This window comes from Myxocyprinus asiaticus, chromosome 38 (assembly GCF_019703515.2).
Source record: "Myxocyprinus asiaticus isolate MX2 ecotype Aquarium Trade chromosome 38, UBuf_Myxa_2, whole genome shotgun sequence".
NCBI lineage: Eukaryota > Metazoa > Chordata > Actinopteri > Cypriniformes > Catostomidae > Myxocyprinus > Myxocyprinus asiaticus.
In genome coordinates, this window is record NC_059381.1 from 34,996,043 (window position 1) to 35,227,022 (window position 230,980).

General features: G+C 38.3%; 7 protein-coding genes and 1 long non-coding RNA gene across 11 annotated transcripts; 4 read left to right on the forward strand and 4 right to left on the reverse strand.

The window, feature by feature from the left end:
- Positions 1-4,275: 4,275 nt before the first annotated feature.
- On the reverse strand, positions 4,276-74,093 carry LOC127429333 (AF4/FMR2 family member 4-like). 3 transcript variants are annotated; one of them, XM_051678301.1, is made up of 21 exons: positions 73,793-74,092; positions 54,665-54,876; positions 45,901-46,027; positions 37,953-38,717; positions 35,231-35,275; positions 34,924-35,010; positions 33,649-33,679; positions 33,469-33,532; positions 27,513-27,605; positions 26,380-26,527; positions 25,127-25,891; positions 22,819-22,898; positions 22,459-22,678; positions 17,903-17,991; positions 17,551-17,614; positions 16,506-16,642; positions 16,329-16,400; positions 16,034-16,127; positions 15,796-15,839; positions 11,612-11,829; positions 4,276-8,287 (listed from the first exon to the last, which is right to left on the reverse strand). In XM_051678301.1, the coding sequence occupies exons 2-21, from the start codon at positions 54,679-54,681 to the stop codon at positions 8,160-8,162; spliced, it is 3,288 nt and encodes a 1,095-aa protein (XP_051534261.1). In that variant the 5' UTR covers positions 54,682-54,876; positions 73,793-74,092; the 3' UTR covers positions 4,276-8,159. The 3 variants fall into 3 exon arrangements, with proteins under 3 accessions (XP_051534261.1, XP_051534262.1, XP_051534263.1); XM_051678302.1 differs by lacking the exon at positions 54,665-54,876 and having other exon boundaries at positions 73,793-74,093; XM_051678303.1 differs by lacking the exon at positions 45,901-46,027.
- Positions 74,094-79,618: 5,525 nt separating this feature from the next.
- Positions 79,619-86,348, reverse strand: LOC127429370 (zinc finger CCHC domain-containing protein 10-like). Its single transcript, XM_051678362.1, has 5 exons — positions 86,330-86,348; positions 83,914-83,998; positions 83,522-83,683; positions 83,237-83,281; positions 79,619-80,258 (listed from the first exon to the last, which is right to left on the reverse strand). The coding sequence occupies exons 1-5, from the start codon at positions 86,331-86,333 to the stop codon at positions 80,024-80,026; spliced, it is 531 nt and encodes a 176-aa protein (XP_051534322.1). The 5' UTR covers positions 86,334-86,348; the 3' UTR covers positions 79,619-80,023.
- A 408-nt stretch (positions 86,349-86,756) lies between these two features.
- On the forward strand, positions 86,757-114,092 carry LOC127429337 (heat shock 70 kDa protein 4-like). The gene is made up of 19 exons (XM_051678310.1): positions 86,757-87,063; positions 96,245-96,302; positions 96,402-96,542; positions 96,790-96,912; positions 98,009-98,108; positions 99,765-99,898; positions 100,157-100,401; positions 100,597-100,673; positions 102,061-102,212; positions 104,601-104,707; positions 104,801-104,934; positions 106,608-106,789; positions 108,394-108,486; positions 109,302-109,460; positions 110,774-110,899; positions 110,979-111,086; positions 111,189-111,308; positions 111,389-111,550; positions 112,884-114,092. Exons 1-19 carry the CDS (start codon positions 86,957-86,959, stop codon positions 113,079-113,081), a joined length of 2,526 nt encoding a protein of 841 aa, XP_051534270.1. The 5' UTR covers positions 86,757-86,956; the 3' UTR covers positions 113,082-114,092.
- Positions 114,093-114,231: 139 nt separating this feature from the next.
- LOC127429379 (uncharacterized) lies at positions 114,232-116,843 on the reverse strand. The gene is made up of 3 exons (XR_007895267.1): positions 115,085-116,843; positions 114,485-114,620; positions 114,232-114,378 (listed from the first exon to the last, which is right to left on the reverse strand). It is a non-coding gene; the product is annotated as an uncharacterized LOC127429379 (long non-coding RNA).
- Positions 116,844-116,904: 61 nt separating this feature from the next.
- LOC127429343 (E3 ubiquitin-protein ligase RNF14-like) lies at positions 116,905-130,846 on the forward strand. Its single transcript, XM_051678321.1, has 8 exons — positions 116,905-116,981; positions 118,040-118,200; positions 118,290-118,420; positions 118,533-119,036; positions 123,824-124,052; positions 124,137-124,309; positions 129,638-129,768; positions 129,929-130,846. The coding sequence occupies exons 1-8, from the start codon at positions 116,917-116,919 to the stop codon at positions 129,987-129,989; spliced, it is 1,455 nt and encodes a 484-aa protein (XP_051534281.1). The 5' UTR covers positions 116,905-116,916; the 3' UTR covers positions 129,990-130,846.
- Positions 130,847-139,935: 9,089 nt separating this feature from the next.
- LOC127429378 (E3 ubiquitin-protein ligase RNF14-like) lies at positions 139,936-161,748 on the forward strand. Its single transcript, XM_051678373.1, has 7 exons — positions 139,936-140,086; positions 140,575-140,705; positions 143,439-143,936; positions 144,028-144,250; positions 150,450-150,622; positions 159,856-159,986; positions 161,124-161,748. The coding sequence occupies exons 1-7, from the start codon at positions 139,936-139,938 to the stop codon at positions 161,158-161,160; spliced, it is 1,344 nt and encodes a 447-aa protein (XP_051534333.1). The 3' UTR covers positions 161,161-161,748.
- A 17,816-nt stretch (positions 161,749-179,564) lies between these two features.
- LOC127429364 (uridylate-specific endoribonuclease B) lies at positions 179,565-187,193 on the forward strand. 2 transcript variants are annotated; one of them, XM_051678356.1, is made up of 7 exons: positions 179,565-179,598; positions 180,667-180,798; positions 184,072-184,177; positions 184,403-184,524; positions 185,038-185,150; positions 185,772-185,925; positions 186,853-187,193. In XM_051678356.1, the coding sequence occupies exons 2-7, from the start codon at positions 180,697-180,699 to the stop codon at positions 187,102-187,104; spliced, it is 849 nt and encodes a 282-aa protein (XP_051534316.1). In that variant the 5' UTR covers positions 179,565-179,598; positions 180,667-180,696; the 3' UTR covers positions 187,105-187,193. The 2 variants fall into 2 exon arrangements, with proteins under 2 accessions (XP_051534316.1, XP_051534314.1); XM_051678354.1 differs by having other exon boundaries at positions 179,589-179,684.
- A 2,715-nt stretch (positions 187,194-189,908) lies between these two features.
- LOC127428787 (calphotin-like) lies at positions 189,909-196,421 on the reverse strand. Its single transcript, XM_051677382.1, has 6 exons — positions 196,311-196,421; positions 196,022-196,094; positions 195,634-195,774; positions 191,849-192,059; positions 191,528-191,632; positions 189,909-191,435 (listed from the first exon to the last, which is right to left on the reverse strand). Exons 2-6 carry the CDS (start codon positions 196,088-196,090, stop codon positions 190,555-190,557), a joined length of 1,407 nt encoding a protein of 468 aa, XP_051533342.1. The 5' UTR covers positions 196,091-196,094; positions 196,311-196,421; the 3' UTR covers positions 189,909-190,554.
- Between the last annotated feature and the right edge of the window lie 34,559 nt (positions 196,422-230,980).

Below are 230,980 nucleotides of genomic sequence, written 5' to 3' on the forward strand. Positions count from 1 at the left end.
CCACCATATAAAGCTACCCGTGATTAACCCCTTAAACTCGGGTGGATTTTTGGGCTGCCGCCTGCCATTTTTCACACTTAAATTTAAAAACTCACCATTCACACTTTGGTCTAATTGCAAAAAATTGGTCTAATTCATAATAAAATTAAAAATAATACAAAAAAAGACTCCAATTATTCATATTAATATTGTATATATTAATCTTATGATGAACAGAAATATATATATATATATATAAATATATATATATATATATATACACATACACACACAGTGCCTTGCAAAAGTATTCAAACCCCTGACCAATTCTCTCATATTACCGAATTACAAATGGTGCAATGAAATTTCATTCTGACTGTTATTTTATTTTAAAACACTGAAAACTCAAAACTCTAAAAAACTGAAACTCAGTTATTGTAAGGTGACATTGTTTTTATGAAAAATAAAAACTGAAATATCTTGCTTGCGTAAGTATTCAACCCCCACACTTTAATATTTGTTCGAGCCACCTTTTGCTGCAATAACTGCTTTAAGTATTTTGGGGTACATATGTATCAGCTTTGCACACAGTGATGAAGTGATTTTTGCCCATTCTTCCTGGCAGATTTGCTCCAGGTTGTTCAGGTTGGTTGGGGGATGCTTGTGGACTGCAATTTTCAAGTAGTGCCACAGATTCTCAATAGGATTGAGATCAGGACTTTGACTGGGCCACTGTAAGACATTTATCTTTTTGTTCTTGAGCCACTCCAATGTTGCTTGTGCCTTGTGCTTGGGATCATTGTCATGCTGAAAGGTGAATTTCATCCCAAGCTTCAGTTTTTTAGCAGACTGAAGCAGGTTCTTTTGCAGTATTTTCCTATATTTTGCTCCATTCATTCTTCCTTTAATTCTAACAAGATGCCCAGTCCCTGTTGATGAGAAGCATCCCCACAGCATGATGCTGCCACCACCATACTTCACTGTAGGGATGGTGTGTCTTGAGGCAAAGGAAGTGTTAGGTTTGCGCCACACATTGCACTTTGAGTTTTGGCCAAAAAGCTCTATCTTGGTCTCATCTGACCACAAAACCTTCTCCCACATCGCAGCTGGGTCACTCACATGCTTCCTAGCAAACTCCAGATGTGCTTTCTGATGGTACTTTTTGAGTAGCGTCTTCTTTCTTGCCACCCTCCCATACAGACCAGCGCTATGCAGTGCTCTTGATATGGTTGACTGGTGCACCATTACTCCACTCCCAGCCACTGAACTCTTCAAAGTGATTGTTGGCCTCTCTGTAGCTTCTCTCACAAGTCTCCTTTTTGTTAGAGCGCTGAGTTTTGAGGGACGGCCTTTTCTTAGCAGTGCCTGGGTGGTGTGGTGCAGCTTTCACTTCCTGATTATTGATCCAACTGTGCTCACTGGGATATCCAAACATTTGAATATTATTTTGTACCCTTTCCCTAATCTATGCATTTTTATTACTTTATCTCTAACTTTTGTGGAATGCTCTTTGGTCTTCATTTTCCTTCAGATTCTCAGCCTGACCAATGATCCTTCAACAATGTTTTTTTTTTTTTTTTTTTTTCAGAAAATGTGATTGCAGCTTTAATGATTCACAGGTGGATGCCATTGGTAAAGTAACTGTGTCCTCATTAGGGCAGTTTCTTTCATCAGTGTAACCTGGCAGCTTCCACAGCACAGGGGTTGAATACTTATGCAAGCAAGATATTTCAGGTTTTTTCTTTTTATATATATATATATTTCCCAACATAAAAACCAATGTTACCTAACAATAATTGATTTTGAGTTCCAGTGTTTTAAAATAAAATATCAAACAGAATGAAATTTCATTACACGATTTGTAATTCAGTAATATGAGATAATTGGTCAGGGGTCTGAATACTTTTGCAAGGCACTGTATATATATATATATATATATATATATATATATATATATATTTGTTTTGTTTTTTGTTCAAACTTTGTAAGCATTTAATTCTGGTGCTGTTCACTCCATCTTCCTTTAAAATGTACTAGGATAAATAATTTTTCCTCTATCACCTTTCATCACAAAATGCCGATCTGAAATATAGGTGGCGCTCTAATGCATTTTAGCCCTCACAGATGTGCCCGTCCATAGACATTCAGTCTAATTTTCAGTTCAAGCACCATCCCCATTGTTTCATAGAATATCTCGGCCACTGAGTGGACTAGAAGCTCAATCTAGGTGTCATTAGACTGCTGTGATTATCCCCATTGCAAAAATCTAAAACATTTGATTACCAATAGTCAATAAAATATTTTTCAGATGATTTGTTTAGCATGTTTTTCCTGCTGGACTGCATATTTTGTTGTGGACATCTAAGATATAACATTGGATTATTCACACAAGCAAGCTCACAGACAAGTAAAACATGGCAAATTTTGTTAAAAAAAAAAACTGCCTACGGTAAAAGTAGATATAAAGTTTTTGGCTATTTGGGGCTTACAACTGCATTGATTGGTGCATGGAAAAGACGTTTGTATTTGATGTCTTACAGAAATCATATTTTACTTTGTGATTATTTTGAAAATGTTTCAAACTGGTTTTAGGACAACACAATAAACTGTATAATCACATTTATGAGAATGAGAGCTTTCATTTGATATATGACTTGTCTATTTAAGAGCTGTATGAAAGACTTTTATATTCATATTAATATTTCTACCACATTACCTCTAGGTGGCACTTATTGGCGACTCGGACGTTTTCAGTCCTTATTTTGTTATTTTATGTAACATAAATGCAAAATTGAAGGTATTCTATGAAAAGTTCAGATTCTAAGCTTTGAAATGATACCTCATATACCTGACTTATGTATCCGGGGACTTTAAAGTTTTAAGCGTAAATGTATTTAGCAATATAACCCTTAATGCTAAACCCCATGTTAAGAGATGTACATGAGAAAAGTGATTATTGTTTTGAAGGTAAAACTTCAAAATAAATGGTCTACATGGCATTTATTTTAAGTCAAAGCCAACTTTTGCAGGCCTAAAAATTTATATCATACCTGTTGGCGAATCGCCAAAGTCTAAAAATCAAATAAATGGCTGGTCTATGAAAATAAAAATAATGTGCAGGATTTTTATTTATTTATTTTTGGGGATTGGATTGTGTATTAGATAGGTACATTTATGTTCATGTTTTTATTTGAAATGTAAATCATTCACATATTCCCCAATGATTCAACCTACCTCTTTACATGACACAGTTTACCCCCTAAAGTGGGTCAAGTTGTCACTGGACTACTTTGTTTTAAAGAAAGCATATTTCTATGGCCAATGTTATTGTGTTCAGCAGACATTCTGAAATATAATTGTGTTAGTTTTACCTCGATTTAACTCAGTTTTATCTCAATTCTCCTTATCTATAGAAGGACAACTTAGGTACAAATTGTCAGTTTACCACTTTTTTTAAAAGGAGACTGCTGGCATGCTATACTTCATCTAAATCCATTTTTTTACCATTTTAAATGTTTATATTTTATTATTATTTTAATTTGTGATGTAGACTCTATGACCTCATAACAATTGAGACATTACATTGAATATTTGTACATTTAAGAATGAAAATAAAATGTAAAATAAAATGGTAAAATGTTAAATTGAATAAAAATGTAGTATTTTAAATGTAATATTTTAACAAAAATGTAATTCAATAAAAATAAAATGTAATTTAATAAAATGTTAAATGTAATTAAAAATAAAATGTACAATTTATTAAAATTGTTATACATTTTTTTTTTATATATATTCAGTGAATTGTATTATTATTGTTATGCATGCAGTTTTTATGACCTCATACTGACTGAAACATTACATGGAATATTAGTACAAAATTTTAAAAATACACCAACTCAGCACACTGTTGCTTGGAAATATATTTTTTAGTCATACACCTGTATCAATATGTTTTTTGAAGGTATGCATTTTTCTTTTTTTTTTATATTAGTGCATAATAAAAAATATTTTAATACAATTTAAAATATAAATTAAAAAATGTAATATAATAAAATGTTAAATTGAACAAAAAGCAATAAAATTGCAAATTTAATACAAATGTAATTAAAAAATATTTTAAAAAATGTATAAAAAAAATTATTTAATAAAAAATGTTTTACACAATAAACATTTTATTGAATAAAAATTACATTACAACTAAACTTCATATAAACAACATCAAAAAATGTTACAGCCTAGCAGCTATCCAAAAACGTTTACCTTTTTAAAATAATGAAAAAACCGAGAACATTCTGTAATCATATATATTTTATTTTCCATATGGTAAAATACAAAGATGATTCGCAACAGACTCAGAAAATCAATTAGTAATACTCACTTCACAAAAAAAGTGTTTAAATTACAAGTTATTACAAGTTTGGATAATCAAGGCTCATAAGAGTACCTTTAAATCATAGACCATATTGCATCCATAATACGAATATATATATATCTATATATATATATATATATATATATATATATATATATATATATATATATATATATATATACACACGTAGATTTCTTTCTTTTGTCAATCTCATCTCAATACTTTAAAACTAAATTGATTTGAACTACACTGCCTTTGCCAATGATTGTTTTTTGAGATAATTACTAAATGAGTACTACATACAGACATCTAGAGCTGCTCAACATAACGACATGCCTCGCTATCAGTGGAGGCTTCTCGGATAAAGTTTAGTTGAGGGAAGATCTTCCTTATGGTCAGCTGCATACATCCTATTTCAAAAGCATAATAAAACTGACCACCATAAGACAAGCCTTGCTCACACAGCACAGAAAATCAGTAATGAATTACTTGGGAGGAAAACAACCGGCCTTACATTACTAACATACAGCGTTCTGTCGAAAGTGTCATGACTTAAAAAATGGGGTCTTTTAGTAATGTAAATGTGCATATAATATATTCACATTCTATATACAATTAATACAAATGTTAAACCGCTGTAAAAATTTACCCTAAAAGAGAATTTTATGTACATTTGTACAGCTTAGTATTTAAATAAAACATGCAAGTGTTATTTTTCAATTGGACAAAAGAAAAAGCATCTTACCCTGGCTAAAGTTATATCATCAAGAAAATTAAAGATGGATTTTAATCAGTCTAATCCTCTAAAAGCAATGTCATGAAGTCTAGCAGAAGAAATAACATTAAAAACTGAAAATAAATGAAATAAAACACATACCGGACGCATCACAAACAATTCATGTGTTAAAAAGCATAAAGGCCATGGGAATTTCATTTCATATGCAGTCACTTTCTTATTATGAATCTGATACATGAAATCACATTAGTGCATGAATGCATTTACATAAAAGCACAATAAACAAACATTTCACTCCTACATCAAATCTCAAACGACTTATTCTGCAAGATAGAAGAAAGTTACAAGCACATCAGTGATAAACCAAGTTGCCAGCCAAATAGACGTATTAGATCTAGATAGAAGTTTACATTTCGGCCAATAAAAGTAGTCCTGCACAAACAAGCTCAAGAAGACTGTCCTAGAAACATCTGCATAGACAGTGGAAACAGTTTGTCCCTACAGATAAAACAGGGAGCCAATGAGAGGAAAGATTTTAGTGCAAGAGATGATATATTTCCAGCATTTCATACATTGTGGATTGATCGTGATCGCTTTTCACTCCATGTTTCCTAATTTGTCATTCTATGATGAACAGTTTGTCTTCTCGTGTTACTGCAAAAGGTCAATGCTTTTGGATGGTGGGCCAGTCTGCTCTAAAATTATACATTGTAATATGTACATTTATAAACTGCAATAGTCAATCGAATGCATCATAAATATATATCCTTATATGACTGATTTCTTCAGATCTGCAAAACACGTGACAATGACACTATAAAGGCAACCTCAAGACTCACATTAAATATTTAAATATGATATTTTCATATACAATAGAAATACGTCTCTCATCTCGTATTGCAACCCTGTATCCATGCTGAAAAACTCGTGAGAACGAAAATGCAACTTGGAACAGTTTGCCATTATCTAAATAAAATCTTTATTAGGCCGAGCATGTCGACACAGTACTAAAATACCCCTGCGTTTAATACCAGAAAACCGACAGCGAGACAGTGCTACATTTCGTATAAAAATCTTGGCCCGGGCGTTTGTGGTACTGATGTTTACAAATCCAACAGGGTGTAACCATGACACATTGGCTGTTTACGATGTTACCGTGAGACAAAACTATGTCTTCGATATGGTGCTTTGTAGCCTTTGCAACAATACGGAATTAAGTCCGGCAAAGCAGTTCACCATTGACTTTATCGAACTATTTAGACAAAAGCCACTTTTGAATACTCAACACGGTCTGTGTATCGCAAGCCCTTTTGACATTTAAATCACATGCAGGACACGAATTATAGATATCTACTGTTCTATTTTTGATATCAATGTAATTACTACTAGTGCCAAGTTTTGATATCAGTAATTACATTTGCACTAGTAAAAACTTAAATTCTTGATATAAAATTGACGTCATTACTCACAGAAATACACATTCTTCGTATCAAAATGGAATTTCAACCCCATATCTGTAACTGCATTTTCACTAGTAGAATTTCACAATGATCTGTCATTCACTTCTTTTCAAAATGCAAATCCAGATATCTGTAATTAATTTCTTACTAGTTTAAATTCCAAACACACATATCAGCTAAGTACTACTTACTAGTAAAAATTTGAATTTTATATTAACTACATTCATTTAATTACAATTGTTGTGACAATTCGATTTTTACTAGTGCAAATATGCATTCCTGATATCAACAACTGAATTACAACTAATTTTTTAGATCTGTAATTTGGTTTTCATTTGCATTTTACTAGTTTTAATTCAATTGTTGATAACTAGCCAAAATGCTAATTTTTAATATCTGTAATTACATTTTTCACTAGCAATTTACTAGTGTAATTTAATTGTTGATAAATAACCAAAATGCTAATTTTCGATATCTGTCATTTGGTTTTCATTTGCATTTTACTAGTTGTAATTCAACAGTTGATAACTAGCCAAAATGCAAATTTTTGATATCTGTAAATTGGTTTTCACTAGCATTTTACTTGTTGTAATTCAATTGTTGATAACTAGACAAAATGCAATTTTTTTATATATATTTTGAACTGGATTGAATGACAGATAATTGTTAAATTTTACTTGAAAATCTCCAGTTAAAGGTATAAAAAAAAGTTTTACTAGTCCAAATTGTATTTTTAATATCAACAATTTCCATGAGTATTGATGTAATTTTTGATAAAGAATTAAAGTTTTTACAAGTGCATATCCAATTATGAGCATTCTCACTAGTAATCTCACTAATAGTAATGTTTAGCATTTTTGCACTAGTAAAAATTTAATTGTAGATATAATTCATATCCTGCATGTAATTAAATGTCGAAAGGGCTTGAAAACCATGTGTGGTTGCCTTGACACCCGTCTACATTTATTTAACGATAAATAAATGATTTCTCTCCAATACTCATGTAAAACCATTCAGTAATCCACCCCCTCACCCTGGGCCACATGTTCCTGTCAAACAACTCAACTCCAGTCCCATATCAAACCTTTCTCGATGTGTATTTGAAGATACCGTATGTCCTAGTTTCCTGTATATCAAATACAAGGCACAATAAAATGATAAAAGGAGAAACCTTTAAATTGTAAAGCACCTTTGGTTAAAGGGAGGTACTTTGGTTGAAAAAAAGAAGCTATAAACATCCAAATTATTATTTGTGTTTGCTTACAGCTAGAAAACAAAAAAGAAATCAAAAACAGGGGAGATTAAAACAAAATAAAACTACAAATCAAGTAAGAAACAAGGAAGATGGCTTTTTGTTTGAAACAAGCCTGTGATGTGAACAGGACAATGCAGTGTATATGGTTTGGCCGCCTCCCCTCTGATGAATATTCACAGGGCTTGTCATGGCAGAGTGGGACGCGAAGTGTTTCCATTTTTTGGCAAGCTGGTGTACAAATGAGACACAGTGTCACAGAGAATGTCTGAGGCAGATAAAGTGTGTGAGTGTTTTGTGTAGGCATAGAGAGGGCTACGGATAAAGAGCGTGGCCACAGGGGGTGCTTTTGGGACCACTCTACTGTATGAGCTTGGCGTCGAGTCGTAGCCAGTGCAGGCCCTGCCGCGTGAACCGCACCAGTTCAGTCATACTGCTGGTGTTGAAGATGAGTGGGCCCATCACCTTATCCAGTTCAGCAAAGAACTCTGTGAGAGAGGAGAGAGAAAAGACCATTTAATTCGAAAAGAATATATTATTGACCGATTAACAAAACTGTTCCAAAGTATAAGCAAATTTGAGTAAATATTGTATGTGTTCATTTCACTTTAGTGTACACATTTTGTGTGCATCTGATTTGCTGTTGTTAAAATGTATTATGTATATCGGCATTTACAGTATATCGGCCATCCTGCTCTTTAGATATCAGTATTTCCATCGGCTGACCACTAGTAATAAAATCGCTAACTAATCTTATCTGTGAAAAGTGATATCCAATATAACAACTTCGTTACCATGACAGTTTAACACCGGTAAACCCTGTAATCTTGTAAATGCTGTAACGGCATTAAATCCCACTAAAATCATGTTAACATGTATAATGTTTATGGTTTGTGACTATACTTTCGAAACAGAGTACTTTAACATTTAGGAATTGGCCCCATTCACTTTCATTGTAAGTACCTTACTGTAACCACAATTTTTGCTTTAGATTTTTTTTTTAAATCTCGAAACAATTTTTGTGCTAATCAACATTATGCCACTAATGTTGTGGATTAAGCTTAACTTGTATTGAACCCAAAATATTACTTAAATCTTTTAAGCACGGATGGGCCTGCCCCACGAGAAAAAATATAATTATAAAAATATTACTAACTACAGTCTTGACCAACACAAAAAAAGGTATCGTTTGAAAACTTAGAAGCTCTAATTTACAATGCATGTAGGCATTATGACCGAAAAGTGCTTTGAAATTTTCAGACAAATCAGAAGTGTTCTGTTTTGATAATTTATTAATAATTTTGCACTGAACATATAATTGTAATCAGTAAAAACATCAAGCTCATCAAATAGCCATGTGTCATATGTGGTTGGAAAGCTCTCAAAATGATTTACTGCCCTCAAGTTGTCCCTCATTTTTTTTTTTCCTCCTAGTAGAATCTTAACACAATATTTTCTTCAAAAATCCTAAAGCTGCTCTTTTCCATACAAAAACAGTTCATACTGACCACTGCTGTCAAGGTCCAAAGAGAAAAAATAAATAAATTATAAAAATACCATAAAAGTAGTCCATACAACACATAGCTGTTGTATGGCCCCAGAAAGCTTGGAAAATAATGCACGAGTCATATGGACTACTGTTATGATGTCTTTATACTGAACCTTTAATAGTGCTTTATAGTATTTGTCCTTTTTGAAGCTTGACAGCTCCTGTTCAATATAAACTGTTATTCTATGGAATAGAGCTGCTTAAAATATCTATTTTTATGTTCCAAGAAAAAACCCAGCATATGGGGTTTGAACAACATTAGGGTGAGTAAATGAGTGAATAAAAGTACATTTTCCATTTTTAGGTGAACATTTTTCATTTTTGAGCACAAACCTGACAAGACATACTCAAAATAAAATGGTCTCTTTTAAAAGTAGACTCTTAGGAGATGCTGTACAATTAATTAAAGACATTAAGAAATTATTTACAAAATCTTAAACTGATTTTAAATTATTACCTAATAATATTTGCATTAAGAATATATGACACTGTCCTTTCCAAAACCTAAAAGCACAATAGAAGTCACAAGTCACATGTTTTACCATGTTCTAGTTCTAATCTGGGTGATAACGCTCTACTTGGTGTTTTATAGATCATTTTCTTAGACAATGTCAAGAGAATTTTCTAAAACGCTTCTTCAAAAGCCGGCCAGATTACCACATTCATTCAATTCCTTTATAATATACACACATTTGCTCTTTGTCTTGAGCCTGATTAGCTGAAAACTACTCCATTAATGTTTTCACATTCACAGTTATGAATGACATACAAATCACGTACAGTACATGACGTATATTTACTTCAAAACGGCGAATTTTGCCAAAAATAGTTTGCACCCTTGGAAATTAATGTCAGTCGGTACAACATTTCAGTCATAAAACAGTGGTCAAATATTGCATGCTTATTTAGATACATCTCACATGACACAAACACTCTTAACCTGAACTGCTTGCTGATGTGTGGCGTTGGGATAATCCACGAGGTTCCTGCTTAGCGTCTTAAACTTGAGTCCCGCCTTCATCGATTTGATTGGCTTCCTCATATGACATTGACGAGCGGTGTTAGACTACTGAGCACGGTAAAAATGTAACTTTTTTATGTTATATGTTAAATGTTATTCCTGCAACAACTTAATGACAATTAGACAGCGGTGCATAATGAACTGCAGCAGAACAGCAACAAGAATATCAATTATTGGGGGGACAGTCTGGCCATATCGGATTACTGGGGGGGAACTTGTCCCCCTCAAAGTACACTGTGGTTACGGCCCTGCATACGATTACTTAGAGGAGGTGGTTATCTTTCAAACGAGCCCGGACACAATGTAATCGGTTGCATAGATCATATAAATAATTGACACAAAGCACAATGTGCACACAGCATCTGGCTATCTGGCATCTTGCAATCAGGCTGAAAACTCGCTAGCTTTCCTGGATCAGATGACGTTATCGGAAATGATGTAGTGTCATGGAACGCTAAACCAATCATATTGGGTTCAGATCAGTGCAAAAAGTCATCCATATTTGGGCAGAGAATCATGTGATCACTCTAATTACATATGGCCACCAGGAGATGGTGCCAATTAAATGACACCGAGTCAATGAGGACTCAAACAGCATAGAATGAAACTCATTCTGTTAAATCTCATTACAAAAATCATGTCTCAATGCTATGCAAACCTTTAGTCATTGTTGTATTTGCATGTGTAATTACAGTAGTTCTTGTAATAATGTACAATTATTATGTTATATTTGTTTGGAGAGGCTTTTGGACACTAGCATAAATAATATTTGTAATGCTATAACTTTTGATTGCTTTGTTGTATCAACATACATGTTTTCTTAGGTTACAGTTGACATGATTGGGAACAAACAAAAAGCAGTTTTTCAGAGCCACCTTATTTACACCAAGAGATATATAATGTCAAATTAAAAAAAAAAGAACAAAAGTTAAATTTTGGCTCAAGTTTTCTGGGGATTTTTCAGCAGTTTCTTAGGCTGAGAGTCACAGAATTTATCAGTCTATATCATTACAATTTTTGAAAAGTTTTCTTTACAATGATCCAACCACTTGACCCTCCTTGTTTTTTTTGGTTGAGGTATAAGCCTTTAATTCTGGGTATGCCACTGAAACAGGAAATCTTTAAAAACACCCTTAGAGCTTAAAAGGTTAACCAAACCAACATAGCATATTTTAAGAACTATTTCAGAAAGGTGCCTCTGTAGTTTTCACAAGTTTCACAACAGTTTTGTAATGACTCTACCTCTCTGCTCTTTGGCAAGCTGCTCGGCCTGATCCCACACTTCAGTTGCGAAGAGGAAGTTGGAGGTGACCTGCACGTAGCTGGCTGCCATCTGGTGGATGCGCTGAGGGATAGTGACGGAGGAGCTGGCACTCTGACTGGAGCTGCTGGAGGAGTAGCTGCCCGCGCTGCCCGGAGAAAGCTTAGGAGAGACCGGAGACGGCATCCCAGCTGTTTTACTGCGGAGACACGGAGGTATTAGAACAAGGACACAAGGGACTTTCCACATGCAACACCTCATCCTTTCTATATTTTTCAGTCCTCGCTGAAATTATCAGAATGCATCACAAGGCGACACAATTGCATATAGATTTGAAGTCAGAACTGTACATACACCTTAGCAAAATACATTTAAATTCAGTTTTTCAGAATTCCTGACATTTAATCGTAGAAAACATTCCCTGTCTTAGGTCAGTTAGCATCACTACTTTATTTTAAGAATGTGAAATGTCAGAATAATAGTAGAGAGAAAGATTTATTTCTTTCATCACATTCCCAGTGGGTCAGAAGTTTACATACACTTTATTAGTATTTGGTAGTGTTGGGCCTCATGTATTCAGATAGAAGACAAATGCAGGCCTAACACAGTCGTAAAACCTAACTCAGGCCCCCACATAAGTCATAAATCTTACTGATAAAAACCGTGCCAAAATCAAACAAAGGGAGTCCAAAACAGACTACAAATCCCATGACGCCTTGCTCACTAAAGGATCGAACTCTCAACTCCTATTGGATGAGGCACACGACAGAACGCACCTCAACCATGACATCATCAGGATTAGAAATACCTCTGAAATGCTTCCGGGATTTGCTTCCAGCAACTTTGCTCGCCGTGCGTAGATGCAGCTCATTGCTGCTCTCAGGTGCAGCCTTGTGGCACAAGGAAGTAATGTCCGACTTGAAACTGTGGCCATACAATCTCCATCTCGCTGGGTGAGTTGAGATTACTCTGTGTTCCACCGAACACTCTAACGGATCCGAAGGAGACCGCCGAGCAATCCGTATCTTCATCCGTTTGCCTGCAGAAGTGAAGAGAAAAGATTTCTCTTCCATCTTCAATCAAGCTGACGTCGCTGATTTCTCCGCCAGCCCGCCGAGAATCAGCAGCTGTACCGCCCGTCGACAGAGCGGAAACAGCCTCCCGTCATCACCCGAGCCTCGAGGAACCGAGTCTGAGTTAAAGGACGGATGAACACACATTCTGCATCCTCATGCGATTCAAGTAAGAGGTTTACGTCTGGGCAGAGATAGAATATTATAGCGTGTTATTCTTGTGTATCAAGGTTATTGCTTGTACAGTTTACGGACCACCGAGTCCGTTCATTATTAATACTCAGGGTAGTCCAACCACATTGGACTGTTGTGCATTTCCGCCATCGCGGGTGAGACCGGCACACTGAGTATATCCATTAAAGAATCAAAGACCGCAGGACGGTTTACGAGCCGCCCACCGCATCTCTGAGTGATAAACTAACAGCTGCTTTCTCTCCCACGATCACGAAATTGGCTTTGGAGCCGTCACTTAATTCTCTCTCTCTCTCGTACTAACTCACACACACACACACTCACTCACACACTCACTCACACACACACACACACACTCACACACACACTCACACACACACTCACACACACACTCACACACACACTCACACACACACTCACACTCACACACACACTCACACACACACTCACACACACACTCACACACACACTCACACACACACTCACACACACACACACACTCACACACACACACACTCACACACACACACACTCACACACACACTCACACACACACTCACACACACACACACTCACACACACACACTCACACACACACTCACACACACACACACTCACACACACACTCACACACACACACACTCACACACACACACACACACTCACACACACACTCATGTGTTATAGGATTCTTCTTATTTCCATATCTAATCATATCACTGTTTAGTTTGTAGTTGTATGTCGGAAGTTTATTGACTGCATTGTATTAATTATTAATTGATATTACTGCATAAATAAACTTTGTTGTACTTCAAAGAGAAGTGTTTTGGTTTGTTTTGCATACACCTGTGTCATGCTGACGGGATGTCAGTGCTCGGATTCAAGCCTTCATTCATTGTTTTTTCCCGAAAATCAATATTCTTCGGATGTCGATTTTCCTAAGAAAACAATCTAATATTGAGACTGTTATACTATCTGGTTATTAGTCCCTGATTCCAGGGTGGTGCCCCATCAATGTTAATCCTTATTAATATTCTATTGATTTTTGATAATTAATAATTATCTTTGATGATTGTTGAATTTGAATGATCAATAAGCTAGTGTTAATTTTAATTAATGTTTCATCAATGTTAATGATTAGTGATTATCTTTGATAATTGTTGATTTAAAGGATTAAAAAAAAGCTAACATTGATTTTCATCAATGTTCTATTGATTTTAATAATTAATAATTATCTTTGATAATTATTAATTATTGCTAATAACCAAACCCGCTCCTAAACGTAGCACACTACATTTACTGGAGCCCCATATGAGGTTTTAATGAGTTAGATTCAATTAATTAATTTAAATATTAATTAATAACTAAAGAAAATATTATTAATTATTTCTGATAGTAACACTGATCTAAACAACCAGTAAAGCCCTACAGTAGCATTGCCTTTAAATTGTTTAACTTGGGTCAAACATTTTGGGTAGCCTTCCATAAGCTTCTCACAATAAGTTGCTGGAATTTTGGCCCATTCCTCTTCACAGAACTGGTCAGGTTTGTAGGCCTCCTTGCTCGCACATGCTTTTTCAGTTCTGCCCATAACTTTTTGAGGTCAGGGCTTTGTGATGGCTACTCCAATACCTTGACTTTGTTGTCCTTAAGCCATTCTGTCACAACTTTGGAGGTATGCTTGGGGTCATTGTCCATTTGGAAGACCCATTTGCGACCGAGCTTTAACTTCCTGGCTGATGTCTTGAGATTTTGCTTCAATATATCCACATAAGTTTCCTTCCTCATGATGCCATCTATTTAGTGAAATACACCAGTCCCTCCTGCAACAAAGCACCCCCACAACATGATGCTGCAACCCCCATGCTTCATGGTTGAGATGGTGTTCTTTGGCTTGCAAGCCTCACCCTTTTTCCTCCAAACAAACATAATGATGATCATTATGGCCAAACAGTTCAATTTTTGTTTCATCAGACCAGAGGACATTTCTCCAAAAAGTAAGATCTTTGTCCCCATGTGCACTTGGAAACTGTAGTCTGGCTTTTCAATGATGGTTTTGGAGCAGTGGCTTTTTCCTTGCCGAGCAGCCTTTTAGGTTAAATTGATATATGACTTGTTTTACTGTGGATATAGATACTTGTCTACCTGTTTCCTCCAGCATCTTCACAAGGTCTTTTTCTGTTGTTCTGAGATTGATTTGCATTTTTGCACCAAACTACATTTATTTCTAGGAGACTGCATCTACTTCCTAAGTGGTATGATGGCTGTGTGGTCCCATGGTGTTTATTCTTGTGTACTATTATTTGTAAAGATGAACATGGTACCTTCAGGCATTTTGAAAATGCTCCCAAGGATGAACCAGACTTGTGGAGGCTGATTTCTTTTGATTTTCCCATGATGTCAAGCAAAGAGGCACTGAGTTTGAAAGTAGGCCTTAAATACATCCACAGGTACACCTCCAATTCAGTACACCTCCTATCAGAAGCTAATTGTCTAATTGTCTAAAGGCTTAACATAATTTTCTGGAATTTTCCAAGCTGCTTAAAGGTACAGTTAACTTAGTGTATGTAAACTTCTGACCCACTGGAATTGTGATAGTCAATTAAAAGTGAAACAACCTGTCTGTAAACAATTGTTGGAAAAATGACTTGTGTCATGCACAAAGTAGATGTCCTAAATGATTTGCCAAAACTATAGTTTACTAATATTGAATCTGTGAAGTGGTTAAAAAATGAGTTTTAATGACTTCAACCTAAGTGTATATAAACTTCTGCCTTCAACTGTATATAAAATGTTACACTTCCACTCACTGTTTATATCCCTAACCCTAAATATTAGCAATAGAAAGAGTGATGATAGCCTCAACAAAGACCACTTATTAACAAATGCTAGGTACTTACTTTGCTACTCCAGGAGACGCAGCTTGTGTATTACTCAACGAATTCTGAAAAAAAAAAAAAAACATTTTAAATGTAACAATGTATAAATTCAAAATGTAGGCGTTACCAAAATTTAGCAAAACGTTAACCATAACAAAAACTTCATAAATTCAGTATGTAGACATGTTTTTCATACTAGAACAGACACTTCTGATTATTCGATGCTTTACCTTTTAGCTGAAGATACAAAATCATATACCTTCAAGTGTTCAGTGAGTGTCTTTGAGTATTTTAGTGCACTTTCTTTCCGTAGTTTAAACAACCTCAGATAGAGAAGAGCCTGGCACCTCAGGCTGCATGGCGACACAGAAAAATACAGCAATTACGTTTGACAATGGTGGTTAAAATAACGTTGTTTTCGCATTAGCATATTCATTAGACTTTAAATCTGTTTAGATATTAACAGGGTTTCAGTGTTAATGCATGAAGTCGCTACTGTCTATAGAAAACCGTTGCCTTGAAATGTGTGGAATCGATGCATTTCAGATACGTACCACAACACTGCTAGTCTTTTGTCAGCAGAAGTAACGTCTGGGGCCATGCAGCTCTTTAACTTCATAGTGTACCTACACAACAGAAACATTTACACATTGTTGCACCCAGTTCCACACTTAACACACAGTACTCTGAGAAGACATAAGCAACATGTTTAAAATGATTGAAGGACTTACTTGATGAGCTCCACAGTTTCTGCATACATGGGGAAGGGGGATTTGGCCTCTTGGGCACTTTTCTCCAAAGCGTTTCCACATTCAATGAAAGACACCACAGCATCCAGGTAATACACGGCCTTCTCAAACCTGTCCATCTGCAGAGAGGAACACAGCACTTGTGTTTACACAGCCGCACTGAGACATGTGTTGGGCTTAAAACTTACTCTACAGAAGTATGTGAACATGAATTCACATGTTATTACCAGTGTTGGTTGTAAGCTGGTTGCAAAGTAATTAGTTACTGTAGTATAATTACTTTTTTAGTCGAAAAGTAGTGTCATATTACAGTTACTTTATATTTTTAATTTATGTAGAATACTTTTAAAACATGAATTATGTGCATATGTATGTCTGATGCTGAACGTGTAATACTGAATGCATGGCTTACATGCAACAATAAACAAGGAGGAAATGTAGACATTTTGAATCTGTTAAGTGGTAAAACAAAAACTTATCTGTGAAGTGTTTTAGAAAGTAACTAATTAGTAATGTGATTACTTTTCTCATGAAGTAATGCATAGTGTAATCTGCTAACAATTTTATAGAAGTAATTAGTAATTTGCAGTGGATTCCTGGTTTGAGTAACTTACTTAACACTGATCATTACGTTCTGAAACGCAATTTACGATGCAAAGCAAGTACATGTTGCATTCTCAATGTTGCCACAATGCCACTATAGTGGTTATTAGTGTAAAATGTCGTCTTCTACAGTAATTTTTCTCTTTTTCTCTTTCAATTCAGCTAATCCTAACCTAACCCTAAACCTAACCCTAACCCTAATTTTAACGGTGGAGCACTGGTTTGAAGAGAATATTGCTGAGCAAGTTAGATCTTGTAAGAATGTTTATAGTTAGCTACCTGGAAAAAAAAAAAAAAAAAAAAAAACTTTAATGATACAGAGATTTCAGGTTAATTCTATTGTCCCCTTGAGTACTGAGGTTTGTTACAGCCACAGTAACACAAGAATGCAAGGCAAGACATTCAGGTAAAAACAAATCCTTACCAGAGCATCTGCATTGTGTTTCAATTTCTTTGCCTCTTGGAGGTAATGATCAGCTGAATGAACCCTGAAATTGATTTGAATGCCCGTTAATTTACAATATCTCATTCTGACATGGAAACACACATTCATTACAACACCCTAATGCCATGTCCTGCACAAAACTAAAAAATAGCAGTAAATCAGGACATCTCTAACGATACACATCCCCAATAGAAACAAAGCGGCGCTTGTTAGGACAAAAGCCTTAACATGGAAGCTATTATCGCAACCCACTGGGTTAGAACATGGTGTATAAGTACTGTAAGGAATTTATATAAACTAATGTCAAGGCTAAAAGGGAAAGTCTCTGTACCTGTCTTCAAACAAAAGTTTGGATCTGGACTTTGAGCCTTCAGAAAGGGGTGCCACTGCCAGAGGATTCTCCATTTTAAAGCTTTTTTCCTGAAAAAGAAAATGTCAGAATGACCAAAAGAACGAGACGTGATTGGCAAATGTTGCAAAAACCTCCATTCACTCGAGGTGAAATACAGCTGGGCGTTGTATTTCAGTATCGAACATTCACAAATAATTTGGAGTGATTTGGCTGATGATATAAACTTTGCCAATTAAGTTTATGAAATACTTTGCGATGCTTCACTGACTTTCCACTTGCAAGTATAAGAGCATCAAGATCATATTTTAACAGCGACTCTGATTTAAAAGTTTTTTTTTTCATTATTATGCATGACCACATAAAATGATAAGACTATATGGAATATTTGTACTTTTAAATATTCATTTGTCACACCGCAGGACCTAAATGGTCACTGACAAATAAGGTTGTCCGAGATGATAAAAATCTAGTTTAAAACACGTCAGGTTCATGGAAATCTTTGTCAATGTTGGCTTAATACATTTTAAAAAATGTTTATAGAATTTTCTATAAAATAAAATAAAAACGTATTTACGATTTAACAAATATCAAGTGGTGCAACCATTAGGTAAAGATACTTTTCTTGCATCTTGAATACATGCGAGTTTACACAACTTAATAAATAATTTCAAAAAAGTTTTCAAACTTACTTTAAGGTAAAAATATTTTTTTACAAATATTATAAATTATGTAAAAAATAGAAATAAATTCTCAGAGTTGCACCGTTTGACCAGAAAAAAAATTAGCCTTTTCATAAAAATGTCAAAATATCTAATATCTAAATATCTAATATCTAAATATCTTATATATATACATATATACACACACACACACACACACACACACACACACACGTGGCCAAAAGTTTGGAATAATGTACAGATTTTGCTCTTATGGAAAGAAATTGGTACTTTTATATTCACCAAAGTGGCATTCAACTGATCACAATGTATAGTCAGGACATTGATAATGTGAAAAATTGCTCAGTGACGCTGACTATCACCCCTGGAGTCACGAGTTCAAATCCAGAGTGTGCTGAGTGACTCCAGCCAGGTCTCCTAAGCAACCAAATTGGCCCGGTTGCTAGGGAGGGTAGAGTCACAAAGGGTAATCTCCTCATGGTCACGATTAGTGGTTCTCGCTCTCAATGGGGTGTGTGTTAAGTTGTGCGTGGATCGCGGAGAGTAGCATAAGCCTCCACATGCTGGGAGTCTCCACGGTGTCATGCACAAGGAGCCACGTGATGAGATGTGCGGACAACTGAGACTTGTCCTCCGCCACCCGGACTGAGGTAACCGTGCCACCACGAAGACTTACTAAGTAGTGGGAATTGGGCATTCCAAATTGGGAGAAAAGGGGATAAAAAATAAAATAAATTAACGTGAAAAATTACTATTACAATTTGAAAAAAAATTCAGAACTTCTTAAACTACTTCAAAGAGTTTATCAAAAAATCCTCCATGTGTAGCGTTCTAGCTGTCAGTTTGTCCACATACTCAGGTGACATTTCACCCCATACTTCCTGTAGCACTTGCCATAGATGTGGCTGTCTTGTCGGGCACTTCTCACGCACCTTACAGTCTCGCTGATCCCACAAAAGTTAATGGGTTTAAGATCCAATTATCTGTTGTCCAATGTCTGTGTTTCTTTGCCCACTCTAACCTTTTCTTTTTGTTTTTCTGTTTCAAAAGTGGCTTTTTCTTTGCAATTCTTCCCATAAGGCCTGCACCCCTGAGTCTTCTCTTTACTGTTGTACATGAAACTGGTGTTGAGCGGGTAGAATTCAATGAAGCTGTCAGCTGAGGACATGTGAGGCGTCTATTTCTCAAACTAGAGACTCTGATGTACTTATCCTCTTGTTTAGTTGTACATCTGGCCTTCCACATCTCTTTCTGTCCTTGTTAGAGCCAGTTGTCCTTTGTCTTTGAAGACTGTAGTGTACACCTTTGTATGAAATCTTCAGTTTTTTGGCAATTTCAAGCATTGTATAGCCTTCATTCCTCAAAACAATGATTGACTGATGAGTTTCTAGAGAAATCTGTTTTTTTTTGTTGCCATTTTTGACCTAATATTGACCTTAAGACATGCCAGTCTTTTGTATACTGTGGCAACTCAAAAACAAACACAAAGACAATGTTAAGCTTCATTTAACAAACCAGATATCGTTCAGCAGTGTTTGATATAATGGCAAGTGATTCTCTAGTATCAAATGATCAATTTAGCATGATTACTCAAGGATAAGGTGTTGGAGTGATGTCTGCTGTCTAGATTTGATCAAAAATGACTTTTTTCAAATAGTGATGGTGATGTTTTTTACATCAGTAATGTCCTGACTATACTTTGTGATCAGTTGAATGCCACTTTGGTGAATTAAAGTACCAATTTTCTTCCGAAACAGCAAAATCAGTATCCTAAGGTCTTTTATTTTTGTGTATTTTTCATACTAAATTGTTTTACATCTTCAAACGAGATATAACATAAAACAAAGGCAACTTGAGAAAACACAAAATACAGTTTTCAAATAAATAAATAAATAAATAAATATATATATTTATTTTATTGAAGCAAAAAAGTTATCCAACACCTATATCACCCATGTGAAAAACTAACTGCCCCCTTGAACATAATAGCTGGTTGTGTCACTTATAGCAGCAACAACTGCAACCAAACGCTTCCAATAACTAGAGATCAGTCTTTCACAACGCTGTGGTGGAATTTTGGCCCACTCTTCTTTGCAGAACTGATTTAGTTCAGCCACACTGGAGAGTTTTTGAGAATGAACTGCCCGTTTAAGGTCCTGCCACAGCATCTCAATCAGGTTCAAGTCAAGACTTTGACTAGGCCACTCCAAAACTTTAATTTTGCTTCTTTTGAGCCATTCAGAGGTGGACTTATTCCTGTGCTTTGGATCATCGTCTTGCTGCTTAATTCAGCTACGCTTGAGCTTCAACTCACGAACTGATGACCGGATGTTTTCCTTTAGGATTTTCTGGTAGAGAGCAGAATTCATGTTTCCCTCAATTATTGCAAGTCGCCCTGGCCATGAAGCAGCAAAGCCTCCCCACACCATCACACTACCACCACCATCCTTGACCGTAAGTATGATGTTCTTTTTGTGGAATTCTGTGTTTGACTTACACCAGATGTAACAGGACCCCGTCTTCCAATCAGTTCCACTTTAGACTCATCAGTCCACAGAACATTCTTCCAAAAGGTTTAAGGATCATCAAGGTGTGTTTTGTCAAAAATTCAGACGAGCCTTAATGTTCTTCTGGGTTAGCAGTGGTTTTTGCCTCACCACTCTTCCATGGATGGCATTTTTGGCCAGTGTCTTTTTGATAGAGGAGTCATGAACAGTGACCTTTATTGAGAGAGAGGCAGTTCCTTAGATGTTGTCCTTTGATTTTTTGTGACTTCCTGGATGAGTCGTCGCTGTGCTCTTGGAGGAATTTTGGAAGGTCGGCCACTTCTGGGAAGGTTCACTACTGTACCAGGTTTTCTCCATTTGGAGATAATGGCTCTCACTGTGGCTCTTTGGAGTCCCAGAGCCTTTGAAATAGCTTTGTAACCCTTCCCAGACTGATGTAGTTCAATCACCTTTTTCCTCATCATTTCTGAAATTTCTTTCGACCTTGGCATAGTGTGCTACTGGGTGAAACCTTTTAGCCAACTTCATGCTGCTGAAAAAGTTTCATTTAGGTGTTGATTTGATTGAACATGGCTGGCAGTAATCAGGCCTGGGTGTGTCTAGTCCAGCTGAACCCCATTATGAATACAGTTTCATAGATTTAGGGATTTATGCCCCTTATTAAGTAAGGGGCAAACACTTTTTCACACAGACCCAGTTGGTATTGAAGAATTTTTTTTGCTTCAATGGATAACATTATCATTTAAAAACTGTATTTTGTGTTTAATCAGATTGCCTTTGTTTTATGTTAGATTGTGTTTGAATTTTTGAAACAATTTAGTATGAGATATACACAAAAACAAATCATAATTTTTCACAGCACTGTAAATGTTAACCTTAAATCTTAATGTTGATTACCCATTAAAATCTTGTACATGGCTACAAATGATTGTTTGGTTAAAATTATGGTTCCTTTGAGAAAACACCATCAACCTATGTCACTTCACGAGAAAATACATAAATATAGAAATATATTTTGGACATAGCCAGAAGCATAGCATAGATGCAAATATAACAGATGTATTTTTTTTTAGCTATTTTCCTATTCCTAAATACAACTAACAATTAGTCATACAATATTTGAGCGCAGTAAGGCATCACCTCCTAGAATACTGTATATACAGAGTACAGGATGTGTTATGTAAAAAGTGGAGACTGTAAATACTGGCAGCATACAGTGGAAGTGTGTGGGAACTGTCTTTGAGTAGATGGAGAACAGATAACCTAAAGTTTTCTCACGATGAGAAAGTTCACAGGTCTGTGTGTGCACAAAGGGAGAGGACAACAAACAACTCAGACACACACGCACCTTGGCATCCCTGCGAGTGGGTTTGTCGTCGCCTTTACGGTGTTTGGAGTTGGAGCTGCTCTTGCTGCTGTCTTTGCTGCTGCCGCTGCTGGGCACAGATGTGGAGGACTGGCTGAGCGTCCGCTTGCGACCCTGGTGCTCTGACTTGGACGTCTGCTGCAGCGTGATGGAGGGAGAGGGCGCCAACTCCTTCTCCTTCTCCTGAGCACGCTTAGACGAGCTAGAGAACATTTAAGATTAAAGCTGTTTAATATTAAACTGTTCCTGTTTAAAATGCAGAGTTGACCACAAGTAAATCATTCATTAGATCTACCATTATAGTTTTCAGTTCAATGGGGGATCAAAGCAGAATGAACTCACTCTTTACTGCTTGATTTGTGTGATGACTTCTCGTCTTGTTTGGATTTCTTACTCTCTGGCTTGACACCACCTTCATCATTCTGCAGGAGCAAAATTATATTTAATAAAAGGCATTTTTACGATTGAAATTAGGTTATGCTTCACTTTGTAGGGAAACACAAAATAATAGGCTTCTACCATCACAAAACCATCTTTTGTTCTTGTAGTAGGTAAAGCTTAATTATCTTCTTATTGCTTGTTAAATTAATGATTATCATTAATGAACAGTATGGCTCTGTTCCAAAACCTAGTGTGCTGCATTGCATCTTTAAAAGCATCCTAACTAAAACCTCATTAGTGATCGATATGTAGAATATTTCCAAAAGCAGCAACTCTGTGTGTCATACAAAAGCACACAAGAGAGGTGACTCACAATTGAGGAGTCGTTCGGCGTTAGCTTGTTGCTAAGCTAACAACATCATACTGCAACAGCACACACAAATATTAGGTGAAATAATGCATTTGAATAAGATGTTTTTTTTTTCTTTAAGATCTGAAGGCGTTTTTGAAAGATTTCCTGTTTCAGGGGCTCTGAAAAACTGCTTTTGTTTAGTTCTCAATCATGTCAACTGTATCTGAGAAAAATGTTGTGTTGATATGACAAATCAATCAAAAGTTATAGCATTACAAATGTAATTTATGATAGTGTCCAAAAGACTCTCCAACCTAATAAAATATAATTGTTCATAAAAACTAATTACACATGCAAACACAACAACGACTAAAGGTTTGCATAGCATGCAGACATGATTTTAGTAATGAGATTTCACAGAATGAGTGTCATTTGACTCATTGAGTCTGCATAGAGTCGGTGTCATTTAATGGCGCCATCTCCTGGTGGCCATATGTAACATTGTGCTTCGTGTGGAATATCTAATGATTTATGCATCTGATTACCTTGTCCAATCGCCGCCTCTAAATAATGGTATGTGATATTTTATGTTCCATTTAATTTTGTGAAGTTATAAGTGAAAACACGTCATATAAGCAAACACCAACACCAACTGTCAAAGAAATATACTTAGCTATTATTTGCAATATTTTTGTCTGCATGTAAAACAAATAGGCTTGTTGCATTCTACTCATTGAGAGCTTTCCAACAACATATGACATGGCTGTTTGATCAGTTTGATGTTTATACTGATTGCAATAATATGTACAGTGTAGGCCTGTCGCAATGATTAAATAACCATCTGATCGCGGTTATTCGCTCTAACTGCAGTTATGAAATAACCACGATTATTGTGCACTTCAAATTCCAATCACATTTTAATGCACAAATAAGGGAATTTTAAGCGAATATACTGTATAAATGCTATGAACGGCGTTTTTTGTGTCATTCATTTGAATTCCGAGTGTCACTGAGCCGGCATACTGCAGACATCAACCAGAGCAGCTCCTGTCCGGAAGAGCACGTGAAGTGTTTCTCAAGTGTTCTGATGCATGCGCCGTCAGCAGAGGCTCATGCCAAACTCCTGCTAAAATATAAACGAACAAAGATAAACTTTGATAGTGAATGCAAAGTGCTCCGGTTTCACTTTAAATGATTGTGTAATGGCAAATGTTCCTGGTCATAATGGGCTCATATACGCAGTGTTAATGACACAAAGTGACAAAGAGGAGGAGACACAAGCTTACTCTATTTCTGTGGAGTGATAAAAGGATGAAACGTAAAGGATTTCCTTTCTCGCAGGGCCGCTGGCGGTATTAAATTAATTATATGCTAATAATTGCACTTCTTTAATGATTAATTTTTAACGATAACTTATAAACCTTTAAAGACGGACCTACCGTAAGGTTGTTAATTGATGGTATATGCTTCTGTTGAAGCCATCAGTCTGCATTATTACAACATAATAACAAAAAAATCGTGTTAAATAGTGAAATTTGAGGTGAAGAACTACAATATCCATAATCCTGACGAGAGATCCACCAATCAGAGAATTGCGCCAAACAAAGTGCGCCAAAAGAGCTCTGCGGCTACCGCCCACACGCATGACGCACCGTGAATGGCACAATAATGACGGTCTCCCTACACTCTCAAACTCAGATACATTTGTATATATCTGAATATTTTGAGGAGTGCCATTTGTATGACAAAGTTGCAAATTCCTATTGTAGGGTGTTTCAAATCTCTCTTATGAGGTTCCATGGCGGTTAAGATTCTGCCTTAGAAAGCAGCTGTCTATGTAGGCAGGAGGCACCTCACTAGGTTTTAAAACAAAGATGATACTGTCCTGAAATGTTATGAACAATGGCTGACACCAACCTGCCGTTTCCTCTTGCCCCTGTTGGCTCCCTTTTCAACAGGCAGCTTCTGGAAGTCCTTCCCCTCTGCTGGAGAATCCCTCTCCACCTTCACCTCTGCATCCTTGTACAGTCGCCCAGGCACTCTGGACAGCAGACTGAGGTCGATCTGCACCAGCAGTCTAGGTGGAAGCTTCTCTTCTGGGTCACTCAGCGGAGAGACCATGGGTGAGAAGAGCACAGATTGATTCTCGGCATACTGCTCTCTTGGCGTTTGTGAAGAAGATGGGACGCTCTCGTTGCCTTCCGAGTCAGAGGACGATGAATCAGATTCCACAAACTCGCGGGACTTGCTGGGTGGTTTTTTACGTTTGTCCTGCACAGGCCGAGGGGATGAGGTTTTGGGCTCCTTCTTGATGTTGGGCTTGCGGGGGCCCTTGTTGGCTGCGCGGGCCCTGTGCGACGGGATCTCGGGCGAGGGTTCGGTTTCCACTTTCAGCCCACCCTTTGGCTCTTCAACGACCGGGGGCTTCTCGGGCTTCCTGGGCTGCTTCTTACCCACCACCCTTCGTCCGCTCTGACTTCCGCCCTCGCTTTGGGCGGGAGACTTCTGACGCCCTCGCCAGCTTTCAGAGCTCTTCTGAGTGGGCCGAAGATCTCGTCCAGTGGTGGGAGTCGGATCTTTGGAGCTCTGGCCGCTGTAGCTCCTGTTTGAGGTGTCTCGCCCCTCTTTCTTTCTTGGAATCCAGTTATCCAACTGCCATTTGTTAGCTGTGGGTTGTTCACGCTGGGATATCCAATGAGATATGTGCATTTAGTGCAACATCAAACTCAGTTTTGCACTCATCTTTGAAAAATGTATTCTAAAATATTACATTACTGATTTTAGTCGTAATAATAAAGATTATGCCACTGATCACAACTTCAGTCAAGTAATTTGTAATCAGTACCAGATTACATTTCAGAAGTAAAGTAACACCAAACACTGTATACTGTGCAGGGAGTGTATTGTGTATTCTGTTTATCTTGTATATCGTCTTGCACATTTCATGACTCAAGCTCGTCACCTGTGTTTCGATTTGGCAACTGGTCTGTGACTAGAAATGTCAGATTTCTGTCGCCTGACAGCAGTGTAGCGTGTACACACCTGCAATTGGCCCTGACTAGTTGCAGATGCTATGATGGATTTCAAACCTGTTCGAAATCTGGACTATGAGTCGTTACTCCTACTGTGATTGTATGTGCGTGAAGGGTGTGTTTGTGCAGGTGATTCACCTCAGGTGACACCGGACGGGGCGGTTCGTTGGTCTCGCTGTCTGTCGAGCTGCTCTCGCTTTCACTGTCAGAACCGGAACTGCTCTCCGAGCCACTATGACTGCTGGTGTCCTCACGCTCTGCCCCCTCGCTATTATTACTGTTATTACTGACAAAGACACACACATTGGTTACCTCCCTGTTGGCTGCCTCTGATTTCCTCATGCATCAACTTCCAATAACCTGGACACTTGTTAAGTCTCTGAAAAAGCATAAATGACAAATTGAAGAAATGCTTCAATGTCAAAAATGGAATTTCCTTGGAACACAAAATAAGGAATTTTGAAGAATGTACTGGTTGCTCTTTTCCAACGCAATGCTTTCAAGGTTGAAAAAGAACACAAAAGCAGCTTTAAATTGTCATAAAAGTGGTCCATACAAGTTCTGCGCTATAGTCAAAGCCTTCTGAATTCATATTATATCCTTTCCCTCCAGTGAGCTGTTAAATCAAGACCCACTGCAACTGATTCTTCACTTTTGCGTCCTTTTTGAAGCTTGAAAGTTCCAGTCCCCATTTATTGTATTTGAATGTAAAAAGGGAGGCCAGGATCTTCTTTAATTCTCCTTTTGTCTTCCACAGAGGAAAGAAAGCCACAGAGGTTTGGAACAGGTGAGTAAATGATGACAGAATTTTCATTTTTGGCTGTATTCCTTTAAGTCAAGTCTCATTTCAGCAACTATATTCGCCAAAAGCATATGTGCATCTCTTACAGGAATCACCTAGAAAATGTAAAGTGTGGCGGCTCATCCAATTTCCCTTAGATTTGCCTACAACCATTTGATGTCCCCATTGACCCATGTTGCCACGGGAACAACAGAGGTGTATTTTCCAACACAGTACCCAGGCACCCAACAATTTCATCAATATGTTTAATAAAAAAAATTAAAAAAAAAGTACACCATATTCCTAAGGGGGTATTTACACTTGGTCACTTCAAGTTGATTGGATGTATATCTGTTTTGCAGAGACACATTTATGTGGCCAAGTGTAAATTGAATGTACATACCCAATCAGAGAGCGAACGGATTGATCAAGACTCTAAATAGCAAATCTGAGCTGAAATGTGAGGCTTGATGTTGGGAGGGCCAGTCACCTTGCTGAAGTGTTTCTGGGTGTGTTTTTGGCAGTATCTTGTTCTCCATCACTGTCTTCACTGCTGCTGAGCTTTAGATCATCATGCAATGTACTGAAAGGAGAGCAGGAAAACAGGGCACAAGTTAACATGAGGATTATTTACACTTCAATTTTCAAAGTTGAACTAAAAGTGTTTTGACATGTCACACTGGACAAGTTGCGACCCAAACAGAGTAAGGCTGAAACGATTAGTCGACATTATCGACAACGTCGACAATAAAAAATTGTGACAAAAAGTTTAGTTGTCGAACAGTCGTTTGAACTCATTTAACGTAACATGAGATCACATTAAACTATAATGATGACACGCGAGAGCAGCACTTCAGTTCGCGCCTGACTGAGGTAGTGATGCACCGATCCGATACCTGGATCGGTATCGGCTCCGATACTGACGTTTTTAGATGGATCAGGTATCGGTCCGATGAGCCCGAAAATCCTTTAAAAAAAAAAAAAGATGCATTCACCTGAGAAGCAGCATATAAGATATTTAGACTTGCTTTTAGAGAATAGATCTTGAATATAAGTATATTTTGTCTTTACTGCACTAGCAGAATTATAACCAAGTGAAAAAATACACTTATATACAAAACACACTTATATTTAAGATACATTCTCTTAAAGCAAGTCTAATATCTTATATGTTGCTTCTCAAGTAAATGTATCTGGTTTTAAGGATTTTTAGACTATTTTAAATGGAAAACAAGACAAAAACACTTGATAACAATCAGATTTTATGCAGTGAATTTTTTGACTGAATTAAACTTAATAAAAAGTATTTTTTTTCCCCTTTAATTCAGTGAATGTCATTTAGAGATATTTTTAAAAGATGATTTTGTCCTCTTTATTGTTAGTAAGCACGTGTAATACAACCTTTTATGCCAGAGCACAAGCTGAATAATCGGTTAAGAGCTAATGATTAATCGTTGCAATAATCACTGAGTAGTCGAATAATCATTCTAGATTAATAGTTAGATTAATTGATTATCAAAATAATCGTTAGTTGCAGCCCTAAAACGGAGTACCAAAACTGTTCAGTGACCAAAGTTTTGATGGCTTCACGCTCTCGGAAGGCGCTTGTGTACTTGCGGTAAAGGGGTCATGTCAAGAGGAATCAAATTCTCCTTGATATTTTGACATATAAGAGGTATTTCTACTATAAAAACACACTGTTAATTTCAGAACTCAAAACTTAATCCCCAATGCAATAAAAGCATTGATTTAAACAAAGCTGCAAAAACGCCTCATTCTCTACTTCCATGATTACCCTACGTCACTAGGGGTACATTAATTCATGACTGCCTCTACAGCTCAAAAACATTTTAATGCCTGCTTAAAATCACTGCACCCTTGGCCCCGCCCACTTGAGCTCCATTCGTTCATAGTGAGATCAGGACAAACAAGGCCTAGTGTGGCCTAACTATTCCTAAACACCAAAGGGACTCACCCCTCTGGACTATTTTCCATTATTTTTCTATTGAAACATGCACAGACAGACGTTGACTGCTTGATACATATCTCATGCCACTTTTAAGAGACGCAGTGTCAAGTTACAACTCTGAAGAGAATCCACTCTCTGTCATTCAGCTGTTTTGAGCACAAATGCGTCGTGGACACGTTCTTTCGTTTATCTGCACTATTTTGAGTTGTTGGTGTATGAAAACATGATGGAATGATACTGGAAACTGGATGTGGATGTGTCTTCAGCGTATTTTAGTGTGGATTGTATGTTCAGCTCATATCATAACAGTCATAATACGATTCAAGCTAGGAACTGTTATTGAAGGATGGGGCAGTTAAAAACATTTGGACTCCATTGCAAAAACCATGAGTAAACAGCTTCATTCATGAATATTTCATATGTCATGACTGTTTTATAGTTTATGATGCTGACATCCTGTTTACACCGGACGCATCTGTTGACGCTACGGCTTGAGGCTCTCTACACTGGGCGCGTTGTTGTTGGCAGTAGTAGCGCCAGCGCATGCAGCGCAATATGGAACGGGGCATCCATTTACTGTCGACGTGATGCACCGCTACGGACGCTTCCATGGACAGCAACAATAACTACGTTTCCATCCAAGGTTTTTCTTTTGCAAAAAAAGGTGTAGCGCATCAAAACCTTTACTGATATAGCTGATGGAAACGCAAATTATCGCTAAAATTTCACAAGTGTTGACATAATATTTTTCCGTTTAACTCTAGCGCATAAACTATGTTGATACTTCAAATGTCGTGAAAAACTGGTTTGAAAACACTTTGTTGAGAAAACATGACAGAATTTACCCCAATCGTTAGCCTGTGTTAATCATGAAGACAAGGTATCCATCCTTGAAAGCAAATTTATTGTATGTGCAGCATTACTCGCACTTTTATGGATTGGTCTTAACGACATCCCTGCACAGATCCGATGCTACAAACACATCTGTGTCATGAAACTTTCAGGAGTGCCAACACAAATATCTCTCATGCACCTGTCATCGACAAGTGCATGAAGAACAAATAAATGGGCACTCTTTGTGATTAATTTAAATTTACCGCGAGGTAGCCATCCGTTTATTTAAGTTGCTTTTCCACACCATTCAAAATAATAGACGGCAGTATTAGCCCACAACAAAAAAAAAAAAAAATAGAATTTCTGTGCATAAAGATATTTTAAATTAAAAATAAATACACAATACCAGGAGAAAAGCATCAATGTGCTTTTTTGAAACACTAACTTATAGCCCAATTCTGTAAAATTATTGTTTAGCTTACTTTTGAAAAAATGCTGGCAAAATTCCCTGAATTAAAATAAATTACCAAACAAAAAAATAATATTGTTAGGCCTAAATACTTGCCTTTTCTTTACACAAACTTAAATTACCTTACCCTGTAGATTAAAAAAGTCGACTGAATGACATTCTCAGGATGTTCTACACTTATTTTAAAGACTATAAACTATCAGAACTATTTGTGTAATGCTGAGTTCACTTTCAGAAAACTAGCTTTTGAACATTTTGAAACTTTTAAATATTTTAAATCTAACCCTCTTTACCTCGGATCACATTTGCTGAGTTTCTTCAGAAAATGTCAATTGCATTATGACACAAATTAATTTTAGATGACAATCAAGTTCCGTTGGTTGTTAAAAGTTGCTGGACGGGAATGTATCATACACTTTATTGCCAAAAGTATTCGCTCATCTGCCTTTAGACACATATGAACTTAAGTGACATCCCATTCTTAATCCATAGGGTTTAATATGACGTCGGCCCACCCTTTGCAGCTATAACAGCTTCAACTCTTCTGTGAAGGCTTTCCACAAGGTTTAGCAGAGTGTTTATGGGAATTTTTGACCATTCTTCCAGAAGCGCATTTGTGAGGTCAGACACTGATGTTGGACAAGAAGGCCTGGCTCGCAGTCTTCGCTCTAATTCATCCCAAAGGTGCTCTGTCGGGTTGAGGTCAGGACTCTGTGCAGGCCAGTCAAGTTCTTCCACACCAAACTCGCTCATCCATGTCTTTATGGACCTTGCTTTGTGCACTGGTGCGCAGTCATGTTGGAACAGGAAGGGGCCATCCCCAAACTGTTCCCACAAAGTTGGGAGCATGGAATTGTCCAAAACCCGACGCTTTGGTGATGTATGGCTTGGATGCAGCTGCTCGGCCATGGAAACCCATTCCATGAAGCTCTCTACGCACTGTTCTTGAGCTAATCTGAAGGCCACATGAACTTTGGAGGTCTGTAGCGATTGACTCTGCAGAAAGTTGCCGACCTCTGCGCACTATGCACCTCAGCATCCGCTGACCCCGCTCTGTCATTTTACGTGGCCTACCACTTCGTGGCTGAGTTGCTGTCATACCCAATCGCTTCCACTTTGTTATAATACCACTGACAGTTGACTGTGGAATATTTAGTAGCGAGGAAATTTCATGACTGGACTTGTTGCACAGGTGGCATCCTATCACAGTACCACGCTGGAATTCACTGAGCTTCTGAGAGCGGCCCATTCTTTCACAAACGTTTGTAGAAGCAGTCTGCATGCCTAGGTGCTTCATTTTATACACCTGTGGCCATGGAAGTGATTGGAACACCTGAATTCAATTATTTGGATGGGTGAGCGAATACTTTTGGCAATATAGTGTATGTAAACCCTGATATTACACCACATCAACTTTTCTTAAATAGCTGCGAACACAGCATATACACATTGATGGATGGCCCTTATACTAAGACTGAAAGTTTCCCCCATTAATTGGTGCAGGTTGCCAGCTTGAACAGGGCCATGATGATTTGCTTTCGGGTTGGAACCGGTGGCAACCTGCGATAGGCGTAACATCAGGACCAATATTACAGTTCTATCAGAAGGGCAACTGCTCCCTTTTGATTGCAATCCATGCTCTTTTGATTTGCATTTATTTGTGAATAAATGACAGCAAGCTGTGTAATTTCAATTAATTGTCTCAATACTCTCCCCATTTTACCAAAACTTCGGGGGGGGGGGGGAATTAGGGACATCTGGGAGGTGAAAGGTACACAGTTAGCGATAAACACATTTCTGTATGGAAATGGCTTAAGGGCAGATTTATTTTGCGATAAACCAAAACTTATGCAACGAAGTGGTTTAAGCATGACACACCATTTTTATCGATAAAAGTCCATTTGAATGGAAACAGGCAGAAGACGGCAAATTTCGCAATTTTTTTTTATGCATTTTCACTTTGTCGATAACAAAACAGCGTGAAAAGTGGATGGAAACTAGGTTATTGATTATAATGGGTTCTATTGCTTTTGACGCAACTCTCGTTTCCAGTGTAGACAGGTGTGAGTGTTAAAGGGGTAGTTCACCCAAAAGTGAAAATTCTCTCATTATTTACTCACCCTCATGCCATCCCAGATGTGTATGACTTTCTTTCTTTTGCTGAACACAAACAAAATTTTTTAGAAGAATATTTCAACTCTGTAGGTCCATACAATGCAAGTGAATGGTGACCAGACCTTTCAAGCTCACATAAAGGCAGCATAAAAGTAATCCATACGACTCCAGTGGTTAAATATATGTATTCAGAAGCGATATGATAGGTTTGGGGAGAAACAGATCAATATTTAAGTCCTTTTTTACTACAAATCAACACTTTTACATTCTGAAAGTGAAAATAGAGATTTATAGTAAAATGGGATTGAAATATTGATCTGTTTCTCACCCAAAGTGATTGGGTCACTTCAGAAGACATATTAAACCACTGGAGTCTTATGGATTACTTTTATGCTGCCTTTAAGTGATTTAAGGGCATCTAAGTTCTGGTACCCATTCACTTGCATTGTATGGACCTACAGAGCTGAAATATTCTTCTAAAAATCTTCGTTTGTGTTCAGCAGACGATTGAAAGTCATGGTATGGAAGGAAACTGAGTAAATGATGAGAGAATTTTCATTTTCGGGTGAACTATCCCTATATCAGTTGTGCTTGAGTGAACAGTGTAATATATTTGGATGCAGTGTATTGGATGTGCGTTGTGTGTAAACCCTGAAATTTAGTTTTATAATGTTGTGGAGCTTGTTCATTCTCTTCTGATTGAGTTTTAAATATGGCTGTATTCGAGGAGATGAATGATGTTAACTTATCATAATAGTGGCCATTTACGTTGAAGTTTTAAGGAGGCGCTTAGGCCAAAACCGAGCATTTCAGACAGAGGACCAGAGACAGGGTGCAAAATGATCATATATTACTCAATTATGCAAAAAAAAAAAAAAACTCAGGAAAGATAATAAAACTATAAAAAAATTAATAAAATTAAAAAAAAAAAAGAGCATTTCGTGACCCCTTTAAATATGTTTCTGACCTAATGCTTTTTCATGTTGGGTTGCATTATTTAAAAATATCAAAAAGCTGAAACAGAAAGTGCTGTAGTAGGTAGATTTAACTGCGACTTACTTGGCCTGGTCACTGTCACCTGGCTTTGTCGGGTGACTGGACGGTGTCTTCCCTGAGATTTTTTCTGAGAGATGAAAAAATGACTTCATCAGTACACAACATTGAATTGCTACAAAACAATGAAGAGTAACATTGTGAGGGCACACTGGAGAATATACAAAAAGGATTTCCAAAACTTACTGTGTGCCCCAAAAGACAGGTGATGGCCATCCTACAATAAAGAGAAGGTACAATAAAACAATTACATATTAATACACATCTACATGCGAGTGTGTGTCTGTCTGTATGTGTATATCAAGTTAAAAAAATCAAGTTAAATATCCCATGTGAGCAGAATATTTTTATTGGGTGTCTATTATTTTGCCAAATAATGCAAAAAGTGTGAAAATATTTAGGATACTTATGTTCCTAAGTGTGAAAGTATTTAGGATACATAAAATGTTAGCTATGAAATTAGACTTCCAGCACAGGATTCTATTAAACACTACAGAATTTATGTGCTGGAAATGAGTGGGAATTTTCATGACTTTCAGAAAAAAAAAAAGAAAAAATAACATGAATCTCCTGTGATGCATGTACATAAACCGTTGGACACCACTATAAGACAAATGTAATAAACTACTAAGGCTGCATCCACACTAATACGTTTTCATTTGAAAACGCATCTTTTTCCTCTACTTTTTGGCCTTCCGTCCACACTGAGACGGTGTTTCTCTCAGCGAAAACTGAGCTTTTTGAAAACACTCTCCCCAGTGGATACATTTGAAAATGCCATCTTCACGTTGTAGTGTGGATGGGGAAGACAGAGATATCCGAAAATGATGACATATTTGTTGTCATGTGACGCAGTCATGTGATCCATTCAACCAAAACAATCAAGATAGCGGCCCGTGTTATAGTGGTGCTGTACCTGATATTCTCTTTGATAGTATTGGTAAAGATAAATGTTACTTTGTACAACCTTTTCATTGCATTCCTTTAAAGGAGACAGGAAATTTACCCGGAATTGGTGGCCAGCGACAGAACACGAGGCCAATTGGGTTTCAGACCGTACATGCAACGGTGATTTTTTGCATGCGCAGTAAGGGGATTTAAGCGTTTTCATACGTTTCATTGTGGACGAGCAACTTTTGGAAAACACTTGAAAACGGTAGTGTGGATGGAGAGCATTTCAAAAATGAAAACTCAATTTTCAAATGTATCCGGATTAAAGTAGATGTAGCCTAAGAGTTTTAATAGTGTTTTAACAAGACTTTACTTTCTAGAAGTCCACAGCACTGTAAGTGCCCAAAGTTGAAAAACCACCCATTTATAATACACATACCAAGAATGGAGGCGGTTTAAGAATGGCTAATTCTCTTTAAAATAACCTTAACCAATTTAAAAATGGATTGAGATAGATGTGTAGCCAGTGTGTTGCTGTTATGTGACCACAGAGACTGTTTGATGACTGACCTTGGTGGGAAATGGAAACTTTGATGGTTCTGTCTTGCAGGGGGTGTGAATGGCTGTTAGTGGAGGAGGCCAAACCTGAGTCATTTCCTGCGGAAGAAAGATGCAAATTAGTTGCATAGAAATGGGAGATAAAAGTGTTTCTCAATTATTTTTTCCTTTCAAAGCTATGCCATTTAAGGACACCAATTAAGTGCTACCAATTTGTTTTGAATACCTCTGCTAATATGTAACAAATTCCAATAATTCAACTGGCTAATACTGACAGCAAACCAACAATTAAATAATTGTAAAATGACAATAATCTTACCTTTAAAATCTCATCAACACAGCTTGCATCTCCTCCCATTGAACCCTACAGGACAGAATGAAAGAAAATGTCGGTGTAGATTGTGCAGCATATCATCTAAGAACCATCTGCATTGAGCCCTTATGTAGCTTGTGTAACATGCCAAAGTAAAAGATGTACTCTGTAATTTTTTTCTCTTAAAAATTATTACTAAAAAAACAAACTGGTATTGCTTTAAAGAAATATGCTTAAAAGCATCCTAAAAAGCTGTTTTATTCATGAAGTGGGTTGCCTTATTGGGTTCACCATGCTGACATCTCATGACAGCTGTAAAATACTGTATTTTCCAAAAATAAAGTCGCACCTGAATATAAGTCGCACCTGGACAAAATCGTTGTTTTTGTTTTTTTTATATTTTTTATCCCCTTTTCGCCCAATTTGGAATGCCCAGTTCTCACTAATTATTAGGTCCTCGTGGTTTTGTGGTTACTCCCCTCAATCCGGGTGGCAGAGGACAAGTCTCAGTTGCCTCCGCTTCTGAGACCGTCAATCTGTGCATCTTATCACGTGGCTCGTCGTACATGACACCGTGGAGACTCGGCACATGGAGGCTCATGCTATTCTCCGCGATCCACGCACAACTTACCACATGCCCCATTGAGAGTAAGAACCACTGATCGCGACCACAAGGGGTTACCCATGTGACTCTACCCTCCCTAGCAACTGGGACAATTTGGTTGCTCAGGAGAGCTGGCTGGAGTCACTCAGCATGCCCTGGATTCAAACTCATGACTCCAGGGGTGGTAGTCAGCATCAATACTCGATGAGCTACCCAGGCCCCAAAATCACATTGTAAAAAAATAAAAAAACACAGAGAAGTGCCATCTGTGTATAAGTCACACTTATTCTCAAAATACTCTGAATAGGCTACTTTAAAAATGGTACTACCATTGCAGTGACTGAGGTTTTCATCTGTAAGCATGTTTTTGTGGTGTGCAGTTTCTTTGACCAGCTGACATTAATTAATTTTAAATAAGGCTAAGTCCACATTAGCCCTTACGAAAATAGAGATTTCATAGCAAATTTGCTGCAAACTTGCCGCAAATTCACCACAGATCATTTTCACATGCAAACAAGTTCTGTGGCAAATTGTCCATCGTTGCCTAAGGTTTGTCAGAGGTTCATTACCGGCGAAGAACAACAAACTTCTGCCAAACATTTGAGTCGAATCAAAAGCTAATTTGCATGTGAAAATAACGAGTGGCAAATTTGCGGCTAGTTTAGAATTGTTGTAAAGGAATCCATATAAATTGAGAGCATTTTCAAAAAGCTCAGTTTTCGCTAGACAAAAACGACATTTTAGTGTGGATGGAAGGCCAAAATGTAGCGAAATTAAACGAATTTAAAAAATAAAGTTTTCAAATAAAAATGTATTAGTGTGGATGTGGCCTCAGTCACTTTAACTATAGTCGCAGGATCGTTTGAATGAGAAATGTATTGTTCCAATTAAATTTGTATAGGAATATCAAAAAAAGTAATGTGACTTTGCCCCAACTAGCCCTGTGAATACACATTTAATTCAGAGAATATCATAGCATAACATCTCAAATGTTGCTCTGGTTATTCTGAAATGCTGGAGCCAAAGTCTATCATCAAAATTATTGGGTCAAGCTTTCACTCCCATTTATAAGGCACCTGCAACTGAACGCTAGCAAACATGAAGTTCGTCAGAGTTAAGCATTTCATTTCAATTTAATAAGAGCCACAGTGGCTTGAATTTCCATTTTACTTTCCATTTTGCACCAATTTCCCCAGAAGTGACGATTTTGTTCTCTAAAACACATTTGATGGAAACGTTGCTTTATTCATTCTTTTTGCGATATTCTGATTTTTTATTCCGATAAATACAAATTTTACTTGGATGGAAACATGACTCATTGCATAGTAACCATAAACATCAACAATGCTAGGTTTCAGTAGTCATGTTTCCATCTAAGTTACGCAAAAACATTTAGCAAACAAAGTAGTGTATCCATCCCATGTGCTTAAGAGAGCAAAATAGTCACTTCTGGTGATTTTCGTCACTTTCACACATTGGTGCAAAATAGAAACGAAAATGGAAGTTGAAGCAACTGTTGCTCTTTTATTACATGTAATGAATTACTTAGGGTTTGAAGCATGCAAGGAATTACTTGGGGTTTAAATGCTCTACAAAATTTCATTTAGGCTTGCATTTCACGTTTTTGCGTGGACAGGCTTTGGCTCTGGAATTTCAGAATGACCAGAGCAACATTTGAGTTGCTGTGCGATGACACTGATGGTATTCTCCGAGCGGAGATTGTATTCACAAGGCTTGTTGATGCAAAGTCACAATACTTTTGTGATGCGCATCTATATTACTCTGTAAATTCTTTATATTCTGTAAATGTGTTTCCATCGTAAGCATATGTCTTTTTATCGAATAAAACATTTATCCACCAGTTTGGAGATTTTATTTGCATCTTGGTGTTTCCATTCAGCAATTTTTATGTAATATCCCAAAATTCACATATGTATAAAAATACGTAGTTTATGAGCACATCTTCTCATTAAATAAAATGTTTATCCACCTTAAGTGAGTGCATTTTGGAGATTTAATATGCATCTTGGTGTTTGAAACCTGCATTTTTAATGCGATATCCCAAAAATACCCAGCTAGTCCAAGATGACTACCATAAATGGATATTAAGGAACATAATCTTACATCGACGGGCTGTGTTGGAATCTTGAGCTTGGTGAGCGAAGCCTTGCCGTTGGGTTTCATCTCTCCCACGGCGCTGCTGTGCGACTGACCACTATACGATTCTGAGGAGGTCTTGGGCTCTGCAGTCTCCTGACCGTCCATAGGCCGTACGTATGCTGTGGGCTTCTGGAGCATGGAGCTGGGCTTAATGAGTGAGGGCGGGAAGGCCTGGCTGGGATGTTGCCCGCTGGAAAAAGAATGCACTCTGGAGGGTGAGTCCCAGTTCGCCTCTCGGTCCCTGGGTGACTTGGAGCGGTAGCGTTCCTTGCCGTGGTCAGATGTAAGTGTCCGCGAGTGGCTTCCAGAGCTCATAGAGCCCTTGGCTGGACTGGAGGTGGAATGAGACTTGTGCTCGGAACTGTGCTTGCTTGACTTTTTGCTACTACTGCTGTATTCTCGCTCGTGCCGCTGGCCGCCGCTACTACTGCCACTACGTTGGCTGCCGCTGTGGCCACCCTGCATGGACGAGCGTTTCTGTGAAGAGGTGGTGGTGGAGGAGGAAGAGGAGGCACTGGGTGCTGGGCCGACAGGAGTCCATTTGTTGTTCTGGCTCTGGGTGCCTCCTCCACGCTGGTCACTGAACTGACCGGATTTCTCCTCTGAGGGGGTGCTGGAGGCTTTAGGAATGAGTTTGGACATTGGAGGTTCGCCGATGGTCTCTTTCATCTCGTCGTAATTGCCCAGCATGCTCTTGATGCGACTGGAGAGTTTATCTTCCTTGCACTGCTGTATAGAGACAAGAAAAAAAGAAAATCAGTCTTAACTCATCACTCTGATTTAATGGTTGACCAGTGGCCAACATGTCCTCTATAGCAGTGGTTCTCAACCAGGGGGTCGGGACCCCCTAGGGGGCCTCAGCATACTTCCAGGGGTGCCTCAATATCTCTTAAAATTATTTAAAATATGATGGAATATAATTTTTATATAATTACTATAATTCAACTTACTGAAAATGCAAAATATGTAATAACTCCCTTCAACAGCTTGCTTTTTATGTAGAATATACAGTTCTAGACATTTCTGGAATCACAAGTTAAGGAAATATCTTATAATAGATATATCATCTTATAAATATCTAATAGCCTACATGGGGGGCCTTCGAATATTTTCTCTGACAATGGGGGGGCCTTGGAGTCAAAAAGGTTGAGAAGCACTGCTCTATAGCACCACTACAAATAATTGGTAAAACGGTAGATGAGTTCAGAAACACTTTTCACCTTGTTCCTCACACAATGCTATCTTATGACATCTAAACACTTAATATACTGCATGACTTGTAAGGCAATACATTTTAAAATTTGCATTAAATAAACTACATTAACAAGCTTGTTTGGTTGCGCTTAAATTGTGTGGTAGCTCAACTGCGTTGCACTTGAGATGTAAAGGAACAGGGTATGAGTCCTGAAGAGCATGTGAGTCAACACATGAGTCGAAAGTGTCATAGAAGCATCACAAAATGACATGTATGTTTCAGCGATTGTGTTTTTCATCTCACATTAGCTTTTTATGACACATCGGTTCAGTTTAGGGGTAGGGAGCATGGCCGGTTCTAAGGGGGTGCTATGGGGGGATTTTCCTTGTGCCCCCCCTGAAACTTCCAACAATCCACTCCCAGTTTGATGAAGAGACAACCACTTGTCCACCCTAAAGATCAAATGCCCCCCCAAAGATTGCATCTTAGTGTCAACCCTGGTAGGAAGGTCAGTTATGTTGATAACACTTGATAGAGCATTAGCCTTCAAAATCTCATCTATTTAGGAGAAACGTTCAATCTCTTTTAGCACCACCCAGTAGGCATTTCACCTCTGAACTAATATAATTTCAGTGCATCCCTATCTACAACAACAACCACAGCCATTGAGAACATGGATGCAACTCAAACTGATGCAGACCAAATTGATCTTGTACACAAAAAAAAAAAAAGCACACTCCTCATTTCAAACCACCGTTTTCTTTAACATACCCACATTTATACAAAGTATTGTTCTGAAGGCAAACAACAAACCAAGCTGCATCACTGCTGTTGATAGTTAAAAATATTCATCGTCCTTTCATAACTTGATATATCCAGAATGTTCAAGTGACGCATTCAGGTGCAGTTTGTTATGTAAAATATTGTTTGCACACCCTCCCCCAATGAGCTCATCCAAAATAAACACGCAATGTACTGTGTCCTAGTCTGACCTGAGATAAATGTCATAGCAGGGGTTTTCCACAGTTAATACAAACCACTTCGTCTTATGCCATTGGGAATATCAAGAAAAAAGTCAGCTTGCAACCGGAAAGCAGCTGTCCATATTCTCTACCTGTCAGGATGCATTTCTTGCCTTCTATGACAGGTTCATCACCAATGTAAAGCTCTTACCAATGTGCAAAGCAGGTTAGCAACAAAGATTAGACAGAGACAGACTGTAATCTTCTTTACTGCAACATATGTGCAAGCATAACCTCTGCACTTTCTCACCCATTTCAGATTTTATATCAACCAAATAGTGGATTCTCTATACATAAGGTCATTTAAAAGACCCCATCACATCAAGAGTTTTGTGGCTTTTAGTCCATGTCTGTAAGCTTTGAGGTCATCTATATGCTAATGTACTTCTAAACATTGTCAAAACAAACATTTAGCAAGTATATGCATTCTCTTCCAGGAAAAAGAACAAAATACTTCAGTGTGTCATCTTACACAACACAGATTTTTGTATAATCAAATGCTCTCAATATATGATTTTGTGAATTGGAGAGTGCAGCAGTCAGCTTCGGGAGGTAAAAATCACAGTCGTTTTTTTTTTTCTGTAAGGTTATTGATTTTTAACGATAACTTATAAACCAGACTAAAAATAGTGACTATGGAGGCAATTGGCTTTTAAACTGAAACATTTACGGCTGTTTTTAATTACAGAATTTCTCCATTTAGATGGTTTAGAAGCAAAGATAGAAAGCCAAAAAAAAAAAAAAGCAAGACCGATTAGCAAGACCGATAATCGGTTATTTGGCCGATAGTATTTAAAAATAATAATAGTAATAACACATACATACATACACACACAATGTGTGCATGTATATATTGTTGTTGCATGCAGCGAGCTAATCTCAACAGAAAGGGTAAAAAGCAGCGCAAGACACTTTAGTGCACGCTCTAAAGATTTCATTCAATAACTCACAAGATGATATCTGTCAAAACCACATATGAACACACACAGTTTGTTCACAACTGTCACCAATGGCCACTAGATTTCAAATAACTGTTACAATTGATTATTTTTTGTCGCACTTGCGACCATTTAAGTTAGCCTGGAGTCATCTAAACCTTTAAGACAGACATGATGGTATATGCTTCATTTGAAGCCATCAGTCCACATCATTTCAATTTGACTTAAAAAAAAAAAAAAAAAAAATCAGGTTTAATAGCGGAATTTCTGGTGAAGAACTACACTACCCATAATCCTGAAGAGAGATCCACCAATCAGTCTCAGCCAACAAAGCGCAGCAAAAAAGCTCTGCAGGACTGCCCACTTCAATGACACGCTGCTAATGACCAGAAAATTTCACAGTATACCTTAAAAAATATTCATTTCTACTTAAATCTACAACTGTAAATCAATATTTGTATAATTTTTTTTTTATTGTTTTTAAATTACATAAATCACTATGCTTCATGGGATTGTAGTTCATTCCCTCATTAAAGATGTTAAACTTTGTTTTGTTTTTTTTTGTCTGATTTTCAATGTTTTTTTGGGGGGTTTTTTTGCTTCAAAGTTTGTCATGTTGTAATTCACCTCAGAGCTGGTTGGCTTAGTTCATGTCTAAAAACTCTTATGAATTTTATTAAATATAAAAAATAATTGGAAAAATTCTTTAAGGAACCAAGATGGCTGAAAAAGAGGGCACGAACTTTTGCGCTCTACAGGGGTGATCCTGGTGTCCCCTATTCCTTTTAACGATTCCATGATTCTCTTATTACTTCTGAGGAAGCAAAAGTATGTTGTATGTTTGTTATTGTGTGCAACCAGGAAGGACAACACAATAATAATAATTAAAAAAAGATATGCTGTCTATTTATTGTCTATGTAGGGTGGTCCCCAGCATTTCTCTCTCACTACATTTAATTCAGACTTTAAGCTCATAACTCAGCTAAAATAATATAAATTCAATTTCTTTTGCCGTGGCGTTCTTAATTTTTTTTTAAACAGCACTAGATCTGAGTAAGAACTAGTTCTCAATAACCAACCACAATTGGTAATGTTCTTTACATGTTTGCACCTGGTGAAATAAAACAAGTCAGAAATAAACTAGAAAAGGACTTTCGGGAATCAAGGTAGTGATATGATATGACCAAGCTTTTAGCAGAGGTTTAGGAAGGAAGCTAACTGACCACAAAGCTCTAGTTTTCTGTGCTTTGCCAGCAGACATTTTAGATAAACCAGGAACATGTATTTCATCATAGATCTTCATCTCAACAGCATCAACAAGTACTTTTTCCAAACATCCCACAATAACTGTTTCAGTTAAATCTCAATATCAAACTAAACCAGTCACCAAAAATAATACCATGCATGGTTTTTACGGACATGGTACCATGGTAATACCATTGTTTTTTGGACATGTACCATGGTATTCTTTGAAGCACCTTAGAGAATCGGGTTGTGTGATGTATCAAATATTCACGATTATTTCAATGATTATGTTGCAGATATGAAATTAAGCAAAGTTGTGAGTACTACAAAGATTTTAATATCCTTTTTATTATCCAATAAAGTTTCTTAAAAACATTGTCTTGTGACTCACAAAGAGATGTTTTAATTGTTGTATCACTACAGATTCCCAGATTAGATTTAATTTCAATTCACAAGCTCTTGATTTGATTCCAATTTCGATATGATTCTGATTGATTTTGGTTTATTTCACTTATAATGCCCATTTTGCTTTCATATGAAAGAAATTCTCCCAGCTTATGTAAATTATACAGGGAAGTAGTGTTCAATCGATATATCCCTATGGCGGATATATCTGCAGATATTACTATTAGCATCGGCCGAAAATTTTTCCTGTTTGGCCGATTAGTTTAGCAAGCCGTCTGCATGTGAAGGAGCCGTCTGAAGTATGTAAATAACCAATCACATTTCGTTTGTTGTTAAGTGCCATTGTGTTACTACAATAATAGACTGGATTCACTAATTGTACATTTGCATAATTCCAAATATGCATGGCTGCTGAAATTTACCATCTAAATCTAAAATAACCCCATATAAAAAAACATGAATTTTTTTTTTTAAAAAACATGACGGGTTTTTGTGGAAAGAAAAGTGAATGAGAGCAATAAAAGGCCAGTCAACTTGGCTACAAACAGAAACTCAAAAATAGTTCCTTCAGTTTTCAGGAAGAAAAAAAAAGGCTTGCATAAAAATGCCACATGCAACTTAAGAAATTATTACAGAAATATGGTACTACTGTGTAATAGCGATTGCTAAGGCGCACATACCGTTGTTATTGGATTACTATGTGAATTGTCATTTTTTTGTTCTTCCTTTTATTAAAATGTTAATATTAGCTAAACACAAAAATATATATTTTTCTCAGATTTTTTTTTTTTTTTTTTTTTTTACAAAGATTTGTGTGAAATTGAGAAAATATGATAACATGGTACATTAAGAAAATGTATTTGATGGGTTCATTTGTGTCATCACTCAAAAATGTTCAAGGAAGTCTCAACATGGTATTTTTAAGTTGGTCATGATGGCTGATTATTATTATGTACTGTTATACTTGAGCATATAAATGAAAACAATTAAATATTCTGGAGTTCATTACTGATAAATATTGTGCAAAGCATGCCTTGACTAATTTAATTAAAATTTTACTGCATTTTACTTCTTACATTAAGTATTTTAAATCTACTTGGCAACAATTGCTGTTTGGTTGAAAGCGTTTAATTTCAGTTAATTTCAGAATAAATATAAAACATATTGAGATCTATATTGAATATACAGTTGAAGTCAGAAGTTTACATACACATAGGTTGAAGTCTTTAAAACTATTTTTTTTTTTTAACCACTCCACAGATTTCATATTAGCAAACTATAGTTTTGGCAAGTAGTTTAGGACATCTACTTCATGCATGACATGAGTAATTTTTCCAACAATTGCTTACATACAGATTGTTTCACTTTTAATTGACTAGATCACAATTCCAATGGGTCAGAAGTTTACATACACCAAGTTAACAGTGCCTTGAAGCAGCTTGGAAAAATCCAGAAAATAATGTCAAGCCTTTAGACAATTAGCCATTTAGCTTCTGATTGGAGGTGTACCTGTGGATGTATTTTAAGGCCTTCCTTCAAACTCTGTGCCTCTTTGCTTGACATCATCGGAAAATCAAAAGAAATCAACCAAAACCTCAGAAAAAAAAAAACCAATCTGTGGACCTCCACAAGTCTGGTTCATCCTTGGGATCAATTTCCTAATGCCTGAAGTACCACGTTCATCTGTACAAACAACAGTACGCAAGTATAAACACCATGGGACCACGCAGCCATCATACCACTTAGGAAGGAAACACATTCAGTCTCCTAGAGATGAACGTAGTTTGGTGCGAAAACTGCAAATCAATCTCAGAACAACAGCAAGGACCTTGTGAAGATGCTGGAGGAAACAGGTAGACAAGTATCTATATCCACAGTAAAACGAGTCCTATATCGACATAACCTGAAAGGCTGCTCAGCAAGGAAGAATTCAATGCTCCAAAACTGCCATAAAAAAGCCAGACTACAGTTTGCAAGTGCACATGGGGACAAAGATCTTACTACTACTTGGAGAAACGTCCTCTGGTCTAATGAAACAAAAATGTAACTGTTTGGCCATAATGACAATCATTATGTTTGGAGTAAAAAGTGTGTGGCTTGCAAGCCGAAGAACATCATCCCAACCCTGAAGCATTTGCTGCAGGAGGGACTGGTGCACTTCACAAAATAGATGGCATCATGAGGAAGGAAAATTATGTGGATATATTGAAGCAACATCTCAAGACATCAGCCAGGAAGTTAAAGCTTGGTTGAAAATGGGTCTTCCAAATGGAAAATGACCACAAGCATTCCTCCAAAGTTTTGGCAAAATGGCTTTAGGACAACAAAGTCAAGGTATTCGAGTGGCCATCACAAAGCCCTGACCTCAATCTGATAGAAATTTTGTGGGTAGAACTGAAAAAGTGTGTGCAAGCAAGGAGGCCTACAAACCTGACTCAGTTACACCAGTTCTGTCTGGAGGAATGGGCCAAAATTCCAGCAACTTATTGTGAGAAGCTTGTGGAAGGCTACCCAAAAAGTTTGACCCAAGTTAAACAATTTAAAGGCAATGCTACCAAATACTAGCAAAGTGTATGTAAACTTCTGACCCACTGGGAATGTGATGAAAGAAATAAAGCTGAAATAAATCATTCTCTCTACTATTATTCTGACATTTCACATTCTTAAAATAAAGTTGTGATCCTAACTGACCTAAGACAGGGAATGTTTTCTACGATTAAATGTCAGGAATTGTGAAAAACTGAGTTTAAATGTATTTGGCTAAGGTGTATGTAAACTTATGACTTCAACTGTGTATCAAGAGGCTGACAAATATCGACATTTACACTTAGATAAATCACCAAGCCCTACCTCAGAGTACCATGTAAATAGCATGGTACATGATTAGTGTACTCATTTATTACTAAAGTATATATCCAAATACTGTGATATTACCATCTAAAACCCTCACTGTACTAGTACCAGTTTTTTTGTAAAGTGTTCTTTGCTAGGGAGCGAGATTAGTAACGAATAAATGTCAGACTCTAATAAATGACCAAAAAAGATAAACCATCCAAGATGAAATAAGGTCTACAGGGCAAAGAAATGAAGAAACAAAATGAACTTACAACTTTATAAGGTTCAGGAAAGAGTGGGGAGTTAGCTGGATAGGCCTCTCCTCCCTGCTGGATTTCTTGATTTCTCCTTTCCCTTTCTTTCATACGGAGCACATTCCGGTCTTCACGGTTCATGTTGCTAACAACAGAGACAAAGTCACTAAGCATTGAGGGAGAAAAAGATCTTTCTAACACCTTGATTTACATTTAAATAAATAGTTCAACCAAAATAGAATTACAATGAATAATAACTGGAGCTTTCAAGCTTTAAAAGAGGCTGAAAAAGTATCATAAAAAAAAGTCCCAAGAAAGTAGTCCATAAAACTTGTGTTAATGTTAAGAAAATAGTGTTCCTCACACTAATTTCAGTCTGTTCCTCACACAACCCTATCATATGGTATATAGCTCACAAGTTGTTTGGACCACTTATGATGCCTTAGTTTTGCCTTTTTGAAGCTTGAAAGTCCCGGTCCCCATTCAGCACATTCTTCAAAAAATATCCTTCTGTGTTCAACAGAAGAAAGGAAGTCATACGAGTTTGGAATGACATGAGGATGAGTAAATGATTTTCAGGAGTTTAATTCTTTAAACAAAGATACAGTTACACATTTCAACAACAAATGAAGAAGAAAAAAAAACAGGATTGCTGGAGATAAGGTGCTTTGCTATGAATAACACCAGCTGAGATGCTGGGCTTATTACAAAATATATGACAACAGTCAAAGGATAATTTGATGTTAGACTTAAATCAGAAAAATGTATTTGTTACACTAACTCATCTTTGTTCAATGCTGGCTGAAACATCATGCCTATATCATGCCAATATTAGCCTATATCAAGTTACGTACATACATGCCTTCATTTGCTCTGCACATCGCAAAATTTCACAGATTACTACATGTCGAAAACATTACTGTAATTTCAAAATAACTAGTTACCCATTAGGTCAACATTTACCATAAAGAAGATTTTGATCAATACTGAAACACTTATTCAGTAGCACATTGACGTAGAAACTTTCAAAAAGGTGATTTCTTATGTCTGCCAAGACCATAAGTTATGTGAGATTTGTGGGGTACATTTTGTTAATAGAAATTAAACCTCATTGAGGACGCCCAAATGTCTTTCAAAACCACAAGCTGATGAAATCCCTATGGAAATATGAACTTGTTGAATAGAGGCTAATTAATTGTCTCGAGCTACAGACAGGCTCTAAAAGCTAAATTGACAAGAAACAAAGCTTCAATTGAACCAGATATTCCCTCACAGCACAGTAGGGAAAATTGGAATTACACAACCATCTACCACAGCACTTCAGAAGACAGTGTCTCATAGTATTCTCTATGGGAAACTTCAGTCCTTCACTTTTATAGGTCAGAATGAGCTAACAAAACTTATTAAAGCATCAAAAGGAACAACATGTATGCTAGACCCAATACTCACTATGCTACTACAGGAGGTTTTTTGTGTAATCCCAGAACCTCTTCTCAATATTATTAACTCCTCACTATATTCAGGACATGTCCCCAGAACTTTCAAGCTGGCAGTTACCAAACCCCTAATCAAGAAACCACAGCTTGATCCTGGAGAGTTGGCTAATTATAGACCAATCTTGAGTCTCACATTTATGTCTTAAATACTTGAAAATGTAGTGTCCTCCCAAATATGTTCATCTTTACTGAGAAATGGTATCTGTGAATTTCAGTCAGGATTTAGGCCCCATCATAGCACAGACTGCACTTATCAGTTACAAATGATCTGCTCTTATTATCTGACCGCAGCTGCATTACCAGGGTCCGAAATTAACTTTTTAGCCCACCAGCCAAGGTGGCTGGTAGATGAAAACCTTTACCAGCCAGTCAGATTTCTTACCAGTCAATTTTTTTTTATTATTGCATTTTTCAAGTGAATTTTACAGACAAATAAACAATACTGTATGCATGTTTAAAAGTGACCTGCATTTTTAAAGAACTGTATTAATTTATTAAATATATAATTGCCTGATAGTCCAATAAGAATCATTTTTCAGATTATTCACTTATTACAATAAAGCTTAATTTGTATTTTAAAGTACATGTTGTCATATGAATGACCAGTAAGTAGCCTAGAGTACACATAACAGAGTAGCAATTTTTGGTTTACTTGGAGTGAGTCTGTGACGAGGAGGAGGGCGTGGCCGGGGCGTGAGGATGCACACCCGGCGCTGAGTTGCCCAGTCAGCGGGAGAGAGATAAAGGAGGAGCCGGGGACGCCAGAGAGAGAAAGAGAGAGAGAGAGACACAAACACAGCAGTGTTCATGTGTGTGTCTCTCTCTCTCTGGCATCCACGCCCTCCTCCTCATCACAGAGTCAATGAATTAATTCAGCTCCAATGGATTCATAAAACTTTTTGATTCACTAAAAAGAGCTAGCTCAAAAGAGTAATTTCTTTGGGATTCGGTCTACTAGTAGTGCTTTATTAGTGTTGCAGTGGCGCTTCATAGTAATACAGGAAAGACTGTCTGAGTATATTAGTCCAGTTTTCTGTCCGTATCACCAGAATAATGCACGTTCAAGAGCCATTAATGAAACCGAACGTCATGAAAATCACTCGGTTTTTATTATAATGCAGTCATTACCAGAGAATTTGTATGTGTGGTGGTGGGTAATTAAAATTTACTCACACATGCACTGTAAATCCAAGAGTGGTCTTCACTTCATCCTGAATCCCGATGGCATGAACACTCCTGTACATACTTTCATCTTGCATGCTCGAGATGTACTGCTAACGGTGCATTCCCACTAGCGCGGAAGAAATCCGCTCAGCCCCACTCACTGCACCAGAGAACTGCCGCTTCAGGGTGAGTTTGTAATACACAAAGCCAGTGTGTATTTTCTACTATTAGCTTTCAGTACACGAGCAATGATGTCATCTTAAATATGTGCGATTACAGTTGGAAAAATGCCAATTTCATTTTTAAATGCCCAAAGTATTCAAACAGTGTTGATTTTTAAACGTTTGCTTACCCAGCCACAGAATTGCCACAAAGAATGCATGCAATCATCATTTGAAGTCTGGATTAAAAGCACTGAATCCACCTTCACTCACTACACGCCAGCAGACACACAGCGTTTGAGACCATTGATGAGCAGCGGGACTACGTGCTAATAACACCTGTGTTACTGACTGTTCTGTAGGCCTACAGAACCCCCTTGAGGACAAAACTAGAACATGTAAAACTATTTTATAAGCTGATATAAACTGATAGAAAGCAAAAACCACCCACCAGAATGGCCTGTGATGCTGCGAAATTCACCGGCCAAACAGAAAATGTATCCACATTTGGCACTTGGCGGGTGTTAATTTCAGACCCTGTGCATCTCTCATCTAGTAATATTAGATCTTAGTGCTGCCTTCGAAACCATAGATCAGTAAATTCTCTTGGATAAGCTTGAGAATTATGTTGGCATTTATGGACAGGCATTAGCATGGTTTAGGTCCCATTTATCCGACCACTACCACTTTGTTAGTGTAAACGAGGAATTTTAAGATCAAGTAGAAGTATGGAGTGCGGCAGGGCTCAGTATTAGGTCCTCTGCTTATCTCCTTGTATATGCTTCCGCTGCAAGACATTACCAGGAACCATGGAATAAGTTTTCACTGTTATACCGATGATACTCAGCTTTATATGTCTTCAGGACCTGGTGAAATTTCCCAATTCTCCAAGTTAGCAGAGTGTATCAATGATATCAAAGACTGGATGGCTAGAAATTTCCTTATACTCAATTCTGACAAAACAGAGGAGGAGGTAACTATAGCATTCGTCAGCCAAATTAAAAAGGGCCCTGCATCTATGAGCACTTCCACAATCAATTGGGGATGGACTTCAAAGACACTTAATCATTAATCTTATAGTTTAATTCATATCTTTTAGTTTTTAGAATTGCACACTAATATCTCTTGAGTTTACTCAAATAATACATGACTTGTATTAAACATAGGTAAATCATATTGGCATTATATTCATGCTGAATAGCCAGAGGGGAACTGGTTTCTTCCAAGGTTTTTTTTTTCCCTCCATTAACATCTTAACACCTCTCTGGGGGTCAAAAGACAAATACTTTTTAAAGCATGATTTTTAATCTTTTTTGTTTATATAAACTGCTCAATGAGAAATTCAAGACATTACAGACATTACAGCATAATTTTCTTTTACACCATAATTGTCTGTAAAGCTTCTTTGAAACAATGTGTGTTGTGAGAAGTGCTATACAAATAAAAATGATTTGACTTGACTTGAATTAATGAACTCCCTAGAAAACTGGTAACATCCAGGGCTCAAGACTGCAACTGAAATGGTCACAAATGCGACAAGAAATTATTTAGTAAATAATTTAAAATCTAGTTGCCATTGGTGACAGCCAAGAACACTTTGAGTGCATTCATATGCGGTTTTGTCAGATATCATCTTGTGAGTTTTTAAAATTACATTTTTAGGATGTGCGGCTGTGTGTCTTACACAACTTTTCACCCTTTCTGTTGAGATGAGCTCGCTGCATGCAACAACAAACACAGTTGAAAAAGGAAAAATACAACCCTCAATGGACAAGTTGGAGAAAGAATCACCATTGGCTAAAAAGGTTTTGTTTTTACTCGCCGGTCTTTTGACAACATGTAGGCATAATGCAGCTGAAAACTGAAAAAGATATTAAGCAAACTGGGAACGAGGTCTCTTCACATATGTAGAGTATTCATTAGGGCTGGGTTTTGACAAATATTTTCTGATTCGATTCACAAGTTCTCGATTCTAATCAATATAGATTCATATGGGTATATTTCAGTTATACTTACATCTGAAAGAAATTATCTCCCAGCCAATGCTGCCAATTATGACGGGAAGTTTCTAGCCTGGAACTGATCTTTACATCTGTATCTTTTATTTCATATTACGCTTTTCATCATTTGAATCACATTTTAGCTTTTTAAAATGTACAAATTTCAAATTCTATCAATTTATATGATTTCATGAAATTGCATTTATTATAATGATACAGGCTGTGGTCAATGTTTGAAATTTCATACACATTTTTAACACATTAAAATATTCACAAGGTTGGAACCAAATAGTGAAAATAGAAATCCAAATCTAATATTTAAGTGCTAATATATCAAAAGGACTATGTAAAAAAAAACAACAACATTAGCTTTATCGGGCAGGGCTTTGCACAGGGTTTTACCAAAACCCTGCACTGATGCTACAAGAGCCTATTTGTTCAATTCTTCAATATTTAGCTACAACGTAAATTTTTAAGTTAAAATATTTCATAATGAATGATTGTCCCATTAAATATTTATATATTTACACATTACCATATTTTTACTTGCATAATGTGTATTGAGTTACGTGCACAGTACAAATATTTATTGTACAAGCTCTCAAATTCAATTCAACAAGCTCTCGAGTTTTACAACACTTTTTACCTTCCTACAGGCGCGTTACACTGGTCTCTGTAGATGCTGTAAAATGCAGAATGCAAAATGCAAACCATAGTTGACATTGTTAAATGCAATGTACTAAATGTAACAATAGCATATCACAGCCCAACTAAAGCAATGGTGACACCGCGATCGGCAACAACTCAGGACCAATTTCCTTCATAGTGTGCACTCATGAAACACAACACACTTTGAAGAGATCTCAGTGCTTAAGTTCTTCTTCGCCACTACACAACTCAATCACCGGCGAGAGAAATCTGATCATTCACTAGCCACACATTTTTTAGTCGCATAGAGTGAAATTTGGTCACATATGCAAGTGATTTACTAATTTAAAAAAGTTAGCAAAGAGTTCAAATGACAGGAGCAAATGAGCAAACAAAACAGCAAACAGAAAGAGCAAAAACTAGGCAATGGCAAAAAAGGAAAAAGAGGAAAAAGAATGGCGAACAAATGCGAAAACAGCCAAAGAAAGTAAAAAGTGTAATGTGTGAGAGAAAAGAGTAAAAATTTCAAACAGATAAGTGCATTAAGTCTTTACACTCATCTATTATTTATAAAACAGTAAGCAAATTACTGGGTAAACATCTGAACTATTATTTACACAATGAATTAAATCTCAGCTTAAAACAAACCTCTGAAAGATCTGTAAGTTTGCCTATGGTTTTCCATCCAAAATAAAGCAGATAGAAAAAGAACGCGAACAAAATAGCAAACAAGCAAAAGGGAAAAAAAACTAAGAGCAAAAGAAACAGTGAGTTGAGGATAATACAGCAAGAGAGAAGAAACAGCAAAAGAGTGAAAGAGCAAGAGAGCAAAATAAAAAATGTTGAAAAAAAAAAAGAGAAAAGAGTGAAAAAATATAATGGCAAGAACGAAAACAGCGAAAGAGCATACAAAACATCATAAAAGAGCATAACATCAAAAGAGTGAAAAAAGTGAAAGAGTAACAACAATAACGGAACAAAGAAAGTGAAAACAGCGAAAGTGAAAAGAGTGAAACAAGTGAGATTGAATGAAAGAGCAAAAACAGCTAAAGAAAGTGGAGTGAAAAGAGTGAATGCGAAAGAGCGATAACACAGAAGAGCAAACGAAAGAGTGAAAACAACGAAAGAGTGAAAAAAGTGCGAAAGAGAGCGAAACGTAACGAGCGTAATTTTGTAATACTGTTGATACAATTATATATGCTTGTTTAAATATTTGTATTCTTGTTGGCAGTTAAAGACGGCATCATATCTTCTTCTCTCATCCAACACCTCGATGACACATCTCCACAGCGCCCCCCAGAGTACTGCGAGTAATTGTAACTGCGAGATTTGGTGAAATATCCAGAGGGAAAGTACAGGATCATTCAGCATTACCCACGGCCGGCAAATGCGCAAAGGAAAATCAATTTGCAATATTCGAGTAGTGTTTTTAATAGTCGACTAGCAGGTGCAGATTAAGTACTCGATTAGTTGTGCACAATCCTTGTATTATTCATAAGACAGTAAACATATCACTAAGCAAACAGCTCATCAATATATAAAAAAAATATTATTGTACAATAATTGAAATCACAGAATAAACAAACCTCTGAAAGATCTTTTTGTAAAGCAACCACACAGGAACTTGTGTCATTGATTAGATCAGCAAGCTATGAAAACTGAGCTTTGGAGGGGCATAACAACATGTGATTTCTCAGGGAGTTTTTTTTAACCTCCATTTCAACGGAGTAACTTTTGACACATTCGATCCTGTCAAGGTAACAGATTATTTTATTTTGTTCAGTGGATAGTCATGCCGACAAAAGCTCTGTGAATGACTGTGCTTATTGGAAAATGACAAAAACACTCAAATATCTGATGCAACAATTAGTGACACCTCTGCCAAATAATTAATGATATATATACTGGTGAACTGCTGTGTACTCCTAAATCTTTATGTCCAAACTGCTCATTAAAAGTGTGAATGGCCCCATGACTGAAACTTACAAGGGGACCAATGTCTTTCAACAGGCCATTCAGTTTCAGCAATGCTACCTTGAAGGCTTTAAGACTCCATTTAAAGAGGCAAAAAACACTCCCACTAGCTGCATTTGTACATGTCAAAGTTGTTATATTCAATGTCATCACAAAATGGCCAATATAAAAATCAACTGACAATTATTTGTGCAAAGTAGTAATAATATTGATATTGAATATGTAGTTCCAAACACACATGACTATTTCTTCCGCAAATTCAAACTTGCAAAGTCACAATTGGTCATGTCTCACGCAAAAAACAGTGGCACTTGATTTCAAACCCGGTGCGAAACATTTTCGCAAATTTAGAATATACGCGAATGAGATTCGAGCCAATCAGCAATTAACTTGAGTTTTGCTATGTTCCTCACTAAAGTCTATTGTATGGCGTCATCTGACTTGGGTAGTGTACAAATTGTATGGACTGCTTTCATTTTATTTTTATGGTGCTATTTTGAAGCTTAAAAGGTGCACTCAGCAATTTTTTTCCTCATTAAAAAAGATTTACTTGTAAAATAAATTAATTGTAATTTCGAAACGTATGTATAAAATCACACGAGATGAAGACTCCAGTCATATCAGTAACCTTATAAAAGCCCTTTAAATCTACATGGAGAGTTCCCCTCATGGGGGCTGCCATTTTAGAATAGAATAGAAGAATTATTTTGGTCACACATTATACATACATTTTTGCATATATACAGTGAAAACATTTTTTTTTCACATATCCCAGTTAAGCTGGGGTCAGAGTGCAGGGTCAGCCATGATACGGCGCACCTGGAGCAGATAGGGTCAAGGGCCTTGCTCAAGGGCCCAACAGTGGCATCTTGGTGGTGCTGGGACTTGAATCCCCAACCTTCTGGTCAGTAACCCAGAGCCTTAACTGCTGAGCTACCATAAATAGTATTATTTAATTTTTTTTCAGTGCTAACAGTCATTCAATTGGGATGATTTCTGGGTATGATGCAAATTTAATATAAATTACCTGAAGAAATACTTCATATAAACCTTTATAGAATATATTTGAAGGCGCTTCAGACAGTATTATAATCCAGATTATTATTTGTCTGGCCTGTCTAGAATATTCAAATTTTTTGGCATAGATCCTACACCACGACGAGAGAGCTTTTGTTAATTTAAGACCAATTTAAAGACAACACACCGTTTACATCAAGCTAAATTTGTTAAATTATCTTTACGTTAAGGTTGTGGATTGTTAATAGAAGGCCTAAAACTTCACTCTCTGTCAGTCCTTCAGCAGTTCCTCACTAAAAACATGGCTGGTGCTATTGCTTACCCTGACTGAGAGGCCATGGCCTCAACCAATGAACCATTGGAGGAGGATTGAGAGAAACGTCCACACGACTCGATGGGGTTTTCCAGCTATGGCTCCTCGTTTAGTACCGTCCACTTTGAGGTAAAGCTTCTTGATCGGCAGTCAACCATTTCACACTTCAGTTGTCTCTGCTGTATTTCCTGAGAGTTGAGTGGTATGCGGACCATACCACTCTGGATAAAGAGAGGAGGCACAATGTCAAAATACACAGCTGAGGATGAAAAAAATGGCTATTCATTAAGAGAATCAAGTATGTAATATTAGAAACATTGTGTTATATTTGTAGCTTGACAAGAGTAACCACTTCACCATTATGCAAAAGACAACTAATAATATCATAATAAAGTCTACATTAACCACAATAAAAACAAATACTTTATTAATATATCTCTCTACATGAACTCAAAGTTATCTAAATAAGTTCTTACAAAGCCTGCTAAACCCCTCTGTGTCCTGTGGAAAATGGTGCAGTCCACCAATGCCCTTATAAGGAGATGTTTTTTTATGCCAGTCAGCCAGTGAAGCTGTGACTCAGAGCAGAGTGCAACCAATCAGACACTCTCTCTCTGTAAACACATGCCCTCCCCCCACTTGGGCCTGAGCCAACAGAATCAGCATTCATTTCCTTAAAGGGCCAGCAGCAGTTTTTAACAGTTCCAGAGGGAAAGCACGTCAAGAGAATTAGTGCACCTAACTGTCCCCAGACGATAATGAGGCAATTAGTTGCAATATGGGAATCACGAAAACTATTTTCACTTACCATACAGGTAAAATCACAAACAGAAAACTAGATTTGCAGGAGAGCATCTATCCACTATAGTTTGAAATATCTCTCAAACTATAGTTTCTCATCCAAAACCAATGCCAACTTTCATGCCAAATTATTCTCTCACAAGCTTACTTGGTGAGTGTAGTGCTTTGTAGCAGTCTTTTTTTTTTTTTTTTTACTGTATTACATCATTTTTTATTAAAATCAGCAAAAATTAAAGCCAGTATTCAGGGAGTACTACTATGATGTATAAATACTCAATATAAATAACATAATTTTTCGCATTGCGGTAATGAGAACTGAGTGTAAAATGTTTGTAACTCATGAAAATAATGTTTAAATGTAAAAAAAAAAAAAATCTTAATGGTCCTAAAAATAGGCTTAATTTTTATATGCAAAATATCATGTCTTATTTATTTCTTTTGATTTTTGGAGTAAAATAAGACAAGGACATTTTCTAGACAGGTTTCATGAGAATCACCTGGACATTAAATTGGTGACCCAACACAGTACCAAAATTGTTTCTCATACAATAGTAAACAAAAATGCTTTTAAAAATCAAGAACTGAAATATATTACTATTAATAACATTACTCATGCCTGCATGCTTTGGAGAGACAGCATACCTTTAGTCATTGTTGTTTTATATGTTTGAAGATGTTTTTGGACAGTAGGATAAATTATATTTGTAATGCTATAACTTTTGATTGCTTTGTCGTATATCAACACAAAATTTTACTCAGTTACAGGTGACATCATTGGGAACAAAACAGAGCTACATTATTTACAACCAGAGATATATATATATATATAACATCAAATCAGCAAAATAAGAAAAAAAAGTTTTTCAGCAGTTTCTTGGGCTGAGAGTATTATCATTTTATCATAATCTTTGATCTATAAATTTTTTTGTAGAGTTATGAGCCTTTGAAACAGGTAATCTTTAAAAAACACCCTCAGAACTTAAAGGGTTACATTTAGTATTGTTTTTTCCCTGCTGTCAGCAACCCTATCAGAAAAGACTTTTGACCATTTTTTGGGTCACAACCCAGCAGTTGAGAAAACTGATATACAGTATAATAAAGCTCAAAGACATTGTAACTGAGCCATAAACCACTTGTTATTTTACAGCTTAATCTGTATTTGATTATTTACAATTGTTATGTATCCCAAACAACTTGAGGCTCGAACTGCCTTTGAATATTATAATAAAAATGTTCACCAAATGCAAAAGTTAATAGTTTTGGATCCAACCAATCAATAATCTTCTATTTGTGCTATAAAAAAAGAGGTTTCATGACACAAAACACTGTTTAATGCATTTGATGCAATAAACACACTGATTATTTTTAATATGTTTATTTATATATATATATATATATATATATATTTTTTTTTGTTTGTTTTTTTTTGTTTGTCTTATGGTAATGTTTACATCTCTAGTAAAGTTAGCTTATTACATTTGGACTTGCGCAGTTATGGAACATGCAAATAATATTTGGTTACAACTAATTTGTAAGTTATTTTCTTATTCTCTTTCCTTTTATTAAAATGCAAATATGTCCTTCAATCCTTCAATATGCCTTTCAGTTGTTGTAAAGCAATGTCCTCTCAGTACTGGGATATATTCTGCCCTACATTTTATGTAAACTATTATTATGCTCAAGAAGTGGGTGGCTGTCTTATTTCACAAAATGTTCAAGGCACATAGAGACTTTTTTTAACTGTTATGCAATGATACATGCTTTTAATGTAGCAAAAACTATGGTGGAGGGTGTTTTGGACAGCAACATAATTCAGTATACAAAGTCGACCAAAGTCCATTTTAAGACTAACTTTAAGATGCTGTTTGGATTAATTTATACTGGCAGCCAAAAGTCTGGAATAATGTACAGATTTTGCTGTTTCGGAAGGAAATTGGTACTTTAATTCACCAAAGTGGCATTCAACTGATCACAAAGTATAGTCAGGACATTACTGATGTAAAAAACAGCACCATCACTATTTGAAAAAAGTCATTTTTGATCAAATCTAGACAGCAGTCATCACTCCAACACCTTATCCTTGAGTAATCATGCTAATTTGGTACTAGAGAATCACTTGCCATTATATCAAACACAGTTGAAAGCTATTTGGTTCGTTAAATGAAGCTTAACATTGTCTTTGTGTTTGTTTTTGAGTTGCCACAGTATGCAATAGACTGGCATGTCTTAAGGTCAATATTAGGTCACAAATGGCAAAAAAGAAACAGCTTTCTCTAGAAACTCATCAGTCAATCATTGTTTTGAGGAATGAAGGCTATACAATGCTTGAAATTGCCAAAAAAAAAAAAACTGAAGATTTCATACAAAGGTGTACACTACAGTCTTCAAAGACAAAGGACAACTGGCTCTAACAATGACAGAAAGAGATGTGGAAGGCCAGATGTACAACTAAACAAGAGGATAAGTACATCAGAGTCTCTAAGGATAAGGTTAAGCTATCTTAACCCCACTGAGCTTTTGTGGGATCAGCTAGACTGTAAGGTGCGTGAGAAGTGCCCGACAAGACAGACACATCTATGACAAGTGCTACAGGAAGTGTGGGGTGAAATGTCATCTGAGTATGTGGACAAACTGACAGCTAGAATGTCAAGGATCTGCAAAGCTGTCATTGCTGCACATGGAGGATTTTTTGATGAGAACTCTTTGAAATAGTTTAAGAAGTTCTGAAGATTGTTTTCAAATTGTAATAGTAATTTTTCACATTATTAATGTCCTGACTATACATTGTGATCAGTTGAATGCCACTTGAATAAAAGTACCAATTTCTTTCCATAAGAGCAAAATCTGTACATTATTCCAAACTTTTGGCCGCCAGTTTATGTCATTAAAATTATATGGACTTAAATAAATAAAAATGCGATGTTATCATTGAGAGAGGTTATAAAATTGAACTACTAAAGTTGCACAATAAACATTAAGGCTGGTGCAGAGTCTTTAAACTGTTATGAACTGTTGTGCTGGAACTGTTATGAACTATTACTGCTGTGTCAAGCGAACTGCAATGAACTCTAACAAGCAGCTTGGCTGCTTTTTTTTTTTTTTTTTTTAAGAGGCACTTTGCACTCAATTATAACCACCTGTATAGAGTGATAACATTTTCCAGGAGACAATGGGCAGAAAAAGCAGCCTCTTTTTAGTGCTGCACTTTGTACTCTGTGAGACTCAAGTATAAAAAAAAAAAAAAAAAAAAAAAGAATCACCGCTAAAATGATATCCTTGTCCATTGTGAATGTTTAGTGTAGCTATGCACGAAGCACCGCCCACATAGAGGGCACATTCCAAACCAAGCAACTTCCTATTGGTCAACGCAGCGAATTCACTTGTCAAAGTTTATCAAACTTGAACCCCACGTGAAATTCGCGAGGAGAAATTCTACGCCACTGGAAGCCCATAGCACAAAATTCACGATCGTGCAGTTTCCCATCGAGACGACTGTATTTCTACTGCTGAATTTCATCGTGCGAAGGTATGCGTGACCGGTCCTTAACATTTGAAATTCTTGTAATCAGATTATAATAACTTTCAATTAGGTTAATTACTCTTAAGTACATTTCTTGTGTTACACATATTTCTGATATATTTATGTAGAATATATTTAAAAAGTCAATTATGTTGATTAGAGGTCGACCGATATATCAGTTTTGCCAATTAATCGGTACAGAAAACAGATTTCTGGAACTATCGGTTATCGACAAAAATCCACCCGTTGCGTCCGGTGCTGGAGCGGTTGGGAAGGGTCTGCTGTCATTATACAGTATGAGAGCAGCCTCTAGAGGCGAAATAAAAACTATCACTTCACTGATGCCTTGTGGTGTTTGTTTTGACACGTGAGACTACACTCTGCATGGAGTGGAACACTTCAGATGTGGTTTTAAAACATCAACAACGAAAAGGTATGTATACAGTACACTACAGTACACGTTGTCATATCATTATAAAGTAATTAATTTGTTGACTAGATGCTGCATTAGTAGAGAACAGCAGTATGTTTGCCAACAAGGCTGAGGGGACGCTAACATTAAGGCTAACCTCAAGCGGTTAGAACAATGTGACAAAAATACACACAAGTCTTACCCAAATGTTTAAATGTCACGATTGTTACCATCTATTACCATCTGTTTATATAGTTTATATTCAGCTGGTCACATTTATGCATTTGTTAGCCAGCTAAGTTGCATATTTAAAGCTAGTGATGTGAGAAAGCAAATTAATATCTTCATGCAGCCAAGAGAAATGTATAAACAAATCAGAAATGCATCTGATTTCAATAAAAAAAGTTTAATCCTCACTGTAATACAATGACTTCAGATCGATCACATTCTTGTGCTAAAAAAGGCTAGACACAGCACAACAAATACAGTTTAACAGAAAGCAGGTGTCTCAATATGCTTTTAAAGTTCTTTTTAATTAGACACATCATCTAAAAAACAGCGTTCCTGCACGAGACACTGAATAAACAAAAACAAAGCAAAACAAAAAGACATTCGCGTTTACATAGAAAAACAAATGGATGGTTGCAAAAGCGTTCGGTGTGAACAGCCCCTTACAGTAGGTGGAGATCTTTGGACATTATGTCTTGCTCTCTTATAAGCGTTTCTCAGAATAAGCAATGAGTTGTTTAAATGCTTTGTCAGGAAAGATGTTCAACTTGGAAATGTGGTCTCGAGATCCTCACGTTTGGTTCCAGTCTGTTGTGTTCCATCTGTTTGAACAGCCCCTGGCCTGGGCTCATAGTCTGAGCCACCTCACCACCGAGTTCAGCCGAATACCACTGCTATCTGTGAATATTGTTACTCTACATACAACTGTACTGAATAAAAAACAATGTGGTATTTCGCTGTTATTATGACGCTTGAGTCTGGAATAGTAGGAATCAGTGCAATTGTAGCACCATGTGAACTGTCCACTGACATGTTTTCCCCCTCATTTTACTTTTGACTTAACATTTGAGAAAATGGACCGACTCATTCATGCCTGCACGGAAGAAGTGCGATCTCATTAAACCCAACCTGGTTGGCCAAAGTGCAGTAGTCTTCTACGTATTCCTCCAGGGGACGATTCCCCTGATGTAGGAGCAGGAGCTGAACTGCTGGGTCCATAGTGGGGTCAGGTATTCTGTCACGTGTGCTGGCAATGACAGTTTTTTAACAGCCAGGATAGGAATGTTCTATGCAATGCTGAATGTTTTATGTATTTTTTGTGCCCTCTTGTGGACTAAGGAAACAACATCAATTTAAAAATCAGCTAACTTTAAAATTCGAATATTAGTTAATATATATTAATATTTATTTCATTTAAAAAAGTACAATAAATTTTCAGGGTTTAGTCAGTACTGTTTATTTTTGTAATAAAGTTCAGCACTATTTTACTTTGAGTGTTATTTTTTCATTCAGTATCAATTTTAAAAACTATCGGTTGATTAATCGGTTATCGGCATGTACTGCCCAACTTAGTTATCGGTATCGGTAAAATCGACTATCGGTCGACCTCTAATGTTGATATGTACGTTTATTCGCATTTCTGTGAAAGGGTGAAGGGCATGTGCCACCTAAGGAGTCATTTTAAGCAAGAAACGTGTTGTGCTAATGTATGACTTTCAGAAAAAAATAACTTTCTTTTGAATTCTTTGAGCCAAGAAACAAAAACTTTTCTGTGAAATGTTTTAGAAAGTAGCTTAAAAGTAACGGAATTACTTTTGAGTAATTCGATTACATGTTTAGAAAATTTTTATGTAATTTACCCAACACTGGTTATCAGCGTATTGGTGAACGTGAACACACTCATTTTCACTTGAGAGCGACGAAGAAACATTCGATTCATAATGTGAAAATACAGAGCGGGACGTGTCATAAACAAGTCAACACGAGGAAGAACGTGTTATTATCGAGAGTAACGCCAAGCATTTCGTTCTTTATAGTTGTCAAGCAGCAATGTCGCAACTTGCCACATTAATATAGAATTCAACTAATGTGCGGTCACGAGTGTGCAAATATCGGCTATTTTACAATGGCTTCAAACAGGGCTGATTCAGTCAGAATTTAGACTTGCCTATTCATATAATGGATCTGAATCTTTTATTTTTAACCCAAGTGATACAAATGTGAAGCTGTTTGTTTTTATAAACAATCTTTTATTAGTAATAAATAATCGTATCTTTTAGTTCGCGTCCATGAAGTACAAAACAAAGAGAAAATAATTTGTATTTGTATTAAATTCATTGAATTACCCAAAATTACCCCGAAAAAGGCATTACCACGTTTATGAAATATTTCCCAAATATTACCCATTTTTTACCTACTATACTCTGTTATATTCCATTATTACACGGCTCTCTGGAAACTCTATTCTGATTGGTCAATGGCGCCATCTAGCGGTCTGATATTTCTCAGTAACAACTGCACATCCACGGATCAGACTGCGCATCCAGGTATTGCGAGCCATCTTTCCTGCTTCTCAGATCACTGTGTGATCACTACAAGTAAGCTAATAAAATAATTTCAACTCAAATCAATGTTTCATGTCCATTTATTTATTTGGCAAGTAGTCCTGTAATAAATCTAGATAATGAGCAGTCAGACAGTCATTAATGACAAAATAAACACCAACAGAACCACGACGCAAACCGGAGGAGGAATTTCAGCTTTTTAGTGATTTATTTCTTCTCACATAATTGCATAATTTCAACTCAAATCAATATTTTATGTCCATGTATTTATTTATGTGGTTACTAACCGTGTAATAGCCGCTTCACATCGGGGTCCTGATCACCCTGTCGAGGTTTATTTTGAGATAACAACCGGCTGTCTGTACATTATCACTTACATAAAGGTGGAGTGTGTAATTTCTGCGCTACTTGTGGCACCAAACGGAATTACAAAAATAAAGGATGTTTTCAAACAACATTTGCCAACACCGCTCAGACTCATCACGCCCTTTCGCACTCTCTGATTCCCTATGAACAAATAGGCCATTCTAAATAAAAGATGATTAAAGTTTAACGTAATAAACAAGACCACTATAACACAAACACACCGAACAGAAAGCATTGCAGAGGAATCAGCCTGTTCGATAACATTGCTGGTGCTACGGTTCAACTGGTTTTCATGTTAAAGGCGGAGTAAGCGATTCCTGAGAAAGACTGTTGATATTTGAGCTCAACAGCCAAACAAACACACCCATCCCTTCAGTGCTCCTTCAGAAGCTCTGCCCCCACCAAATTCATGCACAGCCATTGCCAATGCTGTGTGATCCCAACAATATTGTGTGGATCGGTCCGATTTATTTTCCCATTTACAGAGCCAGAGCTGTGTACAAACACCAGACTTTTTTTCAGCACACACACAGAATGGACAGCTAGTGGACAGTGAAGAGATATTCACAGAATTTGACAAAAGGAGTATTGGATTAAAATGACACACTCCACCTTTAAGGTGATATAAGATTTTTGTCATTCTGCCCAATAATGTTAAATAGTCAATTCAACACGGTGTTTGATAATATCTCTCAGGATTGTGTGCTCAGGGCGTGTGCCAGTGTCACATACACAAGCAACCAACCTAAAAGAAGTCTAATTTTACATCACCATCATAAAGCTGAGACTTATGGGAAAACCTAAAAAAAAACAAATGTAACTTCACAGAACAGTAATGTATAATCTTTAACAGTTTACGCTTGAGTTTCAAACTTTAAGTGTAGCTCAGTTTAAAAGTCAATGCTTGGATGTTATCCAAATACTTTCACAGCAGCCCTTTGGAAGAGCAACACAAAAAAAACAAAAAAAAAAACAAATGGTCAATTATATCTCGGAGAACTGGCTATGATCTTTTTACTGACTGGGAATGTACCACAGTAAATAAATGCTTCTAGCTATTGACCTTATCTAACCCCATGAACTGACAGCTGAGGTTGCAAACAAAAGCATAAGATCCACCCTAAAAGTGTTTCTGACCAATCCCATTTTAGCAACTGTTGCCGTGCACCATTTTTCTGACAAGCACTTGCTTTTTTTCCAACTAGAGTTTACAAGATGTAATTTGTGTTTGAGCAGTTAAGTGGAATTTTATAGAAAAGATCCAAAAAAAAAAGTTTTACCCAGAGAGGATACAGGCAGTATTTTTCTTTCTTAAAAAAAAAAAAAAAATACTTTAAATAAATGTCAAGAAGAGTATACTATGATTAAACTGTGTCAGTCCTCATTCCCAAATGAGCATGAATAACATCAGCAAGGACACCTTACTTTTGCTCCAAGGTCAATTAAAGATGATAACTGAACGTTTATTCATTTATATACTGATTCATGTAATAATACATATAATAAAAGCTATAGTAAATTAAGAGTTCACAGCATCAAAATGAGTGCGTTATAAGATGTTACACTTAGGCCTGTTGCGATTATTATATAACCACCTGATCGTGGTTATTTGATCAAACCGCGGTTATTTGAGACAACTGTGATTATTGGGCAATCACGTTTTAATGCCCAAATAAGGGAATTTTAAGCGAATATACTCTATAAATGCCATGAACGGTGCATTTGTGTGCCATTCAGTTGAACTCCGTGTCCAATTGTCACTGAGCCGCACAGCGGACGTCAACCAGCTCCTGTCCAGAAGAGCACATGAAGAACTTCTCAAGCGCCCCGAATCAGAAACACAAGCGGGAGTTTAGCGCGAGCCTCTGCTGACAGCACGCATCGGCTCGCGCCAAACTCCCGCGAAAATATAAACAAGTATAAACTGTGATGGTGAATGCAAAGTGCTCTGGTTTCACTTTAAACGATTATGTAATGGCAACTGTTCCTGGTTCATACGCGCTGCGTTAATGACACGCAGTGACAAAGAGGAGGAGACGCCCACTTTATTTCTGTGGAGTGATGAAATGATGAAACAAAATCTCGAAGGTTTTGCTTCAGGAGAAGCAAGGGCTCGTGGGTTTAATCAGAGCATTAAAATAACGTGTGAAAATGAAGAAATTAGGATAGAAATGTTTTACTATTGCATAATAACAAAATATTATATAAATATAATCATATATATATAGAAATATATACAGTATATATATTTTTATAAAGAATAATGTCAAATATATCAGTTAAAAAAACAAGTGTAAATGTAAAATTGACCACAATTGAGTGGTTTTGCTGCAGGACCCAAACTTTATATTGGGCATCAAGTGGCGACCAACATTTTTTTTAATCGTACAAAAGTTAAACTTTTCTTAAAATCAAATATTGATATTTTTAAAAGGAATATTCCAGGTTCAATACAAGTGAAGCTTATTCGACAGCATGTATGGCATGCATGGCGGTTTGGATGCAGCATAATTTAAAATCAATATTTTTCAGTTTCAGATGTCATTGTAGAAATGTAGTATTCACAGTCAGTCTTGATTACTTTAATCAATGAGTGAAAGTGTCAAATAACAGGACGGTTACTGAGATTAAGCGAGTAGTATTCGGCTGGTCATGTGACTCTAACATGGCAGCCCCCATGTGTGGACCCTCTCCATATAGAATAAAACAGCTTTTATAAGGTTACTGATATGACTGGAGTCTTCATTTTAATGTGAGTGCTCATCATTTCCTACATGTATAGTAAAATTACAATTCATGTCTTTAGGAGTTCAACTTTTTTAATGAGGAAAAAAAATTACAGAGTGCACCTTTAAAGTTAAGCTTTTATAGTAACAGTTTGCAGCCTTTTTGGGCAACATTTTGGGCTGCCAGAACAAAATTAATTATATTAATCTCGCTTTCTGCGCTAAATGTGCTTCTCATCTAAGACACGTGTTTGTGCAGCGTGACTGCAGCTTGATTGTTGTTCGAGTGGGCTCAGTATGGCGCAACACCCACGCAAACGATACGCTCATGCGATATGCGATCATCACTCTTACTAACAGTAAGTTAGCATTCACAGTAACGGTTGTATTTCACAGCAGTAACAGTAACGGTTGTATTTTGACAAAAATGTTGCAGCTTCATATTAAATATGCTAATCTATCAGGGTTTATTACAACAGTGGCAGTTTTAGTTAAAGTTTCTAAATAATTTAAGCAAGCTTTAGGAATATCTGAAGGCAAACAAGGCCAGTTTATTTCCTAATATCAAACATCATTCGAGCAGAACATATAATACACAGGAGGAAATCTTTGTCGAGCATGTGGATGATCGATGATCGCATGTGGATGGTCAGTCACCACCGAAGACCATTTTTGACCCAGGAAAACCCAGATTACACATCTTAACAAGGGTTTTGAGTGGTAAAATTTGCTTAGTAACCTTTGCTGTGTAAAGTTACATCAAAAATGACAACTTTGTTGCCATGATGACACAACATCGGTAAACGCTGAGAGTGATTTATTACACTAAAATCATGTTAACATGTCATGTTTATGTCAGTGTGTATTTGAATGTTTACCAAAAGATTATGGACTGGCCCCGTTTACTTCCATTGTAAGTGCCTTATTATAACCGCCATTTTGGCATTTTTAAAATAAACTAGGGATGAGTGAAAATTACTTTCTGTGGTAATCAACATTACGCTACAGATGATGTCGATTGAGCTTAACTTGGTATTGAACTCGGAACATTCCTTTAATATCACCATGAACTGCACAGGCCCAACACTAAGCTAAATTATTAACAGACATAGACTGAATAGGAAAACTGGCAATTAAGATTTCTAAATGTCTCTTGAATTTCAATAGCTTCATGTTCTCAGCAGCCAATAACTCACTGCACAAAACGCACTGAGGTCGGCACAAACCATGTTTATTCTCATTGCAAGTCAGTATTTTAATCAGTATTGTTAGTCATATTTTCTTTTAGCTTACGTAGTTTAGCTCATGGTTTGAGGATGACAGCATGTTTCACAATCTGTTCACGTTGACTTGTCTAGCTTCTAGTCAGATGAATTTACACCAAAATACAGCGTGTTTGATTGGACTCATTGACACTGACGTCAATAGCAAAAGATACTCCCTCTTAAAAGCTGATAAGCCTATTCATTACGCCATCCTAACTCTGCACAATTAGTTGCACATTATAGAGTGCAACAGTTGGTTTCTGGAGTTAAAAATCCCATAAATTTTCTCCATAGGCAAAATTATTTATAAACTTTAACTTATAAACCTTATGAAGAAATACCATGAGCTTTGAGGTTGTTAATTTATGGTATATGCTTCTGTTGAAGCCACCAGTGTGCGTTATTTTAACGTAAAAAATTTTTTTAATTGTTTGAAATAGTGGAATTCTATAGAACTACACTACCCATAATCCTGAAGAGAGATCCACCAATTGTGGAAAACAAATGCCGGCAAAGAAACTCTGCAGCAATCGGCCACTCCAATGACATACTGTAAAGGATGCAATGGAGTCAGTCTCCCAAACATATATATATATATTTGTATATCTGAATATTTTGCAGAAAAAATTCAAATATGTTTCTACATTTATACAACTATTGATTTAAGGTTTTTGATTATATTTTAAAGGGGTAGGGGGGAAATGCACACACATTCAACACTTCTGCAACAGGCAAAAGGCATATAAATAAAACTGAAGTGGATCCGCACAGTTTAATTATTCCCTTTTATTAATTTAAAAATCACAGCAACCTTTCAATCAGAATGATCTTAAACAGTGTTTGGATCCACTTCAGATTTATTTCAATGTTGATTATATTTTAACATCAAATTTAATTTGATTGTCATTCGCAATGCTCCATGGGATTGTAGTTCACTCCCTTATTAAAGATTAAATACTTTAAATTCACAGTCTTGTACCTTTGTCTTTTTGTCCAAATTTCAAATACTTTTTGGTTTTAAATCAAAGTTTTCAAAACTGTGATTCAGCTCAGATAGGTTCATGACTTATAATTTTTTCAAATCCTTATGGAAGAAGAATGGGAAAAATACAAGATGTCCGAAAAAGTGGGCGGAAACTTATGTTTAGCATTGTTTTGTTTTTTTCTGCTGTCCACAACCCCAACAGACCTGTGACCCACCAGTACCATAAGACAAACTTTATATTTATTTTGCCCTATTAGGTTGCATTAGAACAAGCCCAAACTGCCAATAATATTTATCCGAAAACTTGCGCTCTGCTTGCATAACTTTCATATAAGAACGTGGTGAAAGACAAAACATTGCAAAGTGTCTCACACAATCTTTCTAATCATAAACACAGACAGAGGAAACGGTTAACTGAAACCACAGACCACAACTGAAACAGGAAGTGCTGCGGAGAGTCAAGACCTTTAAACAGTATTTATACACAGGCCGGGCCGTCTTGTGTTCAACAAAGATGTCTTTAACAATGCACATTGTCACTGGATATCACTGGAATAACACAGACTCTGCTTTGGAACGCTGCCTTTGTGGGCATGTCTTCTGATCACAAGTGTTCAAGGCAGGAGTCAGAGAGTGTGTAAATGTGTGTGTTTAGCATTGTTCCATAAGCAGCACAAGATCTGTCCCTGCTCAAGACTTACAGCTAGGGCTGCAACTAACGATTTTTTTGATAATCAACTATTCTAACAATTATTAGAACGATTATTCAACTATTCTGCAATTATTGCAACGATTAATCATTAGCTCTTAACCGATTATTCAGCTTGTGCCCTACTTAAAAGGTTTATTAAGCGTGCTTACTAACAATAAAGAGGACAAAATCATCTTTTAAAAATATCTCTAAATGACATTCATTGAATTACAAGGAAAACAAATACTTGGATTTTTGTTTAATTCATTAAAAAAAAATCACTGCAAAAAATCCTATTGTTATCAAGTGTTTTTGTCTTGTTTTCCATTTCAAACTGTCTAAAAAATCCTTAAAACAAGATATATTTACTTGAGAAACAACATATAAGATATTTAGACTTGCTTTAAGAGAATGTATCTTAAATATAAGTGTATTTTTTCACTTGTTCATACTTTTGCCAGTGCAGTAAATATAAAATATACAAATCTAAAAAAAAATTTTTTTGCATTGTATAATGGGGCTAAGACTACACTCTCTCACCTTTTTGGTCACTTTGATTCATCTTTAACTCACAAAAAAACAAACTCTCTCTTCATAAGAGAGCTCAAATATCAGTTTTTCTTCACGATAAAATACACACCGTGATACGTATCTTATGATGAACGTCCAACAAGACTGCCTCACGCACAACTCGCGTCTCGCTCACGCCATGCTCACGGAGGATGTGTGAACCCGGCGTAATAATCTAGCTGCAGCGAGCACATGTGAGAAATGAGCATCTCCGCACGAGACAGTGTATCAGCCGGGAGAAGTTTGAAACTTTTGCAGTTTTTCATGCGACTCATAAGCGGCTCTGACCATACAGAGAAATGCCAGTTTCAGAATTTGTGCTTATTTATACAAACTTACTATATTTATACAATCAACTTATTTTGTATTTTTTATTATAATTCACTCATACTTTGCGATCTACATGACCTTAATCTGTTTGGAAAGTTTGGAGTGCATCTGGACTGTGAGCGGTGTTTTCTTCCTCTCCTCAATCAAGCGTGAGCTGAAATGCTGCCCTCCCGGCCAGACTGGTCCAAGCTGACAGTAACTCAGATAACCACATGTTACAACAGTTCTATGCAGAAAAGCATTCCTGAATGTACGTCAAGCATTGAGGTGGATGGGCTACAGCAGCAGAAGACCCCTCCGGGTACCGCTGCTGTCAGCTTAGAACAGGAAACTGAGGCTGCAGTGCGCACAGGCTCACCAAAACTGGACAGTAGACGATTGGAAATACATCACCTGGTCTGACAAACTGTACAGAGTGGTTATCTGAGTTACTGTAGCTTTTCTGTCAGCTCGGACCAGTCTGGCCATTCTCTACTGACCTTTGTCATTAACAAGCCGTTTTCACCACATAACCGCTGCTCACTGGTTGTTTTTTTGTTTTTTGCACCATACTCTATACACTCTAGAGACTGTTGTGTGTGAAAACCCCAGGAGATCAGCAGTTAAAGAAATACTCAAACCAGCCAGTCTGGCACCAACATGCCACGGTCCAAATCACTGAGATCACATTTTTTCCCCCTTCTGATGGTTGATGTGAACATTAACTGAAGCTCCTGACCCGTATCTGCATGATTTTATATATTACACTGCTGCCACACGATTGGCTGATTAGATAATCACATGAGTACGTAGGTGTACAGGTCCAGGTACCTAATAAAGTGGCCGGTGAGTGTATTCTGCATACTATTTTGTGAAAACAGTATGTGAAATGTTTAAAACGGTAGTACGCTAATTTTTTTATGCATGACCTCTTGTTTAATTCAACAAATGGCATCCAGTTATCATCTGAGAAATAAATAAGGCTGTTTTGTATTTTAAACCAAAGATTGTGTAAAAATTTATTTACTTATGGCTGGTTGATTAAATGAGTCAAGAAAAAGATGTTGAAAGTCATGTCTGATATTATGCTTTTAATTTCAATTAATCGGACAATGTTTGGCCATTTTGCGATTATTGGAATCAGCCAATAACCGTGTCTGTTTGGATTAGTAGAAGTGTAATGAATTCCTTGTCAATGGATAAACCATTTCTGTTTTGAATTTTTTGTGAATGACAAACTCGAATGAAAAACAATGGAAAAATATCAAACTATTGATTTTAAGTTGTTAATTATATGTACAGAAACAATGTTTTAATTTTATTGGAATATATTCATATATCTAAGTAGTTTAAGTATGTAGGAAGACTGACACGATTGCGTAAATTACAGTGCGTCATGGGAGTGGTCACATGATCGCGAGTGGTCACTGCTGAGCTCATTTGGCGTGGTTTATTTGCTGTGATTCTCTGATTGGTGGATCTCTGTTCAGGATTATGGGTAGTGTAGATCTTCATCAGGAATTCCACTATAAAATAATCTTTTTTTTTTTTTTTTTTTTTTTTTTTTAATGAAGTTGAAATAACGGAGACTGTTGGCTTCAGCAGAAGCATATAGCCTTCCATCTGTTAACAAGCTCGAAGCTCAAAGGTGGGCCTGTCTTTTTAGATTTATAAGTTATCGTTAAAAATGTATTAGTCTATGGAGAAAACAAATAGGATTTTTACTTTCAATACCACACTGTTGCACTCTATATTGGCATCAGCCAATAAAAACTGCATAATTAGGCTACTTCTGGTTCATTTGTCATAAAAATGGAAGGTGATATAACGATGGTAGCCATAAAGTTTTTCCAGAAAAGACTCATTTAGCTGGTTTAAGAGGTGACAAGTGTGTGCAACAAAATTACATTTCCCATCATTATACACTGGCAGCCAAAAGTTTGGAATAATGTACAGATTTTGCTCTTATGGAAAGTAATTAGTACTTTTATTCACCAAAGTGGCATTCAACTGATCACAATGTATAGTCAGGACATTAATAATGTGAAAAATTACTATTACAATTTGAAAAAAATATTCAGAACTTCTTAAACTACTTCAACGAGTTCTCATCAAAAAATCCTCCACGTGCAGCAATGACAGCTTTACAGTTCCTTGACATTCTAGTTGTCAGTTTGTCCACTTACTCGGATGACATTTCACCCCACACTTCCTGTAGCACTTGCCATAGATGTGGCTGTCTTGTCGGGCACTTCTCACGCACCTTACAGTCTAGCTGATCCCACAAAAGTTAATGGGTTTAAGATCCATAACACTCTTTTCCAATTATCTGTTGTCCAATGTCTGTGTTTCTTTGCCCACTCTAACCTTTTCTTTTTGTTTTTCTGTTTCAAAAGTGGCTTTTTCTTTGCAATTCTTCCCATAAGGCCTGCACCCCTGAGTCTTCTCTTTACTGTTGTACACGAAACTGGTGTTGAGCGGGTAGAATTCAATGAAGCTGTCAGCTGAGGACATGTGAGACGTCTATTTCTCAAACTAGAGACTATGTTGTACTTATCCTCTTGTTTAGTTGTACATCTGGCCTTCCACATCTCTTTCTGTCCTTGTTAGAGCCAGTTGTCCTTTGTCTTTGAAGACTGTAGTGTACACCTTTGTATGAAATCTTCAGTTTTTTGGCAATTTCAAGCATTGTATAGCCTTCATTCCTCAAAACAATGATTGACTGATGAGTTTCTAGAGAAATCTGTTTCTTTTTTGCCATTTTTGACCTAATATTGATCTTAAGACATGCCAGTCTATTGCATACTATGGCAACTCAAAAACAAACACAAAGACAATGTGAAGCTTCATTTAATGAACCAAATAACTTTCAACTGTGTTTGATATAATGGCAAGTGATTTTCTTGTACCAAATTATCAATTTAGCATGATTACTCAAGGATAAGGTGTTGGAGTAATGGCTGCTGGAAATGGGGCCTGTCTAGATTTGATCAAAAATGACTTATTTCAAATAGTGATGCTGCTGTTCTTTTACATCAGTAATGTCCTGACTATACTTTGTGATCAGTTGAATGACACTTTGGTGAATTAAAGTACCAGTTTCCTTTAATCTGTACATTATTCCAAACTTTTGGCTGCCAGTGTGTGTGCGACACAAGAATGATAAAATAGACAGATGTATTGTTAAAAAACCTAACACATGTTTTTGCGCTTCATTTTGTTGCACTGGCACTTTAAAAGCTTACCGTTTTTGTCAGTAAGTGAAAAAGAGAAACATAAATATCAATTTGCTAAACTGCTCCATTCTTTCCACCTAAAGTCACTTGAACCCACATCACATTGTATTTACAACTTCCAACCTCACAGGTACAAACTGCCCAGCAGGACTTCAGCAAAAACTGGTCAAGGGATAAGCAAATCAAGTCTTTAGGTTTAAACCTTACCTTAAATTTAAATTTAAGTTTTACCTGAAGACTTTCAAAAACATTTTAGGTTTGAACGGAGAAATCAGTTTCTGTGACTGAGAACAGCTTTGATTAACATAAGATTTGCCCCAAACATACATAGAAATCAAGAGTAAGAACAAAAGATGGTACATACAGAAAATATCTGTCAGAAATAAAAAGAATTCTGACAGCAGTCCCACAATACTGCTATTTCAATTTATTTATTTTTTCTAGTATAAGTTAAACTGTAAAGCATCAGCATGCAGTTTCAACCTAGTTAGAGAATGGGGTTATTTTTTAAGAACTGATTCACCGAGCTACTGCCATTTTAACTGTTTAAATTTTGTCAAGATGGTAGACGACAAGAACTTCAGCTGAGTGAAACATTAGAGCATTGTGACGTCAGTCGCTTAGACTCAGGGGGCAGGAAGCGACTAGTTAGCAGGTCTCTGTTAGCACCTGCTGGTAGATGCTGGAACTACACCACCCGATGGCAAAAAGCATGTTTCTCCATAGACAGCCATTCAAAAGTAGCCGTGTTTTATTACGAAATAAAAATAATTCCAAGAACCATTTCAATTCAAATTATTTCATTACAGTCTAGCACATCGTCATCCGGTGATGGATTGTTTTTGAAGGGCTCTTAAAAGCGCGAAATTGATTTATATTTTTCCCTATCTATTCCCATTGACGAGTGATCAGTCACGTGACACCCGATACCGGGGCTGAGCGCCCAAGAGCAAAGATGTCAGCCTCCATTTCGCTCTCTTTCTGGGAACCCTGCGCTAGCTGAGCACAGTCATATAGATGAATAGCTCTCTCCAGGTATTTTATAGCTCTATGTGCAGGATGCGCTAACGTCACGATCACAAAAATGTGAAATAATACTGGAGTCAAAAGTTCACAAAATACGAATAAACAACAACTGTACACAAAGTACAACAACTGAACCGGCCAGTATAGATAAGACTTTGACTTAACTACTACTGCATTTAAGTGCATGTTGAAAGTAAAACTCAACAACAAATTAAACGTCATCGAATTATTCGATATGTCGAGTGGATATGACGTAAAAGACTATTTCTAGGAATAAACGTGCCAAAATGCATTTTATCATACGCTTACGACCTAGATATATTAGATTGCTGGTTATGACAAACCTGATTCCCTTTACCTTTGCAACAAAACAAAAAACAAAAAAGAACTGGCGTCTGTCCATGCTCGAAAATGTCAAATTGTTTAGAATAATAACATAATAAAAATTATTGTTGTAAATAATGCATAGTTCAACTTAGTCTAGTCGATGGCCTGTGAGTGTGATCAGCATTGGACAGCTCGCATGTTGGGCTACACACACTTTAACATTTGGATTCTAAATTCATGACACAAACAGAAACGCACTCACAAATGTCACTTCACGTGTGTATTACGCATCAATGTAATGCTTCAATCGTAGTGTTTCCCCCCACTTACCTCTTGACTTCTTTTAGGCCCAAAGCATTCTAGCTATCGAAAGCCTTTCCCTTTGTCTCTGTCCGCTTGCACTGATCTGCTGTCGAATCCCAATAAATGTGTCATCAACCAGCACGAGACGTCTGAATGCTCCACACACTAAAACTCGGCCCGTTTAAGTGAACCATACCGCTGAGGGTCGTTTGTCCGGCATGATTCTGTCTGACAGATTTTTCAAACAGATCGCGATCATTTTTAAGAGATCATCATATATCTGTGTGTCGGATTTCGGCTTCGTAAACTAACCTGGTCACGTGACGAGAGCGTTCTCTGAGAGGGCCGAGGCTCACAATCTAGTGAGCTGTCTACTTAGACCGCATTGTCGTCACATAGGCATCGTTCCGTGTCAACTCAAAAATACAGATCGACAGATATTGTTTTTTACGACTCTTGCAGTTTTTTTTTTAAAGAATTGTTTTATTGCTGCTTTTTGACACATTAAATGCCTAAATCACAGTGTTGGATAAATTACTCAAAAATTTAACAAATTACTAATTACTTCTTTAAAATTGTAATCAGATTGCTTTACTGATTACTTCAGAGACAAAGCAATCTCGTTACTAATTACTTTCTTTTTACGTTACTGTCTAAAACACTGTTTTTTGTTTTGATTTTTATGTACAATGAATTTAAAATAATGTCTATATTTCCTCCTTGTTCATTGTCCCTTCAGCTGTCACAGAAACACAAACAAACATACATATGAGCATAATTCACGTTTAAAATGTATTCTTAAGTAAACAGATATGTGTAACCTACGTATTATACTTAAAAGTAAACCCTCATGTATTGTTCAGGTCATTTCGTATCTTTAATAAAAATGGTATCCTTTATCTGAGTTGTACAAGATTTTGTGACTTTTCCTCCACACACACACACACACACACACACACACACGCACACGCAAACAAATCTGGACTTGATCCGAAAAGTCTAAGTGTTGTACAGTTGTATTGTTAGGGTCAAAATTGACCCGCTATAGGAAATGAATGGGAGAGACTACAAAACAGAGCTTTTTTTCACTATTTGTCAACTAAAAATCAATAAATCAGATGCAATGCAGAACACAATCACATATAAATGAAGGGGTGAGACTATAAAACATCCACAATGCAGAAAACCCATACACACACAGAAGGTTTTTTGTGTGTGTGTGTGACTATTTTAGTGATCTCATAGACTTCATTTGATTTCATAACAGGCTAATGATATTTTCTATGTCCCAACTCTACACCAAAACCTAATCAACAAACATGTACACATCACTAGATTTGAAGATCAACATCATCTGACACATTTAGGAACCTCCCCCCCCCCCCCCACTGATGAGGACACTTGGCCCTCACAAGTATAGACAAGCCTGTCTATATATACCAAACATACCACACAGGTCGAAGTCTGAGTCTGACCCCTGTGTGACAAAGTTCATGCTAAGTTCATGTTTGAAATAAATGACAGGTAACAAAATAATAACTTTTCTTTGTAACACAATCTGATTTGACTGTGGCAGCATGGTCATGTTTGACAGCATACTGGAGCATCATTGCAAAATCTGACACTTCAACATAAGTGGTTTAAAAAATGCTACAATTTTACAAATATTTTTTTTTTTTAAATGTGTAAATGTATATTCAATGCATAACTTCTGATATGATCTAGAAATTACGTTTGTTACAGCACTGGCTTTTAGAGATCTTAAGCCATCTATTGGACATAGTTGTAATTTACATGTAATTGTTAGTTTAATTCCAGCAAATGTCACCAGTTTACTGAAATGAAGGTTTAGATTGACATAAAATGTGCTTATTTGATATGAAAATGAATGGTGTCATTTAATAATTTAGAGGTAAATAAGGTCTAAATTAGAAGTTGACCGATAGTGGATTTTGCAGAGACCGATAACAAAGGGGGTGGAAAAGGCTGATAATTAATTAATCGGCCGAAGGTTTTTTTTTTTTTTTTTTTATTGAAACAACGTCACTTAAACAGCTCGGCAACATTCACAGTCAATTTCCTTTCAATAGTCCATCAAAGTAAACACTTGCAATACAATCAGTTTAGACAGGACAATCTGCACACTGAATATCAGCCTGGGGTCTATTTATGTAGGGGTAACCTTCCATAAAATAGTTGACAGACTGGTCTCCAGGGTATTAATATAGGGCTTCCAGATGCTATAGAAGTGATCTGGCCGACCGTTGAGTACACAAGTTACGTATTCAAGTGGTATTAGTTCCAACGAAATCTTGTGCCCGCCTGATATGGTTGGAGCCTTATTATTGATCCATCTCAAAAAAATGTTCTTTCTGGCAGCAAAAGTGAGTATATTATAAAATCTTTTTTCCCTGGATAAAATTAAAGCACTGTCTGGAAGCCCCAGAATCAAAAACAAAGGGTTCAAATCAAGCTTCTTCCCTAGAACAATGCTGATTTCAGAAACTATCTTAGCCCAATATATTAGCAGTTTATGACATGACCAAAAACAATGAGTAAGGGTATCAGTTTGTGTTTTACACTTAAGGTATAGAGGTGAGAGGGAGCTATTAAACACATGTCTGCAGTTAGCAGAGATGTGCATCCTATGTATAATTTTAAACTGTATACCGCTGGTGCGATTACACACTGAAATGGATTTAGCATATTTCCAAATTTTGTCCCACTCATCATCACTAATGGTAATACAAAGCTCCTTCTCCCACACATCCTTGACCGTTATTGTTATGACTCCTGCAGGCATTGCATTAACACCATAAAATAAACTCATTGACTTTTTGGCCAAAAGATTTTTAAAAACTATTTATAGAATGATCAAAGAGTTCTTAGTCTTTACTTACTAAGATGGGCACAGACATTTAGGCTGCAAGAGTCCAAAGTGAATCAAATCTCAAAAGCAGCTTATTGTGAAACCAAAATTCCAATAATAATCAGAAAAATAAGATTTGCTGCATAACGTGGGACTTTTTACTTAAAACAAGCCTGAAATACACTGGGGAGTTTTATTTTAAAAATGACAGATTAAGTATTTTATAACTGAATCTTTTTATAGCCTATAATTTCATCAGATAATGTTTATTTGTGAGGAATAATTAAATGAGGAATGAAAAACAATCAGCATAGATTTTTGCCAATATCTGATAGTTCCCAAAAGCAACTATTGGCACCGATTAATAGGTAAAACTGTTATATTGGTGTACCTGTAGTCTACACACCATAAAATCCCCCCCATAAATGCACAACTTCAGTGTTTTTACTTTAGTGAAATTCATGTTATTACATATCTTTAAAAAAAATTTTTTTTTAAATATTACACTTGTATATTTGGGTCAGTTTTGACCCATGAACAACTTAAGTGTGACTCACAAACGAACAAAGTACAAAGGTTAATTAAAAGTCAATTACTGTAATCTGATTACAAGAATTTACATTTTGGACTAAAACGTAATTAGATTACAGTAACTAATTACTTTTGTAATTCAATTACACCCAACACTGTTAAAAACTAAATAATCACAGACCCTGAACACAGACTCTCAACCCAGGGAACCCCAGTTAAAAACCTAGATTTTCTAAGGAATACTTTATATTAAGTTTTATTAAGAACAGTAACTAACATAACTACATTAAATAACAGATCATTAGCAAATTTTAATTCAATGAAAAGTGGCATTATTATTATTATTTTTTAAGATATCTTTAAAAAAAAAAAAAACTACAAGTAAAACATAATATGTTTGCATTATGAGTTTTGTTTTTGAAATAATAACAACAACAAATATAGTTGCAAGTAGTATTAATGGATCCAAGCACAGAAAGGCCAAGCCCAAAGTATACTTGGTTTTGACGCGATGGTTTTAGTCCCTGAGTAGTCGAACACGAGCCTTTCAAAGTATGCTACATTTGACAGTGCGCGCATGCACACGACTGCTATGAGAGACTAGACTATTTATCTTTAAGAGTTTAGAACCATACTGTCTTTGTATTCCTTCAGACTTGAGTTATACAAATGCAGGTATCTCCATACCTCCTCACACACATGCTCTTGATGTGCATGCACATACTGCGCGTTCAGAGTATACGCGGTTAGAAAAATCTGGCTATAGGCGTTCAGTGCTCAAGCACTCCGCTAATGACGAAATTTGCATTAGTGTCCTGCACACAGACGCCTAGCTTTCAGGACACAAAAAACACAGACCGAATATGACACGCAAAGCAAGCCAACCACTTCACTGCACCATTCTGCCACAGGGCTAACAGCCACCAAGCTTAGAGTCATTAAAGCCAAGCACAGCATTCACTCCAGTCAACTTCGAATTGGTGTAACTTTTCAATAAAGTTGAACATTTTAATTCTGTCCAAGGCTTGGTCAGAAGATCATTTGAAACATGTATTACAGGAGGAATAGCATAAAAAAGAAAAAAAACATTAACGCCACAATCCAACACATGGCAGCCATTGTAATAAGTGGAGTTCTAATGTTAGTGGTGCATTAAAATTGCCATGAGGACAGTATTTAGAAGTAAGAATTATTTTTCTAGACCAAACAGTTCAAAAGTTAGAATCGAGTTCTTGTGGTGGCACTACAGAGTTCGGCCTGGAGACACCAAACCTGGTCTGGGGGCTATTTATAAAAACCCTATCAATGTGCCAAATATCATAATTTTCCTATGAAAGTTTCAAAGGGCAGCCATAGGGGAGGAAGAAGAAGAAGAAAACTAAAAGTGGCACAGCATTTTTAGTGCTTGACTTCTAAATATTATATTATTAATGACATTATATTTATGCCGCTGGTCACAAATTTATTTGATCATTGCATTTTGACTTGAGAATAAATGGCTGTTACATAACACGTAATTTATGCAAATTATACCTTAAATAAGTTAGTTTACCTTTAAAGTCTTTTGTTTCCTGTTGAGTGCACATTGGTGTAACAGTTTTGTTTTCTGCTATTCTCAGTGTTGGGTATAATCTGATTACAAAGGAATTTGTTACTGTAATCGAATTACTTTTAAGACAAAAAAGTAGTGTAATGCATTACATTTTAAATTCTTGTAATCAGATTACGTTTACTGATTTTCAGCGATGTTTATAAACCTTTGTACATCACTTGGGTTATGAATTCATGTGCATATGTACATCTTGTATTTCTGTGACAGCTGAATGGTGTGCGAAAATTAACAAGGAGGAAAGAGAGACATTATTTTGAATTCACTGAATGGAAAAGGAAAGCATTGTAAAAGTAACGTAATTGGTAATGTGTTAACTTTTTCAATTAAGTAATCTGATTGCGTTTTTAAAACAAGTAATTAGAAATGGATTACTTTGAGTAACTTACCCAACACTGCCTATTCTTGCCTATTACAAAAAAACAGTGGCACTTACCGATAGTCCAAATCTTAAAGAATCAGTTAAGTAGAAAAGTGTAAATATTGGTTTAACTAAATAACCAAACTGATTATCTGTTTATCTCTACTTCAAAATGATGTCTAGGTAGTCCTGGAATTGAGACACAGGAGGGAGTGTGTGTCTGTCTCCACTCTCCTTACAAAGCAATGCATGAAAACATATGAGTCAGAGGCATTTAATAACTCTCACATGCTTTAAGTATTATTATTATTCCAATCCTTAGTTTATGTACACATGTAAATCTGTAAAAATATATTGCCATTTTTAAAAATGGATTCTACTTTTATCACAGTAACTGAGCATTATAGTTGAAATAGTAAATTTCACTGCATTTTATCTCTTTCTTTAATACGGATACTAAATTTACATCACATCTCACAAAGATCATGTTATTCTTTTTTATTTAAATCTGTTTATTTCAGAAGACCATTGTTCTTAAAAGATTGTCCAAGCCCCTTTCAGTATGTACCCATTTAATATCTGTTTGCAGTCATACAAGTAAAATAATGCACACCTTAACTACAGAGAATCAGAAATGGATTGTTTATGGTCAATAGGAAGTATAATAAAACAACATGTGTCAGTGTAAATGAATTAAGTGTGACTGCATTATAATTTATAGTCTTGAGATACCACTGCCCTCATATCCTGTGTCTGAATACATGTACTAGAGAAAGAAAGGAGGCAGAGAAAGAAAACTTTGTATGGGTACTGTAACTATACCAGGCTGTTGTCAGTAAAGTCAGTGTGTGATATGAGTTCCGTGTTTGAATTAGATAAACTGGGGCCTCATTTCTTCTTTTTTCTCTTTTTTGGTGGGCCGTGGTCGGAACTGCTTGAGGAATCTGAATCAGAGTCAGAACTGGAGGAAGCGGACGAGGAAGATGAGCTGGAACTGTCCTCGCTGTCACTACTGCTGTCTTCAGATGAGGATGAGGAGCTGGACGAATCGCTGCTGTCTGAGGAAGAGTCACTGGAAGAGCTGGAGGAATCACTGCTGCTACCACTGGAACTGGAGGAGGACCTGAATGAAAACAGCCAAGAATTCTGAGGTTCACACTGCAGCCCAAAACTGATACATGTTTCCCATAAAAAGATCTGAATGTTAGTGAGAACAGATTCACATTAAATTTGGCATTTTCAATTCAGATCTCGGCCACCTTTATACATGAAAATAAATTGGATATGTATCTGTTCTTTTGCAACGTGACTTCATTGTGAATCCATGCGATTTTTACATCAAACTCAACATTAGTTATAATGGCACACTTCATTTACCCTTGCCCTAAAAATAAGGACTGCAAAAACAGCAAGTTGTGTGCTGGTGAGGTGTTACACCTCATTTATAAATGATGCACCTTATATTTTCAATAAATACAGTATATAATTTATATAAAATAAACAAATATTTTTTTTTGTAATTAATTTACTTAATTAAAATGTGCTATCCTTTATATACACATATATAATTAATCAATTTAAATAAGTTTAAATTATAGATAATATATAAAATATAAAAATAATAATAATTACAAATTGCACTGTAGGGTGTTTTACACATGTATTTTACACATATCATGTGAACATCCTCACGAAAATAAATAAAATAAGATATTGTAAAGGAAATTGGACACTTGGCGTGCTGAAAGCAGCAAAAGTGCATTTTTGTTTTCCAGTTTGCAGTATTAGCCTAAAAATAAAATAGTTTTGCATGCCAGGCAAAAGTGTTTTAAAATAGCATTAAAACTTAATAATTATTAAAACTTAATAATTTAAATACTTCTAACTGTAATCTATAAAGCTACATAGAAACTTTCTCCAGCCCAATTTGGAGTGTATTACAAATCTCTTTACTATTTTGAGGTGTTTGATTCTCACCATTTCTACCATGAACAATCAGGTATGACACTTGATGAGCAGATTAAATAATAATTATACTGTTATTTATTTAATTAAAATGTAGTACATTTGTAATTACCCTTCTAACGAAATGTAGTCAAACGGTAGATATGTTTCACATTATTTCAAGCTAGATAAGTTTACTGTATATTAATGTGATAGTTAGCTGTCCAAACTGTATACAAAAAAAAAAAAAAACAACAACAGCTAAAGACATCTTTCCCATGAGCACTTGACCATGTACTCATAAAAATAAAGAAAAAAAATATACACTGGCGACCAAAAGTTTGGAATAATGTACAGATTTTGCTCTTATGGAAAGAAATTGGTACTTTTATTCACCAAAGTGGCATTCAACTGATCACAATTTATAGTCAGGAAATTAATAACGTGAAAAATAACTATTACAATTTGAAAAAAAAAAAAAAAAAATGTTCAGAACTTCTTAAACTACTCCTCAACATGCAGCAATGACAGCTTTGCAGATCCTTGACATTCTAGCTGTCAGTTTGTCCAGATACTCAGGTGACATTTCACCCCACACTTCCTGTAGCACTTGCCATAGATGTGGCTGACTTGTCAGACACTTCACTTATCAGTCTAGCTGATCCCACAAAAGCTCAATGGGTTTAAGATCCATAACACTCTTTTCCAATTATCTGTTGTCCAATGTCTGTGTTTCTTTGCCCACTCGAACCTTTTCTTTTTGTTTTTCTGTTTCAAAAGTGGCTTTTTCTTTGCAATTCTTCCCATAAGGCCTGCACCCCTGAGTCTTCTCTTTACTGTTGTACATGAAACTGGTGTTGAGCGGGTAGAATTCAGTGAAGCTGTCAGCTGAGGACATGTGAGGCGTCTATTTCTCAAACTAGAGACTCTGATGTACTTATCCTCTTGTTTAGTTGTACATCTGGCCTTCCACATCTCTTTCTGTCCTTGTTAGAGCCAGTTGTCCTTTGTCTTTGAAGACTGTAGTGTACACCTTTGTATGAAATCTTCAGTTTTTTGGCAATTTCAAGCATTGTATAGCCTTCATTCCTCAAAACAATGATTGACTGATGAGTTTCTAGAGAAAACTGTTTCTTTTTTGCCATTTTTGACCTAATATTGACCTTAAGACATGCCAGTCTATTGCATACTGTGGCAAGTCAAAAACAAACACAAAGACAATGTTAAGCTTCATTTAATTAACCAAATAGCTTTCAACTGTGTTTGATATAATGGCAAGTGATTTTCTAGTATCAAATGATCAATTTAGCATGATTACTCAAGGATAAGGTGTTGGAATGATGTCTGCTGTCTAGATTTGATCAAAAATGACTTCTTTCAAATAGTGATGGTGCTGTTTTTTACATCAGTAATGCCTGACTATACTTTGTAATCAGCTGAATGCCACTTTGGTGAATTAAAGTACCAGTTTCCTTCCGAAACAGCAAAATCTGTACATTATTCCAAACTTTTGGCCACCAGTGTATATATTCTTGTTGCACTCTAACCTGTCTTGGATACTACTGTTCTGATGCTAGTGAAACTTTGTAATGAAGCACTTTCATACCACTGTCTCCTTAAGATGAATAACTTTATGATGTATTATTCCTCTTTTGTAAGTCGCTTTGGATAAAAGCGTCTGCCAAATTAATAAGTGTAAATAAAACTGCAGTAATTCTATAAAAACTATCATCTTTAATATCCCTTACCATGTTATCATGCAACAAAGCTTGAAATTCATTAGTTTCCATAACATAGAATACAGAATAGATATAACATTCTAAATATTATTATCATTATCAACTATTATTAAACCACTGGAGTCGTATGGATTACTTTTATGTTGACTTTATCTCCTTTTTGGAGCTTCAAAGTTTCGGTCACCATTCACTTACATTGTATGGACCTACAGAGCTAAAATATTCTTCTAAAAATGTGTTTGTGTTCAGCAGAAAGACAGAAAGTCATACACATCTGGGATGGCATGAGGGTTAATAAACGATGAAAGAATTTATATTTTTGGGTGAACTAATGCTTTAAGTGTTTTATTACGCATTGAGCATAACACAACGTCTGTACTGACAAACTTGACATTCTCAGAAAGATAAAAAGAATCACCTTTTTTTCTTTGTCGTTTTCTCAGTCTGTGATACTATTCCAGGTCTGGGGAAAAATCAAGAGAGTACAGTTGAAATGCATGTTAACTGACTGAGGCGTTTCAATGTTAACATAATAATAATTAATGAAATGATCAAAGAACAAACTAAGTACTTTAAAAGTCACTTCACATTATAGAAAGGACTTTCTCGATAAAAGCACTGGCACAAAATATGTGAATAAATAGTGGATTTCATATGATACGAACACTAGGAGGACAATTAATATGAACATTTTGTTTCTTACCCCGTCTCATTTGAGGCGTTGTTTTCTTTGTCTTTCAATTTCTTTTTCAACTCCGCTGTCCTGGAAGGTCTATAAAGGTACTTTCTTTTCCCTGTGCACTCATAAGACCAGTGGCCATGTTCCAGACATTTCTGACAGCGAACATGTTGTTTGTTAGCCTCCCTGTAAGAATCACATGAAACAACACAGTTATTTAACGGTAAAATAGAAGAAATACAACATATACGTGTGAGGTTGGGTTCTAACGCCGATTGCGTTGTAGCTAAAAGTCTTACGGGACGGAGACTGCACAATCTCAAAGTAGAGGACTACTAAAAAAATATATACTAAATAAATTACATACATAATTTAAATCTCGACTCCAATATCGTTAAATATGTAAAATAACTTACGCTTGTCTACGTGCGATCAATCTGTGCATGGGAGTCGCCATTTTGGCAGCGATCTTGTGTCTGTCGTCCGGTTTCAATGTAGAGTCTGAAAAATAAAGTGCGCCATCTAATATTTGGGAGGTGCATTATTTATTTATTTGTGGTTTCTTTCTAAAGTCTCCCAACAAGTCTATGTATTGGTCTACCAATGTGACTGAGCGTGATATATAAATATATTTAGGAATTTTCAGACGAATTACTTTTAAACTTCTTGTATCTTGTAATGATAAAATAAAATTATATGATATTTCTAACATTTATATATTAGTAGTTCATTTAAAAGTGCACTCAGTAACTTTTGTCTTTGTGTTATCTTGGACTTACACTGCCACCTAGCGGTTTGGATGCATCATCATGTAAAATCAATAGTTTTCAGTTTCAGATGCCATTGTAGAAATTTAGTATTCACAGTCAGTCATGATTACTTCAATCATTGAGTGAAAGTGTCAAATAACTGGACGGTTACTGAGATTAAGCGAGTAGTATTCAGCTGGTCATGTGATTCTAACATGGCAGCCCCCATGTGTGGACCCCCTCCATGTAGAATAAAACAGCTTTTATAAGGTTACTGATACGACTGGAGTCTTTATTTTAATGTGAGTGCTCATGATTTCCTATATATATTGTAAAATTACAATTCATGTCTTTAGGGGTTAAACTTTTTTAATGAGGTGAAAATTACCAGCAGCAAGTTGAACATGTACAAAATGTAATACACTTAAAGAAGAAATGTTATAATAATTATAATATTAGTCAAGGGTTGGAACATTATATAAATGCAAAATATTTCAACTGCTTTCCTGTTTTTTCCACAATTCTGCCACTATAAAGTAATGTAATTAATTACAGTAATGGAAAGGCAAAAATCCAAACTATTTCATTTTGTGAGTAAATAACATTTGATAAAAAAAAAAACAGAAAAAGCTATTACACATCATTGAAGTCATCAAATATTATATATCGACCTCATTAAAGTCTTTTTAGTGACAACAAGCACAATGAATATGTATAAAATGTCACTGCATTCAAAAAAAATTCACAATTCTGCAAACAAAAACTATATTAATGTAATGTAATGTAATTGTTGTAATTATGTAAGGCAAAAATCTAAACTCATTTCATCTTGGGAATAAATAAAATTTAATAAATACATCTAGAAAAAGTTACTACACTCATTATTAAAGTTGTCAAATGTTGTATATCGACCTCATCATTAAAGTATTTTTTAGTTACAACAAGCACATTGAACATGTACGAAATTTAATCCTCAAGGAATATAAATTAAAAGGGGTTAGGACATTATATAAATGAACATTTTTAAGTACTCTCATTGCTTTCCTGTTTGTTTTTTCTTCACAATTCTGTAGACATAAAATAATGTAATTAATTATTTTAATGTATTGTATTTGTTGTAATTATGGAAGGCAAAAATAAATAAAAATCAGAATCAGATTTATTGCCATGGAATTTGTCGTGGTGACAGAAGCCGGTGCAAAGAGGATACAACAATGAGACATAGATAATAAAAATAATATATAAAACACTATATATACAGTATATATATATACAGAGAGAGAGAGAGAGAGAGAGAGAGAGAGAGAGAGAGAGAGATAGAGAGAGAATAATATATACAGTGTGTATGTATGTATATATATATATATATATATATATATATATATATATATATATATATATATATATATATATATATATACACTGCCATTCAAAAGTTTGGGGTCACTTGACTGAAATGTTTCTCATGATCTTAAAAATCTTTTGATCTGAAGGCGTATGCTTAAATGTTTGAAATTAGTTTTGTAGACAGAAATATAATTGTGCCAACATATTAATTTATTTCATTACAAAACTAAAATTTTATTTAAAAAAAAAAAAAAAAACGTTTTTGAAATGGATGACTTGGACTGAATAATTAAAAAAAACAGCCAATAAGTGCCCAACATAGATGGGAACTCCTTCAATACTGTTTAAAAAGCATCCCAGGGTGATACCTCAAGAAGTTGTTTGAGAAAATGTCAAGAGTACATGTCTGCAAATTCTAGGCAAAGGGTGACTACTTTGAAGATGCTAAAATATAACACAGTTTTGATTTATTTTGGTATATCTCTGATATATATTTATATATATACATTTAGAAAAAGTACACTAGTCATTGCAATCGTCAAATGTTATATTTGGAAGAAATGTACTTTTCTATGTTGATTACTTTTACATACTCGCGTGTTCATCTAACGTTCTCTTTATAGACCTTTTTCACACTCAGGGTTTTGGAACGCAGAACTAAACCCTTGCAGGGTAAACTGTGACAGCAGTGAATGGGAGTGAATGGGAGATCACAGCAAATATTATTTTCACTCACCCATTTGCTCCAAGACCAAAAGAAAAAATCCACTATTACATTTGAATGACTTTCCAGAAGAGAGAGAGAAAAAAAGAAGAAAAAAAAAGAAAAAAAAAGAGAGTGGTGGATTAAGTCAGTCAGATGGGAGATGCCAAATTTACTGTCACTTTCTCAGGAGCTGTAATCGAAACCCCCTCACAGCTGTGGTAATTCAGTTTTTAAAACTAATTCTAGGGTAATATAACACAAATAATAAAATATTACACTCAATATTTAAAAAATGTATAATATTAAAGAAATATGTGAGATTTACGCTGCTACATAAGGCGGAAATGCGTCATCACAGTCCGTGAAAAAGGTCTATTCATTGGCTGGATTTCTCGTCAGTGCTACGTCATACAAGGAAAGCTCCAGAGCCGTCTAGAACTGCTGAAGTCTCGCGATAAATCCGCGGACTTTCGCGTGAACTTCAGCTTGAGCCGGTGTGCATTACCTCAGTCAGTGGACAGGCGAGAACTATGAAATCGCAGTAAACCTGAGTTTTATGAATAAAAGATCCTCACTACACCACTCCGTAGCTACTGTATTTTAAAAAGACACTCCGTGCTATAGTTCTCCGTGTTGTACTCGTGATCTCCAGTGAAGATGTCAGTGGTGGGATTTGATGTGGGCTTCCAGAGCTGTTATGTTGCTGTCGCTCGAGCCGGTGGAATAGAGACCGTAGCAAACGAATATAGCGACCGGTGTACACCGTAAGTCACATTGTCTCATTTGGGTTAAGTTGTTTCATATATGTTTTACATTGTATTTTGACATTGCACGTGCTTCTGGTCTGTTTCAAAACTGGCCTGGCACAATGAGACCTAAAATATATGTGGAATGCGAATAAAACACATTTTTGGCTTTATTTTTGTATAATGTTTTCCCCGTTATTTTTGACAGAATTTTATTTCGATTATGTAAAGTAGGATGAGATGAGACTTTAGACTGTATCCCCCTGTAAGACACTTACTTTGGATCTAAATACTTTCCTGTAGTATTTTAATGCTTAGTATGTGTACAATAGATTCTTATTGAGAACGTTAAATAAATCTTGGTAATCTTAGTTGTTTATGTTGGTTGGATTGGAGCGTGCTGTGGACAGATAGCTGAATGCTACAGCGTGACTCGTGCTGCCTGCTGCTGATGTGACGTCACGCCCTCAGGAACATTCTAGCAACCGACAGAACCACAAAACACGCAATTCTGCATTTATTGTTATTATCAAATTAAATATGTCCTTTGAATTACGTTTAACGTGGACTGGAAAATGATGACTGGTGTTAATAGTGGTTTCTCCAAGGAAATTACTTAAGATAATAGGTTGACTGACGTTTGGCTAGGTACTACTGATAGTTTCATTAATAAATAAGCTAATATAATGGTAAACTGACACTGTCTAATACTTATTTATAGAGCAGGCCTAAATGTTGATGTGCATAAACTACTGTAAAGAGTTTTAAGTGTTTCCAAGCACTTGTCAGATTATTTTTGTGATAAGTACTGGTTGACTAAAATAGAGTTCCCTTACGATTCGGTACACTCGACATTGCGTAGTAACGCATATTAGTGATGGGTCGTTCATGAACGATTCGTTCATTTTGAACGAATCTTTTATTCGACTCAGTAGAACGAGTAGTCTCAAAGAGTGATTCGTTCATTTTGGGTTGGCCGTTTGTCCGCATAGGCGCTGTACAGGAAACAGAGATGATTAGTTCACCTTTCATCACTTGTTCCGTTTGTTCTTTTGTCACGTGACAGCCATACATGCTATGCACACACACAGGACACAGGCTGTGTCTCCTTTCGAAGGCTGCATGCTAGATAGGACGCGTCCTTTGAAGGCTGCAGTATACCGAGCATCCTCCTTTAAACAAGCCTCGTTTAAAGGGGACCTATTATGCAAAATTCAATTTTACATGGTGTTTGAACATAATTGTGAGTCGGCAGTGTGTGTACACAACCACTCTACAATGTTAAAAGTCCACCCACTCCTCTTTCTTATATTTCTATTAATCAAAAACATGATTAAAAACATGTCTCAAAATGACTGGTATCCGCTCTCGTATCGTATTTTCGTATCCGCTCTAAAGTGACGTCACTTTAGAGCAGGCCATGCCCACGACTGGTGACGGGCTCCACCCTATTATCATAGATCCTCCCCTGAGTGATCGACACACAGTCCGCCATTTTTTTCTGCGCTGGAGCAGCTACATTGAGAAGAATAATGTCTCAACTTCGTAAGCGTCATAAGTGTTCTGTTGTTGGCTGTAAAAGTGAACATAAGAGTCTTAATGAACTCCCGGCATCAGAACCACTGAACATGCATTGGACAAGTTTTGTTTTTGAAGAAAATGTGCCCCAAAACATACCAAAATTTGTGCATGTTTGTGCAAATCATTTTACACCGGACAGCTTTGTGAATGAGGGTCAATATAAAGCAGGATTTTCAAAAAAATATTACTCTCAAGCATGGATCAGTACCAACTGTTCGTGTTCCAGCTTTATATCCTGAAGATGTAAGTATCGTACTTTATATTTTGTGAATGTTTGCAAATCGCCTTTCCGAATGTGCTCGTTAGCTGATTCCACGGCAAATGCAGCTAAAGTTACCATTGTCCCTGATTGTATTCACGGAGACCAGAGCTATGTCATTATAGCTTGTTTGCACATGACGTCACGTCACTGCGTTGCTGTGGCATGAAATGCAGATGGAGGGCAGGAAGTGATTTTCTACATAAGAAGCACTATCACAAACTCAAAATGCCTATGTTTTGCGTCATTTATGGTTGCTCATACATATATAGCTGAACTCCGGTATTTACAGTGTCAGTCATATTGGTTCTGATTTGTTGTTGCTATAGTATCCGAAGCACGAGCTTTAAAGGCACAGCTCTCTTACGGAAAGGGGGCAGGGAGCAGCAGCTCATTTGCATTTAAAGAGACGCACACGAAAACAGCGTGTTTTTGATTCCACCCAAAAAGAGGCATTTACAACATGGTATAATAAATGATCCCTGGGGTATTTTGAGCTGAAACTTCACAAACACATTCTGGTGACACCTGAGACTTATATGACATCTTGTAAAAAGGGGCATAATAGGTCTCCTTTAAAAGAGATGGCCTTTGTAGGACAAACGGAAACAAAACGTAACGTGGTTGCTATGACAGCACGCCACTCTTTAACAAGCAGGAGCACTTTGAGTGAGAAGGTAACAAAGTCTGTTTAGAAGGAAATGTATGAGGTAAATTTTAGGAGAGTTATAATGATGTAAAGAGAAAAGAAAATAGATTTTATAGTTGTACTTTTAGTCTAATACTTTAATTATATATTAATATAATTATACATATTATATACTCTGCACCCATCTACTGAGGTACTTCAACTTGGGAATTAACATTCCTTGCATTTGAACATCATATTTATGGACAAATTGGCATAATTTTGTTTTTCCGTTGATGCAAAGAATTGTGGGTTGTGAGTGCCCATGAAGGATACACCTCATGCATCCTCCGAATTCCCGTGAAATAAGGTCGCATTCGAAGGCTGCATTCGAAGTGTCCTACTCGCTTTTCTGGAACGAGACAGCCTCGTTGACGTATGCGGCTGAGAAATGCGACCTCCGGACGACGGAGCCTTTCAAATGAGACACAGCCACAGAAATGATTAGTTCACCTCCTGAGTCATCTGGTCCGAGTTGTTCGTTCTTTTGTCAGGTGACAGCCATATATGCTATGCATAGCCTGTGACTTGAGTAAAGACTCATTAATTTTGCTGAACGAGACTCAAAGATCCAAGTCAGTAAAATGATCTGATCTTCCCATCACTAATGCATACGGGAGTGCCTTCTTACACGACCTAGTTGAAACCTCTCTACAATATTGCCAGTATTCTAATATTGGCTATGGTGTTTGAGCCCCACCTGTTTTGACGTGAAACTGTCCGCTATAAAAACAGGTGCACAAACAAACACAATTTCCTCAATTTCTTCGCTGGTGAACGGGTATCAGCATCCTGATTCCCTGCAGCGCTTCGGCAGAGTTTGTGTATCCTTACAAAACAATTGTGTGATAAATATAAATGTATATACATTTTATATTTATATATCTAAAAGAGCCACTTACGTGTTCGCGTCTTTTTAAAGATGTCGTTCCGTAGGTGTTCCTTGTGCGAGAGGCACATCCCGCCGTCAGAACAGCACGAGAGCTGCGTTTTCTGTCTGGGCCGCACCCACGCAGACACAGTTCTCATGGAGACAGACTGTCCTCACTGTGAGGGCAGTAGTCTCAAGACGCTTCGCTCGCGAATCGCCCTCGTTCTGAGGGACGATTTAGCCTCACGCGCCCTCCCACCCACCTGTTCTGTGATACCCGAGGATTCACACGAGGAGGCACGGCGGGGCCACAAGGTCGAGCAGGATGACTTTGAGGTGATCCTCGTGGCGGCACACGCCCCGCGAGCCCCTCAATCTCTCCGAAGCGTATGTTTTCCGATACGCTATGTGCGAGACGAGCGCCGACCTTCTGAAAGAGCAGGCAGCCTCGTCTCGTGCAATGGTTCTGATTCTGAGGATGATAATGACGAAGTCATGTCTCTCGCTGCATTAGGCGAGTGGTCAGTGGATGATGCTGCAGCCCCTCCCCCCAGCGAGAGAGAGGAATGTGTATGCACCACTGACAGGGAGATGCTCCGCTTCCTTACAGGGGTGGACAAAGAGCTTCACCTTGAGTGGTCTCCCCCAGAGGAACCTGAACAGTCTCGCCTCAATGAATGGTTCCTGCAGTCCGGACGCCATCAAACGGCAGTGTCCCGCAAATCTACCCCATTCTTCCCCAAAGTCCATAACGAACTCTAAGTCCTGGCACGCACCCTTCTCGGCACCCATCCTCTCTAATGTGGATCACGGGGAAGAAAACGGTGTTGCCCAATTACCCCCTGTGAAGGAGGCAGTAGCGGCACACCTCTGCCCAGCGAGTAACGGCGTGGAAATCACGGTCCATACATCCTTCCAAACCATGTCGACAAACATCTGCACTGGCGGGAAACTTACTCGGTGGCAGGACAAGCTGGATCAGCACTCCACGCAATGGTGGTGCTCCAGGTATTTCAAGCCAAGCTCCTCAGGCAAATGGACAAGCACGGCTTCGATCCAGAGACATTCAAAGAGCTCCGCACTGCTACAGACTTAGCGCTGCATACCATGAAAGTCACTGCGCAGGCCATCGGCAAGTCCATGGGCAACCTGGCAGTTCTGAATTGACATATATGGCTGACCCTCACAGAAACGAATAAGGAAAAAGCAATTTTTTTGGATGCTCCAGCGTCTCCAGCCGGCCTCTTTGGCGGCTCTGTGAATAAGTTTGATGAGCGTTACATTGCGACTCAGCAGCAGTCAGGCTATGAGACACTATATGCCCAAACGGAGTACATCACAGCCGGTTCTCCCTCGCTCTTGTTTCGAGCCAGTGCCCGACTAAAATGCCCCCATACCTGCTGCCTCACTGGTACCTGTGTATCAGCACTTGCAGCAAAAGCGCTTCTGATGGGCACAACCATTTGAAGCGGAAAGAAGAGCCTGTGGTTCCCTCTGGGTCTGCTCCTAAAAAGGCTCGATTAGAGACACAAAACTCTGTTCCCCATTTCCCCACTACTGGTTGCCAGGAAAGGAATATTGTTGTTCAAAATGTTGTTTCTGTGTCTTGCACTCAAATAAATGCAATAAAAAATGCAATAAGTGCAAAAAAGAATACAGCACTCGTTGCAAATGCACAAGATGCTCGCACATTCTCAAAGAGTCCTTTTCCTCTTCAAAGCACACACATTATGCGCAACCGCTTCACTATAGTATGCGACGCATCATACGGTAAACAAACTGAATTGCCCTCTGTTCCATTATGCGGACACATGGCGAGCCTTAACGTGTATTTCAGAATGGGTGCAAAAAAAGCCACCCAGTTTTAATGACGTTCTGTCTTCCACGGTTTCACCCGAATACGCGGCAGTGTTACAAGTCAAAATACCCAATCTCATCGTGAAAAACGCAATAGAGATTTTGCCAAATTGTCAAGCACAAAAAGGGTTTTACAGCCGTTTATTTTCTTGTTCCAAAAAAAGATAGCAGACTTCGGCCAATCCTGGATCTGAGACATTTAAATTGAGCACTCAAAGCGCCCATTCAAAATGATTACTCGGAAACGGATCTTATCACATGTATGCCCACACGATTGGTTTGCATCGATAGATATGAAGGATGCGTACTTTCATATCCAAATTGTACTACACTACAGGATGTTTTTGAGATTCGCGTTCGAGTCCGCCTCGATTCCACAATCGGGCGCACGCACCTTAAGAGCGGGCATGTTCAGGCCATTCTACAGTGTCTGTCTCAGTTCAAACTGGGGAGAACACTTCCACTGAAGCTGTTTCAGAAAGCATTGGGATTTATGGTGGCGGCATCTGCCATCATCCCATTAGGTCTCTTACACGTGAGACCTCTTCAGTTCTGGCTGAAGCTGCCGCGTGGCACAACATGCTTGGTGCCAAGGGCGCATGCACATCACTATATCCCGCCACTGTATAGCTGCTTTGGCACCATGGACAGCTCCTGCGTTTTACCAGCAAGGTGTCGTGCAGGGGCAAGTTGTCAGGAGGAAAGTGGTGACTACGGATGCTTCCAACACAGGTTGGGGGGCAGTGTGCAATGGACTCCTGGACAGGTGCGAGAAGGGCGTGGCACATCAACCGCTTAGAGCTATTGGCTGTATTTCTAGCCTTAAAGGTTTTTCAGTCAGAAATAGCAAGCTGTCATGTCCTGCTTCGCTCAGACAACATGACCGTTGTGGCATATATAAACCGCCAAGGCGGAATTCATTCACCGCCACTGAGACTGACACGTCGCCGCCTCCTATGGAGCGAGCATTATCTCATCTCACTGAGAGCGACATATGTCCCAGGCCGCCTGAATTACGGCGCGGACCAACTGTCACGCCAAAGGGTAATGCTGGGCGAATGGAAACTTCATCCTCAAACTGTATTTGCCTCAGTGGAGAATGCCCACTGTCACCTCTGGTACTCGAAGTTCCAAGCTCTGCTGGGAATGGACGCAATGGCACACAAATGGCCAGCAAAACACAAAAATGCATTTCCCCTGTTATGCCTGATTCACTCTGTCATATGCATAGTCCAAGAGGACAAGGAAACTGTTCTGATAGTTGCACCAAAATGGCCCAACCAGCCATGATTTCCAGAAATGATGGAGATGCTGTACAGCTCGCCATGGGAAATACCGCTGAGGAGGGATCTCCTCTCTCAGGCACAAGGCACAATATGGCATCCCCAGCTGTGTAACCTGCATGTGTGGCCCCTGAACGGGGTGCACTACACGTGCCAGAACCTTTAGTGTACCTTTAGTGTAACGTGCCTGACACGTTCAGTCATGAACACCATTTTACAGGCCAGAGCACCATCCACGAGATGCCTCCATGCGCTAAAATGGATGGTGTTCACTGATTGGTGTCTCTTACATGGCAAGGATCCAGTAAACTGCCCCATTCATGAAATTCTAATATTTCTTCAAGAGCGATTAGATGCAGGACTCACCCTGTTAATGCTCAAAGGGTATGTGGCAACTATATCTGCGTATCACACACATGAAGCCGGCGCCTCTATAGGCAATGATGATTTAGACTTAAGTTCCTTAAAGGAGCAAAACAATTAAACCCACCTCGGCCGTCTACAGTCCCGACTTGGGACTTAACTTTAGTCCTAAAAGCATTCGCAGGGCCCCCCTTCGAGCCTTTGGACTCAGTTGATTTGCGCATGCTCTCCGTTAAGACCGTACTACTGCTGGCTCAGGCCTCAGTAAAATGGGTAGGTGACCTACATGCACTCAGTCGACAATTCATGTCTGGAGTTTGGCCCTGGTCTTTCAAGAGCCTTTCCTGGGTTTGACAGTGGCCATGTACCCAAGGTCCTAACCACGCCCTTCAAAGTGCAGATTGTTCACCTTCAGACCTTCTTCCCCCCTCCATTAAATCGGATGAGGAACAATAATTGCATTTGTTATGCCCTGTGCGGGCACTACACGCATACGTTGAGCGTACACGCCAGTTCAGACTGTCTGATCAGCTCTTTGTATGCTATGGAGGATGCACAAAAGGAATGTCTGTCTCTAAGCAAAGACTTCCTCACTGGATTGTTGATGCAATTGCCCTGGCTTATGAGTCGCAGGGTAAGACTTGCCCATTTGGTGTTAAAGCACACTCAACTATAGGCATGGCCTCCTCATGAGCATGGATGAATGGTGTGTCTTTACAAGACATGATTTGCAGCAGGATGGTCCTCTCAAAACACATTCACAAGGTTTTACAACCTAGATTTAATGTCTCTTTCTTCAAGTCCTCTGTTTAGAGCACTTGCTATTCATTGGCCAAATATATATATACTTATGCCCTTCCCTTTAAGTACGGGCTCCCCATCTTTTACACAACTGCCTGCATTCAGGCCATTATAATTTACCATAAAGTCACAAGCACTTTGATTATAAATAAACTCTCTTCCCGACTGTGTTCATAAGGAGTTAATTCATACTATATGACTATAGTTCATATATTCATTATGAGTGCTCCCTTCCTGGCCAACACGAGGATCACTCACTGCGGTATACTCATGTCGGTCGCCGTCCCACAAGACTGTGGCGCCATGTTTCCTCTCTGGGAAGTTATGTTGTGAAGAGCTGCATGATGGGATTCTGTTCCCCATATGCGTTACTACGCAATGTCGAGTGTACTGAGTTGTAAGGGAATGTCTCTGTTACATACGTAACCTCGGTTACCTGAGACGAAGGGAACGAGACATTGCGAATGCTAGTCGCACTACAAAACTCAGATTTCTTGAGGCACGAGCGACGTGCTCCTTTTGTTGTCAGTCAGAAATTCTGAGGAAATGGTGTTTGTGCACCTGTTTTTATAGCGGACAGTTTCGGCCAAAACATGCAGGGCTCAAACACCATAGCCAATATTAGAATATTGGCCTTATTGTAGAGAGGTTTCAACTAGGTCGTATAAGAAGGCACTCCCCATATGCGTTAGTACGCAATGTCGTATTACGTAACGACATTACTATGCAATTACGGTTCCACGTGTTGTGCATTCCAAGATGATATTCTTCTCACCACAATTGTACAGAGTGGTTATCTGAGTTACCATAGACTTTCTGTCAGCTCGAACCAGTCTGGCCATTCTCTGTTGACCTCTCTCATCAGCAAGGTGATTCCATCCGCAGAACTGTTGCTCACTGGATGTTTTTTGTTTATGGCACCATTCTGAGTAAATTCTAGAGACTGTTGTGCATGAAAATCCCAGGAGATCAGCAGTTACAGAAATACTCAAACAAACATGCCACGGTCGAAATCAGTGAGATGACATTTTTCCCCATTCTGATGGTTGATGCATTGCACCGATTGGCTGATTAGTTAATCACATGAATAGGTGTTTAGGTGTTCCTAAAGTGCTCAGTGAGTGTATTGGTCTATCACTACAGATACGGCAGGTATTAAAGTAATAAGGATACACCGATATTAAATTGTTTTTTGTTTTTTTTATCGATTTTAACAAACTTATAGGCCAATACTGATATTTTGCCACTTGCTCAATTTTGTCATTAGATCACTTCGGAATTATGCTTTAAATATGTACAAAGAGGTAACGATAAATAATTTCCATTGAACATGGATCTGTTGAACACATAACAGACCAAAAGTTTAAGAGAGCTACAATGAAAGATAAATACATGACAACAAAGACGATAAAAAGAAAAAAAGATAAGAAAAAATATGATAGCATGTTGATTGATGATAAAAAAGGTTATTTTGCTGTAATGTGTACTTTTTCCAGGTCATTTGTATCGTTTGGTCCTCGTAATCGTTCTATTGGAGCAGCTGCCAAAAGCCAGGTAAACTGTTTTTTTCTAAACTAGTGCAGAAACTCATTTTGCGTTGAATAGTAGTGGACAGTAGTAGTAATTTATAACATTTCTGCTTTACCAAACAAGGTGGTCACAAACTGCAAGAACACTGTGCAAGGTTTTAAGCGATTCCATGGCAGGGCATTCAGTGACCCATATGTCCAGTCAGCAAAGTCCAGCCTGGTCTACGATCTCGCTCAGATGCCAACGGAGACCACAGGCATCAAGGTAAACTTATACAGCTGCTATTGATGTGACTGTCATTACAGATTTGTCAAGAGTCAGTGTTAAATCACATTAAAATGTTTTATACTTAAATTAATATTACTTCTAGAAATATATTTAAAATGATTCACTTCAGCATCAGCAGTTGTATGATATAATGCTGTATGATGCTATGATAATCTGAATCTTCCGGAATTTCCCATTAGACTCTTTAGATTTCGCTATGTCACAGTGTTCTCCTTTCCCACAGGTCATGTATATGGAGGAGGAAAAGGTGTTCAGCATCGAGCAGGTCACTGCCATGCTGCTGACCAAGCTGAAAGAGACTGCTGAAGCGGCACTCAAAAAACCTGTGGCAGACTGTGTCATATCTGTAAGCCTTTTCTCTACTAAATAGCTTCAAATATGGTTCACACACTTTCATTTTTGAATTATGTTCTAACTCTGGCTGAAGCGTTCACACTGTAGTGGCGCAGTAGAAATCTGCTCCATACAGCGCAACAATAAGGATCCAGAAGTAAAATCCCATTAATTTTTTCCATAGGGGAACTGATTATTAATGAAAACTTGTAAACCTTTAAAGATAGACCTACCGTGAGATCTGAGGTTGTTAATTGAAAGTATATGTTTCTGTTAAAGACATCAGTCTGCGTTATTTCAACTTCAGAAGCTGAAGTTCTGATGAAGAACTACACAACCCATAATCCTGAACAGAGATCCACCAATCAGAGATTCACGGTCAACAAAGTGCACCAAATAAGCCCAGAAGAGATCCGCCCCCTTTCCTGATGCAAAAAAAGTCGGTCTCCCTACAGAATCAGAATATATTGTGATATAATTGAAATATATTGTTTATATATCTATAACAACTTTAAATCAATAGTTTTAAATTTTCCTGTGTTTCTCATAATTCGCAATGCTACATGGGATTGTAGTTTATTCCCTCATTAAAGACATTAAATACACAGGCTTGTACCTTTTGTCTTTTTGTCTGAATTTCAAATACTTTTTTGCTTCAAATGAAAGTTTGTAGCGTTATGATTCACCTCAGAGCTGGTTGGTTTGGTTAGATGGCTTAGAGCGCTTTTATGAAATACTTTATGAAATCCCTATGGGAAATAAAGAATGGGAAAAATACTTCCAGAACCAAGATAGCTGCAAAAGTGAGGGCACATTTACGCTCTATACCGCCTAAAGTTCAAGAATCTGTATTAAATAAAATTAATTTGTGATGATGTGATTTAAGTAGCCAACTAAATTCACCAGAAGATCCAGCTCTATTGGCAGATTTTGAAAGGCTTAGGACAAACGCTGAAGTGTTGTGCTCTGTGATTGGCTGCTGGTTTGCATTTTCACTTCTCATTTGCATAAAGTTAAAAAAAAATGTTTAGCTTTTGGAATTATTATGTAACAAATGTGAACAATCAGACTGGTTAAGGTGGATTTGGTTGTCCCATGTAATTGTGTAGGTTCCCAGCTTCTATACTGATGCAGAGCGAAGATCAGTCATGGATGCTGCGCAGATCGCAGGCCTAAACTGTCTTAGACTCATGAATGACACTACAGCAGGTAAGCCCCTTAATAAACATGCTTATTGAAAATTCGGTCATCATTCACTCACTTTCATAGCATTCTAAACCTGTAGTATTTTCTTTCTTCCGTGGAACACAAGTTACGCAGAATATCCTGCTGTTTTCTACAGAACCACTTGGAGGACAGTGAGGGAATTTATATTCTGAAATACTTTTGCATTTGCAGTTTTGTGTTCCCTCAATTATATTGGGTTCCCACAATCATTATGTTTTTATTACCACAATTCTGGTTTTCCTTAAATATTACTATGGTTTTACCACAAATATCATAAATATAACATTTGGTTGCTGTAGTAAAACCATGGTCAATTTTGTGGTTAATTGGTTTACTACAAATACCATGGTTGAATGATTAATTTTCGTAAGGGTTGGATAAAGATATTGCATTTGCAAGCGAACGCAAAACTAATTCAGAAAAAAATTCCCTCCCTTTCCTCTAAGTGGCTCCATACTTTTCTGCACAAAAAAGTGGTTAGTGAATTATGCTTTTAAGCTTCAAATAGGATTAATGATGGGGCTTTTCCACTGAACGGTACAGCTCGACTCTGCTCACTTTTTTGGGGGTTTTCCACTGTGGATGGTACCTGGTACTTTTTTTAGTACCACCTCAGTCGAGGATCCAAGCGAGCCGAGCCTGTACTAAATGTGATGTCAAAACCCTGCAGATTACTGATTGGTCAGAGAGAATCGTCACTACCAGCATCACTGGATTTGCGACACGGGACATCAACCCGCTAGTTTTAAAGTTAGCGACAGCAATATCATTTGTTCACGTGACTTTCGAATTGTGAAAAGAAATGGCTTTGCGCAAAACCACACCGTGGTCAACAAACGAGGTGCAGATGTTCCTCTCGTTAGCGACGAACGAAACGACGCAAAACGAAAAAGTCTTTCAGGAAGTGTTTCAGCTGTTGGCCGCACACGGCTACCACTGAACCTACCAACAGTGTAGGGAAAAGTAAAAAAAAAAAAAATAATAATAATTTAAGTGACTACAGAACCATCAAGGACCGCAACAGCCGGAGTGAGAAGTGGAAGTGGTTCGACCAAGTGGACACTATCTATGCCAATAGACTGGCGAGCAATGGGAGGGAGAGTGCCCTGGACTCAGCGTAATTGGAGTCCACGATGGAGGATGGTACGTTTTGTTACGCTAACTCTATATTCTGCTTGAAAGCTTCACTTTATTTAGTTGACCAGCTACTGGAAAGCTTGCTTCTAAAACAGGCCAATTTAACTGTTACACTTGTGTAGAATCAACATGCAAAAACTGCTTTATGCAGCACAATGAGCTAGTAGCTAACAGCTAGCGGTCGTGTTACTGTTTATGGTCAGTAATGTTTGTGTCGCGTTTAAGATGATGTCACGGCAGTAGAGGTGGCGCAACTATGACAATCAGCTTATAATCCCATCCACGTTGAGACGGCACTAAACTGCAGTGGAAAAGCGAGCAGAGTCGAGTCGAACTGTAACGTGCAGTGGAAAAGTGCCATAAAAAGCATATAAAATCACAGCGTTTGAGTGCGCACAAGCACAAATGAGATCTGAGTGCTTCAACGGAAGGTAAATTCCTTTTTGGATGTAGACACAATTCAAAAGCATTGTGGTTTAATGTGTTCCACCTTTATTGCAGTTGCACTGGCATATGGGATCTACAAGCAGGACCTGCCGGCCCCTGAAGAAAAGCCCAGAACTGTGGTGTTTGTAGATGTTGGCCATGCGAGTTACCAGGTCTCTGCGTGTGCCTTTAACAAGGGGAAGTTAAAGGTAAGGCTGTTTTTGTCTAAATTGATCATGCACATTATGATGTTAATTCTTCCCAGATGATGATATTATTATTATTATTATTATTATTAAACAGTATTATTATTGAACGTGTATGGTGGATATGACCTTAAACCAGCATAATTACACAGGACTTTTTTTAACACTGACTTTAGTTTTGCACATTACTAATGATTATTCCTTGTGTACCAAAACTTGGGCAATAAATCCTTAATATCTATTGTTGATTGACTTCTGAAGGTTCTGGGTTCTGCATTTGACCATGAGCTGGGCGGTAAAGACTTTGATGAAGTGCTGGTCAAATACTTCTGTGAGGAATTTGGCCAGAAGTACAAGCTGGATGTGCGCTCGAAGCCCCGCGCTCTAGTGCGACTCTATCAGGAGTGCGAGAAGCTGAAAAAACTCATGAGTGCCAACTCCTCTGACCTGCCACTCAACATTGAATGCTTCATGAACGACATTGACGTCACTGGCACACTCAACAGGTTAGTAACCACGGGCAACCACGTTAACAGCATGCCAACAGCTAAATCTGGCACTAAGTGTCAACGGGGGAAATTAGACACTCTGCAGTAAAGGGGAGATGTTTGTGTTTATCCTATGCATGTGCATTATAATGCAAGCAGTTCAATCTTAAAAATACCACTTCTAATAATATCATAATGACTCTCTTGTTCCAGAGCCAAGTTTGAGGAGCTCTGCATGGGGCTGCTGGCCAAAGTGGAGGGTCCCCTGCGCAGCGTCATGGAACAGACCAGTGAGTACACATTCAATGAGTCAACCAGTGCTTCCTATTGAATTCAGTTTATACAATGGGGGTGAGCATGCCCCTATAAACTTCATAATAAATGAAACAATACTTTTTTTTTTTTTTTTTTTTTTTTTTAAATGTAAAGAATAGTGTTCAACTTGTTTTATGGTTTTGTTTTTTACAACAAACTCTTTAGAGTGTGTATCTTTAACTACACGTTATCATAAACATCTAGTCTGTGAGTCAGATGTTAATTCAGTAACTGCTCTAGCAGATTCAGCAAGTAATAGACATTCAAATTGATAACTCATTAGCTCTTGAGTCTTTTGTCCAATAAATTAAAGGTGAAGTGTGTAATTGCTGTGCCACAAGTGTCGCTAAACAGAATTGCAAAAATATTTTCAAAGATATCAAACAGTCTTCTATACCACTCCGACTGATTTTTGATTCACATAATTTGATTCACAATGGCTCAGGAGTCATTTGTTCAGGAATCAGACTACACTGCTTGTGCTGTATGTTTTGCAGTGTATATTTAAAAGACCCATAAGAGTCAATCATTCGGGAATTGGACTGCCCTGGTCGCATTGTGTGTTTTTTTTCACACTGTAGACTGAAAAGAACTGGCTCAAAGTCATTAGTTCGGGAATCAGAGTACACTGGTCGCACTTTGTTTTGTGCTGTAGATTCAAAAGAACCTGGCTCACAGGAGTAATTCGTTCAGGAATCAGATTACACTGGTCGTGCTGTAGATTCAAAAGGTCTGGCTCACAAGAGTCATTCGTTCAGGAATCAGACTACACTGGTCGTGCTATAGATTCAAAAGATCCGGCTCACAAGTGTCAGTCATTTGGGAATCGGACTACACTGGTCTCAAAGCATGTTTTGTGCTGTAGATTCAGTAGAATGGCAGTGGTGCCACTGAATAGTGCTGTAGGAAACACTGTCAGTGTATTTTGGGTACATTGTTCTGTCCGAATCTGGAACCCTAAGGATCCGAAAGTAGATAGTCCAACCCTACTTTTCAGTGAAATCAACCTACGAATGTCTTCCTTATAGTTGACTCTGCATATTAAACTGGGATAGGAAAATGTATGACATTTTTAAAGAAGTGGCTCATAATTCATTTGTTTGCAAATCAGACTACACTAGTCTGTTTGCGTGCAGCCAGCACGACAACACAATAGAAAGACTTTTTTGTCTATTTTTCTTTGAATTATTTTGCACTACCCAGTGTTTTCATCTCATTCAATTCAGACTGCAAACTCACAACTTAAAAATTTGCTGTGGTGCTGCAGATTACACAGTGGTGCAGGAAACACTGGCACATACTTTTCCCTCTTGTCACTTGTTCTACTGAAACTTAAATGCTTTTTTTTTTCCCTACACCCAGAGCTGAAGAAAGAGGACATCTATGCGGTGGAGATCATAGGCGGCGCCTCCAGAATTCCAGCCGTTAAAGAGCGAATCAGCAAATTCTTTGGGAAGGAGCTGAGCATGACACTGAATGCGGACGAGGCTGTGGCCAGAGGATGTGCACTACAGGTCAGCACTTCTGTCATTTCATTGGCTATTTTGCCAGTCAATTGTCCATTTGCAGGATGTGTTTGTCCACACCAGAGATGTTCACGAGTCTTTCATCTGAAGTCCGAGTCAAGTCTCGAGTCACTAAACGTATGATCTTTTATATATATATATATATATATATATATATATATATATATATATATATATATACTCAGCAAAAAAAGAAACGTCTTTTTTTTCAGGACACTGTATTTTAAGATAATTTTGTAAAAATCCAAATAACTTTACAGATCTTTATTGTAAAGGGTTTAAACAATGTTTTCCATGCTTGTTCAATGAACCATAAACAATTAATGAACATGCACCTGTGGAATGGTCGTTAAGACACTAACAGCTTACAGATGGTAGGCAATTAAGGTCACAGTTATAAAAACTTAGGACACTAAAGAGACCTTTCTACTGACTCTGAAAAACACCAAAAGAAAGATGCCCAGGGTCCCTGCTCATGTGCGTGAACGTGCTTTAGGGATGCTGCATGGAAGCATGAGGACTACAGATGTGGCCAGGGCAATAAATTGCAATGTCCTTACTGTGAGACGCCTAAGACAGCACTACAGGCAGACAGGAAGGACAGCTGATCATCCTCGCAGTGGCAGACCACGTGTAACAACACCTGCACAGGATCGGTACATCCGAATATCACACCTGCGGGACAGGTACAGGATGGCAACAACAACTGCCCGAGTTACACCAGGAACGCACAATCCCTCCATCAGTGCTCAGACTGTCTGCAATAGGCTGAGAGAGGCTGAACTGAGGGCTTGTAGGCCTGATGTAAGGCAGCTCCTTACCAGACATCACCGGCAACAATGTCGCCTATGGGCACAAACCCACCTTCGCTGGACCAGACAGGACTGGCAAAAAGTGCTCTTCACTGACGAGTCGTGGTTTTGTCTCACCAGGGGTGATGGTCTGACTTGCGTTTATGGGAAAGGAATGAGTGTTACACCGAGGTTACGCGGGATCGATTTGGAGGGTCCGTCATGGTCTGGGGCGGTGTGTCACAGCATCATCGGACTGAGCTTGTTGTCATTGCAGGCAATCTCAACGCTGTGTGTTACAGGGAAGACATCCTCTTCCCTCATGTGGTACTCTTCCTGCAGGCTTATCCTGACATGACCCTCCAGTATGACAATGCTACGGGCAACCACAATGCTATGCTAGTTATAAAAAAACCACATGAGCTGGTTTATAATTTGCAAACATATACATTTATCTGATCAACTTACAGTGTAAGGCTCGTCGCTTGTCATTGTCAGCTTGCTCGCTCCTGTTGCATGTCCTCAACCTGGCAACCTGCGTGAGCTTCGAGTCTGGGGAGGAGGGGGCGGGGGAGACAACTCTCTAATATTTTGAATTTGGACTGCAGTACCCATTTTAAACGCATGATGTCAATGTTACATATTGCTCCTTTAAGGTTAAAAGTCATTTTAGATAGAGTCTGGAGTCGATTCTGAAGTCTATTAAAATGCGACTTGAGTCCGAGTCTCTAACTCGAGTCCTCATCTCTGGTCCACACTCCTTAGCACTCAGTTCCCCAAAGCCAGCCTCACACTAGCAGACTCCAAACAACTCTATTTTGGCCAAGGTATTTTGCTGAGATCTCTTTCTTCAGGCAGAGTTATGTTACACTTGCCGATACAAAAAGGTGGAGGTGTGACAGACATAACGTCTCCCCCTGACTCTCTGATTCCCTGACATGTGGAGCTCCCTGAAATATCAACAGCAGTGCCACGTGAACATGGACAATTGTAATGGCGTGATTTAGGATGTGATTCATGGTGTAACTTTACCTTGTGAATAATTGTGTATTTATTCTCTCGAGGCTTTCCATAGAACGTGTATGTCAACATGGAGCTTTCAGTGAATAAAGAAATTACTTTCCATAAAAACACACTCTAGTGCCTCTAGTCATTTTAGTGTAGGAGAACGCCAGGAAAAACAGTTGGCGACAGAATCACTTTGGATTACAATCTGCATTTGTGATATGCCTCTGAGTGCGATCGCTGATAAATAATGTTCAGATCAGCATGACATCTTGTTAGTTTGTATAAGAAGAAGCTCATCGCTCACCTACTGACCGATGATTATGTAAATGAAGCTTGGATCTTAAAATCGCTGGAAAAATCGTCTAGTGTGATTGCAGCTTAGCTGAGGCTGATTCCCTTGAAGCATTCCTTTTAACATTTCATTATTGTTCTTGTATTTGATTCATTCTCTGTCACATTCTCTTCAATCAGATGATGAATATGGAGTGTATACTTCTGTCACTGCTCAGAATAACAATATCTAGTGTCTTCTATTAATGCAAATATACTCACACTGTATATGTTTGTTCTTCCTCAGTGTGCGATTCTGTCACCTGCCTTTAAAGTGCGTGAGTTTTCCATCACAGACATTGTCCCATACCCCATCTCTCTAAAATGGAACTCGGCGGCTGACGAAGGCATTAGGTGTGTTCTTGATATCTCTATGAGCATTGATAAACTCTGTCTGTTTTAAAGTTCACCGTTTTAATGGTCACATTAAATGGTCTTTCACTACAGTGATTGTGAAGTATTTCAAAAGAATCATGCAGCACCCTTCTCTAAAGTGTTGACTTTCTACCGGAGGGAGCCTTTTGCTTTGGAGGCCTACTACAACAATCCAAAAGAGCTGCCGTATCCCGATCCTACCATAGGTATGTTGGTATGCCATTGAACTTCTCTCCTTTGCTGTGCTTAACTGGAGTTAATCCATGTCAAATCAACTAAATTTCAGAAACTTCCCGGGCTGAATTTTAGTATTTTGGTAATGCTTATTCTAAAGAAAGATAAAAATTATGCCATCTAGAGCTTTGCAGATGTATGTTTTATGAAATCAAAATTTCACTAACTGAAGAGCCACATGTGTCACTTAGGGATGTAGCAGTTTCACTGTTTATCTCGGTTTTAAAACATACAGTCTTCATAACGTTGACATCTCATTCACGGTACTGCATGAATATAAAGTCATTTTTCTGAATTTTTAAAATCCAAATCAGTTCAATTAAGACAGTCAATCCATTTTAAAGGTGACGCGTGTGTGTCGCAAATGCAGCGCACATACATTTTGGAGACTGAACCTTTATTTTCCCCACTAAAGCAGTTGAGATTTGTAGTGGTGGGAATACTTTGGGTATGTTAAAGACACACGAGGCATCATCAATGTTTCTCAGTTACCCAGTTTGTCAGGTTAGTCGCAAGAAAGTGTCTGCTCAGGCAGGAAACACTTCAAACACGAAGCACTATCTCTGCAAGCATCATCCCTTGGAATTTGCAGAGATAAATGTAAGTGAAAATACAGTATATAGGATGGTAAATTAAAGACCCCGTTTCATAAAAACTCCTGACACAAAACGGTGTTACATGATTTATAAGTAGGCTGGCTAACATGTTTGTGCTTTGTCACACACAAATGCAGCAAACGCATTGAACGCTATGATGGGCTAACTTTTCATGCATTTATTTGCTTAAGTGCAGTGCAACAGTAGGCCTACAATATGTGTAATACTACTACTACTACTACTACTAATAATAATAATGTTTTATTTGTTAAGCGCTAAATAGGGTTTACAAAGTATTTTAGGCATATAGGAAATTATACTGTAGCAGAAAATAGACAGTACTGGAAAAAACGGCAATAAACAGCAAATGAATAATCACTTATTTTTCAGTATGTTTTGTTTAGAATCAAACTAAAGAACAAAGCAACCAATTACTGAATCAAATACATATCTGAACTGCTAACATGGGCATTAATCTTACAAATTATTATTTTTTATTTTTTATTTTACTAAATTCAATTACATAAATCCTTAAAATAATAATCTCCATTACTCCCACATATAATCTTTGCTCATATTGCTTATTTCTATGTGCAGTAATTAATTTAGCGCATAGGCCTTCTGAACAATGGGAAGGCTTTAGGGCTGCAACTAATTACTATTTTGATCAGATTAATGCATTCAAATAATATCACAGTGCATATTGCAACCCTGACAATATGCTTATCGTGATAAATTTATTTGCGATATATCGCAAAATTTGATCTATCATGCAGCCCTAGTAGAAATACTTTATGCTGAACTTCAGGCTCCATATCCCAGTCACTGTTCCAGCAGTGTTTCAGGAGGAGGTTAATCCTCCACAGTCCACCGCAAAGTCACATTCATTTCGGCTAAACTCCAGTTCGGAATGGCCCCTTTTCATAATCCAGGAAATTCTCATTGAATATCCTGTTCCACTGTGAAAAACACCACATAATGGAAGTTGGGCTGGGAATGCTGTTTCAGGTTGACTTCTGTTATTCATCGTAATTCTTGCCTGCCCTTAGGTCAGTTCAACATCCAGAAAGTGGTGCCTCAGCCATCAGGTGAGAGCTCAAAGGTGAAGGTGAAGGTACGTGTGAATGTGCACGGGGTCTTCAGCGTGTCCAGCGCCTCCCTGGTGGAGGTCCTGAAATCTGCTGAAGGAGAAGAGCCCATGGAGACAGAGACTTCTGGCAAGGAGGATGAGGTAAAGACATCTTTGTGGACGCAATGACTAATGGTTTTTTAAACTTGGTTTATGCTCCACACTAGTGATCAACCGATGTGAGTTTTGCCGATTCCTAGAGAGCAGGATGGCAGATAGGCCGATATAATGGCAACACAAAGTTGCTAAAAATTAAAAAAGATTTGGTGTGTTTTGGATTGTAGATAGCAACTTCTCCTGGTTTTAGTCATCAAATTGTTAAAACATAAAAGTTCTATATGCAAATTCTGCCATTTGCTAAATAAAGTAACCCACCCTCTCTCCAAAACCCCATCCTCTGTGTCTACAAACCATACAAGCAAAGTGATTGATAGCCAGAGAGAATTTCCCCTGACACTTTTATTTACATTTTTTTAAAGACAGTTGTGATTTCTCAGGACTCCTTTTTCAATCTAATCAGGTAGTGGAGAAGTGGTATTTAAAAAAATCGATGATCAATTATTGGTCGTTAATAATTTGATTAAGCTTATCGATCACTGATTAATCTGTTTTAAGCTCAAATGCATTAATCATGCCAGCAGATAGAGAAAAGAAATTCTACAACATGAATTTTTAATGAACTCAAATGTGTTTCTTCTAAACAAGTTATTATTAACAGTAAATACATTAAAAGTAAATTAATGTAAATTAATTAAAACACAGCATGTATGTATTAAACATAGAATGAACTGAAAATATATCAAAGCGTTAGTTCACCCAAAAGGGAAAATTCTCATCATTTACTTACCCTCATGCCATCCCAGATGTGTGACTTTCTTTCTTCTGCTGAACACAGATTTGTAGAATATTTCAGCTCTGTAGGTCCTTTTAATGTAAGTGAATGGTGACCAGAACTTTGAAGCTCCAAAAAGCACACAAAGGCAGCATAAAAGTAATCCATACGACTCCAGTGGTTAAATCTATATCTTCAGAAAGGATATTATTGGTGTGGGTGAGAACAGATCAATATTTAAGCCCTAAGTGTCTTATGGATTACTTTTATGCTGCCTTTATGTGCTCTTTAGACCTTCAAAGTTCTGGTCATCATTCACTTGCACTGTGATGACCTACAGAGCTGAGATATTCTTCTAAAAATCTTGGGTGAACTATCCTTTTAAGATAGTACTTGAATTTCTTAAGTGCATTTATTTAAATTATATTTAATCAGTAGGCCACATGCACATACTTCGGTGGCTGTTTCATGTTTTCACAGTTCCTCCTAAAATAAGGAATTTTCTCTGATGCTGACATTTTCAAATTTGCATTAGTATGCTTGGTCAGTCAAAAATCAAACTTTGTATAAAACTTTTTTTTTTTTTTTTGAAGAAAAATATGTCTTATGTTTTAAGATGTTTACCATTTACAGTTTGTTATTGTTATTGATTAATCATTTTTCATTAATGTTAAATGTTGTCGATTTAAGAAAATGTTTTAAAATTGAAACTGTAGTTTTGACTGATTTATTGCATGCATCTGTTTTGTGTTTGTATTTATCACCATTATTGACCATGGTTGGGATTTAACCTTTAGTGAAGTATTCTGTAGCTTCAATGACCACAAAGTTAGTAATAAGATTTATGAACATTTATCATATTTGCCCCCAAAAGAACAAGATGCAAGAGGATCAAGAAGTACAGAAGACTCAAGCTGATGATCAGAAAGAAAATGCTGACAAGAAATCAGACACTGAAGACATGGAGGTGTGTGTATACACTTGCCCACCGACACAAAACATAGTATTTAAAGGTGCACTGTGACAGGTCTCAGGTCAGTCTCAAGGGAAAATGAGGAAGCTGGATCCAGCTCACACTCTAGCTTCGTTTATTACAGGTCGCTTTCCAGCGCACACACTCAAAACCAAAACACTCTGTTGCTCAATCAACATAAATGTTCTCTTGAAAAGAGACAGTGTCATCTCGGGACTCTAGCTCCTCTCTCTCCTCCACTGTGACTCTGGCTGCTCCTTTATATCCCTACAGCTCTCACTGTAACACAAAACAGCTGTCAGAAATAATTTTCCACAGGTGATAATCCTCTCTTCTCCCGAACTTGCTCTCCATTCACAAACTGGCCCTCGACCACGCCCCCACCACCACATGCACTTAGTAATTTTGTTTGTTGCACTGGCAAATATGGCAGTCATCTTAGAATTATACTGACACCTAGTGGTATTAATGCAGCATTAAGCATTATCAAGTTTTCAGTTACCGATGCCATTGTAGTAATGTGCTTTTCACCGTAACCCATGATTAATTTATTCCACAAGCGAAAGCAAACTTTACATTCTGCTTTGCAATGTTGCTTTTTGTTAGAGTGAAAGGTGAGTGCACCTTTAAATAAATGATGCAAGTTTTCAGCCTGTTTGTTGTGCAGTGCCATCCAAAATTGCCATATTTCAGCTTTGTATGCCTAATGATTTACACTGATCTTAAACCCCTGCACCTTCTATAATACCCGTCGTTTAATGCCATTTAAAGTAAAATGGATAATTCACTGTGACCTCAAACAATTTCAGACTTCAACAGAAGAAAACAAACAGGGAGAGAAGAAGAACGACCAGCCTTCACAATCCAAGAAAGCCAAAGTGAAGACAAAGACAGTGGAGCTGCCCATCAAGAACAGCCTGCACTGGCAGCTGGCCAAAGACATGCTTAATCTGTTTGTGGAGAATGAGGTACTGTACATCCCTCAAGAAACATGACTGCATCGCAGTGATTGACTCCTGATTATTGCACGGTAGAAGAAATAGAATTATTTGTCCCTGTTTGTGGATTTATATTTGTCTATGCGGTGTTAAGTTATTGCTACTTTTATGTCTATGCTGTTAAAGGAATATTACAGGTTCAATACAAGTTAAGCTCAATCGACAGCATTTGTGGCATAATGTTGATTACCACAAAAAATAATTTAAACTTTTCCCTTGTTTATTTTGTACATAAGAACTAATTATACATGCAAACACAATGACTAAATGTTTGCATAGCATGAAGACATGATTTTAGGAATGAGATTTCACAGAATGAGTTTAATTCTGTGCCATTTGAGTCATCATTGAGTGTGTCATGTACTTGGCACCATCTCCTGGTGGCCATATGTAATTAGTGATCATATGTCTCTCTGCCCAAATATGGAGGACTATCACCACCGGTTGGAACAATCTGAACACAATCTGATTGGTTTAGCATTCAATGACACATAATTTCCGATGACAGTATCTGATCCAGGAAAGCTAACGTGCTTTCAGCCAAATTGCAAGATGCCAGATACTGTGTGCACATTGTGCTTTGTGTCAATTATCTAATGATCTATGCATCTGATTACCTTGTGTGTGTGTGTGTGGGCTTGTTTGATAGATAATCACCTCCTCTAAATAATGACGTGATGTTCTGTTTATTTCTGCTTATAAGTTATAAGTGGAAACGTGGTATATAAGCAACACCTGTTCACATTAAACTTAGCTATTACTCACTATATATTTGTCTGTGAGTAAAACCAATAGGCTGGTTGTATTCTCTTTGAGAGCTTTCCAGTGACATATGACACATGGCTGTTTGATCAGTTTGATGTTTTTAGCGATTACAATAAAATGCATGGTGCAAAATTAATGAATTATCAAAACGGAACACTTCTGATTTGTTTGCAAATTTCAAAGCACTTTAATTTATTAAATAAGCTTTAATTTATTTAAATTTAATACTTTAACCATCACTCACATTTTCTTCTAAAAATGAAAAAGTCTAATGTATGTTAATCATTTGTTCCTAAAAGCTGGTGATTGCTCTAGAAATTGCATGTCCACTCAAAGTTGCATTTGAATACATACTGTCTTTTTCAACATAAGTGCATCAGTGCATTTTATTACCTGCTTTTTAAACTTCAATAACAAAAGTCAGACTTGTCTGCCATTCCAGTTGCCTCTCACAAACATCCCAGCTGCCTTTTCTGTATTTGGTTTCTGACATTAGGTGTTTGTGTTCTCATGTACAGGGGAAGATGATCATGCAGGACAAGCTGGAGAAAGAAAGGAATGATGCCAAGAACTGTGTGGAGGAGTATGTTTATGAAATGAGAGACAAACTGCATGGAATGCTGGAGAACTTTGTAAATGAGGCTGTAAGTGTCCAAAAGTCGTTTGCTTTTATCCATCCAGATAACGAGTGAAGGGTTTCATTGAATAAACAATGTTTTTCAGGACCGAGATTCCTTCTCCTTAAAATTGGAGGACACAGAAAACTGGTTATATGAAGAAGGAGAGGACCAGCAAAAGCAAGTGTACATTGACAAACTGGCAGAGTTGAAGGTAAATATGGATGCAGCACTGATTTGTTTAAATTTGATACTGCTATCCATTAAACGTATAAAATAACGAATGATTAAACTAACAAAAACCCTTTGCTCACAGAAACTAGGCGAGCCTATTCAGAGCAGATATATTGAGGCGGAAGAGCGACCAAAAGCTTTTGAGGAGCTCGGAAGGCAAATCCAGCAGTACATGAAAATCGTAGAAGCTTATAAGGCCAAGGTACCATTCAGTTATTTAATTTGAAAGCTGCTAAAATCTAAATACAATTTGCATTAATTTCCTGTTATCTCTAAACTTAGGATGAGCTGTATGATCATTTGGAAGAGCTGGAGGTCATGAAAGTGGAGAAGCAAGTGAATGAAGCCATGACCTGGATGAACAACAAAATGAACCTACAGAGCAAACAGAGTCTCAGCCAGGACCCAGTGGTGAAAGCCCAAGAGATTGAGGCCAAAACAAGGGTACAAACTTGCAAAATTAGACAATATAAAAAAATTAAAGACATTTTCCAGGTTCAATACAAGTTAAGCTTGATGCTGTCGATTACAACAGAAAATAGTTTTGACTCGAAAACGATAAACAAACAAACTGCATTTAGAGTAATGCAGTTACAATGGAGGTCTATGGGGCGATGCAATACATTTAAAAAGTAGCCACAAGAATTGAACATTATATAGGTTAACTTGAAACTAGTATGGTAGAATGTCATAACCATGTAAAGCCAGTAAAAAATACTTGCACAGAAGTTAAGCCCATAATGCAACCAGAAGTTCAAACACCTTGACATATAGGAATAGGAATGTGTAATAGGTTTACACTTAAAATCTAAAAGTCCCTGGATCCAATTGTGCACCACCCTGTGGTGATGTATGAATATTAATGTATTTCGTTTTTCATATAGTTCTAAAATAGACAAGTCATAGATCAAATAAAAGCTCTCATTCTCAGAAATGCGACTTAGCAGTTTATGTTGTTACAACACCATAGTTCAAATGTTTTTCTAAAAAATCATGGAGAGAAATGTGGTCTCTGTAATTCCACAAAGAATGTCTCACATCTGCTCAGATCACAGCTTTTGTAAGCCCCGAATAGCCACAAAAACTAATTAGCTCATACCTTTTGACTGTTTCCCTCAAAACTGACACAGATGTGTATGACTTCTGTTGAACACAAAGATTTTTAGACGAATATCTCAGCTCTGTAGGTCCATAAAATTTGCCTTTTTAAAAACAGCCAATAGGCTTTAGTTTACATCGCAGCCCAAAGCAACACACACACCAGATGCTTCTCATGTCGGAGAGAGCTGGGAAAGTGATCTACCTAAGTCTGACTGCTTTTCCACTGACTTACCTTGAGGACCGAAAGATGATCTTACTGATCTAAATTAAGTGATTTTTATTGGGAAAATATGTTTGGAAAAACCCTGCAGCATGGATTGTGCTCCCTTCAAAGTGCCCTTTGAAGTCATGATCTTTGCCAGGTAGAACAGCCAGACGCGCTGATTAGATGTAGGGGGAGGGTGCGTTCTCATTCTTTAAAGCATTTGATTGGACAAAATAAATGCAGTAAGTTAGTCATAAATTGTTCTGGGTCTGTTGAGCCGGAAGAGAGAAATGAATTTTGGAAATGTTTAGAAGTATACTAGCATATAAATGGCCTTAAAGCTAATAGATAAGGACTAAAAGCAGCAGACTTTTGATTTTAATGGATCTTTAAGGGGTTAAGATTTTAATGTTATTTATTTTTATTTTACTAACTGTATGTTCACCTTGTCTACATGTTTATACCATACAGGAGCTGTATTCTGCTTGCAATCATATTGTCACCAAACCTAAGCCCAAAGTAGAGCCTCCCAAGGAGGAGAAGACAGCTGAACAGAATGGCCCTGTTAATGGACAGGAGGGCTCAGAGGCCCAACCGGGCAGCCCAGAGAAGGGCAAAGTCAACCCAGAAACCACAGAGGCCAAGCTTCCCGAAATGGACATTGACTAAGTTAGCATGGCCTGCTCATCTCCTCTCTCCACCCCAGCCTCTAGCCTCTCTCATGCCTCTTAAATGCTTCTGGGTTTGGATTCAGATAAAAAATCAGAAGCATTCAAACAAAAAGCATCTCAACCCGATTGATTTTGGTGACGCTGCCTGCCTACTCCAGCAAATATGCTCTTGCAGTTGGTGGCATGATTGCTGCTTTCTTTTTTTGCTATTTAAAAAAAGATACATAGACATCCAATGGGCAGGTTTTTTGTTTTTGTTTTGTCTGTTTTCATCAAGTTGGAAAAAACATGTTACAGGATGTAAACCTGTTCTTTATTGCTTTAAAACATCTACAGTTCTGGTTACTTTGAAGGCTGAAGGAATTATAAAGAGGGATGGACTGGGAGAACTACATGACTAGAAACTTTTTTTATAGCTATTATGTGTCTTATGTTCTACTTTTTGCAAAGTTTATTGGTTTTGAAGTTTTCATGCTTCTAGATTAACTTCATGTGGTTTTTATTTAAATCTGAAAATCCAAAATGGGTTTCCAAACACCAGATTTTTGCAAAGAAGCACTTAAACAGAGGAACCGCAATGATTGCAGAAGGAACAATTCTAGAGACAGAGGCGTAAACTGCACTGTATATTGAAATAGATTTGAGTTACTGTTACGCAGTATTTCATTGTAAATGTTGCATCATTTTGTGGCTATGGCCTATGTGTGGTTGCTTTCAGGTAAAACCCTGGAGTTTCTGTTTTTGTTTCTTTTTCTACTCTGCAACCAGTGTGAATGGTGGAGACTAATTTGGTATCCATTCCAGTCACAAATAATGATGATGATTATATAATAAACCATTAATTTTGGTATACAAAAAGAATTTATTTGAATGTTGTTTATAACACTGCTCCTTGGACCATGTGTTAGAGGCGCAAGGGTGTCTTACAATTCTTTATGGGGTTAAAGGGCAAAAGGATGTACATACTGGTATCTGTCTTTAAAATAAAATAATTTGGAGGTATTTTAAAGTTGCAATTCAATCCATTTTAATTTATGAATGTGAAATGGTCCAATGTTTAAGACATGTTTTGCAAAAAGATCTGATTATGATTTTACTGGTATGTATTTATTACAATTTTACACACGATGGCATGAAATAACGCACTGATTCAAACAAATTATTATAAAGCAGGTATAAGCATTCATCTGTAGGTCCAGAACTTTACAATAAGGCCACTGTCTTTCTGTTTTACTGGGTTCCCGCAGTCATTGGTATCCTGGAAATACTACATCTCAAAATGGTGTGTTCCAGGCCTGAAAAAAGTAATGGAAATAAATAAAATCTTAAAAGTTCTGGGCATTTCTATAGTGAATATATACATTTTTATAGTTTTGCTCTGCTCAAAAATATTTTTATCACCTATTTGCTGCTGTGTAGAGTAGAAACTTTCAAGTAAGACAAAGTTTGATTTGTGAGTCGGTCTTTTGAGTCAGTTTTTTTCAATGAATGAATCCAACTGGATCGAATCAGTCTAAATGATTTCTGGTCCATCGATCTGAAATAAAATGATTGCAAAAGTTTAATTGCCAGTAATCAGAAATGCCTGGAAAGATTTATAGAACTTCCCATAGGAATGAATGGGAGATTGCCGTGAACGGCGCGGCGTGGAATATTCTCATTAACGGAACGGATAATATTCTTATGTGGCCTGGAATAAAGAGTGACATTGTAAAGCATATTTATTTGATGTTTCTTGTTAAAGAAATTGTTAAATTACAGTAATTTGATTGAAAACTGCAGAGACTGAATCAGAATCAAGGCAAACAATTATCACAATCACTTGAAAAGAGAAAAGCATAATTTGATAGTGATCACACACCTCATAACATTAGTGTAAGTGAACAGAACTGCTAATAACGTCTCATAACACACTCACTATGATGCTGTGAACTCTTTATTTACTATCACCTTTATTAAAGGGTTAGTTCACCCAAATATGAAAATTCATCATTTACTCACCCTCATGCCATCCCAGATGTGTGACTTTCTTTCTTCTGCTGAACACAAAGATTTTTAGAAGAATATTTCAGCTCTGTAGGTCCTTACAATGCAAGTAAATGGTGACCAGAACTTTGAAGGTCCAAAAATCATATAAAGGCAGCATAAAACAATCCATAAGACTCCAATAGTTAAATCCATATCTTCAGAATTTATGTAATAGGTGTGGGTGAGAAACTGATCAATATTTAAGTCCTTTCACTTTCTTCTTTTTTTCCAACTCACATTTTTCGTGCATATCGCCATCTACTGGGCAAGGAGGACAGTTTATAGTAAAAAAGGACTTCAATATTGGCTGCGTTTGAAACTAGGAAAATGCTGCCTCCAGAGGCTGTATACGTGGGTATAAAGTGATCAAGGCATGTCCGAATCCAATGTTCTAATCACATCCATTCTACTGAGATACCTTCATCTGATACATTTTTGAAGGCAGCATAGATGTATCCGTCGCTGCCTATGAACTCTTACAATCCTGTGTGTGTGGATCCACAGCGGCTGAGCTAAAGAAAAAAAATGGTGGCTGAAGAGGCAGTTGATAGCCAGTTTGTGTATAAATGTAAGATTTTTTCCCAACTTTTGATTCCATTTCTAGCACAGAAAGTAGTATTGTACTTATTTAATGTATGCTGGGTTATCGCCAAAACTCTCTTGATTTTGTTCTAAATTATTAGACCTTTAGTGGTTTGGTTGGACTGAATGCATGCTGCTGTCCTAGCAATGATATGACGTATCGCTGCCTAGGAAGACTGTCTGAAACCAGTTTCCAGAGGTACCTTCGTACGCAAATGCTGTCTTTTAAGTCGTTGACTGACAGGTCAGCGAGGCAACCACAGCACTGATCTGTTTCTCACCCACACTTATCTTATCGCTTCTCAAGATACGGATTTTACCACTGGAGTTGTGAGGATTACTTTTATGCTGCGTTTATGTGCTTTTTGGACCTTTAAAGTTCTAGCCAACGTTGTTTCATGAATTCACAGAATCCTAATACGGCGAGGAAATTGCTCATTAACATTAATGACGTACCGACGTTCGGACAGTACATCTACTTGATTTGCTGATAGAACGACGTTTGTAAACTCATATTCGCGTGAACGTCTTTTCAAATAATGTTAACCACAGACCATATTTTACTCACTAATCAAAAACTGCTGTTCTAAAACCCACTATGAAATTCCCGATAAAATGTATGGCTCCAAAATGCTAATTATCTTCCGGGTTTAATGGCTACAAACTGAACAGCTTTACCAGAGCCATTCTAGCTGATACACAATGCATTACGCGGCTAGAAATTCTATGGGCATGACATCTGCGATGAGATCAGAGGCGGAGATGTTTCAGTGTGCTGAATAAACTGCTTTAGTGAGGAAATAGCTCATCACTTAATCAGCTGACCGCCAATCTTTAACATGTTTTACACCAAACAATCCTTTTGGAATGAACTTGGTGTGGAGTTTACTACGATAAAATGTCTGTTTTATAAGAGAAGACACGGACAGTTTTGCGACAGGTAGGTGTCAGTTAACGGCTCTCCTGATTCATTTGTATGGTATCCGCAAACGGTGACGTACTGTCATAACACGCTAGTTGACCCGCACTTTCCTATGGTAAAAACGCTTGCGTTGAGCTCTACGAAGGCGTTACTCATTAATATTAATAGCTACGTAACTGGATGCTCCATGAAATCAACGTAAGCTTGGAAATATTAATATTCATGAGCTAAATTTAGCGATTGGTTCAGATTTGGTTCCGCATGTGACTGTCAAACGCCAGACTGAAGCTCCTCCCCTTGTATGACCTGCAGTGCGACGACTCCTGCTGCTGTGTGCCGTACAAGTTACCTTTGGCACAGAGCAAGGTAAGTGCTTTACAAGCTGTCACATTCATAGAATATAAAATAATGAAATGACTGAACAGAATAATCAGTCAATCCGGCATTAAAGCCGTAGGTTACGTGTCGTTTTACTTAAGTTTCGTAAAATAACTAGACCCCAGTGAGTTTGACAGAGGGTAGCACGGTAGTTAACATTGGTTAAGTGTGTTGGGGAACGTGTTTTTTAAGTATATTAGACCAGCCATTTGTAGAAGAAGCTTTGGTGTGAGGCTGGGTGTGTTGATTTCCCCGGAGAAAGCCCTGCCATGGAGGTCTAAGCTCTCATTTTACTATTATTGTGGGGTTTACTTACATCAATTTAGTAGGTACAACAACCTCAACACGGGAATAATTCACTCAGAAATGGAAAGTATGTCATTATTTACTTACCCTCGTGTCGTTCTAAACCCGATTGCAATTATTTCCCCGGTATAATTTCTAAAAGAAACTCCAAAAACAGGTTTGAAACAACATGACATGAGGGTGAGTAGATAAATTTATAGGTAAACTTTTCTTGTTGATATTTCATAAATATTTCATTTCAGACTTGTTTTTACTCTGTTGACCGTTTTAAACTGGCTCATGTACTGTCACAGTGATATGTACATTGATTATGTTGTCTTGCGTCAGGTGCACAGAGATTGAGCGACGTTATATCTGTTGGAGTCATAATTTGGCTGAATTTACAATGAAAAACTACACTACCCATAATCCTGAAGAGAGATCCACCAATCAGAGAAATTGGTCTCTCTACACTCTCAAACTACTTAAATATTTGTATCTATCTTCATATTTTACAGTAAATTTAAAATTTCATTTTTGTACTTGTAATCAATGACTGAAAGTCAGTTGTTTTAAATTGTACCATCTTGTACCATTTGTTTATTATTATTAACTGACAGCATTCACAATGCTTCATGGGATGAGTTGATCATTTCCAAATAAATCCCCACTTACTCAAAGCACGAAAACAAGTTTGAACTAATATAACTAGCCAGTTTGGTAAAAATTTAACAACACTTCTGATTCTCTGTTGATTTCAGGAATGTTCAAATGTCGGACGACCAGGAAGCCCAAGAAGATGAACTGCTGGCTCTAGCGAGCATATATGATGAAGAAGAGTTTCGCAGGGCAGAATCAGGACAGGAAGGCGAGATCCATTTGTGCCTTGAACTTCCTCCAAATTTCAAGCTGATAGTCAAGGGTGAGATTACATAAGTGGGTATTCAAACAAAGTACTAGCAGTTTCCCCATAGTCTTTATGAGCTTATGGTTTGTGCATCTGTTTTACAGGGCAGAAATCCACAGAGTGTTGTATATCATTTCTACCCCCCTTGGTTCTGAGTTTTGAACTCCCTGCTGATTATCCATCATCATCGCCTCCAGTCTTTACTCTAAGCTCCAAATGGCTCACAAGAGTCCAGGTAAGTCCTGTTCATTCATGTGTGATTTGTGTTTTTTCAATGTTAAAATACCTTCTCCTGTCCCAACTTAATATGCAATGTCCCAATTCATTCTTCCACTCTCACTCATCAGATCGCTGCTCTTTGCAAGAGACTGGACGAGCTTTGGGAGGAGAACCAGGGCAGTGTGGTTCTTTTTACCTGGATCCAGTTCCTAAAGGAAGAGATTCTAGAATTCCTGGGCATCCAATCTCCACTGGAGATCCAAAGCATTGGTGACAAGCTTCAGTGTGAGTCTGGCCAGAAGCAAGCAGCAGATGCTGGTGGAGAAAAGAGTAAGCCCCAAGAGTTAGACCCAAGAGCTGTTCAAGAAGTCGACCCTCGTACAGACATCCTAAAGCAACTGCTGGATTTTGATGAAGTTCAGAAGCAGAAGGTGTTTGATGGGAAGGTCTTCTGTTGTGGGATCTGCTTCTCTGAGAAGCTGGGCTCAAACTGTTTGCTCTTCAAAGAGTGTCAGCATGTCTACTGCAAGACCTGCATGAAGGAATACTTTGAGATCCAGATAAGAGACGGCAATGTCCAGTGCCTTAACTGCCCTGAGCCAAAGTGTACGTCTATAGCCACTCCAACACAGGTAATTATTTTGTGTATTTGTAATTCTTTTGTGTGGGTTGCATTCATGCGAACCACTTTGAAACTATTCAAGTGTCGTCCACAGCCTGATAGAAACTCTATATGAGTGGGAAATGACTAGTGCCCGCCCGATATATCATTCGGCCGATATTAGCCTTTCACTGACATATCGGTATTGGCGTGTATGTTTACCGATATGCGCAGATATGAAAACCTTTTTTCAGAACATATAATGCAGAAAACAATGCTTTAGAATTGGTGTCATTACGTAGTTTGTCCAGCAGAGCACGCTCCGACTCCATTGTTTACAGAGCTGAGCTGATGGTGGCTCTGCAGACAAGGCGGAGTTAAGTGGTACGGAGTTGAGGGGTGTCTTCACGGTAAGCTGCTAACTAGTTTGTGAAATACATACTGGAAAGTTAATATACAATGACCCCATCATTTTCCCTTTTCAATATAACTAATATAACGTTAACCCTGTCCCTGACAACCATGTCACTCATGTCTGTTTGCTGTTAGCCAGCTACAGTTTGTCAGTGCAGTCAGTAATGTAGCAGATTGAAAGGTAAACATCAGAGCATCTTTTTGCAGCTCAGCAGACAACGGTGTGGTGGTGGATTGTGTCTGATGAGAGTTGATTTCATGCTATGTTGTTACCTAGTTGGTGAGACACAATGCTGGAAAGTAAAATAAACAACGTCTGTCTTTTACTCTCCGTGACAACGAGCTTATAGCTAACTAACTAAGCACGTAGCTACTTTTATTGTTGTCAGCTGAGTGGAAGCTAATGAGTAAACATGTATTCACCAAACTGTTTTGTTCAGGATTCACAGTTTGGTACCCCCTTCAACCGAACAGTTCCAGTCATTGTATTTATAAAATGTAATATTTAGAAGTCTGGTTTTCCACCGTTGAAAGTTTCCCCTGAACTTGTATAGCAGAATACGGTGTAACACCGCTGCTTATCTGTTTGTCTTGACTCGGCAGTATTAAAATAGTCAGCATTTGACTGATACTAAACAGTAGTACTGATGTTTATTTAGCTATTTATTTTTATTTTTATTTATTCTTTATTTTAATGGTCAGCATTTGACTGGTACTAAACATACAGTACTGCTGTTTATTTAGCTATTTATTGTATTTTTATTTATTCTTTATTTTCTCAGTGTTCATTCCTAGAATTTGTTGACAATGTATAATAATAATGTCAAATGTTCTTTGATAAAAATATTTAAGAAAGCAGCCTTCTGAGTACCTTTGCATAGTCATATCGGTGCAAAATAGGTGCACAATCCATATATAAAAGATCTGTTTTCATTCCAGCTCAAAAATGAGCTATATCGGTCACCATATCGGTAATCGGTGAATTTTCCCTCTCTAAAATCGGTATCGGTCTCAAAAATCCCATATCGGACGGGCTTTAGAAATGACCATGACATTTTTCCACCATGATTTCGGACATTCTCCCCATTCACACACGTTACATTAACAAAGTGCTAGACTTGCCATAAACTGAAAAGATCTCTGAAGGCGTGGTCACGTTTACCTTTGCACAGCGAAATTCCATGGGTGAAGAAGGCATGGATGGATATTGAGCGTGTGTGAAACCAGCAAAAAACGTATTGCCAAGCAGCCTCTTTTTAATGCTAGACTGTAAACTCTGGGAGAGTGAAGGTAAAAAGAAACTCACCACTAAAATAATATCTTAGTCCATTGTGAATATTCAGTGTAGCTGTGTACGAAGCACCGCCCACATAGAGGTCACTGCCAAACCAAGCAACTTCCTGTTGGTCAAAGCGGCGAATTCGCCTATCAAAATTCACCAAACTTGAACTCCACGCGAAATCCGCGAGGGGAAATCCTTCGCCACCGGAAGTCCATTGCGAGGATAACCATTGAGATGACAGTATTTCGCCTGCATAATTTCGTAGTGCAAAGGTAAATTTGACCACGCCTTGATGCTGCATGGTGTATTCTAAATAATTTTTTTAAAGTAAGCCTCAGCCTGCAGACTAGAGATTGACCATTATTGATTTTTTTTATAACAGAGACCGATTATTTTTATGTTAACATAAAAATTCTATGTCCGATAACCGATATGGTTTTACCACAAATATCATGTTTGGTTTTTTTTCTCCCCAATTTGGAATGCCCAATTCCCAGCAACTGGGCTGATTTGGTTGCTTAGGAGACCTGGCTGGAGTCACTCAGCACGCCCTGGGATTCGAACTCGTGATCTCCAGGGGTGGTAGTCAGCGTCAATACTCGCTGAGCTACCCAGGCCCCGTCTCGGGAGTGTTGACCCGCTATGCGTTGAGAATGCCACAAGGACACTTTATTTTCACGTAATTCAATACATTCTTGTAATAATGTGACACTGGGGCACAGAAGAGGAGGAGGTGGCATTGCAGCACATTATAAATAAAAAAAAAAGACTAAGCAAGAAATACAAATCTTTTCAGTTTACCGTTAAAAAAGGCTTGAGGTTTTAATAGGACCAATGTGAATGTAATAAAATTACTGTTGTACTACAAATTTTTTTACATATGCAATAATATTCATTTAATATTACATTACAGTAATATAATATTTCAGTTTGCTAATTGAATTTATTAAGTTATCACAAACATCCCTGCATGATGTTTTACATTAAATAATTTAGTATTATTTGTAGGTAAATATTGCTGTTTATTCATCGGCTATGTATTGATATGTTGATACATTAACCAATTTTAATATGATAAACACAAATTTATATTTATGATGAAAATTATTCTTCCATGAACTCATTTAGTGGAAAACTTGATTATTTTGAAATTGCAGAAACCTTGATTGATAAGCAATGTTACATGTTCAATGTTATTTATCTTTTACATGTTTTAGCTGTCAGAACAATTGAAATCAATTATAATATTCATAATAACATAATATTCTTCAAATCAGTCTGATAATTGCAGTCATCTCTTATACTGGTGTGGGGGGAAACAACCTCATCATACTACATTTATTTCTACTGCAGATGTGCATGTTTAGAGGTGAGATTCCAGATGCAGATCATATCTTGTCACTGAATAGCTTGTATTTTTCAAAGCTTCTTTTAACCTTTATTCAAATGGCTGCAGACAAATATTAGTTGTAGGATTTTATTTGAAGTGGAAAAAACAAAACAAAAACACCCACACCTACAAACTTTCTTTAAAAGTTGCCAAATCTATTTGATATTTCTTTTCATTTTCCACATGGAAATGAAAAAGTAACTACAGTAACCAAGATTTGTTTTTCCCCTTAGCTGTCTGTGGCTTTAAAGGAATTCTTAAAACCTTCATTTTTATAGATTTGGCAATGTTTGAAATCACAGGGGATGCTTTATCATTGAATTTTTGTCAAGTAACATTTAGAATTGGATAATATTTAAAGCTTCGAGGTGCTTGAAAAAGATGATTAGGGTACCTTGAAAATGCTTGAAAGGTGCTTGAATTTCACTCTTAAAAAGCTGTACAAACCCTGTTTTCGATACTTGCTGATATGATTTATTTCTTTTTTCTTTTCTGAATACCATATCAACAGTTTATTTCAATTTTATCATCAAAATGGTGTCTAAATAAATTAATTCATTAAAATGTTAATCAAATGAAAATAAAACAATACATTTTCAACATAATAATGTATTATTTTAATCAAATGAAGTGCTTATGTACAGAAAATCACAGCACAATCCCAAATAGAACATTGGAGTTATTTTTGTAAAATAAAATGATGTATAACAGAGCATCACAGATGTGAGATTATGCTTAAATATAATACAATTACTATTGATTTATTATTACTCTAATTATTGTTATATTACATAACTAAACAGTAGTGATACATTTCTGTCGTACTTTTGTTCATTCAAATTTAGCTTTTATTTTGGCAGAAGCTTTTATTTTGGAGTGAAGCCTTTTCTGTTTCTGTGTGTTTCAGTAGCTTCTCACTTCCGGAAAAGCAGGTCGCTACATGACTCAATGTCATTATTAGACCACAGAAGGCTGTTATTTAATTAAATAAATATGTATTCTGTATGTACCTTGTGCTATAAAGTGAATTAGCGCTCTGCTCTCACTGTCATCTGCTACAAACAGAGCGTGTGATGTTCATGATGGTGTTTTCCATGTATTAGACAAAGATCTTGAAAAGCTATGAGTGCAGAAGTGTGTCAGCACAACACCTGCTCCACACATTCACTCTGAAGCATGCAGCACATGCAGACTATATATTTATCTCATTAAATCGCAGCCTGTGGTTTAAAAATCACACTAGGACATAACGTGACTGAAATTTGTGCACTGAATGTTTACGTAATGACATTCGTACGTCAAATGATATCAGTTTTTTGGTATCGGAGCATTTTTACGAGCACGAGTACAAGTACATGAGCATGGTATCGGACCCGATTCGATACCAGTATCTGTATCGGGACATCCCTAGTTATCGGTTTCAGCTGCAGTGAGTTGTGAGTTAGCGGTTTTCAGTTTCGACCCAGAAATTCTATATTGGTGCATCCCTAGAGGAAACCCAAAAATAATTTTTGCAACTTCAATTTTAAACTACTCTTGTGCCTTAAAAGGTTAAGGTATTATTTATAAGGCTGTATGATAGCCCACTATTTCACTGGACAAGGTCCAGTGTTAAGGCATGTTATCACAATAATTAAAACCCCTAGTGGGAATGAAGTGGTGAATGGGTTATGACTCACGTCAAGGCTTGAACAGCATTTTTAGGTGTGACACCAGTTTGCTTCAATAATAGGTGAAACTTCTGGTGGGAGAAGACGAGTTTGCCCGCTATGACCGCCTCCTCCTGCAATCAAGTCTGGACCTAATGGCAGATGTGGTATACTGTCCTCGCATGAGTTGCTGCATGGCTGTGATGGTGGAGCCTGACTCCACAATGGGCATCTGCCCCTCTTGTCGTTATGCATTCTGCACCCTCTGCAAGCGAAGCTACCATGGCCTGTCCCACTGCATAGTTACTGCAGGTAAGATCCTGCATTCTTGCAAAAAAACGTGAAGTACAATGAGCTGACTCTGCACGGTTCAATAGGACTGCTTTTCTTTAACAGATGAGCTTCGCGGTTTGCGGGATGAGTACCTTTCTGCAAGTGACGAGGGAAAGAAGTTTCTTGAAAAGCGTTTTGGGAAACGGGTCATTCAGAAAGCAGTGGAGGAGTCATTTAGCACAGACTGGCTGACGAACAACTGTAAAAAGTGCCCTTGCTGTGGCACTAATATACAGGTCTTACTGCCTTCATACTGCTATGAAAATAGCCTTTACACTGTCATCGTTCACTATGTAATGATCGTCTTTTCACCTTCATTGTTCACTATGTAACGATCATCTTTTCACTTTCATTGTTCACTATGTAATGATCGTCTTTTCACCTTCATTGTTCACTATGTAACGATCATCTTTTCACTTTCATTGTTCACTATGTAATGATCGTCTTTTCACCTTCATTGTTCACTATGTAACGATCGTGTTTTCACGTCATCATTCACTATGTAACGATCACCTTTTCACCCCCATCGTTCACTATATAACATTTGCCTTTTCACCGCCATCGTTCACTATGTAACATTTGCCTTTTCACTGCCATCATTCACTATGTAACAGTCGCATTTTTACTGTCATTGTTTACAATGTAACAATCGCCTTTTAAATGTCATTATTCACTATGTAAAAATCGCCTTTTAAATGTCATTATTCACTATGTAAAAATCGCCTTTTAAATGTCATTATTCACTATGTAAAAATCGCCTTTTAAATGTCATTGTTCGCTATGTAACAATCATTGTTTACAATGTAACGATCGCCTTTTCACCGTCATCGTTCGATATGTAAGTCGCGTTTTCACCATCACCATTAACCATGCAACAGTTGTCTGTTTTTCCATCATTGTTTACAATTTTACAATCAACTTTTAAACTTTATTGTTCACAATAGCTATGTTTCCATAAAGGTTTTATTGCACATTTTGGGATATCACAAAAAAAGGCTGATGGAAACACCAAGATGTGAATAAAATAAATAAATAAAAAACTTGTTCATAACTGGACTAACTAGCGGACCAATCATCGCATCTGAAATGTTGCTCTGGTCATCCTGAAATAACGGTGTCTAGAAAATCCAAGGTTTATTGACACTTTTGAAAAATATATTTGAGATCTGCACGGAAAAGTAATAAGGATGAAGTAATGCACACACATAGTGCTCCCAGAACTGTGTGACACGCTGTGGCTCCCAAACATGAGACAAAGTTCTTTACAGTGTTTTACCTGTGTGCTCTAAACTGCGAGTATTTTATTCATAAAAGAGTCACAGTGGCTACAATTTGTCCGGAAGTGACAATTTTGTTCTTTTGAACACATGGGATGGAAACACGGCTTTATTCGGACAATGTTTTTGCGATATTATGGTTTTCACATGAATTCACAACTTGATGTAAACATAGTTTATTTAATAATTGTCTTTTCGTCATCATCGTTCACTATGTAACAATCATTCACTATTACGATCGCTTTTTCACTGTCATTCATTATGTAACGATCGACTTTTCACCGTGATCATTCACCATCATTGTTCACTGTGTAATGAGCACCTTTTCACCGTCATTGTTCACTGTGTAACAATCACATTTTCACCGTCATCATTCACTTATGTAACGATCACTTTTTCAATGTCATTATTCACTGTTACAATCATTTTGTTCTCTGTCATCATTCACTATGTAACGATTGCCTTTTCACCGTCATTATTGACTATGTAACGATCGCCTTTTTACGTCATTATTCACTATGTAACAATCACCTTTTCACCGTCACCATTCACTATGTAACGATTGCTTTTTCACCATCATTATTCACCATGTAATGATCACCTTTTAACCATCATCGTTCAATATGTAACAATCACTTTTTCACCATCATTAATCACTATGTAATGATCGCCTTTTCACCGTCATTATTCACTATGTAGCGATCACCTTTTTTCCATCATTATTCACTATGTAACGATTGCCTTTTAACCGTCATCGTTCAGTATGTAACGATTGCCTTTTAACCATCATCGTTCAATATGTAACGATTGCCTTTTCACCGTCATTGTTCATTATGTAATGATCGTCTTTTAACCGTCATCGTTCACTATGTAACGATCGCCTTGTTACCGTCATCGTTCACTATGTAAAGATCCCTTTTTACTGTCATCATTCACAATGTAACGATCGCCTTTTCACAGTCATCATTCACTATGTAACAATCGCCTTTTCACCGTCAACATTCACTATGTAACGATTGCCTTTTCACCGTCATTATTTACTATGTAACGATCGCCTTTTCACTGTCAAAATTCACTATGTAACAATTGCCTTTTCACCGTCATTATTTACTATGTAACGATTGCCTTTTCACCATCAAAATTCACTATGTAACGATCGCCTTTTCACCATCATCAATCACTATGTAATGATTGACTTTTCACCGTCATCATTCACTATGTAACAATCGCCTTTTCACCATCATCATTCACTAGGTAACAATCGCCTTTTCACCGTAAACATTCACTATGTAACGATCGCCTTTTCACCGTCATCATTCACTATGTAACAATCGCCTTTTCACCATCATCATTCACTATGTAACAATTGACTTTTCACCGTCATCATTCACTATGTAACGATCGCCTTTTCACCATCATTATTTACTATATAACGATCACCTTTTCACCGTCACAATTCACTATGTAACGATCACCTTTTCACCATCATCATTCACTAGGTAACAATCGCCTTTTCACCGTCAACATTCACTATGTAACGATCGCCTTTTCACCGTCAACATTCACTATGTAACGTTTGCCTTTTCACCGTCATCATTCACTATGTAACAGTCGTCTTTTCACTGTCATTATTCACTATGTAATGATCGCTTTTCACCGTCATTATTCACTATGTAACAGTCGTCTTTTCACCGTCATTATTCACTATGTAATGATCACCTTTTAACCATCATTGTTCAATAGGTAACAATCGCCTTTTCACCGTCACCGTCAAATAAAAAAAATTTCTGAGAATGTTGAATATAATCTTACAAATACAAATATTTTAAAATATCTTAAAACCCTTTAAAAAAAGATGCATTCACCTGAGAAGCAGCATATAAGATATTTAGACTTGCTTTAAGAGAATAGATCTTGAAATAAGTATATTTTGTCTTTACTGCACTCACAGAATTATAACCAAGTGAAACAAACTCAATTATATACAAAATACACTTATATTTAAGATACATTCTCTTAAAGCAAGTCTAATATCTTATATGTTGTTTCTCAAGTAAATGTATCTGGTTTTAAGGATTTTTAGACAATTGTAAATGGAAGCAAGACAAAAACACTTGATAACAGTCAGATTTTTTGCAGTGAATTTCTTTACTGAATTAAACTTAATAAAAAGTATTTTTTTCCCCTTTAATTAAGTGAATGTCATTTAGAGATATTTTTAAAAGATGATTTTGTCCTCTTTATTGTTAGTAAGCACATTTAATACAACCTTTTATGTCGGAGCAAAAGCTGAATAATTGGTTAAGAGCTAATGATTAATCGTTCATTATGTAATGATCGTCTTTTAACCGTCATCGTTCACTATGTAACGATCGCCTTGTTACCGTCATCGTTCACTATGTAAAGATCCCTTTTTACTGTCATCATTCACAATGTAACGATCGCCTTTTCACAGTCATCATTCACTATGTAACAATCGCCTTTTCACCGTCAACATTCACTATGTAACGATTGCCTTTTCACCATCATCATTCACTATGTAACAATCGCCTTTTCACCGTCAAAATTCACTATGTAACGATCGCCTTTTCACCGTCAACATACACTATGTAACGATTGCCTTTTCACCGTCATCATTCACTATGTAACAATCGCCTTTTCACTGTCATTATTGACTATGTAACGATCACCATTTCACCGTCATTATTTACTATGTAGCGATCGCCTTTTAACCATCATCGTTCAGTATGTAACAATCGCCTTTTCACCGTCATCATTCACTATGTAACAATCGCCTTTTCACTGTCAAAATTCACTATGTAACGATCACCTTTTCACCGTCAACATTCACTATGCAACAATTGCCTTTACACCGTCATTATTTACTATGTAACGATCGCCTTTTCACTGTCAAAATTCACTATGTAACGATCACCTTTTCACTGTCAAAATTCACTATGTAACGATCGTCTTTACACCGTCAACATTCACTATGTAACAATTGCCTTTTCACCGTCATTATTTACTATGTAACGATTGCCTTTTCACCGTCAAAATTCACTATGTAACGATCGCCTTTTCACCATCATCAATCACTATGTAACGATTGACTTTTCACCGTCATCATTCACTATGTAACAATCGCCTTTTCACCATCATCATTCACTATGTAACAATTGACTTTTCACCGTCATCATTCACTATGTAACGATCACCTTTTCACCATCATTATTTACTATATAACGATCACCTTTTCACCGTCACAATTCACTATGTAACGATCACCTTTTCACCATCATCATTCACTAGGTAACAATCGCCTTTTCACCGTCAACATTCACTATGTAACGATCGCCTTTTCACCGTCATTATTCACTATGTAACGGTCGTCTTTTCACCGTCATTATTCACTATGTAACGGTCGTCTTTTCATCGTCATTATTCACTATGTAATGATTGCTTTTCAACGTCAACATTCACTATGTAACGATCACCTTTTAACCATCATTGTTCAATAGGTAACAATCGCCTTTTCACCGTCACCGTCAAATAAAAAAAATTTCTGAGAATGTTGAATATAATCTTACAAATACAAATATTTTAAAATATCTTAAAACCCTTTAAAAAAAGATGCATTCACCTGAGAAGCAGCATATAAGATATTTAGACTTGCTTTAAGAGAATAGATCTTGAAATAAGTATATTTTGTCTTTACTGCACTCGCAGAATTATAACCAAGTGAAACAAACTCAATTATATACAAAATACACTTATATTTAAGATACATTCTCTTAAAGCAAGTCTAATATCTTATATGTTGTTTCTCAAGTAAATGTATCTGGTTTTAAGGATTTTTAGACAATTGTAAATGGAAGCAAGACAAAAACACTTGATAACAGTCAGATTTTTTGCAGTGAATTTCTTTACTGAATTAAACTTAATAAAAAGTATTTTTTTCCCCTTTAATTCAGTGAATGTCATTTAGAGATATTTTTAAAAGATGATTTTGTCCTCTTTATTGTTAGTAAGCACATTTAATACAACCTTTTATGTCGGAGCACAAGCTGAATAATCAGTTAAGAGCTAATGATTAATCGTTGCAATAATCGCCAAATAATCGTTCTAATATTCGTTAAATTAATCGATTATCAAAATAATCGTTAATTGCAGTTCTAATTGTTTATGTGCCCACTTTAGTCTGACACTCCCAATCTGCTTTATGTGCTCTTGGTTGTTTTTTTTTTTTGTTTTTTTGTTTTTTATTTTTATTTATTTTTATTTCTGTAGAAGGTTCATGGCTGTAACAAGATGACCTGTTCCTCCTGTCAGAAGTATTTCTGTTGGATCTGCTTGGGAACTCTCAGTAGAGTAAACCCCTATAGCCACTTCAATAGCCCTGGCTCACTGTGCTTTAACCAGTAAGTGAGCTCAAATACAACCCTCATAATATGTGTCAATGTTACATTCCCTAGATATCATTAGGGATACCGCAAAGTTTTTGAGTTATTGATGATATGATTTTCACCTAAGGGGAATTTTTTTTTTTTCTGATTATGGTTGGTATTATTTTCCCTCTAGATTGTTTGTGGGAGTGGAAATGGAAGAGGAGGAAGGCTTGTGGGGTGATGAAGATGACTGATCCGCCAGAATGAAAAGCTTAAAGGAAGCTGCTTTATCCAGAGCACTTTGTTTCTCCATGCACACGACCGGACAACACAAGAATCAAATGACCAGAACCTCTCCCTTCTTACCATTTATTTATTTATTTACTTTTATTAGCAAAGTTTTAAAATGTGTTTCTTTACGTTTCCATTGTGCATAAGAGCATCCATTAAAAAGGTTTTGTTGAACTTATTTTTTGCTTTGAAGATTATGGCTAAGCAAGGTCAAACCTAGAAATCTAGTTGTTTGTAGAAGTTTTCAACATTTAATATTTTCTTGTGTTTATGAAATACTTTTGGCTACACATTCATTTCTTAATGATTTTTACAATCATGCAATGAAATGTGTGTGCACTGGAGAATTATGGAATGTATCTCTTATTTTGGGTTTCTATAAATCTAAGTTTTGGTTTTTATCATGATTTCTTAATTACACTTACCAATAGTTTGTGACATTAAGTACATGTTAAAAAAATGTTGGACGTTTGAAACATGTTGGACTGACTTAAAAATAAAGGAAATGTAACAAAATGATTGTCTTTAATTTGTTGTCAAAATGGGCCTGAACATTAAGATTTTAGGTTAAAATGTATATTTGTATAAAGGACAATATATATTTTAGGTGCTTTACTGGTCACTGTTTCTAATCCCCATTTTCATTTTTGTAGTTCTTAAATCCAAGTGTGAAAATGATATTGGTTTTAGTTACACTGCTTTTGCTTTCAGTGGCATGTTTCGTTATTTCTGTTGTGCTGTTTAAAACAGAAGATGCTTAAAAACCCAATGGGTTGTTTTCTCAATTTTGGGCAAAACTGTGGCAAGGTACAGAATTAAAACCTGGTCTTCATTCAAAATTCCATGTTTCCTGTTTTTGCTTCTTTAGAAGGCTTAAGGAGTTAAGGTGGAATGGGTTGGGAGAACTACGGTATGTACATCCAAATCGCCACACTGCTACAACTAAAAAAGGTGTCCAGTTTCTGCACTATACCACAGCATTGTGCATTTTAGACACACAAAATTTGCTCTTTGGTGGAACTTAATTAAATCGTGGACAGTGGTTCCATGTGTTTGAAATGAGTTTTCTTAACTTAAACTTACTATGGAATCTCAACATAAACACTTTGTGTAGAAAGAACCTAGTTGAATTGAGTAAACCCAACACAATTAGAAGTGTCAATGTAACTCAAATAAATCTCTTATTTCTTCATACTACTGTAGTGAAAGTGAATGTTAGCATTCTAAATACATGCTGGTTGGAAGCACTACAGAGTGTAGTTTAGTAACTGTGGTATGGTTAGCTCAGCATTTGTTCAACGAAGTGAGCAATCAGTACCATGTGTGATGTCTGCCTGTCCTCATCGTTAGCTCAAGCTCCACTCTTCACCATAATAGTAACCCCCAAAACTCCAACATAACAAAACATTAAACACTAACAAATATCCCGCTTTATAGTCATCTTGCACAAAAACCTAAAATAACACTTGATTTAAACATTTATTTTCCTGTTTGAGTCCCATACGCTGCCCAGTTTCATTAATGCTACATTAACACCACAGAAAGTATTCAACTCAAATGGATTAAGTAAACTTCCATTTTACAAATTCAAATCGATGGAACACAATGAAATCAAATGGTGACAAAATATTCTACAATTGTGTTGCTTTATTTCACTTTATGTAAATTGAGAAGCAGTAAACAATCTTTTTTATTTATTTATTATTATTTATTTCCCGTTGATGCTGATGCAGTAATGGTGCAATAAACCACTGGGAATTAGTATATTCAACTAGATACTTAGACTAAATGAATTAATGAAATAGTCAATCTTTAAATTCATTAATGCAATTTGTATTTCAGAACTTGTGTTACTTGTGTTGCACTTGACCTCATAACCATGATCAAATCTTGCGTTACCAGAGACAGTGTAAAAATCTTTCATTCATGTTAATTTACAACAACCTACAGACAAAATCGATAAAAGATATCAAAACTTTAGATGAAAAGAAATAAATCACATGACATCCAATAAAAAATAAATAAAACAATCCCCACAAAAGTGACACAATTAAGTATTGATTGTGCTGATTAAGTGTAATCACTTTAAATTGTTTGTGATTGAAGTTATATGTATACCTTATGTCTACGTTGTTCAGTGCACTGTGGTGAGTATTGAGTAAATGATGGTGGTGTTAACTCGCAGTCTGCACAGAGTGTTTGTTTAGTCCCCACCTGTTTTCTTATTTGACAGTCAAACAGCAGAATGAAACTCCTCCCCCTGTATGTGCTTTTTGCTGGCTGCACCTGCTGTTACCTTTGACACACAGGTGAGTCAGTGCAGGTAAGCGCTTCAGAAGCTAATATCTTCTTGGCTGATCATTCATTCAATCAAATATATATAAAAATTTAACGAAATAATCAGTAAGTCTAGTGTTAAAGCAATTTCTGACAGAACTAGATGTCTAGGTGTTAAATAACACATGTAATTTAATCTGTCTAGTTACATAAATGAGTTTGGCTGTAGATAGCACGGTTGCTAAAATTAGTTTAGGCAAGTGAGTGTTTTTTCAACTACGGGCACTGTTTTTTTTTATTTTTGTTATTTGAAGGTCACATTTAAACTGACTTTTACCTTCATCATTTATTTTTGGTACTTTTCAAATGCCTTTTATGTATAGATTTTATTGTTTTACCCTTGTTTCAGACCCAGACTTTGAACCTTAAAATATGAAAAACATTCATAAAAAATAATATTATGTTTTAAAATAATAATCTAAACAAAGAATAAAATAAACACAACCCAATTAAATATTTATTGTGTAAAAAATTATTTATATCCATTTTTACACAAATTGCAACTATCCCACAGATGTGGCGTCAGTTTCCCATCCATAACCAACAATTTTGCCACTAATAAAGTTTTATCAAAAGTTAAACCAAGTTGACAAAATTGTTGTGAAGAGCATGTTTAAGATTAATTATGTGATGTTTGAAGAAAACAAAGAAAAATTTAGTAAATATGAAATCAGCCATTGCAAAACATGGGTATACCATTTTGTTAAAAATGTCATTTCCATCAGAGTGTTTTCCACCACAAAATTCTATTAAACACATAAAATCATTAAAGATGTGGTGAAAATGTTCATGAACATTAATTATTAAGACTGGAGCCTTCAAGCTTAAAAAAAGACACAAAAGTATCATAAAAGTACCATAAAAGTGGTCCATATGACTCCGCTAAATTCTTCTGAAGTAATACAGTGCATTCAGAAAGCATTCAGACCCCTTAATTTTTTCATATTTTGTTGTTGCAGCCTTATGCTAAAATGCTTTAAATTATTATTATTTTTTTCGCATCAATCTACACTCCATACCCCATAATGACAAAGCAAAAAACAGATATTTGATAACTTTGCAAAATTATTAAAAAGAAAAAACTGGAGTCATGTGACACCATGTAAGGTTCGGACGTGTGAACGACGAGCTCTGCGCACTTTGCTAGTTTTGATACTTTTTGTATCATAAACTGGTGAGATTCGATACATCCTGATCCATAACTGTTCTAGGAAGACAATATGTCAAAGAATTCAAAATACTCGGGCTCTGGAGACATTAAAAGGCATTTACGTGCTCAAGCTGACGCCCCTCTAGAGGCCTCAAGCCAGGGAGTCGATTTGGCTGGAGAAGTGAAGGAAATTCGGCGACAATTGTTGAACGTGTCAGCAATGCTGACAAAGGTCGTTGCTGACTTGGAGGATCTTGCTGCAATACGTTGATCGATCATGGCCATGAAGACAAAATTCACTGAGGTGGTTACAAGACTGGGGGACGTCAAGAAACGGATCGATTATCTGGAGTCATTAGAGAGGGAATTATCTGCTAATCCGCTAGTGACCAGGGTAGATTTGGAGTGCATCTGGGAGAAGGTGGAGGATTTGGAAAATTGTAACCGGAGGAATAACGTCTGAATTGTTGGAATTCCTGAGGACGAAGAAGGTCGGGATATGGTGAAATTCCTGGACGGGCTTTTTTGCTCGACATAACAAGCTGGAAATCGAGCGAGCTCACTAGGTCCTGGCTCGGCGATCCACTGAGGGAGACAGGCCCCGATTATTTCTGGCCAAATTTCTGAGATCATCTGATAAAGATCTTATGTTACCCGAGGCAAGGAGTAAAGGAAGGCTTTCTTGGAAGAACCACAGCATTTTCTTGTTCCCAGACTTTGCGAATTCGACGAGAGAAACATGATCGATTCAAGGAATGCAAGAAACTCTTACATCAGTGGAAGGTTACTTTTGCACTGATGTTCCCAGCCAAATTGAGAATAGATACTAAGGATGGCCGTGATGTATTTACATGTCCCCAGCAAGCCATGTCCTTCATAAAGTTTGTTTGGTTCAGGGAGGAAGTTTGGGGTTTGTTTGTTGCACTAATGTGGAATGTGGTCTATATAATTGTATTTTTGACACACAATCTATTTTTTCTATATGTCAATATATGTCAAAATATCAAATGTTAATATGAGTGGATTGTCTCTCACCACGTAGAATGTGAATGGGTTGGGGCACCCCATAAAAAGAAGGAAGGTTATTTCTCTTCTTAAATGTAAGAAATATGATATAGTGTTTCTTCAAGAAACGCATTTTTCCCCGCAGGAAGCTGAAAAATTTGGGAAGATATGAGGTGGACATGTTTTCTTTAGTGCTGGCTCAAGTAAGAGCAGGGGAGTCATTACACTCATAAGTAAGCATCTACAATACAAATATCTCAAACAGAGTAAAGATAAATTAAGAGTCATTATTGTTTTAGCAGAAATTCAGGGGCAAAGGTTGATTTTGGCTAATATTTACACACCTAATGCTGATGATCAGAGCTTTTTTTATAGATCTTGAAGGGATGTTGCAAGCTGCTGGCACCCCTCATGATATAATATTGGGAGGAGACTTTAATCTTTTGATGGATTCAGTCCTTGATCATAGTGAAGCAAAAGTGTGTAAGCCCCCTAGAGCAACATTGACACTTCACAGGATGTGTAAAAATCTTGGTCTTACAGATATTTGGAGACTTTTGAACCCATCTGGGAGGGACTATACATTTTTTTTCATCAGTCCATACGAATTATTCTAGAATAGATTTTTTTTATATCTAAGTCCCTCATTTAATCTAATATCTTAGTCTCAGATCATGCCCTGGTGAGTTTAGAGATTTATTTTAGAGAAAAATAAATCATATAGTTGGGGCTTTAATGTATCCCTTTTGCAAAATTCTGAATTCCAACAAATGTTAAAGGCTGTAATTAATGTTTATATGGAGACCAACTGGTCCTCGGTGTCCTCTGTGGGCAGTTCTTAGGGGTCGGATCATACAGTATGCCAGAAAATCCAAAGCACGAGAACTTGTGGAGTTGGAAGGGAATATTAAAAGTGCAGAGGCAGAGCTGAAGCGCCAAATGTCATCTGATGGCCTCAGAGAATTGACCCGATTGAAATATAGATATTATACTGTTTTGTCGCAGAAGGTGGAGTTTTGGCTATTCAGGGCAAGACAGTCATACTTTGAGTTGGGGGACAAAGAAGGGAAGCTTTTGGCTAGATATATAATGCAGAGAGAGTCTTTTTCTACCATTCCCTTAGTGAAATCTGTTGCTGGTAAAATATTTACCTCGGCCATTGATATTAATAATGCTTTTAAAGAGGGGGCCTGAGTAGCTCAACGAGTAAAGACGCTGACTACCTCCCCTGGAGTTCGAAACCGAGGGCATGCTGAGTGACTCCAACCAGGTCTCCTAAGCAACTAAATTGGCCCGGTTGCTAGGGAGGCTAGAGTCACATAGGGTAACCTCCTCGTGGTCGCTATAATGTGGTTCGCCCTCGGTGGGGCACGTGGTGAGTTGTGCGTGGATGCCGCGGTGGATGGCGTGAAGCCTCCACACGCGCTGTGTCTCCACGGTAACGTGCTCAACAAGCCACGTGATAAGATGCGTGGGTCGACGGCCTCAGACGTGGAGGCAACTGAGATTCGTCCTCTGCCACCCGGATTGAGGCGAGTCACTAAACCACCATGAGGACTTAGAGCACTTTTGGGCATTCCAAATTGAAAAAAAAAAAAAAAGAATGGAAAGCTTTCGCCAACCATGACACAAACCCGGATCAGTCTGATTCTTAAAAAGGACAAAGATCCAAGTGAGTGTAAGAGTTCCCATCCAATTTCCCTGATCCAGCTAGACGTCAAAATATTGTCATAAATTCTGGCTAACCGATTAAGTAAAGTTATGACATCTCTTATACATATAGATCAGGTGGGGTTTATTCGGGGCCACAGCTCTTCTGATAACATTTGGTCTTCCATCAATATCATGTGGTCAGTGGTGAATGATCAGACTCCGGTCGCTGCCATCTCACTTGACACCGAAAAGGCGTTTGATATGGTTGAATGGGATTATCTTTTTAATATTTTGGAAATATACGGGTTTGGGAATACCTTTATTGGATGGATTAAGTTATTTTATAGACACCCAGTAGCAGCAGTACAAACAAATGGATTAATTTCAGATTATTTTACTCTGGATAGGGGCACCCGGCAGTGTTGCCCTCTTTCCCCTTTATTGTTCTGTCTTACCCTGGAACCATTAGCAGCCGCGATAAGAATAGCAAATGATTTTCCAAGGGTGGTGGAGGGAGGTATGGCGAATAAGCTTTTGCTTTACGCTGATGATATTTTATTATTTGTCTCCGACCCCATTAGATCTATGCCTTGCCTTACACAGAATTATTAATTCCTTTTCAAAGTTCTCAGGATACAGAGTCAATTGGTCTAAATCCGAAGCTTTGGCTCTGACAGCATACTGGCCAGTAACGGCTTTTCAGCCGGCTGCCTTCCAGTGGCCCAAATAGGGCATTAAGTATTTTGGCTTTTTATTCCCAGCAAATTTGTCTAGTTAATTTTGACCCCTTAATAAAAAGGTTTTCAAGCGATGTGGGCAGGTGGGCTTCATTACATTTATCAATGATTGGGAAGGTTAATGTTATTAAAATGAACTGTATTTCAAAATTTAACTATCTGCTACAATCTCTTCCTGCATATGTCCCCCTCTCTTATTTCAAACAATTTGATAGCATAGCGAAGTCCCTCATTTGGAATGATAAGTGTCCTAGATTACATTTCAATAAGTTACATAGGCCGATTGACAAAGGTGGGCTAGGCCTACCCAAGATGTTGTTTTATTATTGTGCATTCAGTCTCAGACATTTGGCTCATTGGTCGCTTCCACCTGAGAGAGCCCCTCCCTGGTTTTGTATTGAACGGGAAGTTCTTGCCCCTATTTCACCAATGCAAAGCCTTTCTATCAAACTAATCAGAGAAGTTAAGTTACACCCTGTTATCTTGCATTTGCACTCGGTATGGACAAAAGTGTCCAGAGTGTTTAATTTGGACATTTATTTAAATGTTGCCTCGAGCATATGGCTGAACCCCAAATTATGTATTAATAAGTCGCCTTTCTGCTGGTCAGAGTGGATTGTGAGGGGGGTTACTACACTCGGTGACCTATATGAGAGTGGAATGTTGAGATCCTTTGAAAATTTGATTCAACATTTTGGGATTCACAGATCTCAGTTCTGTAGGTATTTACAGCTGCGCCACCTGCTCTGTACTATTTTTGGGAGTAGCACACACCCCCCTAAAGCAGCAGATACCCTGGGAGAGGTGATTACTGCTTTTTGAAAAGGTAATGAGGCATCAGTGTATTACTCCCTGTTAATTCAGTGTCTGGGGGACGGAGTTTTAACTTCTATCAAGAGATTATGGGAGAACGATGTAAACTTGGTATTAGAGGAAGGAGTGTAGGCTAGGATTCTAATAAAGGTCAAGTCTGTATCTAGAGATGCTACATAGATTCTATTGGACCCCCTCTAGATTGTATAGGCTTGGTCTTAAAGACACACCAGGACTCATTGTCCTGGAAGGTGAACCTTCGGCCCAGTCTGAGGTCCTGAGCGCTCTGGACCAGGTTTTCATTAAGTATATCTCTTTATTTTGCTGCGTTCAGCTTTCCTTCAAACCTGACCAGTCCCCCAGTACCTGCCACTGAAAAACACCCCCACAGCATGATGGGGTGTGCTTCACCGTTGGGATTTTATTGCGCAGGTGATAAGCGGTGCCTGGTTTCCTCCAGATATGATGCTTGGAATTGAGGCCAAACAGTTCAATCTTCATTTCATCAGACCAGAGAATCTTGTTTCTCACAGTCTGAGAGTCTTTTAGGTGCTTTTTTGCATGTCTTGCACTGAGGAGACGCTTCTGTCTGGCCACTTTGCCATAAAGCCCAGATCGATGGAGTGTTGCATTGGTGTTTGTCCTTCTGCAAGTTTCTCCAATCTTCACACATGATCTCTGGAGCTCAACCAGAGTGACCATCAGGTTCTTGGTCACCTCTCTTACCAAAGCCCTTCTCCCCCGACTGCTCAGTTTGGCCAGGGGAGCCAGCTCTAGGAAGAGTCCTGGTTGTTCCAAACTTCTTCCATTTAAGTATTATGGAGGCCACTGTGCTCTTGGGAACCTTCAATGCAGCTGAAATTTGTTTGTAGTTTTCCCCAGATCTATGCCTCGACACAATCCTGTCTCTGAGCTTTGCAGGCAGTTCCTTTGACCTCATGGCTTGGTTTTTGCTCTGATATGCATTTTCAGCTGTGAGACCTTATATAGATAGGTGTGTGCCTTTAAAAATCATGTCCAAGCAATTAAATTAGCCACAAGTGGACTCCAATCAAAGTGTAGAAACATCTCAAAGATAATCCAGAGAAATGGGGTGCACCTGAGCTAAATTTCAAGTGTCATAGCAAAGGGTCTGAATACTTATCTCAATGTGATATTTCAGTTTTTTCTTTTAAATAAATTTACAAAGTTAGCAAAAATCAGGTTTTTGCTTTGTCATTATGGGGTATGGAGTGTAGATTGATGTGAATTTTTTTTAAAGCATTTTACCATAAGGCTGCATTATAACAAAATGTGAAAAAATGAAGGGTCCTGAATACTTTCTGAATGCACTGTATGATGAACTTTGAGTGAGGAACAGATTAAATTAAAGTGGTTATTCACTTGGTGCTTTAAGCATTTTTTTTTTTTTTCTTTTTTTTTTGGTATGGTATGGTATGCAGAAAATGTTTGATCTCACTGAATGATATTACTGAATAAGTGTTCTGAGATATCTCAGTGGTCTCTGTGACAGTTTTATTCTGTAAACAGCAAACAAATATGTGCCCACGGCCCTCTGACACATTCTTTGATCAGCCAATCAGAGGACTTTGATTTGCTTTCTGCCTGTCAGTCATTTTGCCCATTCTCATAGTGTAGTAGTTGAAGCAGAGCATTTAGACAATCATTGACGATCTCAACGCTATCTTTTGAGGGTGGTGTTTTGAAAAGAAGGGGCATGTCCAGTTCAACGGCTCAGTCTCGAGGAAGTTCCAGAATGGCTAAAATCATTTACAGCACCTTTAAAATCTTCCCTTTCAACACAAGAACTGCTGCAACTGGATCACTAGGTCAGAGAACTCGAGAACCAATTTAGTCCAATTCATGAACAAAGGCCGGTTTTGTGAACTGGATCAACCGATTTATTAACTGAAAAGATCTGACTCATAAAATGATTTGTTCACAAATCATACATCATTACTTCTCTTATGAACAGGCCAAGGAGAGCTAAGGTGATGTTAAGGTTATTGGAAAATAATTAGTTAAATTTGAAATCAATTAAAAGCTATCCTATGTCTTCGGAAGAATGTTCCATGAAAGAGAGAAAGTCATACAGGTTGGAACAACATGAGTAAATGATGACTTTTGATTATCATTTTTGGTGAACTATTCCTTTAATAGTCCAGTATATTAATCCATTGGTGAAATTTAACAATTGATTTTAGGAATGCTGAAATGTCCAACAACCAGGAAGCCCAAGAAGATGAACTGCTGGCTCTAGAGAGCATATATGATGAAGAAGAGTTTCGCAGGGCAGAATCAGGACAGGAGGGCGAGATCCATCTGTGCCTTGAACTTCCTCCAAACTTCGAACTGATAGTCAAGGGTGAGATAACATTTATTGACACTGATTACCACCCCTGGAGTCATGAGTTCGAATCCAGGGTATGCTGAGTGACTCCAGCCAGGTCTCCTAAGCAACCAAATTGGCCCGGTTGCTAGGGAGGGTAGAGTCACATAGGGTAACCTCCTCATGGTCGCGATTAGTGGTTCTCGCTCTCAATGGGGTGGGTGGTAAGTAGCATGAGCCTCCATATGCGGAGTCTCCGTGGTGTCATGCACAGCGAGCCATGTGATAAGATGCGTGGATTGACGGTCTCAGACAGAGGCAACTGAGACTTATCCTCCGCCACCCGGATTGAGTTGAGTAACCGCTCCACCACGAGGACCTACTAAGTAGTGGGAATTGGGCATTCCAAATTGGGAGAAAAGGGGATAAAAAAGGGTGAGATAACATAAGTAGGTATTCAAACCAAGTACTAGCAGATTTCCGATAATCGTTATGAGGTTATGGTCTGTGCATATATTTTACAGGGCAGGCATGTGTAGAGTGTGGTATATCATTTCTACCCCCCTTGGTTCTGAGTTTTGAACTCCCTGCTGATTACCCTTCATCATCAGCTCCAGTCTTTACTCTAAGCTCCAAATGGCTCACAAGAGTCCAGGTATGTCTTATTTATAGTAGTATTATTCTTTATTCAATTAGTGCATTTCCATAATCAGGCCCAATGGTAGCCATTGGTGAATCATACTTTTCTTTTTCGATCCAAACTTGATGAAACAGTTACAGTTTCTTTTTCCATCTCTATGATTTACGGCCTCTGACACCCAGAAACTTTAAAGGTAGACAAAGTTTAATAAAAAAAATCAGTACAAATACAGTAGAGTTTCAGAACCTTTGGTGTTTGGACCCCCAATAATGCATTCCAGAGCTTTGCAGATGTACATCTCTGAAATCATAAAACTAGATACAGTAGGTATTGCACTGAAGAGCCACATGTCGCTAATTCATAATAATGGTGTACACTGATGAGCCAAAACATTATGACCACTCACAGGCAAGGCGAATAACGTTGATCATCTCCTAACAAGGCCACATATCAAGGTCTGTGTATATTAGCTGGTAAGCGAACAACCAGTTCTCATAGTCAATGTGTTGAATGCAGCAGAAATGGGCAGGAGTGAAGACCTGAGCGACTTTGAAAAGGGCCAAATTGTTATTGCCTGACAATTGGGTCAGAGCATCTCTGAAACAGCAAGGCATGTGGGGTGCTCCCGGTCAGCAGTGGTGAGTACCTACCGACAGTGGTCCGAGGAGGGACAAACCACAAACCGGCGACAGGGTGTTGGGCGCCCAAGGCTCATCGATGCACGAGGCTATCCCATCTGGTCTTAATCGACAGAAGGTCTACTGTGGCACAAGTCACAGAAAATTTTAATGATGGTTACGGGAGGAATGTGTCACAAAACACAATGCATCGCACCCTGCAGCATATGGGGATGCATAGACACAGACCGGTCAGAGAGCACATGATGAACCCTGTCCACCGTCGAAAGTGCCTACAATGGGAATGCGTGTGTCAGAACTGGACCTTGGAGCAGTGGAAGAAGGTCACCTGGTCCAATGAGTCCCATTTTCTTTTACATCACGTGGATGGCCGTGTACGTGTGCGCCATTTACTTGGGGAAGTGATGGCACCAGGATGCATTGTGGGAAGATGACAAGTTGGTGGAGGGAGTGTGATGCTCTGGGCAATGTTCTGCTGGGAAACCCTGGGTCTGGCCATTCATGTGGATGTCAATTTGACATGTGCCACCTACCTTAACATTATTGCAGACCAGGTACACCCCTTCATAGCAATAGTATTCCCTGACGGCAGTGGCCTCTTTTAGCAGGATAATGCGCCCTGCCACACTGCACACATTGTTTAGGAATGGTTTGTGGAACATGATGAAGAGTTCATGGTGTTGCCCTGGCCTCCAAATTTGTGGGATGTGCTGGACCGACAAGTCCGATCCACGTTGGCTCCACCTCGCAACTTACAGAGCTTGAAGGATCTGCTGCTAATGTCTTGGTGCCAGATACCACAGGACACCTTCAGGGGTCTTGTAGATTCCATGCCTCAGCAGTTTGGCGCTGTTTTGGTGGCACGAGGAAGACCAACAGCATATTAGGCAGGTGGTCATAATGTTTTGGCTCATCAGTGTATTTTTGGAGTCCCCAAAATTGAGATTTTGACATTACTGATTTTATGTAAATGAATAAAGGTACATAACTAGTTCCAGTAATATTTGTACTTTGTTTTGTTGGACAAGAAAAACTAGCTTCATATCATGTGACCCACATGTGATTTTCGACAATTGAAAATGGGTAAAATTTAATCAATTTACGCTGGAAGCCACATTGAGAGGTCCATATCTCTTATATTTAAACATATAGGGCCTTAAAAAATGAAGATGCAAAAAGTAAAGTTTGTTCTGAACCGAAATCCTAAAGGATATTAAGATATCTTTAAAATTTTTTGAGTTATAGACACTTCAACTTTGGGGGTAAAAAGTGTTTTTTTCCCATTTTTGGACTCACACCATTGGCATATAATGCAAGAAGGGGTGCTTAAGTCAAGTGATTTGGGTAATAGACCAACCCATCCCTGTGTAAAAATTAAATAATTACGCTGCCAAATTTTGCTCCAAAATCAAATCACTTGTAATTTTAAAAATTGTAATTTTAACCCTCCTTACAAAATAATGGATTACGCAGTAAATATTGATCCACTGCATTTAATATTCTGGATTTCATAATCATTTATGTTTATCTTTCACCAGTAAAAAATTGATCTAAAACAAAACTTTGAGCTTGGGACCTCTGGTTAAGTTGACATGGAATAACCCTGATGCAAAATCAGAAGTTACTTTAACAACTGACAATTGACTAACCGGCAGTTGCATTGTCACTTAAGCCATTCATCCAGCACGGTTCTCCTGTCCTGAGTACGGTTAGCTAACCGTGCTGAGAAATCCATGTGTGGAACGGTTTGTAATCATCCTGTTTTGAACATCCAATATTTTGGTGTAAGACTTCCCCTGCTGGACACTTATTGTCCTGTATTTTAGCAGTGTATGGACCCCCAGAACGGACGGATGTTGAAATGTCCAGAACTAAAGCAGGAAAATGCTCAAGGGAGTCAGGGTGAAATGCTTGCCCCCATCCTGAAGCGATCAAAATGCTCCCCCTATTCATGTGGCAAAAAGTTGGGAACCCTCCTCAGAAGAACCTCTGGCCTGATGGTGGAAAACAGCCAATTTAAGTCATTGTCTGCTTGTATTTCTGATCTGTGTGGTATTGTCAGAACCAGTAAGGTAATCAATGCTCACTGGCTTATCTTCTGTCTCTAAAGATCACTGCTCTTTGCAAGAGACTGGACGAGCTTTGGGAGGAGAACCGGGGCAATGTTGTTCTTTTTTCCTGGTCCCAGTTCCTAAAGGAAGAGACTCTGGAATTCTTGGGCATCCAGTCTCCACTGGAGATCCAAAGCATTGGTGACAAGCTTCAGTGTGAATCTGGCCAGAAGCAAGCAGTAGATGCTGATGGAGATAAACTGCAAGAGTTGGACCAACGAGCTGTTCAAGTAGTCGACCCTCATACGGACATCCTAAAGCAGCTGCTGGATTTTAATGAAGCTCAGAAGCAGAAGGTGTTTGATGGGAAGGTCTTCTGTTGTGGGATCTGCTTCTCTGAGAAGCTGGGCTCAAACTGTTTGCTCTTCAAAGAGTGTCAGCATGTCTACTGCAAGACCTGCATGAAGGAATACTTTGAGATCCAGATCAGAGACGGCAATGTCCATTGCCTTAACTGCCCTGAACCAAAGTGTACATCCATAGCCACTCCAACACAGGTACTTATCGAGAGAGAGACTCTTTTCTTGTGTGTTTTTGCCATATTGTGAGCCATGAATACAGTTGCAACCCAGTTTGCTTCAAAAATAGGTGAAACTTCTGGTGGGAGAAGACGAGTTTGCCCGCTATGAACGCCTCCTCCTTCAATCAAGTCTGGACCGAATGGCAGATGTGGTGTACTGTCCTCGCAAGACTTGCTGCATGGCTGTGATGGTGGAGCCTGACTCCACCATGGGCATCTGCCCCTCTTGCCGTTACGCCTTCTGCACTAAATGCAAGCAAACCTACCATGGCCTCTCCATTTGCAAAGAGGGTAAGTGAAGTGTCCCTTCTTAAACACCTGTTCAGTTGTGACTATTTATTAAATACTACAGCACATGCTTTATGTATTGCCTCATAAATTGACCCTCTAAATCACTGGTTGTGAGTGGAGTGCTCCAAGTTGTTACTCATTACGACTCTTGGAAATTACGATACTAAACATGTACTGTGACCGCAACAAGTACACTTTTGGACACTTATAAGAATATTAATTTTATTGTATTAAATATCAAAATATCAATCCAAGCAGCCTCTTCAAACAAATTAAGTTTGACCTTTTCTCAGAACTAGTTTCACTTTTCCAGGCCATGTTATAGTTACTTTCAACCAACTTGTGTCATGTGCTGCATCCTAATTAATCTACCTACTACTACACCCTAGTCTGTACTCTTTTCGTGATGAAAAAATTCATTCTTTTGAGTTTGCAGCAAAACAAATATGCAAGTATTGGGTCATACTATAACGTAATTAAAATTGTGTCTTGAAACCACAGACCCCATAGTTACTTGCATCCTGTCACTGTACACCAACCCGTCAATCATCTTTTTAGAGATATCATGACAAGACATTCTTCATTTCAAGTTGTTACAACATTTAAGAACTGATGAAGCACCGTCTGTCTCACCTCCATGTTTGTAGTTTTTCACTTTTCACAACTGTTGTTCTGTATAGCAAACCGTCAAATTTCTCTTCCATCAAGCAAGGGATTGAGGGCAATATTAGCCGAAAAAGTGTGCACGAATACAACAATACTATATTGTGTGAACAATATATAATAATTTGACCTAACAAATGTCTTTTTATGAAATGTTTTTCTTAATATAATTATTTTTTATTAAAATTGCTTTTATACAACAGTTCAACAAACAAGTAAATAATATTGAATACCATCCGCTTCAGACAACAATTGGCCAGTTATTTCGTACATTTCTTTCCCGCCAGCGACAATAGTTCCAAAAGAAGCCAAAACATCAAGCACAACTCGCTCTCTGCACTACTCTCATATGTGATACTTTGGTTTTTACTAGTGGTGTTTAACCTTGTGCGGCCCTGCTTCCACATGCGTGGATGTTGTATTTTGGCTTCGCTAAATGCAACGCATAATTTAATTTCATTTAAACTGACTGATCTCAGTTCAGGAGAATCTGGGCTGTCAGTATTAAGTGTTAAACTTTCGACGTACAGAGTCATGTGACCAAACAACTTGGCGTTGATCTCAGCTGAGTTTGTCTTTGGGAGAAACACCAACAAAACTACATCTAGTAATAAACCTCATTAAGTTTTTACATTGAAACCTGTTAGAGTCAAAAGATTAGAATCTCTGTTTTCATCCGATATGACATTTTATTTCCGATTAATATTTTTTTATTGATTCATACAGATAACTAAGAAAAGCAAAACATATATACACAGAATCATCATTTAACCCGTGCTCCAGCCGACTTCTATCCCCTTAAAACCATCTGTCTGCCGATCATAACACTTGTCAGAACCCAATTTTTTATGTGTTTATCCCCTATATTGATGACCGCCCCATCACCTAAAATATAGAGTCTGGGGCAAAATGTAATTTGAGTGCCCAATACGTCACACATAAAACTCTGAACCTTCAACCAAAATTCTTGGATCTTAACACACCACCAAAAAACATGGGTTGTGTCTCCATCTTCTGATTGGCATCGCCAGCAGGTGGGTGTGTCTTTAAGACCAAGCCTATACAATCTAGAGGGGGTCCAATAGGATCTATGTAAAATCTTGAATTGCATAAGGTGCACCCTTGCATCTCCAGATACAGACTTTAAGTTTTTTAGAATCCTAGCCCACACTTCCTCCTCTAATACCAAGTTTAAATCTTTCTCCCATAATCTCTTGATAAAGTTAAAGCTCCATCCCCCATACTCTGAATTAGCAGGGAGTAATACACTGATGCCTCATGACCTTTTCCAAAAGCGGTAATCACCTCTCCCAGAGCACCTTCCACTTTAGGGGGGTGTGTGCTACTCCCAAAAATAGTACAGAGCAGGTGGCGCAGCTGTAAATAACAAAAGAACTGAGATCTGGGAATCCCAAAATGTTAAACCAAATTTTCAAAGGATACCAACACTCCACTCTCATATAGGTCACTGAGTGTATTAACCTCCCTCACAATCCTCTTTGACCAGCTGAAAGGGGATTTATTAATACATAATTTTGGGTTCAGCCATATGCTCGAGGCAACATTTAAATAAATGTCCAAATTAAACACTCTGGACACTTTAGTCCATACCGAGTGTAAATGCGAGATAACGGGGTGTAACTTAACTTCTCAGATTAGTTTGATAGAAAGACTTTGCAATGGCAAAATAGGGGAAAGAACTTCCTGTTCAGTACCGAACCAGGGAGGGGCTCTCTCAGGTGGAAGCGACCAATGAGCCAAATGTCTGAGGCCGAATGCATAATAATAAAACAAAATCTTGGGTAGACCTAGCCCACCATTGTCAATCGGCCTATGCAATTTACTGAAATGTAATCTGGGACGTTTACCATTCCAAATGAAGGTCTTCACCATGCTATCAAATTGTTTGAAATAAGAGAGGGGGACATCTATAGGGAGAGACTGAAGCAGGTAGTTGAATTTTGGAATACAATTCATTTTAATAACATTAACTTTCCCAATCATAGAGAAATATAATGAAGCCCACCTGCCCACATTGCTCGAAAACCTTTTTATTAAAGAGTCAAAATTAACTCTAACAAAATCACTCAAATTTGCTGGGAATAAAATACCCAAATACTTAATGCTCTGTTTGGGCCACTGGAAGGCGCCCGGCTGAAAAGCCGTTACCGGGCAGTACACTGTCAGAGCCAAAGCTTCGGATTTAGACCAACTGACTCTGTATCCCGAGAATTTAGAAAAGGAATTAATAATTCTGTGGAGGCAAGGCATAGATCTAGTATGGTTGGAGATGAATAACAAAATATCATCTGCATAAAGCAAAAACGTATGCACCACCCTGGATAATCATCCTCCTTTCTTATCACGGCTGCTAATGGTTCCAGGGCAAGACAGAACAATAATGGGGAAAGAGGGCAACCCTGCCGGGTGCCCCCATCCAGAATAAAATAATCTGAAATTAATCCATTTGTTTGTACCGCCGCTACCGGGTGTCTATAAAGTAACTTAATCCAACCCATAAAAGTATTCCTGAACCCGTACTTTTCCAAAATCTTAAAAAGATAATCCCATTCTACCATATCAAAAGCCTTTTTGATGTCAACTGACATGGCAGCGACCGGAGATTGATCATTCACTACTGACCACATGATATTGATATATGACATTTTTAAAATTTGAACGATTTATCACGAAACGGCACGCTGTTAAACACAATGACCACATACGTGGACTGTTGACCTGATTCATGTGACATCACTATATGACTGCGCCCCCATGTTTGTGACCAAAATTCCATATTTCTTCATTGTGCTGTGCTACGGGATATGGCAAAAGTCAGTGAAAGTTATGTTGCTATTTATAAATCTTTTAAAAAAAAGGTGACTGCTGTTTAATTACCAGAACCAAAATGTAATTTTTCTTTCAATAAAGTTTTATCTTTTAAATGACACAGATTTATTTCACCAAAGTCAAGCAGCGATGAAGGGGAAGAGCACTTGTGAGTCTTTTGCTCATTTATTCAGACATGTCAGTTATCTGTACACATCTCAGTTATATTTATAACATCATCGGTTCTGATACAATTAAACTGGAAATGCACATAGGACGATGTTATTCATAACACCCAGACTGCATAAAGGTATGTATGTCAAGTAACACTTTGTAATAAATAAAAAAACACTAGAATGTGAATATATAGTACATATTTAACGTGTATATATTAATGTTAGTCAACAAAACACATCATAAGATTGTGAAGCGCAGACTTTATTCACACCACCAGACAATATAAACATATTTGATATTCACTAATATGCCTCGGTTGATTTCTGTGTATTCTGAGTTAAGAGCAGCTCTTACATTCATACAGAGGGGATCATCTCAGACGTTTTGTAATATTGTGACCAAATCTGAGCAGAAAAACAAACATTTGTAAGTTCTAAATGAGAGATGTTTACAGTGATGTACCGGTAGATGTGTGTACTCGCGGGTCACACATCAGACTCACCTCCGTATGGAGATCAATCGTTGTTAAAATATATTTAAATGTCCGCAAAAGTCAAATTTGGCAATATTTGTGCAGACCTCAGACTTGAATACACTTTTGCTGGGACTTGGCATGGATCAAAAGCATTTTTTTTTGTTTTTCTTGATATAGTTTTATAGGTGTTCCTCCATTCACCGCCATTGTTTTTTTTTTTTGTTGTTTTTTTTTTTTTATCCCCTTTTCTCCCCAATTTTTGGAATGCCCAATTCCTACTACTAACTAGGTCCTCGTGGTGGCGTGGTTACTCACCTCAATCCGGGTGGTGGAGAACAAGTCTCAGTTGCCATAATTGTGACCATCAGCGGGAGAAAACAATGGTGGTGAATGGAAGGGGGGCCTGGGTAGCTCATCGAGTACTGACGCTGAATACCACCCCTGGAGTCACAAGTTCGAATCCAGGGTGTGCTGAGTGACTCCAGCCAGGAGTCTAAGCAACCAAATTGACCCGGTTGCTAAGGAGGGTAGAGTCACATGGGGTAACCTCCTCATGGTAGTAATTAGGGCTTCTCGCTCTCAATGGGGCACGTGGTAAGTAGCGCGTGTATCGCGGAGAGTAGCATGAGCCTCCACATGCTGCGAGTCTCCACGGTGTCATGCACAGCGAGCCATGTGATAAGATGCGTGGATTGACTGTCTCAGAAGTTGAGGCAACTGAGACTTGTCCTCCGCCACCCGGATTTAGGTGAGTAATCACGCCACCACGAGGACCTACTAAGTAGTGGGAATTGGGCATTCCAAACTGGGAGAAATGGAGATAAAATAAAAAATAATAATTATAATTATCGGCATTGGCCGATAAATTTTCCAGTTTGGCTGATTTGTTTTTCTGGAGGGTGCCAAAAATCGCCTGCTTGCATGTGAAGTGCCTGAGACGTGTAAACGACCAGTCACGGTTCGTTTTGTTGTTACGTGCCATCGTGTTACTACAAAAATAGACCAGTGTGCAACACAGTGTCATTTAACCAGGAAAAGGCTGGAAAAGGCTGCCTCCGGAGGCTGTATACGGGGGTACGATGAAAATAAGTTGCTTTTCAAACTGTTTGGAGACCAGTTTCCTTAAGAGTACCATTCATTCAAAACAGCAAGGTAGCAAGTCAGCTGTCTACGTTTTCAGATGCAGGCCAAGATAAAAGCGCTTCACGTGTGCTATAAGCAAATATCTTATTCACTGTGTACTGTATGTACAATTAGTTTGATTCGATATTTTTTGAGTAAATGCGACTGCTAACGTGGACATGCCATCCATGGTTGCTGGACTACTGTGTGTACTGTTATTTCCTTTTTCCTATTATATTAACAATTTCTTCATGTGCAAATAAATTAATAAAATTTTATGACTAAACAGAAATCTGAAGAAACTGCTATCTACCATTTAAAATACAATGTTATGTTTTAGTTTTGTGTGAAATTGAGTAAATATAGTGCTAAATAAGAGTTTATTATTATTTTTTAGCAATTTTATGTTTGTTATATACTATATTAAATTGTGTGATATATCGGCATTGTATCGGCCACCCTGTTCCCTGGATATCGGCATCAGCATTGACCATTAAACACTAAAAAGACCACTAAATACAACCTAATTGTAAAGTGTCACCGGGTGATAGCTGCTTGTTTTTGGCTGAGTTGAATTTTGCCTTGATGCGTTAATATTTATAGGGAAAATGGCTATATTCATGAAACTGTGTTGGCAAATAAAATAAAACAAAATAAAACAAAACAATAAAATAAAATCCGTACCGGCTACATTGGTCATGGATATTTTCTACAGCTTTTGTAAGGTGCTGACTAGCTGGTACTTTGATGATCTGATTTGATCGGAGGTCTGAAAAGTTTGAGAACAGCTTGATGCAGTATAATATTAAGGTACATTATTATGTAGCCTGAAGAAAATTATATTATTGTTAATGATCTATTGCACCTTGCTGTCTATAAAAAGACACTCTTATTTCTCTCTGCACAGTTTATAGGTCTGCTTTTCTTTAACAGATGAGATTCTCAGGTTGCAGGAAGAGTACCAAGCTGCAAGTGCAGCAGAGAAGAAGCAACTTAACAGGGAATACAAGAAGAAGATCTTTAAGAGAGCGAAGAATGAGGCTTTGAGTGAAAAGTATGTGAAGAATAACTGCAAGCAGTGTCCCTCCTGTGGCGCTAACATACAGGTCAGCACCCACTGCCACAGTACTGCACACAACAATCTCATTTGTGTTGGTCAAAGCCGGTGTGGTCTTTGGGTAGATTCTCAGAAAAGCTTTCAAATAAAGGATTCTTTTTTTCCTTGTGTGGAATGAAATAGCGAAGAATAATTGACCCAGAAAATACATATGACATGAATTAGGTACAGTCTGACGAGATTTTATTCTAAATTCCATGGATTTGATCCTACATGAAGAATGTGACGAACAATGATGTGAAAATGTTATTATACTTACACTAAGTGAAAAGCAGGCATACAACCTTTATTTGTGCTCATGCATTGATGCTGTAGAGCATGGTTTTTTAAAAAACTTTTTGATGCCAAGTACCCCCAAATATTATGATTCCCTTGTAAGGGACTCCTTTCCTAAAACATAAAGGCAGCAATGCATTTTCATGTACAACCCCAATTCCGAAAAAGTTGGGACAGTATAAAAAATGCTAATAAAACAAAAAGAAGTGATTTGTAAATTATATTCACCCTTTGCTATATTAAAAGCACTACAACTGCACATTATATGATGTTTTACCCTGAATTTGTTTTTTGTTTTTTTAATGTACAGTAATTTCAAATCAGATGATTCCAACACACTCCAAAAAAGTTGGGACAGTCGGGTATTTACCACTGTGAAACATTACCATTTCTTCTAATAACACTTATTAAGCATTTAGGCACTGAAGACACAAGTTTGTTAAGTTTAGACAGTGGAATTTTCCCCCATTCATCCATTATGTAGGTCTTCAGTTGCACAATTGTACGGGGTATTCGTTGCCGGATGGTGTGATTAATAATGCACCACACATTCTCAATTGGAGATGGTCAGAACAGCAGGCAGGCCAATCAAACACCCACACTCTCTGATTACACAGCCATGCACTTGTAATCCGGGCAGTATGTGGTTTGAAGTTGTCCTGCAGAAAATTCCGGGACATCACTGGAAAAGACTGTGCTGGATGGCAGTATATGTTGCTCCAAAATTTGTATATATATCTGTCTGCATTCATGGTGTTCTCAGATGTGTGAGTTACCTATGCCATGGGCGCTGACACACCCCTGGCCCATACAGACACTGGCTTTTGGACCTGACGTTGATAACAGCTTGGATGGTCCTTTTCCTCTTTGGTCCGGAGAACACAACGGCTGTGTTTTTCAAAAACTATTTGAAATGTGGACCAAAAAACACAGTTCCACTGTTCTACTTTCCATCTAAGATGAGAACGAGCCCAGAGAAGTCGGCAGCGCTTCTGGACAGTGTTGATGTATGGCTTCTGCTTTGCTTAGTAAAGTCTTAACTTGCATCTGTGGATGCAGCGGCAAGTGGTGTTGACTAACAAAGCTATACTAAAGTTATCCCAAGCCCATGTTCATGATATCCATTACAGATACAGTAAATGATGTTTTTTTTTAAGACAGTGATGTCTGAGAGATCAGGGATCCCGCACATTCAGAAGTGGTTTCCGTCTTGCCCATTACGCACTGAGATTTGACCAGATTCCTTGAATCTTTTAACTATATTGTGCACTGTATAGGATGAAATGCCCAAAATCCTTCCAATTTGTCTTTGGGGAACATTGTTCTCAAAGTGCTGGATTATTTGCTGAAGTATCTGTTGGCAAATTGACAAGTCTCGAATGATTTTTTCTCTTTAAGGACTAGGCTGTTTTTGGAGGCTCCTTATATACTATGACACGATTGCCTCACCTCTACTGTTTCACATCACCTTGTTATTTCATCTCGTCAAATTCAGAATCAGAATCAGAATTGACTTGATTGCCAAGTAAGTTTTCACATACAAGGAATTTGCCTTGGTGTTTGATGCATACAATAACAATAAACAATAAACATAGTAAGATAAATAATAAACTATATTCAAGATACAATATAGAGAGAAAAAATAAACTGACTGGTTTTAATAAAGGAGCTGTACAGTTGTGCAAAATATATGCAGTTGTGCAGGGATGTGCAAAATATGTGCAGAATATGAACCATAGAATGTGCAAATGTTCATTGTTCACAGAATAGTTCACAGTTTGGGTATAATAAAAAGTGCAATAGACCAGATAAATATTCTTTAAGTTGACGCAAGACAGATGTGGAAACTATGTTAATGTAACATGTAGTGTCTATGGAGGTGGGATAAGAGACTGTGTCAGGGGGGTCCTAGGCCTTGTTTATGAGGCCAGCTGCAGACAGGAAGAAACTGTTCCTGTGACATGAGGTTTTGGTCCTGATAGGCCGTAGCCTCCTGCCAGAGGGGAATGTCTCAAAGAGATTATGTCCTGGGTGGGAGGGGTCGGCCACAATCTTTTCTGCCCGCCTCAGGGTCCTGGAGGCATACAGGTCCTGGAGAGATGGCAGACTGCAGCCAATCACCTTCTCAGCAGAACGAATGACACACTGCACTCTGCTTTTGTCCTTGGCAGTGGCAGCAGTGTACCAGATGGAGATGGAGGAGGTGAGGATGGACTCAATGATGGAGGTGTAGAAGTGCACCATCATTGTCTTCGGCAGGTTGAACTTCTTCAACTGCCACAGGAAGTACATCCTCTGCTGTGCTTTTTTAATTAGAGAGCTGATGTTCAGCTCCCACTTGAGGTCCTGGGAGATGATGGTTCCCAGGAAGCGGAAGGACTCCACAGTGTCAACTGGAGAGTCACACAGGATGATGGGGGTGGGTGGGCCTGTGTTCTTCCTGAAATCTACGACCATCTCCACTGTCTTCACAGCATTGAGCTCCAAGTTGTTCTGACTGCACCAGGTCACCAGATGATCAATCTCCTGCCTGTAGGCAGACTCATCCCCACCAGAGATGAGCCCAATGAGGGTGGTGTCATACGCAGACTTCAGGAGCTTGACAGACTGGTGACTGGAGGTGCAGCTGTTAGTATACAGGGAGAAAAGTAGAGGGGAAAGAACACAGCCTTGAGGGAAACCAGTGCTGATTGTCCAGGAGTCAGAGACATGTTTTCCTAGCCTCACGTGCTGCCTCCTATTAGTCAGGAAGTCTGTGATCCACCTGCATATGGAGTCAGGGACACTCAGCTGGGAGAGCTTGTCCTGCAGCAGAGCCGGGATGATGGTGTTGAATGCGGAGCTAAAATCCACAAACAATATCCTGGTGTAAGTTCCTGAGGAGTCCAGGTGCTGGAAGATGAAGTGGAGGGCCATGTTAACTGCATCGTCTACTGAACTGTTAGCTCTGTAGGCGAACTGCAGGGGGTCCAGGAGAGGATCAGTGATGGCTTTGAGGTGGGACAGCACAAGATGCTCAAATGACTTCATTACCACAGAGGTCAGGGCGACAGGTCTGAAGTCAATAAGTCCTGTGGTCCTTGTTTTTTTGGGGGACGGGGATGATTATGGAGGACTTGAAGCAGGCTGGCACATGGCATGTCCCAGTGAGGTGTTAAAGATATCTGTGAACACTGGAGACAGCTGATCAGCACAGTGCTTCAAGGTAGATGGAGAGACAGAGTCTAGCCCGGCTGCTTTGCGGGGGTTCTGTCTCTTGAATAGTCTGTTTACGTCTCTCTCCATGATGAAGAGAATCATCATTGTGGGGGGGGGGGGGGGGGCTTTGAGGTAAGCAGCTGTGGAGAGGACCAGGCCCCTGCTGTGATGGGGGAGGTGGCTTGTTATTAGTCTTAAATTGCCCCTGTCTCAGCTTTTTCTGGAGTGTGTTGCAATCATCTGATTTAAAATTACTGTACCTAAAAACAAACAAACAGTGAAATTCAAGGTAAAACATCATTTAATGTGTAGTTGTAGTGCTTTCAATGTAGCAAAGGGTGAATATAATTTACAAATCACTCATTTTTGTTTTTATTAGCATTTTTCATACTGTCCCAACATTTTTGGAATTGGGGTTGTATAAGATCCATTTATAGAGTGTGAGAAAAATATTATCTGTGTTAGGTTTACAAATCTGATTACAAAGTTATCAATTACTGTAATCTAATTACTTTTAAAAGTAATTTTTAGTTTAAAAAAAGTAGTTTAAAAGTTGTTTTAAACTAATTTTAAATTCTTGTAATCAGATGACAGTTACTGACTGACCAGGTTAACATGCACCCTCATAATGCGATTAAGGCAGTACTGCAATTAAACTGTAGCTCATTTTAACAGAATACTAGATATGTGGAGTACTCCTATTTTAATCGCTTTATTCAGGCATGTAAACGCTTTAATCGCAATTCTTCCACTCTGACCAAAGTACGCCTGCGCCAGTGCTGCATACGGATGATGGTACGCATGAGCACAGGTGGGTAAACTTCGCGAAACATAAAAGCTGCGCTCCTCGGCTTCTCGTGAAATGGAAGTTCCTTGCACCGTTTTCCAGCAGTGTTGTTCCCCCGCTGCAGAATCTAGAGCCTCACAGCAAAAGAAACCTCGCTCGAGTTCTAAATGTCCATTTGCAGTCTAAATTGATTGTTGGTGAGATAAAAAGACCATATACCGAAAAATGATGGCAAGGAAACACATCTGTGAAATGAGTTTGTCCTCGCGGGCGGAACACAAGTGCATGTGCATGTATACCGATTCACAAACAAAACTCTTATGAACTATTGATGGGTCGTTCATGAACAATTCGTTCATTTTGAACAAGTAGTCTCAGAGAGTGATTTGTTCATTTTGTGTTGGCCTCTGTTCATTTGTTACATGAAAACCGCATAGGCGCTGTACAGGAAACAGAGATGATTAGTTCACCTTTCAACTCTTTTGGTCCGAGTCGTTCATTCTTTTGTCACGTGACAGCCATATAAGCGTATACGGCTGTCACGTGACAAAAGAACGAATGTCTTGGACAAGAAGACTCACTCCAGAGGTGAACTAATCTTTCTGTTTCTCAATAATTTGTCCTTGGCTGCATTATAAATTTTTCCTTATTGGGACTATAATCAAAGTTTGCGTATGTAGACGTGTTGGGGGGGGAATTGACTATTGAAAATGTAACATTTTAATTTAATTCTGCTCAAATGAACGAAATGACTTGAATAAAGTTTCGTTCATTATGACTCAAAGATCCAAGTCAGTAAAATGATCCGATCTTCCCATCACTATTATGAACCGATTCTTTTTAGTGAATCAAAACAGACAGCGCATCCAGTGTAGTCCGAAAAAACAAATGACTCTTATGAACCGATTCTTTTTAGTGAATCAAAACAGACAGCTCATTCAGTGTTTTTGAAAATTACTCTTATGAAGTGGTTCTTTTATAAATCATTCAAAAAGACTTACAAACTGACTGACTAATTTTCTGTATGCCAAGTTGTAGTTTTGCAACAAGTTGTTTTTGTAATAAATATTAATTTATAAAAATCATGAAAACATCACATTTCTCTCTGAATAATAAAAGTAATGGCAAGATAGCATGTAAACAGGATTGAAGAGATTTGCCCAAATCATGTAATCTTATTATTCCTTGTACTCTGATTATTGAGTGTAGGTGTACATGTAAGCGTAGCTACTGTAAGGGAATATTTAATGTGCTGTGTATGACTTACATGGGAAAATAAACAAGGAGAAAATGCAGATATTATTTTGAATTCGGTGATTGGAAAAACAAAACCTTCACTGTAAAAAGCATTTCAGATGGCAACTTAAAAGTAAAGTTACTAGTAATGTAATTACTTTTCATTAAGTACAGTAATTCCAATTACAATTTTAGGGAAGTAAATAGTAATTTATAGTGGATTATTTTTTTGAATATCTTACCCAACATTGAATATTATAAACATATTATGATATTATATTGTTATATTGCTAAAAGAAATGGAACAGATTTGCTTTGTATTGACAAATACACCTTTTTCGACCTTTACTTTTTTCCTCTTAAATTTTCCTTGGCCCCCTTAGCACCCCTTCCGGACCCCAGTTTAAAATACCGCTTCTATAGTGCATGCGAATTGGGAGAATTTGTGTTTATGTCACCGGTCCTACTCGACCCACCTCGAGCGGGATTTTAACCGGCGAACCCCCAGTATGGGAGTAGGACGTGCTCTCAAGGAGGCTATAAATCTACGGCCTCTAGCCTCGGTCACTAGTGCATCTGACTCATGCCGGGGATTGGCAGTTTCCCCAAAATTGTTTTTTCTCCTCGAGAGGCAACACATGAGATTTATTATTATTATTATTTTTTTGCTAGCTAGCTAACAATTAGCATGTGGTACCAGCCTCGGCCACCAGGTGCCACTATCAATAAGCATGAAATCTTATGCTTACAAGGTGACAGATGACAGCTGTGGTACTTGATCTGTTTATTTACATTGTTGTATAAATACATCAAGTGCTCAGTGCAAAGACAAAACGTTTTAGATTTACATCGTCATCAGTGTCCCGTTAACAATAGCACACCTGATTCCATTTATAAAGAGGGAGTATTTACCGTATTTGTCCTAATAGAATTGACTTAAAATATACAAAAGTTTACTAAATGTTATAGACATCTATCGCCTCTTTATATGGTATACCAGCATTCACATATATTACTAAAGTAACAAAGACAATTTATCAAGAATCTACGCATGTATATCAGGAAATAGAGAAGGACACAGATTACATAAAAATCACATATACAAAAATTACCCATTATATTATTATATCACAACCATATACAAATAATAATCATTATTCAAAGAAGAATTGTTGTATGCATACAAATCAGTAAGGAATTATATTTTGTGTCATATATACTTCGAGAAATGTAAAATGTAAAAAAGACTGGAACAAATAGGATCGCTCTTTAAAACAAGTGTCCATTTTTTATTATTTCTGTAATTTCTTGGCTGTGTCGAGAAATGTTTGTTGTACAAACCACAGAGATGTTTTTTCTATTGCTTTTGGGCGAAGGAGGAATGGTACGAACTCCGTAAAGAGCATCATCTAGACACTTTTTAGGATAGACCCTGAGGCGAAATTGATTATACATTTTTATTACCTCTGCTTTTCTCTCAAAAACTGTGTGTATGGTAAACTCTTTTTAAATACATTGGATGTGAACTCGATGCATGCACAGCACTGTTTTTGTCAGTGGGTTTTGTATATAATGTCGTATATAGCGATATGTCATCTTTTGAAAAAATAAAAGGCCTTATGGACATTCAAGCGCACACCCGTTCTTACACAATTGAAGATATCTGGTGACTGTCACTCTGTCAGTCTGGGTTTTTGTCTGACAGGACTGTAGCATCACCGTCCCATGTCTGTCTCGTGTTTCATTGTCTGTCTTTGTGTGAGCACATGGTTTTGGTCGAATTCCCTGCCGTGCGCTCTTCGGTCTGTCTTGTTTCATGTTGGGAGCATGGTGTCTGGATTCTGACTTCCTGTCTGGTTCGGTTTCGGTCTGTGTCGGGATCCAGACATTCGTGCTCCATGTCTATCTGTTATTATTGTTATTTTTAAAAGATTACTAACTGTTATTGTAATTGTAATTATTATTATTATTAATAATTTTCTTTGTTGACAAACATGGTGAAACTGGCACATGGTATCTCCTGTTTCTTATCTCTTTCACTTGCCTTCGCCTTCTTTTCCCAGGACTGACTAAGATGAGGTGAGCAATCGACGTGGGTTGGTGTGCTCGTGCACTTTGACGAACTTTAACGAGAGAACTAAATCGCCACTTCGCCACTGTGACTCCTGTATTACTAAAATCCTTGCGGTTTAGAGCAGTTGGACAAAACACTCTTAAAGCGGTGTTTCTCAACTGGTGGGTCGCAGGTTCCTTCGGACTGGGTCACTGACAGCAGGGAAAGAACATGCCATGGTTCCCCCATTGAAACATTTTCAGCGGCCGTCCACATAAAATTTAAGTTCTCAGTGCTTCCCCTCATTTAACAGACCAAGGACAGACAGACAACGTTTGAACACGAAGCGTGCACCATTTCCTCAAGCAGCTCTGCATCTTCCTTTAACTCGACATGGTGCCGTGATTGAAGCTGACGCACCGCTCCAAAGAGTTCATTGATTTGGGCAACTCTAACACGAATCATTCAGTACAGCACTGAAAACAGAGTGAGAGGTGTCGTAACGGTCAAAGACATCTATCTAGCACATATTTACATGGGCCAACAAATTAATAAAGCACAATATCAATAGCAGCATCGATATTCCCGGTGGTTAATGTCATCAAACAACCAGAAAAAACTCCCGTTGTCACATTTCACAACGAATGCCATATGAAACATAGTAACCTGAGGTATATTCATTTAATTGGGGGATCTCACGTATTAGTAGACTCTCAAACATTATATATGTTTCTTTCCTTGATCAATATTTGAAAAACATTCCTGATACAACAATAAAAACAAACAGATCAAGTACCAAAGCTGTCATCTGTCACCTTGTAAGCAAAAGATTACTATCTTACTGATAGTGGCACCTGGTGGCTGGAAATTCATGTGGTACCACATGCTAAATTGTTAGCTAGCAAGGGAAAAAATGTTCTGGTGTTGCCTCTTGAGGAGAAAAAAAAATAATAATTTGAGAGGAAAAAAAATTGAGAGAAAAAAAATTTTAGAGAAAAAAAATTGGAGAGGGAAAAACATTTGTAGGACATAGGCTCAGGAAGGCACAAAGACACCTAAAAGACATTTCACCTTGTGAAATTTTCTTGTGAAAACTACATTTTTTCACAGTGTGGTTCAGGGCTTCCATATCACTGAATTACCCTGAATAAATCCGTTTTTCATTTGGTTTAAAAATCCAGTAAACACTGAGTTCAAAGCAGAAACTTCCATCACTGGTCTCATGGAATGACTTACATTGTAGCAAAATTATTTTTTACATGCCTCGTTGTTCGTATCTCTGCATTTTCCTGGTAAATGGACACAAATCACATGTAAAACAGTAAATTATCAGTTCATAAACACTTTCACGCTGTTCCTCACATAATGATATCTTATGACATCTAAACACTTTTACTATAGCACATGACTACATTTACATGCTTGTTTGAGTGTAATCAAATTGTGCGACACGTTTGTTTTTTATGACACTATCGGTTAAGTTTAAGGTTTAGGGTAGGGAGGTCGGTTTTGTTGATTTAAAACTCAATAGAGCCTTAATCTGTTTGGGAGAACACTTAACACGCTTTTAGAAAATGATGCCACAGTCATGTAATTTGCATGAGATCAGGCTGCTGGTCGCTCTAATCCATTAAACTGCATTTTATGCTTCTCTTCTGTTCCATTTCTGTAGAAGGTTGAGGGCTGTAACAAGATGACCTGTTCCTCCTGTAGGCAGTATTTCTGCTGGATTTGCCTAAAAGTTCTCAACACTGTGAACCCCTACAATCACTTCAATACGTCCAGCTCACCATGCTTTAATCTGTGAGTCTCATATACACAGCCCTTATAATGTGTTTCAGTCTCTATAGCTGTCTCTAGACATCAGTTTTGTCTTTGACTTGCTTGAGCAACCATACAGTACAACTAAATACTTGACTGATTACTATTATATATATTTAAAACTATGGTTGAAGGGAGATGGAAAACTTGCACTCACAAAGTTCTCACAAAAATACAAATTCTGTCATTTTACCCTAATGTCGTTTTAAACCCCAATGATTTACAGTACTTTCTTCAGGGAAAGCGAAAGGTGATATTTTGAAGAATATCCCGGCCATTCTTTTACTTATTATGAAAGTGGATAGGGACTGGGTTTGTCAAGCTCCAAAATGACATAAAAAAGTGGTCCATATGACTTGTGCGCTATATTCCAAGTCCACATGATCGTTTTTTTGTGATGAACAGACCAAAATGTATGTCATTTTTCACTTAAATTTTTCCCTTTCTGCCACAGCTCTTTAATCAAGTATGGCGCTATTAGACGTGTCCCATTAATTTTGACATTAGTGACATTAAACGTAATTAGTTCTCACATGTTTCATGACCAAATATCATTGACATGAAACCTGACGTGACGTGTCTAAAAGTGTCATATTTGATTTGCAAGCTACAACAGAAGGCAAGATTCTCAGTGAATAACAACTTAAAATTTGTTCTGTTCTCCACACAAAGCTATCCAATGACTTCAGGAGACTAGTGGAAGATAGATAAATTATCATAATAGTCTACTTTTATGGTGATTTTTTTTTTGGTTATTTTGGACCTTAACAGCACCAAATGTCTCTATTCACTTTCAGTATAAGTAAAAGAGTGGCCAGGACATTCTTCACAATTTCTCCTTTTGTGTTCCACGGAAAAAATCATACAGGTTTGGAACAACATAAATGTAAATGATGACAGAATGTTTATTTCTGGAAGAGCAATTTTTAATGTACAAGAAATAGTGATGTTTTTTGACTTGAAATGATCCTTGTCTGAAGCTACAATACTTGTCTTCAAACTATTTTCACCTTTAATTGAGCTGAAATAGACCATAAATATCTCATTTAAGGTATGCTGAAGAGACTGGTGTACCTTGCTGTGATTTTGTTTAAAATATGACTATTAATTTCCTTTTAGATTACATGATGAAACGGCAGCACAGGGGGCTCGATGAAGTCGACTGATCCACCATAATGAAAAGCTCATATCTCTCCATGCACTTTATCCAGTGCACTAAGCATTCTACTTCCATTTATTGTTTAGCATTTATGTTATCAGAGGTAGTCTTTTGAAAATGTACAATTCTTTTTCACTTTTATTCTACTTTTTGAAGGGTTTAACAGTCGTTATTTTCATTATGCACAGGAGCATCCCTTTAAATGGCTTTGATGAACATTTGTAAGCAAACCTTATGCTAAGCATTAGGGACAACCAAAAAAACCTTCATTTATTTGTATAGCACATTTCACAACACACATTTTCTCAAAGCAGCTTTACAGAAAATTAAGCTGTAATGTCTGTAATATCTTAGTCATCATTGTGCAGTTTACTGAAAAATTTGATTGTAGATTATGCCTTAAAAAATATTATTTGTCTTTAGACTCCCAGTTAATGTTGGTTTACCAGGCAAAGGATTTTATCCTGTGTTTATGTTTTTATTTATTTACTTAAGAACCTCAATGCAGCACAAATTATGTTAGAAAATAAAGGAACCTTAATAGTAGGGGGGATTGAGGGCAATCTTAACACTAAAGTCAAGTAAAAAAGCACCAAAAATTAAAATACAATTGTTAATTTTTTTAAAAATATTTGTTTACATATTTTTATAAATATATTTAATAATATATTTAAAAAAATAGAAAAACATGTTATTGTATAAAATATATGACAAATATTTTTACATATTTTATCAAATATATATATTTTTGTATATATTTTATAAAATAATTAAATTTTTTTAAATATTTTTGAATCTTAAAGAATATTATGAAGTTTTCCTTAGGTTACTCCATTTGACCTGAAATAATTTTGTTTTTTCAAAAAAGTTTAAATATCTGATATACGTATATAATTAAGCAATATTACACGTGCAAGAGTGCGATATGGCCCTACATCAGCACTGCTGTGATTCGGCCGCAGGCACGAGGCCGTAGGTAATCACAGCAGTGCTGATTTAGGGCCATATTGCACTATTGCTTGTGTGATATTGCTTATATACAACAGTTTAATAAACAAGTAAATAAAATAAAAAAAATGGGAAAAACTGAGTACAGTCATACAAAACGCATTTGTGCATGGAACTACTTTCGTACGCCATGGATCAGAATCTGCCGTTGCTGCTTCAAAACAAATGATGCGACCAAGACTCTCAAAAACATCACTTTAGAACTTCTAGTATCATGGCTTTGGCTGTTTCTAACATGTTATTAGAGAAACAAAGATGTGTGTGTATGTGTGTGTGTGAGAGAGAGAGAGATGGAGTGTGTGTGATCACCTGTTGATGATGCTGTCGTCTGTTAGTCAGCTTTCTGAAGATAATGTCATTATGGTGAAATTCATCCTATTTTCTCAGTGGAAAAATAGCCATCCAAGCAGGGGTATTCCTCCCTATTTCGCGGTAGCCAATTGCGCAAGAGTCTTACACTATAGAAACCGCAATCTCCTCTGCCATTTTGTCCTCTCCAGTGTGGAAAGTCCGGTAAGAGGTAAGCGCCTTGAGTTTGTGTAATTCATCAGTCTGTTGTGTCTCTCAGCTGTGATGAGCCTTAATGCTGAAGTTGTTAGTTTAAAGCCGTTTAAAGCTATTTCCTAACTTTAGTAGTGTAGTAGTAATACGAGCGATCACATGCTGTTGCATGTAAACTATGACGTCCCTTTGGGGTCAAAATTATGACTTTGTATCATGCACTCGTCTCACTGAACGTTAAAATTTCTACCATTTATTCTATTAAATTCAAGACGCAGACGAGACGTAGATGTGACGCAGATGTCACGTAAACCACATGTGTCAGTAAAGCATCCATGCAGATGTCACACGTCATTCACGTGTTGCAGTGGAGTGATTCATGTTCAGTTTTGCTAACATGTATTGCAACACGGTATGTAACATGGCTCAGTGAAGCGTGTCAGCATCTGCCCTAATTACTTCCCTTCACTCACTCGTCTTAATGAATGTAACATCTGCGTCTGCCATTTTATTAAGCACTTAACTATTGTTCTGTAATCGCATATATGTTATGTATTTTTCTTGGCCAACTTGTTCAATGAACTTATAAATATATTTAAAAAATAAGAATTTATTGCATCACACTCTTTTGTTTATCTACTGCATGACAAAAATAAATTGTTATATTGTCAGTATAATGCATAACTAGAATGAGAAAAGAGATACTTAAATTTAAAAACTCTACCAAATATAACATATAAATAAATGCATAATAGCAAAATATAAATGTGATCAAAGATAGAAAATAAATAAAATTATTAGCATTTATATTAAATCTACTTATTAATTTGCATCACATAATATATTATTATAATAAAAAGATACTTAAATTGACAGTCATTTGGTTTGATGCATGCAACTTTGTTTAGATTTACATGCATTTTATCCAAAGCAACTTACAAATGAGTAAAACAATTTAAGGGTCTGTTTGTATCAAAACAGATAAGGCTGCTGCTTTACAAACTCCCAAAAAATAAGGTTTGTAAAATGTTTCTGGCAGATTCAAGCTAAATGTACAAACCTGTTCCCTTCAAGTCCAATGCTTCACCATCTCATCAGGGTATAAATGCCCTATATAATTGGTCTCTGACATTGGAATAAAAAAAAAAAAAAAAAAAAAAAAAAATTGAAATGGGGTGTAAATGGGACTTTAATTACAACTATAAAAAAGACCAAGAATAATAATAAATGTTTTCATCTTTTTTTGTTATTAACAGTTTTTATTGATTCCATACATAAATCATACAAACATAACATAAAATATGGACTCAATTATATATATTAAACCCCTCCCCCCAAACATTCCCCCACACCCCCCACCCAACCCAAACACGCACTACAGAGGTCACCAACTAAAAAAAAAAAAAAAAAAATTTTTTTTTAAATATAAACTATAAAACAACATAATCTATTCTAGAATAAATCTTATGGACTAATAAAAAGAATGTATAGTCCCTCCCAGATGGGTTCAAAAGTCTCCAAATATCTGTAAGACCAAGATTTTTACACATCATGTGCAGCGTCACTGTTGCTCTAGGGGGCTTACACACTTTTGCTTCACTATGATCAAGGACTGAGTCCATCAAAAGATTAAAGTCTCCTCCCAATATTATATCATGAGGGGTGCCAGCGGCTTGCAGCATCCCTTCAAGATCTATAAAAAAGCCCTGATCATCAGCATTAGGTGCGTAAATATTAGCCAAAATCAACCTTTGCCCCTGAATTTCTGCTAAAACAATGACTCTCCCTAATTTATCTTTACTCTGTTTGAGATATTTGAATTGTAAATGTTTACTTATCAATGTAATAACTCCCCTGCTCTTACTTGAGCCAGCGCTAAAGAAAACATGTCCACCACATATCGTCCCAAATTTTTCAGCTTCCTGCGAGGAAAGATGCATTTCTTGAAGAAACACTATATCATATTTCTTGCGTTTAAGAAAAGAAATAACCTTCCTTCTTTTTATGGGGTGCCCCAACCCATTCACATTCCACGTGGTGAGATACAATCCACTCATACTAACGTTTGACATTTTGACATATAAAAAAAAATAGATTGTATAACAAAAATAAAATTGCAATTACCACATTCCAACATTAGAGCAACAATCAAATCCCAAACTTCCCCCCAAACCAAACAAACAGGAAAAATAAAAATGTGCGCATTAACCCAGCGCACCCTCTAAACTCAAACAGTTAATGTACGTCTACGAGAGTCCCCGCGACAACTTTGCCATCGGATTGTTCAAGTCCGGTGCTTCTATACAAATTTTGTGAGACAGAATTACATAACAGAAAATATTCTATAAATCAAACTCCAGCCAATAAACACAAAAAACGTGTAGATTGCCCCGAAGGTGTGTTCCTCCACAAAACAAACTCCAGCCGCTAGCGGAACTGGCACACACACACACACACACACACACACACACACACACACACACACACAAAAAAGGGCCGTTCAGTTCCTTGGGCAGTCAAACGAATGTTCAGTGAGCCGGTCCATTCTGTCGTTACACAAGTGTAACACATGCCCTAATCACACAAGAAATATTCCACAAAAACAAACTCCAGCCACTAGGCGGATCCAACACAAAAAGAAATGAAAAAAGCACACATTTTCCTCAGACAGTCAAGTGTATGTTCAGTGAGTCAGGCCCACTAGGCAGCAACATGAAAATCACCAAATGGCTTACTCACTCAATTGTCTTTATGATGGATATCGCTTGCTGTGGGCATGTAAATATTCTGCGACCATCCTTAGTATCTATTCTCAGTTTGGCCGCAAACATCAGAGCAAAAGCGACCTTTTCTCTCTTGTCGAATTCGCAAAGACTGGGAACAAGAAAATGCTGTGGTTCTTCCAAGAAAGCCTTCCTTTACTCCTCGCCTCACGTAACACAAGATCTTTATCGGATGATCTCAGAAATTTGGCCAGAATTGATCGGGGCCTGTCTCCCTCAGCGGACCTCCAAGCCGGAACTCTGTGAGCTCACTCGATATCCAGCTTATGGCCTGTTATGTCGGGCAGACTCAGAAAGAGCTTGTCTAGGAATTTCACCAAATCTCGGCCTTCTTCATGCTCAGGAATTCCAACAATTCAGATGTTGTTTCATCAATTAGCAGATTAGCAGCTAATTCCCTCTCCGATGACTCCAGATAATCGATCCGTTTCTCGACGTCCGACAATCTTGTAACCATCTCAGTGAATTTCATCTCCATGGAAGTGATCGATCGATGTATTACAGCAAGATCCATCCACCTTCAGAATCAGAATCAGCTTTATGCCAAGTATGCTTACACATACAAGGAATTTGTCTTGGTGACAGGAGCTTCCAGTGTACAACAATACAAAACAGCAACAAGATAATTAAATTTCGTCAGCATTGCTGACACATTCATCAATTCACGCCGGATTTCTTTCAGTTCACCATCCGAATTGAGTCCGGGGCTTACGGCCAGGGGAGGGTTTACGATTTCTGAGGCCCCAAGCAACCAACCAAGCTGGAGCCCCATTTTGAAAATGTTTGCTTAAAAAGTGACATAAAATGTATTTTAAATCATAATTTTAAATTCATCCTATCAACCACTGTAGCCAAGTACATTCAAAATGTTTAATGAAATAAAAATCTAGTTAAAGATAATTAATGCATTTTTTCCAGTTTTTCCATAATACAGTAATAAAAAAAGCAATATTTACCTACATAAATTTATACAAAACAATTTATTTTTTTTTAACAGAGTGTGCAAAACCTACTATTTCACCCAGTAAAATTTTGGAATTCAGTTGTTATTTATTAATTTTATAACCCAACAATTATTTATTGTTGTCCAGTTTGCCATTATAATATGATACAGTATTATTATTACTTTGAGGATTTGTTGTATACAATAGTGATATATTCCTGTCTTATTTACTTTCACCTGGAGCTTATATTCTGACTCTGAGGCTGTATTTTATGTAAGCATTGTATGTATTTGTTCTTTGAGGTAAACATGGCAAAGAATTCAAAATCCTCCAGCTCTGGAGACATTAAATACACTTACGTGCTCAAGATGAAACCTCTGGGCCTGCAGACCGGGGACTCGATTTGGACGGCTCGTCGGGAGATGAAATCCAGCGTCAACTGTCCAACATCTCAGTGATGCTGACGAAGGTGGTTGCTGACTTGGAGGATCTCGCTGTAATCCGTCGATCGATTACGGCAATGGAAACAAAATTCTCTGAGTTGGTCACAAGAGTGACAGAAGTTGAGAAACATATCGATTATCTAGAGTCTTCGGAAAGGGAATTATCTGCTAATCTGCCTGCATCCAAAATAGTCATGGAAATGTATTTGGAAAATAGGAGCCGAAGGAATAACTTTACGTGTTGTTGGAATTCCTGAGCATGAAGAAGGCCGAGATATGGTGAAATTCCTAGAAGAGCTCTTCCCGATTCTGCTCGACATAACAGGCCATAAACTGGAAATCGAGCGAGCTCACAGGGTCCTGGATCGCAGATCTGCTGAGGTAGACAGGCCCCGAACAATTCTGGCCAAATTTCTGAGATCATCCGATAAAGATCTCGTGTTGCGCCAGGCGAGGAGCAAAGGAAAGCTTTCTTGGAAGAATCACAATATTTTCTTGTTCCCGGACTTTGCGAACGCGACGAGATAAACGCGATCGATTCAAGGAATATAAGAAACTCTTACATCAACAGAAGATCGCTTTTGCACTGATGTTTCCAGCCAAACTAAGAATAGAAACGAAGGATGGTCACAGGGTATTTACGTGTCCAAAGCAAGCGCTGTCTTTTATAAAAACAATGCCATTTGGGGTTTTTCATGTAGCTCCAGAGTGGATTAACTCGCTGTGCTTACTCTGGATGTCTGAGGAAGCTGGGCACCATTTTTGTTTCTTTTTGCATTGGCTCCACCTAATGGCTGGAGCTTGTTTGTGGCATGACTCCTTCAAGTAACTTTTGCATGGACGGATGATCGCTTTTACACTGAAGTTCCCAGCCAGATTGAGAATGGACACTAAGAATGACTGAAAAATATCTTCATGCCTTTTAAAAATTTTATTGTATTTTTTTTATGCAGCCTCCGAGTGAATTTGACTCGCTCAATACACACTTGACCATTCCAGAAACCGGGGTGTCTGTTTTTTCTTTTCTTTTTTTTTTTTTTTTTTTTTGGTTCCGGCTGGCGGCTTGAGCTTGTTTTGTGGAATAACACTCATTCGGATTAGCTGTGGATGAATCTGATCGTTCTTTGTGCTTACGCCTCATGTTGGCTGGAGTTTGTTTTGTGGAGTATTTTTAAGGGACATTAGAATGATTACGTCATCTTTCTTAAAGATAAGAAATATGATACAATGTTTCTTCAAGAAATGCATCTTTCCCCACCGGAAGCTGAAACATTTGGGAAGATATGAGGTGGACATATTTTCTTTAGTGCTGGCTCAAGTAAGAGCTGGGGGGGGTCTTTTTATAGATCTTGAAGGGATGTTGCAAGCCGCTGGCACCCCTCATGATATAATACTGGGAGAAGACTTTAATCTTTTGATGGATTCAGTCCTTGATTATAGTGAAGCAAAACTGTGTAAGCCCCCTAGAGCACATTGACGCTTCACAGGTTGTGTAAAAATCTTGGTCTTACAGATATTTGGAGACTTTTGAACCCATCTGGGAGGGACTATACATTTTTTTCATCAGTCCATAAGATTTAATCTCGAATAGATTTTATTTTTTTTATATCTAAATCCCTCGTTTCATCTGTTGTTGATTGCTCAGTTGGAAATATCTTAGTCTCCGATCACGCCCTGGTGAGTTTAGAGGTGTTGCCTCATACGGAGAAAATGAAATCATATAGTTGGCGCCTTAATGTATCCCTTTTGCAAAATCCTGATTTTTAACAAATGTTAAAGACTGAAATCAGTGTTTATATGGAGACCAACTGGTCCTCAGTATCCTCTGTGGGCGTGGCTTGGGAGGCACTTAAAGCAGTTCTTAGGGGTCGGATCATACAGTATGCCTCATTCATAAAAAAATCCAAAGCACGAGAACTCAAATCAATCAAATCAAATCAAATCACTTTATTGTCACACAGCCATATACACAAGTGCAATGGTGTGTGAAATTCTTGGGTGCAGTTCCGATCAACATAGCAGTCGTGACAGTGATGAGACATATACCAATTTACAATAACATCAAATTGACACAACGCAATTTAAACATCTGTTATACATAATTAAACTCAACTTAAAACATCAAATTAACCCAACACAATTTAAACATCTGTTATACATAATTACACTCAACTTAAAACATCAAATTAACACAACACAATTTAAACATCTGTTATACATAATTACACAACTTAAAACATCAAATTAACACAACACAATTTAAACATCTGTTATACACATAATTACACTCAACAATATACAAATAATAACATACACTGTACAGTATAGAATACGCACTATATAGATACACATTATTCAATAAAAATTAAAAATAAAAATGTATAAAAAAAGTGTGTATATATAGAATGTACTGTATTGACATTCAGGCTGTTGGTTGATAGTCAGTTGTTAAGAGAGACATAATATAATAATAATAATATAATTTATGACAGTCCGGTGTGAGATATAAGAGTAAGGGTAATAAAGTGCAGTGCTGATGTATTTTGATCGTGGGAGATCAAGAGTTCAGAAGTCTGATTGCTTGGGGGAAGAAGCTATCATGGAGTCGGCTGGTGCGGGTCCTGATGCTGCGATACCGCCTACCTGATGGTAGCAGTGAGAACAGCCCATGGCTCGGGTGGCTGGAGTCTCTGATGATCCTCCGAGCTTTTTTCACACACCGCCTTGTATATATTTCCTGGAGGGATGGAAGCTCACTTCCGATGATGTGTCTGGCAGTTCGCACCACCCTTTGCAGTGCTTTGCGGTTGTGGGCGGTGCTATTGCCGTACCAGGCGGAGATACAGCCAGTCAGGATGTTCTCCACAGTGCAGGTGTAGAACCGTGTGAGGATGTGGCGGTTCATTCCAAACTTCCTCAGCCGTCTCAGGAAGAAGAGGCGCTGATGAGCCTTCTTCACAACGACTTCAGTGTGGACGGACCATGTGAGTTCCTCAGTGATGTGGACACCCAGGAACTTGAAGCTGCTGACTCTCTCCACTGGTGCTCCATTGATGGTGATTGGACTGTGTTCTCTGTCTTTTCTTCTGAAGTCCACCACAAGCTCCTTTGTCTTACTGACGTTGAGGGAGAGGTTGTGCTCCTGACACCAGTGTGTCAGAGTGTGCACCTCCTCTCTGTAGGCTGTTTCATCATTGTCAGTGATCAGACCTACCACCGTCGTGTCATCAGCAAACTTAATGATGGCATTGGAGTTATGTGTTGCCACACAGTCATGTGTGTACAGGGAATACAGTAGTGGGCTGAGAACACAGCCCTGCGGGGCTCCAGTGTTGAGGGTCAGTGATGAGGAGATGTTGCTGCCTATTATAACCACCTGGCGTCTGCTTGACAGGAAGTCCAGGATCCAGCTGCACAGCGAGCTGTTTAAGCCCAGAGCCCGGAGTTTCTCATCTAGCTTGGAGGGCACTATGGTGTTGAATGCTGAGCTGTAGTCTACAAACAACATTCTCACATAAGTGTTCTTTTTTTCCAGGTGGGAGAGAGCAGTGTGTATTGTAGATGCAATGGCATCATCAGTGGAACGGTTGTTGCGGTATGCAAACTGCAGCGGGTCAAGATTGAGTGGCAATACAGAGCAGATGTAATCTCTGATTAGTCTCTCAAAGCATTTGCTGATGATGGGGGTCAGAGCAACAGGACACCAGTCATTTAAACAAGTTATTTTCGATTGTTTTGGAACAGGCACAATGGTGGATGTTTTAAAGCATGTGGGGACTACAGACAAAGAGAGGGAAAGGTTGAAAATGTCCATAAAAACACCAGCCAGCTGGTTCGCGCACGCTCTGATGACGCGGCCCGGAATGCCGTCTGGACCCGCGGCTTTGCGGATATTCACCCGTCGGAAGGATCGGGTTACATCCGCTACAGAGACGGAGAGTGAACTAACCTCTGTAGATTCGGCCGTGAGAGCTCTCTCCGCGAGGACGGTGTTATTTCCCTTGAAACGAGCATAAAAAGTATTTAGCTCATCCGGTAGAGAGGCAGCGGTGTTCATGGCGGAGTTTTTATTCCCTTTAAAGTCCGTGATGATGTTAATTCCCTGCCACATGCTTCTAGAGTTGGTGGTGTTAAACTGTCCTTCAATCTTGCTCCTGTACTGGCGTTTTGCTATTTTGATAGTTTTTCGGAGGGCATAACTGGCTTGTTTATGCTCCTCCGCGTTCCCGGAATTAAAAGCAGAGGTCCGCACATTAAGTGCCGCGCGAACATCGCTATTGATCCACGGCTTCTGATTCGGATAGATTCGCACATTTCTGGTCGGAATCACTTCCTCTACGCACGTTCTGATGAAACACATTACGCTATCAGCGTAAAGCTCGATGTCGTCATCAGAGGCGGACCGGAACATCTCCCAGTCCGTGCGATCAAAACAGTCTTGTAGCGTAGAGTCTGATTGGTCCGACCAGCACTTGATCGTTCTGAGGGTGGGTGCTTCCTGTTTCAATTTCTGCCTGTAAGCGGGCAGAAGCAGAATGGAAGAGTGGTCCGATTTGCCAAATGGTGGGCGGGGGAGGGATTTGTAGCCATCCCGAACGGAGAGTAGCAATGGTCCAAAACCCGGTCCCCTCGTGTGTTGAAACTAATGTGCTGGTGATATTTTGGTGCGACTGATTTTAAACTGGCTTTATTAAAGTCCCCGGTCACAATGAACGCGGCCCCATACAGTTCCTTGAGTGCCCGGTCTGTGTCGGCTTGTGGTGGGATGTACACAGCAGTGATAATGACCGCTGTGAATTCCCTCGGTAGCCAGAATGGTCGACACAGAAGCATAAGAAATTCCAGATCAGGAGAACAGAAAGACTTGATGGAATGTACGTTCCTCTGATCACACCAGGATTTGTTGATCATAAAACATACACCACCTCCTCTAGTTTTACCTGAGAGGTCTTTTGCTCTGTCCGCTCGGAGCATGGAGAACCCCGCAGGTTCAATGGCTGAGTCCGGAATCTCCGCAGACATCCAAGTTTCCGTAAGGCAGATAATGCAGCAGTCCCTCGTCTCTCGTTGGAAAGAGATCCGTGCTTTCAGCTCGCAGAGCTTGTTATCCAGAGACTGAACATTTGCCAGTAGAATAGTGGGTAGCGGGGGTCGATTTGCGCGGCGTCTTACTCTGATGAGAACGCCGGCTCTGTTTCCCCTTTTCCTCCTGCGTTTCCGCGGCCGTGCTGCCCAGACATAGGGCTCCGCTTGTGTGTTTGTAAACAGCGGGTCGGCATTGAGGAATGTGAAGTCCGGTTTACGGTGTGAGATCGCTGAACCAATGTCCAAAAGTGTTTGTCTGTCGTAGACAATAAGGCAGACAACATCCAAGACAAAAAACATAAGAATTGTAAACAAAACAAACAAACCATTGCTATGTTGTGTCGGAGCTCGCAACGCAGCAGCCATACTCGGCGCCATCTTGAGTCCAGAACTCGTGGAACTGGAAGAGAATATTAAAAGTGTCAAAGCAGAGCTGAAACGGCGAATGTCTAATGGCCTCAGAGAATTGACCCGATTGAAATACAGATATAATACTATTTTGTCGCGGAAAGTGGATTTTTGGCTATTCAGGGCAAGACAGTCATATTTTGAGTCGGGGGACAAGGCAGGAAAACTTTTGGCTAGATATATAAAACAGAGAGTGTCTTTTTCTACCATTCCCTCAGTGAAATCTGCTGGTGGTGAAATTTGTACCTCGGACACTGATATTAATAATGCTTTTAAAAAATTCTATCTTGATCTCTATAGTTAGGGTTAGAGACCATGACACAAGCCCGGATCAGTCTGATTCTTAAAAATGACAAAGATCCAAACGAGTGTAAGAGTTACCGTCCAATTTCCCTGATCCAGCTAGATGTAAAAATTGTGTCAAAAATTCTGGCTAACCGATTAAGTAAAGTTATGACATCTCTTATACATGTAGAACAGGTGGGATTTATTCAGGGCCGCAGCTCTTCTAATATCATTAGGCATTTAATCAATATCATGTGGTCAGTAGCGAATGATCAGACTCCAGTCGCTGCCATCTCACTTGACACCGAAAAGGCGTTTGATATGGTAGAATGGGATTATCTTTTTAAGATTTTAGAAATGTATGGGTTCGGGAGTACATTTATTGGATGGATTAAGTTACTTTATAGACACCCGGTAGCAGAGGTACAAACAAATGGATTCATTTCAGATTATTTTACTCTGAACAGGGGCACCTGGCAGGGTTGCCCTCTTTCCCCATTATTGTTCTGTCTTGCCCTGGAACCATTAGCAGCCACGATAAGAAAGGATGGTGATTTTCCAGGGGTGGTGGCAGGTGGTGTGGCAAATAAGATATTTTATCTTATATTAAAGATATTTTATTATTCGTCTCCGACCCTACTAGATCTATGCCTTGCCTCCACAGAATTATTAATTCCTTTTCAAAATTTTCGGGATACAGAGATAATTGGTCTAAATCCAAAGCTTTGGCGCTGACAGCGTACTGCCCAGTAACGGCTTTTCAACCGGGCACCTTTCATTGGCCCAAACAGGGCATTAAGTATTTGGGCATTTTATTCCCAACAAATTTGTCTGATTTAGTTAGAGTTAATTTTGACCCTTTAATGAAAAGGTTTTCGAGCGATGTGGACAGGTGGGCTTCATTACATTTATCGATGATTGGGAAGGTTAATGTTATTAAAATGAATTGTATTCCAAAATTCAACTACCTGCTACAGTCTCTCCTTGTAGATGTCCCCCTCTCTTATTTCAAACAATTTGATAGCATAGCGAAGTCCTTTATTTGAAATAGAAAACATCCCAGGTTACATTTCAATAAGTTACATAGGCCGATTGACAAGGGCGGCCTACCCAAGATTTTGTTTTATTATTATACGTTCGGTCTAAGACATTTGGCTCATTGGTCGCTTCCACCTGAGAGGGCCCCTCCCTGGTTTCTTATTGAACAAGAAGTTCTTGCCCCTATTTCGCCATGGCAAAGCCTTTCAAACAAACTAACCCGAGAAGTTAAGTCACACCCCGTTATTTCGCATTTGCACGTGGTTTGGACTAAAGTGTCCAGAGTGTTTAATTCTGACATTTATTTAAATGTTATTTAAATGATATGGCTGAACCCTAAATTACATATAAGTCCCCTTTCTGTTGGTCAGAGTGGATTGGGAGGGGGGTTACTACACTCGGTGACCTATATGAGAGTGGAGTACTGAGATCTTTTGATAATTTGGTTCAACATTTTAAGATTCCAAGATCCCAATTCTTTAGGTTTTTACAGCTGCGCCACCTGCTCTGTACTGTTATTGGGAGTGGTTTACACCCCCCTAAAGCGGCAGATACAGTACTTTGGAAATGGTGATTACTGCTTTTGGAAAAGGTCATGAGGCATCAGTGTATTACACCCTGTTAATTCAGAGTCTGGGGGATGGAGCTTCGTCTTCTCTCAAGAGATTATGGGAGAAAGATTTAAACTTGGTATTGGAGGAGGGAGAGTGGGCTAGGATTCTAAAAAGCATCAGGTCTGCATCTAGAGATGCAAGGATCTGTCTGATGCAATTTAAGATTTTGCATCGGTTCTACTGGACCCCCTCTAGATTGTATAGGCTTGGTCTTAAAGACTCACCCACCTGCTGGCGATGCCAGTCAGAAGACAGGGACACAACCCATGTTTTTTGGGGTTGTATTAAGATTCAGGAATTTTGGTTGTGGATCCAGCGTTTTGTTTGTGACGTACTGGACACTCAGTTTTCATTTTGCCCCAGACTTTGTATTTTGGGTGATGGAGGGGTCCTGAATATAGGAGATAAAAATATGAAATGCTGGGTCCTAACCAGCGTGATGATTGGCAGACAGCTAATCCTTTGGGGTTGGAAGTCAACTGATGCACCTTCATTTCGTGAGTGGTGCACCGAGTTGGTTAAAGTGGTAGCTTTCGAGGAGATGACTTCCAGACGGCTGTGGAACCTGTCGAGTTATGGCAGAAAATGGGGCATTTTTGTCTCATTTGGAGAGGTCCTAGTGTGGGGCAGTGGAGGGAGACAGTTTTCATTTTTTTCCCCTATATGTTGAACTTTGTCTTTTTTATGTACTTATGTATTTTTATTTGTGTGTCTGTTTATATGTGGGTTTTTATTTTATATTTGTGTGTGTGTGGGGGGGGGGGGGGGGGGGGTTATAAAGGGTTATAAGTTGATTCCTAATACATCATTTTGTGGTTAAATTTTTTTTTGTCTGTCTTGGAATCAGTAAAAAAAATTTATAACAGATATTTATCTCATAGACTAATTGATTTTCAACGATAACTTATAAAACTTTAAAGACAGACCTACCGTGAGCTACAAGGTTGTTCATTGATGGTATATGCTTCCATTGAATCTATCCGTCACGTTATCTCAACTTCATTGTTAAAAATCGAGTTTGATAGCGGAATACATGGTAAACAACTACATTTCCCATGGTACATCAGATGTTTTGAATCATCCGACCTACCATAGTTTCCTTAAAAACAATCAACCTTTATCACACTCCGGGTTTTGCAACACGGAAGTAAACAATCACTGTCACATATTCCCTGCTTTTGTGCTTAGACTTTTAGTTTACTTGTTTAGTTCCCCATTCCTGTTAGTTTTGTAATCCTTTGTGGTTTCCATTCATGATTGGTTTTCCCCTGAATGTTTTCCCCAGGTGTTCCTCGTTCCCTTGTTTGCCCTTGTGTATTTAAGCCATTGTTTCCCCTGGTTTCTTTGTTAGTCTTCACATGTGTTGTCATGTTCTGTGCCTGGTTCCTTATGTTTTGTTTCCTTTTATTCTGAGTTACCTTGTTCATCTTTGTTTTATTAAAAGCTGTGTTTAGATCCTCATTCCTCGTCTGCCTCAACACAATCGCAGCGTAAACTTCGACAGCGGTAAATGGGAGTGAATGGCAGATCACAGCAAATATTATTTTCACTTACCCATTTGCTCCAAGAACAAAAGAAAAAGTCCACTATTATGTTTGAATGACTTTCCAGAAGAAAATAAAATAGAGAGTGGTGGAGTAAGCAAGTCAGATGGGAGAAGATGACAAATTTACTGTCACTCTCTCAGCAGCTGTAATCAAAACCCCCTCATAGCTGTTGTAATTTAGTTTCTAAAACTAATTCCATGGTAATATAACACAAAACATAATGTTATAAACTTACACTCAATATTTAAAAAAATTATCATATAAAAATGTTTGCTAGATTTACGCTGCTAAATAAGGCGGAAACGCATTATCACAGTTGTGAAAAGGTCTATAAAGGAGGTGCAGAACATCCGTTCATTCAGACAGGCGAGTGAAGTGGCAGACGCAGACGTCGCATTAATGAAACGCAGACGTCACTTTCATTCAGATGAGCGAGTGAAGCGGCATACGCAGACGGTGCGTTCATACAGGCGATCGAGTGAAGCGATGCGAAGGCACACGCAGATGTCACGTAAGGCAAATGCAGATGTCGCGTTAAAGAGATGAAGACGTCACTTTCAGTGAGACGATTGCATGATGCAAAATCATAATTTTGACCCCAAAGGGACGCCATAGTAAACACTGACTGACACTGATTCACTTCACTTCTCCAACTGGCTCATATTACACAAAAAGGATCTTTTGCCTCCACCTGCTGGCCAATGTAATGTCACTCCGCTTGTGTTGGTGCCATTCTAAACTAAAGTGTAAGAGCAGTGCAGATATGTTAAGCGCTATCTTTCTCTTTACATTTAATATTGTGACATTACATATTTTAGCCAGCAGGTGGAGGCAAAAGATAATTTTTTTGTGTAATATGAGCCAGTTGGTGACGTGAAGTGAGTCAGCATCACTCAGTGTTTACATTCAACAGCACTCTGTGATCGCTCGTATTACTACTACACTACTAAAGCTAGGAAATAGTTTTAAACAGCTTTAAACTAACAACTTCAGCATTAAGGTTCATCACAGCTGAGAGACACAACAGACTGATTAATTACACAATCTCAAGGTGCTTACCTCTTACCGGATTTTCCACACTGGAGAGGACAGACTGTTCAAAATTGCGGAGGAGATTGCGGTTTCTATAGTGAAAGACACTTGCACACTGGCTACGACGAAATAAGGAGGAATACCCCTGCTTGGACGGCTATTTTTCCACTGAGAAAATAGGATGAATTTCACCATATTGACATTATCTTCAGAAAGCTGACTAACAGACTACAGCATCATCAACAGGTGATCGCACACACTCCATCTCTCTCTCTCTCACACACACACACATACACACACATCCTTGTTTCTCCAATAACACGTTAGAAACAGCCCAAGCCATGATACTAGTAGTTCTAAAGTGATGTTTTTGAGAGGCTTGGGCGCATCATTTGTTTTGAACCAGCAACGGCAGATTTTGATCCATGGCGTAAGTTAGTAGTTCCATGCACAAATATGTTTTTTATGACCGTACTCAGTTTTTCCTATTTTTAAAAAATTTACTTGTTTATTAAACTGTTGTATATAAACAATATCACACGAGCAAGAGTGCAATATGGCCCTAAATCAGCACTGCTGTGATTACCTACGGCCTCGTGCCTGCGGCCGAATCACAGCAGTGCTGATGTAGGGCCATATCGCACTCTTGTTGTTGTGATATTGCTTAAATATATATATATATATATATATATATATATATATATATATATATATATATATATATATATATATATGTACACACTGTATAAACTGCCCTCAGTAACTTTTGTCTTTGTGTCATCTTGGACTAAAGCTCCGTTCACACCCCCAGTGACTTTGTGTTGCTAGACTCTGCGATCTGTGTAGCTAGTGGGTGTTCCTTTTTGTCGCTGTAATGTTATTGGAGGACTGCAAGTCTGCCATAGCTTTTGAAAATTTGATCACGGATGAGACCTAATACCTAATACTCTCACGACACTGACACTTCTCCTCTTGAGAAGGGTATAGCTGCAGGCATTGCTCCAAAAAGGGACGTGAGCTCCAAATCTCCATTGAAGATATAGGGAGCCCCTAACCTTAACCATGAGTGGAAGTGACGCTCCCTTTTGGAGTTGGCTCAACCCCCTTTTGGAGGAACCCTGCCCTATTTTGGAGTAATCCCGCCCTAATTTGGAGATTCCGCCCCCATTTGGAGGTGTCCAGCCTGCAGCTATACCTACTTGTCTGTCTTGCCTGCACTCCTCTCCAGTCTTCCAGGAGACTGATGATGCGAGCTCCACTGCCTTCTCTCTCTTAGTTGTTCACTATTGTCACTCGTCATTTGCATAACGTTGAAATTTTCTCAACTTGTCTTCTCGCTCTCCACGGTGATCTCTGTCGCCAACGGCCACCGGAAGTTGCTGTGCTTTCATTGAAAATGAATGGGATTCTGTCGCTTGCAGTGTGAATGGGGCTTTACACTGCCACCTAGTGGCTTGGATGCAGCATCATGTAAAATCAATAGTTTTCAGTTTCAGATGTCATTGTAGAAATGTAGTATTCACAGTCAGTCATGATTACTTTAATCAATGAATGAAAGTGTCAAATAACAGGACGGTTACTGAGATTAAGCGAGTAGTATTCAGCTGGTCATGTGACTCTAACATGGCATCCCCCATGTGTGGACCCTCTCCATGTAGAATAAAACAGCTTTTATAAGGTTACTGATATGACTGGAGTCTTCATTTTAATGTGTGTGTTCTTCATGAGTGCTCATGATTTCCTACTTAAAATTACAATTAATCTCTTTAGGAGTTAAACTTTTTTAATGAGGAAAAAATTGCTGAGAGCACCTTTAAGAGTGAAATAATATGAAAAAAATATAATGAAAGTAAAACTTTGAAACCTGAACAGTGTTAGGTAAGTTACTCAAAAATAGTAATCAACTAAAAATTACTTATTACTTCTCTAACATTGTAATCATATTACTTTATCGATTACTTTATGGGAAGAGTAATCACATTACTAACTTTTAAGTTACTTTCTTAAACACATCACAGACAGGTTTTTGTTTTTCTGCTCAATGAGTTCAAAATAATATCTATATTTCCTCCTTGTTCATTGTTGTTTCTTCAGCTGTTACAGAATTACAAACATACATACATATGAACATAATTCATGTTTTAAATGTATTCTAAACAAACAATATTATTTTAGAAATGTGTGTAACCAATGTACTTAATTGAAAGTGAAAAACTGTAAAATGATTATAAACATTTAAATTGTAATGTGTTACTCTGCTTTTTTTTTTTTTTTTACTAAAAAGGTAATTAGATTACATTAACAAATTACTTTGTAATCAGATTACACCCAACACTGAACCTGAAAAGGTAGTTGAGACATAAAAGTTGAATAAAACGGTCAGTATTAACCCTACAAGAGTTTAATTTTCCAATGGGTGATCCAGCTGGCTAATATTTGACAGTGACTCTGTAGATAAATGAAATAAATGTCTGTGAGGTGTCACTGTTCTGGGGGTTTGGTTCAGCTGGCACTGTGCAGGTGAAGAGCTTTGCTAGGAGGTACACAGTGTCAGGTAATGAGACAATACCTCACGAAAACACATACAAAAAGCTAGCCTTTACTGCAGAGGCACATTGAAAAGCACCACAACCTGCTGTAATCCCTTTGGCTAGAGTTGCTGACACCGGCTAACCCTTTAGAATAGGCCCTCTTTTGTTGTGTGGGAACGTCACTGCATCTTACCCCAACAGTCCAACATCACTGCGGTGAGTTGTTGTGGTGTACCTGTCTGCACTGTTTCTCAAAAGATAACCCAAATCTTCCACTAACCCAGCTCGAAGCCAGAAACTAGGTCAGTGGATTTATAGATTGCTAATTGCTCTTTTACATGGTACTATATGTGTGTCATCTGTGTTTTATGATGGACTAAATCATTTTCTTAAAAATTCAGGCAGCTGTTCAGAACATGGTGGTTATAAATGTAGGTAACACTTTGTTTGTTAACATTACTTAATGCATTCTGAACTAACATGAACCAACAGTGAACAATAATTATTTAAAGCATTTGTTAATTAATGTTAATAAAAGTACAGTTGTTTATTATTAGTTCATGTTAGTTCAGAATGCATTAATAATGTTGACATAAACAACTTTTAATAAAATAAAAAAAAATATATATATATATATATATATATATATATATATATATATATATATATATATATATATATATTATTATTATTATTATTATTATTATTATTATTATATGCTAAATTTAACATTAACCAAGATAAATATGTGCTGTTAAAGTACTGTTCATTGTTAACTAATGTAGTTAACTAAAGTTAACAAATAAAACCTTATTGTAAAGTGTTACCACATCAGTTAATGCACTATGAACTAACATGAACTAACAATGAACAATTGTATTATTAGCTAACATGAACAAAAATTAATAAATGCTGTAAAAAATATATTCAATGTTAGTTCATGATACCTAATGCAATACCTAATGTTAATGAATGGAACCTTACTGCAAAGTTTACCAGTATATTCATATTATGTCATTTAAGGACATACCATTAGGAACTTTAAAATACACATTCACCAAAATGCTGTAAATATAAAAAAAAAAATTTCAGTAAATGTATTATATAAACTTTATTTACTGCATTTGCCCCCTCTTTCCAATTTCCTTCCTAAATCATTGTTCACTTACCAAAGTTATATCAAAATCAGCTTTCATTTAATGAAATATGAAGTCACTAAGCTATATATTGAGTAAATCAATTGTGTTAAATTTTTACAAACAAAGTATATTTTAACACCTGTAGTGACCCTTTGGGAATTCAAAAAGAAAGAAAATGATCGAAGCTGATCGGGAACTTTCAACCATGATTCAGGAACTCTGGGACAATGACATCAATCGTCTGAGACCTGGCATAGATTATCATATATCTCTACAGGTAATTTTTAAATCTTTCCAGTGTGAATGAAACAAGTATGCTTGAATATGTTTTAAGAAAGCATATAAACAGACAGACTTGATCTGCTTTCTGTTACATCCTTCACGTTCTGTTATGTAACACAAATAAAGTGACATGCGTTGCTATTTTATGTTTGTTGACCTGAGGTCATAAGGTCCGAGAGATTGAGCCCCTGCACCTATTTAACACATACAAACTGAGATAGGTATTGTTCAAATGCTCTTTTTAAAAAAAAAAAAAAAACATTCACAATAGCACTTTTGGACATGGCATTAACACGTAAACTGGAATGCTTGCTGGGATTGTTTACTAAAGAATAAACATATGTGATTTGTTTTAGAATAATAAATTAGCTGCATTAAAATTAAAATTTATTGTACTATTAATTGTTGCTGTGCATACTGACCATGTTTACATGCACAATACTTTTTTTTATTAATGTCCATATTTTGGTTAAGCCTTTATTCTGAAAAAGTTGTTAATATACCTTCCTGTTTACATGTAATCAGCATATTTCAAATACACTGTATTTACATTTAGTCATTTAGCAGAACTTTTTAGTCACCAAGCTACTTACAAATGAGGGTCATAACAAGCATCACAAGTATCACACTGCCAAGTTCAAAGAGTAGCTAGAGCTAGCACTGCTATATACAGTACATTATAATTATAATACTATGTACATTATAATATATAATAAATCATTGATATGCGGTTATAACAACATATATAATGAAAAGGCTGCCAAATAGTAAGCAATTTCATATTTATATAACTTGTGTTATAAATGCTTAATAATACTTGTTATAAATCCTTAATTATACTTATTCAACATTAGTAACCTATACATTTTATCCTTATGTAAAGTGCATTTATTAAGGAGATGCCAACATTAGAAACCTGTACATAAAATTTCAGTATGGTTTAATGGTCATTAGGCTTTATTATGTGATTTGTGCTGTGAATGAGCATAAAGGTTAGGTTAGGTTAGGGTTAGGTTGAGTTAAAATGTTCACGTTTTGGCAGGTATTAAATGAAAGTTGCCCTTCTTATACTTGTTGCCATAACTGCACACAAATGATTCATAATGCATATAAATCGATAACAAAGGGAACAGTAATTGTAAAGTGTCTATAATCTAAATAAGGTGTTCATATGATACATAATTACTATTAATATGGGCATATGCTAGCCGTCTAATTTAGATTTCCAGAAACCGGAATATTGCCTTAAATGGGTTTTGACAGTTGGGTTAACGTGTTTCCATGACACATACTGTACATTATTATTATAATAATATATACATTATAATACATAATAAATCATTGATATACGGTTATAACAACATGCATAATGAAAAGGGTGACTATCATACAATACCTGCCAAATAGTGAGCCATTTCATATTTATATAACTTGTGTTATAAATGCTTAATTATACTTGTTATGAATCCTTAATAATATGTATATAACATTAGTAACCTATGAAAATTTACCCATATGTAAAGTGCATTTATTAAGGAGTTGCCAACATTAGAAACCTGTACATTAAAGTTCAGTATGGTTTAATGGTCACCACGCTATATTACCTGATGTATGCTGTGAATGAACCTGAAAAGTGTTTTTGCAGAGGACTTTAGGTAACTAGAACTAGGTGAAAACATTATTTTGACATCAACGTGAAATGTGATATGAATATAAACACAAAGTGGACTGTAGCAAAATGTCAAAATCCCTCCTTTTTTTAAAAATTAATGTATTTATTTTTTATCCCCTTTTCTCCCAATTTGGAATGCCCAATTCCCACTACTTAATAGGTCCTCGTGGTGATGCGGTTACTCACCTCAATCCGGATGGCAGAGGACAAGTCCCAGTTGCCTCCGCTTCTGAGACCGTCAATCTGCGCATCTTATCATGTGGCTCATTGTGCATGACACAGTGGAGACTCACAGCATGTGGAGGGTCATGCTACTCTCCGCGATCCACGCACAAATTACCACGCGCCCCATTGAGAGCGAGAACCCCTAATCGCAACCACAAGGAGGTTACCCCATGTGACTCTACCCTCCCTAGCAACTGGCCAATTTGGTTGCTTAGGAGAGTTGGCTGGAATCACTCAGCACACCCTGGATTCGAACTCGCGACTCCAGGAGTGATAGTCAGTGTCAATACTCGCTGAGCTACCCAGGCCCCCCCAAAATCCCTCCTTTTAATCTCACTATAATAGTCTATTTTTACCACATTTTTATATAAACCATGAATTAGGGCATTTTATGTTTTTGATTAATGTAAGTATGAATAAGTGTATTTATTAGGTGAAGGCAGATTAATATTTATATTTATGGATTTTAATACTTTAGTTGCACGGGCAACATGATCAAATCCCTTTTTCAAATTAAAATTCCCTTTTTTCAGTATAAAATTCTCTGGATCATCATGGTTCTGGCCAGGTTAGGTGAAGGCAGATTAATATATATATTAATAGGGTTAGGTTTAAGGTAAAGGTTTGGGTAAGGTTTAGGGTTAGGATTAGGTTGGGTTAAAATGCTCACTATTTGGCAGATATTAAAAGAAAGTTGCCATTTTTATGCTTGTTGCTATAACTGCACACAAATGATTCATAATGCATATAAATCGATAACAAAGGGAACAGTAAAGTGTCTATATTCTAAATAAGGTGTTTACATGGCACAGAATTACAATTAATATGGGCATATGCCAACCTTCTAATTTAGATGTCAAGAAACCGGAATATTGGGCTTTGAAAGTTGGATTAATGCATTTCCATGACACATACTGTATATGATTAGAATGTGACCAAATTCCGATATCAAAATTTTCATGTGCATGTAAATGTGATTAATTTACCAAAAGACAATCTTTTAATTCTAGTATCTATACTCTTATATCAACAAGTCAACAAGTCACATCTTATACCCAGTTCTGCTCAGTATAGTCAATACATCCAGTAAAAGGACATATAGAACAACACATTTTTGTCAGAGATATTGTTTGTAGTCAACACATATCCCCTCTCCGGCTTCACTTATCAATGGCATATGTGTCAGTGTATTAAAAGAGCCCATTAACAGGTTCTACAACAGGACAGATAAGCCATTATATATTTTGTTAATATTAAGGTCAGTTTTCAGGTCAACTGTAGTTGTCAGATTATGCCAGTTTTGCATGAAAGATGGAGGGATATACATTTAAAAAATTCTGGATGTTCTTCAAGCTTTTCTTTATGTCATAGGGCAAAGCAGGTAATCTGACAGGTTTCGCAGATGGCAGTGATGGAGCGGGGTTGCCTTTGTTCAAATTTGTTGATGAAAACATCTTCAAAAAGGAGACTTTTTTGGGTAGGAAATCGTTATAATGATTGTCATATTTAACAAGCAGTAACAAAAGACTATTTTTCCTTTACTAGTTAAAAGCAATCATGTATTTACATTTATATTTCATTATACCATCCTATTTAGATCTATGCCATGACAAAAAAGAAAATAGCATTGATTCTAAAAAAGTATGGGTATTAAACAAGAGATTACACTGAAAAGTTGAGTTATCTGATTGTGTCATTGTAGCCTTTATCTCACTGCTGGACAACTATGAAAGTGATACTGGTGAGCCAGAGATAGTCACACCAGAGGAAGAACTGGAAAATCACAAGTTCCTGGATTCAATTATAAAGACTCCCACAATGAAGGTAACCATTGTTATGGTCGGTGCTTATCAAGGGTGATTCAGTTGTATTCAGTTTTTCCAATTTGTCTTAGTTCATGTCAAGTACATGCACAGAAATACATGTTCTAAAATCGGAAATATGTGTCTATTATCTTGAACCCTTACAATATCCTCACACTGATGTACTATCGTGTGATTTTTAACAATTGTATAAACGCGAGACTCTTGAAGAAATAGTTCAATCAAACATGATCATAATTTACTCAGCCTCATGTCATTCCAAACACTGAATATCTTGACATCTGTTGTGTGTTCATGAACGGTATGAAAGAAGCTTGTTTAGAATGGCTTGCATGTTCACGAGATAACTTGCTTTGTTTTAGCACTAAACAATGCAAGTTCAGCAACATTTGAAATGAATGATTCTTTCATATTTGCATATTACATATTTCTTAATTGTATATATCTAATTATATTCATGATTGCTCACAGGAATAAGTACTTTCTTAAACAATTGTATATTTGCTTATATCAGATTGCCCACAAATATCTAGTGGGGAAGCGTCTGTCTCCAGAGGACACCACAGGCTTCAAGCAGCAGCTGTACCGCATCTGGTTTGAGCTGTACGCCAGGAGAGGATCCAGTAAGTAAGTATAGAGGCTTCAGAACAGCTTGTAGAAGACTGATATTGTAAAGTTTGAATCCAAACTCTTACCTTTTTAACCTTAGGCATTTTCCACAAATAGGATTTTAAAAGGCATTAGAAGCATAAATCCCCACCTTCTCGACTGTATTCAACAAATAAATTCAAACAACATTGTCATAATTTTGCTATAATCTGTTGATTGATATTCAATTAATTGTAGTAAAAATGTAACTATTTATAATGTATAAATATATAGTTGTGTTTCACATTTTGTGCACAACCCTGTTACAACATGATTTTTGTCCTATTACAGAAAATGTAACATTACTTAAAATTGTGACATCATTTAGACTTGTTCTTCAGCATGTCAGGAATTTTGCAAACCTCATATAAAATGAATAAAACAGCTAATATAATACTTTGACCTCCTGGGATTAATGATAAACACTTTATGAGAATTATTGCGAAAAAGAAAAGAAAATAACTTTTTAAGTTTCAGGCCCTGAAAATAGCCAGTGTCAAATGGTTTTTATATGCTGATGTTTTAAAAAAGGCTTCATTTTAGGTAATGCGAAGTCCTTTTTAAAAGTTATTTTTGTCTGTGTCTCTCTCTGCCTACAAGACCGGACTCATCTGGTTTTGAGCATGTGTTTGTAGGAGAGACCAGAGGAGGTCATACGGTCATTGGTTTTCATAACTGGATTCAGTTGTACTTACAAGAGAAACTTGGACACATTGACTACAAAGGATATAGTGTGAATGCCAACTCTCCTCAGGTATGTTTATGACATTATGGAAAACTACATGTACCAGATAGAGTTACTTAGTTGTTTATTGCTTATTTATTTTGTATAGTTTAAGTTAATAATAACTTGCTATTGGATTTTTTTTATTTTTTATTTTATGCTGTTTTCTCCCAATTTGGAATGCCCAATTCCCACTACTTAGTAGGTCCTCGTGGTGGTGCGGTTACTCACCTCAATCCAGGTGGCGGAGGACAAGTCTCAGTTGCCTCCACTTCTGAGACCGTCAATCCGCGCATCTTGTCTTGGCTCGCTGTGCATGACACCGCGGAGACTCACAGCACGTGGAGGCTCATGCTACTCTCCGCGATCCACGCACAACTTACCACGTACCCCATTGAGAGCGAGAACCCCTAATCGCGACCACGAGGAGGTTTCCACGTGTGACTCTACCCTCCCTAGCAACTCCCTTGGTTGCTCAGGAGACCTGGCTAGAGTCACTCAGCACACCCTGGATTCGAACTCGTGACTCCAGGGGTGGTAGTCAGTGTCAATACTCACTGAGCTACCCAGGCCCCCTACTATGGGATTACTGATATATTAGTAGATATACAGAAATCTGTTTCCTGACAGCTACAGAGTCCATTTATCCATTCATCCATACATTTATTCATTCATCCATCATCCATCTATCCATCCATCCTTTCATCTGTCATCCTTCCTTCCATCCATCCATTCATCCATGCATACATACAGAGATCCATCCATCCATCCATTCATACATACATACAGAGATCCATCCATTCATACATACATACAGAGATCCATCCATTTATCCAACCATCCTTACATCCATCCATCATCCATCTATTCATCCATCCATCCATCCATCCAAACACACCCTTTAAAAGCATTAATGTATATTGCTTAATATTTTTCTCTTTTCAACATGATTCCCAGCCGGATGAGAATAAGCACATGTTAGCCCTCCAGTTCAGCTGGAAGAACGGCATTAAACCTAAAGGAAGCATCTTCATTGGAGTGAGCCCTGAGTTTGAGTTTGCCTTGTACACTCTGTGTTTCCTCACATCCCCAAATGAGCGTGTGAAAGTCTCCTTTAACGTCTATGAGGTGGAGATAGTCTGTCACCACTATAACCAGAAGCACATAGGCACCACCTATCCTGTCCTTGTGAAATACCTCAGTGTATAACTACAGAAAGGGTCTTTACGGTAAATTAATTAATCATAGCCATGGGTTATAAGTATTGTTTTTGTTTTTATCTCAAAAACAATAAACCATATAAGACCACCAATGCCTTTGCCTCTGTTGTAGTGTCTAACATTTTCAGGTCCACATAATCCTTGCTACATTTTAAAGAGATACAGTAGTTCACTCAAAAATGAAAATTGTTATTATTTTTCACGTGTCATTCCAAGCCCATATGACTTTCTTTTCTTCAATGGAACACAAAAAGATCAAATGAAATGGTCGCTCATTTCAATGCAGTTTACAATAAATTGGTACTGTAGCTCCCAAAGGATGCAAAAGCACCATAAAGGTATCAGAATAGTATTGTTGTCACAATACCAAAATTTCAGCAGTCGTACCGATACCAGTGGAATTTCACAGTTCTCGATTCCAGTTTCAATACCACAGTAAAAATATGCTAATATGGTAATGTGCTATTGAACATACTCCTTCAGCGTGGTCAATAGCCTATTTAAAAAGCTACATTTAAATGTAAATAATAAATTTAAATAGTGGCATATATCCTTCAAGTGTTTCTCAATGAAATATGCATTGCTTAAAGCTACACTATATAACTTTTTTTTGTTAAAAAATAACAAAAGGTTATTAATGAGAGAGTGCAACTAAAATCCATCTTCCAAACCATGTCTTTACCCAAATACACCTTGATAAACCTATAATAATGATATTATATTATAAATATTTTAGAGCTGTCGGGACGGATTTCACGGGAAATTGCATACATCATTCGCCCGTGCTTGTTGACGTCATATCCATACACAGAGAAAATAAGCTCCAGCTACTGTAGCGTGTATGGTGTGGGAGTAGCTTGAAGCTGAAAGTTTGTTGTCACAGTGAACGAGAAAAATTGACCATGGATCATTCAAAACGGCAAACCTCTGGGAATCATTGGTTGTAAAAACAATGAAACCCTGAACAGAGCAGAGTCTACAAGCAAAAAGGGAAAGTGACAAGAGTCCGTAATAAAACCTGAATCAGCATCGGCTTGGCTTTTCAGAGGTGGCAACAACTGAAAGGATTTAAAAGTGACCCAGAGATGGGCTTTTTCTTACTCAACAGGTAAGATATTTTATTGATATGCTTTATGTATAGTTGTGTAATCACACACACATGCACGTCTGTGTGTGTGTAGTGAAATACAATAATTATACTGTAATCGGTGCAGAAATTTTCACTTGCTAGCACACGTGTATTTTTATTTATAACAGCAATAATTTATATAAATAAATCCTTTAGTCCTAGGCTTGCCAAGGACATGTGAGTCTTGAAATGATGTTAACCACTGGTTGGTAACAATGACAATCTACAAACTAGTTACTACCGTGGTCTATTTGGCCAGAATATCCTGCGGTTATAAAAACTTTACAACATTTGACCAGACTAGCAGTCGTTATGTCTAATGTTAAGGAACGTTTGCCTAACTTTTGTAACGTCATTTATTTCAAAACATCAATATTTCCAATAAGTCAAAACAACAGCATAAGATATGGCACTTACCTGCTCAGATTACTTGTTTTCGGATATCTGTCTTTTCCTTTCTTTTGTTATTTTTTTGTCCATTCGCTCTGATAAGATGTCCTGTATCCATGTGTACACCGGTGCCTCAAATCACATTCATCTTCGCAGAGGAGCAGAGCCGAAGCACAACCAAAACAATGTTCTTCCACAAGACGCATACAGTTTTATTTTTTAACCACTAGAGGGCCAAAAGTTACATAGTGTAGCTTTAAGTGTTTTTAAGTAGAGCCTACTGAAATCTGTTTTATTTTTTCCCAAATCCTGTGTTTTAAATTTTATTCAATTTTCTAGAATTCCATGTTTTAGAGTTTCATTTGATTTCATCATCAAAATAGTGCCTAGTCAAATTAATTCCTAAAACTTTTAACAAAGAATATAGAAAAATTACTTTCCAACATAGCATTGCATTTTTTTTTTTTTTACCTAACTTTTCAGTACTGAATTCAGTACAATTCAGTACAACATTGCTTAATTTTTATTATTATTATTATTGTATTATTATTATTATTATTATTATTAATAATAATAATATTACTATTATTATTAATAATTATTATTATCATTATTTATTATTATTACTACGTTACTATACAGTTGTAGTATAGTAGTATGTCTCGCTTTTATTTTGAATCAAGCTTTTATTTTGACCTGTGTTTTTGACAGAAGCTTTACAAGTCGGGATAAACAGTTCGCTACATGGCCCAGTGTGATCATTAAAGTGCAAATGCTGTGATTTAATTATATAAATAAATATGCAGTTTGCAAATGTTGCACGCTTCACGGTGGATGAGTGCTCTGCTTCGTCATCTCTTAAAACACACAGCATGATTCTGTGGAGTTTTGCAGTCTGCTTCACACATTCATTTTAAAGCACACAGCTCAAGCAGACTAAGATTGCAGTCTTTCACGGTTTGATGATCAAACTTGAACATATCACGATTTTAATTTAAGGAAGAGAAGCATGTAACGCGCTGAAAAGTTATTTTGGTAGTATTGGAAGGAGCTTCCCTAGGAATCGAACATGTTTGTCGGGTTGGTGCCGGGCCAGATGTTGGAAGAATTGTCGCTAGGCAGAGGTAAGAAGCAGCTTATGTATTCTACAGTTAACTGGCAAATTAGATGGGCAGGCTCCTCCATTTAATTACTGTCATTTAACAGAATTCAACATCAAACACAAAAACAAGCCAGTAAAACAAAGGGACAGAGAAATAATAAGGTACATGAACATCATTGTTTGAAATTATTCCAGAGAATTTGTGTGCGTGTGTCAGGTCAAGCAAAAAGATGATTCTGAAAAAAAAAGACACCTCACTCTGGGTATGTTTTGAAATGTGTGATATGTGGTTTGTTTCTAAGTGTTTTGTTGATATGTTTTAAGAACTTATTAGAATATGTGCATAGAATGGTTTTTGGCTTACTGTAGGGTTGTTGTTTTTTCATCAAAGACAACACATGAAAATGTGCCATTTTGGCTAAATCTAGCACATATATATCACAGTGCGATGTAAATGAATGTGCATTGTCTCTAAAAAAAGAAATACACAGTTTTTATTGGCACCATATTCTATTTGCGCCATTTTTAAATGCAGTTTTTTGTTTGTTTTTTGCACCATTTTCTTAAAATGTTCAGTTTCCTGTAAATGGTCCCTAAAAAAAGATTGTACTTACCATGAATGAAATGGCCCTGATGATAACAACCCCCGCTGTAATCTGGTCCAGTTTAGCTGGGGGCTTGGAGAACATCTGAGGACAGGGCTCTTCTAAACTGTCTGGTGAAAGTGCAAGCTCAGCTGCTAGGCTTGAAGGTCTTGCCTCTAGCTTTGCCGCCTCTTCAGATTGGACCTGTGACATTGCGAGGCTCTGACGAGAGGGCTACTCTGAGCTCTCTGATGCAAAAAGTCCAACTGCAGGGCTTGAGAGTCCTGCCTCTAACTCTGCTGCACCTTCTGGCTGGACTAGGGATGTGGAAATGCATCCAGATGAGAGCTCCTCTGAGTTTTCTGTTGCTGGTGTAATGGCCTCAGCTTCTGGGCTTGAGGGTCCTGCCTCCACTGCTGGTACCTCTTCAGGCTGTACCGGGGACATGAAGAGACTTTGAGGAGAGGGCTCCTCTGAAGTCTCTGGTGCGAAGGCCTCAGCAGCTTGGCTTGAGGGTCCTACCTCCACTGCTGGCACCTCTTCAGGCAGGACAGGGGACACTGAGAGGCTCTGAAGAGAGGACTCCTCTGAGCTCTCTGGTGCAAAGGGTCCAGCTGCTAGGCTTGAAGGTGATACCTCAACCGATGCCGCCTTTTCTGGCTGGACTGAAGATGTGGAGATGAGAAATGAGAACTCATCTAAGCTCTCTGGTGCTTTTGCAATGGCCTCAACTGCTGGGCTTGAGGGTCCTGCCTCCACTGCTGGTATCTCTTCAGGCAGGACTGGGGACATGGAGAGGCTTTGAGAAGAGGGCTCCTCTGAGCTCTCTGGTGCTGGTGCAATGGCCTCAGCAACTGGGCTTAAGGGTCCTGCCTCTACTGCTGGCACCTCTTCAATCAGGACAAGGGGCATGGAGAGACTCAGAGTAGAGGAATCTTCTGAAGTCTCTGGTGTGGAAGTGATGGGTACAGTTGCTGGGCTTGGGAGTCCTACCTCCACTGCTGCTGCTTCCTCTGGCAGGACCAGGGATGAAGTAAGGCTCTGAGGAGAGGGCCCCTCTGAGCTCTGCAGTGCAATAGCCTCAGCAGCTGGGCTTGAGGGCCTTGTCACTAGTACTGCCAGTACAAGATTAAAGTTGTAAAAAAACATACTCTCGAGTTCGATTCACATTCACTATTGGTACCACTCAAATACACACACAACTCACCAGCCGCAATTCGCTGACATCCTGCAGCATGAAGCAAATTTGCGAAGTCGTCTTTAGCTCCATGACCAACCTCACCACATGGCTCAAGTATTGATCCATTTTTGACTGAAAGTGAAAAAAAAACACAGAACTGATTAATGAGCTTTAAACGAGATGGATATCTAAACACACCACAATATACCATGCTGTTATTCTGCTGACAAACCTCATGTTTTGATATCTGCCTTACACTATCCTGCAAAAACTGGGTCATGTTTAATGAATATACACCCTGGTCTAATCCTGGGCTCACCTTTGCTGTCAAAACGTCCAGTTCTTTACCAACAGTGGTGAGCAGCATGCAGAGGCACTCTAGTGACTGCTCCTCGTTGTTGTTTCTGAGCAGGCTCCCCATGAATTCATGGATTGTGAACTCTATCAACATCTGCTGCTTGAAGAGCTCACCAATGAACTTCATGTTGGCAATGGATCGTCTACGAGACTTCTTTTTTCCCTCGTTCAAATCAAACTTCAACCTCTCCTTTACACCAGCCTGAGAAAGAGTTATGAATTTGATTATTTTGGTACAATTAATTGACAAACGTTACGATGTAAAACACAGTTTGTCTCATATTTAGGATATCTGCAAAGAAAGATAATTTAAAGTAGGGATGCACCGATCCGATACCTGGATCGGTATAGGCTCTGATACTGACGTTTTTAGACGATCATGTATCATGTTCGTTACTCTAAAGCTCCAAAAATGACATAAAAGAACCATAAAAGCACCATTAAATTAGTCCATATGACTCTTGCATTTTATTCAAAGCCACCTGAAGACATGCAATAGCTTTGTGAATCGCAAAAGGTTGCGTTTAATAAGTAAATATACAGTATGTATGCGCAGTGCATTTTAGTGAATGACACTGCTCTGTTGACACATACATAGCACGCGCAGGCTGGTGAGGTGGTCGCAGCTGTTTTCATAGATGTAGATGCTCAATAGTTCGATTCACTTATAAGCATTTAGAATGGCACCGGAGGAGAATTTTACCAGAATGTGAATAAAAAGCAAATTAAACTACTGTGAACTAGACTACATACAGACACTTACAGGAATTTCTGTAGTGTTCTGACCGTCAAAATAAAAGCTCAAGGGTTTTAAAGTTTAATGTGCATGACTGAAATATATTACTGTTGTATTTTAAAATTCTAAAAGTCAATAATAATAATAATAATAATAATAATTGCTAGTGATTGACCGATATGGGATTTTTAATGGCTGATGCCAATGCCGATATCCAGAGAGCAGGGTAGCCGATAGGCCGATACAATGAAGATATATCATACAATTTAATATAGTAAATAATATAAGCAGAAATTTGCTAAAAAATGAGTAAACTCTTATTTAGCACTATATTTACTCAATTTAACACTAAACTTTAACTTTGTAAAAAATAATCTAAAAAAATTATATTGTATTTTAAATGGTAGATAGCATTTTTTTCTGATTTCTATGAAGAAATTATTAATATAATAGGAAGAAGGAAATAACAGTACACACAGTAGTCCAGCAACCATGGATGGTATGTCCACATTAGCAATCGCATTTTCTCAAAAAATACTGAATCAAACCAATTGCACATACAGTGCATAGTGAATAAGACATTTACTTATAGCACACATGAAGCGCTTTTACTTTGAAGTTGCACTCACGCACTCTTGCGGATCCATCGTGAGCAGCAATCTCCTGACAGTTTAAATGGCCTGGATCACCCAGACTGACTGTCATGTCTTGTGAATCAGAGGAACTTTTGATCCTGATCCTGAAGATTTTTATTCTGGCTGATGGAATACACGCTTCAGAGGAAGATACTAGAGGAGCGTTCGATGGGAAGAAAACGCTGGATTTTCATGAGGTTCGTGAATTACATCTTTTTAAACGAGATATCTGCATATTTGCAGACGGTATATAATAGAAGTTTTATTGATATTTGCCTTTTATCATTAGAAAAGTTACAGGGAACTGTTGAGGATAGACTGTTAAAATACGTGCTTCAGAGGAAGATTTATGAGCATTTCACAGGATTATGGATCTGCTGAAGTTGTGTGAGGATGGTTTATTACATCTTTTTAAACGAGATATCTGCATATTTGCAGACGGTATATGATATAAGTTTTATTGATATTTGCCTTTTTATCATTAGACAAGACAGTTAAAAGATACAGGGAACTGTTGAGGAGAGAGAGGGAGAATGAAACAGGTGAGCACTTCAACATTATGAGCTCAAATGTGTTTGCCGCGGCTCTGATATTTGGACCGCTTAAATGAGACTGTGTTGTACACTGGTCTATTATTGTAGTAACACAATGGCACATAACAACAAAACGAACCGTTACTGGTTGATTACATGTCTCAGTCGCTTCACATGCAAGCAGGCGATTCTCAGCACCCTCAAGAAACAAACAGGCCAAAGGGAAAAAAAATTGCGATATATTTTTTAATTTTCTGCATCGGCCAATTTACTGGTCTCAGCGATATATCAGTCGACCACTAATAATTACACTTTATTATTATTATCATTATAATTTGTTTACAAATTACAACGATATTTAAGTTGAATGGCTTCCAAAAATAACTGTGTGAATGAAAAGTGGACAGACATCTTACAACTAAATATATAAAATAAAAAAACAGAGATATGAATCCTTTAAAGTCCAGATACAAGTTGAAAAAAATGTGCAAAGAAAACTGGCTTCTTTTCTACTGAAGAATTAGACTGGAATTATTGTTCATTTAGCTTCTACATCAGGGATATGCCATCCATATAAACAAGGTTAGCAGTGCTTACCTAACAGAAGGTTGAAAAGAAAAATGACACTGAAATATTTAAATATAATTGTAAATATAAACTACTGTTTTTGTTCAAATTCGTCATCTTTCATCTCAGTTGAGCAGCACAGACAGTTATTCATTAATTCGCTTTGGCGCTACCCTCAAGTATAAGCACTTTATGTTATGCTTTCTCTGATTCAAAGCATTGTTTACAGCCCTTTAATTCAGCACTGTACATTCAAATTGAATCACACCCGCAACAACAAATGGCCAAGGTAAGCATGCTTACCAAAATGAGTAAGCCAATCAGAAGCTCCTTCTTTCAGTCATGCTATCTGATAGGCTAGGTTTTTGTTTTGCATCAGCTCTTTCAAGTTCAGGTAACTAATGCATTATTAAGCGCTAAAATGGGTATAGTGTAAGCATTGCCAACCTACGGGGATTCACAAAGTTGATTTCAATGAAGTTGATAAAAGAGCAAAACTTAATCAAGCAGACGACTATTACAACAAAGTGATGGAGATGTTCATTCACAAGGAGAGACACGGATTTTTTGTTCAAGTAAAGGTAAGTTAATGTATTTATTAAAAATCTGTGTTATTGATACTAGGTCGTAGATACTAGGTCATTGTTTCTGGTTAGTCTGAGGCTATGAAGGGGTGATCTGGCAATCATGCCCTTTTCGTGTTATGCTCTGTCTGTTTGATAGTTCTTATCTGATAGTAATTTTGGCTGGTACCTCAAGGGCACAGTCAACTGAAAACACAGAATGCATAAATAAACTGAGATTGGGATGTTGAATCTTCATTATGTGTTCTGAGGTAAACAGATTCTTTCTGGAGCACCACATGATTTTAGAAATAAATACTTTTCATTGATAGGTTTATGCTCAATGAACAATGAACTTGAATAACATTATATTATATGACTCTCCTGGGCCAGACTCTTGCTCACTCTGACATAGGTCACAGAGAAGCAGGCATCGTTCATGGCTTTCTCAAAAAACAAATCAACGACACCCTTAAGTCGCTCCTCTGTGTCAGTGCACAGGCCAGCCACCTGCTCCATCAGCTGGTCAAACTTCTCTGGTGTCAATTTATTGAGGATACCTCGGAAAGTTCGGAAGAGTTCCTTCATAAAGCATCAATGAACATATTACTGAATGCTCTTCAAGACACTCTTCACTGTTAAACCATCAATCATCTGTGCAACAAAACATGTTTTCTCTGTTTACTGCACATAAAGCCAGTTTGAAAATGTATTTGGCTTAAGACATATTGAAAGAACACACCTCACTTTCCTGGTCCTCTGGATTCTCACCGGCCATGCTCATTTTTAGGCCGGGCTTCCAGGCGTTCTCTGCCTTGTTCAGATCCACATGTTCCTTCAGCTGGTGGTCTATTTCTTTGCAACCAGATAGTTGATACAGCTGCTGTGAGAACAGACACAGCCATGTAATGCTGAGCAGGTGTATTGAGTGCTTGTTATATGGAACCTAAAGACATGTCACCTCATTTTAATGAGGGATCTATGAAATGAAAAGACTATGATTCTGATATTAAACATTCTGATTAAAGAATGTATTCATGTATAATTTAAAAGGATCAAGAGATAGTAGTTCAGGCTGAATTCAGTTAAGTGTGAAAGTAAGTAAAAATGAGAAAATAGGAAAGACAAACCGATTTTGCCTCTTGGGCATTTGGAGCCCATGGGTTGATCCATTGGACGCATGGGCAGCCTTTTTTCATTCACCTGTAAAAGCAATCAATCAGCGATACAGATAAATATCTCCTACTCTAAAGGACAATCAAGTTATATCCCTTCATTCCCATAGTAGTCGATTCAAGTGTCAAATTAACACCTTGTAAAATATCTAAAGGAGTTTTCTAAAAATTAATCACTTTAGCCAGTATTATTTTAAAACTGTGATACTTGATATATTTAAGCATCTGTGTAACAGTGTCTGACCTTGCAAGGGAAGTCAGGAAGCCCCTCTGCCTTCTGTAGGCAAGTAGGCATGAACTGAAAGCTCAGTAAAAACTTGCGATCATACTTCCTCTTCTCTGCAGAAGGTCCTGGTGTTATTGGCTCTGATGAGGGGCTTGAAGGTTCCTCTTGCTCAGCTGAGGCAGGTTCAGAGGCTGCATCCACACATGGAGCTGTATCCAGGCATGGGGGAAGATGCTCCATTTCCCCCACTGTGGCCTTTAGCTCGGGCACAGGCTCGGGCGCTGGCTCATCTAAGGGCTGGAGGTCTTCTGCCTCAACTGGTATGGCAGGAATGGAGGCTGCAGTCAAACTATGGAGCCACAGGACCTGTAGGGAAAATCTCAGTTTTCCCCAGTGGCTGCTGTGGTTCAGGTGGACTTGGATTCCAGCTTCCTGAAATACGTGGACGTTTTGTTCTACAACATAAATTACACACAGTCATACCTCAAACATGAATTTTGAAGCCGCCATGCATTAAAAAAAAAAAAAAGTATGTAATTCAATAAGGCTTCAAAATTCATGTGTGAGGTATGAATGTGTGTAATTTATGTTGTAGAACAAAACGTCCACATATCGTCAAGTAATGTTTACCACAGACCTTATTTTACTCATAGAAAAATCTTGAGGGAACCCATGGCGAGTTCTCTTCCAGGTTTTCGGACTACAAGCTGAACAGCTCTATTGGACCCAACAGCAAACCCGCAACCCATGAGCAAGCATTGTTGCTCACTTCACATGCAAAGAAGGCATTTACATAGAAGTCTTAAAGGCAAAGATGCAAAACAATGTGCTGTTTTATTCTAAAGGGCCGTTCACAATGACAGTGTTTTTCAGTGACAATTTAAGTGACTGGGAGTTGGTGATCTGAGGCTATATAAGCGACAGTAACTGTTGGTGGTGTAGCAGAGTTTAACTTTATACAAATAAGCTATGACGCGATGCAAGAACTATAAATGGGAGTGACAGAGATTGTGGAGCTCACGGCTATTATAATTGTCACACACAAAAAAATTACATCTGTTTTAGTACAAGAACCCTTAAATAACATTAAAAGTGGACCAAGCAAAACCAAAAATATTAAAAATTATAAGATATGACCCCATTAAAAGAATAGTTCACCCCAACCTTTTAATTCTGTCATTATTTATACACCCCCATGTCATTCCAAACCCCTATTCTGTTATTTATTTGCAATGGAACAAGGGAAAGGAGACATTTTTAACAATCTTCATGCAGCTTTTTTCTTTTTTTCTTCTTTTTTTTATACACAGACGACAGCAGACAGTGTTTGAAGTGTACAAGGTAACTGGGTCAGCTGGTTATGGTGTATTATCAGCTATTAGAATAAAGAAGGAAAGAAAGAAAGGGCAAAAAAAAGAAGAAAAAAAAGAAAGAAAAACAAACATTTATGTTAAAAGTGTTATTTAGTGTTTTATTTCATATATCTACATATCACAAATGCAGACCAGAGCAGTTAAAGGATACATTTACAGATCCCTTGTCATATATGCTAAATAACCATTATACTTATATATATATATATATATATATATATATATATATATATATATATATATATATATATATATATATATATAGTGTATATATATATACACACGCACACACACACACATATAAATATATATATGGAATATTGGGAGTCAGTTGAAATGCTTTCTGACAGGGATTATATGATATCAAGACCCAGCTCAGACACTCAGGGTAACTGAGGGACCCATACACAAACACACAAAAATAAAAAGACAGCACTCAACAACACCCCATGAAGGCAACACACCATGCCGAGGGCCAAGGGCGTGCAAACCCTGAAACAGAATGACCAGCGGTCTGACTGGTAGTGTGCATGTTGTGTCTATATATAATAATAAACTGTATAACTTAGTAATTTTGAGAGTTACTGATCTTGTTAATTCAATAAGTGATGTGAGTTTAATTGTACATTACCAATTGTAGCTTTGATGACACTTTTTATTTGTAGGTAGTAGAAGTACTGATTTTTATTAATATTATATTTCTTTGATAGTTCTGAAAATGTAATGAAGTTTTTGTCTATGTAGAGATGATGTAAGTGTGTGATATCTTTTTCTATCCAATTTTTAATGACAAGATAATTCATTTTTGGCAGTATGGTTATTTTGATAGTGACTATTCGTCCTATGATTGAGAGTAGAATATTCATCCAGCGCTGTAAGTCATTTTCTGTTATTTTTAATGCAGGGCTAAAGTTAAGATTAAACAAGTCTGAGATGTTGGGAGAGAGGTGTATTCCTAAATATGTAATATTACCTATTTTAAACTGAGTGTCCTGTAGTCTAGTCTTTTCAAATTTTTGGTATAATGGAAGGATTGTAGATTTTGTCCAGTTTATAGAATAGTCATAATGAGCAATAGGTTGAATGACTTCTGCAAGTGATCTATTTGGATTTTGTAGATAAAGTAGAATATCATCAGCGTATAATGAACTTTTATGGTTGGTATTATTGCTTGTGAAGCCTATAATATTGTCATTTCGTCTTGTGGCGGCAGCTAAGGGCTCTAATATGAATAATGCAAAGAGTAGTGGAGAGAGCGGACATCCTTGCCTCGTCCCTCGCTGTAGCTGGAATGATAGTGATATAATGCCATTTGTGATGACTGATGCCATTGGTGTGCTGTATAGTGTTTTGATCCAGTTTATGAATGACTTTCCAAAACCAAACTTCTCAAGTGTTGTATAAAGTGCCAGTGATACAATGTGATACAATGATTCTATTGGTATTTTGTTGTTTGCAGATGTTCATGATACTAAATAAGCGACATGTATTGTTTGATGAATGAAGTCCTTTGATAAAGCTTGTTTGGTTTAAGCAGATCTTAGATTAATTCCGTGTTCTTATGTTGTGGTATGAAGGAATTGCTTTTAATTTCTGTCATCATTCTTAAGAACAGGGGGGAAATTGTTGACCAGAAGTGTTTATAGAATTCTGGTGGGTAATCGTCTAGACCTGGAGCTTTATTATTTGATAGTAAAAAAAGGGCTTTTTTTTTTTGTAATCATCTGCTGTTAATGGTTCTTCTAGTTCTTCTATTTGTATTTGACTTAAAGTAGGTAAAACTATGTTATTTAAAAAGTGTCAGTTTTTCTGTAATTTTGCTCTTTTTCACTGCTATAGAAAGTTTTGTAGAAGAACAGTACAAGAATAGTTCATAATGACCATGGCTGTCAATCACCAAAAAGGACAAAAAACACATTTAAAGGGAAAGTTCACCCAAAATGAAAGTTCTCTCATCATTTACTCACACTCATGCCATCTCAGATGTGTTTGACCCAGATTTTTAGACAAATATTTCAGCTCTGTAGGTCCATACAATGCAAGTGAATGGGGGCCAAAATTTTGATGCTCCAAAAAGCAAATAAAGAGAGCATAAAAGTAATCCATAAGACTCCAGTGGTTAAATTCATGTCTTCAGAAGTGATATGATAGGTGTGGGTGAGAAACATCAATATTTTAATCCATTTTTGCTAGAAATTCTTCTCCCTGCCCAGTAGGGTGGTATGCATGAAGAATGTGAATCACCAAAAACACAAGAGAAGGAATGTGAAAGTTAAAGTGGAGTGGAATGACTGAGTACGTAGAAGAATTTATAGTAAAAATGGACTAAAATATTTATCTGTTTCTCACTCACACCTGTCAAATCGCTTCTGAAGACATTGATTTAACCACTGAAGTCATATGGATTACTTTTATGCAGACCTATGTGATTTTTGGAGCTTCAAAATTTTGGCACCCATTTACTTGCATTGTGAGGACCTACAGATCCTTCTAAAAATCTTCATTTATGTTCTGCTGAAGAAAGAAAGTCATACACATCCGAGATGGCATGAGGGTGAGTAAATGATGAGAGAATTTCAATTTTTGGGTGAACTATTCCTTTAAAAGCAACATAAGAGCTGTCTATACTACTTGTATGCTTTATTCCATGTTTTATGAATTCTGAAGTCATACAATAGGTTTATGTGAGGAACAGACCGAAATTTCCTTGTTATTCCATGAAAATGTTTGCGTTCAGATTTTAAAAAATCATCTCTGATGCCAAAACAGCATTGGTTCTCATTTGTGTCTTTACAAGAATAATGTAAAATTCCAGTTTGAGTATACAGAATGGAGAATGACATTTAAAGGGATAGTTTAACCAAAAATGACAATTCTCTCATCTTTAACTCACCCTTGTGCCATTTAATATGTGTATATCTTTCTTTCTTCTGCTGAACACAAACAAAGATTTCTAGAGGAAAATCTCAGCTCTGTAGGTCCATACAATGGAAGTGAATGGTGATCAGGCCTTTAAAGCTCCAAAAAGGAGATAAAGTCAGCATAAAAGACTAGGGATGGGTACCGAAACCCGGTATTAAATGGGCCCTGGGGCTACATTATGAAAGACCGTAGTATCGATAAGCTCCAACGTTATCGGTTCTGCTTTCGGTACTGGATAACTTAAGAAAATACATTTCCTACTTATTATTGCTACATAAACGTTATCTTGCGCATTTTATCTCACCAACAGTTTCTAATTTGCAGTAAGATTAAGACATTCGTCTATGATGCATTTTCGCTATTCCCAATCCAAAAGCGAGATCTCTCTCGCGCGGAGCCTCTGTCTCTCACACGCTACAGCACGCACACACACATAAGAAAGACCCTGCTCTTAATTAGTGACGATGGCAGAGAGAACTAAACGTTCAAAAGTGTGGTTACACTTCACCAGAGTCGATGCTGACAATGCTCGATGCCACAAGTGCAACAAGACTTTTGCTTGTAAGGGCGGAAACACAAGCAATCTGTCCAAACATCTATCGAAAGTGCATCATGTACAGGCAGAGAAATGCACAGTTTTCGACTGCCTAGCTCGTAGTTCATCTCTCGTTGCCCGATCTACGTTAGGTACGTATTCTAGTATGAAGGTAAAATTGTGCCTAAATGATTTGCATGCACAGAGTAAGATTTGTGAATGCGTAAATAAAATTGCCAGCATAAAAATAAATTGCATTCACACAGAACGTTTTGTAAAGGTGTAAATCAAGTTGTAAGCATAAGAAACTAATTTTAACAATCCTTTAATGCTTTGCATAAGTGTAATTCATGTGTTGTGAATCTGTCATTTCGTATTAACACAAAGAAAATTTGGTGTGTATTCTTCTGACTTCCTTTTTTTTCGCACTTACACTTTTGGCACTGTTTTTGCACCTAAACATGGCCAAAAACATTGCAAACCTGCAATCTGTGATATGCAAGCAAAGAAAGGGTGTCATGAACAGCAAAACGGATTGATCATGTAGAATCAGTCTGTATGTGTAAATAAACTACTGCAAACAGTAAATGACTTGGGTTTGTGGCAAAATTAATCTTATATATACTGTTCCATCTTCCCTTTGTTGCGCTCACACTTTTGGCACAAATTTCTCACTGAAAAGAGTTCTGCAAGCGTGAGGGGGAAGGCGGTTCTACCTGCTTCTAGTAACCAATCAAATGAGGTTTTCCTTGACCAGTTTACTCTGACCTGATTGGTTTAATAACATGACAGACAGGGAGTCACATGACGCCATACGAGGTTCGGATGTGTGAATGGCGAGCTCTGCGCACTTTGCTAGTTTTAACACTATTAATGACATAAACCAGTGAGATTCGATACACTCTGTTCCATAACTGTTCTAGGAGGACAATAAATCAAATAATTCAAAATCCTGAAAAAAATCCTGGAGACATTAAAAGAGATTTATGTGCTCAAGCTGACACCCCCGAGAAAGCCCCGAGCCAGGGAGTCGATTTGGTCGGAGAAATGAGGGAAATTCGGCGAGAATTGTTAAACATGTCGACAATGCTGACGAAGGTCATGCTGACTTGGAGGATCTTGCTGTAATATGTCGATCGATCACTGCCATGGAGACGAAATTCTCTGAGGTGGTTACAAGAGTGGGGGATGTCGAGAAACAGATCGATTATCTGGAGTCATCGGAGAGGGAATAATCTACTAATCCGCTAGCGACCAAGGTGGATTTGGAGCGTGTCTGGGAGAAGTTGGAGGACATGGAGAACCGCAGCCGGTGGAATAACGTCTGAATCGTCGGAATTCCTGAGGCTGAAGAGGTTCAGGATATGGTGAAATTCCTTGATGGGCTCTTTCCGAATTTGCTTGACATAACAGGCCATAAGCTGGAAATCGAGCAAACTCACAGGGTTCCTGCTTGGCGATCCGCTGAGGGAGACAGGCCCCGATCAATTCTGCCCAAATTTCTGAGATCATCCGATAAAGATCTTGTGTTATGTGAGGCGAGGAGTAAACGAAGGCTTTTTTTGAAGACCCACTGCATTTTCTTGTTCCCAGACTTTGCGAATTCGACAAGAGAGAAACGTGATCGATTCAAGGAATGCAAGAAACACATCAACGGAAGGTCGCTTTTGTACTGATATTCCCATCCAAATTGAGAATAGATCCTAAGGATGGCCGTAAAACATTCACATGCCCACAGCAAGCAATGTCCTTCATAAAGTCAATGAAGGGAGTAGGTTATTTTGTGGTACTCACATTGCAGCCAAGTGGACTGACTGAATATTCACTTGACTGTTCGAGGAAACTAAGCGCCTTTTTTGTTTCTTTTTGTGCTGGTTCTGCCTAGTGGTTGGAGTTTGTTTTGTGGAGTAACACTCCTTCGGGACAGTTTTGTGGATGAATCTGCACGCTCTGTGTGCTTATGCCTCCTATTGGCTGAAGTTTGTTTTATAGTTTATCTTTTGTTGTGTAATTCTGTCTCATAAAATTTGTATAGAAACACCGGACTTGAGCAATCTGACAGCAAAGTTGTCGCAGGGGCTCTCGTTGACATACATGGACTGTACGACTGTTAAGTTTAGAGGGATGGATGCCAGTTGGCGCTGTCGTGTGCGGGGTTAATGCGCACGCTTTTGTTTTTTCTGTTTGTTTGTTTGGTTCTTGGGGAAGTTCGGGGTTTGATTGTTGCACTAATGTTGGAATGTGCTCTTTATAATTTTGTTTTTGACACACATTCTATTTTTTCTCATGTCAAAATGTCAAATGTTAATATGAGTGGATTATCCCTCTCCACGTGGAATGTGAATTGGTTAGGGCATCCCATAAAAAGAAGGAAGGTTATTTCTCTTCTTAAACGTAAGAAATATGATATAGTGTTTCTTCAAGAAATGCATTTTTTCCCATAGGAAGCTGAAAAATTTGGGAAGATATGAGGTGGACATGTTTTCTTTTGTGCTGGCTCAAGTAAGAGCAGGGGAGTCATTACACTGATAAGTAAGCATCTACAATTCAAATGTCTCAAACAGATTAAAGATAAATTAGGAAGAGTCATTATAGTTTTAGCATAAATTCAGGGGCAAAGTCTTATTTTGGCTAATATTTACGCACCTAACATTGACGATCAGGTCTTTTTTATAGATCTTGAAGGGATGTTGCAAGTCGCTGGCACCCCTCATGATATAATATTGGGAGGAGACCTTAATATTTTGATGGACTCATTCCTTGATCATAGTGAAGTGTTGGGCCTCATGTATTCAGATAGAAGACAAAGGCAGGCCTAACACAGTCGTAAAAACCTAACTCAAGCCCCCACATTCCAAGTCGTAAATTATGCTGATAAAAATCACGCCAAAATCAAACAAAGGGAGTCCAAAACAGACTACAAATCCCATAAAGCCTTGCTCACTAAAGGATCGAACTCTCAACTCCTATTGGATGAGGCACACAACAGAGCGTCCCTCAAACATGACATCATCAGGCGTTGAAATACCTCTGAAATGCTTCCAGGTTTGCTTCCAGCAACTTTGTTCACCGAATATAGACGTAGTTTATCGCTGCTTTCAGGTGCAACCTCGTGGCACAAGGAAGTAACGTCCGACTTGAAACTGTGGCCATACAATCTCCATCTCGCTGGACGAGTTGAGATTACTCTGTGTTCAACCGGATCCGAAGGAGACCGCCGAGCAATTCGCATCTTCATCCGTTTGCCTACAGATGTGAAGAGATTAAAGATTTCTCTTCCATCTTCAATCAAGTCGACATTTCTGAGTTCTCCGCCAGCCTGCCAAGAATCAACAGCCGTACCGCCCGCCGACAGAGCGAGGAAACGGCTCCCGTCATCACCCGAGCCTCAAGGAACTGGGTCAGAGTTAAAGGACGGAGTAAAACACATTCTACCTGTGTCCTCATGCGATTTAAGTAAGAGGTTTACGTCTGGGCAGAGATAGAATATTATAGTGTGTTATTCTTGTGTTTCAAGGTTTTTTTTTGCTTGTACAGTTTACGGACCGCCATGTCCGCTCATTATTAATACTCAGGGTATTAATTATCACAAATTTGTTTTGCTGTATTGTGGTCCAACCAAATTGGACTGTTGTGCAATTTCGCCATCGCGGGTGAGACAAGTAAACTGAGTTCATCCATTAAAGAGTCAAAGTACGCGGGACTGTTTACGAGCCGTCCACCGCGTCTCTGAGCGATGAACTAACAGCTGCTTTCTCTCCCACGATCGCGAAATCGGCTTTAGGGCTGTCACTTCTCTCTCTCTCGTACTAACCACACACACACACGCACCCACGCGACCCCTCACAAACATTCTGGCACACATTTTTGGCTCATAGATAGCTTAAATGCTAAAGCCCAGCTTTGTCCCTAAGCTATCGTACAAGCGGATACACGCGGGAACTGGTAGACGCCATTAACTGGTTTCTCTCCGCCCCCATTCGCGGTCATATTCCCTGGCTGGAAGTCTCGCGTGACATACTCTCCACGAGAGTCACGTCCGCCATTTTGTGCGCGTCCCTCCTTACACACACTGTCACACACACACACCCTATGTGTTATAGAATTATTTTTATTTCCATATCTAACCATATCACTGTTTAGTTTGTAGTTGTAAGTCGGAAGTTAATTGACTGCATTGTATTAATTAATTGATATTACTGCATAAATAAACTTTGTTTATATTACAAAGAGAAGTGTTTTGGTTTGTTTTGCATACACCTGTGTCATGCTGACGGGATGTCAGTGCTCGGATTCAAACCTTTATTCATTGTTTCTTTTCCCGAAAATCGATATTCTTCGGATGTCGATTTTCCTAAGAAAACAATCTAATATTGAGACTGTTTTACTATCTGGTTATTAGTCCCTGATTTCAGGGTGGTGCCCCGTCAATGTTAATCCTTATTAATATTCTATTGATTTTTGATAATTGATAATTATCTTTGATGATTGTTGAATTTGAAGGATCAATAAGCTAGTGTTAATTTTAATTAATGTTTCATCGATGTTAACAGTTAACGATTATCTTTGATAATTGTTGATTTAAAGGATTAAAAAAAGCTAACATTGATTCTCATCAATGTTCTATTGATTTTAATAATTAATAATTATCTTTGATAATTATTAATTATTGCTAATAACCAAACTTGCTCCTAAACGTAGCACACTACATTTACTGGAGCCCCATATGAGGTTTTAATGAGTTAGATTCAATTAATTAATTTAAATATTAATTAATAACTAAAGAAATAATTATTAATTATTTCTGATAGTAACACTGATCTAAACAACCAGTAAAGCCCTACAGAAGCAAAAGTGTGCAAGCCCCCTAGAGCAATATTGATGCTTCACAGGATGTGTAAAAATCCTGGTCTTACAGATATTTGGAGACTTTTGAACCCATATGGTAGGGACTATACATTTTTTTCATCAGTCTATAAGATTTACAGAGACCCAATTGTGCTGAGAGGATGAGAGAAAAAGATAAATTTTTGATAAATTAGTCCTTTGAGATCCACACACTTTCACCAATAGAAACACTCAAAAACACAAACAACTCACCAGTCGCAAGTCAAGGACTTCCTGCAGCATTAAGCAAATCTGTGAGGATGTTTTTCACTCCATGACAAACCTCTCCAGCTGGCTCAAGTACTGATCCATTTTTGACTGAAAGTGGGAAAAAAACCATAACCAATTCATAAGCTTCAAACGAGACATGGATATGTCAGCACACTATAATATACCATGCTGTTATTCTGCTGACAAACCTGGTATTCATGTCTGCCTGACACTATACTGCAAATACAGGGTCATGTTTAATCCACATAAACCCTCGTCTGATGGCTCACCTTTGCTGTCACAATGTCCAGTTCTTTGCCAACAGTGGTGAGCAGCATGCAGAGGCACTCTAGTGACTGCTCGTTGTTGTTGTCTCTGAGCAGGCTCCCCATGAATTCATGGATGTGAACTCTCTCAGCACCTGCTGCTTGAAGGGCTCGCCAACAAACTTCATGTTGGCAATGGATCGTCTATGAGAATTCTTTCCCTTGTCCAGCTTGAACTTCATCCTCTCCTTTTCGTTAGCCTGAGACAGAGTTATGAATTTGATTAATTTGGTACAATTAATAAACAAACGATGTAAAGCACAGTTTGTCACATATTTAGTACATCTGCAAAGAAAGATAATGTAAAGTTACTTAGAGTACTGAAGCACTTACTGATGAAGCTTCCTCGATCTCTTGCTGCTTCATAGCAGAGGTGTTGTCTTCCAACTTATCCTTCAGAAACTCTTTCCAACACCTTTGCAGAATCTCTTACTGGAACCTGACATTTAATTTTGGCTGGTACCTCAAGGGCAGGGTTGGGGAGTAATGGAAAACATGTAACGGGATTACGTATTTAAAATACAAAATATAAGTAACTGTATTCCACTACAGTTACAATTTAAATAATTGGTAATCAGAATACAGTTACATTCAAAAAGTATTTTGAATACTGAAGAGATTACTTTGCATTTTATTGTCATTTGTTTCATTTAATATTTAGTCTTTTCAGATGGAAAACATTTATACATATAAATGATGTGATCCAAAGTGCATTTGAACAGCAGTGAAACACTTTCTTATGAAGTGTTACATTCATACGAGCAGACAGAGAAGTAAGTTTGAAGTAAGTTTGGAGCAGAAGAAACAGAAATAAACCTTGTGTAAATTTTCAGTTCCCTATCTGTCACTCACTCGACGTTGGTGTCGATGTAGTGACACTAGGGGTCACTCTTGGGAGCCCGAGACACCTCTGGTCTTTGATAAAAGGCCAATGAAAATTGGCGAGTGGTATTTGCATGCCACTCCCCCGAACATACGGGTATAAAAGGAGCTGGTATGCAACCACTCATTCAGATTTTCTCTTCGGAGCCGAACGGTCATGCTCATTGAGCTGAATAGCACTGTTCATTCACCTCTTCTGGATCTGACGGCGCATTTCAGCGGCTTCTCCCTCCTCTGCACTGGTGCACTGCAGAGAACGCCCCTGGGCGCTTCGGCAGAAAAACTAGAGAGTATATTTTCTGAAAGAGCATTTTTCCCCTCTAAAAGAGTATATTTCTCTAAAAGAGCGCACACACGGAACATCTTTTTAAAGACGCGTCTTTCTAAAGATGCCTTTCCGTTCGTGTGTTATTCCTGGTTGCGGTCGTTTTCTCTCAACTTCGGATGGTCATGATCGCTGTCTCTCGTGTCTGGGCGCAACCCACACGGAGGCAGCGTTTATGAATGGCTCATGTTCTCACTGCGAGAACATGACCATGGCAACGTTGCGGTCGCGGCTTGCTTTCGTAAGAAAGCAAGCCACCCCAGCAGCTCCCCGCCTTGGTCCTCCTACCTATGGGTTTGAGGTCAGCGCGGCTGGCGCTGGGGGTGATTTGGGGACCTCAATGGGATCGCCTCCGCCGGGTATCCCCCCGCGGACCTCCCATTCCCCAGCACGCTCGTCTGCCCCAATCGGGCTTCCGGATGAGTTCGCCGGCTCGTCGCACGGCGAGTCTGGCTTCTCGTTCGAGGCCCGCGAAGATGATGAGCTTTCGAGCGCAGCATCAGAGAGCGGGCTTGTCCAGTCGGACGCAGAAGCCTCAGCTGGGCTTCCCCCTTCGGGGACGGTCGCCCAGTTACAGGCCGACGCCGAAATGACGGACATGCTTTCCCGGGCGGCCGCGAGCGTCGGGCTTGAGTGGAACCCTCCGCTCTCCCCTGAACCCTCGCGGCTTGATGATTGGTTTCTGGGCTCGTGGCGCCGCTCAGACCGGCCGCGCCCCTCTCCAGTGCCATTCTTCCCACAGGTGCATGAGGAGCTGACGAAGTCGTGGGAGGCACCTTTTACTGCCCGACCCCGACTCCGCAGTTCCCCCGCTCTCACTACCCTCGATGGCGGGGTGGCCAGGGGCTATACGGCGATTCCCCAGGTGGATAAGGCGCTCGCAGTGCACTTATGCCCGCAGAGCGCCGCCACCTGGCGTGGACGCCCTAAGCTCCCCTCCAAGCCCTGTAGGCACACGTCGTCCCTGACGGCCAAGGCCTACAGCGCTGCCGGACAAGCCGCCTCTGCCCTGCACGCCATGGCTCTCCTGCAGGTCCACCAAGCCAAGGCACTGAAAGAACTGCACGAGGGTAGTTCCGCCCCAGATTTGATGCAGGAACTGCGCTCGGCGACCGACCTCGCCCTCCGGGCGACGAAGGTCACAGCGCGGTCTCTCGGGCGGACGATGGCCACACTAGTGGTCCAGGAGCGCCACCTGTGGCTCAACCTGGTCGAGATGGGCGAGGCCGACAAGACACGGTTCCTTGCTGCCCCCATTTCCCAGGCGGGCCTATTTGGCGACACCGTTGAGGACTTTGCCCAGCAGTTCTCGACGGTAAAGCAGCAGACGGAGGCAATCTGGCACATCCTGCCCCGGCGCGGCTCAAGACCCCGCACCCCGTCTGCTCGTCGCCAAGGGCGTCCCCCTGAGGTGACTGCACCGGCTCCGCCGCAGCCCGCCCCTCCGGCCCGGCCCCGGCGTGGAGCCCACCACAGGAAGCCGACGCAACCCAGGGACGAGGGAACCCACTCACCTGGAGCTGGTAGAAAGACCACTCCATCCCCCGGTGGAGGGCCGGGTGGAAAATCTTTTGTTGCCTTTTTGTTTGATTTCGCCGCATGCCCAAGTGGCTGCGGTACCCAACAGTTCAACAAAAGAGCGGCTTCCTTCCTCCCTGGGTCACATACCCGGTGTGTACGGTCATCACCACGACTACCGTCCACAGGTTTTATCTTGCAGGATTGGCGCTCCAGCGGTGCCCTTTTCGCCCCTGAGCGCCCAGCTGTGGCACAAATCCACCCCCGATGTGACAGCCTCCACGGGTCGCGAGGACAGGCCTCTTCCTCCCCCGTCCCAGGCTGTTCTGGGGGTGGTCACAAGGAGCCAGGTAAGTGCTTCGATGTCCCTAGACTCAGCACGGCCACGACGTGCTGTGGCACCTCGCGATCCGCATCGCCACGAGGCCCCACCTGCCGGTACGTCCGACGACGTTGTCCCCTTGGTCCCCCTCGCACGGAATTTGGACGCATGGCTTGCGCTTCCCAATCCGTCGCGGTGGTTGATCCGGACCGTCCGACTCGGCTACGCGATTCAGTTCGCCAGGCGCCCGCCCAGGTTCAGCGGTATTCACTTCACCTTCGTCAAGGGCGAAAACGCTGTTACCCTGCGCGCGGAAATCGCTACCCTCCTACGGAAGGGCGCGATAGAACCTGTCCCTCCAGCCGAGGTGAAGAAAGGGTTTTACAGCCCCTACTTCATCGTACCAAAGAAAGGCGGTGGGTTGCGGCCAATCTTGGACCTGCGAGTACTGAACCAGGCTTTACACAGACTCCCGTTCAAGATGCTGACGCAAAGACGCATTTTAGCGAGCGTCCGGCATCAGGATTGGTTCGCGGCGGTAGACCTGAAGGACGCGTACTTTCACGTCTCGATCCTTCCTCAACACAGACCCTTCCTGCGGTTCGCGTTCGAGGGTCGGGCGTATCAGTACAAAGTCCTCCCTTTCGGCCTGTCCCTGTCTCCTCGCGTCTTTACGAAGATCGCAGAGGCTGCCCTTGCCCCGTTAAGGGAGGTAGGCATTCGCATTCTAAACTATCTCGACGACTGGCTAATCTTAGCTCAAACAGAAAAACAGCGGTTCCACTGAAACTTTTTCAGAGGCTCCTGGGGCATATGGCATCCTCGGCGGTGGCCACCCCGCTCGGGTTGATGCATATGAGGCCGCTTCAGCACTGGCTCCAGACTCGAGTCCCGAGACGGGCATGGCGCCACGGGACACACCGTGTGGCCATTACACCGGTCTGTCACCGTCTTTTCAGCCCTTGGACCGACCTCTCGTTTCTACGAGCAGGTGTTCCTCTAGAACTGGTCTCCAGGCGCATCGTGGTCACGACAGACGCCTCCAAGACGGGCTGGGGCGCTGTTTGCAACGGGCACGCAGCCACCGGCCTCTGGACGGGTCCGCGGCTGCGTTGGCACATCAACTGCCTCGAGTTACTGGCAATTCTGCTCGCCCTGCGGAGGTTCCGGCCGTTGATCCAGGGCAAGCACCTGCTAGTTTGGATAGACAGCACGGCAGCGGTAGCATATGTCAACCGCCAAGGCGGTCTGCGCTCCCGCTGTATGTCACAACTCGCCCGCCGTCTCCTCCTCCGGAGTCAGCAGCACCTCAAGTCGCTGCGAGCCACTCATATCCTGGGCAACCTCAACGCTACAGCGGACGCGCTGTCACGGCAGGTTCCCCGCAGGGGAGAGTGGAGACTCCACCCCCAGGTGGTCCAGCTGATTTGGAGTCGATTCGGTCAGGCTCAGGTGGACCTGTTCGCCTCCCAAGAATCTGACACTGTGCAAAGTCAGGGAGGACGAGGAGCAGGTCGTCCTGGTAGCACCCTACTGGCCCACCCAGACATGGTTCTTGGACCTCACGCTCCTTGCGACAGCTCCCCCCTGGCAAATTCCCCTGAGGAAGGACCTTCTTTCTCAGGGACAGGGCACCCTCTGGCACCCGCGCCCAGACCTCTGGAATCTCCATGTCTGGCCCCTGGACGGGACGCGGAAGACCTAGGTGGCCTAACACCCGCGGTGGTAGACACGATCACTCAGGCTAGGGCCCCCTCTACGAGGCGCCTGTATGCCTTGAAGTGGTCTCTGTTCGCTAAGTGGTGTTCTTCTCAACACGAAGACCCCCAAAGTTCCCACCACTCCTTTTAGGGACCAGGTGGTGAACATGCAAGCGCTGCCCCAGGAGGAGGCAGACCCAGCCCTGGTGTTGCTGTGTCCGGTGCGCGCTTTGCGCATCTATTTGGATCGCACGCAGAGCTTTAGACTCTCTGAGCAGCTCTTTGTCTGCTTCGGTGCACAGCGGAAAGGAAGCGCTGTCTCCAAGCAGAGGATCGCCCACTGGCTCGTTGATGCCATATCTATGGCATATCTCGCCCAAGACATGCCGCCCCCGGTAGGGCTACGAGCCCATTCTACCCGTGGTGTAGCAGCTTCTTGGGCCCTGGCCAGAGGTGCCTCTCTAACAGACATTTGTAGAGCAGCGGGCTGGGCAACACCCAACACCTTTGCAAGGTTCTACAACCTCCGGGTGGAACCGGTTTCGTCCCAGGTAGTGGCACGCAACACAAGTGGAAAGCCCGGGATAGCCAGCTGGGTGTATCGCTTGCACATAGCGCCTTCCACCTCCTTTTGAGCTGAAGATGTGCGCTGTTAATTCCCAGTAGTGTTCACAAAAGTTGTTCCCTGGTTGATTTCCTCCGAGCCCTGTGGCAGTCGAGTCTTCGGAGAAACTCACTGTCGGCCTAGTACACGCGCTAGCTAAGAGCCCGGTGCTGGGGTAGGTGCTCCGCATGTGGCGGTTCCCTGTAAGGCTAACCCCATGCGATCTATATCTTCCGCTAACTCGTTTCCCTGCTGGCAAACTGCGTCTTCCTTGGGCAGAGCCCCTCTGCCCCAGTCTCCATGTTGTAGTACCTCCTCCCCCATTGGGCAGGATCTACCTTGAAGGCTCTCCACATGGTTGGAAAGACCATGTGATGTATTTTTCCACTTAAATATCCCCCCCCTCTCTGGGGTTGGGGAACGGAGGTTACACCAGTAACCATGACGCTTTATGCTAAGCTAAAATGCTATTTCTAGCCATTTTACATGCACGTTACCAGACACGATCATATTTTTTTATCAAGAAAATTCACGTTGGATCATAATTTCTTTTTTCTAGTAAGACCTTTAATATTAGGGCAAAAATCGTATTCTTGATAATAATTTTTTTTATTGTTTTCCTGTAAAAATATCTAAAAATCCTTAAAACAAGATCAATTTATCTTGTTTTAGAAACAACACTGCATAAGATATTTAGGTTTTTCAGAGAATGTATATGTTTTTTTTTTTGTTTTTTTTTGTTTTTTTTGTTTTTTTGTCTGACTGTACTGGCAGAGTTTTTATAGTCAAAACAAGTGAAAAAAATCTACCAGTGCTGAAGAAGTAAATCAAAGCATTTAGAATACGTTACTGACCTCTTCAGGCCGGGCTTCCACGCATTCTCTGCCTTGCTCAGCTTCACATGTTCGTCCAGCTGGTGGTCTATTTGTTTACCTCCAGATGTTTGAAGCAGCTGCTGAGACAATGGATATAATCATGTAATGCTGGGCAGGTTTATTGAGTGCTTCTTATAGGTCACTTCTACCATCTTAACATGAGGGATCTTTGAATTGAAAGGCTGCGATCCTGGTCATGGATTAAAGTATGTATTAATGTATAATACAAAGGATTTCCAAATAAGGATCAGGAGAACTTAGTAGTTCAGTGCTTAATTTTTCAATTAAGTGTAAAGTAAATAAAAATGAGAGATAGGAGGGACAAACCGATGCCCTTTTGCCTCTTGGGCCTTTGGAGACCATAGGTCGATCCGCTGGACACATGGGCACCCTTTTTTCATTTACCTGTAAAAGCAGTCGGTCAGCGTGACATAAATATCTCCCACTCTAAAGGACAATCAAGTTATATCTCTTCATTCCAATAGTAGTCAATTTGAGTGTCAAATGATGAATTAAGTCAACACTACTTGAAAAAACCTGCCTGGCCAAAAAAAAGGCTGCATACTCTAATATTTCATTGGACCGCCTTTAGGTTTGATTACGGCACACATTCGTCGTGGCATTGTGTCGACAACCTTATGCAACGTCACAACATTTATTTCCATCCAGAGTTGCATTCATTTTTGGCCGAGATCTTATATTGATGACGGGAGAGTCGAACCACTCCGTAAAGTATTCTCCAGCATGAAAATGATTCCTCATGCTCCCTGAACCACTACAATTTGAGCCTGATGAATCTTGGCATTGTCGTCCTGGAATATGCCCATGCCATTAGGGAAGAAAAAATCCATTGAAGGAATAACCTGGTCATTCAGTACATTCATTTTTTGCTGCATAACGTTGCTGAGCCTAGACCTGATCAATTGATGCAACCCCAGATCATAACAATGCCTCCAGAGGCTTGTACAGTGGGCACTATGCATGACGGGCGCATCGCTTCATGCACTTCCCTTCTTACCCTGATGTGCCCATCACTTTGGAATAGGGTAAATCTGGATTTATCAGACCACATGATCTTTTTCCATTGCTCCACATTCCAATCTTTATGCTCCCTAGCAAATTGAAGTCATTTTTTTCCGATTAGCCTCACTAACAAGTGGCTTTCTTGTGGCCACACAGCTGTTTAGTCCCAATCCTGTAAGTTCTCGTCACATTGAGTGAGTGGAAATGCTCTTACTTTTACTATTAAACATAGCCGTGTGTTCTACTGTTGATTTTTTACAATGTGAATTCACCAAGCATTTGTGATCTCCAACCACGATCATTCAAGATTTCTTTCTGACCACATTTCTTCTGTGAAGCTGATGGTTCAACACTATACTTCCAGGTTTATATAATGCATTGGACAGTTCTTTTTTTTTTTTTTTTTTTTTTGCGATTAACATTTTTTTATTGATTCAACCATTAAATATAAATAGTAGAACACACATATACAGAATCAATATCCAACCCCCACTATCCGCCCCCCCCCCCTATTTACAAAAATAAATAAATAAATAAAACAATCACCCACATAAAACCCCTACACCTCTCTCTCCACTGTCCCTCCCCGAGAGCCCTCAAAAAAAGACAGATATCTGCCCCACTTCTTCACAAACATGTCTAGACTCCCCAGTCTTCTGGATACCCCCTCCTCAAGAGCTGCCACTCTGGCCATCTCTGAACACCACTCCTGAAACAGGGGCGTTCCAGCTGACTTCCAACTCCTCAAAGTGATCTGTCTGGCGATCATAAAACTAGTTAGGACCCAGTTTATCATGTGCTTATTCTCCAAATTAATGATTGCCCCATCTCCTAAGATACTGAGTCTGGGGCAAAATAAAATTTGAGAGGCCAAAACCTCACACATAAAACTCTGAATCCTCATCCAAAATTCTTGCATCTTAACACATCCCCAAAAGACATGGGTTGTGTCTCCATCTTCTGATTGACATCGCGAGCAGGTGGGTGTGTCTTTATGAACAAGCCTATGCAATCTAGAGGGGGTCCAATACACTCTATGTAAAATCTTAAATTGCATGAGGTGAACCCTTGCATCTCTAGATGCAGATTTGACGTTTTTTAATCCCAGCCCACTCTCCCTCCTCCAATACCAAATTTAGATCTTTCTCACATAATCTCTTAAGAGAAGTTGAAGTTCCGTCCCCCAGACTCTGAATTAGTAGGGAGTAATACACCGATGTCTCATGATCTTTTCCAAAAGCAGTAATCACCACTCCCAGAGGATCTGCCACTTTAGGAGGGTGTAAACGACTCCCAAAAACAGTACAGAGCAGGTGGCGAAGCTGTAAATACTTATAGAACTGAGATCTAGGAATCCCAAAAAGTTGAACCAAATTTTGAAAGGATCTCAACACTCCATTCTCATATAGGTCACCGAGTGTAGTAACCCCCCTCCCAATCCACTCTGACCAGCAAAAAGGGGACTTGTTGATGCATAATTTGGGGTTCAGCCATATGCTCGAGGCAACATTTAAAAAAACGTCCGAATTAAACAGTCTGGACACTTTTGTGCATACCGAGTTTAAGTGCGAGATAACGGGATGTAACTTAGTTTCTCCGATTAATTTGATAGAAAGGCTCTGCAGTGGCGAAATAGGGGCAAGAACTTCCTGTTCTATACAGAACCAGGGAGGGGCTCTCTCAGGTGGAAGCGACCAATGAGCCAAATGCAAAATGCATAATAATAAAAGAAAATCTTGGGTAGGCCTAGCCCATCTTTGTCAAACGGCCTAATTTGGGACGCTTACCATTCCAAATGAAGGACTTTGCTATGCTATCAAATTGCTTGAAATAAGAGAGGGGGACATCTACAGGGAGAGACTGCAGTAAGTAATTGAATTTTGGAATACAATTAATTTTAATAACATTAACCTTCCCAATCATAGACAAATGTAATGAAACCCACCTGCCCACATCACTCGAAAACCGTTTTATTAAGGAGTCAAAATTAACTCTAACTAAATCACACAAATTTGCTGGAAGTAAAATACCCAAATACTTAATGCCCTGTTTGGGCCACTGGAAAGCGCCCAGCTGGAAAGCCGTTTCTGGGCAGTACGCTGTCAGAGCCAAAGCTTCGGATTTAGACCAATTGACTCTATATCCTGAAAACTTAGAAAAGGAATTAATAATTTTGTGGAGGCAATGCATAGATCTACTGGGGTCAGAGACAAATAATAAAATATAATCTGCGTAAAGCAAGAGTTTATGCACCATACCTCCTGCCACCACCCCTGGAAAATCATCCTCCTTTCTTATCGCGGTTGCTAATGGTTCCAGGGCAAGACAGAACAATAATGGGGGAAGAGGGCAACCCTGCCGGGTGCCCCTATTCAGAGTAAAATAATCTGAAATTAATCCATTTGTTTGTACCGCCGCTACTTGGTGTCTATAAAGTAACTTAATCCATCCAATAAATGTACTCATGAACCCGTATATTTCCAAAACCTTAAAAAGATAATCCCATTCTACCATATCAAATGCCTTTTCGTCGTCAAGTGAGATGGCAGCAACCGGAGATTGTTCATTCGCTACTGACCACATGATATTGATGAGACTCCTAATGTTATCAGAAGAGCTACGGCCTCGAATAAACCCCACCTGATCTATATGTATAAGAGATGTCATAACTTTACTTAATCGATTAGCCAAAATTTTTGACAATATTTTTACATCTAGTTGGATCAGGGAGATTGGACATTAACTTTTACACTCGCTTGGATCTTTGTCCTTTTTAAGAATCAGACTGATCCGGGCTTGTGTCATGGTTGGTGGAAGCTTTCCATTCTTTAATGATTCAGTATAAACGTGTAACAAAAGTGGAGCCAGTTCTGTAGCATAGGATCTAACAAATTCTGCGGCAAAACCATCTGGCCCCGGAGCTTTGCCAGTAGGTAGGGACTTAATTACCTCATCAAGCTCCTCCAAGGTTACCTCAAAATCAAGAGAGTTTTTTTGCTCAATCGTCAGTTTAGGAAGATCTAATGGTTCCACAAAGTTTCTAATATCTTCATCAGTAGACGAAGATGTGGAACTATAAAGATCAATATAGAATTCTTTAAAGGCATTATTAATATCAATGGCTGAGGTAAATATTTCACCACCAGCAGATTTCACTGAGGGAATGATAGAAAAAGACTCTCTCTGCTTTATATATCTAGCCAAAAATCTTCCCTGCTTTGTCACCCAACTCAAAGTATGACTGTCTTGCCCTGAATAACCAAAACTCCACTTTCATATCTATATTTCAATCAGGTCAATTCTCTGAGACCACCAGCTGACATACGGCGCTTCAGCTCTGCCTCGGCATTTTTAATATTTCCTTCCAACTCCACAAGTTCTCGTGCTTTGGATTTTTTGATGAATGAGGCATACTGTATGATCTGACCCCTAAGAACCGCCTTAAGTGCCTCCCAAGCCACGCCCACAGAGGATACTGAGGACCAGTTGGTCTCCATAAAAACATTGATTTCAGTCTTTAACATTTGTTGGAAATCAGGATTTTGCAGAAGGGATACATTAAGGTGCCAACTATATGATTTCTTTGTCTCTATATGTGGCATTCTCTAAACTCACCAGGGCGTGATCTGAGACTAAAATGTTTCCAATTGAGCAATCAACAACAGATGAAATGAGGGACTTGGATATATAAAAAAATCTATTCTAGAATAAATCTTATGGACTGATGAAAATAATGTATAGTCCCTACCAGATGGGTTCAAAAGTCTCCAAATATCCGAAAGACCAAGATTTTTACACATCCTGTGAAGCGTCAATGTTGCTCTAGGGGGTTTACACACTTTTGCTTCACTGTGATCAAGGACTGAATCCATCAAAAGATTAAAGTCTCCTCCCAGTATTATATAGGGGTGCCAGCGGCTTGCAGCATCCCTTCAAGATCTATAAAAAAGCCCTGATCATCAGCGTTAGGTGCGTAAATATTAGCCAAAATCAAACTTTGACCTTGAATTTCTGCTAAAACAATAATGACTCTCCCTAATTTATCTTTAGTCTGTTTGAGACATTTGAATTGTAGATGTTTATTTACCAATATAATGACTCCCTTGCTCTTACTTGAGCCAGCACTAAAAAAAACATGTCCACCCCATATCTTCCCAAATTTTTCAGCTTCCTGCGGGGAAAGATGTGTTTCTTGAAGGAACACTATATCATATTTCTTATGTTTAAGAAAAGTAATAACCTTTCTTCTTTTTATGGGGTGCCCCAACCCATTTACATTCCATGTGGAGAGAGATAGTACACTCATATTAACATTTGACATTTTTGATATAGTAGAAAAAATAAATGGTGTCAAAAACAAAATTATACAGACCACATTCCCCATTAGTGAAACAAATAAACCCCGAACTTCCCCCCGAACAAAACAAACAGAAAAAGAAAAACACGCGCATTAACCCCGCGCACGAAAGCGCGAACCGGCGTCAATCCCTTTAAACTCAAAAGGTCCATGAATGCCCACGAGAGCCCACGACAACTTTGCCATCGGATTGCTCAATTTTGCCTCACAAATTTGTGAGGCAAAATTACATAACAGAAAATACTTTGTAAAATAAACCCAGTCAATAGGAAGAATGAACACAAAGAATGTGATTCATTCACAGAACTGTCTCAAAGGTGTGATCTTCCACAAAACAAATTCCAGCTGATATAAAACCGTTCAGATTCCTCGGACAGACAAACGAATGTCCAGTGAGCCAGCTGTTATGAGTTCAACGGGTGTTGTAATCATTCCAATGTCCCGTAAAAAAACTCAACAAAACAAACTACAGCCAGCAGGAGGAATAAGCACGAAGAACGAACAGATTAATCCACAGCTGTTCCAAAGGAGTGTTATTCAAAAGAACAAGCTCCAGCAGCAAGGCGGAGCCAACACAAAAAGAAACAAAATCGGCATCCCTGTTCCCCGGATGGTCGAGTCAATTCACTCGGAGGCTGCATAAAGGTATATACTATGACTTACACAATCCGTCAACTTTATAAAAGACATCCTTTGTGTGAGCATGTAGATATTTTGCAGTCATCCGTAGTGTCCACTCTCAAACTGGCAGGGAACTTCCATGCAAAATTAATCTTCCGTCAATGCAAAAGCTTCTTTAAGGAAAGTGTTATTCACAAAACAATCTCCAGCCGCTAGGCGGAACCAACGCAAAAAGAAACCAAAATGATGCCCAGCTTCCTCAAAAGCCAGAGTAAGTACAGCAAGTCAACCCACTCACATGAGAAACATCCAATGGTTTACTCACCCATTGATTCTATAAAAGACATTGCCTGATTGGGACATGTAAATACTTTGCAACCATCCTTTGTTTCTATTCTCAGTTTGGCCGGGAACATCAATGCAAAAGTGATCTTACGCTGATGCAAGAGTTTCTTGCATTCCCTGAACCAATCACGTTTCTCTCTTGTCGAACTCGCAAAGTCCGGGAACAAAAAAATATTATGATTCCTCCAAGAAAGCTTTCCTTTGCTCCTCGCCTGGCGCAACATGAGATCTTTATCGGATGACCTCAGAAATTTGGCCAGGATCGATCGGGTCCTGTCTCCCTCAGCAGATCTGCGAGCAGGGACTCTGTGAGCTCGCTCGATTTCCAGCTTGTGGCCTGTTATGTCGAGCAGACTCGGGAAGAGCTCTTCTAGGAATTTCACCATATCTCTGCCCTCCTCATGCTCAGGAATTCCAACAATTCTGACGTTATTCCTGCGGCTTCTATTCTCAAGATCTTCAAGCTTTTCAAGAATACGTTCCAGATCAACTTTGGTCGTGGGCGGATTAGAGGTTAATTCCCTCTCCGAAAACTCCAAATAATCGATTCGTTTCTCAGCATCTGACACTCTTGTAACTAACTCAGAGAATTTTATTTCCATCGCCATAATCGATCGACGTATTACAGCGAGATCCTCCAAGTCAGCAAGAACCTTCGTCATCATCACCGATATGTTGGACAACTGACGCTGGATCTCTTCTCCTGCCACGCCAACCAAATCGAGCACCCGGTCTGTAGGCCTGTCGGGGCTTTCATCCTGAACACGTAAGTGTCTTTTAATATCTCCAGAGCCCGATGATTTTGACTTCTTTGCCATGTTTTACCTCAAAGAGCAAATGTGTAACTGGGTATATCAAATTTCACCAGATTATAACATGAAAATAATTAAAAAATTTAGCAAAGTGCGCAGAGCTCGTCGCTCACACGTCTGCTTCTTGCATGGCATCACGTGACCTCCACATTGGACAGTTCTTAACTAAATTCCAGTGATTTCAGAAATCTCCTTAGTTGTTTTCTTTGCTTGATGCAGGCCAATAATTTGCCCCTTCTGAAACACAGTAACATCTTTTCCACGACCATGGAATCCATCTTCCGACATGGTTGTTTAAGAAACAAGGAGCTACACACTGCTTCAGTTAGGGTTAAAATAATTGTTGCCAGCTGAAACATATTAATCACTGCAATAATGATCCAATCATAGGCTCTTAAGTATCTGCTTATTTAAATCCAAATGGTGACTTTTGTTTTGGCCAGGCAGTGTATTATTGAATTGTGTGTATTTGGGATACATAAAATGCTAGCTATGAAGTCAGTTTATTTCAGAAATGTTTAAATTGTCATTTCCACAATTTTTTTTCCACCACATGATGTTATCAAACATCATTTGAAATTACATTGTGGTGGAAATGTGCATGACATATCATAAAGGTGACATTAATCTCCTGTGATGCATGTGTACCCACTGTTTGGACATTTTTAGTAGACAAAATAAAAAAACTACAGAGAGTGTGAAAAATGTGTTTTTAACTGTGTTTTAACTGGCCAAAAGTGCAAAGTTGACGAAACACTCAGATACATAACGTTTTATTCAGTCAGTCTCTGTTGCTGTTGTGTGAGCAGTTCTGGGTGAAATACAAGTTAATCTCATTCGACAGCATTTGTGGCACATTGTTGATTACCACAAAATTAATTAAGACTTGCTCCTTTGTTTGTGAAAAAAAAAAAAATAAATCAAATCACAAATATAGCCGCAAGCAGCGATGACGGGCCCAAGCGCAACTGGTCCATTTCCGAAAACAATGCAAGGTGGACACATGCATTTGGCATTTGACATTATTTTAAACAATTCTTAAGCAATTTATATAAGAGGACTATTTTAAAGCTGTTGTAAAAGCCACACTTCCTGCTGCCAGGTGGTGGCACTATGACCGTGACCCAAAATAGTCAAATCCATGTGATTAGCCCCCAAGACTAAACAGACTAAATCGCACATTGCACACAGAAGAGACACATCCTGTTTCCCATTTTTCACCATGAATTTAATGCCTCACCATGGCAACACCATTCGATATATCAAAATCTGTTTGCAATTTAGCATCTTCAATGTCTTGGCATAATATTGTCTAAATGTGGTGACAGTCTCATGAATCGCCTAGGAGGAGTATTTAAAAGTTTAGAGACTGCAATATTGAAAAACTCCAAAATGGCCAACTTCCTGGTGGGCTGACCTAATGACTACAATTATGAAAGTTGTCTGGCTTGATGAGAACTATATATGTACCAATTATGATACATATACTGAAAATGGGGTTGCTACAGAGGCCGTCTTACACACCCATTTTTAAGGGGGTGCTACAGAGCCCCCCCTACATGTCCATGCATGGACTTTTGCCCAGAACTAATGGCCAACGATGTGCAAAAAGCACAAAGCTGACTGTGTGTAGTGTTGAGCTGCAAAGCCAACAGAGTTTATGTGTTAGTGAAGCTGCAAAGCATAACGTAATGTGAAGCAGTGTGTTAGTGTGCGGCTGAAAAGTGCAACAATAAATGTCTACGTGTTTTGTCAAGCCAGCCCCAGCTTCCTCCTTTCCACATACTGTTACACTACTGTATAAAAATGTAATATTCAAAAAGTAGCAATAATACTCATAATAAAAATTATGTAATATTAAATGGTTGTATTATTATTATTATTACTATTATTATTATTATCTGTAAGCAATATCACAAGGTAATCAGATTTTTTTTCATTGATGTTTTCATTAATGTGTGGATCTGTTATGCAGCATTTTATTTGACAAAAAAAAAAAAAAGATTTGAATTTTTGAATTTTTATTTGATTAAAACTGTATGTATCAATTTGATTAAACACCATTTGATCATAACATTTAATTAAAACATTTAACATGGAATCCAGAAAAATTAAAACTGAAAAACGCATAATTTGTATCTGTGAGACTTTATGCAGTTCTTTTAATCAAGTCATTTTCTGTGTAATTTCATAAAAATAAAAATAATTTTTTTTTTCAAAGTTGGAAATAAACTTGAGGCTTTTTATTTGTTGATTATAGTATCTATTTAGTATGGATACCGAGGTACCAGGGCTGGTATCGTATGAACTAAAATTTTGGTATCGGAGCAACCCTATAACATAAGTAAAGTTTTTACCCTCATTCTGACCCTCATGTCAGAAACACTCGGTTTTGGTTCTGCTTATCCTTTAAGACTTGTCAGTAAATGCCCACTGTTAAGATTGGCTCTCTGCTCTTGACTGACCTGCTCTCTTCTTGCCATCTCACTGCTCACCGCTACTGGTCAGATGCAAACGTCTACCACTGTGTTACATCACAATGTGGAGGAAGTAGAGAACAAGTAATTCTGGCAGCTTGGTTTCAAGTTTTTTTTGTTTTTTTTTGGCAGTAAAAGGTACTTTTAAGTTCTTAAAGGCACTTTTTTTTTTACACCTAAAGAAATTAATAGTAATTTTGAAACAAATATATATAAACATGATGACTCACTTTAGATGAAGTCTCTAGTCATATCAGTAACTTTATAAAAGCTGTTATAGGTCCTGTCCCAAATGGCACCCTCCGCCCTTGCGGTCTTCCTCTGAGTGCAGATTTTGGTGACATAAGCGAGTGCAGACTGATGGGGTGCTAGTCAGCAAGTCCATGAGGGGGCATGAGTGATAAAAGTGTGCATTTGGGACAGACTTCGAGACTTCAATCAGATGACACATGTTTTTATATACATGCAGTTTTACAAATTATTATTTGAAAAAGTCATGGCATTGATAGATAGGGTAAAGGAACTCACTTTAACCCTTGTGCGTCAAAAATAAGTTACTCAGGGGGCCTGGGTAGCTCAGTGGTAAAAGACGCTGGCTACCACCCCTGGAGTTCGCTAGTTCGAATCCCAGGGCGTGCTGAGTGACTCCAGCCAGGTCTCCTAAGCAACCAAATTGGCCTGGTTGCTAGGGAGGGTAGAGTCACATGGGGTAACCTCCTCGTGGTCGCTATAATGTGGTTCGTTCTCGGTGGGGCGCGTGGTGAGATGAGTGCGGATGCCGCGGTGGATGGCGTGAAGCCTCCACACACGCTATGTCTCCGTGGCAACGCACTCAACAAGCCACGTGATAAGATGCGCGGGTTGATGGTCTCAGACGTGGAGGCAAGTGGAATTCATCCTCCACCACCCGGATTGAGGCGAATCACTACGCGACCACAAGGACTTAAGAAGCGCACTGGGAATTGTTGACATCATCAGGAGTTGAAATACCTCTGAAATGCTTCCAGAATTTACTTCCAGCGACTTTGTTCACCGAATATAGACGTAGCTTTTTGCTGCTCTCAGGTGCAACCTCGTGGCACAAGGAAGTAACGTCCGACTTGAAACTGCATCTCGCTGGCTGAGTTGAGATTACGCTGTGTTCAACCAAACACTCTAACGGATCCGAAGGAGACCGCCGAGCAATTCGCATCTTCATCTGTTTGCCTACAGAAGTGAAGAGATTAAAGATTTCTCTTCCATCTTCAATCAAGTCGACATTTCTGAGTTCTCCGCCAGCCCGCCGAGAATCAACAGCCGTACCGCCCGCCGACAGAGCGAGGAAACGGCCTCCCGTCATCACACGAGCCTCAAGGAACCAGGTCAAAGTTAAAGGACGGAGGAAAACACATTCTACCTGTGTCCTCATGCGATTCAAGTAAGAGGTTTATGTCTGGGCAGAGATAGAATATTATAGTGTGCTATTCTTGTGTTTCAAGGTTTTTGCATGTACAGTTTACGGACCGCCATGTCCGCTAATTATTAATACTCAGGGTATTAATTATCACAAATTTGTTTTGCTGTATTGTGGTCCAACCAAATTGAATTGTTGTGCAATTTCGCCATCGCGGGTGAGACAGCAACTGAGTTAATCCATTAGAGTCAAATAACGCGGGACTGTTTACGAGCCGTCCACCGCGTCGCTGAGCGATGAACTAAACAGCTGCTTTCTCTCCCACGATCGCGAAATCGGCTTTAGGGCTGTCACTTCTCTTTCTCTCTCGTACTAATTACACACACACGCAGGCTCGCGACCCCTCACAAACATTCTGGCACACATTTTGGCTCGTAGATAGCTTAAATGCTAAAGCCCAGCTTTGTCCCTAAGCTATCGTACAAGCGGATATACGCGGTAACTGGTAGACGCCATCTCCCCACCCAATTTCCTAGCCGGAAGTCTCGCGTGACATACTCTCCACGAGAGTCACGTCCGCCATTTTGTGCGCGTCCCTCCTTACACACACACCCTATGTGTTATAGAATTATTTTTATTTCCATATCTAACCATATCACTGTTTAGTTTGTAGTTGTAAGTCGGAAGTTTATTGGCTGCATTGTATTAATTATTAATTGATATTACCGCATAAATAAACTTTGTTTATATTACAAAGAGAAGTGTTTTGGTTTGTTTTGCATACACCTGTGTCATGCCAACGGGATATCAGTGCTCGGATTCAAACCTTCATTCATTGTTTCTTTTCCCGAAAATCGATATTCTTCGGATGTCGATTTTCCTAAGAAAACAATCTAATATTGAGACTGTTTTACTATTTGGTTATTAGTCCCTGATTTCAGGGTGGTGCCCCGTCAATGTTAATCCTTATTAATATTCTATTGATTTTTGATAATTGATAATTATCTTTGATGATTGAATTTGAATGATCAATAAGCTAGTATTAATTTTAATTAATGTTTCATCGATGTTAACAATTAATGATTATCTTTGATAACTGTTGATTTAAAGGATTTAAAAAGCTAACATTGATTTTCATCAATGTTCTATTGATTTTAATAATTAATAATTATCTTTGATAATTATTAATTATTGCTAATAACCAAACTTGCTCCTAAACGTAGCACACTACATTTACTGGAGCCCCATATGAGGTTTTAATGAGTTAGATCCAATTAATTAATTTAAATATTAATTAATAACTACAGAAATAATTATTAATTATTTCTGATAGTAACACTGATCTAAACAACCAGTAAAGCCCTACAGAATTGAGCATTGCAAATTGGGTGAAAAAGGGGAGAAAAAAAAAAGTTACTCAGAGGTCCTTAGAGGACATAAATGTACACGTCAAAAAACTGCCATAATAATATTATATTTTAATATTATTTTCCACTTTCAATGAGTTAATTTTTTTAACCAACATCAGTCCTGATCAAAACTACCAAATATTCATTAATTTTCAGGATTTTAACCTTTTAAATGACAGTATGTTTATATAATGCCACTGTGGTTTTTTTTATAAAAAAAAAATAATAATAATAATAATTTTACTGTCCAAATACTAAATGCTAAAGGGAATTTTTTGGGGGGATTATCACAGTCTGGGATATGTCAATGATTAGCAACAACATTGATTTTGATGCATTATTATTTTTTGTGCCGTGTCAGATTAAAAAAATAAAAAATAAATAAAAAAAATTAAATCTCACACTCAGTACCTTAGAGGACAAAAATGTCTGCGTCAAAAAACTGCCATAAAAATATTATATATTAATAATATTATTTTCCACTTTCACTGACTTTTTTGACCACATATACAAAACACACTCTGACATCCATACTAACACACCCACACAATTTTAGCTGCATCATTTATTCAATTGGCCTGCAGTGCTCTAATACAGCAAACAGAAAATAGGAAAAAAGCATGTATTTGCTCCATAGGCTAAACATGAGAAAAATGGCGCCATCTGGTGGAAAATATTTAAAAAAATTAATTTTGAAGCCAGGGCTCCGGAATGAAACCATAATATCATAGAATTCACGATTTTATGCTTTAATGGCACTGGGATCAAATATTGCAGTTTTAATGGGTTTCAATGGGGACATTTTTGTCCTGAAGGTCCTGAGTGTAACTATTTTGTGTACACAGTGTATTATAGATGTATTATAGGAACTGAGGTTGAAATATCAAAATTCCCCCAAAAATACACACCTTTGGCATTAACACAGCCAAAATGATCGAAAAAACTAAAATGAAAAAGACAAAAATGTCCCGAAGGTCGCACAAGGGTTAAACTCACTAATTATTATTTAAAAAAAAAAAAATATTAAATAATTTCAAGCAATACACTGACAATAGAACATTAGATAACTGAATCAAGAACCTCTGAAAAACAAAGAGCACATATAACAACAACAATCAAAACCAACAAGCAATCTTTTAAATATTTAGAGAACAAATAAACATTACTCAGACTCCTGGATGGTTGCAAGAAGGTGCTTAAAACTGTAAAATGTATGTATTCTTGTATACAAAGGAGAACAAGTCTCACACACCACCACTGATCGCAAAAATCATTATATTCATACACACAGCCACACTTCTGCAGATATAAATATCACCATTAGACCGAATGTTGCTATATCAATAAATAAAAGCAATCTTATAAGCTACAGTCATGTGTATTAAATTATTCTCTCCTGTCTTTATATTTTAGAGACTCAATAATATTAACAATAATATTAAATACAATAACATTGAAATCCTCTGTGAAACAACAATAGCAAAGTTTTAATGTTATGCTACTTACTTTTATTAACGTAAAACTTCCCAAAGAAAAACTATTCAAAAAATTGAAAAGTTGTAATTCCATGTCTGGAAAAATAAATAAAACAAAGTTTTGAAACAGTTCTACACATCAGACTTAAAAGTGATACTATATACACATGATAACCAAGTGATCCGCAGTTGACAATCAGTAAAATACTATTATTAAAATAAAATTTTAATCCACGATTGATCATCGCCTCATCCGCCATGTTTTTTCCTCCAGCTCGGAAACTCCAGTCTGCTTTGATTTGTCGACAGGATCAGTAGCGGTGACTGTTGGGTAATAGTCCGCTGTGGAGTTCGCACTGATGCAGGCTCAGCCGAAAGACGAATTGAGGGTGCAAAGGGGGCGCTCGCGAGCACAATTCGGAGCGCTATAATATCAAATGGGACACCCGACGGTCTCGTGAACTTCACGTGAACGCGCGATTGAAGGCCATGAGACTGCAAGTCCACATCAAGTGTGCCATTTGGGACAGGGCCTTATTGTACATTGAGAGGGTGCTTCAAAAGGGCACAGGTTACAAAGAAGGGTACAAAAGATTTCAAAGGCTTTAACTGTTCCTCTGAGTACTGTTCAGAGTATTATTAATTGGAAAGCGCATGGCACCACTAAAACCATGTGTAGATTGGGCTGTTCCTCCAAACTGGATGACCATGCGAGGAGGATATTGATCAGGGAAGCTATCAAGAGGCCAAAGGCAACTTTGAAAGATTTATAAGCCCTAATGGCTGAGATTGATCAGTCTGTGCATATTTCGACAATCTCCCAAGCTTTACACAAAGCTGGCCTGTATGGCACGAAAGAAGCCACTTCTGAAAAAGTGCCACATTAAGTCTCATTTGCAAAAAAACTTGAAGGATTCTAATGCCATGCTTCTCCAGGCACTACATTTGGAGAAAACCAAACACAGCACACCACAACACCCAGAACATACCATAACTACTTTGAAGCATGCCGATGGCAACACTATGTTTTGGGGGTGTTTCACTTTACCAGGGACTTGCCAATTGGTCAGGATTGAAAGGAAAATGGATGCTGCCATGTACACCCAAATTCTTGAGGAAAAACTGTGGCCCTCTGCTCGACAACTAAAGATGGGCAAGTGGTTCACCTTACAGCACGACAATGACCCTAAACACACTGCCAAAAAAACAACACAGTGGCTTAAGGATAGGAAGGTCAAAGTCTCTGAGTGACCAAATCAGAGTCCTGACCTAAATCCAATAGAAAACCTGTGAACGGACTTGAAGAGACCAGTCCATCACCACTCACCCCGCAATTTGACTTAACTCGAACAATTCTGCAAGGAAGAATGGCAAATATTCCCCAATCTAGGTGCGCAAAGCTAGTAGAGAATTATCCAAACAGACTGGTGGCTGTCATGAAAAAAAAGGTAGCACTACGAAATATTAAATCCAGGTGTATGATCACTTTTTAAACCCTGTTATTACAGTTTTTCATCTTTTATACATTTTTAGAACTGTTGCCTTTTTCTTTCTTTTCTTGTTTTTTGTTACTTGAACATTTTAAGGCAAAATGTGTAAATAATGCTGGAAAGAAATATTTTTAATGGGTTTTGCTTTCAGGCTGTAAGACCCCTATATATACACTACCGGTCAAAAGTTTTGAAACTCTTACTCGTTCTTTATTATAATTTTCTTTTTTTTTCTTTTTGCACATTTTAGAATAAGTCATCAAAACTATGGAATAACATAAATGGAACTATGGGAATTATGTTCTGACTAAACAAATTCCAAAATAAATCAAAACTGTGTTATATTTTAGCATCTTCACAGTAGTCACCCTTTGCCTAGAATTTGCAGACATGTACTCTTGACATTTTCTCAACCAACTTCTTGAGGTATCACCCTGGGATGCTTTTTAAACAGTATTGAAGGAGTTCCCATCTATGTTGGGCACTTATTGGCTGCTTTTCTTTATTATTTGGTCCAAGTCATCAATTTCAAAAACTTTTTTTTTTTTTTTTATTAAATTTTAGTTTTATAATGAAATAAATTAATATGGTGGCACAATTATATTTTTTGTCTACAAAACTAATTTCAAACATTTAAGCATACACCTTCAGATCAAAAGATTTTTAAGATCATGAGAAACATTTCAGTCAAGTGTTTCAAAACGTTTGACCAGTAGTGTATATATATAGATAGATATAGATATAAACTCAGCAAAAAAGAAAAGTCCCTTTTTTAGGACACTGTATTTGAAAGATAATTTTGTAAAAATCCAAATAACTTTACAGATCTTTATTGTAAAGGGTTTAAACAATGTTTTCCATGCTTGTTCAATGAACCATAAACCATTAATGAACATGCACCTGTGGAACGATCGTTAAGACACTAACAGCTTACAGACGGTAGGAAATTAAGGTCACAGTTATAAAAACTTAGGACACTAAAGAGACCTTTCTACTGACTCTGAAAAACACCAAAAGAAAGATGCCCAGGGTCCGTGCTCATCTGCGTGAACGTGCCTTAGGCATGCTGCATGAGGCATGAGGACTACAGATGTGGCCAGGGCAATAAATTGCAATGTCCTTACTGTGAGACGCCTAAGACAGCGCTACAGGGAGACAGGAAGAACAGCTGATCATCCTTGCAGTGGCAGACCACTTGTGACAACACCTGCACAGGATCGGTACATCCGAATATCACACCTGCGGGACAGGTACAGGATGGCAACAACAACTGCCCGAGTTACACCAGGAATGCACAATCCCTCCATCAGTGCTCAGACTGTCTGCAATAGGCTGAGAGAGGATGGACTGAGGGCTTGTAGGCCTGTTGTAAGGCAGGTCCTTACCAGACATCACCGGCAACCACGTCGCCTATGGGCACAAACCCACCTTAGCTGGACCAGACAGGACTGGCAAAAAGTGCTCTTCACTAACGAATCGTGATTTTGTCTCACCAGGGGTGATGGTCGGTTCGTTATGGTCTGGGGTGGAGTGTCACAGCATCATCAGACTGAGCTTGTTGTCACTGCAGGCAATCTCAATGCTGTGCGTTACAGGGAAGACATCCCCCTCCCTCATGTGGTACCCTTCCTGCAGGCTCATCCTGTCATGACCCTCCAGCATGACAATGCCACCAGCCATACTGCTCGTTCTGTGCATGATTTCCTGCAAGACAGGAATGTCAGTGTTCTGCCATTGCCAGCGAAGAGCCCAGATCTCAATCCCATTGAGTATGTCTGGGACCTGTTGGATCGGAGGGTGAGGGCTAGGGCCATTCCCCCCAGAAATGTCCGGGAACTTGCAAGTGCCTTGGTGGAAGAGTGGGGTAACATCTCACAGCAAGAACTGGCAAATCTGGTGCAGTCCATGAGGAGGAGATGCACTGCAGTACTTAATGCAGCTGGTGGCCACACCAGATACTGACTGTTACTTTTGAATTTGATCCCCCCTTTGTTCAGGGACACATTATTCCATTTCTGTTAGTCGCATGTCTGTGAAACTTGTTCAGTTTATGTCTTAGTTGTTGAATCTTTTTGTGTTCATACAAATATTTCAACATGTTTAGTTTGCTAAAAATAAAAAGCAGTTGAATGTGAGGACATTTCTCTTTTTGCTGAGTTTATATATACACTGGCGCCAAAAGTTAGGAATAATGTAGATTTTGCTGTTTTGGAAGGAAATTGGTGCTTTAATTCACCAAAGTGGCATTCAACTGATCACAAAGTATAGTCAGGACATTACTGATGTAAAAAACAGCACCATCACTATTTGAAAAGTCATTTTCGATCAAATCTAGACAGAAGCCATCACTCCAACACCTTATCCTTGAGTAATCGTTCTAATTTGGTACTAGAGAATCACTTGCCATTATATCAAACATTGCTGAAAGCTATTTGGTTCGTTAAATGAAGCTTAACATTGTCTTTGTATTTGTTTTTGAGTTGCCACAGTATGCAATAGACTGGCATGTCTTAAGGTCAATATTAGGTCAAAAATGGCAAAAAATAAACAGCTTTCTCTAGAAACTCATCAGTCAATCATTGTTTTGAGGAATGAAGGCTGTACAATGCTTGAAATTGCCAAACAAATTAAGATTTCATACAAAGGTGTACACCACAGTCTTCAAAGACAAAGGACAACTGGCTCTAACAAGGACAGAAAGAGACGTGGAAGGCCAGATGTACAACTAAACAAGAGGATAAGTACATCAGAGTCTCTAGTTTGAGAAATAGACGCCTCACATGTCCTCAGCTGACAGCTTCATTGAA

Bases quoted from the DNA above. Each gene is read 5' to 3' on its own strand.
- LOC127429333 (XM_051678301.1), bottom strand. The intron at 38,718-45,900 runs GTAAGTTCATTT...GTCTCTATACAG, and splicing joins TTCCTGAACCTTATAAAGTT to CAGTGCAAGGAAGATAAACT. The intron at 27,606-33,468 runs GTAAGTCGCAGT...CTCTCCTTTCAG, and splicing joins GGTGACAGTGACCAGGCCAA to TACATTGCATGATGATCTAA.
- LOC127429370 (XM_051678362.1), bottom strand. The intron at 83,282-83,521 runs GTAAGAAACAAA...ATTTTTCCCCAG, and splicing joins AACGCCTCAAATGAGACGGG to ACCTGGAATAGTATCACAGA. The intron at 80,259-83,236 runs GTGATTCTTTTT...GTTTTCATTCAG, and splicing joins AAAACGACAAAGAAAAAAAG to GTCCTCCTCCAGTTCCAGTG.
- LOC127429337 (XM_051678310.1), top strand. From the start codon at position 86,957: ATGTCAGTGGTGGGATTTGATGTGGGCTTCCAGAGCTGTTATGTTGCT. The intron at 100,674-102,060 runs GTGAGTACACAT...CCCTACACCCAG, and splicing joins CAGCGTCATGGAACAGACCA to AGCTGAAGAAAGAGGACATC. The intron at 111,087-111,188 runs GTAAATATGGAT...CTTTGCTCACAG, and splicing joins ACAAACTGGCAGAGTTGAAG to AAACTAGGCGAGCCTATTCA.
- LOC127429343 (XM_051678321.1), top strand. From the start codon at position 116,917: ATGACCTGCAGTGCGACGACTCCTGCTGCTGTGTGCCGTACAAGTTAC. The intron at 116,982-118,039 runs GTAAGTGCTTTA...TGTTGATTTCAG, and splicing joins TACCTTTGGCACAGAGCAAG to GAATGTTCAAATGTCGGACG. The intron at 119,037-123,823 runs GTAATTATTTTG...CTTCAATAATAG, and splicing joins CTATAGCCACTCCAACACAG to GTGAAACTTCTGGTGGGAGA.
- LOC127429378 (XM_051678373.1), top strand. From the start codon at position 139,936: ATGTCCAACAACCAGGAAGCCCAAGAAGATGAACTGCTGGCTCTAGAG. The intron at 140,087-140,574 runs GTGAGATAACAT...TATATTTTACAG, and splicing joins CTTCGAACTGATAGTCAAGG to GGCAGGCATGTGTAGAGTGT. The intron at 159,987-161,123 runs GTGAGTCTCATA...ATTTCCTTTTAG, and splicing joins AGCTCACCATGCTTTAATCT to ATTACATGATGAAACGGCAG.
- LOC127429364 (XM_051678356.1), top strand. From the start codon at position 180,697: ATGATCGAAGCTGATCGGGAACTTTCAACCATGATTCAGGAACTCTGG. The intron at 184,525-185,037 runs GTAACCATTGTT...TGCTTATATCAG, and splicing joins TAAAGACTCCCACAATGAAG to ATTGCCCACAAATATCTAGT. The intron at 185,926-186,852 runs GTATGTTTATGA...CATGATTCCCAG, and splicing joins TGAATGCCAACTCTCCTCAG to CCGGATGAGAATAAGCACAT.
- LOC127428787 (XM_051677382.1), bottom strand. From the start codon at position 196,090: ATGAAAAAAGGCTGCCCATGCGTCCAATGGATCAACCCATGGGCTCCA. The intron at 192,060-195,633 runs GTGTGTTCTTTC...ACTCTTTCTCAG, and splicing joins CAGAGGACCAGGAAAGTGAG to GCTGGTGTAAAGGAGAGGTT. The intron at 191,633-191,848 runs GTAAAGAACTGG...TTTCACTTTCAG, and splicing joins CATGCTGCTCACCACTGTTG to TCAAAAATGGATCAATACTT.